The sequence below is a fragment of the Notothenia rossii genome, assembly GCF_949606895.1.
Source record: "Notothenia rossii genome assembly, chromosome: 8".
In the NCBI taxonomy this organism is placed as follows: domain Eukaryota; kingdom Metazoa; phylum Chordata; class Actinopteri; order Perciformes; family Nototheniidae; genus Notothenia; species Notothenia rossii.
The window spans coordinates 53,382,887-53,671,244 of record NC_136906.1 but is presented as its reverse complement, the minus strand read 5'-3'; the positions used below and the strand labels follow the sequence as shown (position 1 = coordinate 53,671,244).

The 288,358-nt window shown below is 42.0% G+C and overlaps 4 protein-coding genes across 6 annotated transcripts; 2 read left to right on the top strand and 2 right to left on the bottom strand.

Annotated features, from left to right (window-relative positions):
- Window positions 1-53,957: 53,957 nt before the first annotated feature.
- Window positions 53,958-55,451, top strand: LOC307016215 (uncharacterized protein; the record flags this gene model as incomplete). Its single annotated transcript, XM_079645258.1, has 8 exons — window positions 53,958-53,976; window positions 54,114-54,213; window positions 54,295-54,457; window positions 54,554-54,660; window positions 54,739-54,883; window positions 55,028-55,154; window positions 55,293-55,391; window positions 55,441-55,451. The coding sequence occupies exons 2-8, from the start codon at window positions 54,116-54,118 to the stop codon at window positions 55,449-55,451; spliced, it is 750 nt and encodes a 249-aa protein (XP_079501384.1). The 5' UTR covers window positions 53,958-53,976; window positions 54,114-54,115.
- Window positions 55,409-60,581, bottom strand: LOC307014101 (uncharacterized protein). The gene is made up of 8 exons (XM_079641822.1): window positions 60,132-60,581; window positions 59,750-59,819; window positions 58,140-58,816; window positions 57,989-58,034; window positions 57,174-57,265; window positions 56,915-57,025; window positions 56,516-56,789; window positions 55,409-56,049 (listed from the first exon to the last, which is right to left on the bottom strand). The coding sequence occupies exons 2-8, from the start codon at window positions 59,789-59,791 to the stop codon at window positions 55,843-55,845; spliced, it is 1,449 nt and encodes a 482-aa protein (XP_079497948.1). The 5' UTR covers window positions 59,792-59,819; window positions 60,132-60,581; the 3' UTR covers window positions 55,409-55,842.
- Window positions 60,582-98,469: 37,888 nt separating this feature from the next.
- On the bottom strand, window positions 98,470-114,366 carry LOC307016694 (uncharacterized protein). Of its 3 annotated transcripts, none has more exons than XM_079645932.1 (7): window positions 114,235-114,366; window positions 101,808-101,941; window positions 101,555-101,697; window positions 100,046-100,189; window positions 99,649-99,753; window positions 99,049-99,313; window positions 98,470-98,911 (listed from the first exon to the last, which is right to left on the bottom strand). In XM_079645932.1, exons 3-7 carry the CDS (start codon window positions 101,656-101,658, stop codon window positions 98,705-98,707), a joined length of 825 nt encoding a protein of 274 aa, XP_079502058.1. In that variant the 5' UTR covers window positions 101,659-101,697; window positions 101,808-101,941; window positions 114,235-114,366; the 3' UTR covers window positions 98,470-98,704. The 3 variants fall into 3 exon arrangements, with proteins under 3 accessions (XP_079502058.1, XP_079502059.1, XP_079502057.1); XM_079645933.1 differs by lacking the exon at window positions 114,235-114,366 and adding an exon at window positions 102,687-103,454 and having other exon boundaries at window positions 101,574-101,697; XM_079645931.1 differs by lacking the exon at window positions 114,235-114,366 and adding an exon at window positions 102,687-103,451.
- Window positions 114,367-115,939: 1,573 nt separating this feature from the next.
- tnfrsf21 (tumor necrosis factor receptor superfamily, member 21) lies at window positions 115,940-227,679 on the top strand. Its single transcript, XM_079643716.1, has 6 exons — window positions 115,940-116,311; window positions 147,211-147,898; window positions 153,935-154,492; window positions 174,952-175,217; window positions 211,284-211,569; window positions 225,026-227,679. The coding sequence occupies exons 1-6, from the start codon at window positions 116,285-116,287 to the stop codon at window positions 225,253-225,255; spliced, it is 2,055 nt and encodes a 684-aa protein (XP_079499842.1). The 5' UTR covers window positions 115,940-116,284; the 3' UTR covers window positions 225,256-227,679.
- The last annotated feature ends 60,679 nt before the right edge of the window (window positions 227,680-288,358 follow it).

The following is a 288,358-nucleotide window of genomic DNA, read 5'->3' as shown; positions in this document are numbered from 1 at the left end:
TTTTTACTATTCAAAATCGTGGTAGATAAAACAACGTGCACTTTATACCTCACATAATGCTGTGTACTGCTGGTCCCCTAATGGAGCAGTAGAGAAAACAATCAAACAACAATATAAATGCACTTTCCAAATGTCATTGACGGCAGTGGGCTCACAATCTACACATAAACTGAAGAAAAGATTCTTAATGTGTTTCTTTTCTTCTTAATTAAAAAAGAACCACCAGAAATGATATACTATTATATTGGATTGGTTTGGTGCTGGGTTGAAGTTGTAATAACCCCATTTCTCCTGCAGGGGTCAGAAAGATCTTGTTATTTCAATTAGTTTTCTGTTCACTTGTTTTGGCAAATGCCATGCCATGTCCCTGGACTTACTATGATTATCCCTGTAAGGCCCACTGTTGTAATTTTACAACATTACTTTAAGCTATCCTAAAAAACTCAGTAAATGTTTTTTTCTTTTTAAAGACTACATTTACATAGTCAAAAGCTCCTTTTGTTCAACCTCACAATGCTATTGGGTAGTAAATGTGTTTATAGGTCCTGCCCTCTGGCCATACACTCGCAAAACTTCCGAATCTTCAAACGAGCAACATCTTTTTGTTTTATTGGACTGGATTTGTCAGATTCAATTAAGTAAAATGCCTCAAAAAAATGTTTTTGTCATTATTACAATGTCTAAAACATGTACATATTTAGTTATTGTGGAATACATTAATCACATTAGATTTTGAGCAGCTTATGTCTTTTTTGTAATATTACAACACTGGGTCAGTGTGGTAGTCAAAATAGCCAAAGCACCTGTCATGAAGATTGCCCTTCTTATAATGTCTTTGATAATTCACTATAACTAAGTTCTAAATGTGTGCTCTGTTAAGATTTTGAATTAAGACCAGAATTGAATACATTAATACATTATTTCTGATAAAAGTATGTGAAATTATATCTCTAGCAATATTTTAAACTCTACTTGTATCTTATCAGTTAATTAGTTACAACAATTCATTTAACTCTTCTCTGGTTCTGGCAGAAACAGTTCTTTCTGAAATGTGTTGGGACACTTGGATGTATCCTTTTAGTATGACAATTAGCCTGTTATCATGAGCCAGACAGCATTGTGTGACTTGTTGAACTGGTTTACCTGCATGTGTGGGTGTAGGTATTCCTTCTATTATGATAATAGGCTAAGCCAGAAATGGCTGTGAGACAGGCACACAGTGCCCCCCTGTTTCTGATGTGATGGCACGCAACAGATTCCAATATCTGTTGTGTGCCATCACATCAGAACATTTTGTAAACAACTTGACAGTGTCAGAGATGGAAAAGAAAGACAAACTCTGGAAACTCAGACCCTGGCTTGATACATTCAGAGAGAAATGCATGCAGGTAGTACCAGAAGAACACATCTCTGTGGATGAGATGATGATTCCTTTCAAGGGGAAATTCAGCAGCATCAAGCAATACATGGGAGGCAAGCCACACCCATGGGGGTTCAAAGTGTGGGTGAGAACTGGAATCTCTGGAATGATCTGTGACTTTGATGTGTACCAAGGCAGTGTCAATGGGATAAGAGCCAAGTCTGAACTTGGATTGTCGGGTGATGTTGTAATGAAGCTTGCCTCCACGCTTCCAGTAGATCAGAACTATAAGATCTACGCAGACAACTACTTCAACTGTGTCCCATTGGTAGTGAAGCTCCTTGATCACAGGATTCATTATGTGGGAACAGCCAGGCAGGTGCGCTTACCCAACTGCAACCTTGAAGAGGAGAAGAGCTTGAAGAAAAAAGGGAGAGGAAGCTTTGACATCCGAGTGGAGACCAACCACAACATCTGTGCTGTCAAATGGTATGACAGCAGAGCGGTCACACTTGTCTCATCCTTTGCTGGACCACACCCTGTGCAGAACATTCAACGCTGGGACAAAGCTAACAAAACCTATGTTGAAGTTGAGAGGCCTTCCATTGTGGCTACGTACAACAAGTACATGGGAGGTGTGGATTTGTTGGACTCGTTTAAGGCCAAATATAAGTTCCCCATGAAGTCCCAACGCTGGTACGTGTACATCTTCTGGCACACCATCATCCTTGCTGTGATCAACGCCTATCTCCTCTACAAGCGGGACCGCAGAGCTCTAAAGATAGAGCAGGAGATCCTGACCACGAGACAGTTTCAGGCAGATCTAACATCTTCTCTCATCCTGGTAAGAATGCATTTCTGCTATTTGCAGTTTGTAATAATTTTATTATATTTCACTGTAATATTTTTGACTTGTATCCTAATGCATTTTTGTTCTAATCAGGTGAACACAACTCCCATGAAAACACCCAGCAGCGACGGTGACATCAAGGAGCCCGTTTATTGCTCAGAAGAGACCATCCTCAGGTGATGGGAGTCCACCAAACAGGGCCCCATCCAAGAGATCACAACCTCCACTGGATGTACGGAAGGACCTAGTGGCACATTTTCCAGTGAAGACAAAGAGAGGACGCTGCAGACACTGCAGTAAAGGTACACAAACACCCAATGCACCAAGTGTGATGTCCGTCTGTGCTTTTCTGATGACAGAAACAGTTTTCTGCCTTTGGGCAGGCGGGGAGAGTCTTCCAGCAGGCGGGGGGAGTCTTCCAGCCCTGTATGGGGCTTACTGCGCACCATGTTTCCCGGGTCCCTAAGGAGCATGGGAAAACATAGGTACATTATGTCCAGGGAGGTCAGATGCAGCTTGCTGACCCACAGTGTCTCTCCTTTCACCAGTCCTGTGTTGCCCCGGCAAGCACAGACGATGAAAAGGAGCCAGACATGTCCAAGAGATAAAACCTTATGAAGTGGCCTGGCGTAGACCAAGACGCCGCCGTGCATGTGCCCTCCACACTCACGCCAATGAACAAGGCTTTTGACACAGCCATACCACGTGTAGAGTGTGCACGGACCCGCATGGAGAAGGCTCTCCCCGCCTGCCTATAGGCACGTGAAATGCACTCGCAGAGCCATCCTGTCAGGCGTTTCTTGGACAGAGCTTTACCGGCCACACCATCCCCAAAACACACAAACAGCTGTTCAGTGTGCCTAATGGAAGCTGTGCGCCCTACATAACATGCCAGAGCACGAACTGGGCAGAGGAGGTGCAATTTTGCCTCACTGTACCCAGTATGGGGTGGAAGACTAAAGCCGTCTAACTGTATGGCCCTCGACCTGAACGAACTCCTTCGGTTCTTGGGAACAAAGGAAGGGGTTCGGTCTGAGTGTCGCCCCACTACGGTCACCCCGAATCAAAAGGCAACTCGGGTGCACCGACAGAGCGGTCAGCTCGCATACTCTCTTGGCCGAAGTCAAGGCAAGCAGCAAAGCTGTTTTCAATGATAGTGCCTTCAGGGAGGAGAGCTCCAGAGGCTCAAATGGTTCTGTGACCAAAGCCTTGAGCACCAATGGCAGTTCCCATTGCGGGGTGGAGACATACACCACTGGGCGCTGTCTCCTGATCCCATGCAAAAAACGCTTCATAAGCGGTTGGCTTAAGACTGGTCTGCCGCCAAATCCCGCATGACAGGACAAGATGGCTGCTGCATACACCTTGACTGTGGCATGAGCAAGCCCCTTGTCCACCTGTAGCTATAGCTAGGATAGAATAGAGCCCAATGTATGGACAGAGGCTCTAGACTCCTTTCCTCGCACCAACGTTCAGTCCGCAAACTGCCTGAAGCAGGGACGTCTGTCTGTCCTCTGACATAGTGGCACGTAGCCTGTCCTCCTTCTCGATGGGGCGTACACTTCTCTCTCGATGGAGGCGTACACCTCGCTCTCGATGGGGGCTTACAGATGTAGCGATTCATTTCAGACAGTTTGAAACGCGAGGGCCGTGATTGGTACGTGATCTGCACTCGCTCAAGGGAAAAACTCCAGCTTGACTTGAGACCGCCCCCGTGATAGATAAATGTAATTTATAATGAAGCCAGCTGCAATGGATCATTGATCCACCAGGGGGTGCAGTGGGGTTCCACACTGGAGCTCATGTGAAATAAAGTCAGATACAGTACGCTGGATGTACAGCGGAACTTTGTGAAGATCGATATGTCACGGATATCATACTCTGTGCTAAATAAGAGACATGTAATCATTTACAAAACATCACCATGTTGTTATTTAACAAAATAATGTTGTTTGTCGAAAAAAACGAACGGGAGGAAATGCAGCCCGGCTCTCGATTTTTAATCCTAATTTAATCATCATCTTCACCACGATCATTTATGTTTATGTTCGCCGAATTGACATGAAATCACTGACACATATGAATATACTGTATTCAACTTCATTAAAACGTTATTAACGTGCCTAAACTCAGTAATTCACTAAAAATATTGATATTTTAATGGAGCCTCGTCGGCAGATCAGGGTCCCAAAGCGTAGTGGAGGGATCCTGATCTGGATGACGGGTGTTATTTTCCCCATAAGGAACAAGTCGCTGCAAATTATCCCGCTTATTACATGGCCACATTCTCAACAAAGAAACGACATGATTCCCAATATTAATTTAAATGCTTTTATGGATTTAGAAAATGTTTTTATTGATTTAAAAAATAGTTGTATTGATTTAATTGACATGCATCCGCTAAGAAAAATAGTCCGTTGTTACCGTTTTTTAAACAGTGTGAATGAAACGGCAGCTCTCTCCCCCCTCCCCCCCTGATCTTTCTTCTCCAGCAGCTAAATTAACTGTAGGTTACTCTGAGTGACCATAGACTGTATGTGACAAGCTTACAGTTAGTGACGTAACAACACCATAAAAGCTGGTGGGTTGAAAGCAATACGGGAGGTAAAAATAACTACAATAATTGTGATTTATTTATTGTGGCTTTTATGTTTTTAGGTATAAAATGTTATGTAATTCAGGCTTATAGTTCATCCTTCTCTAAAAGCCTTCAACAATGACAATATTCATAGTAATTTAATAAATCCTTCCAACACACATTGTAAAAAATAGCCTACTGTAAGTTAAGAAATCATTCCAATATGTACATCTTCTGATGTAACAACAATAACATTATAAATAGTAACATAGCTGAACATGGTATTGCACATTTAGCTTTGAGTGTTACTGACCTGAGATGTTTTTATTACATGAATTAAGGTGACTGAGGCTTTGGGATGCAAACTCATCTGTATTGAAAAGGTGACAAGGATCCGAGCCCCCGGCTCCCCCACCCCAAAGAATATCTGCTTTAAAATTAGGAATAACAGAGGATTTTAGCAGTCAGAACAAATAAAGCAGCAGTGTTAATAATAACAGAAACGCCAAAGAGTCAGATCTAATAGAAATATATAAAAGCATTTATTTTAATTGTGGAGCAGTCAGTTTATAATTTTGGCAGCACTGTTGAGCATTTTGAAAATGTATTTTCGTGCCTCTGTGCAAGGCTTAAGTCTTTTTATCTTTATAGCCACATGGTGTAAAGTAACTAAGTTCATAAACTCAACAAGTACTATACTTGGGCACAATTTTGAGATACTTGTACTTTATTTAAGTATTTCAATGTTTTGCTACTTTGTTCTTCTACTCCACTACAGTTCAGAGGTACATGGTGTACTTTTACTCCCCTACATGTATTTAATACCTTTAGTTACTTTACAGATGTGGATGAATGATGTGAAATATAATCAAGTGTTAAATCAGACTTTAGTTCCACCTGGAGTAAATCCACAAGCTACCCTGCATTCAGACTAGCTGCACCTTTACCAGCTTTGAGAACACTTTCATGATCAATCATTATAAAACATATCATATGTTATTCTGAAATGGACCAATCTGCACAATGACTACTTTTACTGTCGCTAATTTAACTATATGTTGATGATAATACTTTTCTACTTTTACTTGAGGAACATTTTCAATGCAGGACTTTTACTGTAACAGAGTATTCTTACACTCTGGTACTATTACTTTTACTCAAGTACAAGATCTGAGTACTTCTACTTTTACTCAAGTACAAGATCTGAGTACTTCTACTTTTACTCAAGTACAAGACCTGAGTGCTTCTACTTTTACTCAAGTACAATATATATATATATACTTATACCACCTCTGTTTGTAGCCTATGAAAAAAACTATTAGAAATAGAAGGCTAAAGCTAACGTTAGCAGATAGTGACAATGTATGCTAGCTAGCTAGCTCAACGATTCCTTAAATAATATTGCCACAGAAAAACTTTTCAGTTCACATCACGCTCTGCCGCTCCGACAGGGAGCTCTGCTCTGAACACCTGAACGACCCGTTCTAACAGCTGTTCACCAGCGGTCCAGTCTGTGCCACAGTGACTCCGGACGCGCAGTTAATATTAACGAACGCACCCGTAGGTAATGTAGCTGCTGAAGCTAGACCATCATCTCGGAGCAGCAGAGCCTTATTATACATCCATGAGAGCAGAACCGACAGGCAGGAAGACTCGAGCACACAGCTCGCACTTCATTATAATATATAAAAAAAGAACACCATGCGTGTCATGATGGCACATAACAACTCACAGCCGCAGATTACTCCGGGTCCCAGAGCCCCACATACCCCAAACATTTTTTTATTGCAGAACTACATGAATCACTCAAACGACCTATTTGGGATTCAAAACGGCGAATTTCGCCGAAGGGTGACAAGTTTGCACATAACATCTGAAGCGATGTAACAACACTTTGTGGGGATGCAGCTAGGGATGTGAGGAGTGAGGGACACGGCTTAGAACGGGCGTGTTGCCTGGCAGGACAGGAGAGTGTGTGCACCAGTCTGCCTTGATCTATGAATTCATGTCCGTGACACTCACTGCTGCCCACACACCTCTACACACACACACACACACACACACACACACACACACACACACACACACACACACACACACACACACACACACACACACACACACACACACACAGACACACAGACACACACACACACACACACACACACACACAATTGACATGAAATCACTGACAAATATGAATATACTGTATTCAACTTCATTAAAAAGTTATTAACGTGCCTAAACTCATTAATTCACTAAAAATATTTATATTTTAATGGAGCCTCGTCGGCAGATCCGGATCCCAAAGCGTGGCGGAGGGATCTTGATCTTGAAAAATAGTCCGTTGTTAGCGTTTTTTAAACAGTCTGAATGAAACGGCAGCTCTCAGCTGTGTATTTACACAACTAATGGCCCATCAACCACAGCTCTCTCCCCCTCCCCCCTGATCTTTCTTCTCCAGCAGCTACATTAACTGTAGGTTACTCTGAGTGACAAGCTTACAGTTAGACACAACACTGTCATTGCAAGTGACCCTCAGTTCGTTGACTTTTATGTTCAACTGCTAAATTCGTTACTGATAAAAAAGGGCTTCTACTGTACCTAATTACCTTAACACTAGAACCGCCAGAGGTTTTTGTATAGGCCTACCTAAACCCGTCAAATCCCGCTATTAGAATGCAATTTTTAAAAACATAGGGTGCTACATAACACACTTTCAGGAAAAGTCACGGACTGGGAGACTTTAATATTTTATTGAAAAAAAGTTACATTGCACACACACAACACACATCACACAAATTGACCCGATTGGCGGTTCTGGTGTTTAAATAAACTCACTAATTAATGAAACCAGTTCAATACGCATTACTCTTATTGTTATCATTCTTTATGAGCGCAGAAATAGTCTTAAAATCAGATCTGTTTTTTAAATGAAATCTGACGGCAGGCAGTTAGCTCTGATCACCTATGATAAATGCGCCACACCTAATCACTGGCCATTCAGCCACAGAGCTCCCTCTATACAAATCAAACTGTAGACGGTGTGAAAGCACCTATTGTTTTAAATAATGGTCGGAATGTGACCTGTGAGCCTTCTGAATTACCGTGGGACAGCACACTCTAAACTAAAATGTTCAATCAATAAATTAACATCTTATCTTATCTTAATAATATTTTCATATTAATAATCATAATAAATCATACAGTATGTGTCCGAAAGGGAGCAGGAGGAAGCAAACACAAAAATATACAAAAAATATACTGCATATTAAAGCAAACGATTGTAAAGGTAAAAGTATGAGCATAACAAATAAAGAAGTGTAATGTAAACATTTACATTATTATTATTATGATTATTTAATATATAAAGACTATATATTATTGAATTACAAGATTAGATATACTTTAGTTGATCTAAAATATTGATGTGTTCAAATGCTCTTCAAAACACAACTGCAAGTCCATGAAACTTGTCTTTCCGTATTTGTGAATGAAGCGCCATCTCCTGGTTAAAACCTGAAATTGAAAATCTGGCAACGCCCTCTTGGAAAATAGTGGGAGGGCTTAACATTCCTCTATACTGGTTTTAGGCAGGTCGTAGGCAGGAAGCTGTAAGCTGGAGTCTGAAATTAAGTGCTACATATGTACACCTCGCTCTCGATGGGGGCGTACCCCTCGCTCTCGATGGGGGCTGCATTGAGCAAAATCCCCAGATATTGGGTGAGGTATGGGACCGCTCTTCTTCCAATTGACCGCAAACCCCCAACTTGGTTAGGTGTAAGATCAATTGGGCTGTGTGGAACATCTGCCCATTCCCTGGACCTGGCCATGACTATGAGGTAGTTGAGATAAAATAAAACCCTCATGTCATGGTTGCGAAGCAGCTGAAGCGCTGTGGCCACACATTTGCTGAACGTGCGTGGGGACAGGGGGTAGCCGAACGGTAGTCTGTTGTACCCGTAGGCTATCCCCTGGAAGTCAAAACGCAAATACATCCTGTGTTTTGGATTTCTAGCAATTTCGACATGAAAGTAAGCGTCCCTCAGGTTGATGGTTTGTGAACCAATCGCCCGGCTGTACCAGTTCCAGTAACTGTATGAATCCCAACCACTTCGTCCTGTAACAGGCTGTGGTGGATCCCACCCTTGCTGCCTGGACAGTGTATGACTTCGTCAGACAGTCCACCCCTTCTCAGCCTGTCCCTCTCAGGAGCCAAGCCTGGAGAGGTTGGCCCAAAGTGGGTAACGCCCCCCGCTGGCGGCGGTGGCCGGCTTCGGTAGCAGTGCTGGGGGGACAAAGTAATCTCCTTCCTCCTCAATAAACGGAGCCTTAACCCGCACGGCTGGGATGGCTAACGTTGGTGGCGTCGCCTCGACCATATCCTGGTCTCCCACGTCCACCACCTCGAGCTTGTCTTCGGCGTGGTCTGGTCCTAACCTTTATTGTGCCAAGGACCGGCAGATACATTAAAAACAATGTGCGGACCGGTTGTCAATTTTAACTGATTTGAATATTTACTCACCAGCAGGTGGCAACAGAGGCTAATTGTATTTAACAGCCTGAAGAAATACCAATATGCAAAACATATTAACAACGTTTAAAACCAGGATACAATTAAAACAAAAAAATGGGGACCGCTTTACAAATATTAATATAATATAGCCTAATATAGGTGGCAACAGTGGCTAATTGTATGTAACAGCCTGAACAAATAATAGAACAATATGCATCCAAAACATATTAACACAGTTTAAAACCAGGATACAATTAAAACGAATTAGGACAACTGTACACATATTGATATCACTGAAATGTCAGTGATACCCGTGCTTGTTTGCCAGCCATAATAACGTCATACCGGGGCGTTCGTTCCGGTGCACTCCGACAGCATTTAGCACTACATCGAGATTAAGATTAAACTAACTTCTTTTGGGAACACCCACATACCTGTGGAGTTGGCCAGATGTGTGTACATTAATATTACATGGTAATTTGAAAACAAATGCCGTTGTTGGACACACACAAACACACCGAACATACACACACACACAGCGGAGCTGAGCAGAGCACATACACACACACACCATGCGCCTTTGTGACCGGACATTTCCTTCATACAACGAGTAATAGGGGGAATAACAAACAATGGACGGGAGGGGGAACAAGATGGCGGCGTAGAGGAGAGACGTGTTTCATTCAGCTCCGGCTATAACTGTTAAATAATCTGTTTATTAATCACATTTCATGGTCAAATTATCATGGTCAAATTATCATAGTTCATGATCGATGTTACTATATAATGACCCTTGTTACAAGCTGGCTCTGCTTGCAACCTAAGGACAACAGTTCCACACAGGAGTTGCCCAAAACAATCATTTATTTTACCCAACACAGTGGTTACAAACAACAATAAAACAGACAGAGGAGCGGTGTCCTGCTGCACCGAGCAGGGCAGCTGAGAGAGAGCGGGAGCCTGTTCTGCAGCCCTCTTATATACTGGAATGAAGTGCCACAGGTGGGTCCCATCACTGCTGATTACAAGAAACACACAGGTTACAGCAGCACCATCTGGTGAGATGTCGGATGTCCAAATGGAAAGGCTGTAGAAACAGGGACCATCTCATTAACCGCTGGTTTGGGTTCTGCAAAGACTGTAGAAAGGTCCGGGGGTTGTGATCTGTGTATATCACTATTGGCCTATAACCACTCCCTATATACACTTTGAAGTGCTGCAATGCCCAGATCAATACCAGTGCCTCCTTCTCTACAATCTAGTATTTCAACTGGTAGGAGTTAAACTTGCGTGAGACGTAACTGACCGGGAGCTCCATAACCAGAGGCATCTTGCTGTAATAACACAGCACCGGCACCCGTGTTACATGCATCCACTTTAAGATGAAAAGGTTCCTCAAGACGCGGGGCTCTCAGCACTGGAGCGCCAATTAGAAGATCTTTAACGTCCGTGAAAGCCTTCTGACACTGAACTGACCAGTTAAACTTCATCCTTGGACTTATCAGGTCAGTCAAGGGAGCAACAACCGAGGAGAAGATTTCACAAAAACAACGGTAATACCCTACCATGCCAAGAAAACGAGCCAACTCCTTCCTGGTGGTAGGCGGAGGAAACCTCTCGACGGCTTCCACTTTTGCCCTTACTGGACGCACAGTACCCTGACCAACGACCTTACCTAGATATGTCACTGTGGCCTTAGCAAACTCACACTTGGCCAAGTTCACAGTGAGATTTTCCCAGACCAGGCGATCAAACAGGGCCTGGATGCGATGTAGGTGCCCTGACCATGTGTCACTGTACACCACCAAATCATCTAAATACAAGGCACACCCTTGTAACCCAGATACCACGCGGTTCATCAAGCGCTGGAATGTAGCCGGTGCGTTTCTAAGACCAAATGGCATGACCGTGTAGGAGTATAACCCTGTAGGTGTTATAAAGGATGCAATTTCCCTGGCCCGTGGGGTCAGTGGTACTTGCCAGTAACCTTTAAGAAGATCAAACTTGCTTACAAACTTAGCTGCGCCAACTTGATCCACACAATCCTCCATCCGAGGTAAGGGAAAACTATCTGGCTTGGTTACAGCATTTATCTTGCGAAAATCAATACAGGGTAAACGTTCTGTCAGGTTTAGCCACTAACAAACATGGTGAGGCCCAGCTAGAATGTGAGGGTTCTGTAATGCCATTATCTAGCATGTATGCAACCTCTAACTCGAACTGCTCACGTTTTTCAGGGGAGTTTCTGTAAAACCGCTGTTTTATGGGCGTAACCTCTCCCATGTCAATATTATGTTCCACCAGATGCGTCCGTGAAGAAATATCTGACAATAGGGTAGGATATGACCTGATAAGAGAGCACATATCATCGTGTCTAGACCGTGGCAAATGTTCCAAGAACGTGTCCAGTTTACACAGGGACTCTGAATTATTCAACCGACCTTGTGTTCTACAGTCAAGTTCGTCAACCTCGGTTTCCACCAAGGATAGAGACCCTGCCACGTTTAAAGGAACTGCCACAGCTGCCGGTTTAATTTCTGCATCGCTTCCTGAAACAACATGAGGGAAATAGGGCTTTAACAGGTTTATGTGGCACAACTGGATGGACCTCTTCCTATCTGGCGTGGAGATGACATAATTCTGATCCGACACCTGATGCACCACAGAGTAGGGTCCCGCACATTTTGCATGAAAAGGGGAAGCAACTAAAGGCAACAAGGCCAGCACTGGATCCCCAGGGCTAAAAGTGCGGTTCTCGGTTTTCCTGTCATACAAGGTCTTCATTGTCTTTTGACTTTTCTCCAACTTTACCTGGGCCTGCCCAACCGCTTCAAAGAGACGCCGTTTGAAACCATTTACATACTCCCGCAGGTTGGCTGGTGGATCAGGAATCTCGCAATCCTCTTTTAGTACTGCTAGCGGGCCCCTAACATGGACCGACCGCCGCCCCCCCCCCCCCCCCCCCCCCCGCGGGAGAGAAAAAAAAAAAACTCAGACAAAACGAATGACGTTGTTTGTTTCATTTCACTTCCTTTGGACTTGTAAGTTGGAAGTAGTTCCACGAGGAGGAACTCTTTTTACCTGCCGCTTTGTTCATCTTTAGTCGCACGTGTGAGGGAGAGGGGGGGTGGGGGCGGGGGCGGTGTTTAGCGTGCTGCAGCAGCAGTCTGCTCTGCACACAGGCTTCCTCCAAGTTTAAAGTAAAACAAACTGGTTGTGTGACCAATGGCCATTTACAATTATTAATACCATTACTATTATTAACATTAGTCTATATTTTGGTTGAAACTAAGATAGAAAAAAAAAAAAAAACATAAATAATAATAAAAGAATATATAAATAAAATCGATTTTTAAAAATAATATTCGATTATGGAGACTGTAACGAATATTCGAATAATCACTGGCATCCCTAGCTGAAACCAGTGCTAGACTGTACGACCTCTCTTGCCGCCAACAACAACCAAGGCAAACCTCCTCCCAGTCACGATTCAACTCATTGCAGTATCAACGTAACAAGGACTTCAGTGTTTGGTGGAACCTCTCAAGTGCCCCCTGGCTCTGTAGATGGTAAGCGCTCGAGGTTACATGTTTCACATGAAGTTGTCTCATAATCTGCTTAAATACATGTGAAGTGAAGTTAGTACCTTGGTCACTCCGACTAACTTTCGGGATACCAAAGATGGAAATAAACTGACTGAGTTTTTTCACCACAGACTTGGCTGTAATGTTCCTCAATGGATAAACTGCAGGATAACGTGTGGACTGACACATCACCGTCAGCAGATATGAACTTCCAGCCTTAGACTTGGGCAATGGGCCAACACAGTCAATCAGCAGACAATCAAAAGGGGAGGACACTGCCGGAATAGGAGACAGAGGCACAGGTTTAATAGTTTGGTTAGGTTTACCCGTTAATTGACAAGTATGACAAGTCTTAATAAAGACAGAAACAGTCTTCTTCAATCTGGGCCAGTAGAAATACCGCAGCACTCTGTTGTATGTCTTCTGCACTCCCAAGTGACCTGCAACATCATCATGAGCTGTTTTCAATACCCCTTCTCTCGGCTTGTCTGGTATGACAAATTGAAATATTGCTTCCCCAACAAAACCCTCACCGTGAGGCGACCATTTCCTTACCAATACCCCCTCTTGTAAGAAATACCCATGGGCTGCACTGATGATTTCCTCAACGGGGCGAACCTGGGACAAGAGCTCCTGCAAAGTTGGATCCTCCGGCTGCTGCTTTGCCAATTCACTACGAGAGACAGACAATGGAACAACAGGTAGCGCCAAAACCATATTCTCAGAAATGACTTACCTTGTGCTTTATAGGTCTGGGCTTGTGTTACTGCACAAGCTGGAACTACCTTTGTCAGTTTCTTCTCAGGGTCCCTCACTGGCTTAGTGGACACCACTGGTGAAAGAGGCACATCAGGCCACACTCTGCCGCCAGACAAATCATTTCCGAGGATGACTGCCACTCCTGGAACAGGCAAAGATGGCCGGACTCCCACGGCAACCTCACCCTGCCGTAAATCCCAGGACAACACCAACCGATGCTTTGGAGCAGACAACAAGTGCATCCCCATTCCCTTGAACAATACACAACTTCCAGTGTCAGTTACCGAGGAAAATGGAAGAACACCCTCAGTTATGTACGAATCGATAGCACCTGTGTCTCTCAGTATCTTAACAACACATTTTTTTGCACTTCCTTGCAAAGACACATAACCCTCTCGTATGAAAGGGGCATACCCCGGATCAATTTAATCTGCAATCTGGGAGGGGTGAGGCTTCACCTCTTGCAGGGCTGGTCCGTAGGTAGAAACCGCAGCAGCAACTGGTTGTGGGGTAGTATAGAGTTTACCCGCAAGCTATAGCCACATCCCTAGCAACCTTTTGGGGAGAAGCTGCAAGGGCAACAGGCCTGGGAAACTGGACATTTTGGAGTCTCTTGGTACTGGGCATTCCTTTTTCTGGTGTCCTTTACCTAAACAAAAGTAGCAAGTACTTAGATCTACTTTATATCTGGGGTCATCAGACCAGTTATTTCTGCTCCCCCAGTCAAATCTCTCCCCTGAATGAATCTTGTGTGTTAACGTGTATTCATCAGCTAACACCCTGGCGTCTGTTACATTTTTAACCTTATGCTCATTCAGGTACGTAGCAACGCGTTCTGGAAGGATATCTTTGAATTGTTCAAGAAGGAACAGTTCCCTCAAATCATTAAGATTTACTACTTCGGAAGCCGTGACCCACCGATTAAATTTCATCGTCAGCTCCCGAACAAGTTCCACATAGGTCTGTCCTTCTGACTTCCTTTGCTTCCTGAACTGCTGACGGTAGGCCTCAGGCACCAACTCATAAGCTTTTAGCACTGCAGTCTTTACCCTTAAGTAATCTTCACTGTCAGCCATACTTAATGCAAAAAGTCCAACAAAAGAATCTACAGTCTTCTCCTCGAATTTCGGTAACAACCTCAAATTATAAGCTACATCAAAAGTAGCTGGGGACAACCCAGAAGAAAGCTTACCCTCTTGGATGAGGTCCAACTTGTAACGCTCTTGTTGCAATTCAGCTTCCTGCACCACTGTAGTTAACCTTAAACGCTCCATCTCAGTTTCCTGTTCACAAGCTCTAGCCCGGTCCTCACGAGCACTTGCTCGTTCCTCACGTTCACTGTCTTGTTGGTAATGCAGCAGCATTATTTCCTTTCTCTGTTCAAATGTCATTTCACCAAAGTCAAACAAAGAAAAACCTGCTCTTCTCTGCCGCTCTGGATTTATAGCTGCCTTCTCAGCCAACTCCTCCTCGGAACCATCATCGACAGCCACTGCTGGCAGAACTTCTTGCAGTACCAACTAGTACTGGGCATTCATTTTTCTGGTGTCCTTAACCCAAACAAAAGTAGCAAGTACTTAGATCTACTTTACAACTTTACTACTTAAACAACTCAAATTCAGGTGCTTGGAGCCCGTGTTGGGGAGGCCGAGGACAGAATTGCAAACGTGGAAACTGCGGCTGATTTGTTACAGTCTAAAGTGACTCGTCTGGAGAAGCAGGTGAGCGGAATGCTGGAGCACATCGATGATTTGGATAACCGAGGACGGAGGTGTAATGTTGGTTGAAAAGTGGTTACCAGACTATCTTAAAATGACGACCAGGAAGGGGAGAATCAAGCTGAACTGTGCACACCGCTCCATGGCACCGAAGCCCGGAACCAAACAACGCTCCAGGCCGATCATACTGAAGTTTCACAACTTGGCCGACAAACGACTGGTTATGAATGCTGCCCGCAAGCTTGGTTCGGAGCCGGGCTGCCTCGCCCACATGGGTCCAAGGATTTATTTCTGTAATGACTACTCAGCGGCCTTGGTAAAAAAAACGCAAAGCCTTCGATGAGATTAAATACCGGCTGAGGAAAAATGGTTTCGATTACGCGTTGATATACCCGGCAACGCTCAAGGTGATGATCAACGGCACGGAAAGGAGGTGTGATACACCGGAAGGTGCCGCGGCATTTTCTGAATCACTGAAACATATACCCCAATGCTGGACAATTCAGTTTTTGTAAAGAATAATAATCGGGCACTGATCATTTGACTTGAGGAAGATGGGTATTGTTTACTGTTGGGGAAAACACTGCGGTGCGCAGACTGCTGATCCGCAGCTGGAACTTTTATGCGAGAGATGTTACTTCTGCCTCTGATAACTGACTGGACTGTAAAACCCGAGGTTGGAAAATTCGTCTCTTTGGTCTAATGTTGTGAAGAAAGTACTCACATAATTCCATGGCGTTGTTTTGATTTTGTTTCTTATTTAACTTGCCATGTTATGTTTCCGTGTGCGAAATGAAACTTTTTCTGTTTCTATGGATAGGCGTGAGTATAACGCTTGGTTTGTAAGATGGCTTTCAGCTGTGGGTAGGAGGAAGAGTGAGTTCCCTACACGCTTAGGGACTTTTCCCCATTTAGTTTTTTATGTTACACAGCTCAGTCACTATATCATCATGTTTATTGAGGAGAGGGTGTCAGGACATTCCCAGTCATATAACTACATACAAAGTTTAGATAATGGCAAATAAGCTTAAGATTTGTACATGGAACATACGAGGGATTCATAGCCCCATAAAACGCAGAAAAGTATTTACCTTTCTGCATAAGGAAAATATAGACATTGCATTAGTCCAAGAAACTCACCTTGATGACACAGAACACTAAAGGCTTCAACATGGAGCATATGGGTAAATATTCTATTCATCATTTAGGGGTGTCGCTACACTTATTAAACGGAATCTGCCCTATAAAATTGTAAAATATATAAAAGATAAGAAGGGTCGTTATGTGATAATTAAGGGCAGTTTACAAGGGCAAGATATTCTTATTATACATTTTTATATTCCGCCAGGTCACCCACCAGATACCGTTACTAATATGTTTAAGGAACTTGCAGAAATGACAGGTAATACAGTCATTGTAGGAGGTGATTTTAATTGTATAATGAACCCACTAATAGACAAGTTCCCTTATAGCACTAATGCTCCCTCTCGTCAAGCAAATGCTCTTTGTTCTATTTGCAAAGATTTTGGATTTGAGGATGTATGGAGGAACCTCCACCCCGCTAACAAGGAATATACTTTCTTCTCAGCTCCCCATGGGTGTCTGACTAGGATTGACAATTTTTTTCTACCTAAAGCTGACCTACCTAAATGCATTCCATACTATCTTGTGACATTGGGAGTATAATTATATCCGACCATGCCGCCGTGGTTATGGACTTAGCTTAAAAATTCAATAAACAAGCCCAGGCAGTGGAGAATGGATAGTGTTATACTGAAAGACAACACCTTGATATCCTATTTTATAACTGAATTTAAAGTATTCCTGACGATTAACCTACAATCAACGGACAATCCATCACTTTTGTGGGAAACCTGCAAAGCCTATGCAAGAGGTCTGATTATATCTTATACATCCACTAAGAGGCGCCAAAAACGTAGAGAGCAAAAGAACTTAGCAATTGAACTGACAGACAAGGATAAAGCTTGTATCAACTCACCATCACCTACTTTATGGGAAGAAACTGTCTCTTTACTAAAGAGGCAGAGAAGAAAATTAGATATGTTAAGCAAAGGTTTTATGAACATGGTGATAAACCAGGGAAATGTCTTGCGGACCTTGCCAAAAAAAAGCAGAGTCCCAGTCCATAGCTGCCATTGTTGATTCAAAAGGCAACAGGATATATGAAAATAGATTAATAAATGACTGCTTCAAAACATTTTACACAGATTTGTATTGTTCAGAGCAGACAAGGGACGCACCTCATTTAATGGAGGACTTTTTTGCTAAGATTAATCTTCCAACAATATGTGAAGAACAAAGAAGCCTCCTTAATGGCCCAATCACAAAAGAGGAACTTATCAATGCCATCTCCAGAGTGGAAAGTCACCAGGACCAGATGGACTAACCTGTACATTTTATAAAGAATGTAGCAGCCTGCTTCTAGAACCATTACTCAAAATGCTTAATCATTCATTTACTAAGACAGAATTACCGCAGACTTTGAAAAAAGCAAACATATCTCTTATATTAAAAAAGGGGAAATGCCCAGAATCTTGTGCCTCCTACAGGCCAATAGCACTCTTGAATGTAGAACGGAATTTGCTTTCTAAGATTCTAGCAACTCGTTTGAAGGACCCTTTGCCTAGAGAGGACCAAACTGGTTTTATAAAAGGCCGTAATTCTACAAACAATGTAAGACGTATTTTGAACGTTATACAGGCCTTTGAAAATGATTCTATTGATGGATTGGTGCTTTCCATGGATCCAGAGAAGGCATTTGACCGTGTAGAGTGGTCCCTCCTATTTTACACATTGGACAAATTTGGCCTTGGCAATACATTTTTGTGAGAATACTGTACACCAACCCACAAGCGGCTGTTGTAACTAACGGATTAAGATCAGAGTATTTTCCAACACATAGAGGCACCAGGCAGGGCTGTCCACTGTCTCCTCTCCTCTTTGCACTTGCCATTGAGCCACTGGCTGAGATCATTAGAGCCACGCCTTCCATACATGGCTTGCAGCTTGGAGAGATATGTCATAAAATAAGTTTGTATGCGAACGACGTCATAGTGTTTTTATCCCAGCCTGAGATATCAGTCCCAGCTCTCATTGAGAGGGTAGATTGGTTTAGTAATTTTTCTGGGTATAAGATCAACTTAAATAAATCCGAAGCTATGCCTCTGGGTAGTCTTAGAACTATACCAAATACAATGCCATCCTTTCCTTTTAAATGTTCTCCATCCTGTTTTACATATTTAGGTATATTTATTACCCCGTCATTTAATCAACTGTACAAAGCCAATTTTACTCCATTATTTGGTAAGGTAAAACAAGATTTAGATCGCTGGACCTCACTCCCAATCTCCTGGCTTGGGCGAATAGCTCTGATTAAAATGAATGTGTTACCCAGGTTTCTTTATCCCATTCAGATGATTCCTATTTTATTTTCAAACAGGGTGCTTAAGGATCTGGGGCCTCATGTATAACGCTGTGCGTAGGATTCACGTGGGAAGGTTTCTTACGTACTAGAAATCAGATTTTGGTTATTTTGGGGAGGTCGAGATAAATCATATTGTTTTGTGGATGCAGTTTGAACCAGAGTAGCAGCATGGAGGTCGGATCGTCACCAAGATAAATAAATAAGTGGTCCGAAAAAGGTTAATGACAAAAAGAATACACATAGCCTTCCTCAGGCAGTGTGTTTGTACCGGGGAAAGGAGACACCCCCTTGATGAGAAACTAAGAAATGATCGGGGAATCCCTCCGGAGTGGAGTCATGACGACTGGATCTGAATTATTTGTTTGTATTTGGTGGTTTGTGTTCCAGCTGTTGTTCAGCAACTATATATCCATAATCCACCAGTTAAAGGAAATACAACGAATGTGTTGTGTTATATCAGCTGTACAATTGACCACATATGGTGTTCTTAGTTTTCATACCTTCTGTGTTTTACGAGCGACTTATCAAGTCTTAGCAAACGGCATAAAACACGATTAAACGTGATAGTAGGATATATAAAACCATGCTCATATCTACAACCTATAGAAATGCAAAACGGCGTCAGTTTAGACGTAATTCTGTCCTCCTGCTTACCTCATCATTTATGAGACAACATTTCATAACATTAACACAACTATGTTTGTATCTTTTATTTTAAATCTATTTATTTTATGTTGTGTAAGCTTATCTCTCTGTAAAGCACTTTGGTCTGAAGGTTTTAAAGTGCTATATAAATAAAGTTGGATTGGATATTTGAGTTGGTTTTAAATAACATATCCGTATTTATTTATTTCTCCAAGTTATGTTTTTGTGTGCACTGAGGAGTCTCAAACAGGCGTTTGTTTAATCATTTTAAGATTGGCTTTAATCAATGTTTGAACAATGAATTCTTCATATATGATAAATGAGAGGTAACATTTTATTTATGGTATTATTTCCACATATTTCTCTCCATTCTTTCTTCTGCCAACGGTGTCGCGGTTTCTCGTCCCTCCCGTGTTTGTGCTTAGTGCGTACGCATGAGTTTGCGTGGAAGACCGCACATTTTCCCGTCAAGTTAGTATTTTATGAATCGCAAACATTGCGTAGAAACTGGCGTACACCATTTTTTGATCGTATATCCCTTTTATAAATGAGGCCCCTGAACAGCTGGCTTAGCTCTTTCATATGGAACAAACGTAGACCTAGACTAAAAATGTCGGTGATGCAGCTGCCTGGCTCTATGGGTGGCTTAGACCTGCCAAATATTAAAGTTTATCAGCTCTGCGCTCACCTGACAGCAATGTCTCAATGGATAAAGAATGATGTCTCTGTTGGATATTGAATCCTCATTATCAAAATGTGCTCTACAGGACTTACTGTATTTTGGGAGTTTTAAAAACATAAAAGAACAATGTACCAACCCAATCACAATTAATGCTTTGAAAGCATGGCGTTCATCTCGCCGTATGGAAGGGCTCAAATTGACTTCCATTTTCACCCCGATAACCAACAACATAGACTTTTTGCCAGGAGTAATGGACCCTAGCTTTCAGCAGTAGCGTAACAAAGGCTTAACTAAATTGGGGGACTTCAATGACAGTTGTCTCATGTCATTTGATCAATTGAGGACAAAGTATCAGCTCCCAAGACACGACTTCTTTCGTTTTTTGCAGATCAGGCATTATATCACCAAGAATACAACCCTTATAGATCACAGGGAGGTATCTGTCATTGAGAAATTCCTGTACCGTCAACCAGGGAGATTGACTCTCAGTTTGTTTTATGATGTAATGCGAGGCATGACTCCTAATAATACGCAAAGAGTCAAAAGGGCTTGGGAGAGGGAATTGTCAGTGACTATCGATGAGGAGACATTGGGAAGATGTGAAAAATATTTTATTACAGTGAACTAAGGATCAGGGGCCTCATTTATAACGCTGTGCGTAGGATTCACGTGGGAAGGTTGCTTACGTAGTAGAAATCCAAAAAATAGGTACAGAAATGTTCCGACATTTTCCGATTCACCAAACATTGCGTACCGGTGAGGAAAGTGCGTACAGCACTTCCTACGCCGGTTTCCCTTTATAAATCACAATCGACTCGAAATGCGGTGCAGCTTTTGCGGGGCTTCACGTAACGCCCATATTTGCCTTTAAATAGTCAAAGAAACGCCCTTTCATTCATTCATTTTGACTGACTTTATAAAAAGACATCTCACACGGTGTCAGATTTTGGTTATTTTGGGGAGGTCGAGATAAATCATATTGTTTGGTGGATGCAGTTTGAACCACAGTAGCAGCATGGAGGTCGGATCGTCACCAAAATAAATAAATAAGTGGTCCGAAAAAGGTTAATGACAAAAAAAGTACACATAGCCTTCCTCATGCAGTGTGTTTGTACCGGGGACAGGAGACACCCCCTTGATGAGAAACTGTAAGAAATGATCGGGGAATCCCTCTGGAGTGGAGTCATGACGACTGGATCTGAATTATGTTTTCATAATTTTGTGTTCCAGCTGTCGATCAGCTGTGCGCAGCGTCTCCACTGCAGCAACTCTATATCCCCCAATTAAAGGAAATACAACTAATGTGTTGTGTTATATTAGCTGTACAATTGACCACATATGGTGTTCTTAGTTTCCATACCTCCTGTGTTTTATGAGGGACTTATCAAGTCTTAGCAAACGCCATAAAACACGATTAAACGTGATAGTATATAAAACCATGCTCATATACAACCTATAGAAATGCAAAACGGCGTCAGTTTAGACGTAATACTGTCCTCCTGCTTACCGCATCATTTATGAGAAAACATTTCATAACATTAACACAACATATTCAAGCATGGTTTGCGTGGAGGACCGCACGTTTTCCCGTCAAGTTAGTATTTTATAAATCGCAAACATTGTGTAGAAACTGGCGTACGCCATTTTTTGAGCGTATATCCCTTTATAAATGAGGCCCCAGGTCCCATCTCTCAAAGGCTGGTGCAACATTATATTTTAGTTGGTTCCCCTGGAATATCTTACATGCCAAATCTGATCAGTTCTATAAAATCTGGCAGCCTTACTTAGATTTCCTTGGACCTGAATTGTCGGCTATTATTATTAAAGGAACTTCATGAATCTCCTGTCATCATAAATTCATCAACAATCATAAATGTGGTACTCCTGTAACCACCTACATGTGTGTATGTTTGATACTGTGCTGTTTTTGTTTTGTTTTTGTCTGTCATGTTTTGTCTTTTTGCTTTGCAATTATGTACTTGTCATGTATGTGCTACGTCATTATTGTGTTGTGAAAATTAAAAAAATCAATAAATATATTGTTTAAAAAAAAACAATGGACGAATGTCGTCCACTGCGATGTCTGACATCCTAACTGACAGAGAACTTCCTCGAGACATGGTAATTAATTAATAATGTTAATAACTAACAAATTAATAATGTTATTAATTAATTCTATAATGCTGGATTATCTGTGGATGCTGTCTGTAAAATGGTCTGCTGCTAAATTAATAATGTTATTAATTAATTCTATAATGCTGGATTATCTGTTGATGCTGTCTGTAAAATGGTCTGCTGCTAAATTAATAATGTTAATAACTAACAAATGAATAATGTTATTAATTAAATCTATAATGCTTGATTATCTGTGGATGCTGTCTGTAAAATTGTCTGCTGGGTAGATTACGTGCTGGCCCTCTCAGTAAAATGAGAATAAGTGACCTGCAGAGGAACCCGGGGTTGCGTTCCAATAGTCCATTTAGTTTAGGAACCTTCCTAACCAAGTGAAATGACCCGGAAGTACGTCAGTGGCAGCCATGTTAAGTGCCGTTCCAATTCTCCAAATGAAAGGAAAGGAGGTTTCAAACTTCCTTTATAACCTCCTTTAGTTTAGGAACCACTGGACCTCCCTTACCGAAAGGAGAGGAGAAAATTCTGCCCCACATTGCCTTGCAGCCGCAGCATTTGCGTCACACAACAGTCGGCCGTTCACGGAAACAAACGATTATGACGGAGAAATTATATCATGAAAGTTACGGTGCTTATTAAGCATTTTAAAACATGTGGTAAATTGCCAAAGTGCTTTGTTTTGAACGTTCATCAGTATTATAATCAAAAAGAGAAATATGAACGTTAGTTTTTACTGAAATTATCAAATAAAGTCAACATTTCACTGAGCTGTGTGGGGTTTGTTCAACTTTTAAAAGATGTTTGAATGGTGATATACACAGTGATAGGTGTTAAGGACTAACGTTTATAATAAATACATTTTTATTGATTTTAAGATATTTTTATACAATCATACATATGGGATCATTTGTATTAATGTGGACCGGAGGGAGAGGGTGACGAGCATACATTTCGTAAATTACAACTTTGGTCATGAAGAATATGTTTCTCTGTTGTCCACGTTCATAAAGCATAAAACAACAGCATCAGAGCACGGTGCAGAGTCTCTAGATGAGTTTACAGTAGTCCCTCGTTCTTATTAAACATCCATGTAGTCCGTTGTATAGAACACTGTAGTTTCCATAGTTTCACCACAGCAGCAGACGCACACAATGACGTCCGCTGGCGCATCATAAACACGTCGGATAGTGAAAGTGCATTCGGATTCTCTAAAGTACCGCAGTCTCTTCTCCTAAGTCCTTTTGAATTCTCCTATCCACTATCCCTTAACCCCGTGACGTTTCACTCAGAGGTCAAGGGATAGACGATAGGGTTAGAATTTAGGAGCTGTTTTTTGGATTATCGGAACGCAACCAGGATCTACTTGCAAACTCTGTAGTGACGTCATTCACACGCCAAAGCCAACTGACGTCAGAGATCAGAGCCAAAGGACTTCAACAGAGCTCAAGATCTCTATTGTTTGCAGAAATCAAAGAATCTTAGTTTTGAAAAAATGTACCTTTGTTTGTGACGACAAACTTCAATATAACAGATCATAATGAAATATAACAATTACATCAATAGATAGATGGATAATTATTTAGTGTTTTTAGTATTTTCATTTTATATTCTATCTTGTTTTGTGAGGCATTAAAGGCTTCTGGTGCACCCAGTTGACTAAATCATTAACAGTTGATTTTTGAAGCAATAAGAATTTAAAGAGCCTGTGACAGCCTCCCAACAACTGCTGTGCAATGAAATATTGGGCTAGTCATCTCGAACCGTCAGTTTAAAAAATAAGGTGTGATACCGTTCCGATAAATATCAATAATTTCGAACATCGCAGGGAAATTACTTCGACTCATTTTGAAGTTTTGGGGGAGACCGGAAGTGACGTCAATGCGGGAACGCTTCACTGTGCGGCGAGAGAGCCAAACACGGACAAAGTGTGTTGTCATGCGTAGAAATTGTGAATTACTGAGTTTAGGCACGTTAATAACGTTTTAATGAAGTTGACTACAGTATATTCATATTTGTCAGTGCTTTCATGTCAATTCGGCGAACATAAACATAAATGATCGTGGTGAAGATGATGATTAAATTAGGATTAAAAATCGGTAGTGAGAGCTGTAGAATTTCCTCCCGTCAGATGTGATATAAAAACAAATCGATTATTTTTGTAGTTGTAAACTCAAGTGGATGAAACTACATTTATTAGTGCTTTCATGTAAATTCGGCGAACATATGATACATTAAATGATCGTGAGGATGATGATGATTTAAAAATCGTTTGTTTGAGCCGTTCTGTATTTCCTGATGAGAAAACAAACCGATGCTTTTTGTAGTTGTAGTACACGAACACGGATGAAATGTGTGGGTTTTTTTACCACAATGTTGGGGAAATTAATGGATAGAATGCACCGATTATGATGATTATTATTATTCCCACTCGGATCGGGACACTAGGTCCACCGTTTCCCCGCAGCGACAGTTTACGTGGGCTGGTCTGGGTGTAGTGGCGGACTGGCCATCGGGACGAATCCCGATGGGCCGGTACCGAAGTGGGCCGGTCGGATAAGTCACTAGCACATCCCCCACTCCCCCCGTTGACAATTTACTAGCGGTACCGAAGTGGGCCGGTCGAGAGTCCCGGGATGATTTTTAGTCCCAGTCCACCACTGGACATGACCGTATGATCGCCCATATTGACGCACGTAATTCCTAAACTTCTAACAGATACAACATAAACCAATCCTTCAGCCTCATATGAGCTCTCAGACACGTTCAAAATTAAACTGTCATCGCTGTCTGAGCTTGCTGCTGTGTGCGCCATCGTGCTTTTACATGCAGATGCTGGGATCCTGAACGGTGCAGCTAGAGCGCTGTGCCCGCAATGACGTCACACATAATTTGGCGGGACTTGAAGAATCCCCGAGAAGATCCAGAAAATGGTCAACATTGAAGGGCAGATTAATGGTTATCAAAGTACAAATATCCAAAATCAGTTCAGTAACGGTTTTCAAGGGGACAAAATGTACTCAAATTGATGGGTTTGGATGATGGGGGAAACTCATGTCACAGACTCTTTAAGTAAGCATGAAAATGTAAAGTGCTGGGGCTAAAGTGTTTATTTTGTATATTGTTATTTTCAAAGTTTCAAATGAATTCAACAACTGTTTAAAGAGACTTAAACAAAGACAAAGGTGAGGGAATTAGTTGTGTGATGTGGCGTCTCTGCTCTCCTCCAGCGTTTTAAGTTCAGGCAGATATTGAGAAAAAAAAAAGAAGCATTTTAAATACTTCAATAAAAAAATGTATTGAGTAATAAAGAGGTATGTTTAGCTGCTTTGTATGTCTTGAAGTTACCTGATCAAGTTTTGACACACACCAAGTACTGCTAACATAACTCATAATATTTATTGTTAAACTGTGCATTAAATGTTCTCTGTTGTCAAAATATCCTGAATCATGCAGTATTTTCAGCCAAAAAAGTGTAACAATTAAATTACAAAAATAGTGTTTACTTGTGGCATTATTGTTTAAAAGAATCCAAATGTATTTATAATAAGCTTTAAAGAGAACATTTTCTAAATTAAGTCATTCTACAGAAAAGGTGGAATCTAGGTGATACAAATCTGCTGAAATATATTCCTTCTAAACACATCTAAAACCTGTTAAATAGCAATAACTAACTCTTAACTTGATGAATCCACAACAAGTAGAGCTTAAAGTATTTGTATTATTGTTGTACATTATACAAAGCTTATTTAATATAGGAACGTCACTGGTGTTACGTTTTACCAGACACGACCACAAGATGGTAGCAGAGCTCTTAAAAAGATTAAAATATGAAGAAATATGATCTCTTGCATTGTTTAGACACAATATAAAAGCATAATTTAAGCCTTTGGCCTCAACAGAGCTTGTTTTAAAACTCAGTTTTAGCTTAAAGAGGGAGATAATGTCTGTTCCTCTTCAAATGTTAATCAGGGTCCAACCTGGTATAATACAACCAAAACCAATACACAAACAATGTAATATACAGGTTGAATCCTGAAATAGAAAAACTCATTCAAAACATATAAAAGAGGTGCTTAGTGTCTTGTAAAACTGGTTCAAATCCCAGCAGTTCCTCAGACAGCAGTGCAGCAAACAACAACTTAACTGTACATAAACGTCCTCTTTGGACGTGATGTTATTCTTCTCAGGATAACTGTTACATTCCCTACTGGGCTAGGGGAACCAAAGGGAAGTAACAAAATATAAAATGACCGGGCGAGAGAAAAAGGAGAGGAAACGGATCTCTGAAGCCACAAATTAAGGGTTAAATAGACAAAAAAGAAAACGAGCTCACCAGCCAACTTGTAAAGTAAACTAAGGTACCAATGTATACCGAAACACAACTCCTAACAATGCACAAATATACAGGCCTCACACAGCGACAGAGACATGCTGCACACATGCAGCCAGAGGAGAAGGAGAGAGACCACTGCAGCCTTCCTCAGGTGGTCAGGGGGCGATTTATGGTTGCCAGATGTAGGTTTGGGCAGAAATATCAACTCCAGTGAGGGTCTGAGGTGGAGGAGAACTTGGCGATCGTAGACAAACAGAGCAGAGACATTCTGACGTACAACAAAAACAGGATAGCTAAAGGTAGAGAAGTGAGGGAGCGGCGAGCCGACACAGGCGCCATCTTCCCACACACTGGTCACAGCTGTACGGTCTCTCCGTTCAATCTTATTGATACTTAGATATTACAATATGGTTGGTTGAGCTGGAGTTCATTATTGAGCTTACACGTTAACGTCACAGTCATCTGAAGATGACTGTGACGTTAACGTTGTTGTTTTTATGAATTGCATTACCAAATTGGTATAAAATAAACAGTAAGCATTGGTAACACAACTTCCAAAGTTACAGTAAAATAAAAAAGGACCCTGACTCGGACAATACACAATCCAACATGATCAACAGAAGAGAATCAGTAATATTGTTTGTACACATGGTACTTTACATATCTGTTTATTTAAGGTGTCCAGGTGATGCAGACAGGCTGGACCAGAGAGTGAGAGACAGAACTGGACTCCTCACAGCAGTGAACTTCAGCACAGGTATAAAGACTCTACGTTTCATACTGTACAAAGAATCAAGAAAGATGTTGGTTTAAATAAATGAAGTATTGAATTTAATACACTGATATACATTCCATTAAACAATACTAAATATTAGATCACCTACACATCAGCTAAGTTGAGGGTTTTTTCCATGCAAAAAGTTACATTTAGATGTTAACAAGCAATATGATTTTGTCAGCTTTCTAATTTAATGTATTGAAGGCAAAGCTATTTAACACATAGTGAGAACTGCTACTATTTATCTCTCAATATTGTCTGTAAAAAACGTGGTAAAAGTTATTCTTTCAGTGAGACAACAGATCAAACTTCTACACTTGCACTACGTTTTGATAACAGTTAAATATTATTTGATAATAACATATATTTCAATGTTGATGAACTTCATACTGTATAATACACATAATCTGATTGTCTTTGTAGCTCACTGTTGAAATAAAAAAAAAACATTACAATTGCAAAATAATTATATCTACAGCCCCTAAACAAACAAACATACCGCTTTCATAAATAACACACTTGTTCTGCAATAATATGTTTTATGTTTCCTGTAATTTTTGTTAGGAAAGGACATGCCTGAAAAACACAACATTTTCTCCTTCTCTGAGGGTCAAGAAGAATGCAAGAGGAACATTAAAATCTGATGCTATGAGATTTTAAGAACAGTACACTAAGAAACTACTTTTATTGTAAATACAGTCAGCTGATCGAATGCACCTATTTCCACATCTACACTCCATCAGCTGATTATTTCTATTTGCCTCGCTTTATGAGCCACCAGTGGCGGCGGTAGGGGGGTGGTTACTTGGGCTCAAGCCCCGGATGTTTTCTGGAAAGCTCTGGATGTTTCAGTTAAAACCTTTTTTTTTTAAAAACGTCTCTTGAATAATGTGCAGTACCACAGTCCACCAGAGAGGCAGCCGCTGCGGCACAGTAGCCTGCGTACTGCGTAGCCTTCCCTTCCCTGAAGAAGAAGTGATCCTTCCTAGTGCCTGACGAGTTTTAAGCTAATAGCCTATAAAGTTATGGATATTAGAAAGTTATTTTCATCGAAGCAGGCGCCACAAGCTGCTGCTGCTGCTACAGCAGCAGCAGCAGAATCACCAGCTGACAACAATGTCATCACCAGCAGTGAAGAAATGGATGATGTTTCAGGTTTGTGAATCTTATTTGAAATGTTACTTTGCTGAAGTGAATAACAGGCTAATGGTGATATCTGCACTCTGGCTGACTGAGTAACAAGTGAAAAAGAGTGATGTAACCAAGCCCGCCATAACCTGCCATCAGGCCCTCGGGCTTTGTAGGCCCCCTATTTAAACAACAAATCAAAGTCATTTATAGCCTCGGCAGGCTCTGTGATCTCACACACACACACACACACACACACACACACACACACACACACACACACACACACACACACACACACACACACACACACACACACACACACACACACACACACACACACACACACACCAATGAATAGTGCAGCATTGCCTTACCTCTTTAGCAGTGCTTCCGAAAAAGCCTTTATGATGTTCTTAAAATCCATCTCACGAAGAATGTCATGCTCAATTGACATCAGTGCTAGGTTTCCTTTTCCGAGCGCCACTTTCAAACTTTTTCTTCTCCAAAATTGTCTCCTAAACAACCTTCATCCGTCACTCAATCACTCGCAATTTGAATAAGTCACATGTGAAACATATTCTCATTCTGATTGGCTGTTAAGTGGTGCCCACTGACTGTTACGGAGTCATCATTTTTGAGAAAAATCTCTGGAATCCATCGATCTGATTGATTAGCGGAGCAAATGATCAAAATAGGTGTGCGTGTGTGTGTGTGTGTGTGTGTGCGTGCGTGCGTGCGTGCGTGCGTGCGTGCGTGCGTGTATGTTGCTGTGACAGTAAGTTGCTCCGTTCTCCGCTTGTAATTATGCCGTTACAAGCTTCAAAGTTGTATTTATCATCTGAGTTTGCCGAAACAAGTTTAATATTCTGAAAGCCAAGACTTTGTTTATTTGAGATTAGATGAAAACAAACTGTAACGGACCCTGCCGTGTTATCTATGATTACTATGCCTTACATTCATAATGTCAGCGGAGGGAGGTGGAGCAGCGCTGTGGAACAGCAGAGTGGCGAGGGAGAGCTGTCCTCTTCCCTTTACAAGCTTGAAATATGTATTTATTGTGTGATTTTGGAAATAAAAGTGTCATATTCTGAAAGCCAAGACTTTGTTTATTTAAAATAAAACACCCTATCATAGGCCCCTGATCTCCGTAGGCCCCTGGGCTTCAGCCCGTGCATTAAGGCGGCCCTGGATGTAACGTTTATGTTATAGCTAGTAAACATGGAGCCTTCAATTTCGAAAACGTTCTCTTTATTTTCTGGTATTGATGGCCACAGCCACGCTTTACAGAACCAATCAATACCGTCTCGTTCTCCCTCCACACACACCGGAAAACAAACACACACACACGCCTGGAAGGGGCGGTCTCTCCCTAACTCCCGCAAACAACATTGCCTCAATAACTTTACAAATGTACTAAACTGTGCACATCTGATAACTGAAATTTAGATGGACTTTTATTAATCCCTCGTGGGGAATTTGTTTCTCTGCATTTGACCCATCCTAGTGTTAGGAGCAGTGTGCTGCCATTTTGAACGGCGCCCGGGGAGCAGTGTAGGGAACGGTGCCTTGCTCAGGGACACCTCGGTAGCACTTGGTTTTCCCGGGACTTGAACTGGTGACCTTCCAGTTGCCAAGCCAACTCCCTATCGAATTTGCCACCACTGCCCTATTAACAATAATAACTATTAACTTGGACACGCTACAATATTATCATTCATATTTACATTAAAACATTCCTTTGACACTTATACTATTACTTTGCAAGGTAAGCACAACCAAAATAAGTTTGTAAAAGCAGAATTTGAACACTGTTTCTGTGCTCCTACTATATTTGTGTACAAGTACACAATAGCGATCGTTCACTGTTTCAACTGGCATGCTGTGGCATTTAACCTCATCACCACACCGCAAACAGACAGACACACACACACACATAAAAACAAACACACGCACACACAGGGTTGTCCGGCTGGACCGGCTCCGTTGGAGATCGCGGTCGTTTACGCTGACTTCTGAGAAATCTTTCCATTTTCGATCTGTTTTCACATACTGACAATTATAACAACATTAGCCAAGTAACAGTTTGCGCTTTAACTTACAACGACCACTGATAGATCTCGCGAGAATGTGTATAAATATATATAGATACATTTTCATAACAAAACAATGGGGTTGCTAAGCCGTTGGTAGGCCAATTGATGGAGTTGCTATAGCAACTCCAAGCTACCCCCTGGTGCCGCCCCTGTATATTAGTATGTATACAGAACATGACTCAACATTATTCTAAGATTTATTACAGGCTGTTTTTAACACTGTTCAGACTCAGCTGTCTGAACTAAAGCTTCTTTTAAATGTGGATAAAACCAAGGTAATGCTCTTTTCAAAAGCTAAAAAGACACCAGAGCCTGTTTTAGATATTTTAACCACGCAAGGGAAAAAACTTGAAGTGGTAACCTGTTACAAATACCTTGGTATCTGGCTTGATGACTGTCTCTCTTTTAAACTGCATGTCAATAACGTGCTAAAAAAACTGAGGGTTAGGCTAGGTTTCTTTTACAGAAACAAGTCCTGTTTCTCACTTGAGGCCAGGAAAAGGCTAGTCACTGTGACCTTTTTACCTGTGCTGGACTATGGTGATCTGTTTTATATGAATGCACCGGCCAATTACCTGATCAAGTTAGATCAGTGGCGTTTTCTCCTGGAGGCCAAGGGAATTGTAGTTATAATTTTAATAAATAAATAAAAACACTTCGTTTAGTTTCGGAAATTCTTTGTTGTGTGTTGCTGCCGGCCCGTCTCTCCCCCATTCTCATTGAGTATTTTACAAAGAGTGAAACAGCGCCCCTGTAGATGTTATGGTGAAACAGTAGATTGCACTCTGTTGCGAGAGGAGGCCAGCCGAAATTTGCTTCCCTTGGTGAAAAAAAATGGAGGGATTGACCAATCAGATGAGGCTCACGTCATGCCCCTTCCAACCTGTGATTGGTCAGGGCCATGCCAAGGCCTTGCCTCACCATCCAATCAAATCGCATCAACTTAGTGGTGCAGTGACGCGTTCCAAAAAGCGGAAGTAAGCTGCGCTCGGTTTCCCTCGACAAAATAGCAATGGGATTTCTCCATAGGATTTTGGAAAATAGCTCGAAAAAAGGTCAGTGGAAAACGAACCTGTTAATTGGAACAGTCTGCAAAAGGAATGGAAGTTAAGCAGTTTGGTTCCATTACATGTTTTTAAAGCAAGGTTAGATGCTATCCAATCGGAAACTGTTGGTATCTGTAAATGCTACTAGCTATACAAACTGTAGTCAATGTAAATATGCCGTATGATGTCCTCTTTGTTTTTCTGTCATCTTTGTATTCATGTTGGAACCTACTTGCAGCAGGTCACCATTGAAAAAGAGGTCAATGATCTCAATGGGTTTTCACCTGAATAAATAAAGGTTTTGAATTGAATTTTGAATGTAACGTTAACCCTTCATACCTCAGTCTACTTTTAAGACACTAAAAGAAGAAAACAGGATTAGAAGAAGAACAGAGCTGTAAAAGACAGGTGCCAGCCAGGATCACATTTAAGAGAATAAGATACATTTCATGTTTCTTATTTACATCTGAAGTTTATGAGGTGCCAGTCAGGACCACATGTACTGTAAGAGAATAGAGAGGCGAAGTCCCTCCCCTTCCGGGAGCCTCCATGGGACCCCGGAAGCGGAAAATTATACATTGAAGTCAATGGAGAGAGAAAAGTTATCTTTTGATCCCGTTTGGATTGTGCCACGAATGACACATATGATGTTTGTCAATCTTAAACAATCATTTCCATGTAAAAAAAGTCACAGTTTGTCGTATAACTGTTGAAATATAAGACTATGAAAAATACGCAACTAGAAAGACGACTGATGGGTGTAGAATTTTTCCAGGAGGAGGAGATTTCCATGCCATGCAGGGTCTTTGGGGATGGGGATGATGATCGCCTCCTTCGTGGTCCACACAACAAAGTAGCAGAGACTCCGGTCTGTGATGTGCAGCTGTTATATAATACAATACATTTTTGGAAAACATTTGATCAACAAAAAAAAAGGATTTGGTCAGGATCTAGACTCAGTGTGTAGTTTATTAATTAATCAATGCTCTCTACATTAGGAAAACACATACCAGTGTACCAGAGGGAGTCACACACAGCTGTGCCTAGATAACCAAACAAATTGACAAGATAACCAAAATCCTTGAATCTACACACAGCAAATAAACTCAAATGACACAACAAGATGTAAAAGGAGATCACACATACAGTATAGTCGATATAAAACACAGGAGTGTATCTTGTTCTTGTGAACACTAATGTTATCCACAGCATACACAGAGACCACAAAGTTCTTAAGGAGAAAACTAGTTGCTAAAACAAAAACACGTTAGTGTACCTTGTTAGCTAATGTTAGCTAGCTGACATTAACGTTAAACATTGCACTCATATTACTCACTGAAACCTTGTAAAGCCGGTCCCGCATGCTGGCTCTTACAGAACCGACTAACTGCCCTTTCGTGTATGTACAGCTCTCAACATGCCCAGACTTGTAGTGATTTTCACCTCGTTTTATACTTTTCGCCTCATTCTGAAAGAAACAGGTGAAATCTGCTAACGTGACGGCCATCTTTGTGATGGTGAAGCGTATTGTGCGAGACCAGAGACCTGTAGTTCACTGAGCGGTTTCACACAAAAAAAATTGTAACTTCACAGTTTTACAACACATTTTTAATTTTTTGACTTGCAAAATGTTCTTTTAATTTGACAAACATCATATGTGTCATTCGTGGCACAATTCAAACAGGATCAAAAGATGACTTTTCTCTCTCCATTGACTTCAATGTATAATTTTCTGCTTCCGGGGTCCCATGGGTCGGAAATAGATGGGTGGGACTTCGCCTTTCTATAAGATGCATTTTATTTGTATTGTTTTACATATTAATTATATGGTTAATCTTAATTTTGTTTTATATTATTTTTCTTCTTTCAGTGAATGTGAGGCATGTTTTCTGGATCAGTGATCTGAAGTGACTTCAACCAGCTGCTGACTGTATTTGAGCGTGTTAAGGCATTAGTTTGCTTCATTAAAGGGTGTTAATGAATAATTGTTCTCCAGTGCCTTATGTCCGCTTTAAGGTATTATTAAGGTAGGTTTAATGTTGCTCTCAAAGTGCACCAGATTGATGCTTTTAACTTCAATATTTAAAAAAAAAAATTGTTCCCGGGACCCCCTAGAGGAGGCGACGACCCCCCTAAAGGATGTTCGGTCCGCCCCCCACTTGTAAAAAATAGCACTTGCAGATGATTACCCCCGCACCAATCCCCTCGCTCAACAACTCCTGGGCTAAGCCCCGGATCTCCTACAATCCTAAATCCGCCACTGAGCTTCACATCACTTGTGCCAGACCGCAGAGTTTGCAACGTCACAAATAAATGGGGCCAATCTTCATTCAGATGTGAATGTGTGATCTAACATTTTCAGTGAGAATAATGGACAAAAGGAGTGAAAATACAAATATAATTTATTGAAATGTGAACCAAAGGTTGCCCTTATTTGGAGCCGTTAGTGGCCGACTCCTTCTACTAAGGGCTTCTCGGCAACTCTGCAGAATCCTATGGGTGACGTCACGGTCCCTACGTCCATTTATATATAGAGTGGCGAAGTCACGCCCATCTACTTCCAGTTCATGGGACCTTATTTTGGAAAAATAATGTATTGAAGTCAATGGAGAGAGAAAACTTATCTTTCGATCCCGTTTGAATTGTGCCATATATTACACATATGATGTTTTTCAATCTTAAAAAATAATAATAATAACGTCAAAAAAGTCACAGTTTGTCGTAAAACTGTTGAAATATAAGACTATGAAAAATAAGCAACTAGAAAGACTACAAATCCCAGAGTCGCTTAAGTGATGTCACAATTGTTTTCCTCCACTAAGAGATAGCTAAGATCAGCGTCATATAGATATAATCTATCTATATGGCGCTGGCTAAGATAAGATAACTTTAACAAGATGCCTGTGTGCTTAGTACCAGGTTGTTATCATACCAGCAATGGGTCTTGCTCGTTCTTTCGCTTCCCGTCTGATGAAAGGACAAGGAGTGGCTGGATCAAGTTGGCTACCTAGCTAGTAGCTAGCACGTTAGTTAGCATTACAGCCTTGTCATTTTTATTAGCCTTAATATGAAGTAACATTAAGTAACCCAAAATGTTAAACAGTAAGAGTAGTAGTCATATTTCGTGAACCCTTTGAAGAGTACTGTCACCGGTGTGATCATTCTATAATAGACAATTTAAGCCCGGGGGAGAAATGCTAACGCTAGCATCGGCAATCGCCGATCTTTTCTACTTCATGCTATCTGCACAAATGGTTGACATTAAACATTAAAGAGACCAGGCAGTTCAGAGAGAATCAAAGGAAGGCAGGCAGGCAGCTTTGCATGACATTCTTCTGGACGTGTTTCATTGTGGTGATAGTGAGGGTAGTCAATCGTTTTGTTGACAAGACAGTAGTGATGGCCATCTTGGTGACGTGTGTTATGCGAGACCAGAGATGTAGTTCATTGAGCGTTTCACACAAGCAAATGTGTTACTTCACAGTTTTACGACACATTTTTTTTTTTTTTACTTGCAAAATTATCTTTTAAATTGACAACCATCATATGTTTAATTCGTGGCACAATTCAAACGGGATCGAAAGATAATCTTTCTCTCTCCAATGACTTCAATACATAATTCTTTTCAATACAAAGTCTATGAACGAGACACAGCGAAATCCAGCCCGAAACCAGTCTGAGCACACACACACACACACACACACACACACCCCCACACACACAAACAAACACACACACACACACACACACACACACACACACACACACACACACACACACACACACACACACACACACACACACACACACACACACACACACACACACACACACACACACACACACACACACACACACACACACACACACACACACACACACACACACACACACACACACACACACACACACACCCACCCACCCACAGCCTGGCTGGGAGTTTGTGTGTGTGCTCACACACAGACTCACAGCCTCGCCGCGTCCCGCCGTGTCAGGGAGGAGAAATCGGTGCAGCTGCAGCTGAGAAAAGATTGAGTGTGTGTACGTAATGGCTCCGCGGACTTAGGGTAACGGCTCCACGGATTGGTCCATTTGGACCTATGGGTCCATTTGGGTATGGGCACGTCACTGTACCCAGGAAGAAAACAATGGAAAAAGAGAAATCTCCAACGAGGCGTTCTGGGGCAGCATAGACAGGTATTTTCTGTGTTAGAGTTTTACTCGCTACAGAGTGTACTTTGAGGGGTTTTGACTCTGCAGACCGTTTACATGCTTAAAAACCTTCATAACACACAATGGGACGGGTAATAACCGGAAAAGCATGACACAGGACCTTTAACACTGTAAACTTGACAGTTTTTTAACCCGCAACACCTAGTGGTTAAAGCACGTTATTACACGTTTAGAGTCATTGCAATGCAGGTAAGGTTTTGTTGCTAATGTCTGCTCCATGTTTTGCTGAATATGTTATATTTGGTGAAAAAATAAAAACATTAACGGCCCGTCCACACTACAGCTTCAAAAAAAGCTTGCCGGCGGGCGTGTCTGAAGCTCGACCAACAACCAATCACATGAATCTCCCGCCCCTGACACACAAGCAGCGGTTTGATTGGCTAGAGCTTGTACTGGCGTATGATTTGATTGGCTGACGCTTCCACCGAAAGCTTCAGAAGCTTCAAAAGTTGAACATTGCTCAACTGTTGCAGCCTGAAACGCCAGGAAAGCTCCGCTCTGCTACCCACAATTCAGTTCGGCGAAAAGCGAGGCAACGTGACGTCACCCAATTCAAAGTGAATGGACAGACGCGTTGGAAACCGTTTTTGAAGCTGTCGAAACTGTAGTGTGGACGGGCCGTAAGAGTGCATACAAAATAGGGGGAAAGTATAAGGTCAATCAGAGAAATATAGAATAGAAAATATCAAGAAGATACTGTAAGCGATCTCTACAATAAAACAGTTTAGTGCCGGAAGTCCAAAAATATTAATAGGAGGATGTGCAAAACAGACAAACTAATTAGGCTTTATTTAAAAATTAAAGAATACTTTAGGTTAAGGTCTTCTTTTAAATAAGCAAAAAGCTTTGGGTGTATCTACAGATAAATATTAAGCCTGCCATAGTATTTAACGTCTAATATATTGCATAGTTTGTTTTGGGACTTGACAATCAACTTTCCTGCGATGTTAACTCTGTTGAAGCACTTATTTTAACTGATATTATACATATTAATTAATTATAATATTATAGAATAAGAAATGTGTAGAATATGACAGTTTAATGGTGGAGGTATACACATATTGATAGATGTCTTGTACAGATGTAGCGTTTCATTTCAGACGCCTACCTGTGCGGGTCCTTGATCTGCACAGGGTGGGCCCCTGCTGAAAAGGAAAACCCCCCGCAGGACTTGATACGCCCCCTTGATAAATAAATGTAATTTTAATGAAACCAGCTGCATGGATCATGGATTGTGATCAGGTGTGTGTTTACCAGTGTTGGGACTAACGTGTTGCAAACTAACGCACACAACTACCTTTTGCGGTAACTAATAACGTTACTGTTAACTATTTCCCATTTAGTAACGCCGTTATAGTTACTGTGATTTAAATGGGTGCGTTACTGCGTTACATTATGTGATCCAACTGAACCGAATCTCCCTGCGGATGTAATTTACGGCGATGTCCTCTCACAGTACCATGGAAAAGTGAAAGTGACCAGAGAGGAGTGATGATTGGTTAACACGGGGTAACATTTCAGGGTAAGCCAATCAGAGACAGAGTTGGGCGGGTCTTGCCTTATGGGGAAAATACACAGACACACAAACACTTGCTAAGGCTAACACACACACATACACGGCAACGCCCACCACCAGCACACACACTATGGCAGATGCAAGTATCAGCGAGAGCAGCAGCGCATTTACAACTTGGAGATATAACCATTATTTTCAATTTGTGGGGATAAAGGACGCACAAAATATTACGTTCAAATGTAAACTGTGTGCAGGACAGAAAGCATTGTCCACATCGAATAACAGCAATGCCGATCTCCTGAAGTCGCCAAAGACCCCACCGTCTCAACCACCGGCATTGACCCAGATGGGGCAACACCATCTACGGCCAAAAAACGATTTTTTAAAATCGCCACATGTCATCCAGAGTCAACTAAACAGATTGATTGCTGAAAATAGTTTGTTTGTCTTCAGTGTCAGTCTGACCGTTTATTATTTATTTAATTGTTACTGCCAAAAGAGTGTAGTTCTTGTTTAATTGTTACACTGTCAAAATAGTGTAGTTGTTGTTAATGTGTACACTGTGGTGATTGACATTATTCACCCACGGATCTATGGGTTGGGGTATTGTTCTGCACGGATATTTTAGTGAACCGGACTTCCTGTTTCCGCCGCGGTCTTCGCTTCCCGGGCATGAAGTTGTTTACAATGGTTTTCAGATGCTAAATAAAAGTCTAGCTTGTACCTTTGATACCCCGCCTCCGACTCCCATCTCTCGGCACCACAACTCTGCCAAAAGAGTGTAGTTAATTTTTATTTCATCAGGGCTCGACATTAAGGGCTGCCCGATGGCCATCTAGTATTTAGCTCGGGCAAATGAAGCCTCACCTGCTGGTTGCCCGATCGGGCAATCTATTATGCCAGCAGCTTGCGGATCCAGTAATGAGTGACCCGACAGTAAAACTAAACATATCTATAACTAGTTTAGGTAGTTTGAGAGGTAATTAAAATAGCTACGTGTGATATTCTAACCTGAAGTGTGTGTTTTGTCCGCTCACCGCTGCATGTGATCATGCAGTGCTGCGTGTCGACTCGTCAGCAGCAGCTGATCTCTCTCTCCCGTCAGATTAGACTTCACTCGCGTATATGTCCATATTGATCGGATCTAGCTAGTTCTAGCTAATGAAAGGACTACATGCTTATTAAAAGACACCTAAACACAGTGGCGTTTTCTCCTGGAGGCCAAGGGAAGCCAGGCTTCCCCTGTTTTTTCGGATTGTAGTTATAATTTTAATAAATAAATAAAAACACTTCGTTTAGTTTCGGAAATTCTTTGTTGTGTGTTGCTGCCGGCCCGTCTCTCCCCCATTCTCATTTAGTATTTTACAAAGAGTGAAACAGCGCCCCTCTAGATGTTATGGTGAAACAGTAGATTGCAATCTCTGTTGCGAGAGGAGGCCAGCCGAAATTTGCTTCCCTTGGTGAAAAAAAATGGAGGGATTGACCAATCAGATGAGGCTCACGTCATGCCCCTTCCAACCTGTGATTGGTCAGGGCCATGCCAAGGGAAGCCAGAGGCGGCTGGCTTCCCTTGCCTCACAATCCAATCAAATCGCATCAACTTAGTGGTGCAGTGACGCGTTCCAAAAAGCGGAAGTAAGCTGCGCTCGGTTTCCCTCGACAAAATAGCAATGGGATTTCTCCATAGGATTTTGGAAAATAGCTCGAAAAAATGTCAGTGGAAAACGAACCTGTTAGATAAATGCACGTTTTGTTCAGTCGGATAATATCCACATGTCTACCCTACTTTTATAATTTTATAATCATAAATCGAATCGATAGAAGATAGATAGCGTCACTGCAGCACTCTCACCGCCGTTAGAAAGTAGCAAGCAACTGAAGCAAGTGCAATTATGGAGGGTGGAGATTTGGAGTATTTAATCAAAAATAATTGGACTAAACTTCCGCTGCAGCAGCAACAACAAATACAGTCTGATGACAGGCCAATGCCCAAACTGGAGCTGTGTACAGCGAGGAACAAAGGAGCGAACCGGACGTAAAACGTTAAAGGTCTCCTGATTTAGTTTGTGAATGAATGCTTATTAGAGTTTCGGCTGGAGAGTGCGTGCGGACCTGTCGGTCAGATAACAGGCGTGTGTAAGTCCTGCATCTGTATGATACAAATGTGTGTAAAATCATACTGGGCGCTGTAATCACTCATCTGGTTACGTTATTAAATTGACCACCACCCCCCCCCCCCCACACCCCAAAAGAAAGGACGTATTATTGGCTTCCCCTAATTTTTTCCCCACGCCACGCTACTGCCTAAACAATAAGTGTCGCTATGCAACTGGGTGAGGCCACAAAGTATAGCGCAGCATTATGCATTTGTCTACATGCCCACCGGAACCCCGAGGCATTACCAACAGATCAACGCACAATCAACCCATACAGGACATATCTTTCTCCACATTAAGTGTTAGACATTAGAATTGACTATTCTTGTCTGTCACATACTCTTCTTGTCTGTCACATAAGTGGCGCAACTGAAGCGGTATTGTGCTAAAGGGAAATTATTGTGACCGAAGAGATTTAGATTTGCCGGCCAACGGGAACTCTGACGTCGCCATTTTGTATTCTTCGCGGATGCGCTCGGCTCCTCTCGACTGCTGCTCGGGTCTGCTCGGTCAGCTTCTGGATGAGGAGGCATTCGTTCGACCAACTTACAGTAGATAACATTACAAGCATTTTTAACAGCGGCCATAATAGTGTAAATAATGTTTGTTTTGGCAGTAACAACTGAATGTAATGTTTTCTACTTTTTTTACATCTGATGAAGGCATTTGCCTTCATCAGATGGAAAGTGTCTTGACCAACAACTTAAGTATTTCTTATAGCTATGCAGGGTATGCAAGCGAGCAAACACAAACAAGAACAAACAAACAAGTGAAATGAAGAATACAATTGAAATTGTACAATATAATATTGTGCTGGTTCATCTCATAATTCAGTCTAGAGAATGCACCAGACAGCATCTAAGACCTGCACAAATTTAAATGTTCTAGGGGGAGGCCCCCCAAACCCTTCGTGGCATTTCGTCCGCACGCATTTTTCAGGGCAATCTCTATTGGGCTCAGGGCCATCTGTAAATTAGCTTAGATGGCCCACAGGGCCATCTCCCAAAATCCTTAATGTCATGCACTGTTCATATTGCACTACTTAGAACTTGATTGTTGAGGCCACAATAAAGATGCCTGCTTTATTGTTATTGCACAGATTACAGGTACTGAGACAACGAAATGCAGTTTAGCTTCTAACGGTGCAACAAGCAGTAAAGTGAAAAGTAATGTACACAATCTACAGAATAAAATATAGAATTAATTGAATTATGAATAAACAGTGAGGGGTATGAATACACTAGATATACACAGCAGCCTGTGAGCAGTATGAACAGTGTGTATGAATATGCTAAGATATATAAAGTATGAAAACGGTAAGCAGTGCAAGTATAGCATACATGCCAACCTTTCCAAATCCAAAAGAGGTAGGTTTGCGCGTGGCAAATGTGCACGCCCAAATTAGGTAATCAGAAGAAATGGAACCCCAGTAATTACATGTATAAACCATGTATTTAACATATATTGCATCATTTTATGCATTTTTCAGAAAAAGTGGTAGTTTGGTAAACAGTGACTGGTCTGTAAAATTTCTGGTCTGTGAAACCCCCGAAAAGTAAAATAATCAGAGATAAATAGACCAAAGTTTCCACATTTTATTATATTTTTAATGTGTTTCTGGTCCTCTTTCAGTTGAGACAGTGTAGGATAGAACTCTTGTGTGAACATTGGATAAAGCCAGGTTCATATTCTTGTTTCATGTTGTTGACATATTAGAGTCAAAGGTTTGCACAGAGCGAAATATCTTTGTGTTGCGCCATAAATCAGAAAATACTGCATTAAAAAAGTAATTTCTTGCATTTTTATACTGATAAAGTGTGATATAAATAATGTACAGGCTTTCAGATTGCTGTAGTTCACTAAACACTTTAACGACATGTTTGGTGTTGAAAATGTCAGAAAAAGTGAAAGAATGGGAGATAAATATCCCCAAATCTCAAAATTGCATTATATTTTGTGTGTGTTTGTGTCTTTCAGTTGAGACACTGTAGGATGCTTTCGGAAAAAACCAAACACTGGATGTCTTTCAGTCGCCAACATGTGTTTTCTAGACACTGATATTAACGGGGAAATCCTGCAGGACTCAAATGCCTCGTCGGGGGTAACGCTGCCTTTCCCGCAGCGTTACCCCCGGTCTGCACGTTGTTTCTCTTTCAGAAACACAGAGGACTACTGTTTGTATGATGCGATCACGCTGCAAACGGTGTCCACCAAAGGTCGAGTCCAGTGTCTATGGAGTGTCATTTTTATTTGTTATAGTTTGGGAAGATTGAAAATCGGTAGGGAAAGCCAGCTAAATCGGTAGGCGGTAGAAACATGTAAAAAGCGGTAGACTACCGCCCAAATCGGTAGGGTTGGCATGTAGTATAGTATAAAATATATGGATATTAATTTCATGATAAACATTGTGGAACAATGATGAAAAATGTGAATGGAAGTGGCGACGTAAAACTGACTCAAAACAACAACAAACTTTTGCCGAGCCAATGGAGAGTTTCGTCAGCAGGGGTACAAACCACCAATGAGCGCTCAGCTCGAGATACCAGCGAGTCGAGAGTGAATTATATCTGCATTTTCTCTTTTGAGAAGCCCCCACCCCCCATGTTGCAAACTCTTTGTTTAAAGCTAATTGGCCATCGGAATGTGTGGAGTAAGTCTCCCAAGGGGGATGCTCACATTCCACAGCTACCCCCCCCCCCCCCCCTCCTGTGATCTCCCAACCCCCAGTCTGTAGGTTTGTGTTCGCTGCAGCATGTCTGTTAGGCCCCGCCTCCCGCACACAGAGAGACCCTTTCTCATTTCGTGAAATCCCCCTCCTCGACTCCTCGTCTCCTCTGTCCTCCGGTAGTGACCCGGAAATGAATTTCAGCGGGCCATGTTGAAGGACATCTCAATTCTCTAAATGCACTTCGAGGATTGAGCGTCGAGGAGGCTCTCTGGAGGAGCTATAACCGAGGATACACTGATGGGTCCTCCACGGTCCTTCGCGGCTCCTTCGCGGATGCATTTCCGGGAACGTTGGGTATAAAATAGGCGTGACACACCGCTGGAATCATTTCAAAACCATGGCGGGAGCAATGCACAAATGTAAGTGTTGATAATGATACGTTGCATTAGTTATTTAAGAAGTGAAATGCGCAATCCAACTCCGCCCGTCTGTATGCAGTTAGAGCCCTCTAACCGCATTCCTTATTGACATTTCACCTGATATTCTTTATGTTTTTATCCACATTTGAACTACACCCAATCCTGCTACAGCATGCCATGGTGTTTAAAAGTGCAAACGTTAATTGTTTTGTAAGAGTGTTAAATCAACCAGAACTTTGTTTAGCATTCAGCACCATCATTTGGTTTGGGCTATGTTGTACACTAGAATCCATCGCTCATTACAGTCTGTAAATCTTCCAACAGTTTTAAGCTAGACCTTTTACTTTGTCTTTTCACAGGGACAGAGCAGTGGGTGGTCACTGAAAATGTGTTCTGATATCTGTTCTTCACAGAAAATTCAATTCAAATCCTTTATTTATCCAGGTGAAATCCCGTTGAGATCATTGATCTCTTTTTCAAGGGAGACATGCAGAGCCAAGGCCATTGAGTGAGTTAGAGAAAATAAATTATCAATTTTCTTTAGAAAAATAATAAACGGGTCCCACAGACCCGAACACCATACAAGGGTTACATCAAGCATGAAGCCTTCTTTACAATTAGACATACAGAAACACACATGTTTACTGAAGATACAAGGAGATCTTTATTTTATACAAAGCTGAATATACATTTTATGATTGTGACTTGACTTTTTGCAACCCAAGGCATAACTGTCTATAGTCATACAGAAAGTCATGGCCACTGATTTCCGCTTTTTAAATCTCCACCTCAAATAACCTCAAACCCTACATAAGTAAAATTTCTAACACCTCTCGTCTTTCTTTTCAAGTTCAGTCAAAGCATAACAATATTTTATGTTTTTTAACACTTTCTTAAGAGATTGTGTGATGGCCTATTTCACATACAATTTGTAATAAAGATATGGGTCTGTAAAGTCCTTTGCTCTAAATAAACTTGAGCAAGGTGAAATTGGAAATAAGGCATATAAATGGACGAACAAAATAACTGAGTAATGCATCTGGCCAGTAAATGCATTTTTCATCGGTGAAGAAAACAAACGGGTAACAAAAAAACTGGCCATAAATAAAAATCCTCTCAACAATAATCGTGGTCGTTCAGCTGGACCGGGTTGTGGTCAGGAGCCGAGATTTGGTCTGCCAGTCTGTCTCTCCGGCCCTGTCCACCTCGTTCCCCCCTCACAGGACGAGGTGGAGACCTCTCTACCCCCTCCTGCTGCTGCTGCTGCTGCTGCTGCTGCTGCTGCTGCTGCTGCTCCTCCTCCTCCTCCTCCTCCTCCTCCTCCTCCTCCAACAGTTCAGTCATGTCTGCAGTACAGCTGAGATTGTGCAGTACACAGCAGGCAGTTACCACAGCAGGAACAAAGGTGTGGTTCACCTCCAAGGCCTTCAACAGGAGGCACCTCCATCGCCCCTTCAGTATCCCAAAAGCGCGCTCAATGATGCTGCGCGCTTTGGCATGGCAGCCTTTGAAGCGGCTCTGTACCCTCCCCTGTAGTGGCTCCCGATTCGGGTTTACGACCGTTATGGGGTGTACAATGCACGGATAGCCACCATCTCCCACAATAAAGTACCCTGGTGGAGGGTACAGAGCCTCTTTGTATAAGGTACTGTTTTTTAGGACACAGGTGTCGTGCACTGAGCTGGGAAATCCTACGAATGTTTGTAGAAATGTACCCTTCCCATCGCATACAGCCTGTAGCTGTAAGGAAGGAAAGAGCTTCCGATTTATGTAGTCCTGGCCACTGGGTCCGGGTGGGGTCTTTATTCTAATGTGGCACCCATCAATGGCACCCACACATGAATGCCGGGCTATCGGCCAACTGCTGGAAGTCCTGCCCGACCTCCTCCAGCTCTGGAACAGCAAGCAGCCTGATCACAGACTGCCTGAGAGCAGCGATGTCCTCCACTCCCTGGTGGACCAGTCTGTGGACCGTGGAGAGGGGTACCTGAAAGGCCCGGGACACCACACTGTATGCCAATGACACCGTGTGCCAGCCAGTACACAGTTGTCAATACAGTCATGTGGTGTCCCCAGGCCTGTCTCCTCTCAGGCCCCAGACACCGCATCAAGGCCTCCAGGGAGTCTCGGCTCATCCTGAAGTCCTTCAGCAGGCACCCATCTCCGAAGTACAGCTCCAGCACCGGGACACTGCTGTTCAAACTTTTGTATGAGTGTGGGTGTTGAACCTGCAGGAAGAATAAAATGTACAGGTCAACACCTTTATCCATCAAACTAAACTGCACATATATATTCTGTCATAACAAATTAATCCATTGTTGTATTCCAATGTAAAAAGCCAGCTATTTTTCAACTATTTAAAACAATTGTAATCGAACACTCAAATACCTCAAGATGAAGCAAGATGGCTTCGCGCATTCTCGCTTTCCAGCGCTGGGATCGGCTCTCCTGATTCCTGTTGTTGGTCAGAAGTTTTTGCCGCGGGTTTATGACTCAATTTGTGACATGTGGTCACTGAATATGTTTTTCGTGGTTGAGATTTAAATCACAGGTGTGCCTGGACCTTACATATATAGCCTGTCAGGTCCCTCATGATTCGTTAATTACGTGGATTAGAAATTCGTTGCAGGTGTTTTGTGAAAGAGGTGTGAGTTTATGATTTATCATGTCATTTAGCTACTAGTTTAAAAAGGTTAACATAGCCTATAGTATAGTGTATAGACAGTCATTGTTTTTTTTGTGTGTTTGTATGTGTGCATGTGTGAATATATGAAACGTACATAAGCCTCCTATATGTCTCCCTTTATTTGTAGGGTACTTTTTATAATAATGTTTTAGTGCTGCCCAATACAGAAGAGATGCTAGTATGTGTCGAAAATACTCATACATTCGTGTCATACTTGTTGCAAATGGAATTAAAAGTAAATATGTGGGGGAACAATGTTCAGCTGATCTAACAGAGATTACAAAATACAGCGCTCTAACAAAACACTCACAGCTGATGCAGCTGTTGCCACGTCATAATTAACAGACGTCGCTTTAATATGACCGCGCAGAGGAGAGGAGTTCTCATTTCTCTAACCGCCTGCTGCTTCCCCTCCTCTCTCCTCGGTTCCCCTCCTCGACTCCTCGGCTTGCATCTCCTATGGGCGGGACTAAGTATCGAGGATAGGAGTCGAGGAGGGGAGTGAGAAAGGGCCAGGGAGATCGCTCTTCTGGAGTGAAGAGAGCGGAAATAATGATATTGCAAGTTAGAAAAGTAAGATGCATTTTGAGAGACAAGATGGCCAGTCCGCCACTGCACCCAGCCCAGCCCACGTAAACTGTCAACGGGGGGAGCCTCGCTGCTGGGGGAACGGTGGACCTAGTGTCCCAACCGGAGTGGGAATAATAATAATAATAATAATAATAATCCGTGCATTTTATCCATTAATTTCCCCAACATTGTGGTAAAAAACCACACGTTTAATCCATGTCGGTGTACTACAACTACAAAAAGCATCGGTTTGTTTTCTGATCAGGAAATGCACAGAGTTTACAACTACAAAAATAATCGATTTGTTTTTATAGCATATCCTACGGGAGGAAATTCAGCAGCTCTCACTACCGATTTTTAATCCTAATTTAATCATCATCTTCACCACGATCATTTATGTTTATGTTCGCCGAATTGACATGAAAGCACTGACAAATATGAATATACTGTAGTCAACTTCATTAAAACGTTATTAACGTGCCTAAACTCAGTAATTCACCATTTCTACGCATGACAACACACTTTGTCCGTGTTTGGTTCTCTCGCCGCACAGTGAAGCGTTCCCGCATTGACGTCACTTCCGGCTTCCCCCAAAACTTCAAAATGAGTCGAAGGAATTTCCCCGCGATGTTCGAAATTATTGATATTTATCGGAACGGTATCGCACCTTCATTTTCAAACTGACAGTTCGAGATGACAAGTAGCCCAATATTTCATTGCACAACAGTTGTTGGGATGCTGTCACAGGCTCTTTAAACTGTCGCACGTTCTGTTGTTTCTATCGCGCATTGCTGGTATGAAAGGGTCTGTGCCGGAAATATCAAACATTTAATTAAAGTGAAAAACAATGAACAAGACTTAACGTATTAATAATAATTAATTATATTTATTCCGTTTGGATGTAGGATTTTTGACTTTGTTTAGAGCAGTGATCTTCAGCAGAGAGCTAAGCGCTGTCAGACCGGACCTAACCCTGAAAAGTATTATCATCTGAAATTAATCATTATGTTATTCATATTAAATACATATTGTATTTTTACAACTTGTATTTAGAAATACTCTGTTGTAATTATTGATGCATAAATGTGTTCATCCATTCAATGGCATCTGCTATAATGGGGTTAATGTATGATATTACTTAATAATACAATACATTATAATATATGACATGATAATTATATTTTAGTTTTATTCATTTCTTATTTCATAGTTTCTCATTACCGTATTATTATTTTTATCGCTCATCTTATTTTTGATTTTATTAATCTGTGTGAATCTGTGCTATCCTGTTTTTCACTCTTACCCTGTTGCTGTTTGAACTACTGAATTTCCCCACGGGGATTAATAAAGGTCCATCTTATCTTATCTTAATGTATACATTGATTTACTTCAATCTACTGTACTGTGTAAAAACACCCCAACAATATTACAAAAAATATACTGCATAAAGCAAACTATATACTTTATTTGATCTAAAATATTGATGTTTTTTCATTATAGTAGCCTGTGAAAACCATAACAAATAAGTGATTAAATGCTACAGTATTCAGCAAACACAACTGCAGAGCTGCAAACATTGCAAACAGAATAAGTTCTACAACACCCAGTTGTCTTTGTGTATTTGTGAATGAAGCGCCATCTCATGGTTAAATCCTGTAATTGAACAAATGGGGAAATTTGGCAATGCCCTCTAGCAATTTGGCAACACCCCCAGCCACTGGGATCCACTGGGCTTTTGACTGGGACACACCCATGTGAGTCCTATCTGGAGTGCTACATCTGTAATGCACTGTTGAGGAACCTGTGACCCAAGTTTTTCGTTCATTGCTTAACTACACCGAAGTTGTGTATAATGTCAATATACCTTTGAAAATCTTGAAATCTTGAAAGGGATGTGCAAAACAGACATTATATACAGTTTTTAATGAACGATTAGAGAATAACGAGTAATGAATATGCTTTATGGGATCTGCAGATAAATGTTTAGTCTTTTCAAGCACCCACTATCAAATATCTCGCCGGATTGTTGGCACTTGACAATCACCTTTTTAGTAGAGTGATGAGAGTAGAATTACAAAGTAACAATACATTGCATGTGGTACATGCTGCTGTAACAAAAACATTTACCAACTTGGGATTAATAAAGTATTGTGTTTCCCCTAGGTTTACTGCCTTGGCTGGGTGCTGCTCGGGTACCCAAACATTTTGTATCCTCTGGAGCAGAGAGAGGAGCTGTGGATTATTGTTATTGATATCGTACAGTAGCAAAGTATTTGTACATTAAAAAGTAATAAAGTACAGTGTTACACTGTACTTTATTACTTTAATTCAAACTGTATTCCCTTCTTATCATGTAGCCTACACTTCTTCCTTTCATTGATACATTTAAATCACCTGACTACAGCATATAACATACCTGCTGCAACCTTGTGCTGCTGCTGCTTCTCTCTGTCTCATCCTCTATGGCTGGAGGCAGCTCCACCTCATCTGATCTCTGATATGAAAGCAATCGTGTTATGATCATATTGAGCTATTGGTGTGAGTCTAACATTAAACAAGCAGTCTGCTTGTCATACATTGCTGACGATACATTTTAAGTGGCAATTTGTTGAGTCACTGCCGCTAAATGCCGGTAGCATCAAGCTAGCAAATCCTGCATTAGCCTCACATCAACAGGTGTAGACAGAACATCCAATTATCCTGAGCTAATTTACTGAATAAACCAACTCACATGTCCTGTCTTTTTTTTCACCCAACTCATTAGTACAGTGGCTGAGAGGTGAAATCGACAATTACAAAGTGTGAAACACTTTAACAAAGCTTGAGACAAATTTACATTTTATAAAACACATTTACATTTTCTAAAACAAATTTACATTTTCTAAAATACATTTACATTTTATAAAACAAAATTACATTAGCAAAACACTTTTACCAAAGAAAAAATGATTTAACATTAACAAAAACAAATTAACAAGATACGAAACACTTTTACAAAGCTAGAGACACATTTACAAGTGTCGAAACACTTTAACATTTCCCGAAACACTTTAACAAACTAGAGAATCAAACCAGAAAGGGAATGCCCATAATACCAGAAGTGACGTGCAAGTGATTGACACAAACTTAAAGGGGACCTATCATGCAAAATGCACTTTTGTACGTCTTTTATACATGAATATGTGTCCCCGGTGTTCCAGGGAACTCACCATGTGTCAGAAAACACAACCCTCTCTATTTTCCTCCGTACCCAAATCTCTAAAAAAGGGGCTGCAACGGATCTGATACAGACTGATCCAGATTTGAACACTTCTGTGACGTCACAGAAGTAGCTCTACGGCTATTGGGCCAACTCCACCAATCAGGAGGAGACAGCCACGGACATTGTCGTTCGAAAGCGCTGGAGACGCTGTAGTACATATTATGCCAGGCCTGTAGACGGTGCTGTTCTCACAGAATCAACCCATGAAAAGACAGTGTTAAATTGAGCAAAATGAGGAATGGCTAAAATGCATGATCTGTTTGGTATTTTGAAAAATAAAAAGTATAAATATGTCTTATATAGGTATGGTCCTACACTATATTATTCAAATATAGCATGATAGGTCCACTTTAAGTTTGCTTTGGGGGAAAGACCGCCAGTACCTATGGACCTTTATGGTTGTTAAACATGTTTTGTCCGTTCTGTGGAAACCACCTGGGCCAAGTGACATGGTTTTGCTCATCACAATATACTTTCTATTGCGCAAGAGATACGTTCTCGTGCACACAAGAAAGTTACAGGTTCGGCAAGTAGAAAGAAAGTATATCGTGATGAGCAAAACCATGTCACGGATCCAGGTGGTTTCCACAGAACGGACAAAACATGTTTAACGACCATAAACACACTCGTACCGTCCATAGGTACTGGCGGTCTATCAGCCAAAACAAACTTAAGTTTGTGTCAATCACTTGCACGTCACTTCTGGTATTATGGGCAGTCCCTTTCCGGTTTGATTCACTAGTTTGTTAAAGTGTTTCTGCAAATGTTAAAGTGTTTTGACAAATGTGAAAGTGTTTCAGGAAATGTTAAAGTGTTTCGGCAAATGTTAAAGTGTTTCGACACTTGTAAATTTGTCTCAAGCTTTGCAAAAGTGTTTCGCATCTTGTCAATTTGTTTTTGTTAATGTTAAATAGTTTTTTCTTTGGTAAAAGTGTTTTGCTAATGTAATTTTGTTTTATAAAATATAAATTTGTCTCAAGCTTTGTTAAAATGTTTCACACTTTGTAATTGTCGATTGCACCTCTCAGCCACCGTACATTAGACTATTCTTCTGCTGGCGTTTAATTGTTGTTTTCTGTCAAATTCAATACTGTAGTTCAAAACCGCGGTACCTGCTCACCATCTGTGAGCTATTTTTAGAATGCGCACGCTACGTTCGTTGTCGCGTTTCCGCGCGTCCACCTGGGCAGGCTGTTTGTGTCCTTCTCCCGTGACGATAACGGCTTGCGGTTAAAAAATTATAATAAACAAATTTGAAACTGGGGGGGGACACAAACGGGCAGACAGCAGAGCTGTTGTTCTCCTCCTTTCCTCTGCTCTTGTCTCTGATTGTGAGTGTGTGCATTCGCGTGTGTGTGTGTGTGTGGGGGGGGGGGGGGGGGGGGGAGCGGAGCCCCGCCCTTCAGAAACAGAGCGGAGGGAGAATGTGAATACGCAAGGCAGTGGATACTGAAACATGCACATTGGATAAATAACATAGGCGTTTAGTTTAAAAAAGCACATGTTCAATGTGAAACGTGACCGTAGATAGATTACTTCAGTTGCAATTTGGTGCTATATATATATTTTTTTAAATAATAAAAAAATTGTTTTAAATAAAAAACAAACAAACAAAAACACCTTGAATTTCAGGCAGAGCGTGTATGGCGTTATATTTGTGCCTCTATCCTGAGCACAATGAAACATGTTGAGCATAGAAAATGCTATTGAGCGCGCACTTGAACACTTTTGAGCACAGAGAAATATATTTTCTCTCATAAAACTCCTGCTCCGTGCGCAGGCAGACCGCTGCACGCGCTCTCTCTCCCTCGCTCGCTCGACCTCTCCAGCCTGTGCGCGCTCAACTTTGCCTGCGCGCGCTCGCTCAAATTGTCACAGCGTTACAAATGTGCCACAAAACCAACCAATCGGAGAACTCGAGAAGGTCAATTCTGATTGGCTGGCCGTCTCCAATCATATCTGAGATGAGAGAAGAGAGGGATTTTCATTTTCGGTTGCCATCAGGCTGTTGGCGTTCCTATTATCGTTGACATTTACAGGACATGACAGACTCGAACGAAGAGATTACTACGCCACAGTGTCAGGTGAGTTATACATTTCTAGTTTTCTGATATCACGTTATTGTTTGTAATACCTTTGACGAAACCTTTTATCCGATCGTTTCAGATAAGGGCGAGTTTGCTAGCCGGCAACATAGCTATATGGATAGTTTAAGCAAACAGCTAACAAACCGTAGCCTAATATTCGCGCTAGTATTAGACAAATATTGTCAATATAAATTGCCATTTATACCCATCTGCGCCAGCCGGTAATATTTACCTTATAGAACATTCAGTGATTTTCGCGCCATTGATCTTGTGCGAAGCAACGCATGTTGTTTATTGCGGTTCCTAATAGAGAGAGAGAGAGAGACACTTTGCACATAACTCACGGTAGCGATCTTTCATGCAATCTGCACATACTAGATGTCATATGAACGCTGAGAGTCCACAGATTCTATTGGTATACGTTTCATCACTCTGCGATAAAAACGCACTCTTAACCCTGTGTTCTAGTATCATAAATAAAAGAACATTGTACCTTGACCCCTGGCGGTTCTAGTTTAACTGAAAATATGATCATGTTAATGTTACATCCTGAATTGATTTAGGGCGATGGTGCAGTTGAGTCAGCAGCCAGAAACCTGGTGTCTTTGCTCCTTAACACTATGGCCGCAAGCGGCTCAGGAAGGCCGACGGAGACAGAGCCTCCTGCACCTAGGAATGTAGTGACAGTGACAGTGCCGACAGGAGATGGCAAGGTTCGTATTTCAGCCACATCATTATATTTTCGTTTTGCTTAAAAAAAATTCAAAAAATCAATGTTGTTTTCTTAAGTCCAGTAGTCACATCGCTGACATGATTAAATTAAAATATGAACTTGGACTTGAACAAGACTTGGTTTGTAATAGCATTGGAAAATATATATAGCCAACATGTACTATTTAGATTTTTTGTGCAACACTTGATTGTTATAAATAAATATAAAACATATAATTTATTCCACAGATCTTTTCCAGGATATTTCAAACCAAACTTCCGTCGTGGTAAAAAGAGGTGTTTGACTGCCACCAAGCATCTTGTTAAGACAACAAGTAAAACAACTGCTTTACATTTTTATCTGTTGCCAAAAAATATCGCCCACACACCGTTGCCAACTGAGGAGCTTGAACTCCTCCAGGCAGGCATGGGAAGACAAACACTGACTCTTCCTGAAGATGGTGATCACACAGAGGTATCGTTTGTCAGTTCATTTGTTTGACTTATCATTAAAGTCAATTATTGTACTTCAGCGTATTGTCACCATCAATGTTTTTCTCTCTCTCTCTCTCAAGATTTTAAGGCTCCTGGCTGACACATTTCCAAAAATGGAGGGTCTATGTGGAGGATGGCTCTTGCATAAGGCTACAGGTTTGTGGGATTTTGTTTTGTTGAGTTTTCATATTACTGTATTACTTGTTGGTGTGCATGAACCCTTCTGGGGTATTGATTACTTGTTGTAAGCATTAGAGGTGGCAGAATGACAAAACATGTTCTCTCTCTTTCTCTCAATTAAGGTGGCAGTGGAAGACAAAAGCTCACTGTCATTCCACCAGAAGCAGAGGGGTATTCTGTCAAAGCTCTGCGAGCTATGTCAGCAGGTGGCAAAGCCACTTTTTACATAGTACCACTTCAGGAGACATTGGACACCGCTCCACTGCCTCCTGACTCGCACTGCTTTGCAAAAATGCCAAAGAAGACATGTTTCCAATGTCATGAAGTGATGCCTTTGCAGATGCTTGCAGTACACATTAGGACATGCAGTGGAAAACTGTCCTCTGATGAGACTGTTGATGAGGTGAGAGCAAATTCTTTTTGTATTTGGTAAATTGCCTTTAGAAAAAGACGAGGAAAATATAAATTGTTTATTGAAATAAATGACTTTTTTGTTAATCTGCAGTCCTCTGATGAATTGTGTATCGTGGAGAACGCTTGCAAGGTACAGTAGAACAGCACACAACTAAACTGCACAATCAGTTTAGTTTAGTGTTTCAGCTGTTTGTAACATGGAGCATATTTCTTTCAAACTTTAGGTGGTGTGTCCAATTTGCACCAAAGAATTCCCAGACGATGAAATCACAGTCCATGCTTGTCTATGTGGAGAGAGGTGATCTGTCTTATTCTGCTCTTTGTATCATAAACATTATATTTGATAGATGTACCACCTGTAGAATGTCTACATATTCAGTGTTTTAAACTGCATATTGTTTTTTGCAGCTTTGAATGTACAGGGACTCCTGCATCAGAGAACAATAGTCCAAGTACAGCTGCTCAACCTCCAGTATGCAAACCAAAAAGGTACGTTTTATTAAGATGACCTTTGCATGAGTTTATATCAAATACAGAATAAATAATGAGCACCATCATGCAATCCACATGCTTTAATGTCTCCCCCAAAAGCTAGCTCTCAAATTATTTTAACAGGCTATTCAAAACATAGCACATGGTGCACTCTTTTCTAATTACGCCATTTGATAGCCCTTTCTTTCCCAAATATTGTTCAGCATAATAATAGGACAGTTATATGGCAATAATGTATACAAAATGTTTGGAAAATTGGGATAGTCTTATATTTTCTCTGTCCTCTTCCTTAAGCACGGAAGATGTATTGCGCTTACTTGAACACCAAGTTGACAACACAACAGAGTTCAAACTGTGTGTGGACAGAGACGGCCTTCCAGACAGGGGCATTCTCCAGTGGAAACGAAAAAAAGCTGCATCTCCTGCCAGTGCTCTTAAGGTGGTCTACATAGGAGAGGCAGGCATTGACACTGGAGCAATAAGGAAAGAGTTTTGACTGGTAAGTTCATTTAACTGTTTTGTTTTGATATTAAACAAAACCAAAGGATCATTGCTTATTTGCTTTTTTTCTGTAAGACATGGTTTCAGGTATTGAAAACAGATTCTTTGAAGGAACTGGGAGCCAGGGGAAAAATCCTAAGTACTCTTTGACAGACCTTGATAATGACAACTTCAGGTTGGTAAAATACTGTTTTTGTACACGTTGTCATTTATGTAAGGAGTTTTTTTACAAAGACTTTCTCTACCTTGCACACAGAACTATTGGTGAAATAATGTCAGTAAGCATCGCACAAGGTGGCCCACCTCCTGCCTTTCTGAGAGCGTGGTGCTACAACTTCCTCTGCACAGGAGAGGTGGACATTCATTCACTTAAAAAGGAGGATGTTTCTGATATAGAATCCGGTCTTCTCATCAGCAAGGTGAGTACTCTGTTGAGCATTGTTAGATATGAATTAGATATATGTTTTAACACCTATTGTAAATCTGTCCTTTATTTCAATGTTGCACATTCTCAGGTCGAAGATTCTGCAGATGAGCAGTCTCTGATGTTGTGGGCTGATGAAATTGTCAGCTGTGGATATACAAGCCAGCTCAAACTGGACAATAAACACAGCATCATTCGGTAAGAGTTGTACAATATTAATTTTACAATGTTTATTTTTCAAACCAGTGTGTAATTTCTTTCTGCTTTTCTTCAAAGAGCAATTGTCTTACATTCCACAACAAGACTGATTCCAATGCTGCAGCAACTCAGAAAGGGCATGGAGCTGTATGGCCTGGTGGATCAGATGGCTAGAAACCCTGAAGCTTGTCACTCCTTATTTGTTCCAGGGAAGATCACCAAAGTAAGAATTTTAACTGCCACTATTTATTTATTTTTAGACTCTATTCTTCTTTTGTATTGTACTTTTCATTCTGTATTGCCTTAATAGCTTTGGTTTGAACACTTGCAAGATATTAAACTAAATCTGCATTCACTCTCTTTATAGCCTGATGCAGATTTCATGATGATGAACTGCCAGCCACGTTTTAGCGAAAAAGGGACGTCTAAGGAGAGAACTGAGAGGAAGGTGATCAACTTCCTGCAAGATTTCTTGCAGGAAGTTGAAATGTCAGGTATGATATACTGTAGAATGCAGTACACATATGAATGAATGCTTTACTGATTTGAATGTACTGAGCACATACCTAATAAATGTTCTTGGATATTTGCTTTTCTTAATTTGTGTTATTTAAAATATACATCCGTCACAGATGGGGAGACAGACAGTGCAGCTGGTGACAAGGAGCCTCTTGCAGTGCCACACGTGCTCCAGTGGATGACAGGGCAGGCCCACATCCCCATCCTCCCTGGTGAAAAGAGACATTTCAAAATAACATGCAAATTTGACCATGACTGCAGGGAGCGGCTAGGAGATCACTTAATTTGTTACCCAATTGTGAGTGCGTGCACTAAAACTATGACTTTTCCAGTAAAGCATCTCAGCACTTACACTGACTTTAGAAGAATCATGGGTGAAGCAGTGAGATATGGTGGTGGATTCCACAGAGTTTAAAACAACTAGCTCTACTCAAACTAAGGCAAGAGCTGAGTGTATATATGTTTAAATATATTTGTTAATGTTTGATGAAGTCATGCTTTTATTAGTTGGGAAAGCATACATTGTTACAAAGTTTTTTAACAAAACATCAGACAAGCAGAAAAGCAAATAAGGACCAATGGTTGGGCTCTGTGTATTCTCAACAGATATCTGTTAAACAAGGTTGTTGTAATCAGCTAATGTGTCAGTTTAAGAGTTCACGTTCAATTGTCATTGTACACACTGTGCAAGAATCGTGTGTACAAGTCACGGCCATGTGACTGAGAATGTTCCAGAGGATCAACAGTTCTCTGAAGTTCTTCTAGGTCTTCGTCATCCAGGGGGCACACAACTTCAGGAACCACAACTGCCCCGTTTGAGTCTTCTTGCAGTATGGTACTCTCCCAGTTGATGCCTGGGTCTTGAAGTTCCTAAGGATCCAGGAAAACAATTAAAATACGTTTAGTACATGATGTATTTTCATACACTTATGTAACGTGTGATTTTTAAAAATAAACATGTTACATAAAGGTGATTTTGTTTACTCAAAGTTGTATTATTCTAGAAATACTAGTTATTGAACAGGTTGCTGTTTCCAATAATGTTATACATCTGTCAGATATGCCTCTCATCACTCAATGCAACAGAACTGTAAGGTTTGTAGATGGAAAAAAATGGAATTACAGCATATCTATGCACAATTGAAGACAGAAGCTCACATTGATTCAGACCTTTTAACCATGTTGTTTAGAAATAAATATTTTAAAAAAAATGTTTGGCTTTCATGCTCCAATGTCCAATTGGCATTGATGTCTATTATGTCTCAAAACTAGATATATCTGCCTGCAACTCAATTGTTTTTTAAAATATATTTAATGGGAACTCTATAACTGTTACCTCAAGTCTCTCCCCTTCGTCTAGATCTTGTAGATGTCCCATACACCACAGCTGTTCAGGAGTGAGACCTCCCTCTGTCCTTAGAGGATGATTATTCCATCCTTGGATAAAAGCGTCAAGGTCTGCTCGAAGTCGAGGGACAAAGATGTAGTGCACACCAAAGAGGTGAACCACATCAGAGATATCAAGCAGACCATCTTCCTCCAGAGAGTGAAGAACATCATGGTACTTGCTGCTGACTGCAACCCAGACGTCACGCCAAAGTCGCTCTATCCTAGAATTGCATTTTAATTGATTTACTTGGATTTATACAGCTATTTGTGCTTTCATTGAACAACCAAACTGCTACAGTTACTAATAATTATACAGTCAACATTTCAAGACAAAAACACAACTAACCTCTGATTGTGGACACTCTTTCCAGAGATAAAGCTGGCTCTTCCTGTGCCCCGTGTGGCAAACATGTATTGTGCGATGTCCACGTTTTCGACTCCCTGATCCGCCCTTACCCTAAGATCAAAATACATTTTAATAATAAATAATTGAATAATTAATTTAACAAGGTTTACTTTAACTTCAGTAGATGAAATGAAAGATATTGTAGCTAGTATATTTGTGTAAAAAAACATCCACTTTTTGTTTTGTCAGGGCAAAATACCTTGATGGTAAGCCATGAAGCTGGGTTGATCTCAGGAAGAATGAGTATGCAGTTGATGCTCTGTTATTTGTTGCAGCATCCAAGTACATGATCTGCATAGAAACCAGATGAAATCATTTACATCTGCTTTCAGCTATGGCTAGCCTTAGAGCTTTTAGTGTTGTATTATACCATAAAAGAAAGATCGGCACGTCCTAAATCTTTACACATAGTTTCATTTCATTTCAACAGAACCATCAACAGGATTTGGTATTTCAATTATTATATAGGTAATTTTCAAAAATATCAACTTGGTATATTTTACATACTAAAATGCAGCTTGATTTATTACAGCTTCCTCAGATATATTTTCTTTAAGGCAATACATTATTGCTCCCTTAAGATGCTTTGTATTAAAAAAGTATAACCAGATTGGATAATAATAATTGGATCTAAACAGGAATCATTACCTTCTAGCTCAATAATTATTCCAAGGAGCAGGAGAAAAAATATACACTTTTTGATCAAACTAACGATAAGAACTACATGTCTTAAGCAGCAGATTATGATTCCATGCATAGGTCAGCTATGTCGTCGTGTGGATGTTGAGATCTTCATACAATATGCATTTTAAGCTCTAATTATACAATCAAAACAATCTGCATCAAGCTAATAAAATTGATGATTCCCCCCCTAGACATGTTTTAAGATGTGTATAACATAATCTATAAATATGCAAATAAGTGTTATTTCAGAAGTATAACTGCTGGTCACAAGAGGCTTTGTACTTTAAGCTGCATTTCTTTAACAATAATAAGCAACAACACATTAATTACCTTCCTTGAGTAGCCATCCACTCCACCAAAGACCACAATATTGTACCTGTTCAAAAGGGAAAAAGGTTACTATATAACTAAGGTTGTTCTTATTATATACTCCCAACATTCACTGTGTAGGTAATTGCATAAACAGGATATTTTACTCTACCTTATCAGTTTATGATTTGTGTCAATGTGGACCAGGGAGAGAGGACCTCGCACGGAATAACTTCTTCGCACAACACACCCTAGTTCTGTGATCCGTCTGAAGATCCCAGCAGCATCAACCCGATGCATAGAGGCCATCATTCTCCACCACTGAACACGGAGGCCCATTGAAACCAAATGGCCTTGAACCATTCGATAACCAGCATTTGGCATCTGACTTTTAATACCTAAAATTACGTTGTCAAGTTCTTGGTCAGTCATTGTGCTGTATGATCCTCTTATAGACAAGCCAAATTCTTGCATTCTCCTGTAAACCGTTCTTCTTGAAAGGCAGAGGCATTTTGCAATGCAGGAGACTGGCAGATGTGTGTTCAGCAAATATGTTTGTTTTTCTCTCTCTATCACAATTTTGGGTTGACCAGAACCTGGACCAACTTCTGTTTCCTGTTCTACAATGGGCATAGACCTTGCGTTAATTTCCAACCGGACAACATGATGTAGGTTTCGTATTGCTTCTGTAATCTCTGATACACCTCCTATCTGCTCATGGAACGATTCAAACATAATCAGCTCATGGCGAGTCAGGAACTCCAAATAATCCACATTTAGTGGTTGCTGGTTCAAGGCTGATTGCAGTTTGGTGAGAAGTCTTTCCATCAACTGCTGTCTCAATATGTCCTGTTGGACAGACAGAGCTCAGATTAGTTAAGAAGAGGGACTCGTTGTTAGTCATATAGGTGACTGATAACGAGCTATGAGATGTGGAAGCTAGTAATAACGTTACATTTACCCCTTATATAATATCAAATAATAATTAGTTTGATAAAGTTTATCCACAAAACAAGTTAAATTATCTCCTTAAAATTACATCTACTCCTCCCTCCTTAAAAATGTCAGAACCTATAAATATGCAAATATGTTTCATTTCACAAGTTTAACTGCAACACGATGCCTCCTAGTTCACTGTAAAGTCAATTCTCAGTATTTGTGCACCAGAGGCTTTATATTTCAACATCCAAATCTTATTTTCAATGAGCACAAAGCAACACTTTCAGCAGATTAATATGAAGCCTCTCTCTCTCATCATCTGAGAGCTCAAAATCTGAATCTCCCTGAACTATCTGGTACAGAAAAAGTCTGCTTCAGTTCCGTCTCCTGCAACAATATTGAGTCATTAAGTCCATGAAGATGGTCCTGACGTACACTAGAATGGACATTTATAAAAGGGCTGTTATTTGAAAACTTGAATTATTTAATTGCTTTCAGAACTAATTATATAGTTCCTCACATGTTAATAAACAAGAATATATTTGATTTTCATGGTAAAAATTACAATTATTCAACAATATTTGACTTCTCCTCCTGATTCTATAACATTTTGTTTTTGGTATGCCAGCCATTTTGGATGAAAAGAAAGAGGGACTTCCCAGCATGCAATTTTAACCAATGACACATCACTGGAAAGACCAGGATGTCCTCTGTACAGTACATCAGGGATTGATAGAGTAGCTCAAAAGAGTAAAAGGAGATGCGTGTTAACAAAATGTCCACTACAGAGGACATTTTCAATGGGCTGGGTCCCAGGAGACAACCAAATCAAAAACGACTTACATGTGGCCTTGCTGTGACATTTTGTTGCTGTTCATTCGACATTGTCGGATGTTGTGGCCAGCTGGGATTGCTAGAGAAGGATGAGTCAAACTTTAGTTACTCACACAACAGTCGATGTCTCAAGATAAGAAGACATATAGGCTAATGTTAATCCTACAGCCCTATAATACAGAAAAATAAAAAGCATTTCTGAAATATGAGTCAATAATTACAAGAACAAATCTACTATAATCAGTCATCTTTTTATTTTTTATATAAACAACATATAGCTATGTTGCCGGCTAGCAAACTCAACCTTATCTGAAACGATCGGATAAAAGGTTTCGTCAAAGGTATTACAAACAATAACGTGATATCAGAAAACCAGAAATGTATAACTCACCTGACACTGTGGCGTAGTAATCTCTTCGTTCGAGTCTGTCATGTCCTGTAAATGTCAACGATAATAGGAACGCCAACAGCCTGATGGCAACCGAAGATGAAAATCCCTCTGTTCTCTCATCTCAGATATGATTGGAGACGGCCAGCCAATCAGAATTGACCTTCTCGAGTTCTCCGATTGGTTGGTTTTGTGGCACATTTGTAACGCTGTGACAATTTGAGCGAGCGCGCAGGCAAAGTTGAGCGCGCGCAGGCAAAGTTGAGCGCGCACAGGCTGGAGAGGTCGAGCGAGCGAGGGAGAGAGAGCGCGTGCAGCGGTCTGCCTGCGCACGGAGCAGGAGTTTTATGAGAGAAAATATATTTCTCTGTGCTCAAAAGTGTTCAAGTGCGCGCTCAATAGCATTTTCTATGCTCAACATGTTTCATTGCGTGCTCAGGATAGAGGCACAAATATAACGCCATAAGCGCGGGGCTCCGTCGGCAGGGCACAGCGCCCCGCCAAGACAATGGTAGGGGAAACAATATCTTATCTTATCTTATCTTAAGATGATCGATGGCTACTGGCATATTTGCCTCTGAACCTTGACAAGTGCATGTTTCAAGGCTTATCAATTAACAACAGGAGGGGTCACCGTCACAGAAATAAGACCAGCTATTAAATACAACTCTTCTGACCTGAGCTGTCATGTGGGTATATTAATGCTTCCCATTACGGACACAAGCAATTTTCACCCATGTATTAACCCTTAAAGACCTAGACGGAATGTTCGCCAGCCTGACTCTCATGTATTTATTTGTTTCTCCTAACCTGTTCTAACCTTTTCTAGCAGTCAGCATCAAGTGCCTTACCTCATTTGATTCAGGAGAACCTCTAGTTCAAGTCTGGTTAATTTAAAGTCCAAATTTGACCTTAACTTTGTGCGATAATGGCTGAATTTACCAGTTTTTCAAAAACGCCAGTGCAAATGTTGTGTTTTTTTTGCTGCTTACTCCGTCAGGAACATAGGATTCTTTTTAAAATTATTTACAAAGCTGCATTTAGATGTTTTAGGCTTTCAAATGAAATTTAATCTGCATATTATGTTCCCTGAGTAAGTTACAGCTATTTATTCCATATTATATTATCCTACAAATTCCAAGTGCTGGAGATACAAAGTGCAAATGAACAAAGTGCAAATTATATTGAAACTATAAACAAAGTATTAGGAATATATAGAAAGTGCAAATTATCTTGAAACTATAAACAAAGTATTAGGAATAGAAAGTGCAAATTATCTTGAAACTATAAACAAAGTGTTAGAAATATATAGAAAGTGCAAATTATCTTGAAACTATAAACAAAGTATTAGAAATATATAGAAAGTGCAAATGTACAAAGAGCACATGATCTTCAAACTATAAACAAAATATTAGAAAAATATACAAAGAGCAAAGGAAATGTATCAACATTTTAAAAATTATTTACATTAAATTACAATCAGACTTGATTCAGTCAATCGAAAGGTTTTACGTGCAGCTGCTATGCCACTTGCTGAAGCAATTTCTGTGAGCCACAAGACACAGTGTCACATCACACCGCGCACTCTTCCAGATGGAACTTTTTTTGCAGAGCACACATTTTTGCCGACCTTTTGTTGCCGTGTCTCCTGACCTCACTCTCGCAAATGAGTCAATTCCCTCCTCCTCCTCCTCCTCCTCTGCACAGGACATTGACTCTGGCAAGCACTGTGCCCCTTTGGGTGGCACAAAGCTGCCAATTGGGACTCCACACAGCTCTGCAGACAGCTTCTCCATGAACTGGGCGTGGGACATGGCCACTGACCCTGAGGACATACACATCTCCTTGTGCAAAATATAGCTGTTGGTTGCAGCAATGTCTATAAAGTGGTACAGCAGTGTCCTGTACCACCTGTTGGACCTCTTGTGCACTGAATAGTATTGGATGAGCTGGACAGACAAGTCCACCCCACCCATGTATTTATTATATTCAACCACACAACGAGATGCCATGATGTTTTGTTTTTGCCATTTCCCCGTTTCCTTAGCATACTCATTCCTGGTGACAGTGTCTCCATTGAAGGCTTGGTGTATTGTAGAGCAGGGGTTTTCAAAGTGTGGGTAGGTGAGCCTCCCCTCAGAGAACATAAGAACAGCCGCGCCCCCCCTCCCAATTATTATTGCTGTTATTATTATTATTATTATTATTGTTGTTGTTGCTACTGGTTAGTTTATTGTTGACTATAATGCATTCAATTGCATTTCAAAGAGGTCCAGTAAGAGAAAATGCAATTAAATGCTCTGTTTTCACTGTCTACCTTCCGCCATTTGAAATTACTCCGACTGTTTCTCTCCTCTTGTCTCGTCTCTGTGTGTGTTTGAATCTATCGTGCTGACTGCACCGATTTGATTGGCTGATTAGCGTCACCTCCTTAAAACATTAAACAATAACTTTTTAAAACCTTTTTATTTTTATGTTTTAAACATATTGTATAAAACTCCCCCACTACTTGGAATATTCCTTGCACCCCTCTAGAATAAGCCAGAATGGTCTCAACCATATTGCATCAGTAACGTGCACTTGTTATTATAACAAGATCGCAAGGACGCTGGTAGCGATCAGAAAATTGAGTGTTGTGGAACATGCGTGTCCGTGCATGAAAATATACCACACACCCAATTACAATTGCATGTTAAATTCACTACCCTGGAAGTTAATACAGTTGTTAAAGTTGGAACAGCCTGTGGACAGCCGTTCTTCCTTGCATGTCAGTCGCCTACACCTTCTTACAGAGGACAGGCGCATCTTGCTGCAGCACGACCCGTATATTTCCGCACGACGTGTTCTCAAGACATATATTTTTTAACATTTTCAACATGGTGGATAAATCCTTATATGCTCCCGGCAACACACTGAACGTCAACTTTGCCTCCTTATTACACTCACCCCTACTTTAGTGGGAACAATGAGTCTGCGTCTTTGATGCACACAGGAATAAACGCAGATCATACTCTGGCTGCAGCCTTGACTGGTACTTGCTTTTGATCAAAGTCAATGCGGAAAACCTGCACTCACACAGGTAGGTGGAGGGGAAGGGAATGAGCACTTTTACAGCCTTTTTGGCGAGGTGGGGGAACTCACTGTCCACAGACAGCCTCAAGTGGGCAAGTGTCACTTTACTCGTCTTTTTCTCGTTCTTTTGTGTCTCACGCTGCGCCTCCCCTGAAGCTCTCTGGCGCCCCCCAGGGGAGGCGCGCCTCACATTTTGAAAACCGCTGTTGTAGAGCACACTGACACCTCTCTCGTATCCATCCACTTCACAAACAAAAGTTCCTTCTCTCTGAGCCATCGGATTGAGCCCCTGGGGCTCTTTGAGGTTAGCGCATTCAATTTTGATTTAGGCACGTTCTTCCGATTGTCGCGGAATGTACCACATGCCACAAAACCCCTTGCAAATAGGTCAGTAAAAGGTTTTGGGCTGGTGTAGAAATTGTCTACAAAAAGATGGTAACCTTTCCCCAAGTAGGAATTATCCATTAGGCCGCTGACAACATCATAGGAGAGACCCTGCCCTGAAATGAAGCGGCTCTTTCCAGTATAGATGGAAAAATCGATGGTATAGCCATTGCTGGAGTCTTCTAACACAAACAGCTTCACACCCCACTTAGTTGGCTTGGCTTTTATGTACTGCCTCAGTCCAATTTTGGCTTTTGTGGCCACCATCCGTTCATCAATTGAAATTTCTAGGCTGCCACATTGCCTTGCATGCCTCTTTTATGGTGGCTTGAAGTGGTTTTAGGCGATGGAGTGGATCGTACTCTGGGGTGTCCTTTTTCCGGTCATTTGCCAAATCATGGTCTGGGTCGCTCAGGTGTACAGCTCTGCTGATTGCCATGAACCTGTCTCCGGTCATGACAGAAGCAGGAAAGAGAACACTTAGGTGTGATCCCTTCCTCCAGTAGTCTCTTACTTTTGGCAGTTTTAGAAGTGCCATGAACATCATAAGGCCGACATACATGAGGAATTTTACCGGCTTTAGCTCTTCCCAAACAAACTTTTTCCCCTTAGCCTGCTCCTTTTCAGCATTTTTGTTTGTGTTCTTGCAGATGATATTTACAGCTTGGTTGTTAAAACAAATTCTAAATATTTTTGCAGGAGTATACTCCACACCAACAAAACCTTGGACTCCAGGGGCTCTTTTCGGGCAAAAGTGTGGTAGTTGTTGGGCAGTATCTGGCACCTCAGGTCCGTTCCAAACAGCTACTGGCTCTTCTGGGGTCAGAGATGTTTTTTTCCCTTTTCCTCTTCCTCTCCCTTTCACTGTCAGGGGGGCTGGCATTGGTTTGGCCTTTTTCCTGGATGCTGCACCCTCCTGGCCACATTCTTTTCCCTCTCGGTTTGAAGGAGGCCTACTGATGGGGACAGTGGCTTGTGCATCCCCTCTCTCATCCTCTGGACTAAAATAAAAGGGAGGAAAATATACAGATATAAATGTCTGAATTTATTTTATTTCCTTTATTGCTTTTATTTCTCCAGTGTCATCCTATCTATTTTCTAAACACAGTCTCAACTTTTGATTTGATTCACACTTTATCCCTCTGCTAACATTACTAGTTGATGGAATCAGTAACTGAATTGTAATGCAATGAATATAATAACATTAGACCTTATAACAAACAACCAAAGAGGGCAAGCGGAATGAGGCAATAAATGAAAGGTATTGCTTGACGTTTTTTTACTGAAATAAATAGTAACCTCTATTGATAGTGAATCTTGAGCTCAGGACTTCACTTTATGAAACAATTACGGCAAATGGCCACCCATTATAAAAACTCTTAGGACAAATTATTTTTGGCGTTATACAGAAATAGCAACCGATAAATACAACACAAACAATAAGATATAAGCAAAGTTACTCACTTTTTATCTTCGAAGGGATCAATCACGTGATCATACTCCTCTTCATCACGCCAGCTGTCAGCTTCAGAATCTGAGGAATCCACCGCTGCATCGCTAAGCGCTCCGCCAGACAAAATCAATTCTATGGCTTCTTCCGTAGTGTAACGCAGTTTTGACATGTTGGTTTGAATTTGTCTTGGGATGTGTGTGTGCATATATGTATATAATGTATGTGTATGTGTGTGACTGTATCTAGATATCTCGTGTTGTATTTATTTTTCTTACGCTGGCAAAATTACTCTTCTTTAGTATTACTCTCTCGTCTCTCTTTGTTTATCTCCCGCCGCCAAAAACATACACAGCAACCTATGTTGATTGGTCGAGAGGATGGTAGGGGAGAGGACTTAGTCTAAAACCGTTGCTGTTTGGCTCAGACGGAGGGGCCACGTGGGTCTCCTTGACGAATCCAGGCTCTACAATGTGATGACGTTGCCCCGATCACGTCAGAGCCTCTGAATCCCGGAAAAGGACATAGATGAGAGTAACACCTACGTCACTTCCGTGCAAAAATTACGGCCAAGCCCACTTTTGGGGGAAAACAACGCTGTCATTTGAATGGCGTTCAATACAAATTCTGAAGTTTTTGCCCATCCCATACATTTTTGGGGAAAACCATGGATTTTTGGATCTTCAAAGAGCTCGATTACGATGGCCAGTCAGGCAAACAATTACATTCGATCATTGGTAATCGACAATCGGTCTTGATATATGGTTAAATTAAAATCAGTAGGCGAGGCTGTAATTTCTCCAGCTGTTACTCTCATGAGTGAGGCGGAACCATAGACTGTATAGGGCGGAACATAATAGTTTTATCATGCGAAAAAGCTGCTGTGTCGTTATTGCACCTCAAACATTAAAACAAATCCAGAGTTACGTGTTTCTGTACTTCCTCTAAGAAGAAAGGACAGTAACAGAAGATCTCAGTGGCTTCAGGCTCGATCGCCATTCAAATGACAGCCGTTGTTTCCCCCAAAAGTGGGCGGGGCCGTAAAGTGACGTAGATGTTACTCTCATCTATGAAAATCGATAGCCGACTGCTATACTTAACCATATATCGAGCCCGATCGTCTATTTCTAATGGCTTAATGCAATTGTTTGTCTGTCTGGCCATTGGAATCGGGCTCTTTGAAGATCCAAAAATCTCCGGTTTTCTTACATTTCTGATCGGATTGGCAAAAACTTCAGAATTTGTATTGACCGCCGTTCAACTGACAGCTTTGTTTTCCCCCAAAAGTGGGCGGAGCCGTTATTTTTGCCCGGAAGTGACGCATTTGTTACTCTCATCTATAGTGATACCAGCGAAAAGCCTAGAATCGCCGCTTTACCTCACTTTTGAAATCAGATGGATAGGATTAGCGGTTAAAAAGTTATTAAGCATTTTAGAACGTGTTAGAAATTATGTAAAATAATGTTTTGATGGTATAATGTAGCTTAAACATACCGTCAGTTTAAATCTATATATACAGTCTATGGTTTAAATGCTGTTTTATACTGAAAAACCAGAAATTCTAGTGCACAACCAGTTAAGCTTTTATTCTGAAAATCCTTCATCTCCGGTTAGCATTTAGCATGTGGCTAATATACCATTTCCTATAGAGGTGAATTTAGTAGCGAAATGACATGGAGTGATGTACACCGAAACCTACTGATTTGAACACTACAACTGTAGACGTAGAGATATTATTATTGCTGAATATTAAATGAAGGTACAGTTTATTTGGATAAAGTTATCGTTTACAGACGTGAGTAGCATGTTACAACATCCGGAACGACCGGAAACCAAACCAGCCATGAAGTATTTTCTGTATTTTTTTAGAGTATTGATTACAGCGTTTAGAATGTGTTAAATGAAAAGTGATGAAAGAGAATATGAGTATAAGAGGCGTGTTAAGCATATATTGAATCTGAAATGTACCAATCCTCTTTTTAAATGCAACACTTTCTTTTGTTCTTCTATTTAACCCTGCATGCTATTAATTTGTGTGTTGTATTTTAAATAAATGTGTGTGGTCATTGTACTTCGGATAGGTGTCTTGTTGCGTTTTCACGTAGGTGTCTCTTGTTACGTTAGTAGTTAGTTAGCCTATAACGTAAGGGTATATATGCCCATTTAACGATTTTTGTTAAGATCTATGGGACATAGCGAGCCGGTTAAGCACAGAGTAAGTGAAAACCAACAAGGCATAGCGAGTTAACTCAGGGTTAAGTAACCGAAGTCAGTGCTAGTCGAAAACAGTTGAGAACTGTTTTAAAAAAGACCTTTTCGAGGAAAAGGCTTGGTTAAGGTCTAAGCCTTTATCAGTGGTTAAACTGTTCTGTTTTCAACCAAGATATTTCAGGGGGATTACGGTAATTGGGGTTTCAGCAGCATTACGTTAATCTTTGATGACGATAATTTAATAGTCGCTGATAGGTTTCCATATTACTCCCACCTAACGTGTCTAAATAGCAACAGTTAACCAATAGTGGACTATAAAGTCAAATATTACGTAGATAAGTTTATTGCTTATGCGTAAGGGTTCCTAACTCTAAGTGATGATATCAATAAGATAAAGCCCATTTTTATAGTAAACTAGATAGAAATGTTATTATTTTAAACCAAGTGTTGTTTTGGCTGTATTTCAGGTTTTATAATACCACACCAGTGGTTTACTTTGTTGGCTTGTTTAAAGATCAACTCACCATTGTTTAAACTCCTCTCTGAGAGCCACATGGGCTATTTTCAAATCTCTTTGTCTACAGGTCAGAGTTCGAAATAAACGGGTGCCATCGTGTTTACACCTCACATGTTGATTAACAAACACAGGGCAATCGCCATTTTGTGAAATGCTAATTCAAAGCACTCCTTTGTTTGTGCTTATGCAGTTGGTGGCAGGAGATGAGGCATTTTACTTGGCATACCATTTTGTAAAGAACAGCATACTTCTTGTCAGAGTTGAAACTAGAAAATAGTCAGGCTACCTTACCGTTGGAAGTTTGGTATTTGGAGGGAAGGAATATTGTATCTGATTTTGGAAGTATTTCTGCTTGCAAGTGTGTATTGGCGGTTTTTGAGATATTCTTGTTTGCAACTGTGTATCGGCGGTTTTTTGAATATTCTTGTTTGCAAATTTGTTTTGGCGGTTATGTGCTGTGTTGTTTTAACCATAGTGTATTTTTCTTCAAGGAAAATAAGCTTCTTCTTGTAAAATGAAGTCAGTTTTGCAACAGCTATTCCCTAGTGCAGGGGTTCCCAAACTTTTTCAGCATGAGACCCAAAATAGAAATGTTGTGGTCCTAAGGGACCCAAGCTCAAAAAATGTCATGATTTTCCATAATATCTACAGTTATAAACAAAGAATGCAACACACCATGAATTTAAAATGTAAATGAAAATATTTATTTAATTATAAAAGTGCATCACAGCAATTAGGTTTCTCACCATAACAACCTTCCCTTTGAGCTTGCCCAGAAAAAAATAAGGATCAAAGCAGAAAGACGAAACATGGGACGTGCAGTCAAGTATATACAGTACACATTTCAATTATCAAAAGTGCAATATTAAGTTTGTCGCTAGCTCAAAAACTATGTACACACCATTTTAAACTATTTTAAATGAACAAAGAACAAACATGTTGTAAACAGAAAGGGACAAAACACTAACTGAAGTACAGTGAAGTGTATTCAGTTAATCACAGGTGAAACCAAATTTAAATTATCAGAAGTGCAGCATTAAGTTTGTCACTAGATCAAAAACTATATACACACATTTAACACTTTTAAATGAACAGAGCTGTTTTAAAACACTCTGAGAGAAAAAGAAACTCCAACACTTGGCAACTGATTAACTTTTTTTTTGTGGAGGCTGACTTGATAGGATGCCCTCAGTGCCCCTCTGTTCCCTTTGAATGCCTGAAAATAACAGAGAAGATATTATCATTAACATTGCTGGGTTATTGGGTGATTTTTAATACCAGCCGGCTTACGCTGTATACCCAATGTGGACCTGGCAACCGCATTTATAGCGCATTACATTACATGTTAGACGCTTTTATCCAAAGCTACTACATACTCAATACTGTGGGGAATCCCACAGGGGGATTTTGACAGGGTTGTTGCACAAAAGACCCAAGCGCGCACAGAAGAAATCTGAGAGCAGACATTTCACGAGCGCACAGAAACAGCCTGAGTGCAAGGAGAAGGTTTTAAACTGGAACACAGGAAACCTGTAAGCGCAGCAATATATCTGAGTGCAAGCGTACAGTTTGAGCAGAAGCAGAGCAAATCTAAGCGCAAGCTGGCACTATTTGAGTGTGAGGACAGGGTTTGAGGGAAAGAAATACATATTCTGAACGTGAAATCAATAAAGTATGCTCTCAAATTTAAAGACAACGCTCTTGAATAAAGATAGGGAATAACCCCCATATGTATTCCTATGTGCATCACACTGCAGCAGTCACGTCCGTGCGGCTGATACTTTCTCTCGCTTTCCTTCTCATACTGTCTGTCACTTTCCCTCTAATCTTCCTGTGGTTATTGTTTTTGAAACACCGCTCTGTGCCGCTGCAGAATGTAGTGGACTGCGCGCAGCTGGCGGTCCGCTCCCGGGCTCAGTCTGCATTTCATCCAACTTTGCATTAACGAAACAATTTCACAACAGACCCTGACAAACTCACAAAAACACAAACCAAATGATTCGAATAAGTGACTTACTTTTCCGCCGTCAAAACACTGCTTCTTGAAAGACTCTTCTTTGCAGATGAAAAAATCCTTCGATTTGTCCCGATGCAGAGGATGTTTTGTTTGGAGATGCAGGTCCAATTTATTCATTTTCAAGCTTTCGTTACTGAGCACCTCTCCACATAAAACACACTGAGGCCGCTCCTCTCCATTTCTAACAGCTTTTGTGAAGCCAACATTTAAAAACTCCTCTTTGTATCATCTTTTTGCCATCATGTACGATCGGGATTAATCAACAGACAATAAACGGACAGCGCGAAAACTTTCACGGGGGACGCGTCAGAGCTGATACAAATACAATCTTTTATTTTTAGTTTATTTGTATTTAGAAAATTAAATCATTCAATATACAATGCTATATTGCATAATTTCATTTTCAAAATAAAAAATAAAATACAAAAATTATAAAAAAAAAATCTTTGCAACGCAGCCATCAGCTCTGACGCTGCGTGTGTGTAGCAATGAATTTAACTGGCGACCCAATCAAAAGGGGTCCGCGACCCATTTTGGGAAAGGCTGCCCTAGTGGATTGAGTTGGAAATTACAACAGTGCACTCTGCTGGTAATACAGAATTATTACACAGATAGAGGGAACACCTCTTAGGGAAAGATAGATTAACATTCTGAAGTTTAATTCTAAAGTGTATAAACAAACACAGGTAACGCCAGAATAGAATTGCAAAGTGGTTCCTAATTATAAGATGAGAAACTTTACATAAATAACATAACCTAGACTGTAGAATATTCAAACACCACTTTATTGAAGCTAACACAAGTTGAGACTTTAGCATAATTTCATACACTTCGGTATGTACTGTACACAGTAGATTTAGATTTTCACCACAGATTTCTATTTTCATATTTCAAAGTCAAAACCATACTGTGTACACTGTACCATTTTTATTTTTTAACATTTCATATTTTAAAAAGTGCATAATTTTTATATTTTAATTTACTACTAATATTTTACAAAAAACTTAATTAAAAAAACCAAAAAAACATCTATAACTTAAAAAATATTTAAAACTTAAAAAAACCACAAAAAAAACCTTGAGAAACAAACAAACAAACAAACCCAGATTTAAAGTTAAGTTCGGATGACATAGGATATTATTTATCAGAAACGAAGGTGCTAGTCGGAGGATTAGTGTTTCAATCTTTGATAACCTAATAATTTCATTCGAATAGGAAGAGAACATGCCACCAAAAGAAACTAAGTTGAGACCAGACGCAGAGCCAGGCTCAACTGCAGATATCAAGAGAAGGATAAAAATCAGATCAGATGCTACAACAGTTCCAAATATTAGAACGAAGACATGGAACCAAATTGAGAAACTGTTGGAACAGTGGCAAATGAGAGGACTGTTTCCAGCTGATGATAAGCCTGGACCAACAGAAGCCCATAGCAGTGTTTGACTGTAAACATGAAGAACACCTGCAACAGCAAAGCGCATGGGTGAAAGCTGACCAAAGGAAATCAAGAGTCATAGGTCTGTTACATCATCTAAAATATGTCGGTATTGGACCGGCAGACAACATGGATGTGTTCCAAGAAGCAGACCTGCCAATGAGGGAAGACATAGCAGGAATAACAGAAGCCACTCCAAGTATCCAAACACCAAGGCAGTATCCAAGCCTGACCGAAGACTCTCCTCCCGACACGCCAGAGATTCAGGTGCAGAATCAACAAAGAGGGGGAGGAGGTTTCCGAGGAAGACAAGGTGGCAGAGAAAGAGGATATTTCCAAGGACATAATCGACCAACAGGACAAGGTTTTCAAGGTGGAGGATGCTCCATATGTGGTCAGTTCTCACAGTGGGCCAGATATTGTCCGCAACACAGGATGCTGCAAGTACCAGAATATCTTCCCACACAATTTCGGCAACAGCAAACACCTGCATATCCTCCTACCCAAGTACAGCCGCAAGCACAGGTATACACTCCCATACAGCATCAACAAAAGGGACAATGGAGAGGAGAGCAACAATCAAGACAAATAAGAGATGAAGGCTGCTACAAATGTGGTCGGCTGACACATTGGTCCAGAGAATGTCCGCAGAACATTGCACCAAACAACGGCCCTCCATGCAGTTACCCCAGGGGAGGTTTCCATGACTACGACAGAGGAGTGGGGTCCCAGGGATGTCAAAGAGGAACAGGATTTCCAAACATGAACTAAATGCCACTGACAGCCTTGTATCAACCACAACAATGAGGAAGCTCAGAGGGCCAGACCACCAGGTGATGCATCTTCAGCACAAGGGTATTTTGAAATCCAGCTACAGATGTAGCGATTCATTTCAGACAGTTTGAAACGCGAGGGCCGTGATTGGTACGTGATCTGCCCTCGCTCAAGGGAAAACCTCCAGCTTGACTTGAGACCGTCCCCGTGATAGAAAAATGTAATTATAATGAAGCCAGCTGCAATTGATCATTGATCCACCAGGGGGTGCAGTGGGGTTCCACACTGGAGCTCATGTGAAATAAAGTGAGATACAGTATGCTGGATGTACAGCGGAACTTTTTTAAGATCCATATGTCACGGATATCATACTACTGTGCTAAATAAGAGACATGTAATCATTTACAAAACATCACCATGTTGTTATTTAACAAAATAATTTTGTTATTCGAAAAAAACGAACGGGAGGAAATGCAGCCCGGCTCTCGATTTTTAATCCTAATTTAATCATCATCTTCACCACGATCATTTATGTTTATGTTCGCCGAATTGACATGAAATCACTGACACATATGAATATACTGTATTCAACTTCATTAAAACGTTATTAACGTGCCTAAACTCAGTAATTCACCAAAAATATGTATATTTTAATGGAGCTTTGTCGGTCGATCAGGATCCCAAAGTGTAGCGGAGGGATCCTCATCTGGATGAAGGGTGTTATTTTCCCCATAAAGAACAAGTCGCTGCAAATTATCCCGCTTATTACACGGCCACATTCTCAACAAAGTAACGACATGACTCCCAATATTAATTTAAATGCTTTTATGGATTTAGAAAATGTTTTTATTGATTTAAAAAATAGTTGTATTGATTTAAATTGACATGCATCCGCTAAGAAAAATAGTCCGTTGTTACGGTTTTTTAAACAGTCTGAATGAAACGGCAGCTCTCAGCTGTGTATTTACACAACAAATGGCCCATCAACCACAGCTCTCTCCCCCCCTCCCCCCCCTGATCTTTCTTCTCCACTAGCTAAATTAACAGTAGGTTACTCTGAGTGACCATAGACTGTATGTGACAAGTTTACAGTTAGTGACGTAACAACACCATAAAAGCTGGTGGGTTGAAAGCAATACGGGAGGTAAAAATAACTACAATAATTGTGATTTATTTATTGTGGCTTTTATGTTTTTAGGTATAAAATGTTATGTAATTCAGGCTTATAGTTCACCCTTCTCTAAAAGCAATTCAACAATGACAATATTCATTGTAATTTAATAAATCCTTCCAAAACACATTGTAAAAAATAGCCTACTGTAAGTTAAGAAATCATTTCAATATGTACATCTTCTGATGTAACAACAATAACATTATAAATAGTAACATAGCTGAACATGGTATTGCACATTTAGCTTTGAGTGTTACTGACCTGAGATGTTTTTATTACATGAATTAAGGTGACTGAGGCTTTTTAACATACAGGGATGCAAACTCATCAGGTATGAAAAAGGTGACAAGGATTCGAGCCCCCGGCCCCATGGAATGACAGAGGATTTTAGCAGTCAGAACAACTAAAGCAGCAGTGTTAATAATAACAGAAACGCCAAAGAGTCACATCTAATAGAAATATATAAAAGCATTTATTTTAAATTGTGTAGCAGTCAGTTTATAATTTTGGCAGCACTGTTGAGCATTTTGAAAATGTATTTTCGTGCCTCTGTGCAAGGCTTAAGTCTTTTTATCTTTATAGCCACATGGTGTAAAGTAACTAAGTTCATAAACTCAACAAGTACTATATTTGGGCACAATTTTGAGATACTTGTACTTCATTTAAGTATTTCAATGTTTTGCTACTTTGTTCTTCTACTCCACTACAGTTCAGAGGTACATGGTGTACTTTGACTCCACTACATGTATTTAATACCTTTAGTTACTTCACAGATCTGGATTAATTAAGTGAAATATAATCAAGTGTTAAATCAGACTTTAGTTCCACCTGGAGTAAATCCACAAGCTACCCTGCAGTATACAAAGTCATTCAAACTAGCTGCACCTTTACCAGCTTTGAGAACACTTTCATGATCAATCATTATAAAACATATCATATATATTATTCTGAAATGGACCAATCTGCACAATGACTACTTTTACTGTCGCTACTTTCACTATATTTTGATGATAATACTTTTCTACTTTTACTTGAGGAACATTTTGAATGCAGGACTTTTACTTTAACAGAGTATTCCTACACTCTGGGACTATTACTTTTACTCAATTACAAGATCTGAGTACTTCTACTTTTACTCAAGTACAAGACCTGAGTACTTCTACTTTTACTCTAGTACAAGATCTGTGTGCTTCTACTTTTACTCAAGTACAAGATTTGAGTACTTCTACTTTTACTCTAGTACAAGATATGTGTGCTTCTACTTTTACTCAAGTAGGCTACAAGATTTGAATACTTCTACTTTTACTCTAGTACAAGATCTGTGTGCTTCTACTTTTACTCAAGTACAAGATCTGAGTACTTCTACTTTTACTCAAGTACAAGACCTGAGTACTTCTACTTTTACTCAAGTACAAGATCTGAGTACTTCTACTTTTACTCAAGTACAATATATATATACTTATACCACCTCTGTTTATAGCCTATGAAAAAAACTATTAGAAATAGAAGGCTAAAGCTAACGTTAGCAGATAGTGACAATGTATGCTAGCTAGCTAGCTCAACGATTCCTTAAATAATATTGCCACAGAAAAACTTTTCAGTTCACATCACGCTCTGCCGCTCCGACAGGGAGCTCTGCTCTGAACACCTGAACGACCCGTTCTAACAGCTGTTCACCAGCGGTCCAGTCTGTGCCACAGTGACTCCGGACGCACAGTTAATATTAACGAACGCACCCGTAGGTAATATAGCTGCTGAAGCTAGACCATCATCTCGGAGCAGCAGAGCCTTATTATACATCCATGAGCAGAGCCGACAGGCAGGAAGACTCGAGCACACAGCTCGTACTTCATTATAATATATAAAAAAAGAACACCATGCGTGTCATGATGGCACATAACAGCTCACGGCCGCAGATTACTCCGGGTCCCAGCCCCCCCCCCCATACCCCAAACATATTTGTTTTGCAGATCTACATTAATCACACAAACGACTTATTTTGGATTCAAAACGGCGAATTTCGCCGAAAGGTGACAAGTTTGCATCACTGAACATAGACAGAGCACAACTGAAACATAACATCTGAGATGTAACAACATATTACACTTTTCGGGGATGCTTGGGATGTGAGGAGTGAGGGACACGGCTTAGAACGGGCGTGTCGCCTGGCAGGACAAGAGAGTGTGTGCACCAGTCTGCCTTGATCTATGAATTCATGTCCGTGACACTCACTGCTGCCCACAGCTGTTTTATAGAAGGAAATTCCTTCACTTCATGAAAGTGTTTTAACCACACACACCTCTACACACACATGACGGGTGTTATTTTCCCCATAAGGAACAAGTCGCTGCAAATTATCCCGCTTATTACATGGCCACATTCTCAACAAAGTAACGACATGACTCCCAATATTAATTGAAATGCTTTTATGAATTTAGAAAATGTTTTTATTGATTTAAAAAATAGTTGTATGTATTGATTTAAAAAATAGTTGTATGTATTGATTTAAATTGACATGCATCCGCTAAGAAAAATAGTCCGTTGTTACAGTTTTTTAAACAGTCTGAATGAAACGGCAGCTCTCAGCTGTGTATTTACACAACTAATGGCCCATCAACCACAGCTCTCTCCCCCCCTCCCCCCTCGATCTTTCTTCTCCAGCAGCTAAATTAACGGTAGGTTACTCTGAGTGACAAGCTTACAGTTAGATACAACACTGTCATTGCAAGTGACCCTCAGTTAGTTGACTTTTATGTTCAACTGCTAAATTCGTTACTGATAAAAAAGGGCTTCTACTGTACCTAATTACCTTAACACTAGAACCGCCAGAGGTTTTTGTATAGGCCTACCTAAACCCGTCAAATCCCGCTATTAGAATGCAATTTTTAACAACATAGGGTGCAACATAACACACTTTCAGGAAAAGTCACGGACTGGGAGACTTTAATATTTTATTGAAAAAAAGTTACATTGCACACACACAACACACATCACACAAATTGACCCGATTGGCGGTTCTAGTGTTAAATAAACTCACTAATTAATGAAACCAGTTCAATACGCATTATTCTTATTCTTATCATTCTTTATGAGCGCAGAAATAGTCTTAAAATCAGATCTGTTTTTTAAATGAAATCTGACGGCAGGCAGTTAGCTCTGATCACCTATGATAAATGCGCCGCACCTAATCGCTGGCCATTCAGCCACAGACACTGTTCGAAATGGGGGGGAGCTAGGGGGAGCTTGGCTCCCCCGAAGAGGGAGGGAGCTCCCCTGATGGCTGACTTTGAGATAAATAGGGGGAGCCCAAAACAATCGTGCATATTTGTGTCACACAGATTAGAAATGTTGAGTTTCTGTAAATAACAGTTCTTGAAATAAATAATAGTTATTGTTCATTACAGTTTCTGAATATTTGTTTTATATTTGTGAATATGTCTGGGTGTTGCCATCTGTACGTGGCGGCGCTGCATTCTTACTTACGTTGCTATGGTTATGGCGGTGATGCCGGCGCGGTATTTGAAATGTTCATATTGATATTTTTTTAACTCTGGCTGTGTAATAAAAAAATATGGCAAAACGAAAACAGCCAAGCGTCACAGATTTTGGATTCACAAGCAAAGATGCGAAGGAGTCTAAAAATGACAACGTGAACGGAAAACAACTTTTAGTTGGCCGGCTGTAAGCGGCGTTAGGGTCGAGCTTGACAGCTCCACACCGAGGGAGAGGCCTGCCGATGCGGAGCCTGAAGAGGCTTCAACAACGGCCACATCCGCCGGCATAGTGACACCGTCTGTATTAGTAGAAGAGTGTTTTTATAGCAATTGATCGCATCCGTGCTGCTGTGCCAGTCAACAGAGCGTGCGTGTGACATATTTAGTAGCAGGATGTGCTCTGAAAAATAGGGCTCCCCGAAAGCAAATGGGTAATTCGAAAACTGACAGAGCCCCCTCTATACAAATCAAACTGTAGACGGTGTGAAAGCACCTATTGTTTTAAATAATGGTCGGAATGTGACCTGTGAGCCTTCTGAATTACCGTGGGACAGCACATTCTAAACTAAAATGTTCAATCAATAAAGTAACATCTTATCTTATCTTAATAATATCTTCATATTAATAATAAATCATACAGTATGTGTCCGAAAGGGAGCAGGAGGAAGCAAACACAAAAATATACTGCATATTAAAGCAAACGATTGTAAAGGTTAAAGTATGAGCATAACAAATAAAGAAGTGTAATGTAAACATTTACATTATGATTATTTAATATATAAAGACTATATATTATTGAATTACAAGATTAGATATACTTTAGTTGATCTAAAATATTGATGTGTTCAAATGCTCTTCAAAACACAACTGAAAGTCCATGAAACTTGTCTTTCTGTATTTGTGAATGAAGCGCCATCTCCTGGTTAAAACCTGAAATTGAAAATCTGGCAACGCCCTCTTGGAAAATAGTGGGAGGGCTTAACATTCCTCTATACTGGTATTTGGCAGGTAGTAGGCAGGAAGCTGTAAGCTGGAGTCCGAAATTCAGTGCTACATCTGTACATTGAGCCATATCTGTCATCACAGGAGGGAGAGGTTTAATTTTTAATGTAAAACAAAATCGAGAGTAGCATATTGCATTTACACATAAAGCATCCACAGAATAGAACATTTAGCAGACTATTCTTGTAATTATGAGAAAAAAAGAGATTACGAGTGATCCCACACAGAAAACTATTGTGTCGACACAGCTAGTGAGGTCAAGACGATGGGCTTCCTCCCAAAATATGCAAGGGGCGGCGATATACCTGACGTGGAGCTGTCCAGACCTGAAAACAGAAACTCGATTCTGCTGTGGTGAAGTCTGGCTACAAAGGGAGGTGTTCCAATAGGGTCGCTTGTCTCAAACCAGTGAAGAAGTCAACAAGAACCCAGCAGAACTAGAGAGTGACTGGTGGCGGGAGAACAGTAACAGAGCGACAGAAACTGGCCCAACATTTTCCAGCCAGTACATAGATAGACCCTGTCAGAAGACCGGGGCTGTGTTTAAAGGGAAACTTCATTTACTGTTCGTGGAAGTATAGTTTTTAGTCCAACTATTATGTGATTTATGGAGTCAGATTACATTTTTCTCATAAACACAATTTTATAATCTGCCTGAAGTATCTGTTTTAAGGCTTGAGCTGCAGATTAAATAACATAACACTGATTGAGAGCTTGGAGGAAGAAGTTGTAGGGTTTTTACAACAGTTTCAATAATCAGTTTTTATTTATTTATTCTTGAGTAACTTTACTGATTTATAGTGTCGTGCGTAAGGCAATATCTCATTTGAGTGAGGGGCACCAGCCCTTCATGCAGGTCACTCTCTGTGAGAATAGTTCATATTTTCCCTCCAGTTTGGAGAAATATTATTTTATCATGTTAGTTCAGCAGTGTCAACCAATCCTCTAATCCTAGAATTATTGAGACGCATTAGCGACACCAGGGGTATTGTTTTTCGTAGCAACAATGATGCATAATACCATGACAAAAGCCATTATTGAAAGAAGCAAACACTTTTTTTTGCTAATGGCAGATTTTTTGTGAATATGCATTTATACCATCAGAAAACCATACATCATACGATATTTTTGTACGCCTTGTGGGAACACGGAGAAGTTATATTTATTTAATGCAAAGTTATGGATTTTACATGTCCTGTTCATAATAGGGTAATCATTGCAATATTAATTGAGCATGTTATGCTCAAAGGAGGGAGTGTCATGATTATACAGATATGTTGATTCGGTGACGTTGTAGTTTATAAATAATAACATGTAGTTAACAATAGGTCTCATAACAACAAGAGGTATGCCGAAGCTAGGGCCTTCTCCAAGGAGGGAGTGGTCCAGTTTTAGATATTAGACAAATAGAAGTGGATGAATATGTCAGAACTCTGAGTAATATTATGCAAGTTTTGTCTACACAGGCTAGGAAAAATACAGAGATACCAGACGAGACACCAGAAGAGACTCCTGTTCGGCCAGGTGAGAAGTTGTTACGAACTCCACACGCGCTCCCGTTTAAAGGAAAAGAAAAAGGAGCAAATTGACACCGCTTCACACATTGTCACCCTTCACTGGCAACTTCCAGAACATTATTGGGAGTTAGGACTGATTTGGCAGAGCTGGAACAAAACAATAAATAGAAATAAGATAAAGATAGAAATGTGTCTATAGATTTTTATAGATTATACATTCATGTGAAAACCTATTTTTTTTGTTTTACATCGGAAAAAGAGTCCACTTTTTGTATATGTTATTTTAGTACTCATTATTTAAACTCTGTAACTGACACAACCAGGGATAAAATAGAGATGATGTCAAGAAAAAAAGTCAAACCAATTGTGGGGTCCCCTAGGGATAAGAGTTAGAATAGCATTGATGATTGTGCTCAGTACACTTGGCACCTTTCTGGTTGGATGGGGAGCAGTGGCGGCTGGTGGAAAATATTTTTGGTGGGGCTATGGAAATGGTGACAAAACCGTGTGTGTGTGTGTGTGTGTGTGTGTGTGTGTGTGTGTGTGTGTGTGTGTGTGTGTGTGTGTGTGTGTGTGTGTGTGTGTGTGTGTGTGTGTGTGTGCGTGTGTCAGTCATACTTGCCAACCCTCCCGATTTTCGCGGGAAACTCCCGCATTTCTCCCGATTTCTGACAAAATCAGATTTACTCACGACTGTTTCCACTCTGACTTTAATACAGCTACACCATTGTTTGGTTTCCATGGTAGCGCGTCTCTTTAGCAGCCCACGCAACTCAAAGTCTGAGAGGGTGAGGAAGATGAAAACTGAACAAGAATCGACAACTCGACCCTCTGATCACTCCTTTCCTGTAAAATACAGGACCAGCCCACACATATGCTCCATGGTGCCACAGGCATTGCCCTTACAACTACAATAAGCATGTAAATGTTAATCTAAAGCTCCGGCGATCCACTAGCACCGGAGTGTACACCTGCAGACGCAGCCATCCCCCACTGTAGCGTCACCTTGGATACGAGTCTAAACAACTCACAGACACACAGGCCAGGGCGCTGAAAGGGCGCCCTTCGAGCATCAGATCTGACGACGCTGATTGGCTGAAATTATGTTCTATTTCGTATATGGCTTCGCCCTCTAAGGCTATCGCTATTGGGTAATCCCCCTGCGCCCCCGCGCAGCACTGAAACACTTGTAGTCCACGCCCACCCGCAAGGTGGGCCCCACCCTCGGGCCTCCTTCCGGTATAAATAGGAAGGTGGCCCGGCAATCTGCTCCCTCTTTTTTTCAGCAAACCAGCACAGTTACTGAAGCACAGCAATTGAGAATCATCATGAGCAACAACTGCGTCCGTGGTTGTCCCTCATGTGGCTCTGGGTTCATAATGAGTTATGACCTGCAGAGATAAAAGCAGTATGCGAATCCTGCCGGGGGTCAGAGCACGCGTACGCGGCTCTAAACCAGCAGGTAGCATGCACTGCGCTCGTCTCCCCTCGGGCGACAGGAAGCGGAGAGCGGACACTCTTGCTGCTGTGGCCGAGGAGGACGATTGGCCCGTCCAGGCTTACGAGCCCGCGGACGGGGCCTCGTGTCCCTGGGGCAGAGTGCCGGGCAGGAGTCCGAAGCAACTCCTGCCCCGCCTCCCTCCACGGTTCACCGTTCGGTTCTCCCCTCCCTCCTCTCCCCCGGACGGGGTAGACAGAGTCGGAGCAGGGTGCCAGCTTGGCGGCCGAACATGCTTTCCCCCTCTCCGTCACCACAGCGCGGCGGCGTCTGTTACGGAGACGGCCAGAAAAGTGCTACTGGACGCTCCAATCAGCCCGGACGGGCTGTTCGGACCCCAGTTCATGAAGACGGCCGCGGAACAGGTGGACGGCATTCGCCAGCATGTACAGTTGGCTCCAGTCGGCTGAGCTGCCACAGCGGCACCAACGCCCGCAGCAGCCGCGGCGTCCACGCCGGCCACAGGAGGCCGCAAGCGGAGAGACACCCACAGCAACCGCCCCGGCGGCTGCAGGGGCTCCGTCCCACGTCTCCGCTCCCCCGCCACCCCGGAGACAGGGTCTCCCGGCGGCGAGTCAAATGGGAGTGAGGCTCCCCAGCTCCTGGTCGGCTCCGCGAGAGCCTCCGAGGAAGCGGAGCCGGTAATTAAGCCGGCTGCCACTAATCCGTTGATTAAGTAGGCAGCAGGGCTCCCTGCAGAAGCCTGCTGGTTTTAACCTATCGGTTAATAAACCTGCAGAGCTTGCGGCATTCCTCTGTCCGAGATACGCCTCCTACACACGGTCATAACCCATGAGCGCCGGTATAACGCCTGATGTGGACAGCACTGCAAACACCTCCACTCATCCCCTGAGCGTGTACACGCCTCATGATGACAGCCGGAGTGAAACGCAGCGTGTGGAGGTTTCCTCGCAGCCCTTTCGCCTCACGGGCAGCGGCAGCGAGGGCAATGCCCCGCCTCCCTCCACGGTTCACCGTTCGGTTCTCCCCTCCCTCCTCTCCCCCGGGCGGGGGAGACAGAGTCGGAGCAGGGTGCCAGCTTGGCGGCCGAACATGCTTTCCCCCTCTCCGTCACCACAGCGCGGCGGCGTCTGTTACGGAGACGGACAGAAAAGTGCTACTGGACACTCCAATCAGCCCGGACGGGCTGTTCGGACCCCAGTTCATGAAGACGGCCGCGGAACAGGTGGACGGCATTCGCCAGCATGTACAGCTGGCTCCAACCTCGCAGCCCTTTCGCCTCACGGGCAGCGGCGGCGAGGGCAATGGCGTGGCTCGTCACCATGACGACAATTACAGCACATCACAGAGAAGCCAGAACGGGGGAATGAGCAGTATTCCAGGCTGAGTGCCCCCAGCGGAAGCGCCCGCAGCGCCAGGGCTCGCTACAGAAGCCTGCTGGTTTTAACCTATCGGTTAATTAACTGCAGAGCTCGCTAATTAAGCCGGCTGCCACTAATCTGTTGATTACCAGCAGGGCTCGCTGCAGAAGTCTGCCCGTTTTAACCTCGGTTAATAACCTGCAGAGCTCGCGGCATTCCTCTGTCCCAAATAGACTACGTCTCGTACACACGGCCTTAATAAACCCATGAGCGCCGTTATAACGCCTCATGTGGGCAGCACTGCACACACCTCCATCCATCCCCTGAGCGTGTACGCGCCTCATGATGAGAGTCGGAGTGAAACGCAGCGTGTGGAGGCTTCCTCGCAGCCCTTTCGCCTCACAGTGGTGGCGAGGGCAATGGCATCACAGAGAAGCCAGAACGGGGGAATGAGCAGTATTCCAGGCTGAGTGCCCCCAGCGGTAGCGCCCGCAGCGCCACGGCGCCAGGTCTCGCTGCAAGAAGCCTGCTGGTTTTAACCTATCGGTTAATAACCTGCAGAGCTCGCTAATTAAGCCGGCTGCCACTAATCTGTTGATTAAGTAGACAGCAGGGCTCGCTGCAGAAGCCTGCCGGTTTTAACCTCGGTTAATAACCTGCAGAGCTCGCGGCATTCCTCTGTCCGAGATACGCCTCCTACACACGGTCATAATAAACCCATGAGCGCTGTTATAACGCCTCGTGTGGACAGCACTGCACACACCTCCATTCATCCCCTGAGCGTGTACACGCCTCATGATGAGAGCCGGAGTGAAACGCAGCGTGTGGAGACTCCCTTGCGTGGCTCGTTGCCATGACGACCACAGAACATCTCGAGCATGTGCGCCCGCTCTTAGAGTGTTTCTCAGAGTGGCAGCGCGTGTGTCTGATGGACAGATGGATGAGCAGGCTGATCAGCAGAGGATACGTCCTGCAGTTCGCCTCTCCCCCACCCCCACAGTTCAATGGGATACAGGAAACACTCCTGTCCTCCCAGAAGCTATGTCTTGCGCTCCAATCCGAGCTGCTGGAACTCCTGTTGAAAGAGGATATTTCCAGGGTTCCTCAAAGGGAGGAAAATCAGGGGTTTTCACTCCCGTTATTTTTCTAATCCCGAAAAAGACTGGGGGAATGAGACATCCTGGATCTGTCAGTATTCCACATGCTGACGATCAAACAGGTGCTGGAATGTTTTCACCAGGACGACTGGTTCACTTCCACCTGAAGGATGCATACTTCCACGTACCCATCATCCCGAAACACAGGAAATTCCTGCGTTTTCCATTCAGGGAATATCAGACCAGACAATCGTCTGCCGTTCGGATATTTCCTGGCTCCTCGCATTTGTGTAGAGAAGGCTGGAGCCACTACACAGAGGAGGGATGAGAGTGTGGTTTTCCTCTGGACGACCTGCTATTTGCTGGCTCGCCCCAGGGAGGAAGTCGCTTTACAGACGGTACATCTCGTATCGCATCTGTCAAAGCCTGGGTTTCATAATAAATTGGAAGAAGAGCTGTCCTCTTCCCTCTCAGACAATCGTTTATCTGGGAGTGGAGTTAAACTCAGCCAGCATGAGAGCGCGACTCTCGCGGCAATGAGGGGAAGAACTGACAGCTCTCCTCCGGCGTGTCACAACCCACACAGCCATCTCCATGACGCAGCTGCTCGGCGTTGGCGTCAGCTGGTCACGTGATGATCCCCCTGAGTCTCTTCCAACAGGGGGACACTCCAGAGGTGGTTCATTCGCTGCAGAAGCCTGCTGTTTTAACCTATTGGTTTATAAACTGCAGAACTCGCGGCATTCCTCTGTCCCAGATATGCCTCCTACACACGGTCATAATAACCACCGTTATAACGCCTCGTGTGGACAGCATGCACACACCTCTCATCCCCTGGGCGTGTACGCGCCTCATGAGGAGAGACGGAGTGAAAGGCAGCGTGTGGAAACTCCCTCGCAGCCCTTTTGCCTCACGGGCAGCGGCGGCGATGGCGTGGCTCGTCACCATGAAGACCATTACGGCACTTCACAGAGAAGCCTCTCCCCCCAGCAGTTCCATGGGATACAAGAAACACTCCTGTCATCCCAGGAACAGTGTCTTGCGCGGTTTTTACCCCCGCTATTTTTCTAAATCTCCTCTGTCCGGTGCGCGCGCTGTCCTGCTATGTGGCGCGCACGGCGGCCTGGCGCCGTTCTCAGCGCCTGTTCGTGCACTATAGAGAGAGCTCGATCGGGCAACCTCTGTTTGCACAACGGCTGTCACACTGGCTGTGTGAGGCTGTGTCACAGGCATATTAGTTGGGTCTAGAACCTCAATTCCGTGACCATTCTTCTGCTAAGATGTTTTGACACTTGATTTGACATCATTGGACCTTTTATAAAAAATATAGACCCAAGGTCCCTCCCAAAAATCCCAGCAATTTTTGCTAGAGGGCCAAATCCAAGATGGCTGCTCGCGCCATCTTAAAAAATTAACTTTTGAACCAGAGCGCCTAGAGTCATGTGTAAATGCACTTTTTGGGGTAAGTCGACCACAAGGATTCCATTTCTGACATCAGTTTGGCGCTATGACATCGTTCGGACCCACAAATCCAAGATGGCCGCCACCCGGTCGAGAAATTACACACGTTTTGAGTACTGATCGACTTATAAGCAAATAATCTGCATATTAATATTTTACCATGAAATAAGAATGTATGACAAGATATACAACTACTTAACCTTCAAATAAAATACTTTTATTAGCTGTAACTTGACTAGTTAGCAAATGAGAACACTTCAAACAACATGTAATAACGCAAAAATGCTGCCTCGAGAAATGGCAAGTTTTGAACAATAACACAAATGAAACACAATTCTGCTTTTTTTTAAATTTATCAATATGACACTGAGAGTCCGTATCAGTCTGAATCAGAGCACCCTGCCTCGCTACATTCTGAATCCTCCGATTCCGATGAATCGCCTCTCTGGACAGCAGCAACTCGATTTTCGTCATCATCATCGCTCTCATCTTCCTCATCTTCCTGTCCCTCTTCAGTTGTAGATGCATCGGGAGTGCGGGTCGCGTGTGACGTACAGGGCGACAGCAACCACCAACCAGCTCCCAACCATGTCCGATTGGTGAGGGATGGTGCTCTAGCGATGGATGGCACACCAGATACGCCAGGTAGTTGGCACGGAGGCAATGTTGACGCAAGCTGTCTGCATCCGGAGGGAGACGGATGAAGGATTTCTTTTTGATGGTCCTCCATTTAGCAGCACGGGCCTCAGCCATGGTTTTGCTCTTGTTGTCACCGTAGATGATGCTACGTGTGAAGGCAAAGAGCTGCTCCAGCACCTCCTCTGTCAGGGCAAGGTTATCTCCACATCGCGAGAGCTGTTGTCGGGCAACAGGGCTCTTCGCCACCTGGTCATACACAGACTTCTTACCTTTGCCGTAAAAGCCTGAGTTTGCATCACAGCCTGTCATACAATGCAGCTGCACAATACAGTCGGCCATCATGTCAGTTGTCATGTCACAGCAGCGTACCGTTTCCTGCTTCCTCTTGATACAGAGCATACCTGGCAGCTGCTGTGAGATAAGTGCTGCCGCAACATATACATCAGTATCAGTGGCATCGATGACAACTGGACCACGGTAGCCTGACTCGCGCAAAACTACATAGGTGGAGAACAGGACAGTGTCAGCCTCAGACTGGTCAAAGCTGTAGTTCTGCATCGGTTGTTGGGTTGATAAGTTGGTACAGTGGGAGCCGACAGAGTAGACAATCTCCACATCAACACTCTGTGCAAGATCGGTCAGGTAGCTGCATATCATTTTCTGCAGCCGCCCCTTGTTGCTGGAGCTACACAGCAGCGTCTTGAACATTCTGGCAGTGGGGAATGCGTCACCCAATTTCATGTAGGTGTTGGGCACATGTGTGTTTCCCTGTACCCTCAGGTCTCGCTCGTCATCCTTCGTCGAGTATGCTGTGTCGTACGGGTCGTTCACACATATGATACGGTGAGCATTATGATGGCGTGCAAGGATAATAGATGATAGCTTGTGGACATAGTCCGACCACTTGTATGGGTTGCCATCTTGCGTCCGCCGATCCTCTGCTGATGGAGTTGCCATCCTCCAGATCATGCCCATGTCCACAAGAGTGATGTATGATTCCTGCAGATCTACAGATTCCAGAGAGAGCTTCTGCACGAGCATGCTCTTCTGTGTCTTTCTGAAGGTGCCGTTGGAGTTAAATAATGGCACACACTCCTCGACAATACGATGTTCGAGCAACTCGGGGAGGTTCACAAGTTGACTGCCCTCAACCAGGTTTATCATTGCCTTGAGGGCGCTTCGCTCCATTTCTGCAGCTTTCGCCTTGAGTTCATCTGATGGCTTCTCCTTGCTTAACGCCTTCGCAAACGTCAATCGTTTGCACAGAGGGACGGGTGCATGAAGAGAGGTATTCTTATTGAATACCCGTTCTTCCAAAAAGTGGGTCAATTTCTTCTCCCCTGCGGCATGGGCTGAGTTGAAGTCTGCAACGAGCTCATCAGAGGCGGGCATGGCCGACTGCAAGGTACGGAGGGTGGTTGAGGCCGTATCGAACGGGAAGGTGTCAAACTCATGCATGCATTCAACCAGGTCTTGCACACACTGCTCATCTTCTCGCATCCGTTTGGGGCCGCATTCCGTGTGCTTCCTCTTTGTCTTTTTTCGGTTTGCAAGGGCATTGTGAGCTGCCCGGATCTGGGCCACATTGTTCACATTTCTGGAGTGCACCAGCAGCTGCTTCTCATTCTGTAGGATAGAGAGCCAACCAGACTTCATTTTGCTACCCTTGTTCATGGTGCATTCGATCCACATGTCCCAGGCCATGTTGGAATAGGGGTTGCCTGTGATGGACTGGGTGAAGTCAGTACGAAGGAACGCAACCTGATCTGCAGGGAGAGCTGTCAACATCGCCCAAAAGTCTGGCAGCCACTTCCCATATCTATTGTTGTCGTAAGCTACCATCCATGGCAGCATCGCACGCAGAGAGCTCACATACTCATCCCAGTTGCATATATGGACCGCATGTACATTCTGCATGAGCGCGTCTGTCATGGACAGGAAATCCCTCCAGTAGTTTGCCATGTCACTGGCCTCAACGTGGGTGAACATGTTGGTGACAAGGCTGTTGAGGTCAGCATCATTCTCTAGTGCCACATGAGCATCAGCGCGGGATTCCTCGGATTGACTCGTATCTCTCAGAATGTCAAGGTTCTCCCTCGTCTCATCAGCCAGGTCGGGCCCGAGGTTCTCCTTCATCAGCTGACACATAAGGGCCTCGTACATGAGTCGCAAGCAGCGTAGCCCCCTCTTATAATGTTTGCCTTTCAGTGCACGATCGACGGAGCCATCGGCAATAACTCCAGCCGCGACAAGTACTTCACCTAGTTCACTACCTTTGTACCGCTTGTAGATGACACTCATCATCACACACTGTGTATGGAAGGGACCAAGAAAAGGTACAATGGCACTGAATTTGCTTGGGTTTTCGGCCTTGAGCAGGGTGATGAGGACATACACGGGATGATCTCCAACTAAGAAGGCAAAGGGCATGTGCTTAGTTGCGATGATGGTAACCAGCTTGTCCATGACGTCCTTCACAACTGACTTGTCGGGCGGTTGATTGTAAGATGTATGAAAATAAGCCTTGCTTTTGTCCTGCCACATATTCAATCCAGCGTGAAACCCGTTGTACGAAGGGATATTCTGTTCGGCTGCAACAGGGCGGTCACCATTCACATCAGCACGTGCAAGGGCATGAATAATGCTTCGCTGGCGCTGAGGCTCAGTACTCGATGAGACAGTAGTAGGCTTAGGACGGATCGGAGGCTCGCCACGCTTGACGGTCCTATATGGCATAACCGTTTGCATCTCAGAGGCCTTCTCAGTCAGCACGTCCGAGACAGTCTTGGCATGTTTGATCCGCGGTTGCTCATCCTGGGTGTTTGCCTCATGCTTATGTACAAGACGTTCTTCGCGTTGCAGAAACATCCAATTACAGCGGTGTGAAGTACCTCCTCCTGTCAATGTATCGTTCCGAAAATCGTCATTGTCGATGATACTGATGCTTGGTTCCCCTTCAGCGATCTCTGCCGGACAGACCGAGCACCGCTCAAGGTCATGCATTGTCCAAACATCACGTAGCAGAAGCACGTTCGGGTAACTGATCCCCATGCCCAGCTTGTAGTATGAATCAACAAGCTCCTTGCTACGAGTCAATCCGTGAAGGGTGACGGTGGCATTGATGGCGGTAGTGGTGGGTCGCTTTATAATGTACTGTGTGATGAGAGAGGTGAGAGAAAGTGTGCTTGGAGACAGATCTACCCCATGCTTCCCCTGCAAAGCCGATAGCAACTGCAAAACGAGAGGCGGGAGTTCCTCCTCCTCCTCTAGCTCCTCGACTCGTGGAGGCCATGGGACGAGTTTGATGGACTTGACATCATCTCTGAGCCGCGCAGCCACATTTTGCACCAGTTGCTCACTGCTGACACCAATAGAGGAGATCGCTGCTTCGACATATGAACCGCTCCCAGACGTGTCATAGACTAGGTCACTCTGGTTTCTCTGAGGGCGAGAGTGGAAGCCGATCTTGTCCTTAAACTCCCGGGTCAGGATATCTTTGATGTAGGATGACTTGACTCCAGATGTTGGGAATCCATACCGAGAAACGATAGAGCTGTAATCTCTGAGGAGGCTCTGCAGTGACCTTAGTTCATGTTCATCAAAGATAACTGTTCTGATGTTATCAAAGAAAATTGTCTGAGCTTCACGGAGAATGACATTGTGCATGTGGGGAAGTTTGTCATCTTCACTCATTCTCTGGTAGTTACGAACATATTTAAACTAGCATTTGTGATGATATCTGATCTCAAGTGCATACGGCTGATCAGCTGCATAATTGATCAGACAGTTGATTCTGTCGCGCATTAGTTCATCTTCCAGAGCCACCGTATGGCTCTTGAACGCTGCCCATGCATGATCGTACAAAATCAGGACCAACTTTGATTCTGGATGTTTTGCCGACTCCGTCTTACAACACCACACGCATTTATTTTTATCGTGTATCAGCCCTAGACTAGATCGCAGCCGCTTGAAAGATGGAGTTGCAGCTGTGGAACTAATGTCAGACGTAGACGAAGACTGAGCTTGGCATTCATCGACAACTCGTTTTTTCTGTCTGTTGTTGGCCTGTTCCAGTTTTGTGGCATTGCATAAGGTCAACCTACATGTATCATGGACACAGTGTCCGACGGGACCTGTATCCCAGTCGATGGATGTATGGACGTCTCCGAACTTGTCAAGACCGCTCCATAACTCTGTATTGTTCTTTAGAGTGTCCCATTTTTCAATTGAGGTAATGGCATCGGTGGCTTTGCTGCAAACCCTTCCACACTGCAGGATACACGGAATGTTGGACATTGTCACAAGCTATGATCCATATCGTGCGGCATACTCATGAATCCCTATAAGAAACACAAGTAGGCCTACGTATTAGATATTGATATGGGGGCAGATAAGAAATTAAGAATAATTTCCATTTGTTAAATGTAGCTATTATTTAGTTAGTAAGCATTTGGACAGCCTGACAGGTCTGATTCAACTAATCAAGAGCTATGACTATCTTATTAGAACAGTTGAATCAGGTGTGTTAGTTCTGGGTTGGAACGAAAACATTCAACAGGACTGGAGTTGAGAACCACTGAGCTAGTTTGCTAACGTTAGCGCACATTATGACAGGGTTGAATTTGGCAAATTTTTGACTCGGATAGTCAATCTGCTTTCTGAGGTAAACTTAACGTGTAGCTCGCTACACCAAAACTAACATTGTTATTATTACTAATATTTCTATTTCATGACACAACAAAAATAGCCTTATGACAGTTTCTACTGAATGGTAATAACAAACGCTGGCTAGCTAACGTTGGCTTGGCTAACTAGCAAGATTACATGATCCATTCGCTAATGTTGACAATACAATCAAAATGGCATAGCCTACCTTTCAACTTGGCACGTTTCTCTTCTTCTTCTTTTCTTCTGTTTTTATACTGCGCCCTGATGGCTTTTGCCTCTTCACAGTTCTCTAACGTTAGTCTTTCTTTCCTCAACGCTCAATTTTAAAAACACTTGACAGATACCCATCAATGCACAGCGCTCTAGCATGTTCTGACTGTGAACACTTAAAGCTGAGGCTCTTAGACCGACCGACCATTTTAGATTTTTGGCTCATTTTCCCTTATGTTAGATTATTATTATTTTTTTTTAAATAATGGTTGCAGATATAGAGCCAAAACTGCGCCAAGCAAACTTTTTTTTAATTATTTTTTTATTTGTGGCGCCCCCCTCTGGGTGGCGCTCTAGGCAAACGCCTATATCGCCTGTAGGAAGCTCCGCCCCCATATATAGTACATATATATACTTCAGTTTATAACAGTGAGTGCTTGTTCTACTGCCGTGACCGGTACCTCGTGATCCTGCATGTTCCCGTTCAAAACGTGTATATTTTCTCGACCGGATGGTGGCCATCTTGGATTTGTGGGTCCGAACGATGTCATCGCACCAAACTGATGTCAGAAATTGAATCCTTGTGGCCGACTTACCCCAAAAAGTGCATTTACACATGACTCTAGGCGCTCTGGTTCAAAAGTTAATTTTTTAAGATGGCGCGAGCAGCCATCTTGGATTTGGCCCTCTAGCAAAAATTGCCGGGATTTTTGGGAGGGACCTTGGGTCTATATTTTTTATAAAAGGTCCAATGATGTCAAATCAAGTGTCAAAACATCTTAGCAGAAGAATGGTCACGGAATTGAGGTTCTAGACCCAACTATATGTCTCCTCTGGGGTGGAGCCCCCGGAGAACATCAAGGCGCACTCCACCAGAGGAATTTCCTCCTCCACGGCTTTGCACGGAGGAATGTCAGTGGAATATATTTGCACGGCTGCATCTTGGTCTTCCCCCTGTTCATTTATTCATTTTTATTTGAGGGATGTCTCCCATTCCTCTCTGACACACCCTGTACTGGGTGTCCTGTCGGGGTGAGTGACGTCAGGGAGCCAGCTGTGCGCCTCTCTCCTGCCTTTTGGCACGCGGAGAGCGGCCCATTTCCCCTCTTATAGACAAGTTTACGCGCCAAACCACGGGTAGCGCCATAACCCTACACAAATGCACTTCATTTCCGCCGGAAGTCTTTTGCACAGCGTCTGTCGGTGTAAACAGTCAGACGGGCACTGGTGTAAACACAGCGATTTCGATGCTAACAGTGATGCTAGCTTGGGAACACGATTCTACTTCTTTGACTGGAGATGGCGTTACTCTCCCCCACCCGAATTCAGTGCAAAACTGGGAGGATAACATGACGACGTGGCCCAGCATAACGTACAGCAAAATTTGCTCCTACTTCGTTCAATCCATGGCAATAGATGGAAAAGCAATGGACAGTCTGAAGGCATATCATAAGGCTGCGCACATTCTACTTTGCCCACATGCTCCCGAAAATTGTTGACGATTTTGTTGAGGGAAGGTTACAGTTCTGCAGTAAATATCTCAGCATTTTAAAACCAAAATAAACTGCCTTATTTAGGTCATGCCCACAGGAGCCAACAGTTGTCTGTTGTTTACATAATGCACAATTTACATGATCTCTTTATGCTGTGCAATATATCATATGTGCCTGTACTGTTTGAGTGAAAATAAAGTTTGATGTAATTTAATTTCATTATTGCACTGTTATTGCATTATTGCATTTCATATGTTCCTTAGAGTGCTACAATTTCTTTTAACACAGTTCATCATTCATATTAAGCTCATACTGTACATAAATAACACTGAATGAATTAATTGTTGAGAGGAAACTAAAGAAATGGCTTCAACAAGAAAGATCACATGTTTAATCCTAACAGGTATTACAAATTAAAATATAAAAGCAGCCCACACAATTACATCACTATGAAAATATTCATATATAATATTAAAAAATACAATGCATGCAGTATTTGTTGTGTTTATCTGTATTTAATGAACAACATGGCTGGGTGCTGGGTGCTGGTTTGTGGTCGTAGCACTCTCTATCTAACCACTCGTTCAGGTGCTTTCTCGAGTGATTGCAACCAACTACCGCACACGTAGTTCCCGAACCACTTTTCTTCATGTTGTAATTGTTATATCCTCTTTGTCTCTGCGATATCAGTGCTTTGTCGGCACAACGGAGCTAGCTAGCAAAACAAACCCAGTCCGCCAAAACGGAAGTGCATTGCATCGAAGGGAGGAGTTCAGGATGTAGAGCGGAAACGGCTCAATAACTTGTGTATAGGAGGGATGTTCCTTTTTCCTCTAACACACTTTGTACGGAGTGCCTGGTCAGAGTGAGTGACGTCAGGGATCCAGCTGTGCGCTCTCCTGCCTGTCTGCACGCAGAGAGCTGCTGTTCCCCCACTACGATCGCAGGACGAGGTGGGACTTTTGTCTCTACTTTCTCACAGCGGCCGGTATGTATTGTTCCCAGCCTTCACCCCGTCGGGAAGATAGGCATGTTTTGCTATGTTCCAGGTACGGTGATGAGCCATTACGCATGGCACATCAGGCAGGGGGGTGTTATTGAGCAGGTATGTCTGTGCTTCTAGTGCCGGGCGGACCCAGTGGGGCGCAGACTACATCATGCTTCGCCCTTAACCCAATAGCGATAGCCTTAGAGGGCGAAGCCATATACGAAATAGAACTGAGGTTACCTACTGTAACCCCAGCTTCTATGAGTAAATGGCGCAGCCCTCTAAGTGCGGGGCCCCACTGGCTCTACGAATAGCTGAAGAAAAGTTATGTTGTATGGGAGCATATTGCCGGGCCACCTTCCTATTTATACCGGAAGGAGGCCCGAGGGTGGGGCCCACCTTGCGGGTGGGCGTGGACTACAAGTGTTTCAGTGCTGCGCGGGGGCGCAGGGGGATTACCCAATAGCGATAGCCTTAGAGGGCTGCGCCATTTACTCATAGAAGCTGGGGTTACAGTAGGTAACCTCAGTTTCGGCGGCATAGTTTACAGATAGCAACAGTCAGCTTGTTGGCTGCAGCTGCTCTGGCTGAGGGCTCCTTTCTATGGAATGCCATTTAAGCCAAAATTAAATAAATAAATAAATACATCAATAATTAAATAAATACATATATATATAAATATGCCTATGAAATAAATTATGAAATAAATAAATGAGGCAATAAATATGTATACATGTACATTTAAATACACATTTATTTATTTCATGGGACTTTTATTTCATAATGAGACATTTATTTCAAGAGACTTTTATTTCATAATGACACATTTATTTATTTCAAGAGACTTGTATATCATAATGACACATTTATTTATTTCAAGAGAATCGTATTTCATAATGACATATTTATTTATTTCAGATGACTTGTATTTCATAATGACGCATTTATTTATTTCAGGTGACTTGTATTTCATGATGAGACATTTCATGATGAGACATTTCCATTCCTTATATGCAAATGAACGGGGCGTGGTTAGCTCACAGATCCAGAGACCCAGACCAAAGCAACAGCACCACAACATTGACACTAACTGGTTCTTATCTGGTCCGCCCAATGCTGCTCTTCTGAGAGCAACCGCTCTGACAGCTCTCTCTAGTCTCTACTGGGAAACAGCTAAAAGTCCTTCTGGAGGTAAGCAACGCTACACAATTACACCCAGTCTGAGAGTAAAATTTTTCTCGAAGGTTCGTTTTGCTTTCTTACAACGTTAAGTTAATGTTAACGTAACCTTAAGTTTGCTAGGAGGCTATTGTTACGAGCTAGCTGTCTTAGCTAACAACAGTTAGCAGCTAACGTTTTCTGCAGTTTGTGTTGTTCTGAAAAATGTGATGTAGTTATTTAAGGGTATGTTAAATTAACGTTATTTCACAAGTTGAAAGAGTTAAGTTGTGTTTAAAATCGTCAATGTAATGCACGTTAGAGGTTTTTAGTTTGACATGAAGTTAGCTAACGTTAGCTAACTCTACCAGGTTAGCATATTAAGCTGTACTTTCTGTGGCAGCTAGCTTAATACAAAGAGGGGTTTTGTGCTTCATTGCAAACTTTTCTTTGTTAATCTACCTGAAACTCTAGGGACAGTTTGTTTCTACTCAACTATACTGACCATTGTTGAGGAGATGCAAAACATACTGTACATGAGTTGGGTCCAACATATACCTTGAGTAATGTTACTTTGCTGCTAAAAATGAAACATCATTATCAGATGAGGACATCACCAAAGTGTGTGAGTCTGTCAGGGGATTTGATCTGTTCTCTGCATGTCGTACACACTGCTCTGGTATTACTTATCTTGTAAAATGTAAGTCTCGCTCTTGTCATCGTTCAGGCTTTGCATTTGAACTCCTATGACTGGTTACGGACTTGAAGGGAACGCCTTCCTGACATCCAGGAAAAAGGTGAGATTCTAATACATTTGAATGCCAAAAGCAAGTTATTGTTTTAACTTTTTAAATATGATTGTTTTGGGGCATTTCAGTTTTATTGGACAGAGGCAGTACTAGATCTACTGGAAACAGTGGAGAGGGAGGAGATGATATGCAGCAAAAGGCCCAGCCGGATGGTTGCTGCTCCGTGTGGAACGTGTTCTATCAGGTAAAGCACTTTGGTAGGCCTACCCAGTTATTTATGGTATTGAGTTTGAATTTAGCCTTTGGAATGTAATTTCCAACAGTGCATTATAAAGACTGAAAGATGTAAAGCTTGACATGATTTCGTCTTTTACTTAAGAGGATGTTTGTCCTCCTGTGTTGTCTTATTTCCTTATCTTTCTTTCAGGTGTAACATCTACCAATGGTACATGACAGAGACCTCCTCCACCTCTTTGCTGTCTTACTAGTCAATCCTTCTGATCAGGTCCTTTCCTAAATAGTGGTAAGTTTTACAGTTCAGTGTACGTTAATTTAGCAACTTAATGCTTTACCGCTGTTGAATAAACCCTATATTGCTAGTCATTTTATTAAAACTACGATTTTAAACTTTTTGATTCCAATTACAATAAGTTATAATTGTAAAACATATCTTAACATCCATCAGCAATCAATACAACAAATCATCCAACACTAAATAGAAGAAATCTGGACCTATTTCTTTTGATACAGCAGCATGTTTTGGGACTGCTCATTGATGTCATCAAGAGCCATTGAGTCTACCTTTTTGTAGTCGGCCTCTCAGAGTGTTTATCATTTCTTTGTCTCTTAACATTCCTATAATTTTTTTTTTTTATTGTTGACATTGTTTTGTTCTTTATTTTTGTTGTGAGAATCACTTTGCAATTATTGTGTAAGTGCTATATAAATAGTTATACTAATATTATTGTTGTTACCATCATTACTATTATTAATAAGGTCTTCTTTGTTTTCTTTATTTATCGCTGCAGAAAGGATCATGCCAGCCCACATGAAACACCTGATCAAGAGCTTGTGAACCTCACTGCTGCGGACACCTGTGTGATATTCGACTCTGACTGGAACCCTCAAAATGACCTGCAGGTACGATATATATATCTGCTCTGTCTGTCCTAAAGATAGTTCAATAGGGCTACAACAACAACATTCTTTCCGTTTATTCCCTCGGTTCTTTAAGTGTATATTTTCCCATTTAATACTTAAAAACTTTGCTCTTTTGACCCCTCTTTTAATTTTTTATTTCAGGCTCAAGCTCGGTGTCATCGTTTTGGCCAGTCTAAGGCGGTGGAGGTGTACCGTCTGATCACTAGAAACTATGAGAGGGAAAAGCTGGATAAAGCTAGTCTGAAGCTCGGGCTGGACCGTGCTGTCCTGCAGAGCACGAGTGGGAACAAAGAAGGCAACAACAACGGGGTGAGAAAAAAAGAATCTGTCATATTTCTAGATGCCAAGTCATTTTTGGGTCAGTCGCTGTTGCAGTACGCTTAGTTTAATTTCAAAAAGAGTTTTCTAAATCCACTTGTGTAAATGTCTCTCTGCGTCGCCTTTAGCCGGTCCAGCAGTTCTCCAAGAAGGAGATCGAGGACCTCCTGAGGAAAGGAGCCTACGCCGCCATCATGGACGAGAACGACGAAGGCAATCGCTTCTGTTAGGAGGACATCGACCAGATCCTGCAGCGAAGAGCCACCATCACCACCATCACCAGGTATGTTCTTAGCAACACTAGCCACTTGCGCTTTGTGAGATACCAAGTACTTGGTTATTTGAAATGTAATATTGATGATGTAATAATTAAAACTAGGGATGGGTACCGAGCCCCAGTATTAACGGGGCCCGGGGCTGAATTATTAAAGACCGTGGTACCGTTAACGTCCAACGTTATCGATCTTTTTATCGGTACTGGAGACATTTAAAAAATAGATGTCATATGTATTATATCTACGTAAACATTATATCTCAGTCTTACTGTCGCCAACTCAGTTTCTAATATGCAAAAAGACTACAAAGTGCGTCTATGATTTATTTTCGATCTTTCCAATCCGGACGAGAGATCTCTCTCCCCTGTCGGTGTGCGAGGGGGTGGGGCAGTTTACACACAGAACCTGCTACATGCATGCAACACACACACACACACACACACACACACACACACACACACACACACACACACACACACACACACACACACACACACACACACACACACACACACACACACACACACACACACACACACACACACACACACACACACACACACACACACACACACACACACACACACACACACACACACACACACACACACACACACACACACGTGTGCGCACTCAAACACATGGCGGAGAGAACTAAGCGCCCCGAGGGTAGTTATGTTACCCGTCTTGAGCATGGATGTATAATAAGAACTGGATACAGCGTGGGAGGCGGGGTCTCGTTCTTTCCTATGAGAGCTGCTCATTGGCGCATGAAGTCCAAATGGCCCAACTTTTGAGAGAGCGAAACGTCACAGATTACCCAGCATGCCTGGCTGTCAGAGCAGAAGAACCCGTTTGTGCGCTCACAGAGCATGCGCCCCTTAAGCCCCGCCCCCCCGAGCACACACTCTCGGCTCACTAGAATGAATGGAGAGAGAGAATAAATCTAGATTCGGCTTTTAGTGCATTTTACAACTTTAAGGACTTAATGATTCTAAGGCTATACAATAGTTCATACTGGGTAGTTTATTTAGTTTCAAAAAAATTATCCACCGATTTACAGACGTCTCTTTCCCAGTGTTAGTCAAGGGGAAAAAGTATTTCTGGGCCGGTGGACGTCACAGACTGATAAGGAAATTGTAGTACCGCCGTTTGGACACAACGAATATTTTCCTCAGAGTCCGGCGCACTTCCTGGGGGCTTGGTCTTGAGGTGGAAAATGCTTGTTGCCAAAAGTGCAATAAGAGTTGAGCATGTATGTATGTATGTATGTTAACTCAATGATACAAACATGGGTTAATGATTAGAGGTAACTGAGTTATTTATTTAGTTAAAGTTACAGCTATTCTGTTGGCAGTTCTATCATCACATAATTTAATACGATTTGTTAAAACATTGTTGTTTCTTATTTTCAGTTTGCTTCAAGCAGTGGCTGTACGAGAAAGACGTGGAGGACCAATAAATGCTGTCCAGATTGGCAAAGACCGGAAGATACATAACAGAGAAGATAATGGATATTAACAAGAAAAATAATGTTTATAATTTCTTTGTTGCTGTTTACATTTTGAATTATATTTGTTATTTTTAAATCAAACGCATCTATTTTAGATGATATATTTATTTAGATGTAAGTTTTTTTTGTAATATTATTGTATTAAGTATAATTTATTAAATAAAAATACTGTTATGAACACTATACAATGTCTTTATTTTGATAGTTACCAGAGTACATTGTATATTTAATACTAACATAAGCTGGTGATAGATAAATGCTGGTCTGCTGGTCTGCCAGCAGACACATATTTATAAAGAAAGAAACAGAAGGGAGGAAATGATGATAGCTAGACTCAGAATAAATCACACAGCATTGAATGGTACGCTGCATGTCATGGGGAAAAGTAACAGTGACAAGTGTAGGAACTGTGGAGTTAAAGAAAATGTGGAACATCTATAAAGCTGAAAGAGAAAAACTAAAGGATAACGTTTTAGAGGCAGAGAGGGAATGGAGTGTGGTTGGTATTTTGGGAACAAAAGGTTTGCTGCTAAAGATCTGTACAACAAAAGATCTGTAGGACTGAAGGATTAATGGTCATCCACCTTTATGATTTCCCTTCAACGTCACCACACAACCATCTCTCTGTTCCCTGCTCTCGGCTTCCTTCCATCGTGTCGCTCTTCAATCCTTCATTTTCATATCCTTCAGTATGTGCATGCAAGTGTGCTTTTGCATGTAAAAGAAGGAGTAGAGAGGAATACACAGCTAAAGGAATGAGAGCAGCTCCAACAGTAACATGCTGCATCAGAATTTATTATTATTTACATTTTATTGCACAACATGTACTTTTACTGCTGATACTTAAAGTACATTTTTGTTGATAGTATGTCTGTACTTTGACTTGTAATTTACATTGTTGTATTGGTACTTTTGCGTAAGTAATGGTTTTAAGTACTTCTTCCACCACTGCTGAAATCGTGCGAAGAAAATGTTGCCTGACCTAAGGTTCTGGGTTCAACATAACTCTGAGGGTTTGAACAGTTTCAAGATAAACTGCCAATGCCTGACTGAAAGGAACATGGGGCTTTGGTAGGGCCACAAGATCTTGTTCACTCAATGGGCGCAGGAGCTGGATCTCAGGAACAAAGACATTAGATGCACAGGGGGTATGTGGTCCTTCCCAGTCCACACCATAATCCTCACCAACCTGACATACGAAAGGAATAAAGCCGTTCAGAATGTGTAATCAATTACAATGTGGGTCATTTTGCATGTATTTTAAATAAATAATTGAGCCAGGGAATAAGATGGCATACATTACATCATCTAAAAAACGTTGTTTACCTGTGAGAAATCTTGTCCCTCTCTGTTGTTTAGTAACCACAACTGTAAAGGTGAACGGTGGCTTGCAGTCCTCAGCCCATGGTGATTCCATGCCTCCTTGAAAAACTGAAGATGATGCTGAATATGTGGCATGAAGCACCTGTGTAGTGCATACAGGTCAATCTCTTGGTCAGGATTGAGTAATCCTTGGGCCTCCAGCTGGATGAATATTGTGTAGAACAGATCAAGAACATTTTCATACACATCTCTCCAAAGGCGCTCAATTCTGTAAAAGAAAGAATGAAATACAGCCTTTATATTGTATTTTTGGCAGGTCACATTATTCAACAGTTAGCAGGATGGAAAAGTTGTACAAGGTTCTACTAGTAATGGCTGATTGACACTTATGTTCAGACTGGAGTGTGAACACAATGATGAGCGAAGTGAGAGCTGGATTTTAGGTAGTGACCAATGAACTTGTTATGAACTGCCAGTAAAACGCCCCGCTATCACCCCCTGCCCCGCCTGAATGTAAGTATTGTTTTGTGAGGGTGGACAGACATGCTTCTTCTCTCGGTTTCATTGTACTTTAATAATTTATATTTTTTAAATCCTCCATACCTTTGGTTATGAACACTCCGTCCAGTAATATGAGAGCTCCTGTTCTCCCCTTGTGTTTGGACCATGAAATGAGCAACCCTAACATTCTCACCCCCCTTGTCAGATCTGTAAGGGGAAAAAAGTACATTTATCTGAAGATGACTATCCAACATAATTGTACCTTCAAAAGAAAGGTCTTCTCTCGGAAAGCCTTCTTCAGGGTCTAAGCATACCCCTGTTGTAACCCAGCTCTGTTTTAAGATTACCGAAGAGCACCTTCATTACACTTGTTTGAAATTCCGAACACTCATTTTCTTTTTGATAATTGTACCTGTGTTAGAAATGCTATTAAAATACATTTTAGTCAAATAAGTCTCATTGTACTTCATTTATTAGACATTTGTAGGACATTACATACCGAATTCGAGATGGCACGCCATATTGGCCAACAGCAGACAAGAAGCCTTCAAGAACAGTTGTAGCTCTGTTGTTGGTGGCACTACTTAAGTACACAATTAGCCTGGAGAATCCATCAATGCCACCATGAACAACAATCCTCCATCTGTGTGAAATATAACAGGATTAATTGGTTATTGAATTGGGGCCTCATGTCCAAATCACAGTTGATAAAGGCACATCTTGTTCATTAAGCTATGTTAGGAATAGGGTTGGAGGGGTATGGTTGTGGCAGGTTGGGTGATAACGTTGGATATTGCAATAGCAACATGTCCTGCAATATCACAAAACATTATTGCCATTGCAATATCCAACATTATCGTACATTGCATGTTAACCTTCTTTAAGTTAAAAAAAAGTTGTACATAAATAAGCAAATTCAATGGTTTAATTTACTTTACCAAGGCAAGCAGATTTGTCAGCTGGGTGAACAACATTTATATTTTAAAGTACCTTTTTCCAACATCTAACCTTTCATCTCTACTAAAGATGGAATCACACAAGGTGCTAAAATGTTGGTTTCCGGTAGGCTAATCTCCGTAAAAGGACTTTGCCAATGGGTCCTGAGATTGTTAGTAGGCTAAAACTGATTTGACCATCTCAGGTGCTAATACAGTGCCCTAACAGAGTAAATATGAAGAGGAAACATGTGATTTCATGTGAACATGTGAACATATGATTTCATGGTACTGTTTGGAATTGAGACATATTCTAGATCATGTTCATACCTTTGAAAATGCTTATAAATAATTTTGTATGTCAAAGCTTACACACATTTGTTAAAATACATCATGGATGTCCCAACTAAGGGTCAGTGTGGGTGCATTTCAACCAAGCAGAAAAACACCCGATTCCAGTGCACCAACTAGTTGTGAGTTCATGTGTCACTGCTTTGTTGGAACACATTCACACCAACCCTTTGCGGATAAAATTGGACACCACTGACATTATGGTACTATCAGAAGAGCTCATATTTAGCTAGGATGTATGTGGTAGAGGGCTTGCCCCCATGCAAGGACTGTACCTTTAGTAGCATCTAATTGTGTTTTTGTTTGAAATTCAAACTCAATTATTATCTAATGAGTAGACAAGGAGTTCAATTCATATCCTCAACTAACTAACATACAGAACCCTCATTGTTATATTTTGTATTAAAAAAGGATAAAGGCATCTTTAAGTATTAATGACCTGGCCGTATATCTTTTAATGTTACTTTTTCCTCAGCCTTCAAATTGGTCTCACACTCAATACTTCCAAGGGTGCAATGTCTGTAGATAGGCCTACTTATTTCAGCAATCACACCTTCACCTCTGTTTTCTCACATGATGTTACTATTTAGTGATTTCAGGTGGTGTGGTACAGGCTTGGAACAAAGAACTGCAGGACTGCAGCACTTGAGTACATGAGTTCAAGAGCAGTGGCCTACTAGATTATGATGGACACAGCTCAAAAAGCAGCAGGAAAAACTGACCTGATCAGCTTGTGATTACCGTCTATATGCCATAGACTATTTGGTGCAGGAACATTGTACTGACGACGCCTTGTAGTCTGGAGGGTTAACCTTCGCATCAACATTGCTCCTGGATCCACTCTCTCCACTCCTTACTCGATGCCCTGATTGAAAAAGGAGATTTATTTGTTTATTCAAATTGGCGACTGGCTAAACCCACGTCATTTGGAATTGGGTTGAACATTGAGGTTAAACAAAAACTGTTAATTTTTACTTTGAATGTGTATGCCTCTGGACCGTAGATGTTCCAGCATCATTTTATATCCAGCATTCGGATTAGTGCGCTGAATCTCCATCACCAAGGCATCTACATCGTCATCGTTAATTGAAGAGTATAGGTCTGATTTTCTACAGTAGAAAAACATAAAACATATATATGTGTAATGTCACTTCAATTATATATTTATTACATAAGCGACAGCAACGTTAGTTAGGTGTAACAGTTAGCATGAACACAACTCCAGTGATCTTAACATTAATTTATACAGTGGCTGCAACTTCACGTGTATCAGGAAACATCTCTGACTTTAGTCATTTTTGATGAATAAACAAAAACCGCAATTTCACGATACAAACAGATTTCGGTGTAACAATAGTCATATCTGACAGAGCAGCTGTTAATAATAACTGACCTAACTTGTGTGCAACGTCAACATAAACGTTTTGGCTAACGTTGACGAACATCCACCAGTCTAACATATATACTCCATTTCAAACATCTCTTCGTATCATATTGCTACACAATACTAAATAATTGTTTGTCAATCATGTTTTAATTTTGTTAACTGTATTATACACGTTTTTGCCCACCAGTGTCGTCCATAGAAATAAAATAGGAGTAGAACGGACATTCCCATTCAAATCAACGTAGCAGGATAATGGATGTATTATATTTTAAGATAATGCAGGATGGTCAGAGCGGCGGCCATTTGTATGTGTACCGTTGCCATAGTGACAGTTGTAGCGGGCTGACCATATAAATAGAATATGAGTATAGTAGTATACTCGTATTCTATTTCTATGGGCTCGTTATTTGTATGACGTTAGCTAGATAGAGCAATAATTTGATTTTACGTTAGCTCAAGTAATTCACCTTAAGCCTTCTTCGACCGATCTCCTCTGAATTGTGCGGGATGACACACCAAACAGATCCGCGATTTCTCGGGTTGATAGACCGGACAGCACATAGGTAGCGAGCATATCGCATGGAATATCCAGAGGCGGGCGTCCTGCACCTGTGCTTGAACCAACTTCTTGGACATCTTCCACACGAACACGGTGCTCAATCAGTGTCAAAGTATTTACAACTTCGTTATCCGTGTCGATATCTCGAAGAGCGCTTATCCGCCCGAGTACTTCGATAAAGTCTTCAATATGGGCCAACACAGTATCTGTTGGTAAACCGTGTTGATCAATTTGATCTGCTAAGGATAGCATAGCATCTTGGAGCCCACCGACGTCTTCCATGTTGTCTGCCCCGCCTTATTTTCATTTAGTAGTTATTATATAGTTTATAAAAAAATGTTTAAGTCCTTCTCCTCCATTTTCTTCCTCTTCTCGAGTAGTCAGTGTTGTGGTGCTGTTGCTTTGGTCTGGGTCTCTGGATCTGTGAGCTAACCACGCCCCGTTCATTTGCATATAAGGAATGGAAATGTCTCATCATGAAATGTCTCATCATGAAATACAAGTCACCTGAAATAAATAAATGCGTCATTATGAAATACAAGTCATCTGAAATAAATAAATATGTCATTATGAAATACGATTCTCTTGAAATAAATAAATGTGTCATTATGAAATACAAGTCTCTTGAAATAAATAAATGTGTCATTATGAAATAAAAGTCTCTTGAAATAAATGTCTCATTATGAAATAAAAGTCCCATGAAATAAATAAATGTGTATTAAATGTACATGTATACATATGTATTGCCTCATTTATTTATTTCATAATTTATTTCATAGGCATATTTATATATATATGTATTTATTTAATTATTGATGTATTTATTTATTTATTTAATTTTGGCTTAAATGGCATTCCATACCTTTCTACCGCCCGGACGAGAGAGGGTAATGATACACGCTGCGGCCAGGCAGGAAACATGTGACTTATCAGTAACTTTAGACATCGTAAAACAATTTTAAACGAGATTTTATTGTAGATTATACATTTGACTGATACCAACTATATAATATTTACCTTGTTCTTTAAAAATACAAATAAAAAAAATATATTTTTTGGAAATATATCTTTTTATTTATTTTGAATTTTTAATGACAATCAAACATGTGGGAAGAGGGGGGGCGGGGTCCCTAGCGCCCCTATGGGCCGGCCGCCACTGATGGGGAGTATAATATCAAGTAAGACATGGAACCATTAGTTCACTCATAGAGAATGCCCACATCACTAACAAAACTCCAGCTGTGTTTCAGAGACTTTCACTTATCCCCAGAGCCAAAAGATCAGCTGGGCAACAAGAGGAGGAGTTAGAAATACTCATTCCCAAAGGTGAGGCGGTTATAATCAAGATGATTCACCCCCCATATATGCAGTTCTTGTATCAAATGATGAGATGGGTTTAAGTGATGGGGATTAACAGATTAGGGGAATCTCTAAATACACTGGATCCATGTTTTAGTCTGTACCAGAAACACCCCCTGTTAAGTTTATGAACAACCGACCGATGACCTGAGTAAAATTATTGAAAATGATTACAGTTGTAACAGGCTACTAACCCACAAGTACAGCAGTACGTACAAACTCTATGAACAAAATTTCCCAGCAGATAGTGGCGACATTGCAGATATGTCCAGTCACAGAAGTTACTTATGTTCTAAATAACAGTACGATTTAATTGGGATGGAGAAAATATGGGGACGTTCTTTTATAGTGTGTGAAATATGTGGTGCTTCTAACATGTAGGTATTTAAATGTATAGAAGAAAATGGTTTCCTGAAAGAGTTAATTGGGATAAACATGTTACAGTGAGTGAAAACAATGTTTAGGGATATGGTAAAATTATTAGAAGATATTAACTGGACTTGGATGACATTTAACATCTAAGAAAGATAGTATGATTAGGAAAATAAAGTGGGAAAGATTGGATTTATTGTACCTCAGAATTAAATATAGGTAATGCATCCCGAGATCTCTCTCTCTCTCTCTCTCTCCGCCTGTCAGACCGCTACGACCCCATCTTCCAAGCAGACAAAAGACCTCACCACGGAAGACTCCTCCTCCTCCTCCTCCTCCTCCTCCTCCTCCTCCTCCTCCTCCTCCTCCTCCATCGAACAGACAGAGAAGCAGAGCTCAACCAACAACTCCAACACTGCATCCAGAACCATCTCCACCTGAGGCATCCAGAACCAAAACCAGGTGACAGAAAAAGGCACACTTTCATCGGTCCCCCACAGGACATGAAGTTACAAGCTGAGCCACGAGATTGAGCATAAGAGCAGAGTGTGGGACATGAGAGCAGAATACGCCCTCCATGCAACAAAGTAGAGACTGTAAAGGAGGAGATGAAATGCAAAGCAGTTGGGCCACTCAAAAGAGTTACAGTGGATCGACTGAGGAGAAGGTGGACTGAGGAGAAGGTGGACGGAGAAGAGGACAGGACGGAGGAGTTGGCATGGTCCGGCCGAACGTGAGGGGGTCGTGGCTTGACAACCAGAGGGGGAGAGAAGGAAAACGGGAGTGAGTGAGTTTACACATAAACACACTTATTCACCAACGAGAAATACGTAAAGAAAAAGATTTATTAGCCATGAATTAATCAATTGGTGAATTTATAAAGAAAGAAAGAGGAAACTATTAAATAACCCTAAAAACACACTGAGGGTAGAACATATTATTCAATCTTTTCATCATATGAACAAATTATTCTTTAAGAGATTTGTATTCATGTGTGAAGTTGGGGAAGATTTAATTTTTTTACAATATAAATCTACAGTTTTTTTAGGAACCCCTCTATAAGAGTAGACAACTATTTATTTGTATGGAAAATGTTAAAGGTAGAGCTAGTACCAAGCCAAAGATAGTATTCCAATCTAGAGTATTGATTTCTCCATTGTAGCATGGTTATTACTACAGGATAACTGTTAAGGTGGAAATAACATTTGTTTGTCGTTCAAGATGTAGAGTTTTAAAAAGACACTGGGCAAAGAGCGATAGCAAATTTTTATTTTGAAAAACTAATATAATAGGGAGTAATACATGCGGGGCCTTGGAGCACTCATTGTGATGGTGTATATTTTTTACAACAAATATCGTTTAGGGAGAAGGGGTCGCTCAACCCTTCCTGCAGATGTTTTAAATCTTACTTGCAGCTTCATTGGGAGCACACGGCGCCACCAGAGTATGAGTTTTAAAAGACAAGCCCCACCACCTCCTAATGGTCATCCATTCACCAGATGACCTGACATTTAGAGATGTTATTTAAAGGAGAAACATATCTGCCATAAGTGAAAATTCCTAAATTGAACTACAAACCAATGACTTCTGTTTTTAAAGTCCTTGTTAAATGAGGGAGTAATAATCACATGCTCGGCACCCAAAGTTCCACACACTGATAGAGGGGTTAGCATAGTTCATCAAGTAGACCAGAATTGAAGATAAATTAGTATTATGAGTTATTGATATTCCACCGGTTTTCACACCATTTCAGGGACTTTATCACTGCATTAGAACAGACCACGCAAAGGTACTGAGTAGGAACTTTTAAGTGATGAAATTCTACAACTGTTGTAACTGACCAAAATCTTCTCCCAGAAATGACTGTCCAGAATGCCGTACCCCAGAGTAGAACGTACCGATTGATCACAACGGCCCCTTCTAGAGAACATATTACTTTCATACCTTAAATGGTATGAAAGGAGGGAGGGTAAATGTCTCATGAAGAGACAGTTACAAATGTTAGCAGAACAAGACAACCCACCCCCGTATACAGATGTTGAAGAAAATGATGAGTTAGTTTAAATGATATGGATGTTCGGAGATGAGATTGATCAATGAATGTCCAGCCGATGTGATTCTTTAAATGAAGAAATCATGTGAAGAAGTGAGCAAAATAAAATGCTAAAATGGAGTGAATCCATTTCAATTTACTTTACACTATTCGAAGATAGTTTATTTTATTTTTTCCATTTACTTTTCACCATCCAAGATATTTTATTTTATTCTTTATTATTTTATACTATCCTAATATGGTATATCTCATGTTTTATAAATAATTGCTAGTCTAAAATGGTTTGTTTCTTTTCACTTTCTAAAACAAGTGCCTTAACACTGAGCGTGGTATGAGAACGGTTTCTGTGAAAGGAGGGAGGAAGAAATGTTCTGATACCTAGCAATTGCTGCTATTTTGAAGAATGATATTGAATGTAAACACTAGAAGTTATGCACAAGGGAAAAACGTTTATGTTTGAGCACAGTCAAAGTATTTTTTGTATTTGTGTAAAGTTAAGGCTATTGAACCATTCCATTTTGATTGTATGTTTGTAATATGAGTTATGTACTATGCAAAGTTCAGATGAAGAACTCATTGATTTCAGTATTAGATACAGACCTTTTAGGCGTGTAAGGAGGGACTGTTAGAAATTAAAATCAATGTTTTGATGGTATAATGTAGCTTAAACATACCGTCAGTTTAAATGCTGTTTTATACTGAAAAACCAGAAATTCTAGTGCACAACCAGTTAAGCTTTTATTCTGAAAATCCTTCATCTCCGGTTAGCATTTAGCATGTGGCTAATATACCATTTCCTATAGAGGTGAATTTAGTAGCGAAATGACATGGAGTGATGTTCACCGAAACCTACTGATTTGAACACTACAACTATAGACGTAGAGATATTATTATTGCTGAATATTAAATGAAGGTACAGTTTATTTGAATAAAGTTATTGTTTACAGACATGTTACAACATCCGGAACGACCGGAAACCAAACCAGCCATGAAGTATTTTCTGTATTTTTTTAGAGTATTGATTACAGCGTTTAGAATGTGTTAAATGAAAAGGGATGAAAGAGAATATGAGGAGAAGAGGCGTGTTAAGCATATATTGAATGTGAAATGTACCAATCCTCTGTTTGAATGCAACAACGGACATTAGAGACGAGGCGAGCCGGCTCACAGGGAGGAGCCAGCAGAGGATATATCAGCTGGGGAGGAGGGGTTCGCTCTCTCTTCTTCGCTCACGAGGACCAGATCACAGCTGTTTTTCTAACTGAACAATATCCTGCTTGTAACATACCCGCGCCTTTTTTAATTAAAGTACCCAATTGAACCTTTTCAGAGACTCCATTTAGTCTCCTTTTTTAAAGCTTCTCTCCTGGACGCGAGAATAACGATCACAGTTTACAATCGCTACCCCTTTGAAGCCGCGGGCGGCTCGCTCGGTCTTTAAGGGTTAATTATATGTTTTAAATTGGATAACACCAATGTGTTTCCTATCCCCTAAACCTCCAGGGATGTACACAGTTTAATACTGGCAACATCTAATTATGGGAAATACGAAAACGTCTTTTAAAACTACAATTCCCAGTAGAGACGCGCCATAAAACATGTTGCGGAACACAGAAATAGCCAGCATGTGTAGTTCTGGGGGGTGGGGCTGGACTCTTTTGAGTCCTGTTTTGGACAGTGTGCCGTTGTTGGGCTTCATTCCATTTCAAAGTGCTGTTTGACTCTCGGCTTAACCTTGGTGCACTGTCATTCCAACATCCAATCACAGAGCTTGAGGACTAATCATGGGGTTTGTCAAGCAAAGCGGATGGTGTCGTCCCAAACAATAGCTGAGGATTATGGGTAGTGTAGTGTCTTCTGCCATCCTAAACTCCGAAAAAACTATTTTTCTCTCGGAATGGAAGGCGAAAAACACAAAAGCATTGCACACAATTTAAACCAATCAATGTTGTGTAATTAACAAGGATAAACTGATGTTTTTTAGTTGATCGATATCACTGTAAAATCAATCGACATTAGAGAGAATACTTACTTCAGGGTGTAAAATTATCTAAAGCAACTACTGTGGCCAGAAAACGTGAGTTAGTAACATTCTTTTCTCTTTGTATAAACGTATAGTATCCTAATAATAATAATAAAGGCCAGCAAGATTGTTCGAATTAATAGCAGCCCCGTGCGTGGTTGGGCGCATTGTAGGAAAGCAATAAACTTATTTGAGTTACGTCCAAAACAAACGTAATGTGGGGGAAAATAGGTTTCTAGCTAAACGTAATTGAGAATGTTTAGTTCTGTGGGAACGTAATTTTGAGGAGACAGCCAAGCTAGAAATGTTTGGTTCTAAAAACATTCTGAGAATGTTACCATTCACTGTTCTAGGAATATTTTCAGCAGGAAGTTTTCTTTTGGTTCCCAGAATGTTCTTCTGAAAGGTAGGATAACGTTCTCTAAAAACATTCTTAAAATGTTTGGTGATAACTTTCTTAAGATGTTTTTGACAACCTTCTGAAGATGTTTTTGATAACATTGTTCGAACATTATGCCCTACTATTCTTAAAACGTTTTCAGCTGGACGTTTTATTTTGGTTCCCAAAATGTTCTTCTGAAAGGTAGGATAACGTTCTCTAAAAAAAACCTCTTGAGCCCGGCGGTCCCCCCAGTGGACACCCCCCCACAGTTTTTTCCCGAGACTATGTCTCAGGGCTTCTTAACATTTATGAAAATATTAATGTTCCATACCCTTTTAACGGTAAGAAACTCCGCTAACTAACAATATGAACAACTTTTAGCTAAAAAAAACACAAGAGTAATACCAAGCCTTTGAATTAGCATTGAGAGAAAAAATGCTAACGCACTTTTGCACAGAACTCACGGTAGAAATGCCCTTATTACTCATCTTAACTGCACAAACAAGATATACGATTTAAAGCTGAGATTCCACAGATTCCAGACATGTAATGTCATCACTGTACGACCCCGAATTGCGGAGCTATCAGCCAGAAAAGAGAAAGTAAACCACATCCGGTTCCAAAAATATTACAATAATTACGTCTTGCCTTTTTTGATTTGTGATCAAAAGTTGTGTTCACCGGAATAAAAATGCCGCTCAAGGTTAATCCAATGTCTCTGTGTCACGTAGAAATGTTTACTGATAATCCATCATCATATTTATGGCAATATAGTATAACGTTTTGCAGTCCAGGCTTGTACTTTCAGATATGCTTAGTTTGCTTCTCTATTATGTCCGCAATGGTAATGTTTACGTGGATTTGGGAACTTTCCCTCGATTCTATAATAATAATAATAATAATAATAATACATTTATTTTGGGGGGCGCCTTTCATAACACCCAAGGGCACCTTACAGGGCATAGGGGCAATATAGGGAACAATTAAAACAGTGGATTTAGTGAATCAGCCGGGGTAAGACAAGACAAACAACAGGAAATTGACTACAAAACGACACAAAAGGACAGCAGATAACAGAGCAGATTTGTATTTTATTTGTATTTTTTTTACAACAGTTGTATTTGAATGGAAGGAAAACCTATAGTGAACATTCTAAGTAATAAAATGTTTTTTACCGTGAAAAAGGTCAGATGGAACTGATGGTTTCCAAATTACCCAGAGGTGAGTCCGCCTGGACTTTATGTTTCTAAACCGCTCTAAAAAGGTCACATTTAACTTGTTTTGCATCAATCTTGATACAGGGTACTTATTATATGTTATAGTTTGGATTCCTAAAGCTTTTAGTCTACTAACCCATCATTCAAGGGTGGTTTTCACGATAAGTAATGTTTTTTTTTTAGGCGGACATTAGAATTTACATGTTTTTACTATTTTCCATCTGAATTTACTTTAAATTAAAAACTTCTATATTGATTCTGACACTTCTACATCCAACTCACAGATGTGACCTTGCTTTGAGAAAAATAAATATTAATTTACCCCTTTTAGAAGTGAAGATATAGTCCTTTGTTCTCTTAGTGGCATTTTCGAGCCTGAAACCTGAAAAACAGGCTCAGGGCTTGACAGGTTAAAATATTTTGTGATGACCTTCTTCAAATGTTTTTGATAATATTGTTCGAACATTATGCCCTACTATTCGTAAAACGTTTTCAGCTGGACGTTTTATTTTGGTTCCCAGAATGTTCTTCTGAAAGGTAGGATAACGTTCTTTAAAAACATTCTTGAAATGTTTGGTGATAACCTTCTTAAGATGTTTTTGATAACCTTCTTAAGATGTTTTTAATAAGATTGTTAGAACATTATGCCCTATATTCTTAAAACATTCACGGTTAGGGTTAGCAAGTTAGATTTGTTTATGTTCCCAGAACGTTATTATTTTAGAGTAGATAACATATCACATTAAAGGAACATTTTATAAAACACTTTCTGTCATCTCAGGCCTCAATAACATCCTGAAACCTTTCTCAGAATGTTGCTTGGAGAATGTTCTTCCTTTGTTATTATGTAAAATTGAGGGAATGTTTTATAAAGAAAATCTTTAATGAGTTAAATTGACCTGGTGGACACCTGAATAAGCCTGTTATTACAAACTGTGTTTATTAACTACTTTACCTGCATTATTATCCAAATCCGAGTGTCTTCTCTTTCTTTTAAAAAAAAAAACTAAACTAAAACAAATATAATTGTGATATGATACATGATATTCATTGACTTTGATGACTTGGCACATTTAGACTGTTGGAAGTGAGGAACAGATATTTTTTAAAAGTGTTCTCAGCCAAAAATATAGTTATTTACCTGATCGTTTGCAAGTGCTTTAATGAAGACGGGGTCGATGTCGCTCTTCTGCAGCTGGTTGAATAGCATGTCTGTCCACTTTTGGCATGAGAGCGTCGATATAGCGTAGCACAAGCACCAGCTGGTAGTAGGTGGAGACGTCCGTCGTCTCGTCGGCTTGAATGGCGATAAAATCAGCGCTGTTTACCTCCTCCAGAATTTAATCCCTCAACACTGAGTCCAACATGCAGTCCAACAGCTCGTTTTGTACCGTCTTTGAAGTGCCTTTAAAAACGGTGGTGATCTTTAGGTGCTCCTCCAGCACGGTGTTCAGGGAGCAAACTCCTGAAAATGCCAGGGTTGACTGAAGAGTCAGTCTTGTCATGCCCACGCAAAGCCAGCCCAAACGCTCCAGAAAACTTCACACAATCGATTATTTTGTATAGAATATGCCTGTTTTTGTCGACCTCCTCATTGTGTTTCCTCACCGCAATCCTGTGGCCCTCGTCCAGCTGCTTAGCAATGTTCACTCTGCCTAGCGTGGTGTTCTAATGCTTCTTCACTTTCTCAGACAGGTGCTTCATATCCCTCACTCCAGTTGTTGTCTATGCTGCATCTGTCCCCGTTGTTTTAAAAACCAAGCAAGGAAAGCAAAATAAGGCTAGCCAGGCCTTTCTGGTGTACCAACTACGAGAGAGGCCTCGCACATACGGCTTCCCTTTCTCACTATCCTGCTGTTTGATGACAATATCAGGTTGATCTTGGCCCAGCTCTTTCACCTGAAGTTTGTCCGCCAAATTTCTCTTGGATGAGAGATTTTACCGAATTAGGGTTGAGTCTTGGGGCAGTGTTCACGCTCGTCATTTTATTTGTTGTTAAAATGGCGCCTGCAGAGACTGTTCCTGGTTATATCAGTTGCTTGGTTGGGGCGAAACAAAAATCGCCCCTCCGTAAGAAGTTTTGAGGACGCTGATTGGCTACATTTTATGACACTCACTCATATCTTGAATCAACAATTGGCTAACTTCCAAGTATGCTGGACATTGGAACAGTCCTTCGGCGGCACTCAATGACGTAGTATGCTTGAATAGTGGCTCTGGAGCAGCTTTGCTCGACATTGAGAAACACCCAGTTTATAGGAAAATAATTTCCTTGTGTGTGTGGTTTAGGGAGGGCGGCGCCCTATCGCCCCCTATTGGCCAGCCGCCACTGGCTAATATTATGTTTTGTGTACGTGAATTTAAGGAGAAATGACACATGGTGTTGTACACTAAACACACTGTCTTTAACCCTCACTTATTGACGCTGTAATACTATTATTAGGGAATGTTTAAATGACCAAGAGATATTATAATATTGTAAAACTAACATCAGAAAACAACAGGACGTGCCTTGGACCCGCCCCCGTCAAAGTTAAGTATATAGGAGAAGACTACAGTTGATAACATGAGAAGCCAGCTGGAAGCCGGTCTCTTCCCCAACTGCACCATCAAGGATAGCCAACGGAGGTCCATCCATCGGGGAGAGCCACCATCTTTGCAATTTCACTGTATCATCGTATCATTGTTTAATTAAATGCTGTTAACTTGTAAATAAGCTTCCTGGACTCTTTTCAGCTAATCCTGAGCTCAGAGCTAAAATACCCTACAAAATATAGCCTTTCTACCAATTGGATCAAATATAAAAGTCAGCCGAATTAGTATTGATACTGCGAGGAGACGTATTGTGTGAAAATAAATTGAAGATGTTGTTTAATTGCTGATATACTTATGATCCACGTCATGTATTCAGTTTCGGTGACAGTTCTTCCAGTTTGTCCAGAAGTCTTCTAATCAGGGCTCTATAAATAAAGAGCTACGGCAGATGTGTAATATGTAATGCAGTCGAAACGTGTATTACAATACCGTTATGTGATAACTTTCAAAGAGAAAAGCAAGCACACGCAGAATAAAGTAATTTAGTTTTCGGATTTCATATCGCATATCCCAACGTGCATTGCGGCTAAAACATCCAATTACCGAGCTTCAACCATAGCTGAGGATTATGGGTAATCAATTCAGTGGGTGTATCGCAATGACGCTCAGCATTTCATATACGTCTGTTTCCGGTATTGTTTATGACGGATGTATTTTGTTTTACACACATTCCTTCACATTTTCATTTTAATTTACATTAAAGTATTTTGTGAGGCCTCATTTTTTTTAAAAATATATCTAGGGTTCTAGTTGAAAAGTTTGTAAATGAACATGAACCCAAGCAAATATGTTGATAATTATGGCTGATAAGGCTTATTACTTATTGGCTTATTATTACTGTTTAGATATTTTAAACCCCAAACCGATGGAAAAACCCCACAGCAACATAGAAAAGACGGTCATAACATGACCCGGCGCTCTATTTAATAGACAAAATAATTTCATACATAACATAACGACTTTATTTTGAAATGTTGTTTTCGGTGTCCTGATATGCTCCGAATAAGCCCGACATTATAGAATTAAGCAAATAAATAAAACAAGGATAATTGTGTGTTATTGTTGAGTAAATAAAAGTGTGTTATTTAGAAAAGAGTAACAAATTAAAAGGAAAAAAATACAGATTTAAGTATTCTGAGCCCCATTTAATTTCCTCACGGACGGCAAAAGTACGACATTTTTTTTATTAACAACACAGCTTCCGGTCTTCCAATATGTCATCATTGCACCACTCTATTGGCTGTGCTTTACCTACATATAGTGGTTGGCTCTCTTTTTCCTGTTTCCCCAACAATATCCTGTTTTTACATGTGTTCCAAAAAATGCAACTTCCCCCAATAACTGAGGAAACGTGCGGCCCTGCAGGTTGTTTGAACCAGTGAACGTCAGCTCTGTAGCATGAGTGAGCAGCAGTGTTGGTCAGGTCATATACTGTATATCCAATGCTCAAATTACCTTAACTCACACTGTCTCGTGGATTGTCCCTTCCTATGATGTCATCCGCCTGAGTCACTGACCCGGTTATACTCACTTTTCCCTCATCAGCAAAAACAAAGTAGCACATTTCCCTTTATCTCTCCCCACTCTGTGTCCACTCTCTTCCCCACCACGTGCAGGACAGATGGTGCTCCACTCTTTTATCGGCTGTGGCTATTTGCAGTAACATCGTCTGAGGCTATGAGAACGCCAGCTTGTGCATGTGCAGACTGTTTACTAACGGCCAAGCTGACGCGTTATGTCTGGATATGTGGACAGCAGGGCGGGAATTGTAAGGATGACAGGATGACTGTGTAGCTGGCTCAGGACGCCATGTTTGATCCATTGACACATATGGGAGAGGTCACCCAGTTCATACTTGATATCAGGTTGATAGAAAAGTCCAGAAAAGTCTAGTTCGAAGTCTTAATATTTACATGCAAAATATGGACCATTTAACTGTTCGGTAAAACTGACATTTTCGGTCAGAAAACTGTTCCAGCGAATTAAAATACTTTATATGAAAAGGGATAGTAGTATTACAAAAAAACACTGAAGAGCCAGGCCATTTGTAAACCGGAACTGTAGACCAAAGGATCACACACTTATTATCTTAATCATGACTTTGCAGTTTCTAACAACATAAGTCCACAAATAATTGCCTATATGCTGTTGTCTGGGGAAGCTGAATGAAAGTGATCCCTAATGGAACAGCTCGTTAAAAAGCAGGCTGATGACTCGTCACATTCTGACTCCTGACTTGTCAAAAAACAGCAGCTTGGTCTAGGCGTCATGTCTGATTTTCCTCTATGGCTATGGTTCCTCTGTTCCATTTTCAGTTATTTGCTGTAAATGTACCTTTAACTAAAGACCAACACAATTTTGGGGACTAAGGTTGACAAACAAAATCATAAAGCTGAAATTAAATTGGTTATACTTCGTATATATGTCATTCTTTAATTTAAAATGTCCTCCTGCCTTTTTTTAGTTTAAATGTACCAGTAATCTGATTACATCTTTCCTATAGGGCCCAAGGAACTGTAAGGGAATGCATACTTTATTGTGATCTAATTAGGTAATCCAGTTACATGTTTTCCATTGCTTTTACCAAAAGGTACCCTCATTCAGCTGAGTGTGACCAATGGTGAAAGAAGTATTCATATTTTAAACCTAAAAGTAGCAACAGTAAATTCAAATGTGCTTCAAGTTCTGCATTCAAAATCTTACTTGATGCAGCATAACTGTGATCATCAGTTGGTAATTACTTAGCTTACTGCTATCTTAACGTGTAATTACATAATTATTGAAATTACAGTTTATTTATAACAATAATTTTACCTAAATGTAGTGGAGTAGAAATACAAAAGAAGAAGCATACAATGAAATACTCAGGTAAAGTACAATTACTTTCAAATTGTAGTCTGTAACGTAATTGTACTTTGAAACATTCCACCAGTGAGTGTGAGAGGTTCGGGTCTGGAGGGTGTACGGCTCATTTTGGACCACTGTCAAACGGTACAACAAGGGAAGTTCTGTCTCTCGAACCGGGCTCACCTGAATGAACAACCCCCCATCCCCCGCCGCTCCCTCCCTGTACTGGCTTCAAACACACGTGCAACCTTTCTAAAGAGCTGCAATTGGCTGCAACGCCTCCCTGCCTGCCTACGTCAGCGCGGCAGTGAGAGGCGCTCCGCAGCGGTGAAGCAGAGCCGCACTGCACACTGAACCGGCCTGGACGGGGCGAGGCGGCGATCACACTGTGGCCCTCATCCATCATCGCTATGGGAATTACCACAGCGTTCTTCCTGAACCAAGCCCTGATCCCGTACTACCTGAAACCGGTCCACCTGGAGACCCGGACTATAAAACACTGCAGTTGAGAGCAGCACAGAGCCCGGCTCAGTCTCTCCTCCGGTCCACTGAGGGAGGGGATCATAATGATGACACACATCTAGAGATGAGCAGTGGTTTCTCTCAGCAGACAACTTGACATAGGAAGTTTGCTCATCTGTATGTTGTATATCACACGATGTCTGCCCTGTGTGTGTCCGCAGTGGTGAGTAGCATTACGTTTCACTCACTGCTTGTTTTTATTCTTTATTCTAAGGACTCCTCCAGCAGGTTCTCCATTTAAAGGGACAGTACCTGTTTTTTCCGTCCCACTCAGAACTTTAAGTCAAGTTATTTCCAACTTTGACTGTCAATTCATATTTTTCTATTTGTATTAAATACCCCAGCAGTGTGTCACTCATTCCCACAGTGGAATGATGGAGAACGAAAAGGCACTCAGCAGTCTATTGTTTACCCTGTAACACCCTGTGTCGCACAAACAACTGGGACACAGCGTCAGTCAATTGACTTTAATCCGGAAACTTAACAAAGACATGCTTTGATTTCATGTCAACAAGAAAGGAAATCAAGTGATTACAATTACATGGGTTGATTGGGACATTTAAATTTAAATTATGATGCAGACAGATTCCCCTTGTTCACATGGTGGAGGGGTCCCTTGGTTATGCCAGTGATGTGCTGAATGTAGTTGGGTCGGCAGCTGCTCTTTGTGCAAGGTCTCCTCATCCTCAGTGAGTCAGATGAAGCACCAGCACAAAGACTTTGCCTTTGTCTCCACTCAGAGCTGTCATGATCATTACATTCAGAGGGGTGCATTTGGAGGATGTTGCTATATGGTGGAACAGATTTCATATTATCACTAGATGTTCAAGGGAAGAAATGTGAATTCAGTTTAAAGCAGCAACAAAGCTTACGTATGCCAAGGTCTAGCTTTTTTGGCAATTAATTTTACATTTCATCAATCTAATTACTTACATGTATAGTTTGTTAAGAGCCTTGTGTTCTCTTTTACCAACTTAAGGACTAAGCGTTTTAAAGCCTAACAAATACAAAATAAGAAAATTAGAGTAAGCTAATGTACACTGTGTGAACACGTCTGCTTATGCAAACATCCATTGTGTTACAAACAAAACAGATTTTTGGACTTTATTCAACATGAGTTCTTCTTTTGTTGTTGTTTTTTTTGGGATTTTAAGAAATGGTTACAGAGCATATTTAACAAGATGAATTACAGTTTAAACTAAATACATAAAACAACAATCCAGTTCCTGGTAAAATATATTAAAACTTTTTAACAATTAGAGGTATTCTACAAACAGAGTCACTCAGGTGTTGCCTGTGTTGTTGCATTAAGCTATGGCCAGGCGCTGGTTTGTATCTTTATGCATGGCTTTTCTTTTGTTTTTATACTTTCTCTCTTTGACAACGCCACATTTCCATATGTATCATGTGTCGTTATTATAAAGAATGTTAATATGGGCTATATATCAGGAGGCCAATGTGTGTTACTCACAGAACCCTGGCCAATGAAGATTTGTTTTAAAGCTAACTAGTGTATTTGTGGTAGGACTTAGAAAACAGATGGTTATGCCTTATTAAGATGCAGACACAACATCAGAAGCACTTGAAATGGATGGAACTGGATTAAAATAGAAAAAGTGCTCTTCAAGCACTGCATCATGAAGAACCTCATAACGTTACTGGCATTAATTGGTTCTTATATACTTCACATATACATTTTAATTGAAGTTAAACCACCTGTATTGCCACTGAACACTGATTCTAAATGAGTTGCATTATTGTTTCCAATCATGCTAACTATTCACACAGGCTACTATCGTGTCATTCAGAGTGACTTTTTTTACAGGTTATAGATTGGTGCAGGAATGAGTTCTAAAACCCAGAAATGAGTTAGCATTTTACCACTTCTTGTTCTCTAGTCTCAAATTCAACGTGTTTTGGTTAGATGCCACGTGTTTAACACAAACTGAAGAGATATTCACGTTTTATTCTGGAATACGTCACTAAACAGCCCACACATGAATGTCCTAAGCTTATATGAGTCACAAAAACACTGGTTGCTAACAAGTGACTAAAAAACATTACTAAACCTCTTCACGTCAAACATTAGCTGGCGTTAGCTTAGCGGTGGTAAAACGCAGACCGGGATGTAGTTTGTTTATAGCCTAACGTTAACATTTAGATTCCGTTAATTGGAATTGTGCTTAAAAAATCACAATACTGGACAAATGATCAGCTCAGTTGTTGCAGTGCTCCCTGCTTCAATCATCTGCAGTAAACTGAAATATCAACAAAAAAATATTCATTGCCGGCTTTTGTCAGTGATAAATTCAGCTCGACTGAATCCAAACAGAGCCTCTTTCTCTGGGCTGGAATGAGCGTGACTGTAAAGCCGGAGGACACGGGGACACACAGCAACAGGTGCCGCTGTGGGGGGGAACATGTGTGTGATCGTGCCTGTTGGTTGGAGAGGGCAGCGAGTAATAGTGAATGAATGAGTGCAGTAGCTTGTGTGTGTGTCTGTGTGTGTTCATGGTGGGCCTTACTTAAATTGGTTGGTAATTACAGCTTAATGTCTTCCGCCACACACAAACAAAAATATACCACCCACACCCAAATATTTGTACACACGCATATTATTATGTAACAATTGTGGTCCAACACACACACACACACACACACACACACACACACACACACACACACACACACACACACACACACACACACACACACACACACACACACACACACACACACACACACACACACACACACACACACACACACACACACACACACACACACACACACACACACACACACACACAGCTCAGTCTGTAGGGAGCTTAGCTTGACCGCTTCAAATTCCAGAATGGACAATGTAAGGACAGTGGACTGGTACTTTTAGAGGTGCCAGCTTGCCTTCTGGGAACTGCTGAGGCGCTCTTGAGCAAGACACTAGACAGCCTGGGGGTTAAATGCTGGGGGTTAAATGCAGAGTATACATTTCACTGTGTGTGGTGTTGTGTACATGTACTGTGATCAAAGAGGAATTCATTAAAAAAATCCTCCATTTAATATATTCTGCAAAAACACTGTAGTTTATTTGTTTTCTGCATTGACCAAGTTAATAAAGTAATTCCTGAAAACGTGCACACATTTCTTAAAGATGACAATGTTGAGCATGCTGAAACTCCACAGAGTTGGTTTACTTCCTGCTCTGTGGTTTAGTTTGTTGCTGCTCAGCGTAAATCCCCGTCACAGTCTGAGTTCAGTGTGTGCTGCAGACAGCTCTTCCTCATTCTTTACAGACCGTACTTTTGTCGGAGGGGCACAGATTACACATTCTCCACCACCAGCTTTCTGTTAAAAATGTCGCTACACATGTGTTGCTGAGATAAACCCTCATGACATCACTATGACACCATCAGGGCTATTTATTTTAGACTTGACATGGCTCCTGCAAAGATGCAGATGTTTTAATAACAGTACTGAAATCAATGGGAAAAAAAACCCTATGTTCTGGTATTACAATGTCAGCACACGTAATTTAGGTACTTAATTTAACAAATAATACTGGAATTAAAGAAGGGCACTTTTGAGTAATCCAGTTTAAGTGACAGGTGTTTCTCACTTTTAATTGTGGTGGATTCAATCAGACTCTACTCTAAACTTACTGAAATGGAATGTTGTGGTTAAAGTACTTAAATACCAGAATCATAATGTCAACCCAGAAAGTTACCAGTACTTATCAATATGTTTTTTTTTTAAAAAGTAAAATTTGCTAATATTTGAGGATTAAGATAAGAAAGATAAGAAAAGTAATAATAATAATAATACATTTTATTTATATAGCGCTTTTCACAACTCAAAGACGCTTTACAGTATGAGGGAGGGTAGCCAAACAAGGACAGGCAAACAAATAAATATAGTAAAATAAAATAAACAAAAAAAAGGCAGTCAAGAGGAAGTTGATTGAGAGGGGGGGCTTATGGGTAGACAGTAGGGATGTGCATCTCCATCACTGAGGCCGATGATGCGCATCTCGATACGTTGCCATGATACGATACATTAACGATACATTTGAAACACCGGGCGATGCAATACGATACGATTCACCCCTGTTGCGATACAGTTAGATACGATTTGATTCAACATTATGCGATTCGGGGCAATACCATACAATTCAACACGATGCAAAATAATGGTACTTCAATATGGTTCGACAGAGGATTTTTGTTTTATTCCTTATATGCAGCAAATCATACATTAACAAAAAGTGCTTCACATATTTGGTTCTCTCTACTAGCACTGCACATCCCATCATGCTGTTTCTTTTTTTACCTTTTTACCTTAAAAAAACTCTCCAGAGTACAGTACAATTGTATAACACCTCACAGTTAAACAATTTAAGGATGCATTGCCCATGATTAACAATGTGCAAATAACAACTACCATAGTGCAATGCCCATACAGCTGCCAGCCTGATGTGCTTAACACTCATTCATAGGCTAACTCACCAGTGAGCAGAAAGCAGTGGTTTCTATATGAACAATAAAGAATACAAATAACCTTTCACGAACAGCTCTATCATAACTGCTTACAGTAAGGAAGACATTTAAACTATTATTGGCAGTCACAGGCTGCTGTAAACTAAACACCACTCTGTCTGACAGAACACCTCACTGAGTGATTTAATTCATATGTCTAACTTTCAGGTTTCTCTTTTCAGCCGCAGACCCCATGTCGCCTCTTTATGTGTGTCGTTAAGTTCCTCGTACTACTTGTGTACTTTAAAGCGGCTTGAAAAATCCGAAGTGTTGCCAAACGTTTGATTTGTAGGTATTTTTCGATGCGCTGTGTTTCTCTTTCTCCTCGACTTCCATGTGTGTTGATAACTGAGACTCCTGGCCTCCGTAGTTCAAAGCAAAGATCAAAGATCGTCTCTGCTGAGCGTTGACAAGATGAGGGGATTTTATATGAATGAATCGTTTTTTTTACCGATGCAAAGACGCTACAATCGATGCATCGCGAGTTCAACCCAAACTGTAGCCGATGTGCACTCTTTCAACCGGTGCACTCGCATCTTGAACGTTTATGCCGGTGCACCGATGTGAATCGGTGAATCTTAACTTCTCTAGTAGACAGAGTTGAAAATATGTGTTTTGAGGCGGGACTGAAAGACTGTGAGGGATTCAGAGTCACTGAGATCTTGGGGGAAGGAATTCCAGAGCCTAGGAGCTGCCACTGAGAAGGCTCTGTCCCCAAAGCTGCAGAGTGTGGATGTGGGAATGGATAGGAGTCCGGCTGCAGTAGATCTGAGGGACCGTGGGGGTTGATAAGGAGTGAGAAGGTTTGTGAGATAAGGGGGGGCCAAATGGTGGAGTGCTTTGTAGGTGAGGACCAGAATGTTGTAGTTGATGCGATGGCAGACAGGAAGCCAGTGGAGGTCTTTGAGGACTGGGGTGATGTGATGCCATGATTTGGTATACGTGAGGAGACATGCAGCTGCATTTTGAACCCGTTGGAGTCTGTTGAGGGATGTAGTGCTGATGCCGTAAAGAAGTGAGTTGCAGTAGTCGAGGCAGGAGGGAATGAAGGCATGGATTAGTCGTTCTGCTGCAGGGCGGGTGAGAGAGGGTAGGATTTTTGCAATATTGCGGAGGTGGGAAATTAGGTTTTGAATGTTTGGCGGATGTGAGGTTCGTGGGAGAGGGTGGGGTCAAAGATTACACCAAGGTTGCGTGCCTGATTGGAGGGGGAAACAATGGTGCCACCGATGGTGAGTGTTATGTTAGTGACCTTGCTGAGGGTGGATTTGGAACCGATTAGGAGGAGTTCTGTTTTGTTGCTGTTCAGTTTGAGGAGGTTATGTTGCATCCAAGTTTTAATAGCTGTCAGACAGGAATCGATGTGGGTAAGGGGTGGGTTATGGAGGGATTTGGTGCTGAGGTAGATCTGAGTGTCATCAGCATAGCAGTGGAAGTCCAGGTTGAAGTGGCGGAGTATTTGACCGAGGGGCAGGATGTAAATGATGAAGAGGAGGGGGCCAAGTACTGATCATTGAGGAACGCCTCGGGTGACTGAGGCTGTGGCAGAGGAGTGGTTGGGGAGGGAGATGAAGTGGGATCGTTTAGTGAGGTAGGACTGGAGCCACGTGAGTGCAATACCTCCAATATCAATGTCCCTGAGTCAGGTGAGCAGGATGTTTTGGCTCACGTTATTGAAGGCTGCACTCAGGTCGAGGAGGATGAGAACATTGAGGGAACCAGTGTCAGCAGAGGTGAGGAGGTCATTGAGGACTTTGACAAGTGCAGTTTCTGTACTGTGGTGAGGACGAAATCCAGACTGAAGGGGTCCGTAAAGCTGGTTGGTTTGGAGATGGCAGTGAATTTGTTTGGCTACAGTGCGTTCAAGAGTTTTTGAGAGGAATGGTAGGTTGGAGATGGGGCGGTAATCAGTGAGGGAGGAGGGATCAAGACCGGGTTTTTTGAGGATTGGAGTAACGGCAGCAGTTTTGAAGGCAGAGGGGACGATTCCATGGGACAGCGAGGAGTTGAAAAGGTTAGCAAGATAGGGGCAGAGGGCGGGGAGGCAGGACTTCAGAAGAGGAGTGGGTAGAGGGTCAATGGAGCAGGTTGTGGGATTTGAGGAACCGATCAGATGGAGTATTTCAAGTGGGGTGACCAGGTTGAACTGGGAGAGGCGGCGCTGGGGAGGAGGAGTCAGGAAGTCAAGGGAGATGGGGGGAGAAGTGGTAGCGGTGGAGGTTGGGGGAGATGCTTGTATATCAGACGGAGCTCAGAAGGAGTGGTTAATGGCATTCATTTTGTCTGCGAAAAACTGGAGGAATGAGCTGCAAGTAGCGGAAGTAGAAGTAGGGAGGTTATCAGCACGAGGTTTGAAGAGCTTGTTAACTGTGGAGAAGAGGGTCCTGGGGTTACGGGAGGGGTCAGTGAAGATGTTGGAGAGGTAGGCAGATTTAGCGGCAATAAGAGCATCTCTGTATGCATTGAGATGGAGTTTGTAACTTATGTAATGGACTGTGAGGGATGATTTCTTTGAAAGACGTTCAAGTTGGCGGCCTCGCTGCTTCATTTTACGGAGTGCGGGTGTGAACCAGGGTGAGGAGGTCTTGAAAGTAACAGTTTTATTTTTGAGGGGGGCTAAAGTGTTGAGGGAGGTGAGTAGGGTGGAGTTGAGGTAGTTGAGCAGATCATCAGGTGAGCTGAGGGTTGCGTCCAGGGGGAGATTAGACGATAGCAGTTCGGAGAGATGGTTATGGTCAATGGAGTGTAGATTACGGAAGGTGATGTTTCTGGGTGGGCAGGGGTTTTGGGTGGGGGGGGGGCAATGGTGAATTGTATGAGTTTGTGATCGGAGAGGGGAAATGGGCAAGGGTGGAGGTCAATCACTGGGAGGTTGATAGAGCAGAAGAGATCAAGGATGTGTCCTTTGTCATGGGTGGGGAAGGTGACATGTTGGGTGATAGAGAAATTGTGCAGTAGGGTTGTGAATTCGGATGCCAGCTTGCAGGTGGGTGAGTCAATGTGAATGTCGAGGTCACCAAGTAGTAACAGATGTTGAGAGAGGGATGAGGCAAGTGTGAGGAATTCAGTGAAATCGGAGAGGAAGGAGGGATGAGGTTTAGGAGGCCGTAGATGAGGATGACTGTCAGTGAGGGAGGGGCTTTGAAGGCAATGAATTCAAAGGATGATACTGAGGGGAGGGTTTTTTCTGTGATCTGGTTGCTCTGATTGTGGATTACAGCAAGGCCGCCACCACGGCAGGAGGGGCGGGGTTTAGTGATGTATTTAAAGCCAGGGGGGATGTTTGGTTGAGGGAGAAGAAGTCATCGGGCTGTTGCCAGGTTTCGGTGAGCAGAAGGAAGTCAAGGGATTTTTCCAAGATTAGTTCATGGAGGATGAGGGCTTTCTTGTTGAGTGATTGGATGTTAAGGAGGGCAATGTTAGTTGAGTGGGAGGGGCATGTTGTGGTCACAGGCTGAAGAGGTAAGAGGTTGTCCAGGTTGACAGTGCGGGGGGGAACCTGAGATGGGGGGGAGGAGCGGAGTGAAGGTGGAAGGAAGTGTGTAAGTACTTTATTGATACCAATTTGGGAAATGTTTGCATTGCAGCAGCAAAAGACAAGGCATTCTACATTAGAGAAGGTAAAATACTAGAAATAAACAATCCAAAATGTAAACATCTCAAATTGAATTAAAATAGCATTCAAAAAAGTAGAAGATATACATAGTGTGAACAGCTATCTTACCTTCCTTGTTAACATATACATGTTAGGCTAACTTTGCCTTGGTTACAGAGCCTGTTGCTGTTGTTTATTGCTTTGGATTATTTAAAACAAATATTATCTTCTTAAACTTGTATGGTAGTCAGGAGCATCACATCCTAATGTTTATTGATATATTTAGAGGGAGGGGAGGAAGGTTTCAAAATTCAGATTAAATTAATTTCTACCATTTCTTTAATTCATGGTGGTTTCAGTAATCCCATGGTAATTGAGGACATAAGTAATCTAAATGGCTAATGTAATCTTTATGACTTTCAGAAAGGACAGGAGACCCACAGGTGCCTATCAATGATTGTCAACTGAGTCAAAGCACTAGCAGCATTATGATGTTGATGTTAAATGTGTTGTTTTAGGAACATCGATGTAAATAAATGGAATTCAATAAACATTAAATAGCATGTCATGCAGTTTGTCTGTGCCTTTTCCTCTGTGTTGTCCTGGCATATCGTCTCCCCCATGGTTTGCTGTGCTGCCGGGGGGATGCTCCAAGCGCTCAGAGAAAGGAGTACAAATGTAAAGTTTCCCCACTGACACAGAGAGGAGGAAAGAATGGCTGGCTCAAGTCAGCAGGAGTAATTTAACACAAAAGACAACAACAGCAACAAAATATGTGACCCGCTCTATCGAAATCAGTCGGAAGTCGCAACGGCTCATTTCAAAATAAACGTGGATTTGCGGAAAAAAAAAGTTTTTCGGGGTTCAGGTGTTAATGATAACAATAATTTCAATTTGTATAGCGCCTTTCAAGATACCCAAGGACGCTTACGTTTTGTTTGACTTTAAACAAACAAAGTCTTGGCTTTCAGAATATGAACCTTCTATTTCCAAAATCACACAATAAATACATTTTTGAAGCTTGTTAAGGGAAGATGACAGCTCTCACTCGCCACCATGCTCTTCCGCAGCGCCGCTTCCCCTCCCTCCGGCTGAAATTATGAATGTAAGCGTATAGTAATCATAGATAACACGGCAGGGTCCGTTACAGTTTGTTTTCATCTGATTTCAATTAAACAAAGTCTTGGCTTTCAGAATATTAAACTTGTTTCGGCATTTCAGATGATAAATACCACTTTGAAGCTTGTAACGGCATAATTACAAGCGGAGAACGGAGCAACTTGACGTCACAGCAGGCATAACAACAGCCGGTGTTTCTCGTGAGTGTTTTCCCCGGGAAACAAACACAATACGCAGAAACGCAGAATTACACAAACACACAAACACATATACACACACACACACTCGCAAGCTTCCCCCAGACCAGTAATCCAAACCAAAATATCTTCCCTCCATAGTATTTTGATCATTTGCTCCGCTAATAATCAATCAGATCGATGTATTCCAGAGAAGAGGAAACTTTGAAGGCCTTTTTCTCAAAATGATGACTCGGTGATGGTCCTTATATAATGTGACATATTTCACTTAATATTTGGAGTACAACAACAATCCTGATATCATTAGAAAGATAACAATCTCCTCTTTCAAACAGTGTACACAACTCAAAATGTGTCTTCGGGTCAATGCGACGATGGAGCAGGTCACATATGTGAGGTAATCATATTTTTCACAAAACGAAGATCACACCATTGGGAAGCTTAAAGTGAACCTATCATGCTATATTTGAATAATATAGTGTAGGAACATACCTATATAAGGCATATTTCTACTTTTTATTTTTCAAAATACCAAACAGATCATGCATTTTAGCCATTCCTCATTTCACTCAATTTAACACTGTCTTTTCATGGGCTGATTCTGTGAGAACAGCACCATCTACAGGCTTGACATATGTGACCTGCTCTATCGAAATCAGTCGCATTGACCCGAAGACACATTTTGAGTTGTATACACTGCTGGAAAGAGGATATTCCTAGCTTTCTAATGATATCAGGATTGTTTTTGTACTCCAAATATTAAGCGAAGTATGTCACATCATATAATGACTGTCACCGAGTCATCATTTTGAGAAAAAAGCGTTCAAAGTTTCCTCTTCTCTGGAATCCATCGATCTGATTGATTATTAGCGGAGCAAATGATCAAAATGCTATGGAGGGAAGATATTTTCGTTGGGATTACTGGTCTGGGGGAAGCTCGCAAGTGTGTGTGTATATGTGTGTGTTTGTGTCTTTTTGCATTTGTGTGTATTGCGTTTCCCGGGGAAAACCCTCACGAGAAACACCGGCCGTTGTTATGCCTGCTGTGACGTTAAGTTACTCCGTTTTCTCCGCTTGTAATTATGCCGTTACAAGCTTCAAAGTTGTATTTATCATCTGGATTTGCCGAAACAAGTTTAATATTCTGAAAGCCAAGACTTTGTTTAATTAAAATCAGATGAAAACAAACTGTAACGGACCCTGCCGTGTTATTTATGATTACTCTACGCTTACATTTATAATGTCAGGCGGAGGGAGGGGGGGTGGCGGCGCTGCGAAAGAGCAGATTGCCTGTCATCTTCCCTTCGACAAGCTTAAAGAATGTATTTATCGTGTGAGTTTGGAAATAAATGTTTCATATTCTGAAAGCCAAGACTTTGTTTGTTTAAAATCAAACAAAACACCCGAACCCGGAAAAAATAGTTTTTTACGCAAATCCACGTTTATTTTGAAATGAGCCGTTGCGACTTCAGACTGATTTCGATAGAGCGGGTCACATATGTACTACAGCGTCTCCAGCGCTTTCGAACGGCAATGTCCGTGGCTGTCTCCTCCTGATTGGTGGAGTTGGCCCAATAGCCGTAGCGCCACTTCTGTGATGTCATAGAAGTGTTCAAATCTGGATCAGTCTGTATCAGATCCGTTGCAGCCCCTTTTTTAGAGATTTGGGTATGGAGGAAAATAGAGAGGGTTGTGTTTTCTGACACTTGGTGAGTTCCCTGGAACACCGGGGACACATATTCATGTATAAAAGACGTACAAAAGTGCATTTTCCATGATAGGTCACCTTTAATGGGGAGGCCACTTTATTAAATAATTATAGGCCCATCTCTAAATTATCAGTTCTGGCTAAGGTTCTTGAACGCCTAGTGAGTGAACAAGTAAAGGTGTTTTTATGTACAAATGACATCCTGTCTAAACATCAGTCAGGTTTCAGAAAGCAACAAGCACCATCACTGCCACAATGAAAGTGTTGAATGACATTACGAGTATCTTAGACAATAAGCAGAGTTGTGCAGCTCTGTTTATTGATCTTTCCAAAGCGTTTGACACCGTTGATCATCGCATTTTGAAGCAGAGGCTACTCAGTATTGGCATATCCAGCCATGCAGTAGGGTGGTTTGTGAACTACCTCTCTGAAAGATCCCAATGTGTTCACTTGGATGGGCTGTCTTCTGGGTGGTTAAACATTGCTAATGGTGTTCCTCAAGGTTCTGTTTTAGGTCCACTTTTATTCTCCATATATATCAACAGTTTAGGTGAAAATCAATCAATCAATCAATGTTTATTTATATAGCCCAATATCACAAATGTTACATTTGTCTCAGTGGACTTCACAGTTTGTACAGAATATCAGTATGACAATACGACACCCTCTGTCCTTAGACCCTCACATCGTACAAGGAAAAACTTCCGGAGAAAACCCCACAGTTTAAAGGGAAAAATGGGAGAAACTTCAGGGAGAGCAACAGAGGAGGGATCCCTCTCCCAGGACGGACAGACTGCAATAGATGCCGTGTGTAAATTGAAAAGATAATACATTTGCAACATAGGTAGTCCATATGTTTGGAAATGCATGTGTATATAATAGGAAGATGAATCCACGAGGATATCCATCCAGGACTTATGATCCAGGACCACAGCCACGACTCAAGATCCAGGACTCGCAATCCATGACACAGGACCGCAGGATCATCCATGACTCCGGATCCCGGCGTATATAGAAACCAAAAAGAAAGAAATTTGGGGAAGCTGGGTTAATCGGAACATGAGAGTACACAGGTGTAGACAGAGAGAAGGAAGAAGTAAGATGTCCCCCGACAAACTAAGCCTATATCAGCAAAACTAGGGGCTGAATCTAATCAGCCCTAACTATAAGCTTTTTCAAAAAGGAAGGTCTTAAGCGCACTCTTAAAAACGGTTAGGGTGCCTGCCGTCCAAATACAAACTGGAAGCCTATTCCACAAAAGTGGAGCTTGATAAGAAAAGGCTCTGGCTCCCAGATGCAATGCCCTAGTAGGACAGTAGGGTATAATAAGTTATTTAAGGTAAGATGGCGCCTGCCCATTAAGGGCTTTGTAGGCGAGAAGAAGAATTTTTAATTCTATCCTGTGTTCTATAGGGAGCCAGTGTAAGGCAGCCAGAACAGGAGTAATGTGGTCCCTTTTCCTAACTCTGGTTAGTAAACGAGCTGCAGCATTTTGAATCAGCTAAAGCGACTTGACTGACTTCTTGGTACACCCTGATAATAAGGAGTTACAATAATCCAGCCTTGAAGTAATAAATGCATGGACTAATTTCTCTGCATCGTTTTGAAGCAAGATATGCCTGATTTTTGCAATGCTACGTAGATGGAAGTAGGCGGTCCTTGAAATTAATTTATGTGGGCGTTAAAGGATAAATCCTGATCAAATATAACACCAAGATTCCTTACAGTCTCACTGGAGGCCAAATTAATGCCATCCATAGTTAGTATATCTTTAGATAACTTGTTTCGTAGATTCTTTGGGCCAAGTACAATAACTTTGGTTTGCGTGGAAGATTCATCGTTGACACGTACAAACTGAGAGCGTTCAGATAGATAGGACCTAAACCAGCCTAAAGCAGTTCCCTGTATGCCAACTAAGTCCTCTAGTCTTTGCAATAGGATATCATGGTCGATAGTATCAAATGCAGCACTGAGATCGAGCAAAACAAGAATAGAGACAAGTCCCTTGTCTGAGGCTATTAGAATGTCATTTGTGACTTTAACCAGAGCTGTCTCTGTGCTATGATGTGTTCTAAAGCCAGACTGAAAATCTTCAAATAAATCATAGTTTTTTAAGTAATCACAGCTGTTTTGCGACTGCTTTCTCAAGAATCTTTGAGAGGAACGGAAGATTAGAAATAGGTCTATAGTTGGCTAAAACCTCTGGATCGAGGTTGTGCTTTTTAAGAAGCGGTTTTATCACTGCTACTTTGAATGATTGTGGAACATAGCCGGATAATAAAGACATATTCATAATATTTAATAAAGAAGTGCTAATTAATGGAAACATTTATTTTAACAGCTTAGTTGGAATCGGGTCTAAGATACACATTGATGGTTTAGAAGAGAGAATCATTGAATTTAATTGTTCAAGGTTTATGGCTGAAAAGCATTCTAGTTTACTATCTAGTGTAATATTAGAACTTACGTTTCCGGGACCTGGTGATAACACTATACTGGTCAAAGGCAAGAGGTCATTCATTTTGTTTCTAAGAGTAACAATTTTATCGTTAAAAAATCACATAAAATCATTACTACTGAGTGCTATGGGAATAGAAGGCTCAGTCGAGCTGTGGCTCTCTGTCAGCCTGGCTACAGTGCTGAAAAGAAATCTTGCATTATTCTTATTCTCATCTATTAATGAAGAGTAGTAGGCTGCTCTCGCTTTACGCAGTGCTTTCTTATATTCATTGAGAGTAATATGCCAAATCAAACGAGATTCTTCAAGTTTAGTGGAACGCCATATCCTTTCAAGTTTTCTCGACTTTTGCTTTATTTTGCAGGTTTCGGCATTATGCCATGGAGCTAATCTATGTTGTTTTATTTTCTTCTTTTTCAAAGGAGCGATAGAGTCTAATTTTATTCGCAGCGCATCTGTAGCACTATCAACAACATGATCAATTTGGGGTGGTGTACATTTTGTATAAGTTTCCTCCCTTACATGCAGACATGCTATCGAGTTAAGTATTGGTGGAATCTCTTCCTTAAATTTGGCTATAGCACTAACAGATAGGTTTCTGCTGCAGGAGCTTTTGACTAATGCTTTGTAGTCTAGTAACAGTACTTCAAAAGTTACTAAGAAATGGTCGGATAAAGCAGGATTATGCAGTTCGACTAATAGTTGCTCAATTTCAATACCATAAGTCAGAACAAGGTCGAGAGTGTGATTATAGCAGTGGGTTGGTTTATTTACACTCTGACAGAAACCAACAGAATCTAATATAGAGTTAAATGCAACAGTAAGGCTATTTTTATCATCGTCAACATGAATATTAAAGTCACCTACAATAATTACTTTATCTGTTTCAAGCACCAAAGTTGATAAAAACTCAGAGAATTCTGATAAGAATTCTGAATAAGGACCTGGTGCACGGTACACTGTAACAAAGAAGATTGGCTGCAAAGTTTTCCAGGTCGGATGCTTAAGACTGAGATCTCATGATGTTGTTTCATTAAATGTGTCAGGTGCTAGGACTGTCTTAGGGAAGAAAGCTTTTAGTTGTGCAGCTCCACTAACTTGGAACAGTCTGCAAACATGTTTAAAACTGAGCACTTTGGTTCCCCTGCATCATTTTAAAAATCGGCTGGGTGACATGCTGTTTGATACTCATGGTACCTGTCACTGTAAATAGAATTTGTAAACTGTACCCTGTACATTATGTTGTATGTCATCCTTATTGTTGTTCTGTTGTTTTTATGTTACATGTATGTGTATGTGTAACTAATGTCCTGCAGGTCACCCTTGAAAAATAGATCCTTTTTTTTATCTCAAGGGGCTTTCACCTGGTTAAATAAAGGCTACAAACAATGTCTGTTTGATAAAAATAAGGAACAGGGAGAGGCTTGCAAAACTCTGGGAGTTGAGACTCAGGTGCAGGGTGAGGGTCTCATTGCAGGTCTTCAGGCTCCATTGAATCCCCCTGGGGTTCTTGTGCTGAAAGAGGGAGACAAAGACAGGAGAAAGGGTTAAATACATCTAGCAACCTATAGGATGGGAAATTGCTGACCTATTTGAAACTTACCTTGTGCTTTCACTCTCACTTAAGTCCCTCTCCCTTTGCCATCAATCCAAAATCAGCTGAGCTGCAACATCATACAGACAGGTAATAATTAACAGAATCACAAGGACATCATGGCTCTGCTAAAAACACTCATCCATAAGTTACGTTTTTGTTTACTCTTTGGAAGTTTCAAATATGCTCTCTAAATCCATATCAATAGCGATGTATCACAAAAATAGCTCTCTTCCTTATTATTATGTAACGTTAACTATAATATACTAGCTTGAACTCCAAAATGGATATCCCCATTTCACCACCTCCACCCACTACAATCACATGCCCCAATGTTATATTTAACTAATATGTAACTCCCTCCACCCCGGATAAAAGCACGTTAAGAAGCCCCTTTTCTCTAATTCCAAAACGTTGGACGAAATGACATCAAGAGAACGGAATTTACAATAAAGAGGCTGATCATGGTTAACGTGTGTTGCTAACTTTATCCGGTATCCTAGCCTAATCTGTTATCGTTCCCTAAATATACTAATTTATAGGGGGATAATCCACTAACATGCTTTAATTCACATGTTAATTTGATTCAGATGTGCTGATAATATCCGCAATATAAGCCTTTAAACGTCTTACCTTTAAAAGTCCATCACGAACAGTCTGTTATGCTGCAACTCTTCTATTATAGGGCTCTGGGTATAACTATTCTTTATACATCCATGGATACAACTTCAGATATAAATGAACACGTAATGAAATATGACTTCCGGTTTGATGATTGACAGGTCACAGAACAATGGGAGCTATCTACCCTTACCCACAATTTAAAGTAATTCACACAGACTATCTCTTTACTCTTCTCTCTGTGTGGAGCAGCAAGTTCAGCTGTCAGAACAAAGTGAAAAACAAACAATTGCATAAAATATTATTAATATGTCGGGTAGTAATACATTTATTTATTTTCTTCTCAGAGTGTACCAGAATGTGTAGTTTATATGTTAGTATTTCTAAAAATCTCCTGGGGGACAATCCCCCCAGACCTGATTCTGGTGTTGGGTTTTCAGCACGTCGCATTTTTCACGTATGTGGTAAATTTGTAGGATTGGCTCCAAGCCTGCCTTTTTATTGAGTACAATACAAGTGTGCCTTTTTATGTTATACAGTTCAGCTATGATTCTAGACACTTGATGAGCATCATCTCATTAAACCTTTTTTAAAAGCATACTTTAGTTCTGTGAAGGGATTTATGCACTGTACTCCACTTTAATTAATATTGTATGCTGAAAAGCGTGTATATTACAGCACAATTTTTTGTTGAATAGATTCGATTGGTTCAAAATGTTGGGTCGCGATTTATTGAGAAAGGAAAAAAGTGGGTCCCGAGGCCTGACCAGTTGAGAACCACTGGTCTAGGCAACACATGCGCAAAGAGGTAGGACAGATTGTTGTTGAATATGATACTGTGTGTGTGACACAGAGACATCACCCTAGTTAACACACCCTCATCCACTAATAGGGCTGTGGCAATTTGAGAAATATATATCATTCAAACGAAAATACATTTATATAATTCTCTATTATCTCTTTTTAGGCTAGGCGTACATTCATTTATTTTCCCTATCATTTCATTAAAAACTGTTTTGTTCATTTTGAACTAAATTTCTTACAATCCAAAAAATACTTCAAGTCAAGTAATTCAAACACAAGATTACAAAAATGGGTTTTAAATGATGGTTATCTATTTTATTTAATTACCTGAAAACACACTTTATTGTGACATTTATTGTTTTTGAGATATGAAATGACCTGGATAGAGGATTTTGTCTATATCACAGAGCCTTATCCTCTGCTTTATTAGTGTCTCGTCTTAACTCTTATACCAGTGTAAACAAACAGTGTCTGATCAAGTATGTGTGCAGACATGACCAATCACATGCCAAACATGTGCAGACTGCTCACACACAAGAACAGGGAAGTGAAAAGAGGTTCAGGTTTTACTACCTCTCACCTAAAAAAAGATTTACCCTCTCACTTTTGCTCCTGCTCCACTGCCTTCCGGGCCAATTGGGTCCTGGGCGTGTCTCTGATTGGCCGGCTGCTCCTGGGGGTAGAGTTACAGGCTGTTCTGCTCAGACAATCAGCCAGCGGGCAGGGAGTCACACAGTTGGCTGGTTGAGGTGTTTGTTTCATTTGTGTGTGTGTGTGTGTGTGTGTGTGTGTGTGTGTGTGTGTGTGTGTGTGTGTGTGTGTGTGTATGTGTGTGTGTGTGTGTGTGTGTGTGTGTGTGTGTGTGTGTGTGTGTGTGTATGTGTGTTGTATTATGGAATTGTGTGTTTCACAGGAACCTGCTCTGCAGTGCAGTGGTGCCACAATGTTGCCTCTGATGTAAACAAGAGCTGCCTGAGGACTCCACCCTCTTTGTTCTGCTTCACTCTGTCAGTGCGTCACAGAGGCATCAGCTGAGAGGTCCACTAATGGATCAAACCTCAGCATACAGCATAGTCAAAGTCCTTTCAATTCAGTTGCACCTGCTCTTCATTAATAGATCCTAACTAATTTAGAAAAAATGACTATTACCGCTAGTTACAAAATCATACACCATATACTGTTTGAGGGAGCATAGTAACAATGAAATCACCCATCTATTTATGGACTACCATTTTGAAGCCACAAGTTTGGCATTTAGTTTTTAGCCCTCGTTATCTTGGTTTGCTTTATTTATCAGAAGTAACACCAGGTGTTTATTAACTTTAATAAAAGACAATTGACGAAAACATGGATGATGCAAAAGCCTTGCAACGACCTGGTAGCTACCTGTCAATCACAAGGTAGCCACACCCTAAAGTACACCAGCTTTATTGTGTATTTTACTTAACATGGGACCATTATACACTATGAACATCATGCTGTAATGAATAAAACGTGGAACTATCAATTCAATATCAATTCATACACAAAGTAATGAATTAAGTTCATTGTTTTCGCAACCATATGAGTCACGTCCTTTTTGCTTTAGGCTTTTTGAAAGAAAGAAGGTATAGGGCATGTTCCCATTGTCTTTGCTGTTCAGACCCCTTGCTCCACACCAAGGACACTTCTGATGAAATGACTACGATATCAACAGAGTTCCTTTCTCAGACTTTATAAAGCTTCTCCAGAATCACAGAACATCTTTACAGGCTGATAACTATTTGTAAAGTTAGTTGAATAACTGTACATTAAGAACAGGGCAAGAAGATGTTAAGAAAAGTCTTGGTCGTGCCTTCCGCAAACATATTGTAGTCTACTGGGTGGAAGGTCATCAGATACAAGAAATCTGTGAAATCTTCAGTTTGTAGAAATCTTTCTGTGATTCTGGTGAAGCTTTGTAAAGTCTGAGAAAATAACTAGTGATGTCATAGTGATGTCATTAGGGTTACATTTGTTGTGAAGCCAGGGGTCAAAGAGGTGAAGCCAAAAGTCCCTTAAACCTGTTTTCTTTCCAACATCCAGGCAGGAAGGGGTTCTATTTCCATAAAATCTATGAGAAAATAAACCTACTGCTCACTTGATTTGATACCTCAGTAAACATTGAACGTTGAAATGTTTGGCCTTAATTGGTAGTTTCAAGTCTTCTCCAATCAAGGTTGATGTTCATTGTGTAAACTGTCCTATCACTTGCAATATTTTCTTTATTTGTTCCTTTTATGTCTCAAGTATAATTGGGCCTGGGACTAAACTTTTTCATAGCCAATATTTACTCTGTTATGCGTATGACAATAAATCCTCTGAATCTTGAATATTTTAAAGACTGCAGTGCATAAGGAGCTGGACAAACCTATGTGGGAGTAAAAAGGGATAACAAGAGCCCAGATCTCCTCATCTCCCTGTGTCTGGCGTCTGATTGGCTGTCCGGCCTATGCACCAGGTGATGTAGTTTATAGGCAGTGCGGCAAGCTGTAGAGACTAAGTTGGCATAATAAGAGGAAGGCTGGCAGCACTCAGACTGAAATTGACTCATGCTTTGCTGAACTGCAGAGGTGGCTGTGTAGAGAGCCTGTCTGCTACAGTATCTGTGTGTGTGCATGTGTGAAGTGTGTGTTAGCAGGGATGTACTGACAAAGTGCCAGCACTGCACTTTGTCTCCTCTTCTGCTTTTTGTGTCTTTTTTGGCATTTTATTTTCTTAGTGCCAGTAAGTTGGGTGACAAAAGAGTGTTTGCTTGTGTCTGATAGTAGGGAGTAGGGATGTAACGATATCAAAAACTCACGGTACGATAATATCGCGATAAAAAGTCCACGGTGCAATATTTATCGCGACATTGAAAAATATAGACGAAAAGATTTGAATTTCTTTTTTTTTTACTTGAATTATTTTTCTTTATTAAATAATAAATCCGATTTTTACAGCATTTTAGTAGGATAGTAGTATTTTAAAGTGTCAACAATATCATAATCAGACCCTGCAATAGAATAAATCAAGTTTCACTTTAGTTTTTCAAGTAACTCAACTCTAACTCACTAACTCACTCACTCAGCATCATCAAGGTTATCTTTTAGGAATATGAGCATGTCCACATTTCCAGGTAGAAGCTGGGATGTTTGTGCGTTTACAATATCCGCTGCTGTGGAAAAAACTCTCTTGCTTGGTACTGATGTGAGAGATATGCTTTGGCCATGGGTGACAGCAGTGGGTAAAACTGTGTATTGTCTCTCCACCACTTCAAAAACAATACAGTTGTTGCCAAGAAGGTGAGGCTTATTGACAGGGCAAGATACAAATATACTGTTGGTACTTGTCAATGTCTCTAGGTATGTACATGTATGTTACGACTGGAGCACACAAAAATTGATAGGACCCAAATGCACGACTCCAGACAAAAGATGATTCAAAAAAAGGTTTTTACTTGCGGTGATAAGCAAAGCGATACAGTAAGCAGAGTTAGGACTCCAAAAAATGACTCCAAAAGACTACTGAAATTCACAATAGCTTAGATAACAAACTGGCAGACTAGTATCACAAGGTTCAAAAAATATCTGGCACTTGGCACAGGGAACACACAGAATGTATACACATACAAGGGACTCTACAGGTGCAAACAATAAGGGCAGGGCAGGTAATCAGGTCAGTGAACATACTGACAAGGTAGTAATAATAATAATAATAAATGGGATTTATATAGCGCTTTTCTAGACCCAAAGACGCTTTACATTATGAGTCAGGTCGACAAACAAAACAAGAACAAAAACACAAACAAAAACAAAACAAAAACAGAAAAGCAGTCAGGAGGATGTTGGTTCAGAGGGGGGAGGGGCGGGTTTAAGAATAAGCTGTGAGTTGAAGAGGTGGGTTTTGAGACGGGACTGGAACAGGGTGAGGGAATCAGACTCACGGAGGTCTTGGGGGAGGGAGTTCCAGAGCTTCGGGGCTGCCACAGAGAAGGCTCTGTCCCCGAAGCTCCGGAGTTTGGCCTTGGGGATTGAGAGCAAACCGGTTGAGGTGGATCTGAGGGACCGGGGTGGTTGGTAGAGGATGAGGAGGTCAGTGAGGTAGGGGGGGGCCAGATGGTGGAGGGCTTTATAGGTGAGGACCATGAGTTTGGAGTGAATGCGGTGTGAGACGGGAAGCCAGTGGAGTTCTTTGAGGACCGGGGTGATGTGATGCCATGATTTGGTGTGGGTGAGGAGTCTGGCGGCTGCGTTCTGGACACGCTGGAGTCTGTTGAGGGATGTTGTGCTGATGCCGAAGAGGAGTGAGTTGCAATAATCAAGGCGGGAGGAGATGAAGGCGTGAATGAGTCGCTCAGCTGCGGGGCGGGTGAGAGAGGGACGGAGTTTGGCGATATTGCGGAGGTGGAAAAATTAGGTTTTTACAACTTGGCGGATGTGGGGGTCGAGGGAGAGGGTGGGGTCGAATATCACGCCAAGGTTGCGTGCCTGGGTGGAGGGGGAAACAGGGGTGCCATCGATGGTGAGTGTCAGGTTGGGTGTTTTGCTGAGGGTGGATTTGGAGCCGATGAGGAGGAGTTCAGTTTTATTGCTGTTGAGTTTGAGGAAGTTGTGTTGCATCCAGGATTTTATTGCAGTCAGACAGGATTCGATGTGTGTGAGAGGGGGGTTGTGGGGGGATTTGGTGCTGAGGTAGATCTGTGTGTTGTCAGCATAGCAGTGAAAGTCCAGGTTGTGATGGCGGAGAATCTGACCAAGGGGGAGGATGTAGATGATGAAGAGGAGGGGGCCGACTACTGAACCTTGGGGAACACCTTGGGTGACTGAAGCTGTGGTAGAGGAGTGATTGTTGAGGGAGATGAAGTGGGATCTGTCGGAGAGGTAGGACTGGAGCCACCTGAGTGCAGTACCTTCGATACCGATATCCCGGAGTCGGGTAAGCAGGATGGTGTGGCTCACGGTATCGAAGGCTGCACTCAGTTCAAGGAGGATGAGGATGTTGAGGGAACCGGTGTCAGCAGAGGTGAGGAGGGAATTGAGGACTTTGATGAGTGCCGTTTCTGTGCTGTGGTGAGGACGAAACCAGACTGAAGGGGTTCAAAAAGGTCATTTTTTTGGAGATGGCGGTGGAGTTGTTTGGAGATGATGCGTTCTATTGTTTTAGAGAGAAAGGGGAGGTTGGAGATGGGGCGGTAATTACTGAGGGAGGAGGGATCCAGACCGGGTTTCTTGAGGATGGGAGTGACAGCAGCAGTTTTGAAGGCAGAGGGAACGGTTCCTTGGGACAGGGAGGAGTTGAAAAGGTTGACAATGTAGGGGCAGAGGACGGGGAGGCAGGACTTCAGAACAGGGGTGGGTAGAGGGTCAAGCGAGCAGGTTGTGGGTTTGGAGGAGCTGATCAGTTGGAGTATTTCAGGGGGGGTAACCAGAGTGAAATGGGAGAGAATGCCGTGGGGAGGAGGGCTCGGGAGGTCAAGGGAGATGGAGGGAGGAATTGTGGCGGTGGATGTTGGGGGAGATGTTTGTGTGTCAGATGCAGCGGATAGGGAGTGATTAATGGCAGTGATTTTGTCAGAGAAAAACTAGAGGAATGAACTGCATGTGGAAGTGGAGGAAGAGAGGGTGTCAGCACAGGGTTTGAGGAGCTTGTTGACGGTGGAGAAGAGGGTCCTGGGGTTACGGGAGGGGTCGATGAAGATGGTGGAGAGGTAAGCAGATTTTGCGGCATTGAGGGCGTCTCTGTAGGTAGTGAGATGGAGTTTGTAGAAATCATGGTGAACTGTGAGGGATGATTTCATGGTTAGGCGTTCAAGCTGGCGGCCGGTTTGCTTCAGTTTACGGAGTGCAGGGGTGAACCAGGGTGAGGAGGTTTTAAAAGTGACATTTTTCCTTTTGAGGGGGGCCAAGCTATTGAGGGAGGCGAGTAGGGTTGAATTAAGGTGGTTGAGTTGATCATCGGGTGAGCTGAGGTTCGAGTCCAGGGGGAGAGTAGAGGATAGCAGGTCGGAGAGGTGCTGGGGATCGACAGAGCGTAAATTACGGAAAGTGATGTTCCTGGATGGGGGGGGGGCGGCGGACGGGGGAGGCGGTGGTGAACTGTATGAGTTTGTGGTCAGAGAGGGGAAAGGGGCAGGGGTGGAGGTCGAGTACTGTGAGGTTGGTGGAGCAGACAAGGTCAAGGATGTGTCCTTTATCGTGGGTGGGGAAGGTGACATGTTGTGTAAATTAGAAATTGTCCAGAAGGGGGGAAAATTCAGAAGCGTGTTTGCAGGTGGTGGAGTCCATGTGGATGTTAAGGTCGCCGAGGAGTAACAGACGTGGGGAGAGGGAGGAAGCAATGGTTAGGAGTTCAGTGAGATCAGAGAGGAAGGAGGGGTGTGGTATAGGGGGGCAGTAAATGAGGATAACTGTCAGTAAGGGAGGGGTTTTGAAGGCGAGAAATTCGAAGGATGGTACTGAGGGGAGGGTGAGTTCTGTAGTCCGGATGTTCTGGTTGTAGATGACAGCCAGCCCACCACCACGGCGTGAGGGGCGGGGTTTAGTGATGTAATTAAAACCAGGGGGGGATGTTTGATTGAGCGAGAATAAGTCATTGGGTTGTTGCCAGGTTTCAGTGAGCAGAAGGAAGTTGATGGATTTGTCCAGGATGAGTTCGTGAAGGATGTGGGCTTTATTGTTGAGTGACCGTATATTTAGAAGGGCAAAATTGGTCAAGTGGGGGGTTGGAGGGGTGGTGGCAGGCTGGAGAGGTATGAGGTTGTCTTGGTTAGCAGCGCGGGGGTGGGCATGAGAGAGGGGGCAGTGGAGCAGAGGAGGGGGGCTTGATGGTGGGGAGAAATGGCTTGTTATATGTGTTGGGAGGCGGAGGGGAGTGGGATCCGCTCCAGGTATTCCGTGCAGCTGGGAGTGTAGGTGAGCGGGGGAGAGTGTAAGAGGAGCAGTAGGAGTTGCGTTCTGATGACGCATCAGGTGTGCGACAGTGCGTTGCGTGGAGCAGATGGATGCAATGGATTGTCCATGCTGAAGGTAAACAAAACTGCGGCGGGTGCTTCGGTGAATGTAGCGGGGTCGACGAAGGAGTCCAGGATGTCTGATGACTGAGATGGAAGACGGAGTGGAGGAGTTGGTCAATGACAGCAGCTGTGAGATGGAGTATTTCAGCATGATGACAGGCGGAATGGCTGGGAGCAGTGTGATGGCAGCGATAGCAGCTAGCAGGCTAGGTTCACAGAGGTGGAGGATTGTTGTGGAGACGAGGAAGATCCACGACATGGCAGGAGGATGTGAGCAGCGGGACGGGACAGATGCACCCCAGAGATGAAGGCAGGAGGCAGAGAGAGTCCACGGTTGTTGCGTGGGACGGAGACAGACAGTAGGCAATGTAGCAGATAGCAATAGCCACCCGGCACGTTGATGGCTAGGTGAGGGCAGCCGGTGACAGCCAGCAACGGAGGCTGAAGTCCAAAATAAGTAAAACATTTAAAAACAATGTGCATTGCATTAAAGATGTGTAAATGCAGGGCAGTGGTCCAATTCGAAAGATTGAAGAACGAATGGTAGCTGAGGGTGATAGAGGGTGTCAGAGGCGGAGAAGTGGCGAACAGTCAACGCCAGCGTCCTCTCCAGCAGCGAGCAGCATGGCGAGGTAGGAGTTGAACTACCTGAAATGAGAAAGGAAATAACAAAGTAAAACAGGAAATGGCAGACAACAAACAGGGTTAGCAAACGCAGACTTGACAATATAAACTAAACAGAGAAATAATATTAACAAATCTGACGAGACACAACAATGTAGCCCTGTAAATACGATGTCCTTTTGTGTTATCTGTTGTTTTATGTTCATGTTGTAACCTACTTGCTGCCATGTTGGACAGGTCTCCCTCGAAAAAGAGATTGATGATCTCAATGGGTCCATCTGGTTGAGACATTTATTTACCGCGATATCGCGATATTCAATATATCGTTACATCCCTAGTAGGGAGTGGTAGTTATAGAAAATACAGAAAGACACACACACTGACCAAATGTAAGCATCTCATTTGCTCATTGGTCATTCATTAGCTTACTGTACTTTCCCTGTCATGTTAAATAGCAGTTATTGTAGCAATTATCCTCATTGGCTGATTTACTGTAAGTGTTCACAGAACCCCATCATCTGGGTCAGTCAAGAGCATATGACCAGTCTTCCATTGACTTCAATACATTTGATTTTATGACATAGTTGAGAGCATGCATGTGAAACTCTCTATATTTACTTTACATTAATGCAGAGTGACATAAATCACCATGGTAGTATATAAACACGTTGCAAAGTAAATAGGTGTGACAAGGTACTGCAAATATTTCTTGACTCTATATAAAATGTATATGGTTAATAATTAACATCTACAGTATGTTTAGTGTTTCATATGTGGTTTCTGTAGCTCACTTGCAAATATTAAAATACATGTCAAGTGGTCGATATCTGCAATAAATGTGTTATTTTGCCATTCAATACAAAATAAATGTAAATGTTTTTATGAAGAGATAAAATGAGATAACGTATTGGTTAAAATGAAATTGGGAACTTACAACCCACTTAAAACCAACTTAACTTTGAAGCTGACTGTAGTGGTTAAACACAAAACAAAATTCAATCTGTTATTAAGTACGTTTTAGAGGTGCTGATGGGCAAAACTTTTAAACCTTTGATCGTAGCCAGGCTAGCTCTGCTGTGAGTCTGAATGCTAACCTAATTTCCCGCTTCATTTTTAGCACGCAGAATCTTGGCAAAAAAGCACTTGCATTTCCCAAACTTTTACTTTAACTAACTTCAGCCTGATGTTTGGCCTTGCACATTTTGAGCGTAAAGTTTTTCAACATTTTGAACTGAAGACATTTGACGTATCACAGCAAGAAAAGCACAGGTGTAAATACAAATATGTAATGAAAAACGATTTTCATGCTAGCTGTTTCAGTTTCAATGATGCCGAAATACAGTACAACATAAGCAATAGAAAGATATTGCAATTATCTCATTGATACCTTACATTTTTTTATCAAGATCCTTTTCTTGACTCTCAGGAGTTGCCTGGTATTTCTTAATGAGCCTGCTTCCCCAGACAAAAACAAAATCTGCATCACAGTTTCCGGCATAAAAACTATGAGCATCCTTTACTAAGCCAACACACAGTTCTTGTTTTGTATGAGCATGCCTTCAGTTATGGTATTGTTCAGGGCATGCTGCTTCTCAAATAAATCTCTTAAAACCAGCAGAAAGAGCCACGGGGGGGGGCCGTGTCTCGTAACAAGCAACATTTTCTCTTCCTGCGTCTTACATTGATGTGAATGAATGCATTGATGTTCTACTGACGCAACAGAGTTATGAGCAGCACGTTGGGAACACGCTCTGATGTTTATGGATGAGGTTCTGGGAATGAACACAAAGAGCAGAATGGGTGGTGCGGTTAAAAGGGCAATGGAGCGCTGAAAGAATGGACTGCTTTATTCTTATTAGCACTAATCACAAAATGAGTTTGTCTTCCTTGACATTTTGATTGAGAGAAGTTTGTGGGAAATGACTTTTTGCAGGCAAGGCAAGGCAAGGCAAGGCAAGGCAAGGCAAGGAAAGGCAAGGCAAGTTTATTTATATAGCACCTTTCAACACAAGGCAATTCAAGGTGCTTTACAAAAATGAAAAACATTCAGACAAAGGCATTTAAAAACAGTCATTAAAAAGAAAAGATAATAAAAGAAACATTAAAAAAAAAAATACATGAATAAAACAAGACATGAATAAAAAGTTACAGTGCAGTTTAAGATATGAATAGTTCACACAGAAGTTCCATTTTACTGATGCCTTTCTTTAAGGTTTCTCCGAACATGAGCTGTGTACGCTTGAATAGCACACACGTCCCGAGCAGCATACACAGAGAAAATCAGCCAGGACAAAGTCCCCAGACACTGATTCCCTGGGGTTACTAGCCCCAAATGTTCATTAACCAAAAACGAAACACAACCGCTCAGTTTCAATTAAAAGCAGCGGCAAAAAGATAAGTCTTCATCCTGAATTTAAAAGTAGTAAGAGTTGCAGCGGACCTGCAGGTTTCTGGGAGTTTGTTCCAGATATTTGGAGAATAATAACTAAACGCTGCTTTACCATGTTTAGTTCTGACTCTGGGGACAGAAAGCTGACCAGTCCCTGAAGACCTGAGAGATCTGGATGGTTCATAATTTAGCAGTAGGTCAGAAATGTATTTTGGGCCTAAACCATTCAATAAACCAGCAGCAATATTTTGAAAACTATTCTTTGACACACAGGAAGCCAGTGTAAAGACTTCAGAACAGGAGCGATGTGATCCACTTTCTTAGTGTTAGTGAGGACTCGAGCAGCGGCGACCTCTAAAGACACCATTACAGTAGTCCAGTCTACTGAAGATAAAAGCATGGACAAGTTTTTCCAAATCCTGCTGTGACATTAGTCTTTTAATCCTAGATATATTCTTTAGGTGATAGTAGGCTGATTTAATAATTGTTTTAATGTGACTGTTATAACTCAGGACAGAGTCCATGACTACACCTAGATTTCTGTCTTTATCTGTTGTTTTGAACATTGCAGACTGAAGCTCAGCGCTAACTTTTATACATTCTGCCTTGGCTCCAAAAACCATTACCTCAGTTTTATCTTTTTTTAATTGGAGAAAGTTCTGACACATCCAGTCATTGATTTGTTCAATGCACTTACTCAGTGTTTGAATTGGAGCATAGTCTCCTGGTGGAATGGTTATGTACATTTGTGTGTCATCCGCATAGCTATGGTAACTTATTTTGTTGTTTTTCATTATCTGAACCAGCGGTAGCATGTAGATGTTAAAGAGGAGAGGCCCAATGATGGAGCCTTGAGGGACCCCACATGTCATATTTGTCAACTCAGTAGCCCTCATTCCTTCTTGACGTCTTAGAATAAACCTAATTGATTTTTTCAAATTTTCTCAATAGTAGATTCAATTAAAGATGTCCAAATACTTTAAACAACATTTATGAATTGTACAGATTAAGTTAATTGGCCTCTAACCTCTTCACTTTTAAAGGAACCTTAAGGCAATTATACTACACTGAAGAAACTGAAGCAATGACCTTAATTAAATGAATTTGGTCAACATATTTCACATAACTATATTAGGTTAGTTGAAAGCAATAATATTAATTTTAAATAAAAAATATTACGTTGAACTTAATATTATTGCTTTCAACTAACCAAATGCAGCTATGTGAAATCTAATATCATTTAAAAAAAAAAAAGCGTTGAAAAATATCTTGCAAAAGATTATCAACAAATAAGACACAATAAGAAAACATTAAATGCAAGTTAAATACAATTTGAATGAGCATTAGTTTAAAGTAGGGCTGTCAAACGATTAACATTTTTAATCAGATTAATCACAGCTTAAACATTAATTAATCATGATTAATCACCATTCGAACTATGTACAAAATATGCCATTACTTTATGTATATTTGAAAGAAGTCGGATGTATCCATTTAACATACAGTATATATGCTTGATTTCTATCAACACGGGGGGGGTAGTGGAGTACTTCGTGACCACAGAGCGTGAACGTTGTGATCAGCTGTTCTCCAGTGAAGGGGGGGAGTCTCCCTCCGCAGCCGGTTGGCGTAGTTTTGGCACAATTCCGTTGTACAGGCCGACGTTAACAGCAGCCCGTTCTGTGCACACGGAGACCGACTCTGTCGTCCGGTGATCTAACCGCCTTCTGGAAAAGCTTCACAAGTACGTTGGTACGCAAATGCGCTTTGTGACACAAGTGACGGTACGCATTTCAGATTGTTGCCGTGCATGCGTACCTGCGTACCAGTTATGTGCACCCCTGTACTACAGCAAAAGTATTCTCCGTCGGGACTTCCTGCAAAAACACCACGCCGTTATCTTGATTCTGATTGTCCAGAAGACATTATCAAAGATGTTCTATTGAGAAGACGATCACTACGTGACAAAAGTTTTCAAAACCGTTTCTGGTCTTCGGTATTTCCAGACAAGTGGCTCCTGAAACTTTGTGAAACTGACTTTATTTTGCTTACTTTAACATCATTTTTCATGGTGGGGCTAAGCCATTTCTTGGTATGGGTGTAGCCTACCCCAGCCATACCCTGGCGCTGCCACTGGTGGGATGTATGGGGCGGGCCATTCTGCACATGCGTTAAATGCGTTAAATATTTTAACGCAATTAATTTGAAAAATGAATTACCGCCGTTAACGCGATAATTTTGACAGCATTAGTTTAAAGAAATCCAATATCTTACAAAATGAAAAATAGACCAAAATGCATTCAACTTAAAACATTATTAACATTGATTCTTGTTTTTTCCCAATCTTGGAAATAATCCAATCCAGCCTCAATCTGCCCCCTCCCCCAAATGCATGGTGCAACATTATAAATCTCCTGACCCCCTATGACCCCACCACTTTTCAACCCAAAGTGACGCCCTTGGGTATGACCCTAAACAAAGTGTCTGTTCAGTCCTAACAGATGACCAACAGTAATGTAAGACAAGATGGACCTTTGTTTATCCCTGTGGGGAAATTCAGGAGTTAAAGCAGCAACAGAGTGAGATTGAAGAACAGGACAGTTCAGATTCACACAAGGTAATGTGCGTCATCAGCAGAATTCTCCCCTCACTGCATCAGTTCTATCCCACCAGAACTGTTTGTTCTGCATGCACACACAAGGGTTGCTAATCGTTGTCTGAAAACACACTCAGCAGGGAAGAACACACTGACACACACACTGTCACTGTGTATCCTCCTGTTTGGCTTCTGTGTCAGATCAGAGTCATCATTCTTGCCGCCGGGACTGGGCTGCCAGACAGGGCGCAGAATGTGGGAGACTTAGAAGTGCATTGGTGATTGAGAGGATGGTGCCAAGGTCAAGACATTTTGCCTCTCTCAATTGAGTAGAAAGAGGGTTAAAATATGATGATTGAAAAATGCAATACAAGCACAAGTTAAATGCAACATGAGTTGAACTACAATTACAATACATTTCTAAATAACTTTCACTAAGACTGTTTAATTTTTCCACAAAGGAAACAAGAGACAGTACAACACTGTCAGCCCTCGGGCATTATGTAATAGGAGGCTGCCTATGATGGTATTCCTCCAACAGGACTCAGTCCTTTAGACATGTGTGGGTTGTTCCCCTAAACCCAGTGAGCTGTCAGCTTCCCAGCAGAGGTAACTGAACAAAAGGAAAAACAAGTAAAGCCAGAGTCATATTGCATGTCTTCAAACCCCCCCCTCCCTGCACTGCCGGGCACTTAATTTAAGAGGGACAGAATGAGTCAAGGGACTTAGAACATACAATGAAGCTGCATTAAATGGGTTTTCAAAGAGATGTTTCCCTACAAATCTCATCAAAGAAACACCATCCATTGGGAAGCTAAATGGTAGCTCCGTAAATTGGACTTTCCTGAGTCCATGTAACCCTAAACACATTCATGTCTGCTGTCTGGGATTTTTCCAACCAAATATTGTAATGATAAATCTTTGCATGGCTTACCCACTGTTTGTCAGGAGACTATTTTGGATTGGGCAACAACATGCTTTAGTTGTGTGGGTCTTATTCGATGTGTTAAAACCAATATAAAAAATGCATCTTAATGGAAAAGGAGTCTCAATTATGTTGGAATGAGCGCTTTGGGTTCTTTTGTCCTTTTTCTGAGTCAGTGAGCTGTCCATCTGTCAGTCCATTTATCTGTTAAAACCCTTTAATCCGGCATAAGATAGATAAACCGCTGATCACTAATAAATATGTGGGTATTCATGGTCTGTGGATGACAATCTTTTTTGGCAAATTAATAACACTAATTTGTGTGGGGGGTTTGAAGAAGGAGACAAAGAGAGAACGGAAAGAAACATAAATTAATTAAGAAGCACTGAATTATTATAAATGTATTATTAGCATCAGTATTTCATTTTAAAATATCACGTTTATTGCCTATGTCGGTTTATTGTAAGAACCCTGTTTACTACCACAAGCTTTGCCAGCTTTCTTTCAAAATCTTAACATTTACAAAGGAAAACTGACAACCATTTTGTAATGTTCCCATTAGGTATAAACCTTTGTGAGTATGGTTGTATTTTAGCCTTTTGGCACATTATCACAGCTAAAAGCACTCATATCTTGTGACTTGTACTTGTTTATCGTTCTATATGACTGCTGGATCTGTAAATAGGCAACATTTCAAATTTAAAGGTGATGATATATCAATGTTGTCTTCAGAACTTGTTTTTGCTGTCGCCAGCTGGCCAAATTGATAAGTTATTTCAGAAATGTTACTCTAAGTAGTGTGGGATGTTTTGGGAATTTTGTTGCATAAAATACAATTTGATTGATTCCTCCTAAACTTCCCCTCTTTCTTCTCTTCCTTCTCCTTAGCTCTTTTGTTCCGTGGTGGTTGGCATCTCGGCCCGGGTTTTAAACACTACCAGCCCCGCCGACCCAGCCCTCCTCTCCCCCCGACAGTATCAGCACACGGACCCCGACTCGGGCACCCAGCTGGACTGTGACAAGTGCCCGGCAGGAACCCACGTGTCGCTCCACTGCTCCCTCACAGCCGTGAGGGAGTGCAGCCGCTGCCCTGAAGGCACCTTCACACGGGGGGAGAACGGGCTGCAGAAATGCCATCCCTGCCGGAGTCCGTGTCCGGGGGGTTTCGTTGAGAAAGCAACCTGCAAGCCCACCCAGGACCGAGTCTGCACATGTCCCACCAACAGCTTCCTGTCTGGGGCTGGGGGCACAGAGTGTAAGCCCCACTCGCTGTGCCCACCAGGGACCAGGGTTAGGAGGCGGGGCAGTGAAACAGACGATGTGGTGTGTAAGCCGTGCACCAAGGGAACTTTCTCAGACTCCAGTTCACTGAAGTGCCGAACCCACACGATCTGCCATGCTCAGGGGCTGCTCACGTCGGGGACTAGAGAGACAGATAATGTATGTCGACCCCTTTCTACCTCTTCAGCCAAGCCTTTCACCACAACCCCATTACCGGGACCTGCAAAAGCTGTGCTTCTACAGGAACCTTCATCAACAACGCCTCCATCAGCACTGAGTGGACCTGTATATGAAGGTCAGAGACCCTCCTCATAAGCATTTCCAATTCCTGTATCTGAGTGACTGTGAATATAAGTCCTTTTACTCAACTCAATTAGTAGAATTACAGTAAGCAGCGTCAAATAGTGGCCTTATGGTAAATATGCCTTCTTTAGATATAGGCTAGCCCCTGAAATTCAATGTTGGGTAATAGAAGCTTACTAATGTATGCACTTTCACCATAGCCTGGATCTTGGCTGAAGAAATAAACGTATTAACAGTTTAAGCTCAAACTACTTCTTGAAGAAGAACAGCAAATCCATTTAGCAGGTTCTTCTGCATCATATCTAGGTTGCTAGCCCATGGTTTGGAAAAATTGTTGCAACACATAACTCTCCCTAAAACCACCAACTATAATTTTTTTAATTACTGTTTAAGGATTGAATGAAGACTTTAACATTTAGGGATATTAAGAAGTCTTATCTTTTTACGGTTATTACCTCTACGTTTAGTCGTCAATTAAGCTAGGCTAATTACCTTTCTGCTCCACTCTATATGACATAGATTTATACTTTCTTCCCTTTAAAAACAGTTTGATAAAACATTATTTCACCTCCTATCCTGCAAAATGGTGCCTTAAACTAAAATAGATTGAATGTATAGAGTTAATGAAAATGTCTTTACATTAACTAGAGTAAACTGTTACTTTGTAATAAGACTCCATTGGACTCATATTCTGTGTCTCAATGTGGACACTTCCCTTAGTTCACTGCATATCTTACACTGTGAGCACTTAAAGTTGGGGTAGGTAATTTTGGAGAAACCAGCTCCAGTGCGCTAGAATTTGAAAATACACAACCGGAAAAAATCTGCCACTTCCTTACAGAGCCCCTCCTCCAACACACACGAACGCGCACATGACCAATGAGGGCACGAGATAAGTTTGTGCACAGATGGAAGGCTGACAGGCAGGTAGGCCATCCAGTTATTTTAGCCGGGCCGGCTCAGATGATTGGTTGGGCTTTTTACAGTGCTACGGCTTCCACAGATGACATTTCTTTATGGATATTTTGTCAAAGCACTTAAGATATTCATTGCTATCGGGATGTTAAGAGCAATATAACAAAAAGTGTATCTCGACCCGGTTTCTCAAACTTACCTACCCCACCTTTAAGCACTGTGTAAAAATCAACCATGTGGTGTTGTCTTAAATTGCAAACTTTTGCCTTGCCCTCGACTGAAGTGACTATTACTGCTGTTATCTAATTAGCTAGCTAATCATTCACTGTCGCAAATTATTACAGATTGCTCAATCAACCCAATTCCTTTAACAATAGCTTCTTTTCAACACCAGTGGCTGGTACATTTATTAAAGAGTAAAATAAATACACTGCATACTACCATATTTTGGTATTGGGACACACATATGCGCTCAAAATAGCACATGTAAGTACAGAAGTACACACATTTAGACACAGTAATTAGGATCTAAATATGTGTTATATCATGTTCTGATGTTCATGTAGAAAGTATTATTCTCACAGTATTGCTCAAGTTGTCTGTTGCAGCATCATTCATCAATAATTCTGTTGGAATTCCTAAAGAGGACATTCGCAGGCATGGAAACAAATAGGTGGCATCTCAGGAATGTTAGAGTTGTTGTCAGGAGGAGTTATTGGTATTTCAGTCTTCCTCAACTTCCATCCTTTCTTCCTGCTCCTTTCCTCCTGCTAGAGGGGAGAAAGTGAAACATCCTTCTCTTTGTGTTTATATGTTGCTCTCCTCCCCCCTCTTATTCCTTGTTACTGTTTTTACATCATTCTTGTCTCGATGAGAGGGTCATTACTCAAAATGTACCACCCATAGCCAGTATATCCCAACCCACTCAAAGCCCCCCACACCTTTAACACTGTCACTTCTCTTAGTGTTGGAATGTGATCGATGGCCTCTCAGTCTCACCTACCATCAGTGGAGAGGGTGGAAAAGAAGCAGAGCAATAATGTCTTTAACTCTTTTACGTAGCAATAACAGTAGTGATAAATATTTCACTTTGTATAATTCTCTCAATGTAAATAGGGGTTGAAGTTACATCACAAATATCCTAGTGTTATGACATTAGGGTCATGCAGAGTGAGATGAGATCGCTGACCCCTTAAGAGAGAGAGAGGGGTGTGGCACTTGCATGTGTGTGTGTGTGTGTGTGTGTGTGTGTGTGTGTGTGTGTGTGTGTGTGTGTGTGTGTGTGTGTGTGTGTGTGTGTGTGTGTGTGTGTGTGTGTGTGTGTGTGTGTGTGTGTGTGTGTGTGTGTGTGTGTGTGGCTGGTAGAGCGAGAGTGAGCGAGCGTGTGTATGTTTCTGGAAGTGAAACGAGGCAGCAGAAAAACAGAGGTCTGTGATGTATTTTGTGAAACAGAAGAACAACTAAATAAATGCAACGGCCTCCCAAGAAGAGCTCGCCTCTCTCCAGTCATTTAAGCTAAAGTGGGTTATTGAACCTGAAGTTTGTTGCTTCTGCCCTGGGAGACGACAGAGAATCATCCCCCCTGTTTCCTCGACTACGGTCTGGGAGCCGACAGGAAAGTTCAACACTAGCAACCGCAGATGTCGAGCAGAACATTTTCTGTCAATATATATGAACGGGGGTCCAAGAAAAGAGACGCTTTTACATGAAAAAACAGCCCCATGTCAATAAATGTGCTTCATAACAGAAGGTGAGGGAAGAAGTTAGTCGTATTGAAGCTGTAAAGGAGACGGAGTCTCCAGGAAATTGGCTTAGAGATGGCACTGTGTGGATGAGTGTGTCCCAGTAAAAGAACACGGAGAACAGACGTTCCCAGTTTAGTGGTTTTTTCCTTTATTTATCCAGGTGTATCCCATTGAGATCATTGATCTCTTTTTCAAGGGAGACCTGCTCAAGTAGGTTCCACATGAAACATAAAAAAAAACAGAACAACAAAAGGACATCATACAGCATAATTTACATAACTATCCACATGAACAGGTACCAACAGCTTCCGATTGAGTAGCATCCAACCGAGCTTTAAAAACATTTAGTGGCACCAGATTGCTCAGTTTCCATTGCAATTGCAGACTATTCCAAGACAGAGGAGCTGCGCATCTAAATGCCGTCTTCCCTAAGACAGTCCTAGCAGTTGGCATATTTAATAAAACCACAGCATTTGATCTCACGCAGTAGCCACTTACAATTTGCCGTGAGATCAGGGAGCAGATGTAGGATGGAAGTTTCCCTAACATGGCTTTGTATATAAAAATGTACCAGTGACTGAGCCTCCGTACAGTTAGCGAAAGCAAACCAGCCCTTGCATACAGGGTACAGTGATGGGTTAATGCTTTACAGTTTGTCACAAATCTCAGTGCACTGTGATACGCAGCATCTAACTTGACCAGGCAATTGGCAGGTGCATTCATATACATCAGATCACCATAGTCCAGCACAGGTAAAAAGGTCACAGTGACTAGCCTTTTCCTGGCCTCAAGCGAGAAACAGGACTTGTTCCTGTAGAAGAAACCTAGCCTAACCCTCAGCTTTTTAAGCAGGTTATTGACATGACGTTTAAAAGTGAGACAATCATCAAGCCAGATACCAAGGTATTTGTAACAGGTAACCACTTTAAGTTTAATTACATTGCAAATACTGATTTGAGCCCCACCACTGTATGGGTTAGCCCTACCATAGATTACCTAACACAAATACTCTGGCGCCGCCACTGGAAAGCAGCCTAAATTATAAAAATGCACATTTAAAAGTTTCTACACAGTTGAAAACTTAAATATGAGCGAATAGTCAACATATTAAAAGATAAAGATTTTGGAGTATATACCAGATGATGCACCCTCTAATCGGCCTTAAGACAATAAGTAATAATTGAAGGGAACATTTTATTAGTTTGAGTCATAAGTCATTTTAAGACCAGTACATTTTGCATACAGTATAAGATTCCACATATCTCCCATACTGTTCAAAAACTCCTACCCTAAAGCATTCTGTATTAAAAAATAAAATAAAGAAGGTTGACATTTTGAAGAATCAGCCTAACTTTTGGATTAGACCTGCACCTGTGTACCTGTTTTAGAGGGACAATCCTAAAAACATTCAGCAGCCTATCTATGATATAATGTCATGTAACACCCATCCCACCGGCAGCAGCACACAGGCACAGAGCAGCAACAGTGGTGGCGGACAAATCGATAATCAATAAAGGTTAATGACGCAAAAAGACTGACCATTAAAGTTTGTTACCATGTTCCAAACACTGCCCCTGTGTTGTGTTTGTCAAACAGAACAGTTGTTACTTTTAGATTTCAACAGATTACAGAGGTTTGCTCTGGTGTCAATTGTAAGCCCATCCCAATCCTCTCTTTTTTTTTGTTATTTTTCAATATGTCCTGCAGTGGAATGCTAAATCTCAGAAGATTTGCCAACAGTTAAGCTTTCAAGGGACAGCCTGTGGGGTGAGCAATTTACAGCTCGTCTGCTGAGAGATTAGGAGGAGGAGCACAGCTGGGCCTCTGCATGGTGGAAGGAACACAGGATTGTGCATAGGGTATTCAACAAGATTTTCCCTCATAACTCTGACAAACAAATAGATGAAACAAACAAAACATATCTCTTTGTGCAATTTGTTTTGCAATTCACCCAATTGCATCCAGTTAGACCCAATAAGCACCACTAGTTGTTTATGCCAAATAACTGACTCATAATATTCACATAAAAGCCAGGTGTTGATAGAAACTGTAATTCATTCATTTTGCCAGATTTGGGAAATGATGTTATTATATTTGGATGGAAACCTATTGATGACAAAGTAAGATGGATGGATAGCACTTTATTTATCCCAAATTGGGAAATTACTTTGATGCAGCAGCAGTTTACAGTATGTACATATCTAAAGCATAAAGGGCATAAACCAATAGAATGCTCAATATAAAATGTTCTAGATAATTTAGACTGCTCCACAATATATTACAGTATAGCAGAACACATAAATACACATGGTCCTGTAGTATATCAATTACAGTTGTGTAAGTAGCAGTTGTTCATGGTTGTTCATGGTACTGGACTGGGAGGAACCAAACTATGTTGCAGAGAGTTCTCTGCCAGCCAGAGGAAAACAGAGTTATGGCTGTTGGCAGGAGTTACTTCCTGTATCTGTCCCTGTGACAGCGGAGCTGGAGCAGTCTGTTGGAGAAGGAGGTCCGCTGTCTTTCCAGCTGCAGGTGGAGAGGATGGGTGGGGTTATCCATCATGGACAAGTAACTTTTAATTGAGCATGTGGCATCAGGCATCTGAATTATTAGAAAAAAAATTAGAAATATCAAGTCTTACTTGAATGAGTACACTACGCTGAGTACGGTAGTGCAAACCTCTGCATTTGGTTCAAAATATTTAGGATATACTTTTTGTATATACTGCTTGTATAAATAATGATACAACCTTCAGTTGTATTCATGTTTCCTTAGCCATGATCAAGCAATGTATTCATTCTGTTTTTAAAACAGCTTGAAGCCCTACTTCTTTTAAATGTAAGATTCCCTTATATCCTCTTTGACTTTATCTCAGAAAGCACACATTCTTGTTCCCCATCCATTTGTAATAATTGATGCAGGTGTAATTCCAAAATGTAGCTATTTGGGAATTGCCACTAACCCTATTCATTGTAAACATGAAAGTCAAATGTCCTAAACCAAAATAAACCATAATGTGAATTGTGTAATGTTAGATCCAAAAAAGGCTGATTAAAAACATTCCAGGGAAATATTTATTAAGACCTCAAAGCTCAAATATCAGTTGCAATATACAACTGATGACTGGGAGCAGAGGGGGAGGTTATTCCTCCTTCTGTGTGTTTACTAGATTGCTTGCATGGATTAAAGTGTTTTTATTGTCTGGGTTAAGCAAGTTAGTGAATTTAATTTCCTCTTTCTCTCCATGTGTTGTCTCCCATCTCTTACTTCTGTACTATCTTGTCTCGTTGCGCTCTTTGTTGTCCCTCATCTTTATACTTCTTACTTGTTCTATCTCCATACATCAATCCCTCTGTCTCTTTTCCCAGGCACCTACAGCCAATCAGCAGCCATTCAACTAAGGGGAGTCCCGAGTGGGGAAGACCGCCATGCAGAGGGGCCACTCCTCAACCAGCTTAGCGCTTCCACCCCAACAAATCACCCACGGACTCACGGGAAACTCATGGAACTGGAGCACCAACGAGGGCAACCCAATTCTGACCCTGGGACGAACCCAAACAAGAAAGGGGTTGAGGGTCCGGAGGGTGCTGATGTAATCAGGGTTTGGCCGGGTATCAGCAAGGTAGCAGGACAGGGCGGTGGGAGTGGGGTCCAAAGCTACTACAGGCCAACTCGTAGGGGTTCCCCAAGACCGAGCACCCACGATCACTTTGACATCAACGAGCACCTCCCCTGGATGATAGTGCTGCTGCTCCTGCTGGTGCTGGTGGTGATCGTGATCTGCAGTGTGAAGCGGAGCTCTCGTGTGCTGAAGAAGGGGCCGGTGCAGGACCCCAGCAGCATCATCGAGAAGGCAATCCAGAAGAAACCATCGGCGCCTCAATCGCAGGTCAAAGAGAAGTGGATCTACTACTCCAACGGACAGGGTAAGCCTTTGATTCCAACAAGAGTGGTTCTGATGGAAAATTGTTGGAGGCTACTTTGGAATATAAATAGGAGACAAGTTAAGAAAAATACAAAATGAAGTGTCTTGGACCTCCACTAGCATCCAGAACAGCTTCAGTGCTTCTTTACAAAGATTCTCGAAGTCTTTATACTTCTGTCTGTTCCTTCAGATTCACCCATGAGAACGTTTTATTTCCTAATAGAGTGGCGTGTTAAACCATGCTCATCCATTGTAGATGATTCTACGCTTTCCCATTCACTCATACAGTATAAGTATTCTTAGGAGACAGTGGGTAAGATAAAGATAATCAAAGACTTAATTTTATAGATGATTTAACGACTTTTTTGATATGATAGTTTCTTAAATTTGTAGTGATAAAAGCTACATTTTACATGTCTGAATGACAACCATCGTTATCACATCTCGACAAACATCCTGACAATCAGAATCAGAAATCATTTTTCCGTCTCATGCGGAGGAAATCTAACAGACAGTGTGGTGAAAGACCAAAAATAAAATATGTAAACTCACATAATGAAAAGAAGAAGCAAAATAAAATGACATGGCCATGCCTTCGATATACATTTTAGTTTCTTACATTATTTTCTAAATTACATTACATGTTACTTGTACTGACACTTTTATCCAAAGCGATTTCCATACTCAATACTGTGGGCAATCCCCACAGGAGCAATTTGGGGTGAAGTGTCTTGCCCAGAGACACAACGACATGCTGACTGCAGTGGGGTTTGAACCTGTGACCCCCTGATCCGAACACTAACGCACTACCCACTGCGCCACACGCCTCCCTAAATTACTTATAAACTCCATTAAAGATTCCAAGTTTGTGACAACGGCAATTTGCGTGTGACGTCATATACTGCAATACGCCCTCAGAGAAAATGTCTTATCAAAGCTCTGCCATGGTGTTTTTGTAATCTAACGACATGTGTTTCTACATGATATGCAGCCAGCATTGGGGGGTCATGAACTTGCGTACTGGATGTCCCAGTCTGGTTTGATGGCATAAAGTCAGCTCCTGAACCGTGTAGAACCATGTGATGATGTGATCTAATCAATTCTGCCCTGCAGCACATGGTGTGGAGGGCAGTGGTTATACAAGCAAGACCCGGACCCTGTTGTAACCACGTGCTGTCACTGTCCACCCCCAACACACACTCAGGTTGCACTCTCCTATTGGTGTCTCCTTCCCGTCTCATCCATCTTGTTTTTCCTTTTTGTTCTCAGGTGCATAACTTTGGATTTCGTCACTTCTATCCATCTTTCTTTGGCTGATTTTCTGTCAGTTTTTTCATTCTTTCTCTAACTTTCCTATCTCCTGTGAATACATCATCCTTTATTTGCCTTTATTTGGCTTTATAGTATCTCCAGTTTCCTCTTCCCCCTTTCCCACATGGTTCCCATGCTTGCATGAAATCCTTTAAAACACCACATTAAAATGGAAGTGTTTTTGAAATGTGCTTGGATTTTGAATAAAGTGTGCTTAAAAACTGGGGACATATTTAAAAACATGATACATTTTGTTGTGTTTCTTTAATTTCCCACCCATACAGTATATAGAATGTTGTCAGAAATCATAATTTGGGTCCTTTATAGCCCATTCATATCTAATATTACAAGTTCTATATTGAGTACTTGTATATACTATATACAAATATGTAATTTGCTGGAAAAGCTTGAAAATCCTCCTTGAAATACTTGGAAAGTATTTGAATTTGACTTTTGAAAAGGTGGGGTACCTTGTTTCTAGTGCTCTCCTCATTTCATTTCCTTAGTCTTGTTTAAATATGAGATTTCACTGTATGTATGTGTGTGTGTGTGTGTGTGTGTGTGTGTGTGTGTGTGTGTGTGTGTGTGTGTGTGTGTGTGTGTGTGTGTGTGTGTGTGTGTGTGTGTGTGTGTGTGTGTGTGTGTGTGTGTGTGTGTGTGTGTGTGTGTGTGTGTGTGTGTGTGTGTGTGTGTGTGTGTGTGTGTGTGTGTGTGTGTGCTGTGATAAAGCCGAGCCACCCGCAACACTCTCTCTGCTCCCTCAGTGCCTTACCACAGAGAACTGGAGTAATCTGGTTTCAGCTGCATCAGCGTTGTTTTTTGGTTGGCAAGGAACATTAGTGGGTCAATCTGGTCTCTTACAGGGCGACAAAGAGTTATATAGGCAGAAGGAAATGGGGAGAGTGATGGTGCAGCAGTGGTGTGTGTGTGTGTGTGTGTGTGTGTGTGTGTGTGTGTGTGTGTGTGTGTGTGTGTGTGTGTGTGTGTGTGTGTGTGTGTGTGTGTGTGTGTGTGTGTGTGTGTGTGTGTGTGTGTGTGTGTGTGTGTGTGTCTGTAAATGTAAATGTTGTATCTGACCGTTGTTGGCTAACCACCCTGGGGTTTCCCTGCCGTTACCTAGCAGCCCTTGTTAGAACAGATAATGTAGATCATGGGTCTTTAACATAAGGTCCTTGCCTTTTTAGGGGTCTTCAGAGTTACTGCAGAGGGGCCAGCAAAGTATTGCTTTTTAAAAAAAATATGTTTTAAAATACAATCAATCCAACATATTAGCAATGATAAATCAACTTTTCGTAAAACCAACCCATTTATTTCCCACAGTGATGACAGTCTTATGTTACCCATGAATCCCCGTACAACCAAGTGAGCTAGCTAACCTATGCTAAATCGCCATAACGGCTAACTAATTAGCTATGACATAGTTTTATTATTTAAATAGCTTATTATTGTACGCAATAAGGTATTGATAAATGGAACGAGCTCCCCCTCTATTTAAAAATAGACAAGTAACTTTCAAGGAATTTATTTGACATCATAAAAGATAAATCAGAATCAGAACTGGTTTGTTGCTTGGTAAGTTTACACATACAATGATTTTACTTTGGTTTATAATGAAAGAATAAACAGTCAGAGAAATTAAAATTGAAAGCTAGAGGATGGTGAATGGCAAAAAAAGTCTGACATTATACGATTTAAAATAAAAACAAATAAATAAAAAGATAAAACAATTGCATGTAATTTACGTTAGAATAAATAGAATGGTTTTGAATAATATATGAGAGTAAAATCTACGTCACTTTAAAGCCCCGCCCACTTTTGGGGAAACCAACGCTGTAATTTCAACGGCGATCAAGCCTGAAGCCACAGAGATCTTCTATTTCTGTCCTTTTTTCTTAGAGGAAGTATAGAAACACGTCATTCTGGATTTGTTTTAATGTTTGAGGTGCAATAAATGACACAGCAGCTTTTTGGCATGTTAAAACTATTATTTTCTGCCTCGCTCATGAGAGTAACAGCTGGCGAAATTACAGCCTCGCCTACTGATTTCAAATGTGTGCTCTAAAATGATATTTATAAATGACTATTATCATTATCATAAGACAATAAATGGCAAAGATATGTAGAAAATAAACGTATTTGAGATACGTTCATAACAAACGTAACGCGGGAGAAAATACGTTTCTATCTAAACGTAATTGAGAATGCAATTTAGTTCTGTGGGAACGTAATTTTTAGGGGACAGGGTTGGTGGTGAAGCCTTTAATGCATTCAAAGACAGATTAAAACAAGTGTATGTGTGTGTTTTGTGTGCATATGTTTTCTCCAGATTGGATGAACAATTATGTGCACATATGAATGTATTTACATGGAGATGTATGTATGCACATCAAACCCAAATAGCCCTTTACACCACTGTTTACTCTCTACAACATAAAACAAAACAGCTTCTTAATCCTTCCAAGGTGCATGGCTGGCTCCCCTTCAAGGTTGTAATGCCCTTTACTAGAGCAGTTAAAACATTCAGGCAATAAAGGAAAAAAATAAGGGAAACGTCAAAGCACAGATCACACACATACAGTACTTGGCATTTGCTCAAAGCCGGTCAGGAAGCAGTGAAAACTGCTACTCCTCCACAGCAGGCCTGCGTGGAGCTTTCCAGGGCCACGGGCCAGATTTTTATTGCACAGGATCTGAATAGCCTATTTGTTTATCTGAAACATGGGTGCAGCAGTCAAATTAAGTAAAAGGGAATCACAAACATTTTGTAAAGGGTGAGCTTAAGGCTACATTAAACTGAGCTGGCAGTTATACCATATTGCCCTGAATGTTTGCCCTCTATACAAACAAATGCTTTTTTTCTCTTCAGTGTATATTATGTGGCTGTTTCTTGATACAATAGACAACCCTGCAATTGTGCCTGGTTGCATTGCCAGGTGTGCAAAGGTGAGCAGGTAGGCATGATATGACCTGATTCAAGCAATTTAACAATTTATTTTTCAACAACCCAAGTATGATACTACAAAAACCTTCTCAGAGACACATTTATTCATTGTGTCTGGACTACAAAAACGCACAAAAACACATCATTGTTGGAGAGGGATTGAGGAGGCAACAGAGTTGTGCGATGATGACTTAATTTTTAGGCTGACCTGGAATGTTGTCATCGCAAGGGCTCCCAGGACAAAGAGAGTTGGGATTTTCCCATTGAATTTTGGTAATTTGCAGAAAATAAGCTTTGTTTTAACATGTTTGTCATTTTTTAAGCTTTAATGCAATCGCAAGCTACTGACATATTTCATGTTGTAGAAAATGTGAAAATCTCTTTGTTACTTTTGTGTTGAACACAGATCTTATATCAGGCCTCCAACTATAAACGAGTTAAAAAACCATTCACTTCATGACGAGGAAACCGGAAGTAGTAAAATGCTAACTAATTTCTGGGTTTTACTCACTCATTGCTACTCCACTCTTTAAGATGCACCGATTGGAAGTTACCACCACAAGGTTTTCCCACTTCCTCTGAAGTGGCTACTCAGAACAGATTTGCCCACCTGTATTGAACTATTTGCTGATTGTTTTACATGTTTCAGTCTCTGGTCAAAACCCATCAGTGAACTTTAAATTGCCAAACATTTTCTGTCAAATATACTTTTGTAGGTTGGCAATACCATAGCAAGCAGGAACTGACCCATAATGGTGTGTTCAGGAGCAATTGGAAATGTGATATTTTAAAATGAACTGCCAATTGGTATTGTATTTACTAAGTAAAGGCCACTAAGTAAAGGTAGACATGGTTCAAATATTTCCAATTTTCAAAAAGCAGCTTGTTGACAGCTCAATTAAATAATAGATATCAGAATATCAGATCACCTTTGAATTCGGTCTTAATGAAACAAGGTTAACAAACTGCAATTAAATAAATGATATCCTTTATAAAGTTTTAAAATGTCTCCAAGTCAGTCAGTCTTAAAGTTAGAAAATAAATCCCAACAAATCAGTATAGTGTAGGCAGCGTTCTGAACAGAAACATTGTAATGGTCCTTTAAGAGAACTTCAAATAGAGGCAGGTTGTTTGGTGTGGTCACCAGGCATATTATTTACAAAATATATTTACAAAGTCAGACGCAGATTGTAGAGGAAAACATGAAGGAAAACAACATTCTACCTGCCCACCATCCTCCCTCGTTAAACATCTACACTGTTAATAATGCCAAGTCCCACATCCAAGCCCAGCGGGGAGCCATGTGTTAGAACTGTGCAGTACCAGGGTGGGCCGAGGTAGTTCTCACTTCTGCCTGGGTTTGATTGTGAAGAGCAGAGTTTGGGGGGGCTGTTGCTTGGTTGGAAGTATACTGCGCTTGTTGTGCTCCCACACATTTCATCAATTTAATGTTGTGTGTTCAGAATTTGGAATGAACGGGCTACGTGATGTGATAAACGGAATGGTGTTTATTAAGACGCTGATGCACACAGCACCCTGCTTGACATCATATTGCACATAATAACAGTGTGCTGATGTTGCACCATTTGTTGGAAACATATGTTTCAGATCAGCAGTGTGTCAGACATTTAAGATTATGATATAGTCATCAGCAATTCATGTTTCATCTCTGTTCCCACAATTTTCATTTATTTCTTCACATTTCTATTCATATAATGTATTGGACAGTTATGCTACATCACCCATAATCCACAGCTGTAGCTATAAAGGAAAGATCAACCCAGAGCAGTGAAATCAGATGCCATGCACAATCTCCCATAAATAATTTGCTTCGAATCTTCTGTCACCTGGACACACCGCGGCAAATGTGTTTCTATGCAACAAAAGTCAAGTACGGGCAACAAACCAAAGCTCCACTTGTGTAATGTTGGCGTCCATTGTATCCTAGATCGGCTTTAGCCTTTAAGAAAGAGACGAAGTTTGGGTAATAACCAAAAAAAGAGTAGTCAAATGTCTGCTACTTCCTGTTAAATGGAGCCACTCTAGGTGGTGTCTGCTTTAGGATGCCTTCTCGGCAGCACCTTTCAAAGATGTTTCTTGCACGTCCAACAAGTAAAGCCAAACAACAACATGCTGGATGGATTACATATATAATCTGTCCTGGGAACACATTATTCATAAAATTATGGAAGCTGTGGCTAGGGTTAGGGTTAGGATCCTAAGAAGAAGTATGGCTAGGTAATCTAACTTAGCCTTCTGCTAACGAATACTAGACTTCGATAAGCAGAAGTAGGCAGATCAGGTCATTCCTACAGAGATGTGAAGAAACAACAACCACAGGCTATGCTGCATTTCTGGACCTGTCTAAGAACTGGGACCCTGCTCATGGTACAACATTATAGGAAGTTGCCGGGATAAGCGGCCCTCATCCGCAACACACCAGACCCTTCTTTAAACATGAAACCCTTCTTCTTTATGGCATGGCTTTAGGGCTGGTTGGTAAAGCTTGTTGGTCCACCACTCTTTCTCAAACTGAAATATCTTCAAATATCTATTTGACAGATTGGCAAAACCTTTGGTACCTTTTTCAGCAGTTCTACCATGGTATTTCGAATTGTTTTTGTCCGGTACATTGGTCAGGCACTTGGTGAGTGAACGTTTAGCACTCTTACATCAAAGGACCAAAAACTTTGGATAGTTACTTTGCAACAGAAGTAACGAAAAACACTGCTTTCCTCTGTTACCTCTCTTTAGTTTTACTGGGCTGAAGGAAAAGTAATTAGTGAAACAACAGGAGTCATTATCACCTACACTGCCAAATAAGATGAGTCATTCCACCTCTCTAGAAAAGGAGATGACACTTTAGTCTTAATTTCTAAAGCAACACATTTTTGACAAAAACAGTGTCTCATTTGTGCTGTAATATCTTTAATAATGACACCCGTGTGAAGTGATGCAGCATTGGGATAACTCGTATTGTCCCCACCAGGCAGTTGTATCATGCTTTATAAAGACAGTTTGACAAAACATGTCAGTTTGGATAAATTCGAGCAACTAGTGGCAAGTAGCTGCTGTTGGACATATCAGTACACACACTCTAATAATACACTCCATGCAAACACATCTGCAGGCTGACATACTGAGTCATCACTGGACTGATATAGGTCATTTAAGGCTCCGTTTACACGGAGAGGAAACGGAGAACGAACCGAATTCAATATCAAAAAAGTATTCCGTCCACACAGTATCGGCTCAAGAAACGTGTCCGTCCACACAAGACCGCTCGACCCGCTGTAGTACATATGCCGGGCCTGTAAGTGGCACTGTACTTCCGCCACAAAATACACCAAAATCAGCGAAGAAGGCCCCCATAGCATGGTTGCCTGGTTGCCTGGTTGCCCTTCTGTTTATTCTCCGCGGTGGATTTAGCAACATGTAGTTCATGTAATTCTCCATGTCCACTTGTTGCTAGAGGAGGAGCTGTATATTTTGCACTAACATCTGTAGCATGGTCACTAAACGTAGCTACTGACAACAGTGAGCAGCAGAGCCGGGGAGAGACTTTTTAAGCCAAGTTAGGACACTTTTAGGTAGTTTTTAAAGGGTCGGTTTAGGATTTGGGCTTCTATTTTGGGTTATTTAGTTCTAGCATGAGTGGTAAGGTTAGTTAAGCTTGGGTTGAGGGTTAAAATTAGGTTGGTAAAGGAGAATTTAAAAGGAAGTGTGGCATGTCAGGGTGTCTGTGTAAGCATGTCGGTAGGCTTCACATATCTATTTATACTTGTCTCCCGACTTGTATGTGCTTGCAATTCTCTGTGTGTATGTACAGTATGTATGTTCATGTGAATATATATGTGTTGAATGACTACCACTGGCTTTCATCCATTTGTTTTATCTGAATCATCCTGGATTTAAACATTCAGTATGTTTACTACAGACAACATTCATAATGGATATACCTATACTTCTGAAAAGTTATGACATTCATTCGGTGATGATGACTTTGAAGTGTTTGCACCATGTAGAACATAAGCCTTCAATGTTTAAAATATGGTTTACTGCATTGGTCTTCAACAGGGGATTTGTGAAGTTTACATAATCACAACAATTAAGATTCAGCTAATTAGGCCAACAAACAAATGGTAATGGTTAAGGGTTGGAATGCATTGGACAGTATTAAAAGGCACATTTTCCCCTTTATAAAGTTATACAACAATTGTATGTAGTGTCACATAGAAAGGCTGTTGCAATAAACTGCATTCCACTAGATTTGGTTTTCTTTTTACATCTGGCTTTTTTATTCTGATTGTCTTCCTTTCCTCTGCTGAGTTTCAAATTGTAAAAATAGGTGGGGGCCAGATTCAAAGTGACATAGCATGGAATGTCCGTGCATGAGCATCCTTTATCAAGTATAATAAATACTGTTTAGTCCTTTATTGGGCGGCGGTAACTCAGCCTGAGGGGACTTTAAGTCGGTCTAAGTGCTGTTTGGACCAAAAAATATGGAGTGTGGACTGGTAGCTGGAGGTGTCAGCTCTCACTGCTGAGGTGCCGTTGATCAAGGAACCAAACCTTCAACAAGGGAAGAACTGAATTTTCCCTCGGGGATTTATAAAGGTGATCGTAATCTTATCTCCAAAATGTATAACAAGCCTATAATCATTACAGCAGTTCCACATGGATACATGGATACTCGATGTGTGTATCCTGTTAAACCTGTACATTTACATGCAAGGTTAGGATTGGGCTCAATAACAGCTCTGCTAATGCATACACATGCATATTGACATTGCCTTTGCTTCACAGAACGGCTGAGGTACTTTATTTTTGCTTGACCAACCGATGAGTCAGCATTTATATTTCCAGCCAAGTTATTGTCAAGTCACGTAACAGTCAGTGAGGAAGTGGAGCAGAGAGTGTCTGAACAGGCAGCATCTGAGGGGAGAGATGCTCACCAAATATCAGCATTCTGTTCATGTCTAAAGATAAACGCCAATGGTGATGTGTGTGTGTCACGAGAGGGATTATGAATGTGAAGTGTGAAGGTAATTGAGATGCACACATTCACTGGGGCACAATGAGAGGAGGGATAATAGAACAATAATTTCTAGCCATTCTGTACAATGTGCACAGCTGTGACTAGGTTGCCAAAACCAATCTAGCGTCTCTAAAACACACAGCTCTTCCTAAACTTAGATATCACCAGTTTCTGTTATCAATTTCCTGGATAAACACTATCTGATGCATGTTTTTCTCTGATATATTAGACTTCTTAGTTAATAAATGTGGTTCCGAGTAACCTAAAAATATGCATGAAGTAAGTACCACTAAGGGTAGGGATTCTACTGTGAAATGTTATATAGGTTTATGTGTATGTAAATGGTATGGTAACGCCTCCATTGTACTCCTTTGTTTACTTCTGTAACATAGTGACACCACTATGTAACACTCACACTTCAACTGGCTAGCACTCCAACTCATTGTACTTGATAGGCTAAAGGGCAGGACATCTCTAAGCCGTTGACCAATCACAACAGAGCCGGCCAGCTAACCGATCAGAGCAGACTGGGCTCTGGTTTCAGACAGAGGGTGAAAAGAGGTGCTGCAGCACAAGCAGTATGATAACAAATAAAGAGCCTTTTGAACATTAAAGCATGGAGACATGTCCCAGTAGAGGCAGAACATACAAATATGAACCTGAAAAGGACTACAATAGAATGAATTAGAAAACTCAAAATAACTCAACAGCTGGAACGTCTTTCGGTCAACCTAGATTTCACTTTAATTATGTTTAGTTAAATATGAGAATAAACCCAACCAAACGTTCAAGATGCGAGTGCACCGGTTGAAAGAGTGCACATCGGCTACAGTTTGGGTTGAACCGGGTTGAACTCGCGATGCATCGATTGCGTAGCGTCTTTGCATCGGTAAAAAAACGATTCATTCACATAAAATCCCCTCATCTTGTCAACGCTCAGCAGAGACGATCTTTGATATTTGCTTCGCCACTACGGAGGCCGAGAGTCTCAGTTATCAACACACACGGAAGTTGAGGAGAAAGAGAAACACAGCGCACCGAAAAATACCTACAAATCAAACGTTTGGCAACACTTCGGATTGTTCAAGAAAGACGGTGTAAAAGTCCTTTATGCTATATAGTTGACCGCAGGTCATGGAGAGTAATAAGGTATCCGTAGACCTTTGTATGAGGTATCTTTATTACTTAACAGGTCTACAGCTATGATACATAGATCCGTCCTAGATGCGGACTTGCATACACACAGTATCACTCCGCAGCCGCACCCCATCAGTAACGTTGGTATGTGTGCACGGCACTATTTACTACAGACGGTCAACTTGAAAAATCACTCGCAAATTGTTAACGATGCCGAGCCGCTTTAAAGTACACAAGTAGTTCGAGGAACTTAGCGACGCACATAAAGAGGCGACGTTGGGTCTGCGGCTGAAAAGAGAAACCTGAAAGTTAGACATATGAGTTAAATCACTCAGTGAGGTGTTCTGTCAGAGAGAGTGGTGTTTAGTTTACAGCAGCCTGTGGCCAATAATAATTTAAATGTCTTCCTTACTGTAAGCAGTTATGAAATAGCTGTTTGTGAAAGGTTATTTGTATTCTTTATTGTTCATATAGAAACCACTGCTTTCTGCTCACTGGTGAGTTAGCCTCTGAGTGTTCAGCACATCAGGCTGGCAGCTGTATGGGCATTGCTCTATGGTAGCTGTTATTTGCACATTGCTAATCATGAGCAATGCATCCTTACATTGTTTAACTGTGAGGTGTTATACAATTGTAATGTACTCTGGAGAGCTTTTAAAAGTAAAAAAATAAACGGCATGATGGGATGTGCAGTACCAAATATTTAAAGCACTTTTTTGTTAATGTATGATTTGCTGCATATCAGGAATAAAACAAAAATCCTCTGTCGTACCATATTGAAGTATCATTATTTTTGCATCGTGTTGAATCGTATTGTATCGCCCCGAATCGCATAATGCTGAATCAAATCGTATCGAACTGTATCGCAACAGCGGTGAATCGTATCGTATCGCATCGCCTGGTGTTTCAAATGTATCGTTAATGTATCGTATCGTGGCAACGTATCGAGATGCGCATCGCATCGGCCTCAGTGATGGAGATGCACATCCCTACTAGATAGATATCCAATGTCCTCAGATTTCTATCCATCATGAAAAAATGATTAAAGAGTCATTTGAACTCTCCTCAGTGTTTGTATTTCTTCACTTCAGAAGTATGAGCACCAGATAAATAACAAGTGTTGACAGCTCCAATATGTATTTTAACCGCTCATGTTCTGCACCTTATGTACACAACACAACACTTCTGAGTCCATGTCACCTTTGTTTACAGGACCTGGTTTTCCTTTAAAGACAGTGGTGTGAACATAAAATAACCAAATATAAAATGTTGTAAAACTTGCTTGCGTGCTTGATTGATCCATGCTTACGTGCTTAGTGGAATCAGAAAATCATTTTGAGATCTGATCCCTTTCTAACAGAAGCAGCATCGGCTCAGCACCTATTTGTCTTCTTTGGAACATTAACGAGAGCAGTTACAACTTGTGTGTCTACATACTGTAAAAGGAGATTGCCCCCACTGATCCAGGGAGATTCAACATGAATGACATGTTGCTTATTGCATCCTCCTGTGTTTGTATACAAGTGGTTGTTGGGGGATCTGTTTTCCTAAGTAGAATCTTTGAGCTGAGTTCCACTGGCCTTAGATCAACAACAGACGAGGCAAGCAATATGTAGTCATTTCTATCAAGGATGGACTTCTGGATGGACTTCTCCAGCGGTTGACATGTTCTTCCTGAATTTCCACTGCATGGTATGGCTCATCTTGACACATCCCTTTTGGTACCGAATATTTGTCTTGGTTTTGTTTTCCACTGCAGATCGTTACCCTTAATGCAGTCAGGATTCTTACCTGATCCTTTCAGTGACGCCAAATGACACTGCATTGACATCATGGTGGGGGTGAAACAGCGTTTGATCGATTTGCAGGGCTTGCAGCTTGGTTCAGAGTGGTTTCCTTACCAGCAAGTGAAGTTTACTTTTAGGACGCTTCGGTAGTTCAGGAGTTGAAATTCCTTTGTTTTTGAGGGAATACCTGGGCTTGTTTTAAAGCCCCTAAGGGATATAGTTATTTCTCATCTCACACATTCCTATTCCAGCGTAATGTAGTGGTACCATTATCTTTTTAGTTCACCATTAGAAGTAAGATTTTCTAATAAGCAGTAAATGCAAAGTACAACTGAGTCCAATGAAAATTCGATGTACAGTTCAGTTCATCCTGAGGGGATCGTGAATGTCTGAATTTAATTGAATGGTCAATCCATCCTATACTTTTGAAAACATTTCACATACTCTGAATCTCTTTAGTAGTACTCTCAAGCTTATAAAAGCTCCTTTACATTATATAACTGTGTTTACAAGCAAGTACTTCTTCACCTGGAAACTTGACCTTGACATTGATAGCAAGAAAACAATGATCTTTTGTGTGGGGAAAAGCACGAGGTCTCCGTTATTGAGATAAAAAGGAATTGTTTTCAATTGGATCTTAACCAGCCTAACTTCTGGTCTACACTCTTTAATTGAGAGGAAATCCAGCATCATCTGTCTTGTTTTCTTTGCTTTTTAATTTTTTTTTTACAGAGGTGGGAAGTAGTGGAGTGCAAATACTTTGTTACTGTACTTAAATGCATTTTCTGGTATCAGTACTTTACTCCACTAACTTTTTACTTTTACTTCTTACATTTTGAACCCAAATACCTGTACTTTCTACTTCTTACATTTTCCAAACTGGTTTCTTTAGTTTGAATGTGTGTATGGTGGCGTGATCATTATTATTTAGAGTCATTGCGTGCCTGATTGATTTGAACACGATCCGTGTATCCATAATTTCCTGAGGCCTGTACTACGAAGCTGGTTCAACCTAACCTGGATATGTTTGAGTTAGCCGGTTGGCCTAATCCAAAACATATGCGCTCTCGCTAAGTGGCCATGACCCAGGTTATCAAGTGGATCGCTCAAGCCAGCCGTGTCCTATCTAGTTAGGTGCGCGTTCACATGAAAGGGGTGGTATTTGGAGCATTCGACCAATCACAAACATGGAGAAGCGTACTGACAGCGCAGCATCATACTTCCTGAATGAAAAGTAAATTTTAATATTAGTCAAATATGAAGAAGTTAAACTTTAAACATCCATGACTTAAACACTTTATCCAGGATAAAAGCCACATAGCTGCACCTGCAAGTTGAATACAGCTGGTAACAGAAAAGTGTTTGAATGCGTACATTAACAGGTTTATGATATGCCCCGTCTAAGACACGAGTGGATCTGACTTTAATTACATTTGACTCGAGTGTTTTGTGAACTTAATGTGTTGCTTAAAATAATACTTCTGCAAACAGTATGTTACATGTTACTTGTTAGACGCTTTTATCCAAAACGACTTACATACTCAATACTGTGGGCAATCCCCACAGGAGCAATTTGGGGTGAAGTGTCTTGCCCAGGGACACAACGACATGCTGACTGCAGTGGGGTTTGAACCTGTGACCCCCTGATCCAAACACCAGAGCACTAACCCAGTGCGCCACACACCTCCCATATGTATGTATGTGACACTGTGAGTGTTGCACGGCCAGATACGGCTCAAGAAGCTGACTCAGATTAAGAAATATATGATATATTATAATGTGATATGAATAGGGTTGCAAAATTCCGGGAATTTTCAAAGATGGAAACTTTCCACGGGAATAAACGGGAATTTATGGGAATAAACTGGGAATTTTCAAAATTAAAGGTTGGCTCTTCATAGGGAACTTAAATTTAGTTGGGGAAAGTATATTTTAGCATAATCTTGGCAAAGACAAAGAGATGCCATTCAAGTACACTTGAATATCCATGCCATAGCACACTGCTTACTGCATGGCTATTGAGACAACACACTCTCACTCCATAATCGTCCAGGAGCGACGTTTGGTCAGGGTCCCGTGGCGTGCAGTTGTGACGCTCCTAGGCTCCTTCAGCTTCATAAAGGGACGCAAATAGCTTTCAACTGATTGCAATGTATTCCCATCTGCGGCGGGATTTGACGCTCATGGAAGCACGGCATTCATTTGTGTCGGCTGCCCTTAAAGGCAATGTGAGCGTCCATTCCCATTGGATAACGGAGAATTTTACACCCGGAAGTAAGTATTCCCCTTACTGTCGATTGATTTGACAGTGATATCTGCACTACTCATCGACTAAAAAATACCAGATTATCCTTGTTAATTACACAACATTGATTGGTTTAAATTGTGTGCAATGCTTTTGAATTTTTTTCCCTTCGATTTGGAGAAACAAATATTTGTTCGGAGTAAAGGATGGCAGAAGACACTACACTTCCCAGAATCCCCAGCTATCGTTTACTGTAGGACTACACCTTGTGCTCTGTTTGACAAACCCCGTTTTTTTTCACCATTCATTCCAATGGCTGGCACGTGGACTTCAAATTTCTCCCTGCAGAAAAAAAAAACATGGCCGAACTTCGTTTTATTCTCGGTGGAAAATGCCTATTTTAAAGTTAGTTTGGCCATTAAAATGCGTTTTGATGTCATTTGATGCGAGAAATATGAGTTGTTATTTCAGATTATGTGTGCAGTGGATGTACATGATTTTTAGTTTGCTAGTTATTACGAAGATTACTTCAGGAAATTGCGTCCGTTTTCATTGTTACCAAGGTGGTTGCTAGGGACGCTGCTATCGATATTATTTCTGTTATGTTGTCTAACTGTTTAATGGTGTTATCTTTATTGCTACCCCCTTCCCCGTCAATATATAGTGTTGGTCCACAGCGCAAACGTATTAGTTTAACAAAATCCGCATCTAAAGATACGTTATTTTCCCCTGTGCAATTCCAGTCTCACATCTCACATCACATCGACATTAACAAATAGACCGAAAACATTTAAAAAAATAAATAATAATACTTTATTCCGAGTGTGCTTGCTTTTCTCTTTGAAGGTCATCACATAACGGCATTGTAATACACGGTTCGGCTGCATTAAATATTACATATCTGCCGTAGTTCTCTATTTATAGAGCCCTGATGAGAACTTCTAGACAAACATGATGAACTGCCGCCAACACTGAAAACGTGACGTGGATCATAAATATATCAGCAATTAAACAACATCTTACATTTCTTTTCACACAATACGTCTCTTTGCAGGATCAACACTAATTTGGTTGACTTTTATATTTGATCCAATTGGTAGATAGCTAGATGGCTATATTTACACCATTAAGGTGCACAGCTGATAGAAAGGGACACCTGGTGGTTAAAGCATGTTATTGCATTTCATTATTTTTATTATATTAATAGGATCCCTATAAAGTATATTCATTACTCGTTATTCTCTACTAATAGTTAATTAAAGACTGTATATAATGACTATTTTGCACATCCCTTTCAAGATTTCAAGATTCTCTAAGGTTTATTGACATATCATATTCACAAACGGTGTAGTTATGAAATGAATGAAAAACTTGGGTCGCAGGTTCCTCAATAGTGCATTACAAGACATCTATCAATATTTGTGCATACCTCCAGCAATGTTAACTATGTTGAAGCACTTATTTTAACTGATATTATACATATGTATTATACTCTTATAGGATGTATATAGATATTTCATCTCCGGCCTTGTCAGGTATTGAACAATCAATAAATAAAGAACACAGAATTATTAAATATAAAACACAGAATTTGTGTGATTATACTAAATGATTTACAAATAAACACCACTGCATATTTACAACTGTTACACAAGCTGATGTAACGCAAATGTTTCCAGCTTGGGATCAATAAAGTATATCTTATTTTAAGATGATCGATGGCCACTGCCATATTTGCAAAATGTGCCTCTGAACCTTGACAAGTGCAAGTTTTAGGCTTATCAATTAATGTAATGTAATGTTATCAATTAACAACAGGAGGGGTCACAAACATAAGACCAGCTGTTAAATAAAGCTCTTCTGACCTTAGCTGGCATGTGGGTATATACAGTATATTAATGCTGCCCATTATGGGGACAAGCAATTTTCACCCATTTATTAATTATATGTTTTAAATTTGAGTGTTTCCTATCCCCTAAACCTCCAGGGATGTACACAGTATACTGGCAACTTCTTATTATGGGAAATACGAAAACGTCTTTTAAAACTACAACTCCCAGTAGAGACGTGCCATAGATAGAGAACATGTTGCGAAACTAGGGCCGGGACTCGATTAAAAAAATTAATCTAATTAATTACAGGTTTTGTAATTGATTAATCGCAATTAATCGCATTTTTTATCACATATAAATATTTGACCTGAGAACAGTGAGAAGCAATTTTTTTCACATGGATTTTAGTATACCATTGAATAATGACAGAATACATAAGCTTAAGCAACAAAACATTGTTAATTTTTTTCAAGGATGTACTTAACCAAGACCAACAGAAAAGTGCAATTTTTGCCATAAAGTGTAGCAATAGCATATTTAGGAATATAGTACATTTCAGAGATTCAGGTAGCCTATAGGTAGGTAGACCTTCTGTAAACTATAACACTTTGTTTTTTAAGTATAACACAATACTTTCAAGTACATTCAGAACATTGGAAACCCTGACTATTAGAAAACATCTCTCTGTTGCTTCAGAGGCCATAACAGACTTTGTTGATTTACCAACAGTTGATTTAAAAAATCTAATCAATTTCAGTCCAACTCTCTCAATAACCTTGGCCAAAACAGTTCAACATAAAGTGCCAGTTGCACCAACAACATAATAAATAGTTCTACATAAAGTGTACTGTACCATTTAAAATAAAATAAGAAAGTGCCAGTGATTGACCTCAATCCCTCCTATTCTTCCAATATCCTGATGAAAAATAAAATCTCTCTGTTGCATAGGCCACTATTTGATCAACGCGAATTGAGTGTGGGTCCTTGTACTCCGAGTCGGGCTAACGTCCACGCTAGCTTCCACGCTAGCTGCTATAGGTTTTGCATTGAGGTGATACTTGAGGCTTGATGTGCTGCGGTGATACGCAAATTCCTTTTTGCATAATTTGCAAACAACCGTGCTCTTATCGATGCTTCCATCCGTCCGTTTTTTAAAACAAAATGTCCCATCCACGGGGCCAACCAAAGCGGTGTCATCAGCTTCTTCGTTCATGTTTGACTATTGTTCACTGTGGTTTGTTGTTGTTTGAAGTCATGAGCGTTAGTTGGTGCTCCAGTATAATCGGTACCCCTGAAACTCATCCAGTGAGAAACGTTCCACGGTGCAAAAATAAGTGCGATTAAAATGCGTTAATTTTTTTAACGCGTTAATTTTTGTGTAATTAATTAATCTTAATTAACGCGTTAAAGTCCCGGCTCTATGCGAAACACAATATCGATAGCAGCGTCCCTAGCAACAAGTAACAAGTAGTTAATAATAATAAAATACATTAAGAAAAAGGCATTTTAAACAGTCATTAAAAAGCAACACAATCTACCTGCATTGCTTTACTCTAAACGTGTAATAACGTGCTTTAACCAGTAGGTGGTTTGGGTTAAAAAGCTGTCAAGTTTACAGTGTTAACAAAATCAAATATACTGCTGTTTCTGGTTTAGTTTATGACGGATATATTTAGTTATTGTTTTGATATTGGTAACACAAAAGCGATGGAAAAAACCCACAGCAACACAGCAAAGATGGTCTTAACATGACCCAGTCTAGTAGTTAATAAAAAAGAATAATATCAAAACAAAATATTACTACTAACTTTATTGTGAAATTCAAACTGAACGGTAAAAGAATAGTTTCCGGTCTATTCTGAGCCCGATCTCCTTAGATAAATAAAAATAAAGAACTACGACAGATGTGTAATATATTTAATGCAGTCGAACCATTTATTATAATGCATTCATGTGATGACTTTCAAAGAGTAAAGCAAGCACTGCTGAATAAAGTATGATTTTATCTTTTACGAAACGTTTTTTTTATTTGGAATGCAGTTAGAGGTCAACCAATCACAGATTTTGAGAACTAATCACGGGGTTTGTCAAACAGAGCAAATGGTCTAGTCCTAAACGATAGCTGGGGGATTCTGGGTAGTGTAGTGTCTTCTGCCATCCTTTACTCCGAAAAAATATTTGTTTCTCCGAATCGAAGGGGAAAAATACAAATGCATTGCACACAATTTAAACCAATCAATGTTGTGTAATTAACAAGGATAATCTGGTGTTTTTTAGTCGATGAGTAGTGCAGATATCACTGTCAAATCAATCGACAGTAAGGGGAATACTTACTTCCGGGTGTACAATTCTCTGTTATCCAATGGGAATGGACGCTCACATTGCCTTTAAGGGCAGCCGACACAAATGAATGCCGTGCTTCCATGAGCGTCAAATCCCGCCGCAGATGGGAATACATTGCAATCAGTTGAAAGCTATTTGCGTACCTTTATGAAGCTGAAGGAGCCTAGGAGCGTCACAACTGCACGCCACGGGACCCTGACCAAACGTCGCTTCTGGACGATTATGGAGTGAGAGTGTTTTGATTGAGACCACACAAAGGTTCGCAACAGACTCACAAATGTGAGAGTGGAGAAACTGGTTGGCATTCGGGCAAACCTAAGGCTCGTTGAGCCTGACACAGAGCCATCCTCAACAAGGCTGGACAGTGACACTGAAGAGGAAGACTCAGAGTTGGATCTTGATGAGGCCCAAGAGCCCATTGACTGAAAGGCTTTCGCAAAAATGCAGAGGATCCCTTGAAGGAAGATGTGCATGTTTAATGGGACTTTTTGGAGGGAGAGGGGCTCTTTTCATTTAACATTTTGAAACCAAGAGAGACTTTTTGGATGGGGGATGCAGTTTTGTTAATTTTTTAATGAGTGGGGTTGGGGGGGATGAGTAACATTTAACTCAACATTCCTGTTTTCGTTCTTCAATGAGAACAAATATTTGTTCAATAAAATAATTCAAACTTGTTCTGTTCTACTTAAAAAAAATAAAAATGTAAAAAAAATATGTTGAAATGTCATGTTTTTTTGTTTAATTTTGCATATAATATTTCCAAAATTACCCAGCTTATGGGGACACATCGACTACCGCACTCACAGTGCCCCGGACTTTACTTAATGTTACTTTGATCCGGTTACTTATGTTGTGGCAGATATTTAAGTAAGCTTTCTTAACGCTCATGTTATATTAGTCAGATAGCTCTGAAGATGGGAGGTGATATTCTATTAATTTGCACGTTCACACGGTCAGCTGATTTTTGCCGGCCGTCTTTCCTGCAACGGCAGATTTTCTGTATTTCCTTTCTCCTGTAATATGACTTGTTCGCTTTAAACTCCGCACACTGAGCTCTGATTGGTCAGCAGGCGGTGCTTTCACTGAGTTGATCTCTTAGCCTTCAACCTAACCTGCTCCGGACCTGGTTAGCCGCACAGCATAAGTTACCATGGAGATCTAGCCCGCTAAAAAGAGAACCAGCGTCGTAGGACCGGAAACCCAGAGTTTTCCCTGAAGTTAGCCGGCTAAGCGAAAATCCTGCTTCGTAGTACAGGCCTCTGGTCTTCTCTATAGATGAGGGACCAATGAAAACGTTGTCATGTTGCCGTTGTTCAGCATGGAAACATTCATTAGCTAACAATGACATTATTGTTCTATTAATATAAAGAGAGGTCAGGTACTCTTTAAAACAGCTGCTAGTTACAGTATGGGTACTTTTTACTTAAGTACATTTTGAAGCCCATACCTCTTTACTTTTACTCGAGTAAAGAAGTTTAATCAAATCAAATCAAGTTTTATTTATATAGCACATTTTTAAAACGATTTTTGGTCGAGCCAAAGTGTTGTACATACAATAAAAATACTTTACAATAAAAACACTTTAATAAAACAGCACAAATACAAAAATAATTAATCCTTAATTTCAGTTTACTAACTAAAGAGGTTTAGTCAGTACTTCTACTTTGACCAGAGTATTTTTAAACACGAGTATCTGTACTTCTACTTGAGTAAAGGATGTGTGTACTTTTGCCATCTCTGAACAATTGTTAAAAAATGTTTATCACAAGTCTTCTTTATTGAATTGTCTTGAGTTCTCAAACTTGCCCTTCTTCTTTTCTGCTCAGGGGTGGATATCCTAAAGCTAGTGGCGGCCCATGTTGGCACCCAGTGGATCGACATCTATCAGTCGCTGGCGAACGCAACAGAGAGGGAAGTAGCTGCCTTCTCCAATGGATACTCGTCAGACCACGAGCGGGCGTACGCAGCACTGCAGCACTGGACCATCCGGGACAGCGACGCCAACCTGGCCAAGCTGATCAACGCCTTGCACCGACAACGGCGCATCGACGTGGTGGAGAAGATCCGCTGTGTCATGGAGGACAACCCACAGGTAGGCTGCATGGAAGACTTCAACACCTGAGTTCCTCTGTTCATTCAGAAGCGTAGGAAATACTCTTTGGTCCTGGAGTTATCACTGGCACATGCTGTAGTGTACACTGTTCTTTAAATCTCTCTCACTGAAATGTAATCTGTGAGGAAAGCTGTCTGGTGTGTCCTATTGGAGCCAGTCCCTGTGGTTATGCTGCATTCCTCACATTAAAGCAACAGTTCACTGATGTGCTGCAGAACATATTCCTGTCCTCTGTTAGTAGCTGGAGGTGACGGGTAAAGATGATTGAGAGTTCACAGTCCTTCACAAACGAATTATTAACATACTGTATTTGCGTTTGTAGCTAAAGGGGGAAAAGGGGGCGGGGTATCATAAGTATATGTGATAAGATGTAGAAAATTGGCTAGAAAGTATATATTATATATATTAATATATATTTGATATCAAATTATGAAAATCAAATTCTCCCAAATACTAGCCTGATCATCATCAATGTCAGCAAGTGATGTTGCTGGGTAGTCATTGCAATTTCAGTCAAGTTAACAATTTAGACATGGATTACATTTAGTTTGCACTTTTTTTAGTATTGCTTTCTCGTTTGGAAAAAGGAAATGTTGAATTGTTTTCATTTTTTGGAAGGCAGAGTAAAGTAATAATGTTTTGCCTTGTTCTATTTAATATACCAAATGTGAGTGTTAGGGTGTTCAAACTGAAATTAAGGGTTAATTATTTTTAGTTGAACACAAACCACCACTCTTTATTTCTGTTCAATTCAACATATACACACTTGCTCCTCTATTAATGGTGCAATGTGTTGTTTTGAGCCACCTGCTCCAAACTATTTGAGGGGTTAGTCAGTTAACAGCTTAGTTTAGTGGCTTTAAGGTTCAAAAAGCTCTTTCTTTTTCTCATACTGCCTGTGCTGCAGCACCTCTTTTCACCCTCTGGGTGTTTCTCAATGCCGAGGACACTTCCTTGGTAGGACATGTCTTCCGAGTCAGGTCCTTCAGAAGCGAGGCAAGAATCCTTCCTAGCCTCGGAAAACGAAGAATGGTCGGAACAGGCTAACAGGTGTGCAGGTGTGCATGATATGCAAGGCCCTGCCTTAAATGGAAACTCATAACTGATTTGCGAAGATCGAAGATGTACTTGAGTAACTGTATTTGGTAAAATTATCATCTCTCCAGGACAGAACCACTAAACTAACATAAAACGTTCTCCTTCTGTTTGCAGCCTTAAAAAAGTACTGGCGGATAAGCAGCCATAAGGAAATAGTACAAATAACCATCACCAATCAACAATAAAATGTGTATTTCATTTCATTTTTCATTTTCATCTTTCTTCGAACAGAGGAAAAATAAATAAATAAATAAATAAATATGAAAAACAGAATACCGTATTGTTAGAATACATTCATCAATATTCATAATAATAATATTTATATATTCAACAAAAATATTCATAATAATAATAATACATCCGGAATGTGTCCGGAAGGGAGCAGGAGGAAGCAAATGCTTATAATTCCCACCCCTTACTTACTGCTGATTAATGGTTATCCTTTAAATCATTTCTGCAAGTTATTCCTACTTACATATATATACATATTATTATTTACAATAATTTCTCATCTTCAATCACCTTTCTTCGTTCTCATAGTTTTCCAAAAAAGTGTTTCTGTTCATCCTTTCCATTCATATATCATACTTGATGTCTGCAAACCTTTTTTACACATATTGGTGCACATTGTAGCATAAAACACGAATATCAACAAAAGAGGCAAAGTCAAAACAAGGTTCATTTTAATTATTTATTTAGGTGCAAAAAGCTCTAAGGTCTCATTCAAACCTAATAGTCTGCTTCTCTGGTGCGCACCAGACCACAGTTTGTTCCATTGCTTAATTTGTCAGAAGGTTCGGTTTGCGTTCACATGGGCAAAACTAAAACGGACTATAAACTTTAAACACAAGTCATGTGCACGTTTACTACGCCACTGGACATACTTACATTTAAATGTGTACTGCCTGGATTCAGCCATTTTCCGCCAAAGATTTTGGAAATTGGTCCATGCGCAAAGCATTGTGGGGATTTTCAGACCACAGAGGATACACATGTGCAGCCTCGACATTTCCCGCAACGAAGGACGCCGGCCTTGGTAGAATTCCAAGGATCCTGGACATTGGAACAATCCTTATGCGGGACTCGATGACGTAGCATCCTTGAAATAGTGGCTCTGGAGGAGCCTTCCTCGACATTGAGAAACACCCTCTGTCTGAAACCAGAGCCCAGTCTGCTCTGATTGGTTAGCTGGCTGGCTCTGTTGGGAATGGTCAACCTCTTAGAGATGTCCCACCCCTTAGCCAATCACGTAGAATGTTTTGGAGCGCTAGCCATTAGAAGCACGAGTATAACATAGATGTAGGAGCCATGATCAATATTGATTGGTTGGCTTGGGTCACATGGGTATGGGTGGCACTCATTATAATCCCGTTCACCTGTGTGAGGTGTGGGTGTGTGGAAGAGAGGGTGACACAGGGCCGTTGTATTTTTTTGTTGACCGCAAGATTACAATTGCTTTGATTATAACAATGTATATGTCTGATCACCGAGTTTTTTCATTAAACTACCATACTATGAAACAGAGCTTCAGATCTCAGCGAGTACTTTTTTAGCGTGTCATACAACAGCAAACAGGCCCGGCCTCAGCCTCTCAGCGACTTAGTTTGTTTTCTGCTGTCGCTACATTTTGTCAACAAAAAAAACAACAAGCACAAAAGGCGTAAGGCGATCATCATCAAACAGCGCATGTATTAAGGATCTATTGGATGAGAATGGAGATATGGAAATAATTCACGGAGGTAAGCACTGGCTGTTAATAGAGACTGCAGTTTGGAAGCCGCATTCAACACGGATCACAGCCAGGTAAGCGTTACCGCTTAATGTGCACATATTCACCGCTGTGTATCTCCGTATAACTCCTCTCTGTCTCATGGAAGTCGTGTACCTCTGTTGATGTGGACATGTGGAAATGTGATGCTTTGAAGGAATGTTCTTCCGATCTTTGAGTGTGTTGCAATCAAACGAATGCACTGAGGAAGCTTGAATAATCTAACGGAGAAAATTAGTCAAATGAATGTTGACGTTGAAGGTGTTGAAATGGACTATCGGAAAAGAGAATGCACTCTCACTGCGAAGGCATTGGTAAATAACATCGAAAAACTTCAACGGGAACGTAAAACCAGTCTGAAAAAAATAAAAGCACTCATACCAGAAATAAAAGGACACATGAGAGAAAGGGGAAATGCCTCACGTGTGCAAACTCATTTAGAGAAATGAATTCAACTGGGTGAAAAAGCCATTATTTCAAATGAAATGTTGATTCCTTTACTCCCAGAGGATGAACTGAAGAAACAAAAGGAATGGTTTGGCAGTATCTTGGAATACAGTGAAAGCTTTCAGAGGGACATTAAACAGTGGTTAAAGGAGCCACAAGAGGATTTTACCACAATAACTGCTGCTGTGCTGGATATTCCAACAACAGATGACATGCAAGAGGATGTACAACCAAGTGACAGTGTGTCAAGCGTGAAAATCGGAAGAAGAGCAACCCGATCACAAAATTCTGCTTTGGGGAAAAAGTCAGCAACTTCTACTGCTTTATCTGCATGCCTTAAAACAGAGGTTGACTTGGCAGCTTTAATGGCAAGAAATAAACTATTAAAGGACAAGCATGGACTGGAGGAAGAGGAGGAGCAAATTAGGAGCAAACTTCAGATGGAGGAGGAACGAATAAGGAGGAGAAAGGAGCAACTTCAGATGGAGGAGGATATTGCAGCACACATGGCTAAATTAGATGTGTTGCAAACAGGGAGCATCCTAAGTGGGAAAAGTTCAACAACAAGGCATTCGGATGGAATGAACTCTTACATTGAACAAAGAAACCTTAAACCACAAGTCCTCCACACTGCTAAGGACAATATAGATGCTCCACAAATGTTGCTAAACCAAAGGGAGGCTAGCAATGACTTCTTGGATCCAACAACACGGCCTAATAAGAACATTTCACCTTGGTTCCTTTCCTCAGAGCCAGTATCCCATAAAAAATCCACTTTGAAAACCCAAATGAATTATGGAGATAGCTTGAACGCAAGTGAAGATCAAAACAACACACTGGGCATTATGAGAAAACAAAATGAAATAACCACACTATTTATACAACAGCAATGCCTTTCATCCTTGCCAAAGAGTGAGATTCCAGTTTTTGATGGCGACCCGTTAGAATATCACACATTTATGAAGGCTTTTGAGAATGGTGTTGAAAAAAACACAAACAGCTACAGTGACCGACTCTATTTTCTGGAGCAGTACACTCAGGGTCATCCCAAAGGACTTATTCGAAGTTGCCAGCACATGGATCCAGAGAGGGGATACGTCAAGGCTAAAGCTCTAATCCAGGAGCAGTTTGGAAATGAGCAGAAAGTGGCATCTGCATATTTGCAAAAGGCTCTTTCATGGCCTCCTATAAGAACAGAAGATGTTAAGGATCTGCAAGACTACAGCTTCTTCCTTAGAGCATGTGCAAACGCAATGGAAGAGGTGCAGTATTTGCATGAGCTTGACATGGCTGCAAATATGATGATCATAATAAGAAAGTTACCTTACAGAGACAAGTGGAGAACTTTAGCCTGTGAGCTGCAGGAGAAGAACAGCCGCTGAGCAACATTCTTTGACATCACACATTTCATTGAGAGACAAATTAAAATCTTAACCGACCCAGTATTTGGAAACATTCAAGATGCTCCCTTCATAACACAAAATACTGGTTCAAACAGATCACAGCCTCACTCAAGTTTAAGAGGAACTAGCTTTGCCACCACTGTAGCCCCTGTAGAAAATGAAACACAGACAGATACTGAATGGAAGGAACACATTCTGACAAAATGGAGGACATGTCTGTGCTGCGGAGGAGGTCACACCTTGGACTCGTGCCATCAGTTTGAAAAAGGAACACACAAAGGGAAGATAGGCTTCTTGATGGAGAAAGGTTTCTGTTTCGGCTGTTTGTGCGTGGGGCACATTAGCCGAAATTGTAATAAGCAAATTTCCTGTTCAAAATGTGGCTTCAAACATCCAACCATACTTCACATCCCTTCCAATGAAGCAAGACACAATCCTGCTCAAGCCAATAATACATCAGAGTTATCAGTGGACAGCACACTGATTTCAAGTGGCCTTACAGGGGCTGGTGATGACAACTGTAAACTTCCTATTGTTCCAGTGCAAGTCAAGTCAACGAAGGGCAGCAAGACTGTCACCACCTATGCTTTCTCGGACCCAGGAAATACAGCAGTGTTTTGTACAGAGGATTTGATGCACAAGCTCGGCCTAACTAGAAAGAAGGGGTAGATTATTTTACGAACCATGGGCCAAGAAAGGGTCGTAAATAGCCATATTGTGTTCGAACTAGAAGTGGCTGGCTTAACAAATGACAATTTATATGAACTGCCACAAACCTACACCCAAGAGTGCATGCCTGTCCACAGTGGGAACATTCCTAGACAAACGGACCTACAGAGATGGCCTCATCTGAAAAACGTGAATTTACCTGAAATAAATGCAGGGATTGGACTGTTGATAGGAACCAATGTTGCTAAGGCCTTGGAACCATTGGAAGTCATATGCAGTGTGGATGACGGACCCTATGCAATCAGGAAAATCCTGGGCTGGACAGTGAATGGACCACTTAAAGGAGTGAGTGGGAATGCAATGGATTTTGACAAACCAGTATCTGTGAACAGAATTTCAGTTATGACTTTGGATGAACTTTGGCAACAGCAGTTCAGCACAGACTTCCCTGAATGCAGATTGGAGGAACAAGCTGGGTTGTCAAGAGAGGATCTCAAGTTTATGGAGTTAGTCACAAACTCTGCAAAACAAGTGAATGGCCATTACCAAATTGGCTTACCATTAAGGGAAAAGGAGCTTAGCTTGCCCAACAATAGGAAGATTATTGAGCAGCGTGCTTTGTACCTGAAGAAGAAGTTTCAAAAGGATACATCTTATCATGCAGATTAAACTGCATTTATGAAGGACCTTGTTGCCAAAGGCTAAGCTGAGAGAGAAATACTGGATCACTGGCGCTAGTACAGCCATACGGAGAGTTCTATCTAAGTGTGTCACTTGTCGGAGACTGAATGCTCAGCCAATGTCCCAACAATTGGCAGATTTAGCTTCTGAAAGAGTTACTCCAGACGAACCACCATTTACTCATGTTGGAGTGGATTATTTTGGTCCGTTTGAAGTGAAGAGTAGAAGAAGCCTAGTGAAGAGGTACGGTGTAATTTTTACCTGCATGGCCATACGAGCAATCCACATTGAAATGGCACCTTCACTGGACACAGACTCTTTCATAAATGCACTCAGCCGCTTTATAGCAAGACGGGGTCAGGTTTTGGAACTGCGTTCTGATAATGGGAAAAACTTCATTGGAGCAGAGCGTGAGCTGAGAACAGCCATTGAACAATGGAATCAGTCAAAGATCAATGATGTGCTTCTTCAGAAAGGAATCAAATTGTCTTTTAATCCCCCTACTGGCTCTCACCATGGAGGTGCTTGGGAGAGGTTAATCAGGTCAGTGCGGAAAGTCCACAACTCCACTTTGAATTTGCAAAACCTGGACGAAGAAGGCCTTCACACCGTTTTTTGTGAAGCAGAAGCTATCATCAATAGCCGGCCAATTACTAAAGCATCTACGGATCCTAACGACTTGGAGGCATTGACACCAAATCACCTGCGGCAGTTAAAAACCTTACCTTCTTTACCACCAGGAGACTTTCAAAAGGCGGACATGTATGCCCGCAGGCGCAGGAAGCAGGCTCAGTACATGTCAGACTTGTTCTGGAAAAGGTGGATCAAAGAATACTTGCCCCAACTACAGGAACGTCAGAGATGGTCAAGACCTCATCCCAGGTGATATAGTGCTCATAGTAGACAATACAGCACCTCGTAATTCCTGGGTCATGGGAAAAGTTCTGCAAACGTTTCCAGACAAAAGAGGATTTGTGCGTCAGGTACGCATTAAAACAAAGACCAGCTGCTTCAATCGGCCAATAACTAAGATCTGTCTACTACAAGAGGCTGACAATGGAGAAAGAGTTGCTCATGTACCTCTGTGACATCTTTACCACAATATTGACTCTTTTCGACTGACGGAACACAAGGATTATTTTTGACTGAGCCAAGGTGGTGGTACCTTTTGGCCTAACTGATTTATGACTCGTACACAGAAAAGAAGAAGGAAAACTACACATACATGAACTGCAACTGCACGGACTTGATTACCAAGTTATAAATGTCACATGTCTCCCATTTGAATTGTTAGTAATTATTATGTATACTATCCTAATAATTAGAGGCTAGTGTGTAGGAGCCATGATCAATATTGATTGGTTGGCTTGGGTCACATGGGTATGGGTGGCACTCATTATAATCCTGTTCACCTGTGTGAGGTGTGGGTGTGTGGAAGAGAGTGACACAGGGCCGTTGTATTTTTTTTTTGACTGCAAGATTACAATTGCTTTGATTATAACAATGTATATGTCTGATCACCGAGTTTTTTCATTAAACTACCATACTACGAAACAGAGCTTCAGATCTCAGCGAGTACTTTTTTAGCGTGTCATACAACAGCAAACATGCCCGGCCTCAGCCTCTCAGCGACTTAGTTTGTTTCCTGCTGTCGCTACAATAGATATGTCACTATGTTACAGAAGTAAACAAAGGAGTACAATGGAGGCGTTTCAGGCAATCTCTCCGAGATTTTAGCACAGTAATGCTATACTGTAACACACTATAGGAAAAGAAAACATAATGGGGCCACTTTAAAGTTAGATTTTCTGGTAGATCTTACACATTGTACCTTTTATTGCCATATTTGATGAGAAATCTCAGAGAAATAAACCTGATCTTCCTGCACACATGTTTTGAACTGATGCATCCTGGTGCATGCATTCACCAGGATGACTGATATTAAACAACTCACATGTCCCACCTTACTCAGGGGACTTCTGGTATGTGCCCCATACTGTAATCTCAAACACAAATCAACAGAAAGCCATAAACACAGAGGAACACAGAATCCTTCATCACTGTTCACTTTCCTGCCTCATACTCTCTCTTCACTTCACAGTGAATTGTCTACGAGTGCCCTTGACTGCACCCTCCAATGTCAGCGCTGTACAGTTAAAGCCTTGTTCTTGTGTTAAAGACACATTGGTCGTCTCAGTGTCTCAGCTCTCTAGTCGTCTGTTGTTATTAGGCCTTTCATTAAAGATTAATAATGGCCAGGAATCTTTTTTCGGCTATATTACCGGATTGATCGTGGATAAGATATCAAATAATGATATTTTTTGGTGAGCGGGTGGCAAGGTCATTTTGGAAAGTTTGGAAAAGGACCACAAGATGTTGGAGTTTTTCTGTTGAAACAACTTGATTATCCTTATTTACATTATAATGACACACCATATGGCCAAACTTATTTGGAGAACCCTTTGGAAACCATGCTATGTTATTATGGTTTGAGGGTAGCTTAAATGGTTTATGGTTGTCATGTTTGAACAATGCCCACATGCACCAAGCTATCTCTATAAAGGAAGTGTTAATGACAGAATTATGGAGTAACTACTGTCTTGATTTTCATGAAAATTGGTGAAAGTAGCGTTAGGCAAAGAAAAAGCAACTACAATTTTTAAAGTGGATCTCAATCATGGAAAGGATGTCTGAAAAAAAAAATGGAATGTGACATAGATTTAGGCTCAGATGCAGACTCGTCACAAAAGAACAAAAGGTATGAAGTCTTTGTTAAATTCTAAGTACAACAAAGTCAAACGTGGCTCTAGTTTGACATGAATTGGTGCAGGGAGAGGACGCTGGCGCTTGTATGTTCGCCGCTTCTCCTACGCCTCAGAGTTTTTATCTGCTTTTAAGCTATTTTATCTGCTTTTAAGCTATTTTATCTGTTTTTAAGCTATAGTTACATGGCTAAACTTTTAGTCTGTTTTACAAGTGCTTTTATATCTTAAACCTCGTGATCATTGACGGTTTTGGACCCGACGGCTGTCGGGACGCACCTGTTGTACCACCCAAACTCACCTGCTGTATCGCCCAAACTCGCTGACTATCTCCGGCTGACTTCTTGCCTCTCTCCCGCTACTACTGTGATAGCAGGCGGACTCCCAAGCCTCTGTTTCTTTCCCGGACATGAGGTATACCAACGGGATAGCCTTCTAGCTGTCTCGTTGCTGTTAGCCCTCGCTGCTAAACACCGCTACCAAACTTCTTCGGCGCCCGACCTGTTGCTATGTTGAAGTTTTCCATTCCCCAACTCCTGAGTCTCAACCACTCCAACGCTCCAACCTGCACCTCAGTCATTAAACAACTTGGACTTCTTCGTCGGCACCACTATATCCACCGAAGCCAAAGAAGAAGACAAATTGTATATTCCCAGCACGGAGATGCAGAAATTCCATCCATCCACTCTGTCTGCCGTCGTGTCGCACATCTGACGCGACATCAGAGCCCGGTTACAGCGGGGTCAAATCGCGCCAGAAACATCGCGAGACCGCTGCATGATTACACGGAGAGCATCGCGAGACCACCACACACGAAGGAGTCTGGAAAACGTGGAGTGGATTACAGCCTACTCCGGCCCCTACAGAGATTCACCACATCTTCTAAAGCCAAAATAGAACTTTTGAATACACAATCTCTCAGCAATAAAGCATCCTTCATTCAAGACCACATCACTGATGAGAAATTGGACTTCATGTGCCTCACGGAAACCTGGCATCAGCCAGAGGTTTACTCCACACTCAATGAAGCCTGCCCTCCTGGCTACAGCTACTTGGAGAAAGCCCGCAACACTGGTCATGGTGGAGGCCTAGCTGTTATCTACCGAAAGGAATTGGAACTGTCACTCCTGCCCCTGCCTGTATTGTCCTCTTTTGAATGCCTTGCATTTAAATGTAAACCCCCCTTCGCTCTGACAATACTTCTGATCTACCGGCCACCCAAACCCAATTCTGCTTTCATTCCAGAGATACAAGACCTTCTCACTACGCTATGCACATCCTCTGCCAATATTATCATACTTGGAGATTTGAATATTCACGTCGACTCCCCCTCCTGCCATTTTGCCACGGAGTTTCTGCTGCTCCTGGACTGTCTCAATCTCACACATCATGTTGATGTCCCCACACACGCCAAGGGCCATACGCTGGACCTGGTCATCACAAACTCCGCCCCCATCAGCAATCTGCTAGTGTATGACCTGGGGGTGTCTGACCACAAGACCATCTCTTTGGAGCTGTTTTTCCAGTCTCCACTCAGCAAGCCCAAACGCCAAATCCGCTTCAGGAACCTGAGGATCATCAACCCGGACATCATGACCCTGGACCTCCAGCATATTTCCTCCGCCAACTTCTCATCAGTAAATGAGTCAGTGGCATAATACAACCAGTCCCTTAACAGTCTCCTTGATCTACACGCCCTCCTCAAAACCAGGATGGTCACCTTCTCGCGCTCAGCTCCATGGTACACCGGCGAGCTGCGGAGAATGAAGACAGCTGGGTGTGTCCTTGAGCGGCGGCTCAAGGCCTCAGGACTCACTGTTCACCTGTTAGCCTATCGTGAACACCAGAAGGCCTACGCACAGTCCCTCAGAGATGCACGATCCCAGTACTACTCCATCATCATCAACAACAGTACTGGAAACTCCAAGCAACTCTTCTCCACAATAAACCTCCTCCTCAAACCCCAAAGTCCTCTACACTCCGACTCCACTGAGAAGCAGTGTAGAAACTTCGCCGCCTTCTTCAAAAATAAAGTTGACACCATCCGCTCCATCCTCTCTAGCCCCTCTGCACCTCCAGTTCCAACTGCTGACCCACAGCCTGAGACAACCCAGCCTCTTCGCTGTTTCACGGTCATCTCTCAGCAAGAGGTTGAGTGCATCGTTAGGAGGATGAAGCCCTCCACCTGTGTCCTGGATCCCCTTCCGTCAGCTCTGGTGAAATCGTACATCTGCACCCTGAGCCCCATGATCACTAAGATCGCAAACCTCTCTCTCCAGTCTGGCCATGTCCCCTCTGCCCTAAAAACCGCTGTCATCAAACCTAGTCTTAAAAAACCCTCCCTTGACCCGGGAGTCCTGGCCAACTATAGACCCATTTCCAACCTTCCATTTCTGTCAAAGGTGCTGGAAAAAATAGTTGCTGCTCAGCTCCAGGACCACCTAAACTCCAACAACCTATTTGAGAAGTTCCAGTCTGGTTTCCGCTCAGGCCACAGCACAGAAACTGCCCTGGTCAGGGTCACCAACGACCTGCTGATGACGGCTGATGCTGGCTCTCCCTCTCTCCTCATCCTCCTTGATCTCACTGCAGCTTTCGACACCGTCGATCACGGCATCCTCTTCCATCGTCTGCACTCCACCATCGGACTCTCTGACTCTCCCCTTGACTGGTTCACATCATACCTCACCGGGAGAACAGAGTACGTCCCCTTGGGTGAGGCAGAGTCGGGTACCCACAACGTCACCTGTGGTGTCCCTCAAGGATCAGTTCTCGGCCCCACCCTTTTCACACTCTATATGCTCCCCCTTGGCTCTATCATCAGCCAACATGGAGTATCATTCCATTGTTACGCTGATGACACCCAATTGTACCTCAGGATCAACCCTACCTCCTCTGCAGCCCTGCCTTCACCCACACTCACTACCTGCAATGCACTCCTCATCGGGATCCCTAAGAAAAGCATCCAGAGGCTCCAGAACATCCAGAACAGCGCTGCTAGGATCCTGATGAGGGTGCGCAAATATGATCATATCACCCCCATCCTGAAGTCACTACACTGGCTCCCCGTGGAATTGAGGATCGTATTCAAGGTCTCCGTCCTCACACACCAGTGTATCTATGGAACAGCCCCTCCATACCTCAAGGAACTCCTCACCCCCCTTACCTCCGTGCGGACCACCCGCTCCAGCAACTCAAACCTCCTCAAACCCCCTAGGACTAAGCTCCGTACCATGGGAGACCGGGCCTTCCGCTCGGCTGCCCCCAGTCTGTGGAACGCTCTCCCCGACCACATGAGAGCATCACAGACCGTGGAGGTTTTTAAAAAAGGCCTCAAAACCCACCTCTTCAATAGAGCCTTTCCCTAGACCTTTTATTTATTTATTATCACCCTTTTATCTTATTTTATTCTTTTTACTTATTTATTTTTATTTATTGCTTTTTATTCTTTTTACGATGTTAGCACTTCGGGATTTGAATGCAAATATGAAGTGCTTTATAAATTAAAGCCATTATTATTATTATAAATACATTCTTTATTTGAAATAAAGCTGGCTCTCTTGACTAGACTTGGAACAAAACAAACTGGCAAAAGACAAAAAGAAGAGGGCTATATGTAGGAGAATTAATAGGACACAGGTGGCAACAATAGAGGGTGGGGCAGACAATCAAACTAGCGGGAAAACCCCCATTGACAGGAAATCAATGGCTCTGACACAAGAAGGAAACATACAACATAAAAAAGGAAATGCATGACAAGACTAGACATAGGGGCTGTCATTTAACAAGTGAACAATGAGACATGAGTTAACATTAATTACTAATTCTAAATCTGATCTACAGCAGACAGCGGATCACCACAAGTTTGTGATAAAACGTTTGGTTTTAATTGATGATGTAACTCTCTAAAGTTAGGTTTTTCGAAACGTTGTATCTGATAATGAGTGCTACCTTGACTTGAGGTCTTCACTCTCCTTTCTGCTGCTTCTAACTGGGCACATTGACTAATCTGTTCAGGAAGTGAGTTTGCAAAGATCAGACAGATCAAAAATATGATGTTAAATATGTGCAATTACCACAAGTATACTTATTTGAACAAAATTCAAATGTGTGGTATGCGACAACAAATCTTATTTTGAACTGGGTTGGGTTCATCAGTTTGTGTCGAGATCCTGACACCACCTCTGTAAATAACATAAAATAGATGCTTATTAATGCATTAAAAAACCTGCTTGAGCTTTACAAATATGTGATTAAAGAGCAGACTTGCTCTTTTCCACAAGTCTCCTGGGTGGGGCTAATGAATGCATCGTGTTGGAAACTGCAAAAAACGGAGCTGCTGTCCTAAGGGAGAACAACATTGAATCAGCAGAGGGGAAAGATGGTGATTTCATTTTCTGCAGTTCTATCTTTTCTGTTTATCAACACAGGGTCAAGTTTATCTGTGCAAGTCTTTTAAGTCAGAAAAATATTCAAAATAACAGGTGTCATTTATACTGGGGTGACATGCCACCACTTTTGGAAATGGACAATTGTGTCCCCACCACTTTGCACAATTGTACACTTTGAGTATTATTTGCACAAGATCAAATGTACAATCAGGAGGACTGTTCACACTTTTGGAGTGTATTTCTGGTGACCTACTGTAAGTGGTGCAGTTTGGACCTGCAACAAGTTTAATATTAGTAATAATGGAAGATATTTACAGTGTGTAAGAGCCATTTAGGCACTATTTTATGGTAATGAATTATGGTTTAGTGAGCCAATTGAATATTATTTAATTTAACCTAAATCAGCTGAATAACTATGAATTATTATTATACTGTTTTTGTTACGTTTTATCTTGCTTATGAACAGCTCTAGTTTTATGTTTTGTTAATATTTATAGAAAGCAGATTGTAGTAGCGTGCTCAGTTATAAATGCCAGCATGACACAGCAGGAAGTCTAGAGAGGAAGTTGGAAAACTTTTTTGACCGCACACATCCGTAGGACTGGGATTTTTTTATTTATATGTTTAAATACCGTGCAAAAGTTGCACGTCGGCATTGGGCCGCCAACTGATCCATTGAACCTCCTAATAAAACACTTGATTGGAACGAGCAAGGTATTTGGATTTCTTGAACATACGGTATTTGGGTTTCTTGAACATACGCGAGTCAATGCTCGAAAGTGGCCTTTGATCATTCCTTTTTTGGACAATTGGCCACGACACAGTGACAGTGGTCTCTGTTCTTTTCCTGATCTTAAAGGCTTATGGGGTCCCGTGGGATCAACAATTAGCACGGAATCCATTCCACATACTCATCACTGATAGAAGAACCTCCAGGGATTTTGTCTCTATGTTTTATACTCACCTACTTGAGTCCTCTTATGGTGACCTTCCCTTGTATAGACTTTGGAGGCAGGATGTCCCATAATTGAGATTCAGTCTGGGCTAACATTCGTCAGGCGTTTTGCAATCCCGACCACCAACAAATCCGCCTGAACTATGCGCATAGAACTTACCTGACACCCAGATGGCTGAATATGTGACCCACTCTACCGAAATCAGTCGGAAGTGGCAACGGCTCATTTCAAAATAAACGTGGATTTGCGTCAAAAAAATAGTTTTTCGGGGTTCGGGTGTTTTGTTTGATTTTAAATAAACAAAGTCTTGAAAACTTTTATTTACAAAATCACACGATAAATACATTTTTGAAGCTTGTAAAGGGAAGATGACAGGCACCTCTCACTCGCCACTCTACTGTTCCGCAGTGCTGCTTCCCCTCCCTCCGTTGAAATTATGAATGTAAGCGTGTAGTGATCATAGATAACACTGCAGGGTCCGTTACAGTTTGTTTTCATCTGATTTCAAATAAACAAAGTCTTGGCTTTCAGAATATTAAACTTGTTTCGGCAAATTCAGATGATAAGTACAACGGAGTAACTTAACATCACAGCAGTAATCCAAACGAAAATATTTTCCCTCCGTAGTATTTTGACCATTTGCTCCGCTAATAATCAATCAGATCGATGGATTCCAGAGAAGAGGAAACTTTGAAGGCTTTTTTCTCAAATGATGACTCGATGAGAGTCATTATATAATGTGACATATTCTTCTTAATATTTGGAGTACAGCAACAATCCTGATATCATTAGAAAGCTAGGGATATCCCCTTTCCAACAGTGTATACAACTCAAAATGTGTCTTCAGGTCAATGCGACTGATTTCGATAGAGCAGGTCACATATGATGGGTCTTCTCGCAAACGCTCCATGGGGACTCCTGGTACATTTCTCCATATTATGTTCTGGGAATGCCCGTCTGTTGCTCGCTTTTGGAACAGGGTCTCCTCTAAGAAAGCTGACTGTACCTGTATCTTCTTTTGAATGACTTATCTGAGCCGCCGGCTACTGGGTACCAGAAAAAACCTCTATGCTGGCCTTACGGCTGCCAAGAAAATGGTTGCTATGAGGTGGAAACAACCCGACAAGCTCTAAGTGAACTGCTGGTTACTAATGTTTCTTGACGTAGTCTACATGGAACTGTCCACTGCACGCGTGATTGGAGTTAAGGAGTCCAATATCGGTTTATGGGTGTCGACAGCTGAACAATTGAAGGAGTAGATCTATCAATCTTAAAGGATATAGTTGTTTGCAGCCATTGGTCCTGAGAGGTCCTTGGATTGGGGGGGGAGGGTTTATTTTTTCCTTAGTGTTTTCCTCTTGTCTGATTGTTGTTATTGTTTTTTTTTCTGTAATTTGTGTTGTATTGGTTGCGATTGTACATTGTATTTCTCTAAATGTGTATGAATAAAAACATTTGATCAAAAAAAAAATGTAATAGTAAGAATTTAATAGCGAATAACATAGTTGCACTACTTGTCAAAATAATATTGTAAGTATATGTATATTTTGTTTGCGTGGGGCGCTTAATGCAGTCGTGGGTTTTTAAGTCAGAAATAAAGGGTCCCCACCACTTTTTCTAACAAAGTGATGCCCATGCTCAAAAAGGGTCAAGAAACAATAGACCAGCCCAAAAACATCACATTGTGTTTTTGCTTATTGGTCAATGTTTCCTCTCAGCCAGCTGCTTATTTTACAAGAATTTGGTATATTTTAAGATAGGTAACAATCTAATGTCAGACTATATAAAGACAGATACACAATCTAAAACTTAGCTATCTCTAGAGTTATTTTTGTTCTGTGTCAGATCTGCTGACGGATCAGAGTGAACGCTTTTCTTCATGTTTACATTTTCATGCTCGTCGAACAGGTGTACTGATAAAGTGTTGGCTTTTTACGCGCCATTGCTCTGACCAATACCATCTTAAACTCAATCTTCATTTTGATCAAACATCCGTAAAGTTTAGTGACTTCATTTGACATAGTAAAAACCCTATTTCAATCCAGAAATCATTCCACAGACAGATCCTGTTTGCGTGTTTCAGTAAGCAGGTATTTACCACAGTTTGACTTTGAATCTGTTGAAGTCTGACATTTAAATCTCCTCTGGCGAATTGTTTTGGGAAACGCTCTAGCAACACTAGAGTTGATTTGGATCAATATCGAAAATCTGTTAAGGTCCAAAGGCTGAGTGATGCTTGAAGAGAAACCCAGCTCATAAACCAACTTTTTGATGCTTTTTTTGAAGAACTGGAGAATAGTTTTCAATGGTTAAATTACACACAGACACAGTCATAAACCTTGTTCTCTAATATGTATGCGTTCTAAGTGTTCCCTGCAAAGGTAATGCACAAAGAACTACCCCACACAGTAGTCATTATCCCTTCCCGCAACAATGATGCACAATAAAGTGTAATTTCTTCCATAATTGGGTGTTTATGACTCAGGTCCTATTAGAGGCCTTTCAGCCCCTTCCAAAAAGAGCCCCACAAGATGATAAAATGAAACCACAAAAAAGAGAAAAAAAAGATTTCCCAGAAGGTAATTCCGAGAGATTATCTGCATTGGTTTGTTTGACATTAAGTATGCCTTAATGCAGTCTGTCATAGATGTATTAGTGGTAAAGTCTGAACTTTCCTTGTAGTTAGGAGTTCCTTAATATTCGTGCCAAGTTCTTATTTCCGCTGCGTCTTAGTTAATGGCTCATCTCTTCAGGGTAATTACAGCTGGGAGACTTTTTTTGCTGTATCCTTTTTATCTAATGAATCAAAGTATCCCTAGTGTCTGTTTCTGTCCCCTGTGCCTTTTATACAGTCTACCAACTTTGGCTATCTGTGTGTATGTGTCACGCTGGAGAGCAGAGCAGGGAGGACCCAAGAGCAGGACACCAAGTAACTTTAAAGAAATGTCCTTTATTGAAAGTTGTTCAAGAATAAACAGAGTTTAGCAAAAGCAAGGCCAAAAACTCAAGAACAATACACGTAAAGGATTCAACAACAACTAAAAGAAAACCAGAACTTAAGTACATGCAAGACTAATCATAAGGGCAAGATACAGCTGGGGAGGGAATGAGGGTGTAAATACAGCGGCAAGCTTTGGGACAAACTCCCCTCTCTCCGGCAGAAACAGGAAATGCCGTACCTGTATGTAACAACGGTTTCAAATCAGCATCTCTTGGACAAAAAATAAAAATGAATAACTAAAATAAAACTCCAAACATCTTTAATTGTGTTATGTCCCAATTTATCAGCGGATGTTTGCAGGAACTACTTGTAAACAGCGTTTTACCTGACGGACACAGACACAGCGTTGAGTCCGGTCAGGTAGTGCAGCACGTGAAGTCAGCACCAATGAAGACTCGCTGTTTGAGGGCTTGATAAGCTACTACCCCTCCACACTCGTTGGTTTGGAACAGCACTTAATGTGGCGGACCCTCCGCATGAACACGCAAACGGAGGGGTAGTGTGTAAGGGTAGGGTGTAGGGCAGGCCTATTCAACTGGCGGCCCGCGGGCCAGATGCGGCCCAGAACCAAATCCCGAGTGGCCCAGCCCCCCGTAGCCAAATTTCTACACTAGTACAGACCATGAACTCAACACTCCGCGTTGCATAGAAACCACCAAACCACAACGCAGCACGTTTTTTGAAAGTGTATCTAGTGGTGCTAGTAACGGTGGTCCTATGATAGTAACTCTAAAACATGTCTCTCTCAACTCTGAAGCGTCAACAGAGACAAAACGGTCATTGATCTTGTGGAGCAGATCCAAGTCAAGCTGGACCTTTTCGCGACCGACTTGAGCACGGGTCGGATGCTGCATTTTCCGATGCTCCCCAAACACATCACATCTCCGGCACAAATCACGGATGTGATGACAGATTTAATTGCGAGGTTGAAAGAGAACTTTGCCAGTCGATTGGATGGACTTGCTCTGCCCACAGAGGTGATGATGGGCTTTGCCAGAGACCCCTTCACTGTTGCAATAGAGGGGGACGTATCAACCAGAGCAAGGAAGTGGTCCCCTGCATCGACAAGGGGAAATATACACTGGAACTTATTGACATGCAGCGCACTAACGGGCCAGCGAAGTTTTGGAGTGATGTCAAAAAACAGCAGTTCCCTAACGTTCAGAAAGTAGCGATCTGTGTGCTCAGTATGTTTGGATCAACATACACATGTGAATCAAGATTTTCACACATGAACTCAATCAAAAGTAGCACTCGCTGATCCCTGACTCACAGCACTCTTCACCAATGTTTTAGGATTGACATCCTATGAGCCAAAAATCACTGGTCTTGTTCAAAACAAAAAATGTCCCTTCTCCCATTGAGAAAGTCAGCGATGACAAATCACAAATGAGGTGATAGTAAGCACCTAGTTTACTATAGTAAACGTGTATTGTAATATTCATTCATATAGTTACCCGCCGTATCCCTTGTTATGGGTTTGTGCACTGAAGGGTTTGACAGTTCTTTCTGTATTCATTTAAATGCACTTTGTAACGTGTCTGGGTCAAATGTGACCTGCTATTATTGTATTCAGTAAATGCACTTTGTGATGTGCCTGGTTAAAAAAAAATAACCTGAATATTTGACTTCTAAAGCAAACAAATGTAATGCTACAACTGTGCACTTTTTTTTCAGATTCTGTTAAATTAATGCTAATTTGTTGTGTTTTTATGCACTTTTTGACCTACCTTTGTTAGATGAACAATGAATAAAAATGGCATGTTTTTCATCGCAGTAATATGTGTTGGTTTAAAATGTGTCACGACCTGCTTTTTACAGGCCGCTGAATGTCTGGCCCAGCTGAATTTTGTAGTTATAAAATCTGGCCCAAATGAATGTGTAATTGAATAGCCCTGGTGTAGGGGGTGGATTGGAATTGGGCCAATGTCTCAGTTGGCTTGATATCAACTCAGCTTGATTCCTTATTCTTGCTTACACACAGATTAGGCGTTGCTGTTACCAGCATTGTAGTAACTGCGATGACGAACAGTGCTGCTGATCCAGTTCATCCCTAAGTAGCACTGTGGCTTGAGAGGCTCTCAGAGTGGTAGACACACGCAAAGTACCATACCTGGGTTAAGCTGCATTGACATGATAGGCAATTTGCTCTTTGCTCACCACTACTGTAGGTAGAGCGCAGAGCCTTGCGGTGAATAAAGCTAGTTTAGTCTTAAATCTATGGCTACCTCTCCTGCTAGCTTGCGGCACTGCTGTGGCACAGGCAGTATGAGACAACTAAAAGACCTTTTGACCATTAAAGCATGGAGACATGTCACAGTAGAGACACAAAATACACATATTAACCTGAAAATGAGCATAATAGGGCCCTTTATGAACATATATACCTGCCATTTATTTATTATCAATATAATGGACTAAACCAGCGGTTTTCAAAGTGTGCAGCGTGAGACATGGGCGCGGGAAGGGGGGTGCTGAGGGCGCTGCAGCACCCCCTAGCGGCAGGTAGGGGGTGCGTAGCTCCCCTGTCTGAATTATTATTTGACGGTTATTGCTGCTCCCGCTGTTCATAATCTGTGTAATATGTAGCCAATAAATTCCACATTGTTGGTCAAATAATATTTTGGCCTGCCCCGAATGTTTTTTCTGTAGCTCCGGACAATTCTACCTCAATAATATAATACATTAACAGTGCTTATACGTGAACCAGACCAATCAGAGAGTTGCATGGAAATAAAAGTGTGCTTGTGTCATTCAAGCTCCCGGCTCTGTGTGTGCGGAAATAGCGCATTTAGTGTGTGTGAGAGAGGGGGAGAGAGAGAGGGACCGGTGCCAGCAGCAGGGACCGTGTTGTTAGCATCTGGTTAGCTAGCTGCACTAACGGACATACGGAGCTGTTTGTTCCACAACAAGCTGGAGGAGAGCTTTCCTCTCAGACTGAGAGGCTCAGGTGAGCTAAAGGACTCTCTGAGTGTTTAGATAGTTAAGTTTAGTCGAAGTTATCTCAGTGGGTCTCAAACGGTTTGGTCAAATTTTATTCATATGATCATTATAGTTATAAAAAAAATAAGAGAATAAAGGAAAAACAGTTATGAAATACTATATGGCAGTAAAACAAGAATACAGTTTGAAAGGAGAGTGATTTGTAAAATATCCATAAAGAAAAAGAACATCTGCTTACAGTTGTGTTTCATCTTGGTGTTGAGAGATGTATCCATAGATCTCTTAATGTTGCTCTCAAAGTGCACCAGATTGATGCTTTTAACTTCAATATTTAAAAACAATCTTCCCGGGGGAGCATCCCCCCGGACCCCCCTATAGGAGGTGAGGTCCGCTCCCCACTCGTAAAAAATAGCACTTTACCCCTGCCTATATGCCGTGAGCTGATTATCGAGCCTTCATTGTAACAGTCGCGGGTTTACTGTGTGTTTGCGCGTGGGGAGTTTTTTTGTGAGTGCTCTATAGTGCCCGTAATAGTGTTCACTGGAGTCCAGCACCTCAGCACCCCCACTCAAAATACCTTCCCGCGCCTCTGGCGTGAGACACAAAAGAACGAGAAAAAGACGAGTAAAGTGACACTTGCCCACTTGTGGCTGTCTGTGGAGACAGAGTTCCCCCACCTCGCCAAAAAGGCTGTAAAAGTGCTCATTCCCTTCACCTCCACCTACCTGTGTGAGTGCAGGTTTTCCGCATTGACTTTGATCAAAAGCAAGTACCGGTCAAGGCTGCAGCCAGAGGATGATCTGCGTTTATTCCTCTGTGCATCAAAGACGCAGACTCATTGTTCCCACTAAAGTAGGGGTGAGTGTAATAAGGAGGCAAAGTTGACGTTCAGTGTGTTGCCGGGAGCATATAAGGATTTATCCACCATGTTGAAAATGTTAAAAAATATATGTCTTGGGAACACGGCGTGCGGAAATATACGGGTCGTGCTGCAGCTAGATGTGCCTGTCCTCTGTAAGAAGGTGTCGGCGACTGACATGCAAGGAAGAACGGCTGTCCACAGGCTGTTCCAACTTTAACAACTGTATTAACTTCCAGGGTAGTGAATTGAACATGCAATTGTAATTGGGTGTGTGGTATATTTTCATGCACAGACACGCATGTTCCACAACACACAAACTGAACAACACTCAATTTTCCGATCGCTACCAGCGTCCTTGCGATCTTGTTATAATAACAAGTGCACGTTACTGATGCAATATGGTTGAGACCATTCGGGCTTATTCTAGAGGGGTGCAAGGAATAGTCCAAGTAGTGGGGGAATTTTATACAATATGTTTAAAACATAAAAATAAAAAGGTTTAAAAAAGTTATTGTTTAATGTTTTAAGGAGGTGACGCTACTCAGCCAATCAAATCGGTGCAGTCAGCACGATAGATTCAAAAACACACAGAGACACGACAAGAGGAGAGAAACAGTCGGAGTAATTTCAAATGGCGGAAGGTAGACAGCGAAAAAAGAGCATTTAATTACATTTTCTCTTACTGGACCTCTTTGAAATGCAATTGAATTCCCCTGCATTATAGCAACAACAACAATAATAATAATAATAATAATAATAACAGCAATAATAATTGGGAGGGGGGGCGCGGCTGTTCTTATGTTCTCTGAGGGGAGGCTCACCTACCCACACTTTGAAAACCCCTGGACTAAACCAACAAAGTACATTAAAAAACATTAAATACATTTCTTAAGAACCTCATACATTTTAATCTGTGCCACAAGGTAGAATATCAGATTATACAAATTGCCAATGATTTGTGTGACTTGTTCACAAACTTCCTGTCCCCTGAGGCTGCTAAATGTGTCATCCCCCATGGTTGTCTGTGTTTTCCCCCTGTATCTTCATTTAAAAAATATTTTTTCTAGTTAAAGTACTGCTTTGTGAAAGTCAGCGTGACTTCGTCAGGGTGTGTGTGTGTGCTTCGGCTCATGTATGCATGCCTTTGTGAGCGAGACAGAGCGTGTTTGTTCCATCAGAATCACATAAGTTGTGTCACGCTGCAGCCCAGCGACCCAGACATTATGGAATAGATAAAGAATCACAATAGAAAGAGAACAGTGCTGCTGTTCACTGTCACTTCTGTCAGGGAACAGAAATCCATCACAAAGGATTACATCAACCACTGCATGAAAATAGATTTTCATTCAAAGAAAATAACATTTATTTTGCAGTCTGTTTGCTGGTTGTCTGGTTGGCCCACATCTCCATTTTCCATTTCCAGTGTGTGCTCAGCTTATGACCTCTGATGCTGCAACCTTTAGGCCGACTGGGCTGTGAAAAATAAGACGTGCTAGCATGATCTCATCCCCAAACCAGTCACTACTGGTTCAAACCACAGGTTCATTACCACACCAAAGAGAGGCAGGGGTGAGAAGAGGGGGTTGCAAGGATAGAGGAAGGGCAGAAGGAAACATTGAAGCAAACGAAACGAGACGAGACAGGGAAAGAGGAGGAAGAGGGAACAGAAGGAGGAGAAAAGATGAGGCAGAAAATATAAAGAGGTGAACACACACGAAACAATTATAGGGAAAGAGAAGATGAATTCAAGGTGAATGGAAAGAGTGAAATTATGAATGGGTGAGAAAAGGTTAAACTAGAATAGAAGCAAAGATGAGGAAGCTTAATACATACAGAAAGGAACAAAAGTGAAAATAGAAAATATGTTTTTTAAAAGGCATGAAGAGGAGATGTCCAGTTGCGTTTTAGAACCATTATAAATTAAAAACAAAATTGTAAGTTACGTAAGTGCGGCAAAAATAGTTATAACGTTGAATGGGTAAGGAAAGGTTAAAGGGAAACACATTAATTTAAAGCATGAAGAAGAAATGATGTCCGATAGCCTATTAGGGCATTCTAGGTTAAATAAATAATATAAATATAATAATAATAATAATTACAATAATAATTACAGTTGAGGGGGGAGGAAATATTCAGAGACATCACTGAGATTCTGAGATTAGAGTGTAAACATTATGAGACAAAAAAACGTGCTTCACTTTAAAAGTTCCACCCTCATCACACCACAGACGCCACAGCCTGCCGGGTGTTGTGCCTGCAGTAGATGAGATAATCCAACTGTACTTTGAAATTGAATCAGCAGCAGGGAATTTAGTCATTTTAGGGAAAAGGGGCCATTTGGCCTTTGGTGTCACACATTTTCTTTAGGGCACAAAGGCCACATGCCAGGGCGCAAAGGCCATTGAGGGAAACATTTGGATTTGGAGCCAGTCGCGGCGCCAAGGTATGGCTGGGGTAAACTCCAGCCATACCAGGAAATGGCTTAGCCCCACCATGAAAAATGATGTCAAAGTAAGCAAAATAAAGTCCGCCAACTCGCTCGGAGTAAATTGCACAGACAGCAGTTAGTAAGATTGATTTCAGTAGCCAATTGTCTGGAAATACCGAAGACTAGAAACGGTTTTGAAAACTTTTGTCACGTAGTGATTGTCTTCTCAATAGAACATCTTTGATAATGTCTTCTGGCCAATCAGAATCAAGATAACGGCGTGGTGTTGTTGCAGGAAGTCCCGATGGAGAATACTTTTGCTGTAGTACATCTCTATAGAGTGACAAAGTCACGCCCATCTACTTCCGGTCCATGGGACCTTATTTCGGAAAAATTATGTATTGAAGTCAATGAAGAGAGAAAGCTTATCTTTCGATCCCGTTTGAATTGTGCTATGAATTACAAATATGATGGTTGTCAATCTTGTTTTATGTAAAAAAAGTCACAGTTTGTCTTAAAACTGTTGAAATATAAGACTATGAAAAATAAGCAACTAGAAAGACTACAAATCCCAGAGTCGCGTAAGTGATGTCATAACTGATGTCACAATTGTTTTCCTCCACTAAATAAGAGATAGCTAACATAAGATAACTTTTACAAGATTATTCTGCCCTTGCGTATGCATCACACTGCATAGCTTAACAGATAGCGAACAAAGACTCAGAAGACAGTTGTTGAGTTGACCATTTACTGAGGCTTGAAATTCTAAAACTGTGTTTTAGTCTGAAAGCTGTTTGGCATCACAACGGTGTTATGAACGTTTCTCTTGCATTCTACAGGTGATGTTAGTTAATCTGACTATCTTGACTACTTTTTGTTATCATATTGTGGCATAAGCCATTTTCTACATGCATATTTTACCGGCGTATTTGTCATTATGATTTTACTTGTGATGGCCACATGTAGCCCATGTATTGATTCCATCCGATAGTTGCAATAATACAAAACAAAAGGAAAACGTCTGCCTCTTCCCAATGGTCAATAACAGCGAACGGATGGTTATTAAAGTAAGGTAAAATAAACAGAATCACACTAAGCCTGGTTAGTGTTGCCTGACTTTATATAAGTGTTTTTATAAGTGTGTGGTCGCGCTCTAGTCACTTTGCTCAGCGCTACTGCTTGTTACAACTTGTATTCGCCAATCTTGCCGGGTTGCCGAGTGGGGCCAGCTGAGAGAATAGACCAGACTCCAGCAAAGGTAAATTGTGTCTAGAGTGCGCCATCTAGTGGGATCAACTAAAATGCCGGGTATTGCAGGAAAAAGGCAAAATGAATGCGGTCTTTACTATAATTTGGACAATTTTGTACAAATATTCGGCGGGCCGGATTCAAAACCCCATCGGGCCGTATATGGCCCGCAGGCCTTAGTTTGCCCATGCCTGATTTAACCTCTCCTTCACCTGAATGCTGTTCGTGCACGGCTTAAGAAAGGATGGGCGTCCATTTTGAAGGACATGGGTCTTGTAGACGTTGACATTGTTTGAATTGTGAGTCCCATCCCGGCATATTTCTCCAACTATGACCCAGCCAAAGTCAAGGCGCTGGGCGTAGGGGCCCGTTACAATGTTCACGCACCTTATGTAGACGCAGAATGTCTCTTCCGAGCAGAAGGAGAATAGGAGCATTGGTGTCGAGGGGAGGAATCTTGTCAGTCACTTGCCTGAAGTGTGGAAAATACTGTGTGATCTCCGGAGTGGGAATCTCTGACCTGTTGTCAGGCAAGTTGTTACATTCCGGGTTACTTGGAGAGGGTCCGAGTCCGACCCTTGTCAATTAACTACAGGGGTCCCTCAGGGCTCGGTTCTTGGTCCCCTCCTCTTCTCCCTGTACACAAACTCGCTCGGGTCTGTCATTAGCCCGCATGGTTTTTCATACCACTGCTACGCTGACGACACCCAAATAATTCTGTCCTTTCCCCGCTCAGAGACCCAGGTCGTCGCACGCATCTCTGCTTGCCTAGCAGACATCTCTCGGTGGATGTCTGCTCATCACCTCAAGCTCAATCTTGACAAGACTGAACTGCTCTTCCTTCCGGGAAAAGATTGTCCCACTCTTGACCTAACAATCAACATCGGCACCTCTGTTGTTTCCCCGACTCAGACTGCAAGGAATCTGGGTGTGGTCCTAGATAACAAACTGTCCTTCACTGCAAACATCGCTGCTACAACCCGCTGCTGCAGATACACGCTTTACAACATCAGGAGGATACGTCCCCAGCTGACCCAGACATCAGCGCAGATTCTGGTCCAGGCTCTCGTCATCTCACGCCTAGACTACTGCAACTCCCTCCTGGCTGGTCTACCTGCATGTGCCATCCGACCTCTGCAGCTCATCCAGAATGCAGCGGCTCGTCTGGTCTTCAACCTTCCCAAATTCTCCCACACCACACCGCTCCTCCGCTCCCTTCACTGGCTTCCAGTAACTGCTAGAATCCACTTCAAGACACTGGTACTTGCGTACCATGCTGCGAATGGATCTGGCCCTTCCTACATCCAGGACATGGTTAAACCGTACACCCCAGCACGTGCACTCCGCTCTGCATCAGCCAAACAGCTCGCTGCACCCGCACTGCGAGGGGGACCCAAGTTCCCGTCAGCAAAAACACGTGGGTTTGCTATCCTGGCTCCAAAATGTTGGAATGAGCTCCCCATTGAAATCAGGACAGCAGATAGCTTACACATCTTCCGACGCAAACTGAAAACTCATCTCTTTAGACTCCACTTCGAGCGATAGAATTACTAACAAAGCACTTATATACTAATAAAGGGCTGGCTTTCTAAATGCCAGTTGAGTAGCACTTGAAATGTTTGGCTCTATGAAACCTGATGTACTTATATGATTCTTTTTTCTTAAAGGTTGTATCTTCCTGGTCGAATGCACTTATTGTAAGTCGCTTTGGATAAAAGCGTCAGCTAAATGCAATGTAATGTAATGTAATTCCAACAGAGGAGGGAGTGCTGCTTTAGTTTTCCCATCAAGTGACTCCACTATAATGTTTCATGCTTTTCTTCCTGCTGAGTATAGTTAGAGTATAGGGAGATGCATTTCCATTCAAGCCAAACAGATCGAAGAATTGTGATTTTGCTAACGACCGATTACTTTGATCATCCAGCACTGCATACACTCTATGTGACTTGTTGGGGTAATCAGCCTGGTATACATTCACCAAGCAGATTTTCGAGCACGATCTGGGCTTGGGAGCACCACAGCAGATTTCTGTACACATGGAAGTTACTTCAGGTGGCCTTCGTCCTCCAGACTCGCCGCTTTGCTCATTCTCAGGTCTGAACATACCAAACGACTAAGGAGCTGGACCAGGATGCATGGCTGAGGTGTGTTTGTCACTTTCGCACATCTTGCATTTAAGTGTTGCCTTGCAATCTTTGGCAATATGCTTTGTGGATTCACAACATCGAAAGCAGATGGATTTCTCCTTTAAATAGATTATTCTCTCATCAAGGTGTCTTCCTCTAAACCAACGGCATTTTGACAGTGGATGAGGCTTGTTATGCACTGGGCATTGTTTGCCTGGTTCTTCTGTCTTGATAGCTGAGCTAGACTGTGAGGCAGAAGAAGTCACTTCAGTTTTCCTAACTGAAACAGCTGTTCTCGGAGTGTATTTAGGTGTTCTATCCACTCTAATGTCACTTTGGGAAGGGGAGAGACTGAATGCAAAACTTGGATCATTTCTGATCTTTGCCTGGGCACATACACATTTCACAAAGAAGCTGAAAGTTGGGAAAAGCAAAAGATAATCTTCCTTATACCTGGAACCTTGTGTTACCCAGCGCTCTCATAGGCTGTAAGGAAGCCTTTCCACTATTGGATTAACACCTCTTGCAGTGTCCAAATATGCTAGGCCAGGCAGGAATCCACCAGATTTAGCAGCATCTATCTCCAGTAGCAAGTCACCTAGCTCTCTGAGCTGGTGGATGGGCATTTTCGATCACTTCTGGGCATCCATAACATTCCTCTAAGCGCCGCCATATCATACTGACACCTGCTGTGGGGTTATGAACGTGCACTGACCTTATCCGCTTTGCATGTGCTGCTGACTCCGGTCCAGCCATTTGACAAGGAGGTTGAGCTCTTTGTGGTCAGACAGATACAGCTCCCTTGTAACTGCTTGGAATTATGATTTCCATGCCCAGTAATTTTCTGGACGATCATCAAAGGCAAGGAGACCAGAACTCACCATATCTTTTCTCATGAGATACTGAGCAAGATCAGGAGTATGAGGAGTTGGAGCTGAGTAGTTATTTGGAACGAATGCTGGAGAGACAGGAAGCAATGCATAGTGTAGGTCCTCAGTGGGTTTGTGCTCACCTGCACCCTTGTGTGGCCAATGTCTGCCCTGCTGTCCGTTATTGTGAGAAGTGAGTTTCTGTGTTTCCACGTTTTGAAACTGTTGGTGAGTGTTTTGTAAAAATTAATGTTTATCAATGTATTCTGTTGTGCGTCTTGCTGGATCCTCCTGAGCTACATCCTGTAACTCACCAAGATGTCCTTCTTCCAAATCTGCTGCAGCTGCTTCAAATATGGCTGCCTCTTTAGATGCGGTCACAGCTTTACTTTCCAGCTTCAAAACATAAAGGTTTGCCTCCACCTCTGCTTTCTGCCTCATCATGGCTGCCTCCCTTTCTGCGAAGGATACCTTTATTTTTGCTGCTTCGGCTTTAGCTCTTGCCCTTGTCGCTGCAGCACTGGCAGATGACTTGCTTGACCTTTGACTTGAGGCCCGGGACCTGGTCTCAACAGACCGAAGTTCTTCTTCCTGGTAATTCATCTTACTGCTGTTTGATCAGTGGCGGCACCAGGGTATGGCTGGGGTAGGCTACAGCCATACCAAGAAATGGCTTAGCCCTACCTTAGCCCGACCATGAAAAAGTATGTTAAAGTAAGCATGTTGAGAACACGGATTGCAAAAATCTACCGGTGGTGTCCACAACACACAAACTGATCCTGCTGTAACAACAAGTGCACGTTACTGAAGCAAAATGGTTGAGACCATTCGGGCTTATGCTAGAGGGGTGCAAGGAATAGTCTAAGTAGTTGGGGAGTTTTATACACTAAAGGTGTGGAAATTCTCTCGCGTTATAATATCAGCGCGGCCACGGTCAGATCAAAATGCCTCCGAGTCCGAATGCAATTTGAAAAGACCTACAGCCAATCAGAGCAACGAAACGTTGGGCCTGCTGCGTCATGCATTACTGATACGTCACGTTCATAGTGAAAAGTCCCCAAACTCGCGCCGAGTAAATTGCAGACCGACAGCAGAACTTCTAGGATTAATTGTATATTTCGGATGGATAGATTTGTTCTTAAACGCCCTCGCATTGAGGTACAAGTCCAACAGGTGCCAGAGTCACACGACCCACCTGAAGAGTGAATAGTGAGTTTTGAATATATTTTGTAATAATGGGTCATTTGAAAAAGTGTTTGTATGACAATAGAGACAAAGGCCACCTGTTGTGTGCTGTGTCTGTCTCTCTCTGTTTATCTGAGTCTGTGTCTCTCTCTTTGTCTCTCTCTCTGTCACTCTCTCTCTCTCTCTCTCTCTCCCTCTCTCTCTCTCTCTCCGTGTTAATTCTATATGCCAACTTTTCTTGTTTCTGCCGCTGCGTAGCATGTTGTAACAACGTGGAATTAGCAGAATAGGCTATTGTATTGTTTAACTCACACCTGTTGCTCTCGATGTAATTTAGCTGATAAAAGGAGACTAATAAAAGCTAATAAAAGCCTCAAGCGTGGCGTTTCACTGTCAAGGGGTGCGATATAGCGTACGTAATTGCATTACAAATACTGACTTGAGCCCCACCACTGGATGGGTTAGCCCTACCATAGATTACCCAACAAAAATACTCTGGCGCCGCCACTGTGTCTGATGAATGAGTCTTTAGGTTGAAGTAGTAGCGTGCTGATCACAGAATTATTTTGCTGCCTTTCCAGCTGAGTAGTGTCTTTTTACTATTCTGCCCCTGCGTATGCATTGCACTGCATAGCTTAACAGATAGCGAACAAAGACTCAGAAGACAGTTGTTGAGTTGACCATTTACTGAGGCTTGAAATTCTAAAACTGCAAGAATAAACAGAAAAATATAACACAAGTTACACAATTGAAATAATACATGTGCAACATAATGCAAATAGAGTGCAGTATAATCAACAGCCTATGCTAAGAATGAGCTATGTCCGTTAGCTTATCAGCTAGTTAGCTTATCAGCTAGTTAGCTTAGCTTATCTTAAATATTGAAACCACACAATCAATTAAACCACATTTTTGAAACATATAACTTGGCACACAGGTAAGTTTGTATACTTAAAGACAGATCTACTCCAAGGATTAAAACAAAATGATCTGTGGCATAGAACTGAGCCACGATGTGCTCTGCATGGCTTTGCTATTTGGTGCCTTAAAGCTACAGTACCGACGTTGCCACTAGGGGGTGCCAATACACTATGGTGTCAGAACAAAGATGCTTGTGTGCTTAGTACCAGGTTGTTATCCAACCCAGTCTCATGGCATTTCGTGTTCACCAACACGATTTTTAATCTATTGATTCGTGTTCACCAACACAATTTTCCTCTTTTTTTTGTGTTGCACAGAACGATTTTAAAAGCGATGTATTTCTATTGGTAATGTGTTTCGTGCCTGCAGCTTTTTCTCCGGTCGGGTCGTGGAAGACCGGAAGCTGTGTTGTTCATAAAAACATGTTCTTACTCAATATCAAGCCACAAGCCTCTTAAATCGTATAATTTTTGACTTTTGTTGCCATCTGTGAGGAAAATAAATGGGGCTCAGAGCCTCAGAATACTGAAATCTGTATTTTTAAAATCTTTTTTTCCTTCTAATTTGTTATTCTTTTCAAAATAACACACTGTTATTTACTCACCAACAACACACAATTATCCTTGCTTTTATTTATTGGTTTAATTCCATAATCTCTGGCTTATTTGGCGTCCGTCAGGAACTGAATTTCAAAATAAAAATAACCAGAAACAGACGTAGGCCTTGGAGTTTAGGATGGCCGACGACACTACACTACCCATAATCCCCAGTCCCCGTGATTAATCTTCAAGTTCTGGGATTGGATGTTGGAGTGGCAGTGCGCCAAGGTTACGCCGAGCATCAAACAGCTGTTTGAAATGGAACGAAACCACGCTAGACTATCCAAAACTGGAATCGAACGCCCCCCCAGAACTACACATGCTGGCTATTGTGTTTCGCAAAAGGTTCTATGGGACGTCTCTACTGAATGTTTTCGTTTTTCCCACAATTAGAAGTTGCCAGTATTAAACACATTGGTGTTATCAAATGTAAAACATATAATTAATAAATGGGTGAAGATCGCTTGGGTCCATAATGCGCAGCATTAATATATACCCACATGACAGCTCATTGTTACTTTGTAATTCTACTCCACTACAATTCAGAGGTTAACCTGGTATTTTTACTCCACTACACTTATTTGAGTTACTATGCAGATTCTGATTAATGATGTGAAATATAAACAACCCTTAAATCAGACTTTAGTTACACCTGAGTAAAATTCAGGGAAAGGTGATTGTCAAGTGCCAACAGTCAGGAGAGATATTTGATAGTTGGTGCTTGAGAAGACTAAACATTTATCTGCAATTGACATAAATGGAAACGAGTAATAAAGTATATTCATTACTCGTTATTCTCTACTAATAGTTAATTAAAAACTGTATATTATGGCTATTTTGCAAATCCCTTTCAAGATTTCAAGATTTTCAAAGGTTTATTGACATATCATATACACAACTACGGTGTATGCAATGAATGAAAATCGTGGGTCACAGGTTCCTCAACAGCGCATTACAAGACATCTATCAATAAGTGTGTATACCTCCACCATTAAACTGTCATATTCTGCACATTTCTTATACTATCTACATACATAAGAGTATAATTCATATGTATAATATCAGTTAAAATAAGTGCTTCAACATAGTTAACATTGCAGGAAAGCAATATATTAGACGTTAAGTACTTTGTCAGGCTTAATATTTATCTGTAGATAGATACATCCAAAGTGTTTTTCTTATTTAAAAGAAGACCTTAATCTAAAGTATTATTTAATGTTTAAATAAAGGTTAATTTTTTTTCTGTTTTGCACCTCCTCCTATTAATATCTTTGTACATCGTGCACTAAACTTTTTTATTGTAGAGATCACTTATAGTATCTTCTTGATCTGTTATATTCTATATTTCTATCAGAGACCTTCTACTTTCCCCCTATGAAAGTAGGTACTCTTAATATATTTTTTAATCATAACACATAAAACAATTATTCAATAATGTGCTTTAACCACTAGGCGGTGCACACAAGGTAAACACAGCCATAATAACTTTGTATTATTAGTGCAGGACACTTATGTATGTACAACATCTGAAGATGTGTAGTTTTATTCATGCTTTCACATAATTTTACAGCATATTGCTATACTATTTCAGACTCAGTATTTACATTCTTATATTCAAAGAAAATCAGTAATATCTTTAAAAACTAGTCCTTTTATATCAGCTGTGCACCGTTATGGTGTAAATATAACCTATCTATAAATTAGATCAAATATAAAAGTCAGCCGAATTAGTGTTGATACTGCAAGGAGACGTATTGTGTGAAGAGAAATTGAAGATGTTGTTTAATTGTTGATATATTTATGATCCACGTCAAGTATTCAGTTTCGGCTGCATTTCTTCCAGTTTTTACAAAGGTCTTCTCATCAGGGCTCTATAAATAAAGAACTACGGCAGATCTGTAATATGTAATGCAGCCAAACCGTATATTACAATGCCTTTATGTGATGATTTTCAAAGAGAAAAGCAAGAACACTCGGAATTAAGTATTATTTTACTCTTTTAAAATGTTTTCCGGATTTCATATCATATAAACACCAAATCCCAGCATGCATTGCGGCTAAAACATCCAATCAACGAGCTTAAACCATAGCTGAGGATCTTGGGTAATCGCTCGAAATGCCTACGTCTGTTTCCGGTTATTTTTAATTTGAAATTCAGTTCCTGACGGACGCCAAAAAAGCCAAAGATTATGGAATCAAACCAATTCCTAAAAGCAAGGATAATTGTGTGTTATTGGTGAGGAAATAACTGTCTGTTATTTTGAAAAGAATAACAAATTAGAAGGACATTTTTTTTTAAAAATTCAGATTTCAGGATTCTGAGGCTCTGAGCCCCATTTATTTTCCTCACAGATGGCAACAAAAGCCCGAAATTATACGATTTAAAATAAAAGCAATAATTGTGGCTTGATATTGAGTAAGAACATGTTTTTATGAACCACACAGCTTCCGGTCTTCCACGACCCGACCGGAGAAAAAGACGTGCTGCAGGCACGAAACACATTACCATACATTGCTTTTAAAATCGTGCTGTGCAACACGAAAAAAAGGGGAAAATTGAGTTGGTGAACACGAATCAATAGATTAAAAATCGTGTTGGTTAACACGAAATGCCATGAGACTGGGTTGTGTTATCATACCAGCAATGGGTCTTGCTCGTTCTTTCGCTTCCCATCTGATGAAAGGACCAGGAGTGGCTGGATCAAGTTAGCTACCTAGCTAGTAGCAAGCACGTTAGTTAGCATTACAGTCTTAGCCTTGTCATTTTTATTAGCCTTAACATGAAGTAACATCAAGTAACCCAAAATGTTAAACAGTAAGAGTAGTAGTCATATTTCTAACCGTTTGAAGAGTACTGTCACACCGGTGTGATCATTCTATAACACACCATTTAAGCCCGGGGGAGAAATCCTAACGCTACATTAGCATCTGCGATCTTTTCTACTTCATTCTATCTACACAAATGGTTGACATTAAACATTAAAAAGATCAGGCAGTTCAGAGAGAATCAAAGGAAGGCAGGCAGGCAGGCAGCTTTGCATGTCATTCTTCTGGACGTGTTGATAGTGAGGGTGGTCAATCCCTTTAAGACAGTAGTGACGACCATCTTGGTGACGTGTTTTGTTGTGCGAGACCAGAGATGTAGTTCATTGAGTGTTTCACACAAAAAAAGTGTTACTTCACAGTTTTACGACACATTTTTATTATTTTGACTTGCAAAATTATCTTTTAAATTGACAAACATCATATGTGTAATTCGTGGCACAATTCAAACGGGATCGAAAGATAATCTTTCTCTCTCCATTGACTTCAATACATAATTTTTCCCAAATAAGGTCCCATGGAGCTCCCCCGGAAGGGGAGGGACTTCGCCACTCTTTACACATCGATACAACATTACGTTTTGATATAAATCAACACGTAATTAAATAAGAGCCCACGGTTTGATGATTGATAGGTGTGTGTGCTGTCTTTCATTTTGACACACAGAACAATGGGGGCTATCCACCCTTATCCACAATGTAAAGTAATTCACACAGCCTCTTCTCTCTGTGAGGAGCAGCAGGTTCAGCTTTCAGAACAAAGTAACAAAAAACTAAAATGGCATTCATTTTTTTAAATATGTCGTGTAGTAATATATTTATTTATTTTTCTTCTCAGGAGAGTACCAGAATGTGTATTTTATGTTAGTATTTCCCAAAAATATAACTACACAACTACGTCTTAAATATATGGCCATCTTATATATATAGTCTACTGTCACACATTTATTTGTGACATTGCAAACTCTGCGGTACAAGAAACAAGTGATATGAAGCTCATAAAGCGAGGCAAATAGAAATAATCAACTGATGGAGTGTAGATGTGGAAATAGGTGCATTCCATCAGCTGACTGTTTTTACAATAAAAGTAGTTTCTTAGTGTACTGGTCTTAAAATCTCATAACATCAGCTTTTAATGTTCCTCTTTGATGTTCTTCTTTAAGACCTAATATAAATAAAAGGGTCGTGTTAGAAAACAATTCACTCACAGATCCATAAGCATGAAGGTGGAATCTAAATTCATAATAATATTTATTGCATCCATGGGTAGAAACATGTTTTTTTCTGCTGTAAAGTTGGGCATTTTAACATGGGGGTCTATTGATATTGCTCCTTTCTGCGGTCAGTCCCTATCTGCCAATATATGAACTGCAGTGTGTGGCACTTCCGTATTGGCGTCCCGGCGCTACCCCACAGTTTGCCGCTTGGTTTATCCTGATCGATCCGATCTCCATTCAGAAAACACGCATCTTAAAACATTTTCGCCTGCCGTCTTGTCTGCAGACTTGTCAAAGCATTAATTAATTGTTTTTACTAACCGTTATCAGTATGTTGTTACTTCGGCATCATTTTGAAACGTGTATTACAATTAAATCACGGTAAAATATGTTCATTTTGTTGGTTTTTACCGCAGCATTTGCATGGAGATAAGCCGCGCCCCCTCTCCAGCGCGTCCTGTTTGAATGACAGGAGTAAACACAGCTGACAGCCGCGGTGAGACTAGAGCGATTAGAGCGTCCGGTGTGAACGCAGCATAATGCAGTTCAGAGACCAGACCACTGCTCTGACGCTTTTAAAGCAACTTTAAGATTTTAACAGTGTGAGGGGCACAAAAACCATGGTGGCCGTAGGACGAACAATTATTTTCGGGGCTTAACGGTTGGCCCTAACCCAGACCAAGGGGCTACGACGGCCATGGCCATCATGGCCGCCGTGAAAATCCTACCCTCAGCAGTGTGAAAATACCTGTGACCCATAATCACCAAATTATCATAAGCATCCAGATATTGAAGAGATTTATTCAGAAAGAAAGCAACATGCTGATTTGAATGAGGTGTGAGCTTTTGTCAGGAATAGACAGATACACAAAAACTCCTTATCCTGTGCTTGGCATGCCCTGTTTACCGAAGTTGATCCAGTCCTGCAAAATAAAGCAATGTGGTTCATTCACAACAATAAAAAACACAAATTCTTCAAGATTATACCTCTCAAATTGTTAACCATCAGAGAATATTCAAGTTGCGGTATATACCAACAATGGATATACCTACATTCTGTCATAAGTTTAGAAGTTATAATGCAACATACTCATTTAAAAAAGCTCAATATGTGCGCATTGAAGGCATTTATTACTAGGAGGAACACAAAGGTATGGGCGTTAGCTTTTAAGAATTGTCTGTTTGCTGTTCTTCCTCTGGCACATTTAAAGCTTTTTATTTAACACAATATATCTCTAAAACAATATTCAAGAACAGCAGTGATTGGAACACATTTCCATCGGCCTCTTCATACCATCCAATCCATCCCAAATCTTTTCAGTGTTATTACAGCCCCGTTTTGGAAGGTCACTGTTTTTGAAGGTTTCTAAGAAATATGAGAGACTTGGTGTAGTTTTCTGTGGTTCTTTTAGGGTTGTGATTATGTTCATTTCAGGTTCTATATACTGTCCAGTAATATATGTAAACTTACTATTTGAAAAATAAGGCAATCGACGAGACATTTAACAAACGCAACGATGCGTCCTTGCTGATAGACCACTGTATGATTTCTGCTTTTGAGCATTGGTTTTCGTCACTCATGTTTTTATTTTCTTCTTGCTCCTCCTTGTTACCCTCCTCCTCCCCTTTCCTCACTCTCCACTCTACAGTTTGACATCACCCAGCTGATGACCTCAGTGAATGTAAGCCAAAACCTCAGTCCCATCCACAAGCCGCTCGACTCTCCCAGCAGCAATGCCAGCGACCGCAACAGCAACGGCGGTGCTAGCGTGGGCGGAGCCAGTGTGTGCGGGGCCAGCGGCATGGGCATGGAACAGTCGCCGGTGGACCGCGCCAAGTGCTTTTTTCCCGACGAGTCTGAGCCCCTGCTTCGCTGTGACTCCACCTCCAGCAAAGACTCCGCCCTCAGCAGGAACGGCTCCTTCATTACCAAAGGTACATGAGTTAGCTGCACTGTTAGCATGCTGGAAGGAGTTTAAAGTGAACACTATTTGACCTAGTCAACACGTACATGTGTTTTTATTAGGGCTGTCAATCGATTCAAATATTTAATTGTGATTAATCGCATTATTGTCCATAGTTAATTGCGATTAATCACACATTTTTATCTGTTCTAAATATACCTTAGAGGGGTATTTTTCAAGTTTTGAATACTCTTATCAACATATGAGTGGACAAATATGCTTTATGCAAATGTTTGTTTATTATCATTGGAACAATGACAAATATTCTCATGAATATTAAACACAACAACCTCTGAACATTACAAATATTCGCCTCAATTCAACCAGGAACCTCTATCATACAATACAATAATACAATACAAAGTGTGTGTGTGCGTGTCGGCGCAGTCGTCGGCGAAATGCCACTCCTCTGTTTTCATAACTGTCAAAGCATGAGACTGAAGTAAACCCACTGTGGATCAAAATAATGCGCTGTGACACCGAGGTAACTGTCATTACTGAGTGAAGTCCAATAGTCTCCAGTGAGCGCAACTGTGGAAGTCTTTCTTAAATCCTCCTCGACTTTCGCTTTTTGGATTTCATACAAGTTGTGTATTTTTGACACAGTGGTGGCTCTGGAAGGCAATTCATAAGTGCAGTCGTTGGATGCGACCCAAATTATATCACGCAGCCCCTCGTCCTCTACAATGTTAATTGGCCTGCAAGCTGTAGCCACCCATTTAGCGATCTTTGTTGAAAGTTTGCTGCTCGTAGACGTGTCCAGGCGTCTCCCCCGCACACTTTCAAGTGTGGTCTGCCGCAAGCGGGCGACAGGAGTGGGGCTGTCAGCATCAGCAGTGTGCTTGGATTTTATAGATGGTATTTTAAACTCGATGCACTCTGAAACTACGGGGCGGCCAAGGACAAAAAATGCACATGCGTTAATCGCGTTAAAATAATTTGTGGCGTTCATTTTTTTTGCAAAACTCCTGCTGCCGTCAAGATTTTCAGAAACTCTGTGTGTAGTGGCCGATTATGCATAATAGAATGTTCAAAGGCCACTTAGTCTATGAGGTAAATTTGAGTATTGACTCGCGGAAACTCAAAGAAATCCAGATACCTTGCATCGTTCCATTCAAGTGCTTTATTCGAAAGTTCAATGGATCAGTTGGTGGCCCACTACCGATTTGCAACATATGCAATGCATTTAAATAAAAATAAACAAACAAAACCAACAAGCGTGCGGATGTGTGGGGTCAAAAGCTTTTCCCAACTTCCCCTATAGACTTCCTGCTGTGTCACGCTATAGTGTACGCCATTATCTCCTTAGAGAGCCCACTAATGTGGAGACATTTGGGATGGGATGGGATCTTTTGAAAAGTAAGGATGTAAAATTCAGTTTTTAAACATACCTGTGTAGGTGGGCCCTAGGCCTATCCATGGGGAGCCCTCCGACTTTAGTCCAAATGGTCATCAATGAAAAAGGAATGGAGCATCTTTCACTTTTACATATCAAGGCATCATGCAAGACTGACTGTGCTAAGAGGCTCCTCGACAAAATTAGGTTCTGGGGCCCTAAGAACGGACTCTTTCTGAAAATACCCCTAGAGTATAGGTGCAGTTGCTTTGGTGGTAACTTAGCATTGGCGGCAGAGTCTCTGATTCACTAAAAATAATTCATTGATAATAAATCCTAGAGTTTAAGACTTTGGTTTTAATTGATGTAGCCATTCTGAAGGGAGTCTTCCAATATTGGTCCACAATTAAGCGTTGTATATTGGTGCCCTCAACTGGCAGAACAATGCAACTGATCAATCAACAAACTTTGAACTGCAAGACAATTTGTGCAGACCAGGCGAACCCAGTCTGCTTTAAAGTTGAAGGAACCTAAAAGATGAGCTTTGGGTTATGTGAGTCAGACTCCCACAATGCAAAGAAAAACAAACACTTTTTATTATTATTACACCACCAGCAAATGTTGACAATATTACAAAACATGCTCGTGGATCTTTGGATGCTGCCCTCATGTGGCATCTTTAAAAGAGGTTACTCTAAGATCTTTGGGTACCACTTTACAATAATGCCCGAGCCACACGGAGACGAAACGTGTCGTATCCGCTACAGTTCTCTATCATATAGACGGTTCGGCCACATGAGGCCGACAGGGAAACGCAGATAACGATAATGATAACGATGACGGGTCCCAAGGTGGGAAGATCTGCGGTCGCAACGCTCTGGGGGGCCAAACGGCTCCGTGATTACGCCCTATACGATCATTTCCTGATAACGAAAATACTGACGGGCTGTCAGGAGAGGGGGAGGAAAAGAGAGACTCCGTGTATTATTCTTATATTATTATATAAAGTCGTTATTCATTTGTTTTAAAGCTCAATAAATAATAAAGAAGACCTTTGACCAGCACTTTTATAACATGTCCGTTAAGCTTTAACGGACATGTTGACCGGCGAAAGAAAATTCAAACGGAAACTCTGCCGCATGGTTCCCTCGTCCCTTGGAAGAGGCGGAGAGGTGGGTGTTTTTCATCTGCTTGTGGACTACCGGAGCAACACGTTCTCACTCCCAATCCGTCACATATTGACGGATGGTTAGGGCCCCTCCCCGTCACTCTATTACGTACAGGGTACCCCTTGGAAGTCAGTTTTCAACGGGCAGGGCGTCCCATAGACCTTCATAGACCTCCCATAGTGTTGATAATAGACGCCATGAGAACGCTCCCCGGCAAATGCTACCCCGACGGTCGGTTGTTATTGTCAATATTAATATAATAATTATTTATTTTTTAATAGTCACACTCGATTTTCTTCTTTCTTGTTGTCTAACCCTTCTTGTTCTTGTTGCCCCAGCTCTCAGCTATGTATTTACACAACTAATGGCCCATCAACCACAGCTCTCTCCACCCCTCCCCCCCTGATCTTTCTTCTCCAGCAGCTAAATTAACTGTCGGTTACTCTGAGTGACAAGCATACAGTTAGTGACGTAACAACACCATAAAAGCTGGTGGGTTGAAAGCAATACGGGAGGTAAAAAGAACTAGAATAGTTGTGATTTAATTACTGTGGTTTTTATGTTTTAGGTATAAAATGTTATATAATTCAGGCTTATAATTCACCCTTCTCTAAAAGCCTTCAACAATGACAATATTCTCTACACACACACACACACACACACACACACACACACACACACACACACACACACACACACACACACACACACACACACACACACACACACACACACACACACACACACACACACACACACACACACACACACACACACACACACGATTTAAACGCAGACTTTTGTTCCTCCATGTTTCGTTGTTATCTTTTCACTGAGCGGACCCGCACATCTTTTTCAAACGCTCCCTTTTTTGGTCCATCTGCGGCGGTAATAGGTTTTGTGCGCTGTGATGATTTGGCTGTTCCTTTAGTAATGAATATTAAATGTTGTGAGGAAATCTTTCCACCAATAATTCCAATAAGTAATCCAAAATGTTTTCACTTCATGTTTACGAAAGTAACTGTAAGAGACTTTAATATTTTATTGAAAAAAGTTACATTGCACACACACAACACACATCACACAAATTGACCTGATTGGCGGTTCTAGTGTTAAATAAACTCACTAATTAATTAAACCAGTTCAATACGCATTATTCTTATCATTCTTAATGAGCGCAGAAATAGTCTTAAAATCAGACTTTTTAAAAAAATGAAATCTGACGGCAGGCAGTTAGCTCTGATCACCTATGATAAATGCGCCACACCTAATCGCTGGCCATTCAGTCACAGAGCTCCCTCTATACAAATCAAACCGTAGACGGTGAGAAAGCACCTATTGTTTTAAATAATGGTCGGAATGTGACCTGTGAGCCTTCTGAGGCCCCGGCCACACGAGGACGAAAACGGTCGTTTCCGTTACTGTTTAGTGTCATATAGAACGTTCGGCCACACGAGGACGACAGTAAACAACTGCGGAAACGATAACGGCTCCCAAGGTGGATAGAACGGCATACGCAACGCTCTGGGGGGTCCAACGGCTCCGTGTGTAAGCCCTATACGATCATTTTCTGATAATGATGACGCAATAGCCCCGCCTCTCCCCACCTCTGCTTCTCACCTCTGCTGCTCACCTCTGCTGCTCACCCCCGCGTCAAAGTAAACTGCACACTGAAACAAGATTATTTATCTTTGTCTCGATATGGACATAAACACGAGTGAAGTCTAATCTGACAGGACGGAGACACGCAGCTCTGCTCACCTGCAGCTCCTCCCGCTGTCATGCAGCGGTGAACGGAGAAAAACACACACTTCAAGTCAGATCATCACCGTTAGCTATTTTAATTACCTCTCAAACTACCTAAACTAGTTATAAATATGTTTATTTTTACTGTCGGCCGGGTCACTCATTACTGGATCAGCTGCTGCTTGAGACAGACACTGACGCTGTCGGGAGAGAGGGAGGAAAAAGAGAGGCTCCATGTATTATATTATAGATTTGTTATTCATTTGTTTTAAAGCTCAATAAATAACAAAGACGACCTTTGACCGGCACTTTTATAGTTTTGTCCGGAAGATTTAAACTTTAACACACGTTGACTGGCGAAAAACTCTGCCCGGTTCCCTCGGCCCCCACCGCGGAGAATAAACAGAAGGGCAACCATGACAACCATGCTTCTTCGCTGCTTTTGTGGAGGAAGTTACAGCGCCACGTACAGGCTCCTGCATAAGTACTGCAGCTTCTCCAGCGGTTGGAGCTAAACGGAGCTGTCTCGCAATTGCGATTGCGTTTGCGTTAATCCTATGGGTTTAGCCGTATGCGTCCTCGTGTGGCCGGGGCCTGAATTACCGTGGGACAGCACATTCTTAACTAAAATGTTCAATCAATAAAGTAACATCTTATCTTAATAATATCTTCATATTAATAATAATAAAGACAAAATTAACACAAGGCAATTCAAAGTGCTTTACAAAAAATGAAAGACATAAAGAAAATTGCATTTAAAATCAGTCATTAAAAAGAAAAGATAATAAAATAAACATTAAAAGAAAAAATACATGGATAAAAGTTACAGTGCAGTTTAAGATGTGAATAGTTCAATTAAAAGCAGCGACAAAAAGAAAAGTCTTCAGCCTGGATTTAAAAGTACTAAGAGTTGCAGCGGACCTGCAGGTTTCTGGGAGTTTGTTCCAGATATTTGGAGCTTAATAACTGAATACTGCTTTTCCATGTTTAGTTCTGACTCAGGGGACAGAAAGCTGACCCGTCCCTGAAGACCTGAGAGATCTGGATAGTTCATAATTTAGCAGTAGGTCAGAAATGTATTTTGGGCCTAAACCATTCAGTGCTTTATAAACCAGCAGCAGTTTTTTGAAATATTCTTTGACACACAGGAAGCCAGTGTAAAGACTTCAGAACTGGAGTGATGTGATCCACTTTCTTGGTGTTAGTGAGGACTCGAGCAGCAGCGTTCTCAATCAGCTGAAGCTTTCTAATAGATTTTTTAGTGAGACCTGTGAAGACGCCATTGCAGTAGTCGAGTCTATTGAAGATAAAAGCTTAAAATCAGACCTGTTTTTTAAATGAAATCTGACGGCAGGCAGTTAGCTCTGATCACCTAATGATAAATGCGCCACACCTAATCGCCGGCCAATCAGCCACAGAGCTCCCTCTATACTAATCAAACTGTAGACGGTGGGAAAGCACCTACAGTATTGTTTTAAATAATGGTCGGAATGTGACCTGTGAGCCTTCTGAATTACCGTGGGACAGCACATTCTAAACTAAAATGTTCAATCAATAAAGTAACATCTTATCTTATCTTAATAATATCTTCATATTAATAATAATAATAATATATCATACAGTATGTGTCCGAAAGGGAGCAGGAGGAAGCAAACACAAAACTATACAAAAAATATAATGCATATTAAAGCAAACGATTGTAAAGGTAAAAGTATGAGCATAACAAATAAAGAAGTGTAATGTAAACATTTACATTATAATTATGATTATTTAATATATAAAGACTATATATTATTGAATTACAAGATTAGATATACTTTATTCGATCTAAAGTATTGATGTGTTCAAATCCTCTTCAAAACACAACTGAAAGTGCTTGAAAAGTTGTCTCTGTATTTGTGAATGAAGCGCCATCTCCTGGTTAAAACCTGAAATTGAAAATCTGGCAACGCCCTCTTGGAAAATATTGAGAGGGCTTAACATTCCTCGATACTGGTCTTAGGCAGGTCGTAGGCAGGAAGCCTTAAGATGGAGTCCGAAATTAGGTGCTACATCTGTATCTAAAGCCAGTTGAGTAGCACTTAAAATGTTTTGGCTCTATGAAACCTGATGTACTTATATGATTCTGTTTTCTTCAAGTTTGTATCTTCTTGGTCGAATGCACTTATTGTAAGTCGCTTTGGATAAAAGCGTCAGCTAAATGCAATGTAATGTAAATGGTCTAGGGCTGTCAAGTTAACGCGTTAATAACGCGTTAACTCAAAACGCCACTAACTATTTTAACGCGATTAACGCATGTGTATTTTTTTTCCTCGGCCGCCACGTAGTTTCAGAGCGCATCGAGTTTAAAATACCATCTACAAGCTTATGCTGACAGCCCCGCTCCTCCCGCCCGCTTGTGGCAGACCACACTTCCACGCTCACCGGCAGGCACCGACTGGCCATCGGAAGGACCGGGAGGGTGTGTGTATGTGTGAAGCGAGAGAGAGACCTTACGTGTATTGTTGTTGTTGTTAGCATCTGGTGCTAGCTAGCTGCGCTAAAGGATATAAGGAGCTGTTTAAATGAAAACGGAGGAGCGACATTTCGCCACAACTACGCCGAGCACTTCACTTTATGGAGGTAGCCAGACAGTGGGAAATTGTGGGAAAAGTCAGCACACTCAGCAGGGATAGTGTGAGCAACATGATTGCAGCGTCCAGACAGCTCCCGTTCGAGCATATGCCTTGAGTTGCACATCGCTCCAACGAGCACACACACACACCCCCCCCCCCCCCACACACACACACACACACACACACACACACACACCCCCACACACACCCCCCCCCCACACACACACACACACACACACACAAACACACACACACACACACACACACACACACACACACACACACACACACACACCATTTGTATTGTATTATTGTATGATAGAGGTTCCAGATTGAATTGAGGCGAATATTTGTAATGTTCAGAGGTTGTTGTGTTTAATATTCATGAGAATATTTGTCATTGTTCAAATGATAAGAAACATTAGCATAAAGCATATTTGTCCACTCATATGTTGATAAGAGTATTAAAAACTTGAAAAATATTTCTCTAAGGTACATTTAGAACAGATCAAAAATGTGCGATTAATTTGCGATTAATCGCGATTAACTATGGACAATCATGCGATAAATAGCGATTAAATATTTTAATCGACTGACAGCCCTAAAATGGTCATAAGGAGATGCCAAGAAACATCAAGATGGAAGGGGGGAATCAACTCAGTAAACAACAGATACCAAGGATGTTGGCTGATGAAGAAGACGAAGTAAGCTAGGTAGCTAATATAAGGCTTAGTCATCTTGCCAAATAGTAGTTGATGTATGAAAACTAGGTTAGAACTGGTTTATAAATGGTTATTAATGATTAATAAAGTGTTTACAACCTAATTCATGAATTAATTACAAACTATATGTAAACCCTTTATAAGGGTAGTCTTATTGTAAAGTGGTACCAATCTTTGTGTACAAATCTTGACGGTTGAAACAGTAAATGATGGTTATAGAATATTTAAGTTACATATCCTCTCAACATTCTTACTCTACTCCCTTTACCCAATCCTTGACTAACTCACAGCAGCTGTCATCAAAAAAACATTTATAGTATGAAACAACCAATTAAAACCTAACTCTTCCAAAAAGTATACACTTAAAGGGGACCTTTCATGCAAAATGCACTTTTTGATGTCTTTTATACATAAATATGTGTCCCCGGTGTGTCAGGGAACTCACAAAGTGTAAGAAAATAAAAGCCTCTCTCTTTTCCTCGGAGCTGATCCAGATTTGCCATCCGATATGACGTAAATTACGTCATATCGGATGATGGACCCAAGGCACTATAAGAAACGTTGCTGTATCAGAAACAATTCCCGACGTGTTTTGGACTTAATAGTCTTTATTTACATTAGCAAGCATCGCTAACACTCAGAGCTAAGCTGTACTGGAAAGAGCGTGTGTGAAAAAGCAGGATATAAAAAGAAACTCACCTTGTGGTAAAACCGCAAGAGAGAAGTCCTTTGAGCTCCATATTGTTTCAGAAATAATCCTTGATCTAATAATCCTTGCGTTTCATCACCGCAGCATTTTAGACAGTATCTGCCAGGTCCCTCATGAGCCGGCATAAGCTCCGCCCCCTCTTATTTAATTTGTTTTCAGTCAAAAAAAAAAAAGAAGCTTTATACCCCGAATCAGCACTTTTGTAACAGGAAGAGAAATAGAGGAATATGAAGCATGGCTCAAATGGGTGATCTTTTTTTTTTACCAAAACACTTCATAGACATGTTTTTTATATTTTTTTATATATCTGAGACCTACAATTTCTAACGTCCGTACCACAGTGGGGCAGTGACACGTCGTCTGCCCACGCTGAAAGAAAACCCCCCCGCAAGACTTGATATGCCCCCTTCTTAAATTATAATTAAACCAGCTGAAATGGATCATGGATCCACCAGGGGGAGCAGTGATTAAAAAGCTGCCACACTGGAACCAAGCCCCCAGGAAGTGCGGACTCTGATACGAATATTCGTAGTGGCCACTTCCGTTAGGTTGCTTGGCCCAAAAACACTTTTTCCCATTGACTTACATTGGGAAAGAGAAGTCTGTAAATCGTTGGATAATTTTTTTTAAACTAAATAAACTACCCAGTATGAACGTTTGTATAGCCCTTATTAAAAACATTCAGTCCTCAAGTTGTAAAATGTGCTAATAACGTTATTCTGTTATTTCCCTCGGCATTATGAACGTGCATCTAACCCACGTTACGTGTTCAGTACTACATGCGTTTTACCTTTACCCATGGATTCACAATAACAACAGACCCATATCGCCTTGCTGCTAGCCGACGGAGCTGTAATGATCGATATATTGCACATGTTTGCTGTGATTCATCATTTGTAAAATATTATACTACATGGGCTGTATGATTAAATCTTGTACCGTAAATGTTGTATTAAATAAAGTTAATATTACCAACGTAGAACGTCCCTGTAGCTTCTTATTGCACTAAGAAGCTTATTGCACTGTGTGTATATATATAGATATATATGTATAGAAGCATGGAGGGAGGCAGCAGATTGAGTCTAACAGCAGATGGATTGATTATGCGCTCGATCACATAGGGACCAATGAAGCGTGGTTTCAACTTCTTAGACTCAGCTTGTAAAGAAATATTTTTAGAAGAAAGGATACTTGTGTTGGTGATGTTGTTAAGGCCCCGGTAGTCAATGCAGGGGCGCAGGGAGCGGTCTTGGATACAAAGAAGAAGCCTGCTCCGACGGGGGAAGAAGAGGGTCTTATGATGCCAGCAGCGAGTGAGTCTTTGATGTATGTCTCCATGGCCTCACGCTCAGTTCGGGACAAGTTAAACAGGCGACTGGATGGGAGAGATACCCCAGGAAGAAGATCTATTGTGCAGTCGTAAGGACGATGAGGGGGCAGAAAAAGGGGTCGCTGCTTGCGGAAAACCTCTCCCAGGCTATGATAAACCGGAGGGACAGCGGACAAGTTGAGTGGCTCCTGCTGAACTAGGGGAATACCGACCTCTGCTGGGGGAATTGCAGACCGCAGGCATGAAGAGTGACAAAAGGAACCCCAACTCCTTACTTGATTCTCCGACCAGTCTATGTGGAGGTTGTGCAGCCTTAACCATGGCTGGCCCAGAACTAGGTGTGTGTGAGGGGAGGACATGACATGGCACTGAATCATTTCATGGTGATTACCGGACAGGACGAGATGTAGGGGTTCGGTGATATGGGTAACGTGTGCCAGAAGCTTCCCATTCAGACCTCAAGCATTGAGAGGAGCTGTCAGAGGTTGAGTTGAGATGCCGGCTGAGGCAACCAGTTGGGCATCCAAAAAGCTCTCATCAGCCCCAGACTCCACTAGGGCAGGCAGAGAGAGAGACTGTTGGTTTAACAACAGTGTGGCTTCAAGTGGCTTGCGGGTCTGGGGGGTTGAGGAAGAAACAGCCTTGCTCACCAGTATCCCCACCTTTACTGGCGAGCACCCTCTTTTGGGCGCTGGGGGCATGTGTCCTCGAAATGACCGGAGTGAGCACAGTAGACACAAAGTCCTTCTCTTATTCTCCGGAGACGTTCTTGGGGAGTGAGTCGGGCTCTGCCTAGCTGCATCGGTTCCTCTGAAGACAGGAGAGAAGAAAATACTTCAGATGGGGCACTGGGACTTGGGAAAGTTTCCGACCTAAATCTTGTGAGAGGAGACGAGACAGGGTGAGAGGGGAGTGACCCAGGAGATCGGCTGGCTCTTTCCCTACGGCGCTCCCTAAGGCGGCTATCCAGTCTTATGGCTAAGGAGACCAACTCATCCAAGTTAGCTGATTCGTCCTTCACTGCTAACTCATCCTTAACAGAATCAGTTAGCCTTGTTTGAAAAACCCCTTGAAGCGCTGTGTCATTCCACCCCGCCTCTGCAGCTAAGGCCCAAAATTCCACTGAGTATTCGGCTACACTACGGGAGCCCTGTCGCAGTGAGAGAAGGCGTTTGGTAGCGTCCCTACCACTGACGGGGTGGTGGAATACTTTCTTAATTTCCTCTGCAAACTCTGGATAAGAATTACAAAGGTTGGACTGACTCTCCCATACAGCTGATGCCCAGGCTAGGGCGCTACCCGTAAGTAAACCTATCATATAACAAATCTTAGCTCTGTCGTTAGCATTAGTAGACGGCTGCTGCTCAAACACAAGAGAACACTGCATTAGGAACGACTTACATGTCCCTAAGGCACCTGCGTACCACTCTGGAGTGGGAATATTTGGCTCATGTGAAGGGAGTGCGGGCTGGGCTGGAACCGATGCTAACTCTTGTGGGGGAGCTGGATCCTCAGGTGCAGGCGGAGCAAGATTAGTTGAAACCAGGTTGAGGTGATGTCCCATCTGTGCTACGTTGGCGGCTAGTGATGCAAGGTTATCCATAACCTCTCTGAGCATCTGGTCATGCCGGCCCACGAGGACGCCTTGGTTGGAGAGAGCCTCACAAATTAGGTCCGAGCTTGCTGGGTCCATGGTGGCCAGATTGTTCTGTTAGGATTTTGTTTTAAACAGGTCCCAGGCGCAGGGAATGACTTAAGATGTTTAAATGGTTTATTTTTCGCAGGTTTGTAGACTATGCAGGTCCGGAGTGGAGGTAGGCAGTTCAGGCTGGACTGAGAACAAGGCAGGAAGGTATGGTGAAGGAAGAAGCAGGCAGGTTGGCTGGAAGCTCTGGTGGTCGATGGCTGAGGGATCGCACTGGAAGCACAAGGAGAAACTAGTTACAAAAAAGTACAGAATAACACTCAGACAAGATAACTGAATTGAGCAGCCAGGAGGATGCAATACCACTGGTGTACAAAAACAATCTTGCGGCGAGTTGCTGGGAGACTGGAGTAGATATGCTGTGTCATGATTGGATTGATGAGGGAGAGCTGAGTCGGTCGGCTAGGTGAGTGCAATCAGGCTGCTGCCTGCAAGGGAAACCACACCCCCTCCACACACACAGGGGAACAAACAGGGACACACAGGAACACAGTTTGGGCTGTGACAAACTGTAGGTTTGGGTTTGCATATTTATGAAGACAGTGAGCTGTCTCTTCCTCTCTGCCGCAGACAGCTGAGTGCTGTCAGACCGGACCATGGCTATAAAGGAAGAGGGGTGTCTAGTTCCCCCTCGACACATAGACTGATCCTTTTTTTTGTCCATGTCTGATTGGCTTAGAGCTTTCGCAAACATTTTTAAACAAACAATCATTGACCATACCGTTCACCAGCCCCAACAAGCTGAGAAGTCAACCACTACTGTCAGGGAACATACTGTGTGAACCAAGGCCTAAACAAAGAGCAAAGGTTACCCAGTTAGCTGTATTTTTGTATTGCAACCAGCTGCAGTGGATCATGAAATAAACAGCTGATTCCTGACACACACAGTAGCCTGTTGTTTCTATGCATACAATTGTGAGAAACATGCCTCTGGTTAATAATTATATAACTTATTTTCTCCATAAAAGCTGGTGGGTTGAAAGCAATACGGGAGGTGAAAATAACTATATTGTAGAATACAGAAGAATTGTGATGCCGTGGCTTTATCGGAAAACTGACAGCATAATTACTTTTATGGCCCGGGACACACATATTTATTTAGATATGTTTTGAACAAGTTTAAATAAAAGGCTGGAGTGCTTCTTGCTCTGCCAGCTACAACAAGTGGGATTTATCTGTTATTACTATACTGTAGCATATCGTTTTTTATTCCCATTGTCACGGATATAATCATATTCTGCATTGAATAAGATACATTTAATCATTTAAAAAAAATCATATTTCGTTTTTATTTAACAAAATAAAGTACTGCTTGTACCCTGACAATTGGGGGGGGGGGGGGGGCGGAGCGGAGAGAAACGTAACTGAAATTGAGAAGCAGTTTATTACAGCGCGCGCTATGCATGGGGCCCCCTTGAGGGGGTTTCCCGACATGTCGTTGCAGTAAATTAAAGGGTGAATCATGTTGTCGTTGCTTCTTAATCTACCTTCTTTGGGGGCCCCCTTCTGGTCCAAGCACTTGCCTCCCTTTCCGGTTGGCAAATGGCACCCCTGTATACACACACACATTCAATACATACAGTATGGTGGCTTGAACTAGTGGGAGAAATTGCACTGTTTGTCTGTAGTCAATGCCTTGAATCTTGGCAAAAAAGGCATTAGAAGTATTCGAAAGTCAAGGTAAACTTGCGGTTAACTTGCGGTCTGCAATGCGTGTCACTCTCGCGCACACAAGTAAATATATATGCACGTTCATTCTCACAACAATCAGAATCAGAAAGTTTTTATTTTTTTATTTTGTATACATTTTTATTTTTTATAATGGGACTAAGGGTTCGGTCCGGATTGATTTGCAGTTCTGTCCCGATCCGGACTTTGGTCCGGAGTTTAAGAAGCCCTGATATATATAATGCCGCCAGTCACCAGGGAGTGTATTAAATGCTGCAGGTGCACTATAGGAGCTGTCATGTCGTCCATCTTAATACAGTCTATGGTTCCATGCCACAAGCAACCCCCTTTCACATATCTGTTAATATATAAATATTGATTGGAGAAGCTGTATATTAATTGCTTCCCTTCTCCATTTCGCCTCCAGAGAAGAAAGACACAGTTCTGCGGCAGGTGCGTCTCGACCCCTGCGACTTGCAGCCCATCTTCGACGACATGCTGCACATCCTGAACCCAGAAGAGCTGCACATCATCGAGGAGATCCCAGCCGCCGAGGACAAGCTGGACCAGCTGTTTGAGATTGCGGGGGTCAAGAGTCAAGAGGCCAGCCAGACGCTTCTGGATTCGGTCTACAGCCACCTCCCTGATCTGTTATAAAGGAGGAAGGGACACAGATTGACAGAGAATTGGAATGGAAATGAAAAAAAGCTGGCTCAGTGGGAAGGATGACTCAGATCTGGCACTGTTCTGATTAAGCATGGGATGATATAAGATCTCAGTATTGTATTGCAGCATCTGAGTATGATGTGTTATGTCACATTATCACGAGATTTGAGCTAGGCATAGTTGTAATCTACTCCCTAAAAATACTCTTTCCAAACTTCACTGATAGTTTAATGCTCTTACCCTCCAATGTGCTTCAGTGGTCTTGTGTGTCTACCATGATATAGGGTCAATGCTCAATGTTCTTCTGTCAAACCAGGGAGCACTTTTTCATTTTTCTAAAGTATGTTTAGCCTTGTTAAAGGTGGCCTTTGAGTGTTGTAACCTTAGAAATTAGGCTAAAGAGTCTCCAAGCTGGTCTGAAGAAAAAACATATAAAGCACTTTTTTTTCATAACTAGCCAACGCCTTCACTTTTAAAGGGTAATTCCGCAGTTTTGTGTAGGTTCTACCAATCTTCCAGGCTTTCCCTTTGCCTTTAACAAGATGTCAGTGTTAATTTAACATGGTGGTTATTGCTTACTGATTGACAACAAGAGGAACTACATAAGCTATAACTCTAAATGACACTGGTATTATTCTTAGAGTTTCTCTGAAACCACATTCATATATATTTTGGCCAGGTATGAATTGACCTGTAAGTTGTGTGCCTGAGCTTTTCTCAGACCTTCTTTTCTTTTTTCCAGCCGCTCCAGTTGCCTGTACCTGGAACAGATCATTGTTTGGTTTTAGCATAACAGCTTGTAAGCACTGCGCCAGCCAGCAGGGGGCAGTTTTAGATGAGAGGGCTGATCTGCTCCAGAACCAAAGCCATATATCAAAAATACTGGATTAAACATAATAAACAAGCACATATTGCAATATTGGAGTACCATTAACCCAAAACCTAATTTAATATTATGATATATGGCTTTGTCTTTGAAAAGTTGTTGGAAAAAGGGTTCAAAACTAAAAATGAACTGAACAGGAAGTGTGCAGTGTTTACTGACTCTGCCTGCTTCTATTGAACCAAAGCAATATTTCTGAAATGTTTTAGATATGTTGCTTTGCTCTAGTACAGTTGGACTCATGGACAGTAGGGTATAAGCACGTCTACTAATACGCACACTCAAATCTCTGGTAGTTAACCTTGTTTGCCTCAACAAATGTAGCGTTGATAAAGTGATACATTTTGGAGCTTCACCTGTGAGTGTTACAGTGTTATACTACAATTAAAAGAATACAAGTGATGTTTTTCATGCAGTGGTATGTTGCTACATGATCTATGAAGTTGATAGAAATGTAATAATGATGCACTAATTAGATTTTCTATAGAGTGGCGAAGTCACGCTCATCTACTTCCGGTCCATGGGACAGCAGTGATGGCCATCTTGGTGACGTGTGTTGTTGTGCGAGACCAGCGATGTAGTTCATTGAGCGTTCCACACAAAACAATGTGTTACTTCACAGTTTTACGACACATTATTATTTTTTGACTTGCAAAATTATCTTTTAAATTAACAAACATCATCGTGGCACAATTCAAACGGGATCGAAAGATAATCTTTCTCTCTCCATTGACTTCAATACATAATTTTTCCGAAATAAGGTCCCATGGAGGTCTACCGGAAGGGGAGGGGCTTCACCACTCTGTTGGAGAGGTAGACATGTATTTTCATTCTCCTGCATTTTATTTAATTTAAAAATGCTGTTAACTAACATTTGTTTTGGTCCTAATGTTTTCTACATTTAGTTTGATTTATTATGTTTCTGTAGCATCTCATATTGACTTCTTTGTATCTCATATTGTCATGGGCATTCAGATGTATTCCCCCCCGACTGCCTGGCGTGACAAGAAGACCTGGCTGGGATGTAAGATGTATACTCCATACTCTACTTGAAGTCTACTTATTTTAATTGAGGAAGAAATAATGTACTCTTTCAGTTACTTCCAAGTTCTTAAAATAAGGAAAAACCGGAAAAGACCCACCAAATCAACGTTGGGAATGATAAGGCACCATGAGAGCAACAACTGATGGACTCTGTTTTTTTGGTGCTAGATGTGAACTCTCACCGGTTGGCCTGACAGTGGGCTCCTTCAGCCCCGACTTATGACTATTTCAAGTATTCCAGACTAAATGAAGAAGATAATGGGTTGTGCTGCTGCGAAATGTGGGATGTTGTCGGTGATGATGAGGATGAGAATGTGTGACGCTTTGGTGTGAGTTTTTCTAAGGAAGTTTGACAAGATGAAGGTGAGATGTGAAACGCACATGTGGCTCGAGTGGATGATTTCAACAAACTTCACGTGTGTAACCAGTATGTTTACTATTCTGTAACCTCTTAAAATCAACCAATAAAGCTTGAAGCATTTCTTATACTTTGTGTGAAGTTGTCATTAATTCAACATTTGTGTACGTGCTATTTTTATTTAGGAACAAACTAATACATTCATCATGTTCACATTTTTCTTGACGACATAGCTCGTTCAACCATTTAAAGGCCCTGACACACCTACCCGATTTTGGGAGTCAGAGGCCGTCAGAGGCAGTCGGGCATTCGCGGCGCCCTACTCAGGTTGGTGTGTCCCGCACCGCCGTTGCTTTACGGCACATTTGCACACCTCCCGCGGCCTCCCGCAGCCAAAGAAAGTCGGCCAAAAAAAGTTGGCTAAAGAAATCACTCTTATTGGCTGTTGCCTCTTTTGAATGACGAATACACACTACCGCTGCCTGTTGGTAAGGACAGTTATTGCCACTCGTCGACTGAAGTCTTTGCGGTGTGTTCGTAGGCGGGCGGCATAGCCGACGCAGGCGACGTAGCGGATGTAAAAGTCGGGACGCCTTCGGTACGCGTTCTTTGGTCTCAGGTTGGTGTGTAGCGGAATTAAGGGCCCTATTATGATTTCCTGTGGTGTGTTATACAAGTTTTAGTGCATGTAAATGGTCTGAAAAGGCTAACATTGTTCTCCCATACACTCCCCCCTGCCTGAAACTTCTCCATTATTTTGTTTAGTTCTGGAAAATAATGAAATCACTATGTAACTCTCTGTTTTTCAGGCCTCAGGCTCGAAAATGACATTCCCAGAAAAAATGACTATATCTTCACTTCTAAAAGGGGTAAATTAATAATATTTTTCTCAAATCAATGATAAACCTGTGAGTTGGATGTAGAAGAGTCAGAATCAATATAGATTTTTTTTATTTTAAAGTAAATTCAGATTGAACATAGTAAAAAAATGTAAATTATAGTGTGCGTCCAAAAAAAAAAACATTACTTATGTAATGTATGAAAACCACCCTTGAATTATGGGAAAGTAGACTAAAAGCTTTAGGAATCCACACTATAACATATAATAAGTATCCTGTATCAAGATTGATGCAAAATAAGTAACATTTGACCATTTTAGAGAGATTTAGAAAAAAGAACCCACTTCTGGGGTCATTTGGGTGCATTTTCCATATCTCTGGCCCCCGTTGGTCGATTTTGATGGTTGACACCTCTTTTTAACCGTTAAAGCCAATAGAATCGAGGGGAGGTTCCTAAAATCCATCTAAACATTACCCATTGGTGAATGAGTGATGCGTAGCCAGAATGCCCCAGAACCGGAAGCTGTCATACACTCTAGTAGCTATCGTAGCAGCTAACATGAAATAATAATAATAATATACCATTAAACAAAGTGGGTAACTGTACGAAACGAAGTGAGATAACTGTTTATGAACATCTGTTCAACTTTATGTAAACTTGTGTAACTCATGAAAGATAAATGAGTGTTTCAATACAACTATTACATATACAAATGTATAGTGCAGTTTTTGTTTTCATTGCAATATATATTTTTTATATGTATCAATATATAGCCATACATGGTCCATGCATATATTGCAAATGGGCTGTCAAACGATTACAATTTTTAATCAGATTAATCACAGCTTAAAAATTAATTAATCATAATTAATCACCATTCGAACTATGTCCAAAATAGGCAATTTCTTTATGTATATTGTTGTGGGAATGGAAAGATAAATGAAAGAAGGCGGATATATCCGTTTAACATACAGTAGGCTATGTATGTATGTTTATTATAACATTGTTCTGTGTGTCAAAATGAAAGACAGCCCACACACCTATCAATCATCAAACCGTGGGGTCTTATTTCATTACGTGTTGATTTCTATCAACACGGGGGGGTGAACGTTGTGATCAGCTGTTTTAGCGCAGTTCTCCATTGAAGGGGGGGAGTCTCCCTCATTTCATTTAATTTCAAACCTTTATTTAATAAGATTGGTCCCTTGAGATCGTAGATCTCTTTTTCAAGGGAGACCTGCAGCATATACACCGAACAAAAATATAAATGCAACACTTTTGTTTTTGCTCCCATTTCTCATGAGATGAACTCAAAGATCTAAAACATTTTATATATACACAAAATAACCATTTCTCTCAAATATTGGTCACAAATCTGAAAAAATCTGTGATGGTGAGCACTTCTCCTTTGCCGAGATAATCCATCCCACCTCACAGGTATGGCATATCAAGATGCTGATTAGACAGCATGATTATTGCACAGGTGTGCCTTAGGCTGGCCACAATAAAAGGCCACTCTGAAACGTGCAGTTTTGCTTTATTGGGGGGGTCTGGGGGGAGTCCGAAAACCCTAGGGTTAAACCCTAACCCTAACCCTAACATGTCACCCATCTCCTTCGCATAGAGTTGATCAGGTTGTTGATTGTGGCCTGTGGAATGTTGGTCCACTCCTCTTCAATGGCTGTGCGAAGTTGCTGGATATTGGCAGGAACTGGAACACGCTGTCGTATACGCCGATCCAGAGCATCCCAAACATGCTCAATGGGTGACATGTTAGGGTTAGCCCAAAACCCGTCCTCCAGACCCCCTCCACCCACCCTGGTGGCCCTAGTTGTGTGTCACTCCTCCGGTCCCCCTCCACCCACCCTGCTGGAATGGCCTTTTCCCATGCTGACGATCAAACAGGTGCTGGAGTGTTCACCAGGGAGACTGGTTCACATCCATAATCCTGAAGGATGCATTCCTCTGTTGCTCTCCCTGAGGTTTCTCCCATGTTTCCCTTTAAACTGTGGGTTTTCTCTGGAAGTTTTTCTTTGTATGATGTGAGGGTCTAAGGACAGAGGGTGTCGTATTGTCATACTGATATTCTGTACAAACTGTGAAGCCCACTGAGACAAATGTAACATTTGTGATATTGGGCTATATAAATAAACGTTGATTGATTGATTGATTCCTCCACGTAACCATCATCCCGAAACACAGCAAATTCCTGCGTTTCTCATTCCTGGCTCCATGCACTTTTTCAAAGTGGGTGGAGACGGTTGGAGCAGCTACCCAGAATGGGGATGAGAGTGTTATTTTACCTGGACGACCGGCTTTGGCTGGCTCACTCCAGGAAGGGAGGAAGTGGCTTACAGACGATACAGCTACGTATCTCATCTGTCAAACCTGGGTTTCATTATCAACTGGAAGAAGAGCTTTCCTCTTCCCTCCCAGGTTATCATTTAACTGGGAGTGGAATTGAACTCAGCCCGCATGAGAGCGCGACTCTCACAGCGGAGAGGGGAGAAAGTGACAGCTCTCCTCCTGCGCGTCACACGCCATGGGGCGGTGACAGCCCTCTCCGTGATGCAGCTGTTGGACATGATATCAGCTGGTCACGTGGTGATTCCCCTGGGTCTCCTTCACAGTGACGAGACTCCAGAGGTGGTTTGTTCGCCTGCGCATCGACCCTGTGCGTCAGAGGAGACGCATGGTGTACATTCCTCCTTCCGTGGGTTTGGATTTGACCCACTGGAAAAATCTCCACGTCCTGTCAGTGGGGGTTCCCCTGAGCAGAGTGACGTCACACACCGCAGTGTTGACAGACGCATCTCTCGCAGGCTGAGGAACGTACATGTCGCAGGCAGTAGGGGGACAGTGGCCGGCTCACATGTCTCTCCATATAAACGTGCTGGAATTACTCTCCGTATGGAAAGTGATCTAGCACTTCGTCCCGTTGCTGTACAATCAACATATGTTGATTGGAACAGACAACAAAGCAGCGGCGGCCTACATAAATCGCCAGGGAGGTGTATGATCGGCACAGCTGCTTAACGCATCCTACACAGCCAAATGGACAATGTTCCGTTTGGTGTGTAGGGAAAAGCCTGGACCCCGTTACGTGCCCCCTGCCTCTCGTGCTGTCGTTCCTCCAGCTGTTGCTGGACAGGAATTGGCTTATAGCACGGTAAAAACATATGCTGCTGCCATTTCATCTTGCCACGTAGGTTTGGTGTCAGCACGGTGTTTAGTCACCCGCTGACAAAACGTTTTCTACGGGGAGTACAGAGACTCAGACCTGTGTCACGCGCTTTGGCGCCTCAATGGGATTTGGCTTTAGTGTTACGCGCACTGAGTAAAGCTCCATTTGAAACTTTAGATCAGGTCCCCCTAAAGTTCTTGTCAGCCAAAGTAGCATGCTCTCGGCTCTGACATCAGCTAAAGGGGTGAGTGATTTGTCTGCTCTCTCTGTGGCTCCGTCATGCCTCCGGATCCAAGGAGATGGCAGGTCAGCTGTTTTGCGCCCTAACCCGGCTTTTATGCCAAAGGTGATCACAAGCTCTTTTAGATCGAGAGTGATACCTTTGGATGGCTTCTTATCTCCTCCTCACACATCAGAGGAGGAAGCCCCATCTCATTTCCTCCTTCCCGTGCGCGCGCTGTCATGCTATATTACACGCACGGCTGCTTTACGCAGTCCCAGCGTCTGTTTGTGCATTACAGAGAGCGCTCATTAGGGCAGCCTCTGTCTTTCACATGGGCTGTGTGAGGCTGTGTCAGAGGCGTATGTCTCCTCTGTGGTGGATCCCCCGGAGAACATCAAAGCACATGGCACCAGAGGAATTTCCTCCACCACGGCGTTGCATGGAGGAATGACAGTGGAAGACATTTGCACTGCTGCATCTTGGTCTTCCCCCTGTTCTTTTATTCGTTTGTATTTGAGGGATGTCTCCCATTCCTCTCTGACACACTCAGTACTGAGTGTCCTGTCAGAGTGAGTAATGTCGGGGATTCAACTGCGTGCCCTCTCTCCTGCCTGTCGGCACTTAGAGAGCTGCCCTTTTCCCCCTCTTTGATTGTTTTAACAAGTGGGACTTTGGTCTCTACTTTTTATAAACGACAGATAGCCTATTTAGCCTACCTTCTTTCCCGTATGGAGAATATTCATTTTTTAAATGCTATATTCCCTGGGAATGTGATGCTACATTACGCATGGTGAAATGGACATGGGTTATTAATTGAGTAGGTGTGTTTTTGTGCTTCTGGTAACTGACGGACCAGTGGGGCATCGACTACATCCTGCTTCGCCCTTAACCCAATAGCGATAGCCTTAGAGCAGGGGTAACCAACAGGTCGATCGGGATCGACCTGTTGGTCGATCTTCAAAGCCTTCACTGTCGATCCCAAGCAATTAAAAAAATATATATATATATTTTCCCCAAAAAATATTTCCCAAAAACAATATTTTCCCAAAAAAAAGAAAATGTTCATGCTCTCGTTGGTTGGTTGTTTAAACAATCTTTTTAGACCTAGCTCTGGTTTGTTGATTTGAATCACGCACAGGTAATTTTACAAACTCCAATTGGTTATTAGATATGTTGACGTACCTATGAATTGCTGCATGCAATTGTGGGTGGGGTTAACAATCGTATCTTAAAGGTCATCTTGAGGAGTAACTTAAACTGTACCAAGCTCTGCTAATATTTAACCAACATCGATATGGCTGAGGGTCCGGCGAAAAAGAAATCAAAAACGTATTATTTCCACCCGGAATGGGAGCATGAATTTCTTTTCACTTCAGCGAAAGAGAAGACTATATGCCTCATATGCCAACAGGCGGTAGCCTTGGCGAAACGGGGCAACCTGGAGCGCCATCATGCGAGCACCCATGGTAAATTCAAAGACTCATATCCACTCAACAGCGCATTAAGAACCAAAATAATTGATGAACTGAAAAGAGGACTAAAAGCACAGCAGTCGCTTTTCATCGCGCCTACAGCAAAGAGCAGCTACAGAAACGTCCCTCCGGATTAGCCATATTTTGGCTCAGCACAAAAAACCAATGAGCGCCACAGCTGACGCCTTATTTGCGGATTTCAAAAACAAAGAGGACATAAAAGCAAGGATAAAAAGTGTACCACTTGGTGCACCTACTGTAGCCAGAAGAGTCGAGTCATTGTCCGAAGATGTATCCCAGAAAGTATTAAAATACTTTTCTCTCTCGGAATACTTTTCAGTTCAATTTGACGAGTCTACCGATGCCACAGACACAGCCCAGCTAGGTGTGTTTGTCCGAATGGTTTTCACGGATTTTACTGTCAAGGAGGCCTTTCTTGCCCTTATCCCATTGAAAGAAAGAACCAGGGGTGAGGATGTGTACAAGGCATTCAAGGACTATGTTCATGAGTACAAGATTCCCATTCATAAAATAGTGTCCTTCACAACCGATGGGGCACCAGCGATGCTCGGTGTTCGTTCAGGATTTGTTGCGCTGTGCAGAAAAGACCCAGACTTTCCACCATTTGTAAACTATCACTGTGTGATTCATCAACAGGCATTGGGAGCCTAAGCAATTGACATGTCACATGTAATGAATGTTGTTGTCAAGATGGTCAACTCTATTCATGCAAAAGCACTCCAGCACCGGCTATTTAAGTCTTTATTGGACGAGGTCGAATCTGTGTATGGAGATTTGATCCTTCACGCAGATGTAAGGTGGCTCAGTCGGGGCAAGGTCCTCCAGCGTTTTCTGGATTTGCTGCCAGAGATCATCTTTTTTCTGAAGTCGAGGGACGAGGAGTATGAGCAGCTGTCCGATGATACTTGGTTATTGGACTTGGGGTTCCTTACCGATCTGACTGCAAAATTCAATGACTTAACCAAGAATTGCAAGGGAAAGACCGAGAGCTTGGTCACATGATTAGCGCAGTGGAGGCATTCAAAGTGAAGCTCAGTTTGTGGACCACTCAGTTAAGACATGCGAGGCTGACACACTTCCCAAATCTTGAAAAGGTGTCACAAAATCTCACAGACAAAATGGCTTTCCATCCTGAACAATTCTGCGCCCATTTGAACAAACTGAAATCAGAATTTGGTGCTCGATTTGTGGAGCTACAGTACAAGACATGGGGCAAGTAGTTGGTTTTGTATCAAACCCTTTCCTCAGCGTTGACATTGAACAACTGTCAGCTAAAATGCAGGAGGTGTTTACATTACCTATGGGTAGATCATGGAGATCATTGGAATGCAAAGCAACATTGAATTGAAGGCCAGAGCAAGAGATCAGGACTTTTGTTCATTCGTGAGTAGAGAGAGGTATCCACTGATTGTGTCATGTGCGCTTAAACTGAAGGCCTACTTTGGCTCCACATACTTATGTGAAACGGCCTTTTCACAAATGAAAATAATTAAATCCAAGTATAGAACTCGTATGACTGACGCACATCTTACTGACTGCCTCCGGCTGGCAATCACTAACTATCAGCCAGATTTCAAAAGGCTTACAGATAATGTGCAGTCACAGCAGTCTCATTAAAGGCAGGCTGATAGAGCAACTTGAGCATTGAAAATATATTGTGCATTGAACAGAGACATTTAATATGGATTACATTGAACTGTAGGCTAATGTCTGTACATGTGAATATTACTAATTGAACTGAGAAACTAAATATAGTACATTCAACAGATACTGTAAATATTAATAGTTTGTATTGAACAGATATGCCTAACGTAAATATGAATATTGTACATTGCACAGATAAATGTGCATAACTGTGTCTTTCTTTGTGTGCATCTTTACACGTACATTGAGCCTGTTATAACATAAATTGATTGCAACAAATAAATAGTCTTACTCCTAAGTGTTTTTTTTGGAAGATATCGGATTGGTAGATCTCGGTTTACATTTTGGAATAAAAAGTGATCTTGGGCTTGAAAAGGTTGGTTACCACTGCTGTACATGTCCCCATATAAATCTGAATATATAGTACATAAATGTCCCCATAAAAATCTGAATATATAGTACATAAATGTCCCCATATACATCTGAATATATAGTACATACATGTCCCCATAGAAAATGTTAATATATAGTAAATGTATGTTCACATATATACACAACCACTATATTATACATATTTACATTACTCAATATATGGAAAGCGGCAACTACTGATGTATTATCCCATATTGCAATATACTGTATCAACACAATACATTATTCTATATATCGTCAATATATTTTGTAGATATGAATACATATTTTTTTCATGTTGATTATTAATCGGTATCAGTTGGTGTAGCCAACAGCAAGATTTACTTTGTTAAATCTTTTCAATCAACCAGTAAATCAGAACACTAAATAATGTAATATATTGACAGTTAATATATGGGGAAATATATTTTCTTTGCGTAAGGGTACAGATGCGGACATATATACACACACATATATATTTATATAGGCTATATATTTGTATAAATATATATACAATTTCTCTCATAATAACGTAACACTATCAGAGACTGGATATATCCCCCCTCTCTCTCTGGTCGCTACAATGGGGAAATGAAATTACGGGCCATATTTACAAGTATTAAAGGGCCCATGTCATGGCCATTTCTACTGATCATAATTCCATTGTTGAGGTATAGTAAAATAGATTTAAACTATGCAATTTTCCAAATTCACATTGGTTTCTCATACAGCATCTCTGTAAAGTATGTGTATTCACCGGTATTCACTCTCTGTCCTAAACGGCTTGTTGGAGCTCCTGCCCCCCCCTCCCTGTAAGCCCAGTGTGCTCCGATTGTCAGCTCAGCCACTCTGTTCTGATTAGTCAACCACTAGAGAGGCTCCGCCCATGTCTAACACAGTGCTTTTTTCGGCTCTGAGCGGAACATCAGTTTTACAACGGCGTCGACCGGATCATGTTTGAACCGGAGTCTGATCCTGAAAGTGAGTGTAAGGTTTCAGCGTTAGAGTTCTGTTAGTTTATTGTTTTGTGTTTTTATTTGTGGCCTTGCATTTTATTTTGATGTTGACTCTGTCTTCTCTTTTCAGGTGTCTACACTTCCTGTCATTGTGTGTCACCTGCCAGCTTGATTGTGGTCTCCTGCTCAGGATTGTTTTCACCTGTGCCCCATTAACCGTTGTGTGTATATGTAGCCCTGTTCTCCTTTTGTCTTTTGTCGGTTCGTCTTGTCTCTACACCAAGTCCATGTCTGTACTCCCTTGTGTAACATTGAGCATACTAGTCGAACCTAGAGAACAATTGAGTATCCTAGTAGATCCTAGAAACCTTTTTCTTTGTAAAGTATTTTTGTACTATTAGTTGAACCTAGCGAACTTTTGATTGTCCTAGTTGATCCTAAAACCTTTTTGTATATTAAAAGGTATTCTTGAAGTCAAGAAAGAATCGTGCATCAGAGTCTTTGTGAGTCCTTCGTGTCAGGACGAACCGACTTAACAAGATGGACGGCGATTCCACAGCATTAAAGACGGCCGTGCAGGCGCAAAGAACACTCCTTCATCAACATGAGGGACAGCTGATAACAATAAATCAAGGGGTTCAGGACTTAAATGCCCGTCAGCACAACTTCCAGTCTACAGTGACAACGGAGATAAATCACCTGGCGGAGAAAATGCGTGACATACTTACGCACCTCGAGGCACATCCTGCTGTTCCTGCGGCAGAGTTTTCCGGTCCAGCGGAGGTCGGATTTGCTGAGATCCCCGTTCAAATACCCATGCCATCGTCTACACTCCGCCTCGCTTCACCGGAGAAGTTCTCCGGGGATTCTGGAAACTGTCGTCCATTCCTGGTACAGTGCGATCTCCATTTCAAACACCAGCCCGCAGCATTTCCCACAGATCAAGCTAAGGTAGCTTTCATAGTATCTCACTTGACAGGCAGAGCGGGAGCCTGGGCAACAGCAGAATGGGCCCGAGACTCTACTGTTTGCCAGTCTTTAAGGCTATTCATGGATTCTATGAAAAACATTTTTGACCAGACATCAACCGGGAGAGAGTCAGCGAGAGCCCTGGTGAACATCAAACAACGGCAGAGGAGAGTGGCGGATTACGCTATCGAATTCCGGACCCTGGCAGCGGAGAGTGGATGGAACTCAGCGGCTCTTTTTGATGCGTTTCTGCATGGATTAGCGGATCCCATAAAGGATCAGTTAGCTCCATTAGAGCTGCCTGAAGAATTGGACTCGCTCATCGCCATGGCTATCCGGGTGGACCAACGTCTAGCAGAGAGACGTCGGGAGAAAGGAGAGAATGCAGTTTCCACTCCACTGTTCAGACGGGAGTTACAGAGGGAGCACTACGGTTGGCGGAGAAATACCCGGACTTCGTCTCCAGAGCGACCAGCGCCCCCTATCGCCGCGGAGGAACAGATGCAGCTCGGCAGTCGGTCCGGCAAAAGATCAGGCTCATCAGTGGGAAGAGGGACGCTGGTGAGCCGAGTGACTTCTTTCAACCCTCCCTCGAGAAAATTGATTCAGGTACAAATTAAACTGAATGATAAAACTGTGACTCAGGATGCATTAATTGATTCTGGGGCTGATGGGAGCTTGTTAGACTGGGAGCTGGCTAAAAGTTTGAACTTAAACATTGTCCTTTTAGATCAGCCATTAGAGGCTAGCGTGTTGGATGGCCGCCTTTTATGTACAGTTACTCATCGCACTGAGCCCATAGTAATTGTCATAGATCAGGAGCACCGTGAGCATATTAGTTTTCATTTATTTAACTCAGCTCAACATCCTCTCATTTTGGGTTACCCTTGGCTTGTTAAACATAACCCTTTTTAGGGGCAATGGACGTCCACTCTCGGGAGAGAGACCTCAAGCGTGTGTCCCTGCCATGGGGACTCTGTTTATTTCACACTTCCAGGACAGAGACCGGGGAAATCTCCTCTCTGTGGCCCCTCCAAGAGCCCCAAATGACGGACTAATGACCTCCAGCGTGTGTCCAGCAGCCGCTGATATGGACGGAAATCTGTCCGTTTCGTTAACATTTGAATGGCCAAATGGACGGAAATATGCCTATTTCGTTAAAACGTTGGACTGGAGCCTGTGCAGGACCCCAGTGAGAGCTCCAGACTGTGTGCACTGTGTTAGGGAATCATATGAATGGTGTACATGAGTGTTAAAAGTGCATCAAACTGTTTTAATTCAACAGCAGCCGCTGACAATCTCACTGTGTTACCCAGGAAATGAGCCGGATTTGTGGGTAGGCTGAGTGTTGAAAGTGCATCAAACTGGTTTTAATTCAACAACATGCTGCTTCATATCACACTGTTACCCAGGAAATGAGCCGGGTTTGTGGGTAAGCTGAGTGTTAAAGGTGCATTGAACTGGTTTTAATTCAACAGAGGACAGGCTGCTTCTTATCACACTGTTACCCAGGAAATTAGCCGGATTTGTGGGTAGGCTGAGGCATTAAACTGTTTTAATCCGACAGCCGCTGATGCGCACGGAAGTCTGTCCGTTTTGTTAACATTTGAAAATCAAAATGGACGGAAATCCGTCCGTTTCGTTAACATTTGAATGGCCAAATGGACAAGCCTGATTAAAGCATATGCAGGACCCCAGTGAGCTCCAGACTATGTGCATTGTGTTAAGGAACCATATGAATGATAGCATCAATCATTTAAATGCAAAAATAATGATTAAAAAACATTTTTAGGGGGAAAACGGTGGATCTGTCCATTTCGTTAACAATCTGATAGCCAAATGGACAAGCAGGTAAAAACGGCCGAGTCGCTGCTCTCAGGGCCTCAGACTGACAGGCACACACACCTGCAGAGAACCAGGGCGGTTCACATGGCTTTTTTACCCAGCAATAAGTCTCTGAGAGGTGAGGGAAAGTTGTGTGGATAGAGGCAGAGCGCAGCAGCAGCAGCAGCAGCAGCAGCTGCAGCAGCAGGCAGAGAGGAGCAGGCTGCGATACCCCATTGTTGTTCTCTACCGTCCACCAGGCGCTTTGGGAGATTTCTTGAAGGAATTAGATAATCTCCTCTCACACATCCCTGAAACTGGCCCTCCCGCTGTACTTCTCGGAGACTTCAACCTCCAGACAGGGAAGATAGACAAACTAACATCTCTATTAACCACCTTTGCTTTCTCACTGTCTCCATCTCCACCAACTCATAAAGCTGGCAATGTCCTTGATCTCATATTCTCAAGGTACTGCACTACTTCTAACCTCTCTGTAAACCCGCTCCACACATCCGATCACTTCTTCATTTCATTCTCTCTACCCCTTTCCAAACATAACAAACTAATCTCTTCTAATTCTGCACCTGTCCGCCGCAACCTTCGTTCCCTCTCCCCCTCTACCTTTGCCTCATCGGTGCTTTCAGCCCTCCCTTCCTCTGATTCGTTCCAACTCCTGCCTCCAAACTCTGCTGCAGAAACTCTCCTCTCTACTCTCTCATCCTCTCTGGACTCTCTCTGTCCTCTCACATCTCGGCAGTCCCCTCCTGCTCCCTGGCTAAATGACGCACTGCGTGCTAATAGAACCATCCTTCGGGCAGCAGAGCGGAAATGGTGGAAATCCAAACACCATGACGACCTCCTAACCTATCAGGCTCTCCTCTCCTCTTTCTCTGCTTCCATCTCTCAGGCAAAAAGCACTTTCTTTCAAGATAAGATCCAATCTTCCTATTCCAATCCCAAAAAACTATTTTCCATCTTCTCCACCCTCTTGGACCCCCCCAAAGCCCCTTCCCCCTCCTCCCTTCTTTCGAGCGACTTTGTTAACCACTTTGAAAAAAAGGTTGATGATATTCGCTCTCCTTTTTCTGACTCACCTTTACTCACCGCTGGGTCACCAGACCCACCTTTCACCCACACATTGACCTCCTTCTCCCCTCTCTCTCCAAGTGAGGTTCTTACCCTCATTACCTCTGCCCGTCCTACCACCTGTCCTCTGGACCCTATCCCCTCAAACCTCCTTCAGACTATCGCTCCTGATATTCTACCGTTTCTCACCCATTTCATGAACAGTTCTCTAACTTCTGGTCACTTTCCAAACAGTCTCAAGGAGGCAAGAGTAAAACCTCTCCTAAAGAAACCCACTCTCAACCCGTCTGATGTTATAAACTACAGGCCTGTCTCTCTCCTCCCGTTCCTGTCTAAGACACTTGAACGCGCTGTCTTTAAACAACTCTCCTGTTATCTCCATCAGAACAACCTTCTGGATCCACACCAGTCTGGTTTCAAGGCAGGTCACTCAACAGAAACTGCTCTCCTTGCTGTCTCTGAGGTACTGCACACTGCTAAAGCAGCCTCCCTCTCCTCTTTCATCATCCTTCTGGACCTGTCTGCTGCATTCGACATGGTGAACCATCAGATCCTCCTTCGCACTCTCCAAGAACTTGGAGTTTCAGGCACTGCACTTTCCCTCCTCACCTCATACCTCAAAGACCGCACCTACAGGGTAACTTGGAGAGGATCCGAGTCCGACCCTTTTCAATTAACTACAGGGGTCCCTCAGGGCTCTGTTCTTGGTCCCCTCCTCTTCTCCTTGTACACAAACTCGCTCGGGTCTGTCATTAGCCCGCATGGTTTTTCATACCACTGCTACGCTGACAACACCCAACTAATTCTGTCCTATCCCCGCTCAGAGACCCAGGTCGTCGCACGCATCTCTGCTTGTCTAGTGGACATCTCTCAGTGGATGTCTGCTCATCACCTCAAGCTCAACCTTGACAAGACTGAACTGCTTTTCCTTCCGGGAAAAGATTGTCCCACTCTTGACCTAACAATCAACATCGGCACCTCTGTTGTTTCCCCGACTCAGACTGCAAGGAATCTGGGTGTGATCCTAGATAACAAACTGTCCTTCACTGCAAATATTGCTGCTAGAACCCGCTGCTGCAGATACACACTTTACAACATCAGGAGGACACGTCCCCAGCTGACCCAGAAATCAGCGCAGGTTCTGGTCCAGGCTCTCGTCATCTCACCCCTAGACTACTGCAACTCCCTCCTGGCTGGTTTACCTGCATGTGCCATCCGACCTCTGAAGCTCATCCAGAATGCAGCGGCACGTCTGGTCTTCAACCTTCCAAAATTCTCCCACACCACGCCGCTCATCCGCTCCCTTCACTGGCTTCCAGTAACTGCTAGAATCCACTTCAAGACACTGGTACTTGCGTACCGTGCTGCGAATGGATCTGGCCCTTCCTACATCCAGGACATAGTTAAACCGTACACCCCAGCACGTGCACTCCGCTCTGCATCAGCCAAACAGCTCGCTGCACCCGCACTGCGAGGGGGACCCAAGTTCCCATCAGCAAAAACTCGTGGGTTTGTTATCCTGGCTCCAAATGGTGGAATGTGCTCCCCATTGAAATCAGGACAGCAGAAAGCTTACACATCTTCCGGCGCAGACTGAAAACTCATCTCTTTAGACTCCACTTCGAGCGATTGAATTACTAACAAAGCACTTACATACTAATAAAGGACTGGCTTATCTAAAGCCAGTTGAGTAGCACTTGAAATGTTTGGCTCTATGAAACCTGATACTGTACTTATATGATTCTGTTTTCTTCAAGGTTGTATCTTCCTGGTCGAATGTACCTATTGTAAGTCGCTTTGGATAAAAGCGTCAGCTAAATGCAGTGTAATGTAATGTAATATAATGTAATGTAATGAGTGCAGTTCTCATATGTCCCCACAGGAGGGCGCATCATCCCAGGGAGGACAGTGCATTAACAGTAAAAAATACAACAAAAACAGGGCCAGGCACCTCTCTGTGGCTGCTCACAGACCCCCGAAGCAGCTCCAGCTCGGCTTCCTAACACGGGCAAACAGGTTTTTTCACACCTCCAGAACACAGACCAGCAAAAGCACCTCTCTTTGGCACCTCACAGAGCCCCAAAGGACGGCCTAATGACCGCCAGCCTCTCTCCCTCACATGGAGCTCAGGTTATTTCATACCTCCAGGAGAGGGACCGGGAAAACCACCTCTCTGTAGCCCCTCACAGAGCCCCAAAGGACGGACTAAGGACCTCCGGCAACAGTTGCACTTCCATAACCTTGCGCAACGTGAGTCCCCGGGGCCCCGGACTTAAGCACTCCCCACGGACTAAACCCAGATGATCACACCCTCCAGAACCTCATGCCCCTGGTATCTTAAAGGGGGGGTGGGTTTTGCAGTGCTTTACCGTCCGCCCATCGGAATCCATATTCGGCCTTATTCACAGCACCACCACCCCTTCTGTGGAGGATATTCTCATGCTCCTGGTAACCCTTTAAAAAGTCTGATACTACCAGGGCTCATCACTGCACAAGCCAGAAACAATGTTTAAATGGTCGGGAAAAGTGTTTTTAAATGTCTGGAAGAGAGTTTTAGCCTGTCATTTTGCACGATATCATTTAACAGTGAAACTCTCCTGGGAATGCACAGAATATGTGCATTTCCAGGAGAGGTTCAATGTTAAATGATATTGTGCAAAATAACAGGCTATAACCCAGGAATAAGTGTTTGAAAGGCGGGGAAAAGTTGTTTAAAATAGTCTGATACCTCCAAGGCGCATCACCGCATTTTACAAGCCAGGGAAGGTGTCTGAATCATGGGTAAACATTGTTTAAATAGTCTGATACCTGGCACTGTATTTGCCCCTGGGAACCTTCAAGGTTATACTAATGTTTTATTATTTATTTAATTATCACACAATCTTTACAAAAACAGTATACAAAATATACATAATAAACATAATCAAAACATGATTAGCAGGGGCCTGGGGGCCATATTAGCCGTCTAATTTGTACGGTGCACCGGGGAAAAAAGGTTGAGTACATGGCCCCTGTCCCCTCATCAGGAGTATCAACCGGCCCTGAAGAAGAGGTATCGCTGCTCTCCGCCCCTGAGCCCTCTTCGGAGGTAGCTGACGGTGGTAGACCTCCTTCTGGTCTTCACCTTAAACTGGTGGACAGTGACAGACTTTTTTAAGTTGTTCATGTCAGCTGTCACCTCTCTGATGATGTGGGTCATATCAGACTGGGTGAGCGTGCACCCCCGGAGCTTTGACGCAGACAAGTAACACAGGAAATGGTTAACACTCTTCAGGAACAACAGCAATGTTGTGACTGCCCGGCCCGACTTTGAAATATACTCGCTCCAGCCACGGACCCTCTTTGTGTCTTTTAGAAACAGCCAGTCTGACAGCCGGTCAACACCATGGGCCATGAATACTAGGAAGTTCTTTATCCGGCTGACATTGGACATACAATTATCTTTCCGTTTTACTGTCGGTGCAACACCCTCACAATGACCTCTGTATGTCTGAATTTACGTCTCCATGCTTTTAGGCAACGTGATTTCACGCATGGTATTCCCCCGTCCCTTCCCAGTGGACCATTGATTTGGGGGAGAGGTCCAGTCCTTAGCCAGATAAGCTTTATTGGAGACAGACGCACGGGTCTTCTGGCATACAGGGGTCTCACTACCGGAGGCTTCTGCGGACCGCATGACAGTCTTCACTGGGGTCTTGAGAGGGGTATTGCTGCCGGAGGCTTCTGGGGACCGCATCACAGACTTGGCCGGGGTCTTGAGAGGGGTCTCACTACCGGAGGCTTCTGCGGACCGCATGACAGCCTTCACCGGGTCTTGAGAGGGGTACTGCTGCCGGAGGCTTCTGGGGACCGCATCACAGACTTGGCCGGGGCCTTGAGAGGGATCTCACTACCGGAGGCTTCTGCGGACCGCATGACAGTCTTCACCGGGGTCTTGAGAGGGGTATTGCTGCCGGAGGCTACTGTGTTCATGCCGGGGGTACTTGAGATTGCCATGCCCTTAAATCGTATACATTCTTCGTCTTCCTCAAGCACAGCAGCAGTGGCACTCTGCTTCCTGGGTTTTAGCCCCTCTTTCAGCCTGGAGCGCAGGGTATTCACCTCATCAATGAGGCCTCAATGCCACATTTTCCAGCCCCACCTGCCTGCAGTCCTCTTCGTCACACTCGGTATGTGGGGAGAAGGGTGGAGGGTGCACCGGGTATTCCTCCTTATTGTCTATATCCAATGATGTAGCCATTCCTATGATGGGATTAGTCTCTCGGAGGTCATGGAGCAACTGCATGGCCACACTATGCTTCAGCCTTGCCATGACCTGATGTGCCTCATCTCGGGAGAACTCAGGGTGGTCACGAGTTACATGACGGTGTAGTCTCTTCCCAGCATACGAACACCCTGTGATGGGACAGGGTTTGGTTCTAACATTTATTCTGCCACTGGCCATGTTAAGAATGATGCCTCTTTCCTCCAGGTTCCGCACTGCATGTTTGTGCTTAAGGTGCTTATTCAAAGACAGATAGCAGAGTCTGCACACCGGGCATTCGGACAACATCCTTCCTAAAACACACACAATGAATTGTATTTTAATGGTTTTCTGTTTCTCCGTTTATATGCGTTAGCTAACCGGTGATTGCAACCATGGGTCCGATGCTTCAATGCAGGGAACACGGACCAAGGGGAGGACTTGGGTTACCACCTGGTTAAAATGGTCCCACCTCCGCAACAACGCGGGGCTGGTGATGGTTCCGATACATTGATTGTTTTTTGTTTCATGGTTCTGCCACGAGCTCACAAGACAGTTTTGGGTACAAAAACGTGGGGATAACAGTACCTCCGGGCGCTTCATCCCGCTCCGACCTTTGCCACAGCGGGGGGAGGAGGCATTGATCCCTCGCACCTGCCCCTGGAGGAAGCAGGGGAGTCAGGTACCCGGAGGCGCACGGCCAGGTCGAGGCCGCCACACCGAACTGGAGTCAGGGTTCCGAGTTTTTCGAGCCAGGTCCCGGTGAAACGCAGTATGGAGCACCCGGCAGGAGCCTCCAGCAGACCCCCCTGCGCGGTTCCCTCGTCCCTCGGAAGAGGCGGAGAGGTGGGTGTTTTTCATCTGCTGGCGGACTGCCGGGGAGAACGTGCTGCTCTGGAGCCAGGCTCAGAGTTAGTGGCAGTGAGAGCCCGTGCACCTGCCTTTTACAGCAGGCACGCGCTGGTATCGGGGTGGGGAGAGAAGGTAGAAGCAGAGGCTGCAGAAACAGCCAGAGCCTTCCCCTCTAACACACCCCTCATTCAGTCCACAAGCACTGGGCAGAGTCCCCGGTCAACTCTCCTTATATTCCTCCGGAGACCAGTTGGGACATGGCAGCATCCCACTTCTCCTGGTACACCATATCGTTAAATGAGCTCAGTAATGTACTGCACAACATCACATGGGTAAATGAGCTACGTAATGCCCTGCAAAATCACATTTGGTTTATTTCCAAAAAGCCTGGAAAAAACACATATATCCGTCATATCCTGTAAGATATCATTCTTTGTTTATTTCCATCCTTCAGGCAAATACACATATCTTTGTCCGCTCTAGGAGCAGAGTCGAACCCGCAGTTTGGAGGAACCAACCGCAAAGCACCGGAACCTGGACCCGGGGAGGAGGCCCTCCGATGGCGAGTCAAATTTGCTGATACCGCAGCTGGCTGGACACTAGCCGTAGAGGAACACCCGGGCGGGACCAGGCATGTCCCTCTTTGCAGACAAACATATATGCGCTACGGCATTCGCCGCACTTGAGTCATGGGGGTCAGAGTTGGTGAGCTACCCGGAGGCGCATGGTGGACGGCCAGGGCGAGGCCGTCACATTGCACTTGAGTTATGGTGCTCAGAGTTAGTGTGCTACCCGGAGGCGTACGGTGGACATACGCGGGGCTGGTGAGCACGGCGCGGAGCACCCGGCAGGAGCCTCCAGCAGGTTTAAGCTGCTGGCGGACTGTCGGGGAGAACGCGAGGTGCACCCAGCAGGAGCCTCCAGGTTTGCTGGCGGACTGTCGGGGAGCACGGTACGGTACACCCGACAGGAGCCTCAAGGTCTGCTGGCGGACTGTCGGGGAGCACGGTACGGAGCACCCGGCAGGAGCCTCCAGGTCTGCTGGCGGACTGTCGGGGAGCACCTCGCGTTCTGAGAAAGCTTGATGCACCCGGCAGGAGCCTCCAGGTTTGATGGCGGACTGTCGGGGAGCACGGTACGGTACACCCGGCAGGAGCCTCCAGGTCTGCTGGCGGACTGTCGGGGAGAACGCTTGGTGCACCCGGCAGGAGCCTCCATGTTGGCTGGCGGACTGTCGGGGACAATGCGCTGCACTTGCTTAAATGGTCCCACCTCCGCGGGGCTGGTGATCGCAACATTGGGTCCGATGCTTCAATACACTGTCAAAAAAGAGGAACACCAGGGCGGGACCAGGCGTTTCACTCTTTGCAGACAATAATATATGTGGTTGTTACGCAGGATCAAACAGGTAGCCTGTGATGAAGTAGGGTCGAGCCTATATCATGTGAAGCCACCGAGCCGTGGTGACAACTCTGCTTGCATTCCTCCAGAGGTCATTTCAAAAACTTAAAGTTTGTTAAGAACAATGCTGGGGGTCTCCGAGGCAACAAATGTGTCCGGGAAACTCAAAGTTTGCAACCATGACAGAGGGTAGTAGCTCAAAACGGTATGCAAGCCAGACTGCAGTTGGAGGGGTATGTACAAAAATAATATGTGTCCGAAAATACTGCTCATAATGCGGCTAGAGTTTCCTGAAAACTCGTCTTGCATTCCTCCAGAGGTCATTTCAAAAACGTAAAGTTTTTTAAGAACCATGCTGGGGGGTCTCTGAGGCAACAAATGTGTCCGGGATAAAAAATCAAAACTGTGGCTCTGTCCATTTCGTTAACATTTGAATGGCCAAATGGACAAGCCTGATTAAACAGGACCCCAGTGAGCTCCAGACTATGTGCAATGTGTTAAGGAACCATATTAATGATAACATGAATAATTTGAATGCAAAGATAATGATTAAAAATCATTTTAGGGGGAAAACTGTGGCTCTGTCCATTTTGTTAACAAACTGATAGCCAAATGGACAAAGCCTGATTAAAGCATATGCAGGACCCCAGTGAGCTCCAGACTATGTGTATTAATTTAAGGAACCATATTAATGATAACACACATCATTTAATGATTAAAAATCATTTTAGGGGGAAAACTGTGGCTCTGTCCATTTCGTTAACAAACTGATAGCCAAATGGACAAAACCTGATTAAAGCATATGCAGGACCCCAGTGAGCTCCAGACTATGTGTATTAATTTAGGGAACCATATTAATGATAACACACATCATTTAATGATTAAAAAGCATTTTACGGGGAAAACTGTGGCTCTGTCCATTTCTTTAACAAACTGATAGCCAAATGGACAAAGCCTGATTAAAGCATATGCAGGACCCCATTGAGCTCCAGAATATGTGTATTAATTTAAGGAACCATATTAATGATAACACAAATCATTTAATGATTAAAAATCATTTTAGGGGGAAAACTGTGGCTCTGTCCATTTCGTTAACAAACTGATAGCCAAATGGACAAAGCCTGATTAAAGCATATGCAGGACCCCAGTGAGCTCCAGACTATGTGTATTAATTTAAGGAGCCATATTAATGATAACACACATCATTTAATGATTAAAAATCATTTTAGGGGGAAAACTGTGGCTCTGTCCATTTCGTTAACAAACTGATAGCCAAATGGACAAAGCCTGATTAAAGCATATGCAGGACCCCAGTGAGCTCCAGACTATGTGCATTGGGTAAAGGAACCATATGAATTATAACGTACATCATTTAATGATTAAAAATCATTTTAGGGGAAAAACTGTGGCTCTGTCTATTTCGTTAACAAACTGATAGCCAAATGGACAAAGCCTGATTAAAGCATATGCAGGACCCCAGTGAGCTCCAGACTATGTGCATTGGGTAAAGGAACCATATGAATTATAACGTACATCATTTAAATGCAAAGATAATGATTAAAAAGCATTTTACGGGGAAAACTGGGGCTCTGTCCATTTTGTTAACAAACTGATAGCCAAATGGACAAAGCCTGATTAAAGCATATGCAGGACCCCAGTGAGCTCCAGACTATGTGCATTGGGTAAAGGAACCATATGAGTTATAACGTACATCATTTAAATGCAAAGATAATGATTAAAAAGCATTTTACGGGGAAAACTGGGGCTCTGTCCATTTCGTGAACATTTGAATCGCTAAATGGACAAGCAGGTAAAAATGGCAGAATCGCTGCTGTTAGGGCCTCAGACTCAGAGGCACACACACATAGAGATCCAGGGCGATACACATGGCGTTTATACCCAGACATAGGTATATGAAAGGTGGGGAAGGTGTTATTGCAGCCCCCCCCCCTCTCCATAGTCACTCTCCGTTTGAAATGACGTCCAGGTGCTGATGGAAAGCAAGTGGAAACAAACATATTTATACAGAATGATGATTATTTTACCCATCAGATCAGTGCTTATATGCGGGTATCTTGTGTCAGCTTTGTGGACCCCAACTTATCATGTTGCATACATCCATCCATCCATCCATCTTCTCCCGCTTATCCGTGGTCGGGTCGCGGAGGTAGCAGTTCCAGCAGAGAGCCCCAAACTTTCTTTTCCCTGGCCACATCAACCAGCTCTGACTGGGGGATCCCAGGGCGCTCCCAGGCCAGAGAAGAGATATAATCCCTCCATCTGGTTCTAGGTCTACCCCTTGGTCTCTTCCCAGCTGGACGTGCCTGGAACACCTCCCTAGGGAGGCGCCCAGGTGGCATCCTAACTAGGTGCCCGAACCACCTCAACTGGCTCCTTTCGACGCGAAGGAGGAGCGGTTCAACTCCGAGTCCCTCCCGGATGACCGAACTTCTCACCTTATCCCTAAGGGAGACACCAGCCACCCTGCGGAGAAAACCCATCTCGGCCGCTTGTACCCGCGATCTCGTTCTTTCGGTCATGACCCATCCTTCATGACCATAGGTGAGGGTAGGAACGAAAATGGCCCGGTAGACAGAGAGCTTTGCCTTCTGGCTCAGCTCCCTTTTCGTCACAACGGTGCGGTAAAGAGACTGCAGTACCGCTCCCGCTGCTCCGATTCTCCGACCCATCTCACGCTCCATTGTTCCCTCACTCGAGAACAAGACCCCGAGATACTTGAACTCCTTCACTTGGGGTAAGGACTCATTCCCTACTTGGAGTGGACAGTCCATCGGTTTCCTGCTGAGAACCATGGCCTCAGATTTGGAGGTGCTGATCCTCATCCCAGCCGCTTCACACTCGGTTGCGAACCGATCCAGTGAGTGCTGAAGGTCGCAGACCGATGAAGCCATCAGAACCACATCATCTGCAAAAAGCAGTGGTGCAATCCTTAGTCCACCGAACTGCAGACCCCCTCCCCCACGACTACGCCTCGAAATCCGATCCATGTATATTACAAACAGGATTGGTGACAAAGCGCAGCCCTGGCGGAGGCCAACCCTCACCTGAAATGGGTCCGACTTACTGCCGAGGACCCGGACACAGCTCTCGCTTTGGGAGTACAGAGATTGGATGGCCCTGAGTAGAGACCCCCTCACCCCATACTCCCGCAGCACCTCCCACAGTGACTCCCTGGGAACCCGGTCATACGCCTTCTCCAAGTCTACAAAACACATGTAGACTGGATAAGCATACTCCCAGACCCCCTCCAGGATCCTTGCGAGAGTAAAAAGCTGATCCGTCGTTCCACGACCAGGACGGAATCCGCATTGTTCCTCCTCAATCTGAGGTTCGACAATCGGCCTGACCCTCCTTTCGAGTACCTTAGAGTAAACTTTCCCGGGGAGGCTGAGTAGTGTGATGCCTCGGTAATTGGCACACACCCTCTGATCCCCCTTTTTGAAAAGGGGAACCACCACTCCGGTCTGCCACTCCTTCGGTACTGTTTCCGACTTCCACGCAACGTTGATGAGACGTGTCAACCATGACAGTCCCTCAACACCCAGAGCCTTCAGCATTTCTGGGCGGATCTCATCCACCCCCGGGGCTTTGCCACTGTGAAGTTGTTTGACGACCTCAGTGACCTCCCCCCGGGAGATTGGTGTCGATCCCCCTTCATACTCCAGCTCTGCCTCTAACATAGAGGGCAGAGTTGTCGGGTTCAGGAGTTCCTCAAAGTGCTCCTTCCAACGCCCTAACACTCCATCAGTTGAGGTCAACAACGTCCCATCCTTACTGTACACAGCTTGGATGGTTCCCTGCTTCCCCCTCCTGAGGTGTCGGACAGTTTTCCAGAACAACTTTGGTGCCGCCCGAAAGTCTTTTTCCATGTCTTCTCCGAACTTCTCCCACACCCGCTGCTTTGCCTCGGCCACGGCTGAGGCTGCTGCCCTTCGGGCCTGTCGGTACCTTGCAACTGCCTCGGGAGTCCCCCGAGATAACAAATCCCTGAAGGCCTCCTTCTTCAGTCGGACGGCTTCCCTGACCACCGGTGTCCACCAGGAGGTTCGAGGGTTACCGCCCCTTGAGGCACCTAGGACCTTGAGACCACAGCTCCCCGCCGCGGCTTCGGCAATAGAGGCTTTGAACACCGACCACTCTGGTTCAATGTCCCCAACCTCCACAGGAATGCCCGAAAAGCTCCGCCGGAGGTGTGAGTTGAAGGCCTCCTGAACTTGGGCCTCCTCCAGACGTTCCCAGTTCACCCGAACTACACGTTTGGGCTTACCAGGTCTATCCAGAGGCTTCCCCCGCCACTCGACCCAACTCACCACCAGATGGTGATCAGTTGACAACTCCGCCCCTCTCTTTACCCGAGTGTCCAAAACATACGGCCTCAGGTCCGATGATACGATAACCAAATCGATCATGGACCTTCTGCCTAGGGTGCTCTGGTACCACGTACACTTATGAGCATCCTTATGTTCGAACATGGTGTTTGTCATGGCCAATCCATGACTAGCACAGAAGTCCAGTAACAAACCACCACTCCGGTTCAGATCAGGGGGGCCGTTCCTCCCAATCACTCCCCTCCAAGTGTCTCCATCATTGCCCACATGTGCGTTGAAGTCTCCCAGCAAGATTAAAGAGTCCCCTTCAGGAGCCCCATACAGGACTCTTTCCAGGGTCTCCAAGAAGGCCGTATACTCTGAACTGCTGTTGGGTGCATAAGCACACACAACAGTCAGAGTTTTCCCCCCCATAACCCGCAGGCGTAGGGAGGCAACCCTCTCGTCCACTGGGGTAGACTCCAACAACGAAGCACCCAACCGGGGACTTGTGAGTATCCCCACACCCGCCCGGCGCCTCACACCTTGAGCAACTCCGGAGAAGAATAGAGTCCAACCCCTATCCAGAAGTAAGGTTCCAGAGCCGACGCTGTGCGTAGAGGTGAGCCCAACCAGATCCAACTGGTAACGCTCCACCTCCCGCACAAGCTCCGACTCCTTCCCCCCCAGAGAGGTGACGTTCCACGTCCCCAAAGCCAGCTTCTGTCGCCCGGGTCTGGTCCGTCGAGACCCTCTGCCTTCACTGCCACCCTTCTGGCAGCGCACCCGACCCCATCGCTGTTTCCCGTAGGTGGTGGGCCCGCGGGACGGAGAAGCGGAGGTGTTGCCCACGTCGCCTTTTCGGGCTGTGCCCGGCCGGGCTCCGTGGCAAGCCCGGCCACCAGACGCTCGCCGACGAGTCCTCCTTCTGGGCCTGGCTCCAGAAGGGGACCCCGGGCTTCCTCCGGGCCGGGTATCCTCACTTCGTGTGTCATCTTTCATGAGGTCTTTTGAACCAATCTTAGTCTGGCCCCTTGCCTGAGACCAATTTGCCATGGGAGACCCTACCAGGAACACAAGGTTCCAGACAACACAGCCCCCAGGTTCATCAGGGCACACAAACCTCTCTACCACGGTAAGGTGCTGGTTCTTCAGAGAGGGTTGCATACATGATATTGACAAACATATTTATACAGAATGATGATTATTTTACCCATCAGATCAGTGCTTATATGCGGGTATCTTGTGTCAGCTTTGTGGACCCCAACTTATCATGTTGCATACATGATATTGACAAACATATTTATACAGAATGATGATTATTTTACCCATCAATAGGTCTCTGAAAGGCGGGGAAACTGTTTAAATTCAGTCAAAAGACAACCAGGGCACAAACACACCATGAAAAGTGGTGTAAATAGAGGATGACTGTGTACCCAGAGAGGGCACACACTGTTTTAATTCAGTTTTTAATTAAAATGGGTCATTCACAAGGTGCTATTTCAGAAGAAATAGAATAATATCAACACATGTCAAACAGAGATTCCTATTAAAAGATATAAATTAGTAGCAAGATTGGACAAAGAACTCTGATTATTTCACTCATCCAGAACAGACACCGGGAAGATGCAGAGATCCATGGTGATGCATGTGGCTTTTATACCCGCAGCAGCAGCCAGAGAGGAGGGAGGGGCTCTGCGAGACCCCCCCCCCTCCCCACAGAGTGAATCCAGAGGACAGGCTGCACCACCTCACTGTGTTACCCAGGAAAGGAGCAGGAATCCTGGCTACATGAGTGTTAAAAGTGTATTAAACTGTTTTAATCCGACAGCCGCTGGTGTGCACAGAAGTCTGTCCGTTTCGTTAACATTTGAATGGTCAAATGGACAAGCAGGTTAAAAACAGCAGAGTCGCTGCTCTTATGGCCTCAGACTACCAGAGAGATGCACGTGGATTTTATACCCAGCAATAAGTGCTTGGACCCCCGGGTCAAACTGTTATTACAGACCCCCCCCCCCCCCACCTCCATAGTCACTGCTGTATACCAGCAAAAGGTCTACGAAAGGCGGGGAAGGTGTTATTACAGCCCCGCCCCCCTCCATAGTCACTGCTGTGAAGGTATCAGACTACCAGAGTGATGCATGTAGATTTTATACCCAGCAATAAGTCTCTGAAACCTGGGGAAAAGCAGTGAGAATAGAGGGTTTGGGGAAAAAATATGAATGTTCTCCATAGTTAAACACTTTTGAGACCAATAGACAGACCAATGCCATATTTTGACCAAGACACATGCAAGTGCTGTGAATAGAGGCGTGGAGCAGAGCCAGAGAGGAGCGGGCTGCGAGACCCCACAGAGCGCACCCAGAGAGCTCCTCGCAGCACATGGCTCTCGCACCCAGACTGCACCCAGAGAACAGAATGCTTCACAACCAGGAAAAGTGATTGAATCCTGGGTATACATGTTTTATATAGTAGGATACCTCCAGGGCGCATCACCGCATTTTACAAGCCAGGGGAGGTGTCTGAATCCTGGGTAAACATTGTTTAAGTGTTTTTAAATGTGTGGAACAGTGTTTTGTCACTTTCAAAACTCTCCTGTCATTGACCGGAGAATTTGGGTCGATGTTGTATTCAATCTGGCCATTAATATTCCAGTGAGACGAAGTACGTACATTGACCGGAGTGATCCCATGTTAATTTTGTCCAAAAACCGGAGCATTCCCTAACCCTCACGTGGACTGACATACAGGAAAGGTTAAGGGGTGGGGGAGTGAGTGCTCTCGTTCATGTTTAGCCTCTCCTACAGTTTTGAGTGGCCCGCACAGATCTAGGAATGTTAAACAGATGCCAGGTAGTGACAGTGTCGCTTCTTCGAAACATTCTGATTTTCCTGACTTGTCCAAAGTTCCTGAGTGTTATCTTGACATTAAGGAGGTATTTAACAAAACACGAGCTACTTCCTTGCCTCCCCATAGACCGTATGATTGCCCCATAGACCTTCTCTCGGGCTCTACTATCCCCAAAGGCCGGTTGAACTCTCTCTCTGGTCCAGAAAGGGAGGCAATGAAAGAGTATATCGGATCATCACTCAAAGCTGGCTTGATTCGGCCATCATCATACCCAGCAGCAGCAGGTTTCTTTTTTGTGAAAAAAAAAGGACGGTGCATTGAGGCCCTGTATTGATTACAGTCCACTAAATCAGATCACAATAAAGAACAGATATCCCCTTCCACTCATCCCTACTGCATTTGAACTATTACAAGGAGCTAAGTTGTTCACCAAGTAAGACTTAAGAAATGCATATCACCTACTGCGCATCAGGGAGGGGGATGAGTGTAAAACAGGGTTCAATACACCCACAGGACATTACGAATATTTGGTTATGCCTTTTGGACTTTCTAATGCACCTGCTGTCCAAACACTCATCAATTATGTATAAAGAGATTTCCTGAATATATTCTGTTTTTTGTACCTCGATGATATTCTCATCTTTTCTCCTGATGAGGAAACCCATGTTAACCATGTTCACGTTGTTCTCCAGAGACTCCTTGAGAACAATTTGTTTGTGAAAGTCGAAAAATGTGAGTTTCATGTCAACTCAGTGTCATTTTTGGGCTTTGTGATCTCTCCAAACAAAATGGAAATGGACCCAGCAAAGGTCAGCAACGTGGATAATTGGCCAACGCCAAGCTCCAGGAAAAAAGTTCAGCAATTCTTAGGGTTTGCTAACTTTTACAGACGTTTCATACGCAATTTCAGTGCCATTGCCTCTCCTCTCCATGCCCTTACCTCTCCCCATGTTCGGTTTGTGTGGACTCCACAGGCAGAGGACTCTTTCCAGACACTGAAGAAAAGGTTCACAACAGCTACCATCCTGACTGTACCTGATACCAGCCAACAGTTTGGGCTATATTGTCCCAAAGGTCAGCGGCGGACAACAAGCTTCATCCCTGTGCCTATCTCTCCCGAAAGCTGTCTTCTGCTGAGAGGAATTATGACGAGGGAAATCGAGAACTGTTGGCTGTGAAGATTGCTTTGGAGGAGTGGCGGCACTGGTTGGAGGGAGCAGAGCAGGATTTCCTGGTCTGGACGGATCACAAAAACCTGCAATACATCAGGAAGGTCAAACGCCTGAACTCTAGGCAGGCCAGATGGGCTTTATTCTTTAATAGATTTAGTTTCACTCTGTCATATCGACCTGGTTCACAGAACGGTAAGCCTCATGCACTCTCCAGAATGTATGATCCTGAGCCAGTCCCCAAGAGTCCAGAAACCATTCTGCGGCCAGACCGAGTGATAGGGAGTGTGACCTGGCCCATTGAATTCAAGGTCAAAAAGGCAAACAGCGGGAATCCTGTCCCTAGAGGGTGTCCTCAGAATCGCCTGTTTGTGCCGGAGCAACTTCGATCTCAAGTTGTCCATACGTTATCCATACGTCGGTACTTACCTGTAATCCTGGAAACAAAAGGACCCTTTTCATGGTGAGACACAGATTCTGGTGGCCTGCTATGTGGAAGGATGTTGCAGAATATGTGGCAGCGTGCCCTGTGTGTGCCGGGAACAAAACTTCTCGGCAAGCTGCCGCAGGTCTTCTCCAACCTCTGCCCATTCCCAACACATGGTCTCACATTGCGTTGGACTTTGTGACAGGATTGCCAACATCGGCAGGTAATACTACCATACTCACTGTGATTGATCGTTTTTCTAAAATGGTACACTTTATCGTCATGTCCAAGTTATCTACTGCCAAAGAAACAGCAGAGGCCATGTTGTCCCATGTGTTTAGGATCCATGGTTTTCCCAGTGATGTCGTTTCAGACCGAGGCCCACAATTCGTGTCACGTTTTTGGAAGGAGTTTTGTCGCCTAATCCAAGCCACTGTTAGCCTGACCTCCCGATACCACCCACAGTCGAATGGACAAGCGGAGAGGATGAATCAGGATTTGGAGACTTGTTTGAGATGCCTGGTGTCTGAGAAACCTACCACCTGGAGTAAGAGTCTGATTTGGGCAGAGTATGCGCACAACACATTACCCACATCCGCCACTGGTATCTCCCCGTTTCAATGTGTCCATGGATACCAACCTCCATTGTTTCCGGAGCTCGAGAAGGAGGTCACCGTACCATCAGCCCATGCTCTGGTTCGCCGCTGCCGTCGGGTCTGGGCGGGAGTTCGCCATATGTTGCAGAGGAGTGCCGTTCGCATGAAGGTATTGGCCGACCGGAAACGACGTCCATCCCCTAAGTACCAAGCCGGACAACGAGTGTGGTTATCTACCAAGGATCTTCCTCTCCATGTCGCCTCCAGGAAGCTGGCTCCCCGGTTCGTTGGTCCTTTTCCCATAGCCAAAGTGGTTAACCCTGTTGCTGTCCGTTTATGTCTCCCAAAGTCCATCAAGGTCCACCCCACGTTTCATGTCAGCAAGCTGAAACCGTTTAAAGAGAGAAGACTGGTCCCCGCCTCCACGCCCCCTCCACCTCCCCGGATTGTCGACGGAGGTCAAGTTTACACTGTGGACAAAATACTGTCTGAAAGGAAGAGGGGCAGAGGTAGACAGTTCCTGGTCGACTGGGTAGGGTATGGATTAGAGGAGAGGTGTTGGATCCCAGGCAGCTTCATTGTGGACAAGACTCTAATATCTGACTTTGACAGACAACAGTCTCAGGCTTCAGGGACATCTGGAGCCGTCCGTAAGAGGGGGGGTACTGTAAGGTTTCAGCGTTAGAGTTCTGTTAGTTTATTGTTTTGTGTTTTTATTTGTGGCCTTGCATTTTATTTTAATGTTGACTCTGTCTTCTCTTTTCAGGTGTCTACACTTCCTGTCTTTCTGTGTCACCTGCCAGCTTGATTGTGGTCTCCTGCTAAGGATTGTTTTAACATGTGCCCCATTAACCGTTGTGTGTATATGTAGCCCTGTTCTCCTTTTGTCTTTTGTCGGTTCATCTTGTCTCTACACCAAGTCCATGTCTGTACTCTCTCGTGTAACATTGAGCATACTAGTCGAACCTAGAGAACAATTGAGTATCCTAGTAGATCCTAGAAACCGGACAAAAAAAACAATGTTTTTCCTTGCAAACTCATGTCTATTTCTTGGTGGCCTTCTTTTTTAGCTCGGTAGCATACACGCTAGGAACGCCAACTATAATGTAATTAAGTTTCGCGGACGTAAAACTTTAAATAATAAACAGCGGATTTCTAACATTTGACATTTCATGTGGCCGGACTGGGTCAGTGTCCAGGACTAAAATCTAGTCCCAGTCCGCCCCTGGTGATAGACCTGATCCACCGTCCCAAACTAGACTAGAGCAGACGGTTTCACTGGAAAGTTTTTATTTAGTATCGCTCTTACATTTCAGATGTTAGAACTGCATAATTTATCTACATCACAGTAACAAGTTTGTCCGCTAACTAACAAAACTGTACCTACAGATGTAGCGCTTCATTTCAGACAGTTTGAAACGCGAGGGCCGTGATTGGTACGTGATCTGCCCTCGCTCAAGGGAAAACCTTCAGCTTGACTTGAGACCTCCCCCGTGATAAATACATGTAATTATAATGAAGCCAGCTGCAATGGATCATTGATCCACCAGGGGGTGCAGTGGGGTTCAACACTGGAGCTCATGTGAAATAAAGTCAGATACAGTACACTGGATGTACAGCGGAACTTTGTTAAGATCCATATGTCACGGATATCATACTCTGTGCTATATAAGAGTCATGTAATTTACAAAACATCACCAAGTTGTTATTTAATAAAAATAATGTTGTTTTTAATCCTAATTTAATCCTCATCTTCACCACGTTCATTTATGTTTATGTTCACCGAATTGACATGAAATCACTGACACATATGAATATACTGTATTCAACTTAATTAAAACGTTATTAACGTGCCTAAACTCATCAATTCACTAAAAATATTTATATTTTAATGGAGCCTCGTCGGCAGATCAGGATCCCGACGCGTAGCGGGTTGTTAGTGAATTGCCAACGGTTGGGAGACATTCTACAAATGGCCAGTCCGCCCCTGAAAAAGGTCTATGCACACGTTATCATTAATAATAGTAATACAAATAACAGTGTTTCCCTTACATCGACATACAAACCAACTCCGGTGTGTCTCACTCATTAAGGCGAGACACGGCAGGCAAAAACATAGTTTTTCATGCACTGGTCAATGTTGTGCTATTTTGTTTCCATAACATGTTTTCTTTCAAGCTTTTGGAAAACAAATGTACAAAATACACATGTAGGTGTTTATTTTACTATATGTCTATTAGCAACTGTAGGTTTCTCCTAAATTCACCAAAAGTTAACATTCTAACGCAGTGGCGAGCCGTCAGGGCCTTCTAGGCAGGGCCTAAGATATTCAAAAAAATAATATTTGAAAACATAAAAAAAACAAAAAACTTTTTTTATTGAAAAAATATTTTTTAAATATTTTTTTGTTATGTTTTTCATTAGTTTTACCAACATAACTCTATTCAATTGTATTTAAAATAAAATTTCCAAATAAATAAATCCTTTGAATCTGCCTGTTCAGTTTCTGTTGGAATGTGTGAAGACGGGAGATCTTGTTGGTCCCTCTGAACATTCCAACACACTCTCACTCCATAAACGTCCAGCAGCGACGCTTGGTCAGGGTCCCCGAGGCGTGCAGTTGTGACGCTCCTAGGCTCCTTCATCTTCATAAAGGGACGCAAATAGCTTTCAACTGATTGCAATGTATTCCCATCTGTGGCGGGATTTGACGCTTGTGTCGGCTGCCCTTAAAGGCAATGTGAGCGTCCATTGCCATTGGATAACGGAGAAGTGTACACCCAGAAGTAAGAATTCCCCTTACTGTTGATTGATTTGACAGTGATATCTGAACTACTCATCGACTAAAAAACACCAGATTATCCTTGTTAATTACACAACATTGATTGGTTTAAATTGTGTGCAATGCTTTTGTATTTTTCCCCTTCGATTCGGAGAAACAAATATTCTTTCGGAGTAAAGGATGGCAGAAGACACTACACTACCCAGAATCCCCAGCTATCGTTTAGGACTACACCATGTGCTCTGTTTGACAAACCCCGTGATTAGTTCTCAAGCTCTGTGATTGGTTGACCTCCAACTGCATTCCATCAGAGCCATATTATTGATTGTTCAATACCTGACAAGGCCGGAGATGAAATATCTACATACATCTTATAAGAGTATAATACATTATTTATAATATCAGTTAAAATAAGTGCTTCAACATATTTAACATTGCTGGAGGTATGCACAAATATTGATAGATGTCTTGTAATGCACTATTGAGGAACCTGCGACCCAAGTTTTTCATTCATTGCATAACTATACCGTTTGTGAATATGATATGTCAATAAACCTTAGAGCAGTGGTTCTCATCCTGTGGTACGCGTACCACTGGTGGTACGCCAGCTCCCGCTAGTGGTACGTGGAGGAATCTGACATATAAAAAAAAAAAAGATTACTTTTTTTTTTCTTCTTTTTTCTTCAAAGGTGGGGTAGGTAATTTTGGAGAAACCAGCTCGAGTGAGCTAGAATTTGAAAATACACAACCGGAAAAAATATGCCACTTCCTTACAGAGCCTTCCACAGATGACATTTTTTTAAGGATTTTTTTGTCAAAGCACTTCAGATATTCATTGCTATCGGGATGTTAAGAGCATTCCATGGAATATAACAAAAGTGTATCTCGAGCCGGTTTCTCAAACGTACCTACCCCACCTTTAACCTTTACACATAACACAGACATATAAAATACAGGAAACAGAACTAAGTAAACAAAAAGACAAAAAGCAGTCACTACATTGTGCACATTTGGGACATTAAGGACACTATTATTACTGCAAGAGCAGCTGATGGTAAGGACCTCAGACAACTTCAATTTAAAACAGGCTATAGGGACAAGTGCCATCAGTTTGAGGCTTGATTGAATAACATTAATTACAAAACAAATCATACTATCAAAATACTACAACGAATGAAAATAAGCTTGAGATAATTGAAACTGTGGTTTAAATTAGTTCTAATAGGCTATTGCTGTTTTTAGATTTAGAAACAAAAACTTTTTTTTTATTTCTGGCGTTGCTAATTACGACCTTACTACCCGCTAACGTTGCAAGCAAGCTAAAGAAAGAAGAAAGCTGAATGATGTTAAAAACGTGGCTCAAAACGGGGGTATTCGGAAGAGAAGTACAGAGGAGAATATTACCAGCGAAAGTGAACAAGTGAATGAGGAGGAGGACAGTCATCAACCGAGCACAAGCGCAGGCTTCGCAAGCAACGCAAAAGTGATATGCACAGCCGCTGTGATGGAGGACAGAAATGACTCAGGAAGAAGGCATTTGCTCAAATAATGGAGAGAAGGCTGTGACCGAGGTCAAACGCTGAAAAAGCACACACTTGTCCTTAATTGTTGTCTTTTTTCTTATCTCTTTTCTTTTTTACTTTAACACCACAGAAATGGCAATAGTAAACATCAGCAGACTGAAGATGAGCTATTAGCCCTTAGGCTCATCTGCTCCTGGAGGCTTTCATTATTATTGTGGAACTGAATTCCCGATAGGACATTTTCTGTTACGATGTAGGTTGTTGCAGGAGGCCTACATTCACACTTTGGTATAGGTCCAGGAAATGACATGTGTGTACAGTTGACATTTGTTGTGTGAGAATAAGTTATTATTTTGTTCTTTATATTCTCACTTGTGGTGAGTGTGAGAGAGTGAGAGAGAGAGAGAGAGAGAGAGAGAGAGAGAGAGAGTGAGAGTGAGAGAGAGAGAGAGAAAAAAAATATACATTTGCCTCCGAGTCCTGCATGGACTGTATTTTAACATTGGTCATATGGTGGTACTTGGAGAGCCAACTATTTTCTCAGGTGGTACTTGGTGTAAAAAGGTTGAGAACCACTGCCTTAGAAAATCTTGAAATCTTGAAAGGGATGCGCAAAATAGTTAATATATACAGTCTTTAATTAACTATTAGTAGAGAATAACGAGTAATGAATATACTTTATAGGGATCCTATTCATATCTAATAATAAAAATAATGAAATTCAATAACATGCTTTAAACACTAGGTGTCCCTTTATATCAGCTGTGCACCTTTATGGTGTAAATACAGCCTATCTACCAATTGGATCAAATATAAAAGTCAGCCGAATTAGTGTTGATACTGTGAGGATACGTATTGTGTGAAAAGAAATGTAAGATGTTGTTTAATTGCTGATATATTTATGATCCAAGTCACGTTTTCAGTTTTGGCGGCAGTTCCTCATGTTTGTCTTCTCATCAGGGCTCTATAAATAGAGAACTAAGGCAGATATGTAATATTTAATGCAGCCGGACCGTGTATTACAATGCCGTTGTGTGAGGACTTTCAAAGAGAAAAGCAAGCGCACTCGGAATGAAGTATTATTTTATTTTTAAAAAATGTTTTCAGTCTGTTTCCGCTATTTGTTTTATGACGATGTGATGTGAGATGTGAGACTGGAATTGCATAGGGGAAAATAGCGTATCTATGCCACAATTTTAGATGCAGATTTTGTTAAACTAATACGTTTGCGCTGTGGACCAACACCATTAAACATTTACACAACATAACAGAAATAATATCGATATCAGCGTCCCTAGCAACCACCTTGGTAACAATTAAAACGTTATATAGACACAATTTCCTGAAGTAATCTTCGTAATAACTAGCAAACTAAAGATCATGTACATCCACTGCGCACATAATCTGAAATAAAAACTCATATTTCTCGCATCAAATGACATCAAAACGCATTTTAATGGCCAAACTAACTTTAAAATAGGCATTTTCCACCGAGAATAAAACGAAGTTTGGCCATGTTTTTTTTTTTCTGCAGGGAGAAATTTGAAGATCAAGTGACATAGACGCCAGCCATTGGAATGAATGGTGAAAAAAAAGTAGGGATCCTACAATTTCAGAGGCGTTTTTGTAAAAATACTACGTCCTACGTTGTGGACCAACGTAGTTATTACACGTTTTTTTGTGAAACTGGGTTGGAATTTTAGTCCCAGTCCGCCCCTGCATCTGCCCATCAGACAGAGGGCTGCTGTGCCTCCTGTCATCATTAATGGACGTCTCTTTAAAATGACCGCTCAGAGGAGAGGAGTTCTCATTTCTCTAACTGCCTGCTGCTTCCCCTCCTCTCTCCTCAGTTCCCCTCCTCAGTCCTCCGCTCACATCTCCTGTGGGCGGTACTAAGTCTCGAGGATAGGAGTCGAGGAGGGGACATTTAAGAATTGAGAAGCCTCTACTCTCGCGTGTCAGCGGGGGGTGCGCGGAGAACTGCGCACAGCAGCTGAGGCCCTCTGGGCGGGGCCCCCTGCGCAAGGCGGGCCCCATGCAGCCTGTGTGATTGGCCTGTAGGGAGGGGCGGCCCTGGACAGTGGCCATGTCGGCAGGCCACATCATGTAGACAGCCAGTCACCCTGTGTGAGGCAGCCCACTTAACAGGCCAGGCCATCGGGAAACCCCCCAGTCCTCCCGATGGGTACAGGAGGCGTAGAGCGAGCGATCATTGTCCACAAGTTAATCGATCGCAGATGGCGCCATCTGCGATAAAAAAAAATGGGCTATAATGGGCTATACTTGGGCGGCCTGCCCAAGTATAGTCTATGTGTGGGAAACCCTGATATTAGAGAAACTTAGTTGTTTTAGGTTTGTTAGCTTGCCAGCTACGTTTGCTAGTTGTTCAGTGTAATATGCCAACCTACTATGAACCTACTACTAGTGGTTCATATTAGGCTAGCAAGAACATGTTTACAATTGCAATCTTATACTGGTAGTCTGCTACGTTCGGTCATTCATTGTAGGTGGCATAAAAACAATGTTTTTCCTAGCAAACTCATGTCTAGCTCTTGGTAGCCTTCTTTTTTAGCTCGGTAGCATACACGCTAGGAACGCCAACTATAATGTAATTAAGTTTTACGACTGACCGTACGGTAAATCACCCGGACTATACTGTCTATGAGTATTTGGTGTGTGAATGCAGACATTCTCCTGCTATGAGATACATGTAAGGCCATCGGCTGACATTGGAGTTGATATATGGAAACGCAAGCAACTTAGTTTAGCCCAGTTAGCACTGTGTCAATGGCTTAGCAGCCCGAAAAACATTTACCCATTTAAACTTTCGTGGTAGATACCTTGTTTGTTTTAAACAACATAAATACACAAACAAAAATGGATACGTACAGGTTCTGTACTCGAATCTCCCGCTGGTCCAAACAAAGTAGGAACAGCATAGTTCTTCAGTGCCCTGTGCTGTACATATCCGGCATGAATCGCTGAAAGGTTTGTGAAGCTTTGTTTCGTGAAATGCTGGCAGAGGGTGTGGCCTATGGGTGTTCACACTTCACCGTACCCAGGAAGTAAACAATGGAAAATGAGAAATCTCCAATGAGGCGTTTTTGGGCAGCATAGACTGTGTTACAGTTTTACTCACTACAGGGTGTACTTTGAGGGTTTTTGACTTTGACCGTTTACATGCATAAAAACCTTCATAACACACAAGGGGACCGGAAAAGTATGACATGGGCCCTTTAAAAGTAAGCATAGGACACCAAATCAACTGACACCTCTCTGTCCGCCGCATCTATGCACGCACACACACACACACACACACACACACACACACACACACACACACACACACACACACACACACACACACACACACACACACACACACACACACACACACACACACACACACACACCTACACCTACACATTGCATTTAGCTGACGTAGTTATCCAAAGCGACTTACAATAAATAAATTCGACCAGGAAGATACAACCTTGAAGAAAACAGAATCATACTACTCAACTGGCTATAGATAAGCCAGTCCTTTACGTGCTCTGTTAGCAGTTCTTTGTTAGTAATTCTATCGCTCGAAGAGGAGTCGAAAGAGATGAATTTTCAGTCTGCGCCGGGAGATGTGCAAGCTATCTGCTTTCCTGATTTCAATGGGGAGCTCATTCCACCATTTTGGAGCCAGGATAGCAAACCCACGTGTTTTTAATGATGGGAACATGGGTCCCCCTTGCAGCGAGAGTGTTTGCAGTGAAGGACAGTTTGTTATCTAGGATCACACCCAGATTCCTTGCAGTCTGAGTCGAAACAACAGAGGTGCCAATGTTGATTGTTGTTAGGACAATCTTTTCCCGGAAGGAAAAGCAGTTCAGTCTTGTCAAGGTTGAGCTTGAGGTGATGAGCAGACATTCACTGAGAGATGTCAGCCAGACAAGCAGAGATGCGTGCGACGACCTGGGTCTCTGAGCGGGGAAAGGACAGAATTAATTGGGTGTCGTCAGCGTAGCAGTGGTATGAAAAACCATGCGGGTTAATGACAGATCCGAGCGAGTTTTTGTACAAGGAGAAGAGGAGGGGACCAAGAACAGAGCCCTGAGGGACCCCTGTAGTTAATTGACAAGGGTCGGACTCGGACCCTCTCCAAGTTACCCTGTAGGTGCGGTCTTTAAGATATGAGGTGAGGAGGGAAAGTGCAGTGCCTGAAACTCCAAGTTTTTGGAGAGTGTGAAGGAGGATCTGATGGTTCACCATGTCGAATGCAGCAGACACGTCCAGAAGGATGATGACAGAGGAGAGGGATGCTGCTTTAGCAGTGTGCAGTTCCTCAGAGACAGCAAGGAGAGCAGTTTCTGTTGAGTGACCTGCCTTGAAACCAGACTGGTGTGGATCCAGAAAGTTGTTGATAAACTAGCAACTGTTATGTTACTGTTTGAAGAAAAAAATCAAACCTTACCGTTATTTCGAAAGAAAAAACGGTGGGGCAGATTACAATATTAACTGGTGTGTTAATATTTGTTCAATTCTTCTGCAAAGCAAAAAAGGTAACCGGCAAGCGCCGGTCGACCGAATGTTAGCTTGGGTTCAGTCTGTGGACCGTAAAGCTAGCCCGGCTACTGATATTCGAGATGTGCTCGGAAGCGAGAAGAGGTGTTTGAATGACGCTGCGACGTAGCGCAAGCTACTTAAAGGGTGGGTGGATTCCCTGACGTAGACGTTAAGCTCACCAGCCAATCAGGATTGTCGTAATGAGATTAATGCTTCTGTTTGCATATGCGTTGAGGCGCATCCCATAGTGAGACATTGAACTGAGTTTTATGAATGAGAACAGGAGAGTTGTTTAAAGACAGCGCGTTCAAGTGTTTTAGACAGGAACGGGAGGAGAGAGACAGGCCTGTAGTTTATAACATCAGACGGGTTGAGAGTGGGTTTCTTTAGGAGAGGGTTTACTCTTGCCTCCTTGAGACTGTTTGGAAAATGACCAGAAGTTAGAGAAGTGTTGATGAAATGGGTGAGAAACGGTAGAATATCAGGAGCGATAGTCTGAAGGAGGTTTGAGGGGATAGGGTCCAGAGGACAGGTGGTAGGACGGGCAGAGGTAATGAGGGTAAGAACCTCACTTGGAGAGAGAGGGGAGAAGGACGTCAGTGTGTTGGTGAAAGGTGGTGACCCAGCGGTGAGTGAAGGTGAGTCAGAAAAAGAAGAGTGAATATCATCAACCTTTTTTTCAAAGTAGTTAACAAAGTTGCTTGACAGAAGGGAGGAGGGGGAAGGGGCTTTGGGGGGGTCCAAGAGGGTGGAAAAGATTGAAAATAGTTTTTGGGGATTGGAATAGGAAGATTTGATCTTATCTTGAAAGAGCGGAGAAAGAGGAGAGGAGAGCCTGATAGGTTAGGACAGGCCTATTCAACTGGCGGCCCGCGGGCCAGATGCGGCCCAGAACCAACTCCCGAGTGGCCCAGCCTCCCGTAGCCAAATTCTTACACAAGTACAGACCATGAACGCAACACTCCGCGTTGCATAGAAACCACCAAACCACAACGCAGCACGTTTTTTGAAAGTGCATCTAGTGGTGCTAGTAACGGTGGTCCTATGATAGCAACTCTAAAACATGTCTCTCTCAACTCTGAAGCGTCAACAGAGACAAAACGGTCATTGATCTTGTGGAGCAGATCCAAGTCAAGCTGGACCTTTTCGCGACCGACTTGAGCACGGGTCGGATGCTGCATTTTCCGACGCTCCCCAAACACATCACATCTCCGACACAAATCACGGATGTGATGACAGATTTCATTGCGAGGTTGAAAGAGAACTTTGCCGGTCGATTTGATGGACTTGCTCTGCCCACAGAGGTGAGGATGGGCTTTGCCAGAGACCCCTTCACTGTTGCAATAGAGGGGGACGTATCAACCAGAGCAAAGGAAGTGGTCCCCTGCATCGACAAGGGGAAATATACACTGGAACTTATTGACATGCAGCGCACTAACGGGCCAGCGAGGTTTTGGAGTGATGTCAAAAAACAGCAGTTCCCTAACGTTCAGAAAGTAGCGATCTGTGTGCTCAGTATGTTCGGATCAACATACACATGTGAATCAAGCTTTTCACACATGAACTCAATCAAAAGTAGCACTCGCTGCTCCCTGACTGACAGCACTCTTCACCAATGTCTTAGGATTGCATTGGCATCCTATGAGCCAAAAATCACTGCTCTTGTTCAAAACAAAAAATGTCCCTTCTCCCATTGAGAAAGTCAGCGATGACAAATCACAAATGAGGTGATAGTAAGCACCTAGTTTACTATAGTAGACGTGTAGTGTAGTATTCATTCATATAGTTACCCGTATCCCAGTAGCGTGGCGTGGGTAAACATCTAGGGGAAGCCAATAATACGTACTTTCTTTTGGGGTCGGGGGTGTGGTGGTCAATGTAATAACGTAACCAGATGAGTGATTACAGCACCCGGTATAATTTTACACACATTTGTATCATACAGATTCAGGACTTACACACACCTGTTATCTAACCGACAGGTCCGAACGCACTCTCCAGCCGAAACTCTAATAAGCATTAATTCACAAACTAAATCAGCTCCAGTTTGGGCATTCGCCTGTCATCAGATTTTATTCTTTGTTGATGCTTTAGCGGAAGTTTAGTACAATTATTTTTGATTAAATACTCCAAATCTCCACCCTCCATAATTGCACTTGCTTCAGTTGCTTGCTACTTTCTAACGGCGGTGAGAGTGGTGAAGTGGCGCTATCTATCTTCTATCGATTAGATTTATGATTCAACAATTATAAAAGTAGAGTAGACATGTGGATATTATCAGGCTGAACAAAACGTGCATTTATCAAACAGGTTCGTTTTCCACTGACCTTATTTTGAGCTATTTTCCAAAACCCTAGAGGTTTCTCAATACTCAAATTTCCGATCCTCTACTCCTATCCTCTCCTTGAGACTTGGTGCCGCCCACAGGAGATGCGAGCGGAGGACTGAGGAGGGGAACCGAGGAGAGAGGAGTGGAAGCAGCAGGCGGTTAGAGAAATGAGAACTCCTCTCCTCTGAGCGGTCATTTTAAAGAGACGTCCAGTAATGATGACAGGAGGCACAGCAGCACTCTGATGGACAGATGTGTTCATGACGACTTATATATTTACTTTTAATTCATTGACAGTGCGGTATAATGAGATGCAATAACAGGCTACAGATACGGACACACACACACACACACACACACACACACACACACACACACACACACACACACACACACACACACACACATTTATATAAATATATAGGCTACAATTTCAGAATTAAACAAGTATGAGAGCACACTGTTAGAAATTAAAATCAATGTTTTAATGGGGAAATGTAGTTTAAACATGCCGTCAGTTTTAATGCTCTTTTATACTGAAAAACCAGAAATTCTTGTGCACAAGCAGTTAAGCTTTTAAGCTTTTAAGCTTTTATTCTGAAAATCCTTCATCTCCGGTTAGCATTTAGCATGTGGCTAATATACGATTTCCTGAAGAGGTGAATTTAGTAGCGAAATGATATGGAGTGGTGCAAACCGAAGCCTACTGATTTAACACTACAACTATAGATGTCGAGATACTATCATGCTGAATATTAAATGAAGGTACAGTTTATTTGAATACATTGTTTACAGACGAGAGTAGCATGTGACAACATCCGGAATGACCGGAAACCAAACGAGCCGAGAAGTATTGTTTAGAGTATTGATTACAGCGTTTAGAATGTGTTAAATGAAAAGTGATGAAAGAGAATATGAGGAGAAACGGCGTGTTAAGCATATATTGAATGTGAAAAGAACCTATCCTCTGTTTAAATGCAATAACGGACATTGGAGACGAGGTGAGCCGGCTGGCGGGGAGGAGCCAGCAGAGGATATATATAGCAGCGCCGGGGGAGAGATCCGCTGTCTTCTTGCTCAGGAGAACCGGACCACAGCTGTTTGTCTGACGGAACAATATTCTGTCTGTAACACAACCGCGCCTTTTTTAATTAAAGTATCCCATTTTAATCTTTTCAGAGACTCCATTTAGTCTCATTTTAAAGCTTCTCTCCTGGACGCGAGAATAAAGAACATATTTAACAACTCTCATAATAACGTAACACAATCAGAGACTGGATATATCACCCCCCACCTCTCCCCCATCTCGGTCGCTAAAATGGGAATTGAAATTACGGGCCAAAAGTTGTACAAGTATTAAAAGTAAGCATGGACACCAAACCAACTGAGACCCGTATGTCCATCGCATCTACGCACTGTACAACACACACCTACACACTGTACCATACTTGTCAACCCTCCCGATTTTCGCGGGAGACTCACGATTTCATTGCCCTCTCCCGGTTTCCTCCCGGGGTCATATTTCTCCCGATTTCTGACAAAATCAGATTTACTCAGGACTGTTTCCACTCGGACTTTAATACAGCTACACCATTGTTTGGTTTCCATGGTAACACGTCTTTTTAGTAGCGCGCGCAACTGAAAGTCTGAGAGGATGAGGCAGATAGTCACAGAAAGCAGAACAAGAATCGACAACTACTCTACTCTCTGCTCACTCCTTTCCTGTAAAATACAAGTCCAGCCCACACATATGCTCCATAAAGGATGGTGCTACAGGCTGCAAGGCATTGCACTTACAACTACAATAAACATGTCATACATGCCAACCTTTCCAAATCCAAAAGAGGTAGGTTTGCTATGGTTTGCACGCGGCAAATGTGCACGCCCAAACTAGGTAATCAGAAGAAATGGAACCCCAGTAATTACATGTATAAACAATGTATTTAACATATATTGCATAATTTTATGCATTTTTCAGAGAAAGTGGTAGTTTGGTAAACAGTGACATCAACGACATGTCTGGTCTGTAAAATGCCATTTAATATTCAACATGGTAGTATCTCGACATCTATCGTTGTAGTGTTAAATCAGTAGGTTTCGGTTTTCACCACACCAAGTCATTTCGCTTCTCAATTCATCTCTAGGAAATCGTATATTAGCCACATGCTACATGCTAACCGTAGATGAAGGATTTTCAGAATAAAAGCTTAACTGCTTGTGCACAAGAATTTCTGGTTTTTCAGTATAAAAGAGCGTTTAAACTGACGGTATGTTTAAGCTACATTATACCATCAAAACATTGATTTTAATTTCTAACAGTCCCTCCTTACACACCTAAAAGGTGTGTATAATACTGAAATCAATGAGTTCTTCATCTGAACTTTGCATATTACATATCTCATATTAACAAACATACAATCGAATGGAATGGTTTCACAGCCGGCTTTACAAAAATACAAAATAAATTCTTGTCTGTGTTCAAACATAAAAGTTTTCCCTTGTGCATAACTTTTAGTGTTTACATTCAATATCATTCTTCAAAATAGCAGCAATGGCTTGGTATCAGAACATTTCTTCCTCCCTCCTTTCACAGAAACCGTTCTCATACCACGCTCAGTGTTAAGGCACTTGTTTTTACAAAGTGAAAAGAAACAAACCATTTTAGAATAGCAATGATTTATACAACATGAAATCTACCATATTAGAATAGTATAAAATAATAAAGTCAAATAAAATGGACTATCTTAGAATAGTGTAAAATTAATTGGAATAATAAAAATATTAAAAATATACTATCTTGGAATAGTATGAAGTAAATTGAAATGGATTCACTCCATTTTAATTTTGCTCACTTCTTCACATGATTTCATCATTTAAAGAATCACATCGGCTGGACATTCATTGATCAATCTTATCTCCGAACATCCATATCATTTAAACTAACTCATCATTGTCATCCACATCTGTATACGGGGTGGGTCGTCTTGTTCTGCTAGCATTTGTAACCGTCTCCTCCTGAGAAATTTACCCTCCCTCCTTTCATACCATTTAAGGTATGAAAGTAATATGTTCTCTAGAAGGGGCCGTCGTGATCAATCGGTACGTTCTACTCTGGGGTACGGCATTCTAGACAGTTATTTCTGGGAGAAGATTTTGGTCAGTTACAACAGTTGTAGAGTTTCATCACTTAAAAGTTCCTACTCAGTACCTTTGGGTGGTCTGTTCTAATGCAGTGATAGAGTCCCTGAAATGGTGTGAAAACTTGTGGAATATCAATAACTCATTATACTAATTTATTTTCAATTATGGTCTACTTAAATAACTATGCTAACCCCTTTTACAGTGTGTGGAACCTTGGGTGCCCGAGCATGTGATAATTACTCCCTCCTTTAACAAGGATTTTAAAAACAGAAGTCATTTCATTAATGGTTTGTAGTTTAATTCAGGAATTTACACCTATGGCAGATATGTTTCTCCTTTAAATAACATCTCTAAAAGTCAGGTCATCTGGTGAATGGATGACCTTTAGGAGCTGGTGGCGCTTGTCTTTTAAAACTCATACTCTGGTGCCGTGCGCTCCCTCTGAAGCTGCAAGTAAGATTTAAAACATCTGCAGGGTGGGTTGAGCGACCCCTTCTCCCTAAACGATGTTTGTTGTAACAAATATGCACCATCACAATGAGTGATCCAAGGCCCCGCATGTATTACTCCCAACTACATTAGTTTTTCTTTTTTAATTTAACTTTGCTTTCGCTCTTTGCCCAGTGTCATTTTAAAACTCTACATCTTGGACGCGAAACAAATGTTATTTCCACCTTAATCTTCCCTCCTGAGGTAATAACCATGCTACAATGGAGAAATCAATACTCTAGATTGGAATACCATCTTTGGCTTGGTACTAGCTCTACCTTTAACATTTTCCATACAAATAAAGATTTGTCTGCTTTTATAGAGTGGTTACTAAAACCATCCCTTTAAACTGTAGGTCTATACTGTAACAAGTTCAATCTTCCCCAAATTCACACATGAATAAAAAAAACTCTTAAAGAATAATTTGTTCATATGATGAAAAGATTGAATAATATGTTCTACCCTCGGTGTGTTTTTAGGGTTATTTAATAGTTTCCTCTTTTTTCTTTATAAATTCACCAATTGATTAATTCATGGCTAATAAATCTTTTTCTTTACGTATTTCTCGTTGGTGAATAAGTGTGTTTATGTGTAAACTCACTCACTCCCGTTTTCCTTCTCTCCCCCTCTGGTTGTCAAGCCACGACCCCCTCACATTCTGCCGGACCATGCCAACTCCTCCGTTCTTTCCTCTCCTCCGTCCACCTGCTCTTGGATCCTTCCGCTGTAACTCTTCTCAGTGTCCCATCTGCTTTGCTTTTCATCTCCTCCTTTACAGTCTCTACTTGGTTGCATGGAGGGCGTATTCCGCTCTCATGTCCCACACTCTGCTCTTGTGCCCAAATCTTGTGGCTCAGCTTGGAACTTCATGTCCTGTGGGGGACCGATGAGAGTGTGCCTTTTTATGTCACCTGGTTTTGGTTCTTGGTGCCTCAGGTGGAGATAGTTCTGGATGCAGCGTTGGAGTTGTTGGTTCAGCTCTGGTTCTCTGTCTGTTCTATGGAGGAGGAGGAGTCTTCCGTGGTGAGGTCTTTTGTCTGCTTGGACGATGGGGTCGTAGCGTTCTGACAGGCGGAGAGAGAGAGAGAGAGAGATCTCGGGACGCATTATCTATAGTTAATTCTAACACACTGAGGTAAAATAAATCCAACCTTTTCCACTCTATTTTCCTAATCTTACTATCCATCTTAGTTGTTAAATGCCATCTAAACACAATTCATGTCTACTAATAATTTTACCATATCCCTAAACATTGCCTTCACCCACTGTAACATGTTTATTCCAATTAACTCTTTCAGGAAACCATTTTCTTCTATAAATTTAAATACCTAGATGTTTCAAGCACCACATATTTCACACACTATAAAAGAACGTCTCCATATTTTCTCCATCACTTTAAATCTCACTGTTATTTAGAACCGTAGTAACTTTTGTGACTGGACATATCTGCAATGCCGCCACTATCTGCTGGGGAATCTTGTTCATAGAGTTTGTACGTACAAAGCTGTACTTGTGGGTTAGTAGCCTGTGTCTAACAATCATTTTCAATAATTGTGCTCAGGTCACCGATCGGTTGTTCATAGCTTAACAGGGGGTGTTTCTGGTACGGACTAAAACATGGATCCAGTGTATTTAGAGATTCCCCTAATCTGTAAATCCCCATCACTTACATATCCCAATCACTTAAACCCAGCTCATCATTTGATACAAGAACTGCATATAAGGGGGTGAATCATCTTGATTATAACCGCCTCTTGTTTGGGACCGAGTATTTCTAACTCCTCCTCTTGTTTTTCAGCTGATCTTTTGGCTCTGGGGATAAGTGAAAGTCTCTGAAACACAGCTGGAGTCTTGTTAGTGATGTGGGCATTCTATGAGTGAACTAATGGATCCATGTCTTACATAATATTGTACTCCCCTTCCAACCAGAAAGGTGCCAAGTGTAATGAGCACAATCAACAATGCTATTCTGACTCTTATCCCTAGGGGACCCCACAATTGGTTTGGCTTTGTTCTCATCATCTCTATTTTAAACCTGGTTGTGTCCGTTACAGAATTTAAATAATGAGTACAAAAATAACATTACAAATTGGACTCTTTTTACAGATGTAAAACAAAAAATAGGTATTCACATTAATGTACAATCTATAAAAATCTATAGACAATTTGTCTTTTGAGCTGTTTCTATCTTTATCTTATTTCTATTTATTGTTTTGTTCCAGCTCTGCCAAATCAGTCCTAACTCCCAATAATGTTCTGGAAGTTGCCAGTGAAGGGTGACAATGTGTGAGGTGGTGTCAATTTGCTCCTTTTTCTTTACCTTTAAACCGGAGCGCGTGTGAAGTTTGTTACAACCTTTCACGCTTCCGTCCACCGGGGATCAGCCCACTGTCTTTTGTGAACTTTCACCCTCACCCAATCACCTGGCCGAACAGGAGTCTCTTTTGGTGTCTCGTCTGGTATCTCTGTAGTTTTCCTAGCCTGCTGTGTAGACAAAACTTGCATAATATTACTCAGAGTTCTGACATATTCATCCACTTCTATTTGTCTAATATCTAAAACTGGACCACTCCCTCCTTGGAGAAGGCCCGAGCTTCGGCATACCTCTTGTTGACTACATGTTATTATTTATTAACTACAACGTCACTGAAATCAACATATCTGTATAATCATGACACTCCCTCCTTTGAGCATAAAATGCTCAATTAATATTGCAATGATTACCCTATTCTGTACAGGACATGTAAAACCCATAACGTTGCATTAAATAAATATAACTTCTCCGTGTACCCACAAGGGGTACAAAAATATCGTATGATTTATGGTTTTCTGATGGTATAAATGCATATTCACTATAAAAAAAATCAGCAATTAGCACTTCTAATAGTTTACTTGTTTCAATAATGGCTTTTGTAATGGTATTATGCGTCATCGTTGCTGCGAAAAACAATACCTCTGGTGTCGCTAATGCGTCTCGATAACTCTAGGATTAGAGGATTGGTTGACATTGCTGAACTAACATATGATAAAATAATATTTCTCCAAACTGGAGGGAAAATATGAACTATTCTCTCAGAGAGTGACCTGCATGAAGGGCTGGTGCCCCTCACTCAAATGAGATATTGCCTAACGCACAACACCACAAATCAGTAAAGTTACTCAAGAATAAATAAATAAAGACTGATTCTTGAAACTGTTGTAAAAACCCTACAACTTCTTCATCCAAGCTCTCAATCAGTGTTATGTTATTTAATCTGCAGCTCACGCCTTAAAACAGATACTTCAGACCGATTATAAAATTGTGTTTATGAGAAAAATGTAATCTGACTCCATAAATCAAATAATTGTTTGATTAAAAACTGCACTTCTGGCTAACAATAAATGAAGTTCCCCTTTAAACACAGCCCCCCCGGTCTTCTGACGGGGTCCATCTATGTACTGGCTGGAAAATGTTGGGCCAGTCTCCGTCGCTCCGTCACTGTTCTCCCGTTAACAGTCACTCTCTAGTTCAGCTGGGTTCTTGTTGACTTCTTCACTGGTTTGAGACAAGCGACCCTATCGGACACCTCCCTTTGTAGCCAGACTTCACCACAGCAGAATCGAGTTTCTGTTTTCAGGTCTGGAAAGCTTCACGTCAGGTGTATCGCCGCCCCTTGCATATTTTGGGTGGAAGCTCGTCTTCTTGGCCTCACTAGTTGTGTGGACACAATAGTTTTCTGTGTGGGGGAACAACATCACTCGTAATGTATTTTCCTTCTCATAATTACAAAAATAGTCTACTAAATGTTCTACTCTGCTACTTCTAATCTGTGGATGCTCTGTGTAAATGCAATATTCTACTCACTATCTTTTAAATAACATTCAACCTCTCCCTCCTGTGGTGACATATGTGGCTCTATGTAGCTGGATTTCCAAATACTCGTTCTCCAGTGGAGTCCTCCCACACTCCTTCACATCTCTTCAGGAAGGCATACATGTCTTCCCCCGGTTCTTTTCTCAGGCTGTTGAGGGCATGTAAACTCCGTGTTGTTGGGTAGATGTGACGAATAGCAGCCCAATAATTCGACCTGATGTAGTTGAATGGAGTGTCATCTGGGTCATTTGTGCAATTGGCCTCGGAATCTATTGCTCTCACTTCAAGTCGTCTTTCAATCCGTCCGAGCAGGGCCCTCATGTCTCCCAAGCACAGGTGGTCCTGGGCTGTGTATCTCTTCAGATCATTCACCCACTTCTGACCTCCTTTCGTGAGTGGAGGTAGCTTTGACACTAATGCTTCCATGTCCCTGTGAGTCCATGATTTGTATCGAAATCCTCCTCTTCCAGCCGCTATCAATGGCATGGAGGTATATGCACCGGTTCTTCGTTCTTCTTGTTCTCTCTGTTGTCTATCTGCAACAATGTCATTATGGGCTTCAACTGCCTTTCGTCTCTCTTCCATTCCTCTGTTGAGTTCCTTTTTCATTATTCTGCCGAGTTCTTCCACATGTAAGCTGTTTGTCAATCCTTGGCTGGCATCTTCCAGATGGAATACCAGACTTGCAACCATAGCTTTTCTTTTTTCAGCTCTGTTCATAGCAATGTTTACAGGTCCATACCAAGAGGGTTGTCCGGCTTTGATCCATGCGTTTTCCTGTTGTAGATATTCAGCATTCTCATGTTCAACTACAGCTTTTTCCGTTGGTCCAGGTTGATCATCTGCTGGAATCAATCCTCTCGTTTGCCACTGTTCTAACAGTTTCTCCATTTGGTTCCATGTCCTCTGTCTTTTACTTGAAACTGTTAAAGCATCGGATCTGATTTTTACCCTTTCCTTGATATCTGCAGTTGAGCCTGGCCCTGCGTCTAGTCTCAACTTAGTTTGTTTTGGTGACATGTTCTCTAATTATTTATGAACTTATCAAAGATGAAGCACTAATCTTCTGACTAGCACCTTCGTTGCTGTTCGTCCGAACTTTAATTTTTTTTCTTTTTTTCTTCTTTTTTTTTTCAAAGTTTTATTATTTTTATAGATTTTTTTTTTTTTTTTTTTTTAAGTTTAAGGTAAAATATTAATAAAGTTAATTAATATATAAAAAATATGCAAAATTAAAATATGAAATGTTAAAATAAAGTTGTACCGTGTATGGTTTTGACTTTGAAATATGAATTTGGTTCAAAATCACAATGTTATGGTGTTTCCGCTATTTGGGTAATAATTCTGTACTACCACCAGAGTGCGCTATTTTAAATTCCAGCTTAATCCACTAGGGAATAGCTGTTTCAAAACTGACTCGTTTTTAACAAAGGAGAAACTTAGTTTCCTCAAAAATATCTTTAAAATAGGAATTTACACTATGGTTAAACAACACAGCACATAACCGCCAAAACACATTTGCAAAGAAGAATATTCACAAAACCGCCAATACACATTTACCAGCAGAAGTACTTCCAATAGTTCTAACTCTAACAAGAAGTATGATGTTCTTTAGAAGATGGAATGCCTAGCCTCAGTGTGTTAAAGCAAACAGAGTACTTCAATTAGCATTTCATGAAATGGTGACTGCCGTGTGGCTCACCGTGAACATGAGGTCAAGACAAAATGGCAACTGGTTTTCCAACCTTTGACCTGAAGAACAAAGGGATTTGAGAAAACACCTGGAGTTGAAATTGGTGAGGTGATATTTTGTCTAGTAAATTCAACACACAACACTGTAGTTTAAAATAACATTTCCATTTAGTTTACAATGATAAATGGGCCTCATACCCTTACATCATAGCCCTCTACCCATGTACGTAAATGTTTTGACTTTAAGAGCCAGTATGGTCATCTCTTCTGTTTAAACACGCTATTTATGGGACAAATAGGACGCTAAGCAAACACAATTAGAAGAATATCGTCTATCTAACGCACGAATGTCGCACTTCCTGCCGTAATCCACAACGCAATGTCTTGAAAAACAGAATGGTGTAACCACTGAGAGCTTCAAACTACTCAGGCCTTTTCCTTGAAATAGGACTTTTTTAAAACAGCCTCACGCTGTTGTTACACAAAACACTCACTCCAATAACCTTAGCTTCAAACTTTGGCTGTGTCTTTGCCTCAAGCAGTCCAGACTGCTTAATGGCCTAAAACCATTCACGTAAAACGTAAAACGCCACAAAAGACACATATAGTGATTGGCCTCTAGCCGACATGTACTAACAGACAAACGAATAGCATGCAGGGTTAAATAGAAAAAAAGAAATTGAACTCACCCTGCCTGTAACAAAGAAACGCCACGTGGTATGCTACCAATATTTATCAATTTAGGCTTATTTTAACTTAAATTGCACAGCTATTTTCAGGATCCGCTGGCCGCCTTCAAACACACAGAACTAACATTGTCCTACATTAACTATTGAAGAATTCGATATATAACAGGTTTCTCCATACCTAGTTGATTTGAGCTCTCTGTGTGCTGAACGGATGCCAGCGGGTCCAGCAAGCAGCCTGCTGTAGTCTCTCCCGGTTTTGCGAGATCCTGGCTAGCTCGCCAATTGTTAAATATGTTCTTTATTCTCGCGTCCAGGAGAGAAGCTTTAAAATGAGACTAAATGGAGTCTCTGAAAAGATTCAAATGGGATACTTTAATTAAAAAAGGCGCGGTAGTGTTACAGACAGAATATTGTTCCGGCAGAAAACAGCTGTGATCTGGTTCTCCTGAGCAAGAAGAAGACAGCGGATCTCTCCTCCGGCGCTGCTATATATATCCTCTGCTGGCTCCTCCCCGCCAGCCGGCTCACCTCGTCTCCAATGTCCGTTATTGCATTTAAACAGAGGATAGGTTCTTTTCACATTCAATATATGCTTAACACGCCGTTTCTCCTCATATTCTCTTTCATCACTTTTCATTTAACACATTCTAAACGCTGTAATCAATACTCTAAACAATACTTCTCGGCTCGTTTGGTTTCCGGTCATTCCGGATGTTGCCACATGCTACTCTCGTCTGTAAACAATAATGTATTCAAATAAACTGTACTTTCATTTAATATTCAACATGGTAGTATCTCGACATCTATCGTTGTAGTGTTAAATCAGTAGGTTTCGGTTTTCACCACACCAAGTCATTTCGCTTCTCAATTCATCTCTAGGAAATCGTATATTAGCCACATGCTACATGCTAACCGTAGATGAAGGATTTTCAGAATAAAAGCTTAACTGCTTGTGCACAAGAATTTCTGTTTTTTCAGTATAAAAGAGCGTTTAAACTGACGGTATGTTTAAGCTACATTATACCATCAAAACATTGATTTTAATTTCTAACACATGTTAATGTTAATCTAACAGCTCCACTAGCACCCGCCCCCCCGCCAACCCATTTTGCATTTTGAAATGCTCCCGATTTCTCAGGTCTTACGGTACGTCTACACTACAGGCATCAAAAAATGCTTTCAACGCTTCGCCCATTCACTTGAATGGGGTGACGTAGAAGATTTTGAATCTTCGCCGAACTGCATTGTGGGGAGCATGGCATGGCTTTGCAAGCATCACGAGCATCTATCGGCATCAAAAGTTGAACAATGTTCAACTTTTGAGGCTCGATGCTTGGCATCAGCCAATGAAATCCCGTTTATGCAAATCCCGCCAGTGCAAGCGCAGCCAATCAAACCGCGTGTAAGCTGGGAGAGCCAGACCGCAGTTCATTTCCTCACATTCCAAACGAGATATTACGGTAGCAAATCACCCGGTTCTTTACGACCGGAACTATTTACCGGGATACAAACCGGAGGAACCAGGCATGGAGGGAGGTGGCAGAGACAGTGGGTGAAACTGGTCGTTTTTTCGCCTGTTTGGAGAGTTTATATCCAGTTTACTTCGTTTTAACATTGCTATTGCTTTGTATGTCGGGGGCGGGAGATTCATGTGATTGGTTGCTCGCAAAAAATCGCCAAGCTTCAGACACGCCCAGCTTCAAGATTTTTTCATGCCTGTAGTGTAGACGGGCCGTTAAGGTTGGCAAGTATAACTGTACCATACACACCTACTGCTCCTAAAGCATAATCAGGCTACAGCCGTTGTGTATTTTATTATATGAAGCACTAAATGGTCTTAGAAAAATGTCGACTCTTTGTTTGTAGATATCTACTAAACTACAGCATACAAATACAGAAAGTAATGTAGGCCTGTTATACTGACTGATATATATTTTACACACTGCTCTGCTTTCTGCACGGACCTCACAGCTGTTCTCACTGTAAACATCGCGTCGCGATGAAAGCAGTTACTAAAATAATATCCAGGGGATGCATGCAGAGCCGTCATTGGCTGAGATAAGTCCGGCCGTGCATCACGCCTCCACCGTTCCCGGAAATGCATCCGTGGAGGAGCCGTGGAGGATGCATCAGTGTCTCCTCGGTTAGAGCTCCTCCAGAGAGCCTCCTCGATGCTCGATGCTCGGTCCTCGAAGTGCATTTAGAGAAATTAGATGTCCTTCAAAATGGCGCGCTGAAATTCATTTCCGGGTCACTACCGGAGGACCGAGGAGTCGAGGAGGGGAAATTTGAGTATCAAGAAACTTCTCTAAGTGGAGAAATCCCATTGCTTTTTGTTGAGGGAAACCGAGCGCAGCTTACTTCCGGGCTTTAGGACGCGTCACAGCAACACTAAGTTTATGCAATTTGATTGGATTGTGAGGCAAGGGAAGCCAGCCGCCTCTGGCTTCCCTTGGCATGGCCCTGACCAATCACAGATTGGCAGGGGCATGACGTGAGCCTTGTCTGATTGGTCGATGCCTCAATTTGTTTTCACCAAGGGAAGCAAATTTCGGCTGGCCTCCTCTCGAAACAGAGAGTGCAATCTACTGTTTACCATAACATCTAGAGGGGCGCTGTTTCACTCTTTGTACAATACTCAATGAGAATGGGGGAGAGACGGGCCGGCAGAATAATTACCGAAACTAAACAAAGTGTTTTTATTTATTTATTAAAATTATAACTACAATCCAAAAAAACGGGGGAAGCCTGGCTTCCCTTGGCCTCCAGGAGAAAATGCCACTGCCGTATCCCTTGTTATGGGTTTGTGCAATGAAAGGTTTGACCGTTCTTTCTGTATTCATTTAAATGCACTTTGTAATGTGTCTGGCTCAAATGTGACCAAAACGTATGATTTTTTTGTTATTACTTGAAAAGTGAAAAAATAGTATTGCTACAGTACTACCTCTTTGTGTTGCATTGGAGCTCTTTAGCTGTTTTTTTTTGTATGTGAGGACATTCATTAAGACTGCTATTATTGTATTCAGTAAATGCACTTTGTGATGTGCCTGGTTCAAAAAACATAACCTGAATATTTGACTTCTAAAGCAAACAAATGTAATGCTACAACTGTGCACTTTTTTTTCAGATTCTGTTAAATTAATGCTAATTTGTTGTGTTTTTATGCACTTTTTGACTTACCTTTGTTAGATGAACAATGAATAAAAATGGCATGTTTTTCATCGCAGTAATATGTGTTGGTTTAAAATTTGTCACTACCCGCTTTTTACTGAATGTCTGGCCCAGCTGAATTTTGTAGTTATAAAATCTGGCCCAACTGAATGTGTAATTGAATAGCCCTGGGTTAGGAGGTCGTCATGGTGTTTGGATATCCATCATTTCCGCTCTGCCAGCTTTATGAATTTGTGGGGATGGAGACAGTGAGAAAGCAGAGGTGGTTAACAGAGATGTTAGTTCGTCTATCTTCCCTGTCTGGAGGTTGAAGCCGCCGAGAAGTACAGCGGGAGGGCCAGTTTCAGGGATGTGTGAGAGGAGATTATCTAATTCCTCCAAGAAGTCTCAGAAGGCGCCTGGTGGACGGTAGAGAACAACAATGGTTCATTGTATAGGATGGGTTACTGTGACGGCATGGAATTCAAAGGTGGAAGGAGTGAAGTTAGGTAGCTTGAAGAGGGAAAAGCTCCAGTTGGGAGAGAGCAGGAGACCAGTGCCACCTCCTCTGCCAGTGGGCCTGGGTGTTGAAGTATTATTTGAATTATTTGAAGGATTAAAGTAACGTGTTATGGCAGGAAAGTTCAATCTGGTATATTCATTTTAATGTCACCTTATAAAGAATGTGTGTTAAACTTGTGATTTCTGCATTGAGTGACTTCTGCCTAGCAGATACCAAGAAGAGGCCCTTAGGGTCTCTCTGTTAATTATCAATAGTCCTTGCAATTAACAGGGGAATTCCCAGATACATTTTCATATATAAGGCAGTTAAAGTCTTGTAGAATTAATGATTTATCTCCTACAGACCCTAAATGAGGCCTTGAGACTTGGGTCACCCAGCAGTAAACGAGATAAAGGTCCTTTTGAGCTTATCAATAAAATGTATTCATTCCTAGTAAGCTGACTTTGGGGTGAAGGGAAGTTCAGGGAAGCCATTAAGCGATAAGAACAATTAACTTCTGTTAAAGATACATGATAGGATGTTTGTGTGTGTTGAAGATGTTTAGGGGGAATGAGTATGTGTCCTGTCAAAGAGTCCTCTGTGATGACTCCAAATCATTGATTGGGGGATCTGCCTGAGGGCAGAGGGACAGAAACACACACACACACACACACACACATACACTGTGAAGCAACAGATGGAATCAACAAACTGACTTACTACCTGGGATCCCGCCCGGAAGGGAAACCGACCAATGGAACACTACCAACTCACTGTCTAGCTCGCTCAGAAGTGAACTCTGTGTATAAATGTTGTGATCATTTTGAAGATCGGGGCACTTGTTTTTGACTTGCCGTTCCTGAGACGTGTCTCACACGGTGGTAGAACCTGAGCCCGGAGTACTCTGCAGAGTGCTTCGTGATTAGGTGATGTATTGGTATGTTTCCGCCATTAAAGCAGATTATTGTTTAACCCTTATCCTGGCTGCTTTGAATTTTTCCTTCTTTTGAGAACCCGCTCATATAGGAACGGCGCGGAGCAGAGATTCTGCCCCAACAGTGTATGGGAGGAATATGCTGTGGAGAGAGCTGCTGGGGTTGATGTGTTGGAAGGAGTAATCCAGGTCTCCGTGAGAGCAAGGAAATCCAGAGACTGCAGGGAAGCGTAGCCAGAGATGAAGTCAGCCTTAGGAACAGCTGACTGGCAGTTCCACAGGCCACCTGAAACTAGATGTTAGATCTCAGTGGAGCATGTGGGATAGACCAGAGCAGGCCGGTTATATCGATTAGGAGGCCAGTGATAATTGCGAGAAGACACATGAACAGGAATGGAGAAAATACACATGATTATAGCATGAGGGGCTAGAAAACCAAAGAAAATAAAACACCAGCGATACTTAACTCAATCAAAGTCGGATTTGCCTCCTCTTTGCCTCCCGCAGGACTCCAATGTCTTTGTCAGTCTAACGCTGAAGCTGACGCTCCAGGAAAGATACCTAAGATGGACACCTGATTGCTGAGTTCTCACAGCTGTGGGGCCACACCCCTCTAATTAGTTAACTCTCTTCAGCTGATGGGCGACAGCAGAGTGTTCCTGCCTAATGCAGGGTTGAGACGCGTGACCCACTGAGACCTGTGTAACAGGTTCAGTTGATCAGATCTGAGATTTAAAATCTCTCAAAAGCGCCGTTTTAGCTATAATAACTACAGAACAATTATACAGAGTAGAATAAATGAAACAGAGAAGTCTAATATAACTTAAAGTGATTGCTGAGTCAATAGGTAGTGTCCTCACCCGGTCTAGATGCACACTGAGTTATTCAGATTTTAAATGCGTTATTTGAGTGATTTTTAGCTGAGGGATTACTAAATCACGCTGTTTGTACTTCACGCAATCAGCAGAGTGCTGCACTAGCTAACGCTGCACTAGCAAAACAAACGCTAATTTTCTTTGCAAAAGGTGCAGCGGGCTTCAAACACGTTCCCTCTACTGGTTTAAACCAAGCACTAAATTAGATGTTTTCCAACCAAATACGGTTGAACTTACACTTCCCCATATTCATTTGTAAGTAGATTCGAAGACTCATCAGTTTTGGGCCATTTCTCAATCTCAAGGAAACTGGCTTCCAAGCCAATATTTCAAGGATACTACGTTATTGAGTGCCGCCGAAGGACTGTTCCAATCTCCAGCATACTTGGAATTCCATAGAGGCTGCGTCCTTGGTTTGGGGGTAATTTCGAGGCTGCACATGGGTAGACTTCGCATCGTTCAAATCCCCACAATGCTTTGCGCACGGACCAATTTCCCCAAATCTGTGGCGGAAAATGTAAGGCGGGGCCTCTCATATGACGCACACCTGCACACTTGCTAGCCTGTTCCACTCTTCGTTTTCCGAATGCCAGGAAGGATTCTTGCCTAGCTTCTGAAGCAAGTGACTCGGAAGACATGTGCTACCACAACCCAGTCTCACGGCATTTCGTGTTCACCAACACGATTTTTAATCTATTGATTCGTGTTCACCAACACGATTTTCCCCTTTTTTTCGTGTTGCACAGCACGATTTTAAAAGCAATGTATTTCTGTTGGTAGTCTCACGGTATTACGTGTTATAGGAAGACCGGAAGCTGTGTGGTTCATAGAAACATGTTCTTACTCAATATCAAGCCACGATTATTGCTTTTATTTAAAATCGTATCATTTCGGACTTTTGTTGCTGTCTGTGAGGAAAATAAATGGGGCTCATTTTTCCTTCTAATTTCTTATTCTTTTCAAAATAACACACTGTTATTTAGTCAACAATAACACACAATTGTCCTTGTTTTTATTTATTTGTTTAATTCTATAATCTCTGGCTTTTTTCCCGTCCTTCAGGAACTGAATTTCAAAAATAAAAATAACCGGAAACAGACGTAGGCCTATAAAGGACATTTCGAGCATCATCGAGTTTAGGATGGCCGAAGACACTACACTACCCATAATCCCCAGCTATCGTTTAGGACTACAGTCCCCGGGATTAAACTTCAAGTCGGGATTGAATGTTGGAGTGGCAGTGCGCCAAGGTTACGGAATCAAAACTGGATCGAACGCCGCCCCCCCCCCCAACAATTAGAAGTTGCCAGTATTAAACACCAATTATTAACCAATTAAAATGAACCGATTAAACATCTCTCTGACACAGTTTAAACGCATTTCAAGTGGAAGAATTGTTCGTGTCTCCTCTTCGAGTCTCGGGAAGCTGTATTATTTTCAACAAAAAAATATAAAAAGAAATTTATTTTAACCATAACGGGTACTTTACACAACATTGAGTCAAACTTATCCTTGTTTTAATCCTTGTTTCATTTATGTTAAATTGTTGTTGTCGGTTAATTTTCCATTTTATTTATTTTGGTTTAAGATATCATTATTTTTTATTTATTATTATCATGTTAGATGTTTAAACTTTTCTGCATTTTACAAGGCAATTTTTGTTTTTGTCCGTAGGCTACTTAGGTTATTAAAGAGTTATCGTGTCAAAATATAGGAAATGTATTAATATTTTATTGTATAATCGGTACAGGAAATTACATCATTCAGAGCACCACCTATTGGCCAAAGACGCTGCCACCGGCATTGCGATCCATCCTCTGACAAAGTAAGTTGGGTCACTAAAGGCTGATACATGTTTTGCTTAGATTTAATAATTGGGGCTTTTTTTTAAGCCTTTACTCACATGGTTCATCATACATACTGAACTGTTCTAAGTCTGAGAAATGCTTTCGCCATAATCAGCAAAGCAACATTAATGTGAAATTATTCTTGCGGGCGGCTAGCTAGCTAGCTCACGTTCAACATAAGCTTAAACTAGTTTAACTACATTTATATCAGCTCATAAGTGGTGTGTGAAAAATATTTGTCTTAATTACGGCTACATACGTCGGTGTTAAAGTGTGAGTTATACGTTACCTTAATCGCTTTTGTTTTACACATGACAGTACTAACGCTGGCCGACATTTTAATATATGTTTGAGGGGGAGGGGCATAGTCCACGTCCATGTGCTTGTTACGCGTATGAAACAGGAAACACGTAAATGAACTCGGTCTGTCTAAAGTAGTTAAACCGTCACAATGTGCATTTAAAAAAGCTAGTTTCACTACATAATTCACTTTTTCTGTTCTCTCCTGCAGCTCCTGTACCCACACCACACACCCATACACTGATATACACCATCATAAAACCAACGGCACTTTTAAGAGCCAAACTCAACCTATCTCCCTATCTAGCTCTCTTATATCTATCATCTATTTCTTTATTCACCCTTCTATCTATGCTGTGTACTTCTCTACTTTCCTGTGTTTGTCAGTCTGTCTGTCTGTTTGTTTGTAATCCCGTGTTAATCATGCCAGGTGGGTCTACAAAAAAGAGATGTCCCTTCTGTCAGAACATTTTATTTTGTGCACAGAAGATCTGTGGACATTGCCTTAAGGAGCAGCCAAAAAAACGCGCCTTGAGAAGAAGCTCAAGAGGTTTGATGAGAAGCGAGGGGGTTGGGTGTCAGGGCGGAAGAAGAACCACAACATTGCTTCCATCAAGGATGAAGCCATTGTCTTGGTATGTACACTTTTTACCGTATGTTAAGGCCCGGACACACCAAGCTGACACCAAAGAACTGACACAGACGGACCCTGACTGTTTGCCAATATATTGGACCAGGATCAAGTTGAATGTTTTTTTTTATATACATTTATTTCTTTATGATGTTTGTATCTTATTAACCAATATACACTTTGATATCAACTTCAAATATAGATATTATTGCAAAGGTATTATTTAATATTCTCTTTTCTTTCAATTTTAAAACTACTCTTATCTTAACTTTCACAGCCAAGGGACACTATTTTAATTTAAAGAGCCTGTGACACGAACCCAACAACTGTTGTGCAATGAAATAGTGGGCTACTAGTAATCTCGAACCGTCAGTTTAAAAAAGAAAAAGCGATACCGTTCCGATAAATATCAATAATTTCGAACATCGCGGGAAAATTCCTTCGACTCATTTTGAGGTTTTGGGGGAAGCCGGAAGTGACGTCAATGCGGGAATGCTTCACTGTGCGGCGAGAGAGCCAAACACGGACAAAGTGTGTTGTCATGCGTAGAAATTGTGAATTACTGAGTTTAGGCACGTTAATAACGTTTTAATGAAGTTGACTACAGTATATTCATATTTGTCAGTGCTTTCATGTCAATTCGGCGAACATAAACATAAATGCTCGTGGTGAAGATGATGATTAAATTAGGATTAAAAATCGGTAGTGAGAGCTGCTGAATTTCCTCCCGTCGGATGTGATATAAAAACAAATCGATTATTTTTTTAAACTCAAGTGGATGAAACTACATTTATTAGTGCTTTCATGTCAATTCGGCGAACATATGATACATTAAATGATCGTGAGGATGATGATTTAAAAATCTTTTGTTTGAGCCGGTCTGCATTTCCTGATGAGAAAACAAACCTTAGCTTTTTGAAGTTGCACAGTGGTGTAGTGGGCGTTGGACGCGGGGGTACGCCGTACCAGTGGCGTCAATTCAGCCAAAGCTAAGGTATGGCAAGGTTACTAGTCACATGACTTAACTACAGTATCAATCAATATACATGCCCAGCAAAGAATCATAACAAAAGTGACAAGTCTGCTATGTAGCTTTTCTGTGTGGTTAGGAAAATTTGAACTTTTTCAAATGCAGCCTCACTCACATCCCGCTAGCGCAAGTAACTATGGACACAAACACTTAACTACGCACGTCAATCAATCAATTCAGTCAAATGCGCCGTTACGCATCCGTTTTCAGCACCATGGATAGCAAGCGGCAGGGTTAGACAGCAGTAATAGCCTTTCTGACACAATTTCACTCTTTCTGTTCACTTCATTCACTATGTAATTGCAACAATATCACGTGAACATACCAGGTAAACTGCTGTAAACTTTTAAAGTCCAAATATAAAGAGGAGAGGGAGGGAGGGAGGGAGGGAGAGAGGAGAGGGAGGGAGGGAGAAGAAAAGAGAAAGAGAAATCATATTAATAAGATGTTTGGGTATCTTACTTTGAGATGAACTTTATTAATTATTCCACAAGTGGATAACGGCGGGTCCTCAAAGCAGCAAAGTTATTGACGAGTTCATCTGCGTCCAGGGATTTTACGACAGCAGGCTCAACAGCCATCAACATGAGGTTTGTGAGCCTGTCATCGCTCATGGTGGTCCGCAGGTAAGTCTTGACTCTTTTTAAAACGGAAAAGAATCTTTCGTTGGAAGCAGTGGAGACAGGAATTGTTGCTGCGATCTTGAATAGCTTGATGACCTCTGAAAAAGCGACAGACATGGTCTTCAGTTGTGTCAAAGACAGCATTATGTTTTTCTCCTCCTCCACGTCCTCCTTCATCTCAAGTTCAAGGAAAGCTTTTGCTGTGTGACACTGGGAACTGAGAAGGGTGGTGTCGATCAGTTCATCATAGAGTTGTGCAAACTGTTCCATTTTAACTACATCCATGAAATGGGGAGATGAACAATCAAATGCCTGGATAGCATTAAGTAGCTCATCATTATCTGTAAATCGGCGATCTAACTCAGAGATGAAGCGGTCCAGTGTTTCAAAGTATAGTCTTTTTTCTTGGTCATCTCCTGTTTGTCTCTGGCCACTGGGTGATCCGACAATAAACCCTGCCAAGGCTTTGGACACACTCCGTGCTCTTGCTGGTCGCAGAGGGGCAGTGTCGCTGCTTGGGAGGCCGAGCTCTGTGGAAAATGCCTTGGCTCTGCTCAGTGTGTCCTGGTACTCTTTATCTGACCTCATCTTTTCCAGCTGGGCCTTAGTACTCCGTATGAGGTTGGAAGCCATCGTGATTGCAATGTCTTTTGTCTGAAGCTGTTCAGACAGTCCATAAGTGAGATTTAAGATTTTTTCTAGGACATGAAGACGCACAACAAAAGTGACTGTCAGCATATTTGTCCGAAGTCCAGCAGCTTCAGTTGAACCCTCTGCATGAGCGTCAATAGTGGCATCTAACACAGCTAGTATAGCCTCGTAGCACAGTTTTATCTTCTGTAGAGCCCTATACCAATACAGCCACCGAGTGGGACAGGTGCGCTCCAAGTGCAGTATTTTGTTGTGTCCCAACTTCTTTTGAGCCTCAATGAAAAGCATGTGTCTGGTATTGCTATTTGCAATACAAGTATATAGTGTTTGAACAACACCAAAAAACTCTGCCATCTCTGGTATTTCAGTTATCGAGCTCACAAGCACAAGATTTAGTCTATGTGCATGACAGTGTATATACGCTGCATGCGGCACTTTTTCACGTATTAAAGCCTGCACTCCACGCACATTACCCCGCATAACACTTGCACCATCGTAGCATTGTGCAACACACAGCTGAATATCTAAACTCGATAATTCCTTTATTATTTTCTGGGCCAGGGATTCAGCTGTCAGGTCCTTCATGTGATAGGTTCCAATGGCTCTTTCCTTTATAATCCCGTCATGTACATAACGGATCAAAATGGCCAGCTGCTCCTTCTTAGACAGGTCTTTCGTTTCATCCACTAACACTGAAAAGTACCGTGCTTCTCCTACTT

Coding starts and splice junctions, on each gene's coding strand:
- LOC307014101 (XM_079641822.1), bottom strand. CDS start 59,791: ATGTCGAATGAACAGCAACAAAATGTCACAGCAAGGCCACAT. Junction 58,817..59,749: donor ATGTCACAGCAAGGCCACAT/GTAAGTCGTTTT, acceptor TCTGTCCAACAG/GACATATTGAGACAGCAGTT. Junction 57,026..57,173: donor CTTCATGGCTTACCATCAAG/GTATTTTGCCCT, acceptor TTTTGATCTTAG/GGTAAGGGCGGATCAGGGAG.
- LOC307016694 (XM_079645932.1), bottom strand. CDS start 101,658: ATGTTGATGCGAAGGTTAACCCTCCAGACTACAAGGCGTCGTCAGTAC. Junction 100,190..101,554: donor GGTAATCACAAGCTGATCAG/GTCAGTTTTTCC, acceptor TATTTCACACAG/ATGGAGGATTGTTGTTCATG. Junction 99,754..100,045: donor GGCGTGCCATCTCGAATTCG/GTATGTAATGTC, acceptor TTCCCCTTACAG/ATCTGACAAGGGGGGTGAGA.
- tnfrsf21 (XM_079643716.1), top strand. CDS start 116,285: ATGTCTGCCCTGTGTGTGTCCGCAGTG. Junction 147,899..153,934: donor GAGTGGACCTGTATATGAAG/GTCAGAGACCCT, acceptor CTCTTTTCCCAG/GCACCTACAGCCAATCAGCA. Junction 175,218..211,283: donor TCATGGAGGACAACCCACAG/GTAGGCTGCATG, acceptor TCCACTCTACAG/TTTGACATCACCCAGCTGAT.